This window comes from Neodiprion virginianus, chromosome 6 (genome assembly GCF_021901495.1).
Source record: "Neodiprion virginianus isolate iyNeoVirg1 chromosome 6, iyNeoVirg1.1, whole genome shotgun sequence".
NCBI lineage: Eukaryota > Metazoa > Arthropoda > Insecta > Hymenoptera > Diprionidae > Neodiprion > Neodiprion virginianus.
Window position 1 is genome coordinate 1,136,788 of NC_060882.1, and position 238,715 is coordinate 1,375,502.

At 44.1% G+C, this 238,715-nt stretch overlaps 6 protein-coding genes and 1 long non-coding RNA gene across 20 annotated transcripts; 4 read left to right on the forward strand and 3 right to left on the reverse strand.

Moving 5' to 3' along the window:
- Positions 1-8,187: 8,187 nt before the first annotated feature.
- LOC124308238 (protein krueppel-like) lies at positions 8,188-20,506 on the forward strand. The gene is made up of 3 exons (XM_046770774.1): positions 8,188-9,394; positions 11,525-12,215; positions 12,409-20,506. Exons 1-3 carry the CDS (start codon positions 9,355-9,357, stop codon positions 13,187-13,189), a joined length of 1,512 nt encoding a protein of 503 aa, XP_046626730.1. The 5' UTR covers positions 8,188-9,354; the 3' UTR covers positions 13,190-20,506.
- Positions 20,507-50,762: 30,256 nt separating this feature from the next.
- LOC124308237 (neurogenic protein mastermind-like) lies at positions 50,763-176,580 on the forward strand. Of its 11 annotated transcripts, none has more exons than XM_046770763.1 (9): positions 50,763-53,167; positions 105,070-105,144; positions 134,528-134,581; positions 141,199-142,779; positions 169,720-170,052; positions 171,501-171,675; positions 172,894-173,205; positions 173,299-173,550; positions 173,695-176,580. In XM_046770763.1, exons 1-9 carry the CDS (start codon positions 52,685-52,687, stop codon positions 173,967-173,969), a joined length of 3,540 nt encoding a protein of 1,179 aa, XP_046626719.1. In that variant the 5' UTR covers positions 50,763-52,684; the 3' UTR covers positions 173,970-176,580. The 11 variants fall into 11 exon arrangements, with proteins under 11 accessions (XP_046626719.1, XP_046626720.1, XP_046626721.1 ...); XM_046770764.1 differs by having other exon boundaries at positions 50,764-53,167; positions 141,202-142,779; XM_046770765.1 differs by lacking the exon at positions 134,528-134,581 and having other exon boundaries at positions 50,764-53,167.
- A 6,300-nt stretch (positions 176,581-182,880) lies between these two features.
- LOC124307189 (heat shock protein 75 kDa, mitochondrial) lies at positions 182,881-187,994 on the forward strand. Its single transcript, XM_046768637.1, has 13 exons — positions 182,881-183,031; positions 183,228-183,338; positions 183,406-183,488; positions 183,609-183,836; positions 185,386-185,555; positions 185,654-185,763; positions 185,846-185,919; positions 186,001-186,347; positions 186,458-186,605; positions 186,683-186,810; positions 186,891-187,078; positions 187,168-187,466; positions 187,549-187,994. The coding sequence occupies exons 1-13, from the start codon at positions 182,905-182,907 to the stop codon at positions 187,648-187,650; spliced, it is 2,115 nt and encodes a 704-aa protein (XP_046624593.1). The 5' UTR covers positions 182,881-182,904; the 3' UTR covers positions 187,651-187,994.
- Positions 187,684-188,593, reverse strand: LOC124307194 (uncharacterized). The gene is made up of 2 exons (XR_006908760.1): positions 188,470-188,593; positions 187,684-188,113 (listed from the first exon to the last, which is right to left on the reverse strand). It is a non-coding gene; the product is annotated as an uncharacterized LOC124307194 (long non-coding RNA).
- Positions 188,594-188,650: 57 nt separating this feature from the next.
- On the forward strand, positions 188,651-211,597 carry LOC124307191 (MOB kinase activator-like 2). Of its 4 annotated transcripts, XR_006908759.1 has the most exons (7): positions 196,316-196,760; positions 205,029-205,313; positions 208,671-208,925; positions 209,580-209,704; positions 209,945-210,172; positions 210,307-210,590; positions 211,047-211,597. XR_006908759.1 is itself a non-coding variant. In XM_046768641.1 (6 exons), the coding sequence occupies exons 1-6, from the start codon at positions 189,004-189,006 to the stop codon at positions 210,369-210,371; spliced, it is 963 nt and encodes a 320-aa protein (XP_046624597.1). In that variant the 5' UTR covers positions 188,651-189,003; the 3' UTR covers positions 210,372-210,808. The 4 variants fall into 4 exon arrangements, 3 of the variants coding, with proteins under 3 accessions (XP_046624597.1, XP_046624595.1, XP_046624596.1); XM_046768641.1 differs by lacking the exons at positions 196,316-196,760; positions 211,047-211,597 and adding an exon at positions 188,651-189,008 and having other exon boundaries at positions 210,307-210,808; XM_046768639.1 differs by lacking the exon at positions 211,047-211,597 and having other exon boundaries at positions 210,307-210,808.
- LOC124307236 (uncharacterized) lies at positions 211,394-212,169 on the reverse strand. Its single transcript, XM_046768749.1, has 3 exons — positions 212,110-212,169; positions 211,912-212,051; positions 211,394-211,814 (listed from the first exon to the last, which is right to left on the reverse strand). The coding sequence occupies exons 1-3, from the start codon at positions 212,167-212,169 to the stop codon at positions 211,394-211,396; spliced, it is 621 nt and encodes a 206-aa protein (XP_046624705.1).
- Positions 212,170-215,102: 2,933 nt separating this feature from the next.
- On the reverse strand, positions 215,103-220,831 carry LOC124307190 (palmitoyltransferase Hip14). The gene is made up of 9 exons (XM_046768638.1): positions 219,948-220,831; positions 219,549-219,748; positions 219,250-219,459; positions 218,840-219,119; positions 217,996-218,196; positions 217,719-217,880; positions 217,380-217,536; positions 217,055-217,299; positions 215,103-216,943 (listed from the first exon to the last, which is right to left on the reverse strand). Exons 1-9 carry the CDS (start codon positions 220,083-220,085, stop codon positions 216,707-216,709), a joined length of 1,830 nt encoding a protein of 609 aa, XP_046624594.1. The 5' UTR covers positions 220,086-220,831; the 3' UTR covers positions 215,103-216,706.
- Between the last annotated feature and the right edge of the window lie 17,884 nt (positions 220,832-238,715).

A 238,715-nucleotide genomic window follows, 5' to 3' on the forward strand; every position in this document is an offset into this window, starting at 1 on the left:
GTCTCTTCGTTCCCGACGCCTGACCGGGACGGTCACGAAGTCCGAACTATCGCAGAGTGGCAAACAGACAAACAAACTCATTATCAAGTAGCCCGCGGACGACTCCGAGCCTCGGCTTGCAGGCAAATATTCTTCGAATTGCCTCGACTATCTCTATAGACAAGAGCCAAACAGGACGGAAAATGAAATAAACCGACCCCTTCTCCTCCGCCTCGAATTGCGTCGCGGACGTAATTAAACACCGTGCTTGACTAATCGCTTACCGTTTCTGGAGCGACCACTTAACGCATTCGGTATTCGACACACTCGCCGCACGGTTTTTACGATCCTCTTTTCATTCCGGAGAATTATTTTGGGAGAAGAGGAAAAAATTCCAGCGACACTTTTTATACCTCAAATGTAACTTCCTCGGCAACGGGAACCGACGAAACGAGACATTTTTTTCAACCGCAGACGCGTACCTTTCGAATCACAATCTAATCTGTTCGCCGAGTTTGCTGTAAGTTTAAAGCTCTGCAAAAATTGGGGCAAAAATTGACGAAAGAAATATAGCTGATCTCCTCGATGCTTCCCGGGAGATTATTGCAGCGATTTCCTGATCCTGTTTGCGTGATCAAATTGGTTTGCATACCGTGCGACGAGTGGCGGTTGGGTTTTTTGGTCTGCAAGAAGACCGTTGGGAGACATTTTGGAGAAAGACCGTCCACTCGAGATTGAGATATCGGCGACTGATCGCCGCATTGATTCGTTTCGTTGCTTATAGGCCAAAAAAAGGCGGCCGATGCGCAATGTATCGAAATCGACCGTTGGTCAAATTCGTTAGATCAGATTTTGAGATGAGATATGAGAGAGAGAGAGAGTGTGCGCAGCGCCGAGGCAGGATCAAATCGTTTGTCGTAGAAACCGAGACGATGCAAGTATATCCCGTGGGAATTTCACGGCTATCGAGACGCCTCGCGTTATTATATTCGTCGCATTTTTCGACTTCCATTTTTATCCATGGCGCCGTTTTACTTCAAGCAGACAGACTTTGTCGATCTGGTTAATCGGTACTCGATAACAACGCGAAGCAAACGAACGTAAGTAACGTCGAGAAAACGCGACACCGCGCAGTTTTCTCTTTTCCAAAGGCATCGATACCGTGCGGCAGAGCCACGTGGCTTAAGGCCCGACGTCCTCGTTGATCCCTTCGTAAACGTCGCTACGTGTTCCCGAGTTTCTTTCCAAAAATATCACCTCCCGTAAAAAGGAGTAAACAACCGGGCAACAATAATCTCGATAATCCCGAGGGCCTTGGCAAAAGTGGCGCGCGCCTTGCGCCGCGAGTCTGACGATCCCTCGCTTCAGCTTTCGTTGCTTCACGCCGTTTCTAGCCGCATCGTTCGTTAAATACCCTCCTCGAAGAAAGCGAAGACGAAAGACATGTTTCAACTGTTTCGCAGAAAAGCTGATCACTCGCTTCTCTCTGAAGTTGTCGAGCACGCGTGAAGCGTTTAACGAGCTTGGTTACCGATTGCATTAATTGTTTTTCCGTGATTATTATTTACCAACGGTACAATATAACCTGAAGAAACTTTCTGCAGGCGATACGCGTCGGATCGACTCGGGGAGATTTATTGCACGCATCCGATCAACGTGAGTATACGTACACAATACACATATTGACCGATTGATGTTGGAGCGCAGGTTTGGAAAATCGGAGATGAGTCGAATAGACGTAAATCGACGATACATCGGCTCTGATGTTTGAGTTTAGAGGTTGTATCAACTGCGGAATTTTTGAGTCGGCGAGCCAATGTGCGGCATATTATTCCTCTTTCGAGTCCATGAACAGGCGCCCGACTTTAATTAAATATTTACTCCAAGTTTAAAGATCCACGACATAAACTAAACTTTGCACCTCGCGGCACTAAACTGATAGTGCCGATACCACAAAGACCGATCGTGGATATTGTATTATTTGTGCGGGGACCGGAGTGTCTAAAGGAATGCGAAAAAAAGGAATAATATGAGTGATGGAATTAGGCGGGAGAATGTAAGGATTAAATAGTAATACATACTAGCGATAAAATGATGTTTCATCCCTCTTCTTCAACGGGTTTGTATCAAAATAAAAACAAAGAAAAAAAGAGACAAAGAAAAGCACGAAAATTCCTCATCTCCGATGACAGGTTTACGACTCGTGTGCGTTCAACGATTAGGTCATTAAACACCGGTCAGACCTACTAATCGCCGTGCTCAAATAGCCGATTACCGACTATCGGCTCGATGGTTAAGCTGGGTAGAAATCCGTGAACAATGGAACTCACAACGATGATAAGCGACGATAAACAGGCATTTACGTACTTGTTGTATGCATGTGGATGTGATTGTGAACTCTCGGACGGATTTGTGTATGAACGCGTGATTAGAAATCCGGAATACTCGTGAAAATATACTATAATTTATAATAATCGAAAGCGGTAAAGCCCCGCTGGCAAATAATTTGGTCGGAGATTGTTTGTACTATCCAACGAGCCCCAACTTTGAAGAGAACCAATTCATAAGGGCTTGAAATTTTTATTTGGGTCAATTTGTGGGGTAAATTTTTGTGTAGTTATATCGTGATTCTTGAAGTTTTACTCGCGTTTGAAAATTGTTCCGGCAACACAAACATTGAGCGTATGGTGCAGTAAACGAAGAAAGTCAGGTTAGTGTGTTTTCGTTTATTACACCACGCACCCGGAAATATTTTATGTGCCACAGTTAAAACTCGGTACACTTTACAACAGCCAGTACGGCAGAACATTGTTACGAGAAAGCGGAACCGTCATCCCTGAGGCTCGTCCGGTGTCCTGGCGTACTTTGCTCCAGATCTGTACAAAGGGTAATAAACGACGGCCTCAATTGCACCCCCCGTCGTAGAGAATCTTCCTGCGCAATTGCAGGTATACCCAAATATAAGGAGCGAGCTTTCGAATCGTCCAAGATCTCGCCATTCGGGATGTCGCACTGCGACGGCATGTGGTGAAGAGCATCGCATTCGCGAGCCGAAATCGCCACCTCTGTGTCGCATTATGTGTAAATACCCGGGGCTAATGGCCGGACGAAAGGGTTAAGAGCCCGGGGGGCCTCGGGCACAAAAGAGCAGGTAGCAGACATAATAATGTAAGTCTAAATACTACAAAGAGAATGGAAAAGTGTTTTCGAGCCACGCTAACGCGCCCGTCCGGTGGTCATTGTAAATTCGTAATTACCATCGTTAAGTACTGCAGCTTATCCCCCGCTGTGCAGTTACTTCGTGCCGTCCCGCATTTCTTCAACTTACAGGTACGCCTGGGCTTTCCGCTGCCCGGTTGTCGTAAATGAAATTCAGAAATTGCGTAACGATTGTTCGTCGTTTCTTTCCCCCTACGACGTTGTCTTGTCCGATCCTCGAAAAGGTTGTTATCGGGGTGACGTTTCACGGAACGGTCCTTCTGTGCGTTTTCGAATCCGACGGTCCTCTGTAGTAGAGCATATATGCTACTGTAAAGGCTTTTTTGCCCCATTCGCGGTGACGGGTTTATAGGGCCTGAAGCGGGGATATTATATCGCAATTTACAGAGGGCGGAACGTTTTACCTGAACAGTGTTCAAAATATTTTGTCAAGATTGTTTGTGGAAAGTCTTTCATCCCCACTAAGCCCACTTTCCGTTTCTCGTTCCCGGTTTTCACTTATTTATTTCTGTTTTTCACGTTTCTCCGATTTTCTCTTAGTTGGATTTTTTTATATTTTTTCGTTGTCTTGGTTGTTTTCTTCTGGCATTTTCTTTTTCTTAAATTTTCACGCTTTTTGAATACTTTTCTCCCCCCTCCCCCTTCCTCTCCCTCTCTCACTCTCACTCACTTCATCTCTCTCTCTCTCTCTCTCTCTCTCTCTCTTTCTCTCTCGGCGCGGCGTTATTTGCTTCGTTATATTTTTCACTTTAAACTCTCGTTCCATCCGCTGCCAAACTCAACTCGGTCCAAGGCTCGCTGTCCCTCGTACTTTTCTCAGCCTTGACCCCCCTCTCTTCTGCACCTCATTCGCAAGTCTTTCTTTATTAGATTTTCAACGTAATTAAAGACATTTTCATTTACGAACGGTTAATTGACAATTTCTCCGCTCGTTAACGGGACCGAAGAGCGAAGGAAATAAGATCCTGTTCCAAAGAGGGTGAAATGAAAAACAAAATAATAAAGAGAGAAGAAAATGAAGAAGAAGAAAAAAAAAAAAAAACACGAGCAAAGAATAAAGAAAAAATAAAATCCCTGCGTGACTGTGAGGCCAAGTGGAATCGACGTTTGCAATTACTCGCTTTATGAGCAAGTGAATTCTGAAAAGCGTTGCGAAAATTAAGCCAAATATTGTAAACGAAAGACCGTTGAAAATTAACGCAACATCTTCACCAATATTTGTCTGGATACTACCGTTATACATTACATGTATAAGATGACCGACATACCGCAGGCTTTATCTTTTCCTCGAAGCTATTTGCAAAAAGTTACTTTCGGGGGTAAAAAGAGGTATGTGTAGTGGAAAAAAAAAAAAAAATTGTCGCAGTCTCTTCTAATTCAATTGAAAGTAGCCGTATAACGTAAGGGAGTTTGCAAAGCGTAGGCACGAGCTCAACAAGTAAGCATCGTGCTGGGAGAGGAGGAAAAAAGGCCGAGAGGAGGCAAAACAGCATAATAAGGAGAATAGGAGTAAAAGATTGAATGAAAGAGAGAAAAAATGAAGTGTTTCGCATTAGAGGACGTATCGTCAAACAAGCGAAATCGAATGGAACTATTGTCGATGTCTAATACTCTCGGTACTTGAGATTTCGGTTTACGATTCACTTTAGAATTGGGTTTTTATTCTGTTTGCGGTGGCGACAGCCGACCGACGGGGTGCGCGTCGTTCTACTCCGCACACACACGCACGTCTTTCCTCTCTCTCTCTCCTCGTTTTTTCCGCCTTTTTTTGTTCTCTATATCCAAGTTTCGTGAGTTTTTTGACGTTGGGCACGAGTAGCGCACGCCCGCGGGCAGGTGAGCGACCAGAGGGAGAGAAAAAGCGAGAGAGAAGGAGAGGGAGGGAGGGAGGGAGAGAGAGAGAGAGAGAGAGGCTGTTTTACCCCAAAAACCTGGTTGCAGGGACGACGAAGGGGTGGCGAAATAGCAGGGGAAGGGCGAAACAGGAGCAACGGCGAACAGCTAGCCGCCGCCTCCTTGTAAACGGAACAGTGGGAGTTCTGTTCCAGGCACATTGTGCTGCTCGTATCACGTTTATTCGAAATAGCTTACGGAGTGAATTTTTGGCGAATAATATACGGAGATGCCTTAGGTACTCACCAACGAAATCTGCGTCCGCGATCGGCAGAATTAGCTGGGCATCCTGCAGCTCGCAGAGGCGAAGCGTTCTGTTTAAACAAAAAGAGGATAATGTCTGTTTAATGTGACAGCCGATGCGATCGAGTTAAATGCGAGCACGGGTTAAGAATAGATCGCGAGGCCAAGTTTTTCTTTTGAATTCAAATTTCCTGCCTTGACAATCGCGCTTCAGCTCATCGGCATGCATTGAATTCATACAAAGTGCAAAATTATCCATATGTATTGGGTAGGTCGCGATTTCGGAATGAACATGTAACGCTCCTTATCACAATTTACAATGTACACCGGATGTGTTTATCCATTCAATGCCTCGTTACCTTACCTCGCTTGTGTTTAACCTCTCTCCTCGCTTCAAATATACAGAGTTCGAACATCGAACTTTATGTCAAATCAAGGATATCGAATAATCACATATTGTAATCACAGCGCACGCCTCGATAATCAACTTGGGGTGAGAATTTTTTTTTTTTCTCTCCCATTCAAATTTCGTCGCCGGTTCGTTGCTTTCGGTACAACACTCTTGCCTCGTCTTCAAATTCACGGAGGCTTTGCGAAGATAACGGAAAGAAAACGCACACACACGCAAAACTATATTATTCAGGTATATTGGGTAAAATCGAGTAGTAAATAATTTTAATCGAAATTTTCGGCTCCCCGAAAATCTGTTAATAATTTTAAAAAACTTTTCCAAAATCCGCGCAGTAGGTACAAGATAGGAAAACAATTTGCATTGGTTGGATATAAAATTTAAGGCAGATACGCGACACGTAGGGAAATAAACTCGCTGTCCACGGTTCACCGATTTCGTTTCCATATTTCATGAGGTTTCACAAACGTCGATTCCTAGCTCCCGTACTTTTTCACGAGCCTCAGCGGTCGACGCGTGCATGGATCTCGGCTGAGCGTGATGAAAAATGAATATAACAATGCATGAAAGTTTGAGAAAAGTGCACCTCGATCGCACGTGAGGTTGCAGGTTCGACGCACTCCGCGGCTTCGCCTACAACCGCGGACGATGAATGTGCGATCCATTGTGTCGTGCGTTGTTGCGGAGTGATAGACCGCGGCACGTGGAAGAAGCGAGTTGGTTTTTACGGAGGGCGGGTATCGGGAAATAATGAGGGTAATTGCTACTAGAGAATGCAGTAGCCGTACAACGTACAGAGTTCAGCCTCCCCGGCTCGGAAATCATGCATGCATGCGGTAATAGCGGACGGTGGAGCTTCTTCTTATTCCACAGGTGCGGAGTCTCGAGTACGAAGGCGGAGAGCTCGCCGGTTTTCCGAGCCCGAAGCGATTCTCCTTCTGCACCGGGTTCGAAAAATCTGTCGCTTTATTTCAATTTCAGAACATTACGAGAACCACGGGCTCGCGTCAAAGGCAATTACGTAATTAATTTTACGGGCCTAATTTGAAGCGCTCGAGAGTTTCGAACAACACACACGCGTCGCCATTATACGTACCTGCCTGCCTGCGTACCTCGCCTCAGAGTTTATCTCATATACTTACGCGCACACGAGCAAGCGGCTGATCGGTGTTGGACTGGCCAAGTACATCGCCGTCGGAAATAAGCGCGTATTATGTACTCCGGGAACGACATCGTCATTAGCTCGCGGGTATGCGTTTATTAAATCCAAAGTGAAATTTTCAACGCACGGTCCGAATCCGAGTTTTCGGCCTCAACCGATTCCCGCGGCGTCGTTTGAATAATAATTCTATTTTTCATAAGTACTCTAATCACGCTCTACACGCACCGTTTATACGACGTGGCACGTCGTTACCGCAGCGTTATAATTTCATAACCGTCGTTATAATTTCATAATAAAACCCTCTCGGGTTGATCAATTTTTTTATTGGGAATATACCCGTAGACGTGAATACGACGAAATAAGAGAACACCGTCGGCCGTAAGTACCCAGTCTATGCGTCTGTGCGAATCGTAATTATTTTACACAGTGTAGAATTGTCGTTACAATGTACGAAGCAACCTGCTGTCAACAATCGCGATCCATCGCGTTATCTCAAACGTTGCATATTTCAGCAACAAATGCACGCGAATCGTCCGACATTATGCCTAAAATATTGCAACATTCCTACAAGTATTTAGGTTACGCTTTTGTAACGACAGAGGTAGGCAAATAAAATCCGAATGACACTTTTTTCTTATATTACGCACAAGAGCTTCGGAATCCTTCCAACGATTACGGGGGTAAAAAACGTTCCTGCGTGATTTTGAGATATCATTCATCACTCTGGCATAAATTCCCTATAAATTTAACACGGTTCGTTTATCCGATCAACCGTACAAAGGTACAAATTGCGAGTCCTAGAAATTTTCTCTCCTTGTTTCAAGAACCGCGGATCCGATCGATCCTAAACGGATTCGCATCGCGTCCTGCGGGTCCAGTAAAAACCTCGTAAGTCGATCCTTCTTCTAAAAGAGCCTGGTTACTCGTCGAAGCGACCGCCGCGAAAGAAACGCGCGCATCGTGAAACGCGGCGGAAGAATCGGAAGAATCAGAAGCGTCGGCAACAGCAGCAGCAGCAGCAGCGCCCTTCGTGCGGGGATGTTGTTTGCCCATGAGGGATGAATTCGTCGGAGGGGTGGAAAACCGGAGGAGGAAGAGGAGGATGCGCGGAGGACGAACGGCGAGGAAAACAGAGAAGGGCGGCGAAGGACGAAGGGCAGCGGAGGGGGAGGCCGTCGGTGGAGGTGGTGGGGGTCGCGCCGAGGGTTGGGGTGGGGGCTGTTTGACTACAGCGAGCGCGAGGCGACTGTCAGTTAGTATTGGGTTAGGTCAGCCCGAGGGAACATCGTCGTTCGTAGAGTAGTTGTTGTTCGTGACTCGACTTCTCGAGACGCATTCGTGTACAGGATGAAAATATTTGCGGAAAATCGGACAAGGGAATAAAAGAATTTTCCGAGTATATCAATAACAATAACGGATTTCGATAAAGACGAAACAAAATTCAAATTAATTTATAACTATGTAAACTAAACTAAAAAAAAAGAAAAAATAAACGAAGTACGGACGTTCAATATTTACGGATAAATAAAATGTGCTAAACCAATCTAATACTGAAACAAAAAAATACACACATGTTTTTTTTTTGTCATGTTAACGATAATATACTATACGCAAGGAACACGAGAAGCAAAAGAGGAAATTCGACGAATTTCAATTGGGCGATTTTGATGAGAAGAGCGACCGAAGATGGTCGGCAATTTTAAAGATTGATAAAAATAAATACATAAATAAAAGAGACGAATCGTCGGACCTGATGCAACGTTACCAAAACTGACCAGTCACACTACCTCAGATATACATTAACCATTTGTCGTAGACTGATTATTAATTATTGATATTTTGACGGTAATTAGTTCGTTTCACTTAAAAAAGTTATCGCGAGCACGTTGAAACCCGATGAGGAATAATGTAACAACGAAGTACGGTGGGAGCGTTACGTGTACAGAGTGCAACAACAACGAGAACCGATAACTGTTTCAATTTAACGAGAAAAACGTCGGTGTAACAAGCCCGAGTACACACGTACATTATATCACGATACATTGTGCATAGGACAATGTACAAACTATATCCGCAACTCGACAGTTCCTTGAAAACGCTGATTATTTGAGACTTACGTGTTTTCGTTTCCTACGTACGATAAATAATATATTATATAAATATTTATAAAAATAGAATATATATATATATATATATATATACAGATACCAGACACACCCCCCCACACACACACACACACACACACGTCCACATACACGTAATACCTCGTTGGATGATAAACCGTGTAAAGGAAGAACAAGAAGGAATAAGCGAAAATAAAACCAGGGACCGGTGAAGTGCAACAAATCGTATTATTATTCTGTGTGATACCCGAGGCTCGCACTTGGGCTACTCGAGTGGATGGAGTGGAAAAGTGAGAAGGAGACAACACGTCGTCACGTCGCGTAGAATGGCATTATCTTATCTTCAGGAGGCACAGATCAACGCAGGTAGGAGCACGGACTCTTGGAAATTATCTATCCATTTCCCGCGATTCCTCCCGCTGTTTCAGAATACTTCGCATGGATTCCTCTGTTTTCCCCGCCCCCAAGATTCCCATTTTCCTTCCCTCCCCTCCCGCTTTTTTTCCTGCGGTTGCCGTCGGCCAAACTCACGATCCGTTGCGAATTGCCGGCGCACGAATTTCCGGGTATCTTTTTTTCTTACACGGGGTTAGGAGGAGTTTTTTCACGATCCTTACTCCCGAGCGATACACGTTGCTAATTATTTTTCATCGAGCCAAGCGATCGTATCAACGTTTGAAAACTGCCTGCGCAATTAAAAAGAAGAGAGATTTCGATATTTGTGTGCAGAAGTGACGATCCACGCGGGGCTGCGGAATCAATTGATGAAATTAAGCGGAAAGAACTGTCGTCGGGAGATCGAGACGTTATAAAATTACCAAGAATGAAATCGGTACAGGTGTTTGATTATAACAGCTTACATAATGTGATGAATTGTTCTACATCTTGCTGAATTCTGCGTCAATTCTACAAGTAAAAGATCAAAAAGAAAGAAAGAAAAGTATCCATCCTTCCCGGAATCAAGGGTGAGGTATAATTAAAAGATGGCAGGTTTCGTTGTTGCAGGTAAAAAAGGCAAAGGAAATGGAACAAAATTCTGAAAGAAATACTTGAGTCCTGGAAAGAAAGAGTGATAGAGGAGAGAGAGAGAGAGAGAGGGAGAGGAAAACGAAGCATGGAAAGGTAAAAAAAAAAAATTGCACAAGACCAATTAGGGAAAGGATGCACTGCAGGACGCGAGACAGAGGGTTTAACCGTGGGGTAAAATCCGTACTTATACATCCAGACGTGGGAGGGAAAATGTGAGGGTGAACGAGAGGGCGGGTCGAAACTCGTGTTGCCGGGAAACGCCGTTTGTAAGCTTCAGGAGTCGCGCGTTCTCGCGGGCAAAAGCACCCAGCGAGGTGGGTGGGAGGGGTCTTCGCCCTCTCCCCCTCCTCATCCCCCCAACGCCCTATCGCTCTCCGCTCTTCACCCTTATTGATTCAACGAGCCTCATTACGCGGCCCTAAGCACCACATTAATTAACGCTCGCCAGGGCAAACATGGCTGCCCGCCTAATTCACGATCCAAACAGTCGCACGCTTTGCAAGCGATGCGTGCCGAAGTGTCTTTTTGCGCGCGATTTGAAAATTCATGCCTCGCGTCAATCGATCGAACAATCGATGAATCGTCAACCGCATTCTTGCTTCGCCGGCTACCTACGAGGATACATTTCATCGGTTTCTCTTCATTCTTTCCGTCCTGCCTCTTCTTTCTTCCGACGGCATATTGTGGATCTGTCTCGCGAATCGAGATGAAATATCCTCGGTGCCGCGTAGCGATCGGGGTTGGTTAGAGGTTCCAAGGCGCGACGTCACCCCCGGCGAATTTCCACCCTCAAGACACCGAACGATATCGGGCGAAACGTTCGCCGAATGAGAGACGACGCCGACGAAGAGGCGAATAATTACTCGTATACGTATCACCGGAAAATATCTGCGGCTTTTTCGAGAATCGTGTTTCTGAGATAACGAAGGGTGACTGCTTCTTCGGGACTGATCTAATTCCGCATGCCTTACTCAACATTTGACGGGTATAAATAAACCATCCATCTCTATCTGAAATATTCGCGGGCAGGATAGTGGGAATTGGCCGCACGTACGTGCGCGAGTAACCGAGTCGGTGGCCTCGAATAGAGGCGGCGCGTCGCGACGCGCTGGTGTGAATAGTTGCGTCGGATGAATGAACGTAGGGCGCACACACGCGACTGGGTGAATGGGAGTTCTACTACTCCTCCCGTACTCTCGCGGTTCCCTCCCCCACCTCCATCTCCTCCTCCTCCTCCTCCTCCTCCTCTTGCTCCTCAGCCCTGTGCAGACCACGTGTGAGTGACGTGTGTGTTGTGACGCGGCGCGCCGCGACGCCGTTCCCTCTCCCTCCCCTCCGTGCGTCGAGACGCGGCAACGAGGTTCGACCTCCTCCCGCGTCGTCCTCTCCGACGCTTTGCGATGTATCGGGAAGATCGTGCAACACGCGCCTTTCTGACCTCCGCCACTTTTTCTTACTCCTTTCCAGGACTCCTGACCGGCCAGCACCTCGACATGAAACAGGACTCGGATAAGCAGCCCATGTCTCCGCCGTTAAACAACAACAACACAAACAACAACAACAACAACACGACATCCTCGATGTTCCCGGGGATGGGAGCGGCGGCGGCGGCGGCCAGTCTTTCCATGCTCACGCCGCAGCAGCTTTTGGCCGCGAGTCAAACCGCGGCTCTTATGGCCGCCGGCATTCCGGTTTCGCTGCACGCGACCCTGGCCGCGAGTCCCTCGCTCTACCGACACCACCAGACGCTTTTCGGTGGCTGGGCACCTCCCGCGGCTTCCTCGCCTCCCTCGCCCCTCCACCACCCCCAGGGGCCCGTTTCGCCGGCCCTAAGCGCCAAGTCCGCGGCCCGCCGGACGGCCAACAACAACAACAACAACGTCGTCAGCAGCAGCGCGGACCGCGTAACGAAGAAAGGCCAGCCGGCGAAGAGGCGGGCCGCCAGAAGCAAGCCGGAGGCGGCCGCTCTTTCCGTCGACGGCTCGGCGCCTCTCAGTCCTCCGACGTCGATAAGTCCCGAGGCCAGCAAGGACACCAGGGACAAGGTCTTCACCTGCGGCGTATGCTCGAGGTCCTTCGGATACAAGCACGTCCTGCAGAACCACGAGCGAACTCACACGGGGGAGAAACCATTCGAGTGTCTCGAGTGCCATAAGAGGTGAGTTACGCTTCGTTTCGTTGCCTCGGTTTCGAGTTCGATAATCGAAAACGACCACTCGTCGCACACTCGGCGAGGCACTCGGGCTTTGACGGTAGGCGCAACAACGAGCGACAGTTTATTGTACTCGTTCTCCGTGATAACGATCGACCGTCTCGGTTTCTCTGACCAGCTCGTTCCTTACCTGTTACAGATTCACGAGGGACCACCACCTCAAGACCCACATGCGTCTGCACACGGGTGAAAAACCGTACCACTGCAGCCACTGCGACCGTCAATTCGTTCAGGTCGCGAACCTGCGTCGGCACCTCCGAGTGCACACGGGAGAGCGTCCGTACGCCTGCGAGCTCTGCGCCTCCAAGTTCAGCGACTCGAATCAGCTGAAGGCCCATCTCCTTGTTCACAAGGGTGAGAAGCCGTTCCTCTGCGAGCACTGCCAGATGAGATTCAGACGGAGGCATCACCTCATGCACCACAAGTGCGTAAGCGGCGTTGTAAGGTCCCAGCCTCCGTCGCTCGCCAGCGACGACCTCGACGAGGAGATCGACATCGACATAGACGTTGAGATCGAGGAACCGGAGGCTACGCCGCAGCGGAAATCGGCCGCGACTCCGGCCCGCCGGCCGGCCCTCCACCACCAACAACTACCGACCCCGGTGGTGGACACGTCGGTTCCGATGCCGTTGAACCTCTCGGGGGTACAGATCGGGATACCGGAGCAGACGGAGCCGGAGGATCTCTCGATGTCGACGGGCCTCCACCGGCCCCATTCCCACTCTCACAGCAGCGGCGACTCGCCCCTGAGTCGGAGCCCCAGCAGCGACACTCCCCACGACGACGACGAGGAGGAACTAGACGTCTCCGAGGCGAGTCCCAGCACCCTGTTCCTTCGTCAGAACCGGCAGTTCAGAGATCACCATCACCTCCCCGGTTCTATGGCTAGTTCCGGTGCCGGCGTCGGAAAAGGTTCCTAGTGCTGATCCAATTACTAAACGACCAAACGGGGGTACGTAGTTTCACCTACGTCGCTACGCGATTCGCTTATTATACCGTTACGGGGTCATTCGAATATCACACGTCGAGCTCCAAGGCGGTGACGCTTCGCGTTCATTTTTTGTTTATTTATTTATTTTTCTTTCTTTTTATCCATATTTATTTGTTTTTTGATCGTACAGTCAAATTGTCCGTCATATTATTAACAGATTTTGAATCGTATTATATAAGGAGGTGCGAGAACGAAGTAGATCACGTCGCTTCGAGATGGGAAGTAAAATAACTGCGGGACGATGTGTGATGCGGGGGAGGGGGGCTTAAATGGCGGACAACAGCGTCACGTAATGTTTGGATGGCCCCTGTAAAACAATTGTGTCAAAATTCGCCGCTGCGATCTACGAACGCTGTGCACTTTCTTTTACACTTTCAACGATTAAAGTTGTACACTTTATAACATTAAAAGTAAAAAAAATTCCCCTCGGTTATGTTTTGTTTAAATCATTTCATTGTTTCACTTGTAATATGCGTATCATATTAACGAGTTTACCGCGTTGATTGAATTTCCATTTCTTTTCTATCTCTCTTTCTTTCTCACTCTCTCTCTCTCTCTAACTCTATTTACTTACATTTTCTTATCCTTTGATGCTTTTTTTTGTTTTTCCTTGCCGTCGATCCTAAGTCTACGACTTAATACCATAAACTACAATGCGCAATACCTGAAATATTATGTATCGAATACAAATAGCCACACACTCCTTACACCGGTTCACAGTCACTATAATAATAATAATAATAACTGTTAAGAGGCTTCATATTATATCTATTTTTATTATCACCCTATTATTATTATTATTATTATTATTATTATTATTATTATTATTATTATTATTATTATTATTATTATTATTATTATTATTATCGTCATAATTATTATTATTATTACTATCAACAACATTATTACCGATACTATACTGGTACCACCATCTCGCGAGTAACTGACAAAAACTATACAAGTGTAACGCTATACATATTCTATATGTTAGCCGATTTAATAATGTGTATGAATTATACACGTAATTTCGTATAACTGAACTACTAATCCCTAATTCAGGGACAGACGTTCCGTATATATTAGAATATTACGAGTATATATATATGTACACATTATACATACGTAGAGGCGCGTAACTCGCGTGCAAAGTATGTGACTTTATTCTGAACGGTTATATATTATTGGAGTACGTGTAGTTAGTTGGCCAGAGCCTGATGTACATAGGTATGTATATACGAGACGCGTGTATATTTATATATATATATAAATATATATAAATATATATATATATACATATGTACACATACACACACACACACACACCCACGTAGTTGTTGTATAGTTAGTTGGCTGAGTGTTTGATCTCGTTTCGGTGTTAAATATGTGCGTGTCTGCTTGTGTGCGTGGGAAGAGAGAAATGAGCGAATTCAGAGAGAGAGGAAGAGAAAGAGAGAGAGAGAGAGAGAGAGAGAGAGAGAGAGAGTGAGAGAGATAGTGATAGCGCGGAAAACGGTTGGAGAATGTCTAACGGGATAGTATAATAATGAGGGAAGTGGAATGACGATAGGTATGGGAAAAAAATATTTAGAAGGGGGAGACCGAGATGAATAAGTATATAGGAAAGAAGGAATGAATGTTCTGGTATACAAGTTCCTCTGACAGTAAAAGTAGCGAGGGACGAAGGACGGCTGATCGACGTTCCTCCGTTCTTATCGAACAAGAAACAAAACAAAGAAATGATTCAAAATTAACTTGAACAAAAAATCCAAAAAAATCCAAAAAAAAAAAATTAAATCAAAAATTTCGACAAAACGAAAAAAAAACAAAAAAAAAACGACAAAACAATCGAAACGATCCTCGTCGGCGTTTTAGCGATTTATGATATTATAATATATATATGTATATATATACATATGGTAGTTGCCACAATTTGGGATTTGTATTGACTGATAAGAATTTTTTTTGTCTGTGTCGTCCGACTGTCGCTGCTTTGTGTTACACTATATCATTACTACTATTGTCATTATTATTATTATTATATTATATATAAATGTATACTATTAATATCTTTATTTATAATTATTTTATTTTATATTATTATTATTATTATTATTATTATTTGCCTGGCTAGCGTGCCGTGTTGTTATATGTACGATTCCTAACATTGTATGTGTATAAAAGAATAACGTGAATAGAAAAACCAAGAACCTGTTGAAATACATGTACATATATTTGAAATCGACCATTATTATTTTATTTTTTTACTACACATCGCACTGTTCGTCATGTACATATATGCATACGTGTACAATATTTTATTCGATGTAAGAAAATTTAGTCTGAAATCAGATTTTGACACGTGATTTTCGATCGTTTGTTTCTCTCGGTTCTACGTGGCGAAATGGAAACTCATTCGTATTTTGATTCTCGTTCATCTACGCGTCGATTCCGCACCGTTTTGCATATATAAATATATACAATGCGAAAATCTCGTCGAATTATCGAATCCCCGGGAGTTTGAAAATGCAAACGAACGTTCGTTCGGTTTCGACTGCGAGGCTATATCCCACCGACCATACGGATCATTTCGATTCAAGGTCAAACGCGGGTCATTGTGTTGCGCAAACAGGTAGATTTCTAACGTTTCTTACACGGTACGCGTCTCGCCCCCACCGGTTTTAGAACTACCGACTCGACCGTCGGTTGCACTCCGGTGATTTATGCATACCGAGGCACCCGGGACATGCAAATTTCCGTCAAAGCCAAACTGCCAACTACGAGGTCACGCCGTGCCGCTCTCATTTTTCCCGTCGTTCCTGTTGATCCTCGGCAGATCCTTCGCCCGGGCGCCGCACAAAGGACGTTTCGGTTAGTGCGAGTATCGCGTTTGAAACGCTCAGGAGCTACCCGTTTGCCCACCTCAGCCATAATGTTCTTTCATTTTCGAGCTCCCGCGTATCGCGATGCGCCGCAGGTAGAAAAAGCATACTTTCCCGCGAAACGCCGAATCCGGGGATTCAAATTCGCACTCCGCAACATTGAGAGGGAAAAAATCTCCCCCGCCTCGATGCACCTTTTCAACCTCCCTCGAGGACCTTCGCGTTATATACCCCTGAAACGAAACACAATAACGCGTGTGTCTCGCTCGCGCCTGCGCCCAAAAACTCGTACCTATTTCGACTCGGTTCATCGGTCGCGATCAAGATCCTCATCCCTTTACGCCAGGATAATCCTTACTCGAGTCGCAGCGATTGTAAAAAAATTTCTTCTCCTTTCTTTCCTCTTTTTCATCTCTTTCCGCTCCGCACACTCGATTCGCAGGTCTCCGGTAGACGAAGAACCGAAGGCACTCGCCCCACCTCGGCTGATCTCATTTTCCGCAAACCGTTTCTGTATTCCGAAACTTTCACTCCATGCATGCTGCGCCGGAAAACCTCGCAGCATCTCCGCAGGACGCCAAGATTTCACTCATTTTTCACGACTCTGACGTCGGCGGAGAAACGGAAAGCTGCCGCCTCTCGTCTCGGGTCTTTCGTATTCCCCGTTTTCTCAGCTTCGGTTCTCGTCCAGCCTCGACGGCTCTCGCACATGTTGCGGTGTTTGAAAAAGATTTCTATTTCCCTCCGACCGGGCGACTTGACTTTCCGAATGAAATGAGAGATCGGCAAACGCGTTTCAAAGCTTTTGAGAACCGGTACATTTTTCAATCGAATAAATCGTCAAAACGTGAACCGTGTCAAAATTTCGTTTACTTTTTCTTTCCGTATCGCACACAACGCACGTACAGATACATCGCACAGGCACACGCAAGTTAGCCGGTAATTAATTTGCCAGCGAGGCGAGATGGGTAGACAGCAGTCACAGGCCTGCACGGAAAAAAAATTTAACGTACATGGATTATTCATCTGTTGTTCGGTGAATATATGGACAGGATTTTTTTTTCAACTAAAATCTCCGTTAATTGTGGTACATCTACCAAAAGATATTGAAACTCTCACTATCGGTTTTTTAACTCTTGTTTTCTCGGATTTGTAGATCTTGACGCGTTTGCTTTAACTCGAAAAAAGCTACAAAGAAATTGCTGTCCACGTATTCGTCACAGATGTAAAATCTAACATATTTTTTGTTCCGTGTGACCATGGGGATCAGAAGCATCGCGACCCCGTGCGATCGTAATATTTGTAGGGTTGTAGCCCGGCACCCTGCGGGTATTAATTCGAACTGCGGACCCTTCACGGTCGTATGAAATGAATTTATCACGTGATAGGCCTATGCAGGGTATACCTTGCATTATATAACCAGACGTTGCGTATAATATGCATAACAATTATTTCGAGTAACAGGAGTATAATAGCGACGGCGGCATCGCTTTTTCGGTACATGTAACAACTAACGAATTACTTGTTAGTCCAAAGTTTTCTCAGGAATTGGGTGAAACCGGTTTTTCGTCATCTGTTTGTTTCTTTCTTTGTATTTGTTTTTTTGTTCGTTTCGTCGGTGTTTCTTTTTTGTTTCTCTTTTTTTATTCGTATTTTTTTTTTTTTACTTTTCTCGTTACGTACCGAAAACGAAACGGTTACACATGGTGATTGTGTGTTTGGATTCGATTTTGTGTGGTACTTGTGGTGTAGGTTGAATTGCAAATTACAGTGATAAGTTTCCCATGTTATACTATAGCTATATAACATAAGTATAATGGTATAATAGCGTATGCGCGCAGAATAGAGTATCGACTAAACTGGTAGGGGAAATAGCAAGAGGCCAAGAAATTGATAGAGAAAAAAGGGGGAAACAATGCCAAACAATAGTATTACCAAAAATCGCATTGTTATACGTAGGTATAATAATAATAATAATATGTTAGTTGAACGACTAGTCTAGACTCTATTCTATACGTCGAATGTTATATTTATTTCTCACCTTATTATTAATATTATTATTATTATTATTATCATCATCATCGTCATTATTACATATAAGTCATTATGCAGGTATACACGTAATTATTGAAGCTGCGTTGTGAAAAAGACTTGAATGTTTTACGGACTCGGTTTTATATTCGCACGGTATAACGTAACGACTGATTTTAAAATTTGCCTCAACGAGAGATACACTTATGACTATATTATAACTGACTACCTATACACGCGTTACATTACATTACATTATGTATGCGCGTAAGAAGCTTGAGAAGAAGAAGAAACAAGCAAAGAGTCGCAAATTTCCTATAACGCAAAGTTGATTTCCTCGAGTCACGCGATAACTGATGTACGTATAACTACTGAAACTATAATATTATACCTATAACGTAACTGATAAACAATGATTCCTATTTTTTAATACGCAGTTAATATTATCACAACTTGTCGTACCGTATCGTCGGATTCGTTATTCGTACAGTTTTCACGGACGGGTTACAAGACATTAAACCGCATGTATCATATTATTGTATAATCAAGTTCAAAGTTGAAATGAAAAAAGAAAACGAGAAGGATGAATAGCCAAATGATGTTAATATTATTACTTTTATTATTATTATTACTACTACTACTACTACTACTATTATTATCGGTATTGTTTTTATTGCTGTTGGCTTCTGATCTTAAATACCATGTGTATATATATAATACATATATATATATATATATATATATATGTATTTGTGTCAAATAGCTGGTAGGTCGATAATTATAAGTAGATTATTATTATTATTATCATTATAATTACCATGCTGGGATAAAAAAACTGCATCGCTGAAATTTCAAAATTTTTGTCATAATCTGTCATTTAGAAATCATACGAACCGCCGTATGTTTTGATTAGGTGCAACGAAAGAAATACAAAAAAAAAAAAAAAAACGAGGAAACAAACGACAGCGATGAAATTCTTGATGGTTAAATTAGATTCTTGTATAGGTCTGATTAAATTTAGATTAAATCATGCATTCGGGAACTAGGTCCCGCAACGATCTCGGTGACGCATATACTTCATTGCATAATCTACGTATGGTATATATAAAGTGGTATATAACTAGGCGTTAGGGTAAATAGTCTTAGCAATTTTGTACAGATATCTCGAGATATATCCTGTATAGAGTATTATATCTATATGTACGTACAGTAATGTCAATTAATAGGTTCCCAGTGGCTCAGTTTTTTTTTTCTGTTTTTTAATACATCTAGAAAAAAACTGAAACGAGTTTCTTTACCAAGTAAATTTCATGTGCCAATGACTCGCGACCCAAATGACAGGACAGAGAAACGATGCGTTTGATCACAGAAGCGTAAAATTTTCATTGGAAATAAGCTTGTTTCAGTTTTGATTCCACAAAAATAGCGAGCCAGTGAAAACCCATTGCTGTACATTATTGTACATAATCGTTCGTATGTATAAATATTATAAATGATTAATCGCCCGAATTTGAACACGTACGAAACGCTGACTATTTTACACGCAAAACCGATAAGTTAAACGCGTTGTGTGTACAATGCATACGATGTCGAAGCCTCACTAATCATCGAACGATATGTTAACTATTGATTTCAATAACGCAATCCTCAGTTCCTAAATCGAAGGTGAAGAATTGATAGTTTTCTCAGCTGGACTTGGCAATTTTTTCATTTATTGCCAGTAAAACTAAAAGGAGCAACGATCAGTCGACGCTACAGTTGTTGAATATCGATTCATACTCTAATTGTCATTTGATATTTTGAACTGTCATTTTTTCGCATCGGAATTTAGTAGAGTCAGTCATTATTTCTCGGTCGTCTTCCCAATAAATGAAGAAACAATAACTAAATGCAAATGAATAATTAACGCTTCTCGAATCTGTTCAAATTCTCGCAAGCAACGAGACACGGTACAAAATCAGACCTTATGATAAATAACAAACTAAATTAACAATAATATGTTTCTATAAAATAATAATGAATAATAATATCTGCAACCTACTACTACTACTACTACTACTACTAATACTACAAATCCTATGATACATATACATATACTTTATAGCAAAAGTTACCACCGGTCAAAATATTTCCTCTCACCGTTGTTGAAAAGAGAAGTGAAAAACAAACGTCATGATCGAGTTTTGAAAGGTTGCAACAGAGAAATCAAAATCACAGGCATTGAGAGCGATTTATTGGACTCGCGTGGTTACTGACGGTGTATACTACTAATGAACATGACGCTACCTCACATGAAAAAAAAAAAAAACACACCTAAGATATCTCAACCACAAGACTGATTTTAATTAGTATTCCTATAGGTGATAGAATGCAAAGTAATAATAAATAATAGAAATAAATGAAACTATAGTATAAAAATTTTATTCATATAATAATAAAAATAATAGTAATAATAATAATCATAATCGTAACAAATAATAATAACAATAATAGCGAAGTAAAGAAGGGGAAAGAGAAAGAAAAATTGAAGAAAAAATTTGACGGGAAAAAAATGAAAACAGAATAATTAAATAAATATATATACATATACGATAGAGACCATTTTATATAAGTAATATTTAATAATCGTTGTGTAACAAACTTTAAACTCTGAGATAAGGAAGCCGTATATATGTATATATATAATAAATAGATATATGTAATGGTAAATATGCATTAATATATTATTACGACGGTGTAAAATCATATACCTATACTATATATTATTATTATTATTATACACGAAAAACGAGAAAACTTATTACTGTAACATACGTTTTGCAATGCATACATACATGTGTATGTGTATATAATATTATGTTACATATACATGTATACATACACACATGTATATATATATATATATATATATACATACATACACACACACACACATATATATACATATATATATTATGCTCCCAGTCTTTGCAACTTCGTGTAAAACATTAACAGTTATTGAATGTTTCATCGATTCATATATAATTGACCTGTCAAACTATTTTTATTATTAAAATTAACTGTTTAATCGTTGATATGTCGTTCAATGCATGTAAAAATCCCTTTCATCCCATAAATACTTGGCCTCCTTACCCGGTGCAGAATTATCGCTGTGTACGATATGCAAAAGGTGCGGATACGCACGCCGTGTATTGAAAATCGAGAGAATGTAGACGAAACGGGACGGTTTGAGCGTCGAGGTAAGAGCAAAAAAAAAAAAATGTCAAACTTTGCGCAGCTCGTGAAAAGTTCGGAAAAATTCCCCCGAACAAAGGTGGCACAAATTTTCACCGATCATCCCACGTTGCGTCTTGTTCCCCGAAACGCAACACGCAACTCCATGAAACAGCAGCAACAGCAGCGGCAGCATCGGCATCAGAGAACTACACACTCGAACGAACGGACAGACGAATTTTCGTCGAGCAGCCACCCCCCATATCCCCCCCTGCGACCTGCATTCAGCTGCCCCCATTGAATAGAATTTTTCCAAAATCTAGGATTCCACACATCCGTAAGAGCCGGTTGAATCACGGGGGGCAGGGGAGGAGAGAGGGAGAAAGAGCGCGGAGGGAGATCTGGCACAGTGACACATTATCCCGTAATGTGGGGGCTTCGCGGCAGATGCAAGGAGTCAGGAACGGGACTTTGTCGAGGAAGAGGTGAAGTGGAATTCGGAAATTTTTCCCGAATCCTATCCTAGCTCGCCTCTCACCTCCAATTTCAGCAGAGTTTCCAAACTCTGGCTGCGACTCGTTAATCATCGATAGGTATTGCCGTGCTGAAAAAAGGGGGCTAGAGCCGTTTTCTTCGGATTTTTATCCCGACCTTTCGGCTGTGTGCCAACATGTCGAGAAACTTCTTCAAGCTCGAGAAGATAAAGAATCGCTTCGGAGGTAAGGCGAAGGGAGGAGGGCTTGGGCTCTATCTCTCTATCTCTTTCTCTCGCTCACCTTGGCGAAGCGGTCGAACGGTTTTTCGGGGGTTGTGGTGGAATCTTGCAAACTGGGTACAAACCAGCCTCTCCAAATCTCTCGGATCCTATGCGTCACGAGTGTTTTCCTACCTGGACCACCGTTACCAGCGAGAAGATGAAAAGGAGAAGAAAGAAAAAGAAAAAAAACAAAACTTCCAGGGAGGAATCTCGAAGTCCCCGTTTGCGCAACGATGAGAAAACACTTTCCAGATATAGGTGGTGCACCTAGCTCCCCCTTCGCACGGTCAGACGTCCGAGCGGTACGTTCATCGATGCTCGATGGATCGATCCAAGATCGTAAATCCGCGGTGAAAAATTCACAACTATTTACGATTCTGACCAAAACCACGTCAATTTCTCAATAACAATTTGTGACAACAGCAATCTGCGACATCGGAGCTCGACTTTTACTCGAAACTTTTCAAACAACGTCGAAGTGAGTTGTATAATTTCTGGTTTCCGAACTACTGATCCAAACTCCAAACACCCTCGAATGTCAACCCATGCACTGTGGCGCGGGATGGGTGCAACGGATTCTGCAGGGCGAGGGGCCGGAGTGGTTCTCCGAACGGGCCCAGATTTCACGTAATTCTGGGTCTCGGGGTAAATAGTATCACATTTCTTGGCTGCATTCTGCCGCGCGATACGTGCAGGAGCTGCAGTGCTGCACCGCTGCACCGATGCATTGTCGTGGGTAAGGAAGGGGCACCCAGGGAGAAGCGGGGCCCGGCACGCGCTGCACCGCTATAAAGAAGTTTTTTTACCCGAAAGATAAAAAACACGGAGGAACCGAGGGGGCCGGGAAGACGCGTGGCGCGCACACGACGCCATTCATCCCGAATATACCCACCTCTTTTTATTGTGCCGGCTACACACACGCTTTTCTCCATCCTCGAAGCGTTCTTCCGAGACAAATTCCAAACCCCAAGGATACAGGGATCAAAATAAATATCAAGAAATATCACCCGGAGGTCTGTCCTTTGGTTTGTTGATTCGGAAATTAGTGGTTCATCTAAACAACGAGCGGTGTAATTCCTCGCAAAATGATCATTCGATTAGAGTATAAAATTCTCTTTGGATTTGAAGTTGCAATAATCTTTAAACTAGCCAATTTTTTAGTTGGAAGTTTTGCGATGTTTATTATCCATACCGGGACAAGTGCATCAAACTGAAATGAAGTAATTTTCTCTTTACGTATTATGACCTGCATGATTACATCGCAATTTTTTTTCTGTTTTCTAACCAATTTTCTTGTTTTTACAGATACTATACACAGCAGAGACGAGAATCGTTTCTACGAAATCGCGGTATACAATTTCGGAAACCCAAGAGTTCTAAATTCCAAACGTTTTTTATTCTCGGTTAAGATCTGATTAATCTCAACCCCGTGGTAAATATTTGTTTTCTTGGTGGTTGAGCGTCGGGCTCTGGTACAGGAATCGAGTTACAGATGCAGTTGCGTTTGGTTTAGAAAAGACGCCGTAACGCGCGCGCCTTTGTTTTTCTACGTCTGTTGAGTGCCCCAAAACAGCCCTAAAACAGCCCTAAGACCGCCCATATTTAAATGAGTTTCCCGTTTTACGGAAGCGGCCAATTTCCAACAGATGGCGAAAGAGAGGAAAAATTTTTTTAACCCCACCCCCGCCCTAATTCCGGTTTCTACATGCTGTACCGCTATTCTATCCGCTACAAAAGTAAGTATGTATATAATACACACCTAGAAGAATAAAAACAAACCTATCCACTACGATGTTTACAAACTTGCGACATTTTCAGGGTTGACCTAAAATTTTCGAGTGAACCGTAATTATTTGCTAATTGCAAGTCGAGCGATCTATTTATTCGCTGTATTTTTCACTACACTGGTTGTAATCATCGAATTCAAAATGCGAAATTACGGATAAGGAAAGGGTCAGGTATGAGCTCGGAAAATAAAAGCATGCACACACGGACACGAGTACCTACTTGAGAAAATTCCGTTAATGAAATTCACTGTAATATAATACGTTTGTAGATACTAAAATTTATTTTTCTTTTCGCTCTCCTACGCCGGCGTCTTCTTCCCCGTATTATTCTCGGACAAAAAGGCTATAAAACCGACAGAAGAGAGGAGCCGAGCCTAATTATACAGCACACGCCAAATAAATGGGCCCGCTTCCCCGAACGACCGCCGCGCCAACTCTGTTATACGGGACCGCGGCGAACCATATGGCGAATCCTTACGGAACTTTCGGGGGCCGTAAGGACGCGCGTGCGGGTCCTAAGAACCGGCATCCTGCCCCCGCGAAATGTGCAAGAGCGCAGTTGAATCGCCGACTGATTTCAACCGCGAATTCGTAAGCCGAATATTGTAAAAAGCTCGTCGCCGGGTCACTTGTCCGATTTACATCGTAGGTATACCAAGCCTTCAAACGAACCCTTATGGTAGGTATACGTATGCAAAGGTGCAGCGTGTCTAATGAAAGGTGAAGAGAAATGCTGCGGACATAAGTTACACGCGGGGGATTATGGAAGAAGCCTGTAAGGTAGGCGGCAGGCAGGGCTGTTTTTCACCTGCTTTTCTCTCAACCTTTTATGATTATAAGCTGTATTTATCTACCGACATCTCACGGGGTGCAGGGTCTTAATGCGCGGAAGAGGTCCTGCATGCGCGTCCTGCAGCCCGAAGGGACAGGTGCCCAGGGCTAGTTAGTCCCGAGCGGGAAAAACTCGTCCTTCCGAATCCTTACCCCCGAGAGGTCCGAGGGAGCCGCGGCTCGAGAGAAGTAGGAGGACGCCTCGGAGCCGAGCATTAAATTGATTTACTCCCGAGATGTGTAATTATCGACGAGATGAATGATTCACCTGGGCACGCGCGCTCCTAGGAGTATCAGGTATGCAGACGCGTATCCTTGTGCGTTGTCTTCGGTTCCTGCGATTACCGCCCAACACGCCTTCGGTACCGTTAATGAGATCAACTTCAAGAATGACTTATTAATCCTCGATCGTCTCGTGGGTACATCTTCCAACTTCGATCTCGTTATTATATCTTAACGAGCTACTTCTTTAACCAAAAACCCCCGACCCTCGTGCAGGGCGAACTCTCGAGAGCTTGAGGAATTCTCGAGACCTCTCAGCACGTCCAGAGTGAAACTGAGCTACGTGTTACAGATTTATTTCAACCAATCAACGGTGGGTGAGAGTACCTATTAAATTTTACCAATCTTCAATTCGATTTCGAGTAGGCACCGCAATAACATTTTCATCCGATCGCAAAATACTCGGCCCAATAATTTGGAACGTGATTAAAAATTCCGGGGATCCGACTCACTAGACACGTACGAAATGTGGGGTTAAAGTGACAAGTGCGAGAACATCCGACCTGATAAAACGTTTAACAACCCTGTAGTAGAAAGTAGAGTAAAGTTGGAACGAGGAAGGAGCAATATCGTAAAATTTTGGCGTTCATAGACGGCATTGGAGAAGCTTGGAAGTCGGGTTCGACCGAGGTGTGGGGGGTATTTTACACGGTCTACCCGGCGCGTCGGTCTACGCATACCTACAATAGAGTGAAAAAAGCGCGATACCGAGAGGAAAGAAAAGTGTATGAAAAGTGTGGCGTAGAAGAGCGACTGCCGGAGCGTCGCGGAAAGTCAGCTCCGGCGTAAAAGTAAGCCCCGCCGACTATAAAACCCCGGCAGAGAAACGGGGAACACGGAAACTGAACGGCGGGAGCGTCGCGTCGCCGCGGTGAAGACGGGGGAGGCGACCCCAGATCAGTGCCAAGGGGTTGGTAGGACTTTCTGGTTGGTATATAGGTGACTCCGCTACCCGATCTAAAGGGGTTATTCACCCCGCGTAACACCGACTGCCTCCGACACGACTGAGAGGCTGCGAAGCTGCGAAGCGTCAACGGATTTTTCGTACAACTGCCGGGAAAGAATTCGAAGAAAAAAATTAATCTGAAATCGGAAAGGATCGCGGGAAGACCCTAGAATCCATACAAGGTCCGAGCGAATCTTCATGTGTTGAAAATTTCCGTCGAAGCACCGGGATTCTGACGGGGGGTGGGATATGATAAAAATTAAACAAATTCCAGCGCACGATCGTGGTAAAAGGGTGTTATTAGACCGCGGATATCGGGCCGAGATGCTGTGGAGATGAGAAGAAATGGAGGAAAGTCGAGAGACGCTGGCGGAGGGTTGAAAAGGAAAACGGGAGGAGGGGGGTGGAAAAAAAAATTCCCCGAAAGCGTATTCCGGAACAAAGCGCGTGGCCTGGCTTTTGAAATATGCATCAACTTACAGTTTTTAGGAGATACTCTCCTTCTTCCGCTGTATTCCATCCTCCCCTATTCCCGTCGTCTTACTCACCCAATGTACAACGCGCGGAAGAAGCTGACTGGGGTTCATATTTCCTGATTTGGGGTGAATTTAACCCCTACGCTGCTGCACCGGTATTCATCTCTTACAGAGTCTCGGTATCCAGTTCGTTACGCTGTACAAGATTTCGAGAGTTCGGTTATCATGCCGGAAATAAGTAATGGAAATTAGAAAAGTCTGAATTTGAAGCATGACAAATTTGACGGACCAAAGGAGCATCGTGAATCTTTCGATCTTCTCTATCTTTACCTGGCTACAACAATTTTCAAACTCATGCGTGAATTAATTTATAAGGCTATATGTACGTTATAATTCAGGTATTATACCTGATGTATGTGTTCTACAAGAGCGCAGGATGCCAGATTGTCATCTTGATCATAGTTTACGAAGGAAGCAGGCGCAGGGACGTATAATATTTCTATCATCTACTCGCAGAGGATTATTTTTTTTTTGATTCTGTGGGTTGGTATATGTATCATGTTTTAAAGATGAGTCAATTAAAATTAAGTTCTAGTCGTTGGTTTTAAAAAGGCTGCGGCCAATGAATCACGTAACCCGCGATACGAGTTATACTTTCGATTGCTCGATCGCGTGAGGGAGAAAATATAACGCTTAAAATAAACTTCGATCTGTCAAAAATTTTTAACAAATTGAAGAAAGTTGGATTTTATTTAAATTGGAAACACTACGAGCGATAATCCTGACGAGTCAACTCTTTCACTCAGAACACTGATCAACTAATTTCCAATTCCTATTAACCGCGTGATAGATTGTAAACATTCACTCGGCATCCGAAACTTTTCGTTCAGACGAATGGTGGGATTGTTTAAAATTGTATACACGGAATACGGATTGATGGTAATTGTCAAATTGTTGCAAACATAAAAAGACCGAATCGATTATCCAAAGGCCTGATAATACAGTCTTGTCTGGAAAGATGATATTGCTGAAAAAAAAAAAAAAAAAAAAAATTCCGGACAACCGGTGAAGAAAAATATAACGTTCTTCTCCTGGGACGTAAGGGAAAAAGAGTTGGCAAGATGCAACGCAAGGCAGTCGTCGATTCCGGGGGGTCAACGGACAGAGGGACCGACGGACGGACGAAAGGACGTACGGACAGGGTAGAGAGTTGCTATAGAAACACTAATTCCGTCTCACTCGCTCGCGCTGGCTCAGTCGACGGCCCTTGCCATGCACCGTCGTCGGGGGAGAGAAAAAATAGCGAGGGTAAAAAACGTGGGGGTGACTCAAATAAAAAAACGGATCAATATTAACTCTTTTTTCACAGGGGTGGAAGTAGAAGTGGAAGTGGATGGCCCGGCCGAGTGAGGGGATGAGGGAGGCCTCGGGGCGAGGTTCGTATTCGGCTCCCGCGGACGAATACTGAATTAGCCGGCCGTCTTCCAGTCTTTTTCTTCTTTTAATTTGTTTTTTTTTTACCTCCCTTTTTATTTTGTTGTTTTTTTGTTTTTGTTTACTCAATTTACAAACCGGTAAAAAGGCGTTTGTTCGAATTTTACTCGTTACTTTTTAACGATTACCTAACGTTATCGTAATTGGTGTTACTTATTCTTGAGAAAGAGGAGGAAAAATTAAAAAAAAAAAAAAACACAACCTCCAACTTCAAAACCGAACTAAATCTTTCCAAGTGAAAAACTATAAATCTCATACAAACCTCGACGGTCCAGGAGTTTCAACTTGAGCATGGATTATAATATGTGAATATTGACATTGAGCAAAAAAACGCGACTTTCGTACGCATTGGTTTTTCATTCTTCAACGAATTACGATCAATTACAGAGATTTTCTTTTTTTCTAAGCATGACATGACTGAATGACAATATATACACATGTAAGTGCATATTTTCGATTTAACGTAAATTTTTTTACGAACCCATATATTTATAGTGCACTGGAAAACAGTTTTTCGGTATTTAGTCGAACGTGAAGATATTTACGGTGATAAATTATATACCGAGGATGCGGCTGGAGTATACAATAAAGGTATATAAATCTATAATAACGGAGAAGCAAAAAAATATAAAATAAACAGTGAAAGAAAAAACAGCGAAAAAAACAACAAGGACGTACGGGTTCCGCAGCGCGGGCACCGCGCGCTCCACTAATTATATGTTTAACCGAAAGTGACAGGCGACAGGATGCGCGGCGCAGAACACAGACACCGGGTGCACGATAGACGGAACCCGCCATAACTGACCACCGAGTGCACCGGGTAATAAATTAATTTGATCATCTCGCGATAACGAGTGCAGCCCGCGTCATATACGCGTTTTAGGTGCTGCATCGACGCCGAAACGGGGTGCAGCCTTGTGGGGTGAGTGAAAACCGAAACGAAAGTACCTACGTTACATGTAAGTAAAAATGTAATACGGAAGGGAAGGGGAAAGAACGGGCACTGCAAGAGTTCGGCATTTCATCCCTTGTGAGAACGAGCTTACCTTCTTCTTCTTTTCGGCAACAGAAATGCAAGATCGGCTCCGTTAGACGTACCGAAATCGTACCAATCCCATTGATCGGAGTGGGAGTTGAAGAGAATCTGACCAATTTTTAATACAACGCAGGCAGTGTCGGTTACCGCGATGTTGGTGGTGGTAGACCAAGGCTTGGAGTAGTCGGCACGGTTCTCATTGGTATTCCACCCCTCGTCATCGCGGTGTGTAATCGTGATGGGTGGTAGTGTCTTTGTGTGTGAGTAGTACACGATAAAGTGCAGTCTCTCTATAGGGTATACGTTTCGCGTGCATGTATGTAACTGGGAACGCGGAGTTGTGCACCCCGCACACCTGCGTTACCGTAATATACCGTACTGTAGTCTTGTTTAGAATAGTCACGTGGCCTGCAGGATGTTTTGACGGACACGTTAATGACGCAGCGGTCGAACAGTTACGTCTTGGCGGAGCAAAGTGTCGTCTGCAAGGATCCCCGTCGTCTCCCTGCCTCTTGGTATTGCAGTTATTATTATTCTTTTATCGTGTAGCGCACACTTGTACAATGTTTGAAAGGAGGCTGAACAAGATGAAGATGAAGAAGAAGAAGACGCGCGGGGAGAAGATGACGGAGAAGTAAAACCGAGAAATATATAAGAGTTGAAGTGGGAAACTCGTTGAACCGAGCAGCCCCTGCGGGTAAAAACAATCGGGAGTATCGATTTGATTTGACAGGCCCGCATGTGATAATGGAACAAAGCTCTCGGCCGTTGTAACGCTCCGCGTGACGTTTGGAGAATTTTTTGGCTGCATCGAGGTGGTCGAGGGACAGGAGGAGAGAAGATGGAGGGAAATTCTGTTTTTTTACAAAATATGAAACGTCTGCAGGCTGCGGAGAACGAGATACTTGATCCCCGTGATACGTAAGGATGGTGATAAGGTGAAAAGATGAGGATGCGACGTTTCAAGCTGACTCGCCGCAGCGTATCATCCGCGTTAAGCTTTCACGACTTTGGAAAAGAGTAAAAATCCACGTATATACATATATATATGTATATGTATATATATATATACATACAACGTTCGTACCTCTACCCCTTTTTATTTGATTTTTTTTTAACTTCAGCTTCTTCTTCTCGCCTTTTTTTTTGTTCTTCTTACGGGTAGGTACCAACGTATCAATCAATACCGCGGAGATATCCCCATAAAAAACGAATGAACAGCACCCCCTATAAAAATTTCCCCTTTTCCCCCTATCTCCTTTCCCCACCCCCACCTTTCCTACCCTCAGGAGATAGATCAAAAATCCGACCATGAATTTACTGCATATTGGCTTGTTTCAGTCCGATCCGCGGACAACGTCAGACGTTCAAGTTCACCCCCCGTAACGTAGGGTGTGCGGTATAATTTCCTAGTTTTCGTAAGGATTTCGGGCTAGTCGGGACACCACGACGCGCATTCGCCATCCCCGAGTTTACTAGCTAGCCGGAGGTGTACAAGCTGTGCGGGCGCTTGTCACGGTAGCCATGGAAATATACCGCATTGTTTGGATCATAGACAACGAACAGTTGTGAACCTGCAGTGGACGGAAGGGTTGAATCGATATGCAGAGAGACGCTAGGAATATCTCCGATTACGATAGAAATCCAGACAATCGTCGAGCCGATCCCTGGAAATACTTCGATTCCGCATTATCTGCGCGCTGCACAATTCGCCCTGTTATCATGTCAAACGAATTTCCGAGTGGAGAGGGGACGGTGAAATTGCGACGCTCGGTGTAACGGGACAAAAGAAAAAATCGGTCGAACTCGACCGAAATTTGTAGAGAGCCACCCTTTTTTCTCATTCACACACACACACACACATATATGTATATATATATATAGATATGTATATATTTTTTTTTTCTTTCGGGTGTGGGGCGGGGGGCACGACAGGGGGGACAGGGACAAATTCAATCTATATCTTCGGTACGAGAATATGTTGTATTCCCGCCCATATACACAAGCCCTTGAATTAAGCCGCGGCGGCGGCGGAGGTCCTACCCTTGACGAAAAAATCAATGATATCGATTCTATCGGACGCCCGGTGAATGGCTGGCTCATAGAGCATGAATAGAGAATTTCGACAAAGTTCAAGGCCGCCAATGCGTTCCCGTTTCCTCTATTTTGTCTGGTCTGGTCCGGAGATCGAATTTTCTAATTCCATGTACGAAAACGAATCTTCACATAATTCTGGTATCGAAAAAATATTTTGTTCTAATTCTTACACCACTGACAATGAGTACTTTTTTCTACAGTCTACTTTCGTTCTTTACGCATGGTAGCTGTAACGTACGACAAGAGAGGATATTTGTTTACTTATATGTGTATAGACGAGGTATCGATCGAAGCCCTTTCGCCTATGAAATCCTAGTTGACACCTTCTCGTTATAGCTAGTAAAAACTTGAGAGGTTTCGTTTGTTCCGCCGGTGTGCAGGCACCGAGTGTCCCTGTATCGTTGACATTCGCTTCGTAGGTAAAACGATCGGAGTTGGTACCCGGAACTGGGGAACCGAGCGTTTAGAGTCTGTTATAAACGGTCAGAATAGGGTCCCGGCTTCCAGGGGTTTATATAATAGATATTTTATCGGATATTATACCATTCCGTCTAATTTACATCTATAATAGTGGCCGACAGAGCCGGAGCCCCTGCACGTCTCTTATACGTCTGTCTGACTCGCAATCGCGGGAACTTGTACAACACGGCCTGGAATCACGATTTACATATATACATCGAGAAACAATAATCGACGTGGTTCACGATTTCACTACCCCTTCTTCCATCGTTATTCTTTCTTTCTTTCTCCCTTCACCCTCTCTTCTTTATCTGACTTTCCAGCAGCAAGGATTTTAACCTCTTATGCGCGGTAAAACGATGAACGATATTTCGAGCGTTGAAAAAAAAAAATAAATAAATAAATCAAATAAATAAAAATATGCTGAATTTTGTTTACCGGAATTTTCGTTCCTTTCAAAAGTTTGATTACCGATCAAATCGAACCTGCAGACAAGCCTCAGTCTGAGTGGGTTTCGCAGATTCGAAATTGGGCAAAGCCCAGCGAAGCGAGGTGGGATTGGATTAATTCTGGAAGTCTGCAGAGGAGTCGGCCGATCATTATTCTCGCGTAATTAATCGGATGCAAACAGGCTTAAGCGAATGAAGCTAATGTGAATCACTCTCGAGGGCAAAAGTGGCGAGCAGATGTACTTGATTCGATGGGTTTACGCCGGGGCTTAATCATTTGCAAATTAATTCTCGGGCAGCCGTGGATCGGCGGCAGCACGCCGCGTCGTCGTGACTTTGCGAATATTTTCGCATTTCATACCCTCGCGCAGCCATTGTGCATCCATACGTATTTAATAATACATCCAAGGAGTCCGTAAGACGCGGGGCTGCGAGCTTAATTGCTCGGCAATTACGTCACGCCTCGTCGTCATTATCGTTTCGGCCTGCACGGGAAATAAATCGGAAAAAGAAGAAAAAAACCTTACGAAATTAGAAAAAGGCGAATCAATCAGGCAGCAATTAAGATCCCAATCGTGCACTCCGCGGGCGAGTGACGTTTCGTGCAAGGAGGATGACCGCTGGGCTGTATGCAAAATGGGATAAGCGTTTTTGTTAAACAAACTTTCGAGGGTGGTTCACGCCCCTACAGCGCGTCGATGGTTGGCGATCAGAGCCTTGCGACGCGGCGTCGTGCGAGTCGTCGCGGCGCCGTGAACCAGGCATATCATTACCCTCCACCTCCACCTCCGCCACCACCCCCGAGTTCCCCCACCCGACGTGGGCCCCCTCTCCACGAGCCTCAACCCTCCGCGAGCTTCGATTCGCGTCGCGGCAAGGAGGGGGGCAATATGGCCGCCAGACTGGATACATTACGCTGCGTTGCTTAATTACGCAAGGTACTTTGCCGTGCCCGCGGTGAGCCGATGGAGGGGGCGCAGCCCTCTTAAAACGTTACCCCGTAACGCGCGCACAGAAATACACCGACAGGCGCACTGTAGGTGAAGTATAGGGAGAGATAAGATGTAGGCGGTCGGAGAATGACGAGGGGTGGATGTTGGTGTAAGTCTCAAGGAAGAACCGAGAAGGGGTGGAGGAAAAGGGAGGACGAAGACGGAGGAGGAGGGCGGGAGGAGATCGGAGAAACGAGGCCGAGAGGAGGGGAGCCGCTAAATTAATTTGCCAGGGCTAAACAATGCGAAGGCAAAAGAAGTTTCGACGGGAACCCGCGGAGCTGCAGTGAACCAAAGGCAGAAAGTAGCGACCGGAAGGGCGAAAAAACAATCGAACGAAATAAATAGAGACAGGAAAAAAAACGTTTACACTTTTTCGTCGATTGCGCCCCCTCTTCGTGCAACCCCCTAAAATCGAGAACTCGCCCAAATTCATTCCTTTTCTTTCTCTTCTTCTTCTTCTTCTTTTCCCTTCAAGCTTCTGCCCCTATCTCTTACCTCTCCCGCCTACCTCTTACCTGTGTATTCAAAACGTGATCTGGAAAATGGATGTACACATATCCAGTGTGTCGCTTCACGTAGATTATCAAAGTTATCCTACCTACATGCAAAGAATTCTTAAGAAAAGGAAAACAATAATCAAGCGATAGAAGTCAAAACGTCGGTAATTCACACCACTGCATTCGTCAGCATACAACATCTAGTGTTAATAATCCGCGAGAAATACAGCAATCTATGGAGAAACAAAAAATTGGGCGGACAGAAAAAAAGATTTGAAAAAAAAAAAACAGACGGAGCATAAATTTCAAACGGAGAAAAAAAAACCAACGACTTAAAAAATTACGGACTTAATGTATTCGAATATTTTTTACGACCTTATACCCCGACAATGCCGCGAGGGTAGCGGACGTCTGGGTGCCAGGATGTGCCTCGGGTATGAGGCGATTAATCAACCCTTTAACTAGCCCGCGACTCCACCCCGGGTAGACTGCAGGGTGGTTTATACCATCCCCGAGGTTACGCCGGGGTTATCCAACGTGTACGTCGCAAACTATGCAGCAGTGGGTATATAATGTATAGAATCAGGAGTGGAGCGAGCTTTTCGGGGCTTTCGGGTCGGGCGCAGGCGCGCGGAGCGCTAATCAGTATACGTATATAAGGTTCGTTACGCGGGCGTGGAAAGAGCTGGAAGAGAGGTAAAATGCCGAGAGAAATCCATAGCTCATAAACTATTGAGGCGAATGTCGCCCGTTCGGCCCCACGCAACTTCCGGGCAACAGCTCGACGACGAGTGGCGAAGCGAAGCGAGAGGGTGGTGGAGGGGGTGGGGGGGGGAGGAGGAATTAAAAATTGAAACGACAATTTCTCCCTAAGCGTGTCCCCGGCAGCGGGCGAAGAGCGAGAGAGAGAGAGAAAAGATAAAGACAGACAAACGGAGTGCCTGGTTCACAGTGTAAGAAACGCTGGGTGTAGTGAAAGGGAGTTTTCCAACGGCGGCGACGGCGGTTTTCGCTCGAGAAAGCAAAACGGGACGGAAGCATATACGTATAGGTATAACTATAGATATGTATACGAGACCGGAGAATTAAGGAGAAGAAGCATCGCCGAGGCGAGACGGCGAAGGGAGTAGAAAGAAAATTAGGGAACGAACGGGTAGGACAAGTGCGCAAGAACGTGGAGGGAGGGCGAGCTGAGAATAAGAAGGAAAGAAAGAGGGTGGAGGGAAAAAAGGGAAAATCGCGAGAGCGCGGCCTCGGGGAGGGAAAGAGGAAAGGGTGGGGAAGGGCAGGGACGGGAGGAGGGAGGTAACCGCATGAATAATAAAGACTGCCGCGCGCGGAGCAATATAAGAAGAATAAGGAGGAGAAATAAGGTTCCATTAGCTGCGCTCCGCGATGGCTTACAGTCCTATAAGCAAAGTATAAGGAGCAAGGTGTATCCCGATTACTCAAAAGCACTTCCGTCCCGCCCTCTACCTCCGTGCGCAACCCTTGAAAGAACCCCTAAAAGAAAAGACACGTTCTTCATGCACGGACGTGCGGTTCCGCGTCCGCAAAGGTCGCGAACGAATCCTTCTCGTCCCCGGCCACCGATCGAAGGACGTACACGTCGCCCGTGGTTCATCTCCCACGTGTCCCTCTTCCCGACCGGCGTCGCAGCTTCTCCTCGGTCCGAGTGCAGGGCGAATCGAGTTACGGTGAGTTTCGGGTAAGCGAGTCCGTTTGAAACCAAGTCCCGATGTCCGAGTGCCAGGGAAGCGGGCGGAGGGTGGCGGCTCTTCCGCTAGAAACCCAGCGAAAATTGGACCTTCGGTTCCCATTTAGAACCATCGTATGCACGGTGCAGGATCGCTTCGGCAGGCCTTGGCGCGGAAGTTTTTCTTCTCCGGTCTTGCAGGTGTCACGCGTGAGGCGAAATTTTCTTTTTTTCTTCTCTCTCTATTCGAGGAAACGCGGAATTTCGCAGGGAGGAAGAAAAACGCCGCCTCAACGTTCGCAGCCACCGAGCCGGACTAGCATTCGAAATGAGGTCGTCGAACCCCCCGGGCGAAACAGGCACCAAGATACAAGGCGAAAGAGAGAAAGGATTCATCCCTTTGCGCGGCCCAGGACCTGGAACGGAGGGGTTGAAAAAAATGGGCTGGGCGCCCGCTCGGGGTGAGTCACTACTGCCGGCTACGGGGGTGCCGCATGTGTGGGGTGCCGAGTTTTTATCTACAGGGATTTGCACCGAACCCAGTCAGTCCGCTGCGCCAGGGTGCAGCTCCGGTTCTTCTTCCCTTTTTATTTCTCTTCCTAGCACTCTTAGCAACCCTGCGGGCAGACTCGGCAATCCCAAAGAGAAAAGGAGGCGAAAAAAATTATTCATGAGACGCCACCGCGACCGCTTTATTGCAGATCGCTTTGTACAAGAGCAAAGTTCATTTAATTCGATCCCGAGTCGTTCGACAAGCGCGCGTTATACACGCGGCTTGAAATTTCACATTAAAAGTTATTTTCGATATTCCGTCCCGGGATTCTGCTCGGCGTAGAAAAAAAAAACCATTACCGACGGGTGCCGGATCAAATTTGGAAAAATTTCTCAACGTCGGACTGGGAGGAGAAAACATGTTACGCATCCTTGCGACCCGATTACCCGAAGAAAATTTATTCGAGATGAATAACGAGGATGCATGCGGTGCGATTCAACATTTTGTAATCAGAGACAGGCGATGCTCCGCGTCTCGCCTTTTCCTCATCGTCGGTCCCTGCTACGCTGCAGGGTACTGAGCGGGCGGTTTCTCCCCCTCCCCCGGAATAAAAAAAGAACAGAAAGTAAGAGAGAGAGAAAGAGAGAGAGAGAGAGAGAGGGAAGGGAAGCGAGACGGCCGAGGGGGGAATAAAAAATCCACCCCTGTCCCTCGGACCCGGAACGCGAGGCAGCAGCGCCTCGCAAGTAATTTCGCTTAAAAACGTAATTAGTGTGCGTCGACGATGGGGTTGAGAAAAAAATCGTTAGGGGTAGCAAAGTTTTTTCATACCGTGGGGTGCGCCGTGCTCGGCAAGGGCGCCCGGGGTGCTCGAGGTGGGGCGAATACACCCTCGCTCTTCGTTCACTCGGGTATCTTTTTTCTGATCAAATCTTGGGGGGTGCCGCTGCTGTGCACGGCGGACCTCAGGAGTTGAAAAAGTATTGCACCCCCAGCGAGCATTAGGGGTGGACTGCACCCGAAGCGTCTTCCTATTTACAATCACGCGTAAGTGCATCTCCGTAACACCGTATTCCGCACGATTGGGTTCTTCGAAACATTGACAAAAATTACTTTCAACTTTCATCGTTTACATTACACGTATTACAAATAATAAACGATGCTTACTTCGAATTATTGTATAAGATTTTCGCTAAGACAGAGAAAAATATACCTAAATGCAGTGACCGCGTTTCGCAAATTCTTTTCTTATGTTACCTACCTACACAGCTGTTATATGTAGGTATGTACAGTCGTGGGTGGGTGACTTGAGTTCGCAATCAATTCGAAGCACAAGCGACGTTTTCAAATGAGCCTGAATAAAACCTCGAGATGAAAAAACAGCTAATTATTTGCACACCGAAGAATACAATTAGGCGGACGCATATATTTATGCAGAGTATCGCGCTGTATCGATCAGCAAGAACTCGGGTATAATCTTCAGCTCTCGAGTGCGGTATCCGAGAGCTGGCTTATTGGGACGAACCGCCGGAGTGTTTCCGATAAGCATCGCCAATTTTCTGATCAGCCAGAAGTACAGAGAAATTCTTAGAAAACCATATAATTATTCTGGTCAGCGCGACACTGCAAGCTACAAATTGACTCAAAGAGCGCCGCTTTCTTGAGTCTTGACTCGTATCTCTGAGAATGAATTGAAAAGAATAAATAGACTGGAACGAAAATCAAGGACCGCTAATTCTGTAAGGATATTCGACATTGAATAGCCATAGTAAGGGTGATAATAACAACAATAATAATAATATTAATAATAATAATAATAATAATATTAATAATAATAATAATAATACGTGCAGTTCGTCAAGGGGCTGGCGAGTTAACGCGTCAACGAAGTGTCAATGTTGACCCCGCAATTAAGGAGCTTAGAGGTTAGACTGTCGGGCGTTGATCGGCTCAAAGGAACCGAATACATTATCGACGTATAAGAGCCGCGGTCCGCCCTCCTTCTTCAAATTTCATTTTTTATTCTTCCTCCTTCTTATCCTCCACCTTGAGGATCAAGGCGAGGTTTCGACGCCCCGTGCACTAACTAGCACCGGGCGTCTCTCCACTTTCTTTGAATTAAACATCGAGGTACCCCCTCGAGTAGCCGGTTTTCCCATCCCTCGACCTGTACACCCCCATGAAACTCGGCTCTTTCCTCCTTTTTCACATACTTTTTACTCTTCACCCCCGCGAATCTCGTTCGATGATAGATCATCTTCGCCTATAGTTCACTTCCGTTTAGCTGTAAATTTTTAATCCACCCTTCCGCCATCCCCGTCCCCGAGAGTACCTACTGACCCTTACTGGCCTGTGATTGTTGCATCCGTGATAGGACGCAGCCTTTCTTTCGCGCGAGCGATAGCGTCGAGTTTTCACCTCGTCCCGGGGTGAACGCTGGTCGTTAACGCTATCTTGGCACGCCGTTTCATAATGTATAAACGGAAAAACAAGGAAGCGAAATTCGCGGGAGGCGGCTCTGGTGAATATTTAAATTATTGCCACGTCGCGGCAGCCTCAGGTGCACCTAACTTCCGAGTGTTTACGTACGAGCTCTCCGCTATACGGCACTTTGCTTTTACCGGAATTTATTATTTCACCACGTCGCGTCGTTGCACAGCTCGAGCTGTGCTGAAAGAGCTCGGAGGCGAAGGGCCGGCTGGCCAGCCCTCCTCGATTCGCCGTGGCCAAAAATACGGAGGAAAAACTAAGAACGCACATATCCGCAATACACTCGTCTGCAGAATTCGCGTCCATTTTGCCAGCCGAGACCGATGCATCGCGCATCGAGCCGAAATGTTAACGGAATTAACAGCACCGCGCATGCGACGGGAGAAGAGAAAGGGTTGAGCCGCCCTGTGAGAATCGAGGAAGGGTGGCCTCTCGAAGCTAGGCTTCTTTCCCCGGGCGAGAGAAGAGATACCTATATATAATACGGTAAATTAGCAACCACCCACCCTGCAGCGTTACTTTGGCAACATGGAAGACATCGAGGTTCCCGGGTCGCGGGGAGAGAAGGGGGAAGAGGGAAGAGAGCTGGCAGGAAGCTCTGACGGTCCGGAGATTGAAAAAATTTCTTGGCCAACAATTAATTACGTTCCGCTACCATGGAAAAGAGAAGAAGGAGAGAGAGAGAGAAAGCGAGAGAAGGAAAAGATGATGAGACCTCGCTGTCACTGGCAAGATGACAACTCGCTTTTCGGGGCAAGATTACAACAACAAAGTTAGTCAATTTCCTTATAAGTACAAAACCACACAACATTTGATTAATTAATCGTTCGTCTGCAAAGCATTGACCGGAATGCTACTTGAGGAAATGCCCTGGTCGATTTCGACGTCGTCGTATGTATCGCCAGTTGTCGAAGTTTGCGTATCTCGAACGTGAAAAAGGGCTTAACAGACCCATTTTATACGCAATTCGGAACAAGAACACTTCGATACATTTAAATTTGATGCAGAAACGATAAAATGGCATGGATTCGACGAAATTGCAATAGTAAATTCGTAAAATTCATGCCGTTTCTTCATTTTTTCGTCAAATGATAATACATTGAAGTATCACATTTTCCTTCAGAATTGTGTATAAAATTGGGCTGTCAAGTTTTTTTTCGTGTTTGACATACGTGAATTCCGATATTCGTAGATATGCACGACAACGTCGAAATCAACTAGGGCACCCCGTTAATCGGATTGATGTACGCACATTTATACCAGTAAACCTACATAGAGGTAAGTCAGTGTCGTTTGATTATATGCAGCATACAAACTAATCTGAAATTGAGATTTGACGAGCTTTAAAACGGATGAGCAAAAAGCTGAAAAATAAATTTGACAAGATGCGAAAAATATTCCGTAATCGTTGAGCGTATCCGATTTTTTGCTCATTCCGTGGAGGGAAGGAAAAAAATTGCTGTAACGATAACGAGATTTTTAATTACCAATCTCTGATTAAACTCTCTCGCCCAAGCAAGCAAGTAAGCAAGCCAAGGCTTGAATTTTCGCAGTCCGTAAAAGAGGGGGTACCCGACTGTATTTGACGTCGGGGACAGAATCGGCGGGAGGAGGGGAGGGATCAATTACCGTTCCCGGATCAGAAACCGTCGCGTGTCTGAAAGGAAAGAAATAATCGCTCCGAAGGTCTTAAATAGCGAGGGATACGGATGTTGAAGGTTCGGCGTTGCATGGCTGGCGGGTTTTCAAATTTACGAGGGTCGTTCCCGCGCGGGTATTCCGCAACGGCAGATTTTATATCCCCATACCCGAATCTATATCCTCGATTGCGCAACCCTTTCATCCCCCGCGCCCCAAGGCATGGCAGGTAGTATACGTAGTCGGAGACGGGGAGAAGAATACAGGCGATATATCAAGCGCACGGAAATAGGGCGAAATCGCGCCCGCGAAACGTACGCATGGCAAAGACGAGGCCTGTGCGCTGCGCGCACATTTCCAGGGTGAAAACGGGGTGGCTGGGCGTCGATTTGTAACCGCGAATCTGGCTTATTTTTCATCCGCCCTTTCTCGCCCGTTCCGCCGGATGAAAAAAAAGAGAGTAAAAAAAAAGGGTAATCGCGAGAGAAAAAAAAAAACACCAACGCGAAGGTGCGCGCGTGTGTGTGTTTTGTTTCCCGCGGATATAAAAACAAGCCTTGGCGAAAGGGTTGTATGAGAGCGACGAAAAAAAAAGGCGGAAAAAAGGAAGGGAAACGGGGGAGAAGAAAAAAGTGTCACGGGTGTACCGCCACCGCCTCGGAAACAAAAGATAAACGCAGCTGGTTAAACACGGAAGGGTTGCGGATTAGCATAAACGAGCCGATTACACGCGTAAGAAGTTTAGGTTTATCGTTAGCTCCGATGTTTGGGGGCCTCACCGTATAATGTAAAGGTGTACGATTATGTGCCTACGCTACACCTTTGTTCCGCCGCGGAAATACACGTAGGATGCCTAAATATTGCGCGGGGATGCAGAGCCATGATACGCCGTTGTGTTATACTTACACGTATACCTGGCGCGTTATTTTGTCGCGTGGCCTTCGGCCCTTTCTGATTGGCCCGTCTGTCTCTACGCAGCGGGAAAACACACGCTGGTAGATAAAAGGCTTCGACTTCAAGGGGGAGGGAGGGAAGGAGGTAGAAGAGGAAGAGAGAGCGAGAGAAAGAGAGAGGGACGGAGGAAGGCACGCGCCTCTAACGGATTTGGAAGAGTCCGCGTATAACACACGTGTATAATACATTAGGGGGAGGTTCTCGCCTTTTACATGTGAGGAAAAAAATCCCTTCCTTCCTTCCTTCCTTCCTTCCTTCAGTCCTTGCTCGAAAAACTTGACGCGCCCGTTACCTCAAATCGTATCGCGTATTTTTATACCACCAATACCCAATATCAATATTTACTCTATTTTCATCTGCACCTCTTTTTTTTAAACCCGTTTCTTCTCGCCATTTCAGTCCTCGTATAAAGTTTCCGGGATCTGTTCGTAATCGTGTTTTTACAGGTATCTTTCGCTTCAGAACCGTGTCGAAAAATTCAACGATAAGTCGTGACGTAAGCACGTGCTAATTAGGTAAGTGTTATTTTGAATTATATTTACTTCGTCGATTTTCAACCGTGTGAACGGTCCGCTGTTTCGACATCGTGCAAGCAGAGCGATACTTGTGCCCAGAAAAATGAAATTTTTTCTCCTCGTCTCATTAAAATTTCTCGTCACATTAGATCCTCTCGTAAAATTTTATTTTTGCCAAACTTGTACAGACAAAGATTCCGGAATTCTATAATTTTCCAAAATCTCACGAGTCTCTTTGTTCGAATTCACCCCTTTATCTTCAGATACCTCGCCCTCCAAATTTGTACACAAAGATCAAGCTGCAAGGTAGAATAATTGCGGAGACTGCACAATTGATCGTCTGCAGCGATGAGTAAAACCGGGTGAAATATAATGATCTGTCCGAGCTGCCGCGGTGTCGGTCTCTCTTTCGCCGGCAGCGCACCCATAAATCAAGAGGCGACGAAAAAAGGGGGAAAATAGAGGAATAGAAGAGGAAAGGGGGAGAATAAAAGAGAAAAGGAGGGAAAAAAAGGTCAGCGCACAATACATAGCGGTAAGCGCGCTAAAGCAGTTAGTGGCAAACCAAAAAGTACGGATAGAGTTATAAAAGTGGGCACAGTGTCGGCCAAGCGCCCGGCCCCCCCTCCTCGAAGGCCGGAGAGATGCGCCCCCAAATACCGAACGCGAACAATGATAAATTATTTATTTGGCTCTTCTTGTTCCGCTCGATGCTCGAAGGTTTCACTTGAGGGGGGAGGGGTTACAGCTTGAGCGATTTAAAATCATACCTATGTTTAGGAGTTTTTTTTTTATTTTTAAATGAAAATACTTGGAGCAATTTGAGTTTGAGGGCTTTATTATTCATATTTTGAAGAACGCGTTAAAATATTTTCTTTGAAACTGATAACAAAATGGCGGCATGGCGTATATAAGTAGCGAACGATCGCGTTTCCAATCCGGTGGCGAAGATTTTTCGGTCAAATTTTATCCGATCTACTTGAAATTTTGACGCAATCTTTAAAACTTGTTTATCGATTCGAACTCGTATCTAGATTTTTGAATTTCAATCCCAAAATTTGATCAACAATTTCTTGGTCGAAACATGAAATTATATATATTTGAACTATACTGAAATATATTTGAAGTTTTTTTTTTTACATTTGGGTTATGGGCTCGAACCCGAGAAGGTGTTTTTGACTCAAAAAAATTTCTCTATCTGTTACAGATTGGACAGTGATGTCGGGAGATGCGCCACCGCAAAAGCTCTCGATATCGGAGTCGTCCACTACTTGTGTGCACCATGCCGCAATTTTTTTATTAATTTCAATGAAGAAATTCCAAAATGTTCTTGAAACTATGTATAATAAATCCTTCAAAATCGAATTTCTCTCTGTGTTTTTATTTAAGCAAAAAATAAAAACTCCAAAAAATAGGCATGATTTTATACCGTCCAAGCTGTAGACCTCTCCCCTTAAGTACGGAGTTTGCATCCAGCTTGCACGAAACAAGATTCTTGTCGATCGAGTCACGTATTGTCAGAGTTTTCGTATTTCGTACCTACGGTACAAGTTCCAACGATTTGCTAATTTTTTTAAAAGCCTACAAGAATTGGAAAATAATTACTAACCATTTTGTTACAATTTTATTTCCAATGACTCTCTGGGTGTAAGAATAAAACGAATTCCGTAGCCAACGGAAAACCGATCGGCGGCTGCGGTCGAAAGAAATCGTGGTAAAAAGTTTTTTTCCTCGACTTCAGTTTCCATAGAAAATGTGGGTAAGCCACATACCTACCAACACTTGAAATTCACTGCTCGTTGGTTGATTTCCTAAAATTATATACCCGCTACCACTGTTCATATTCAAATGTTAACGGTTTCGAATCTCGGTTTCACCGCACATGCGGCATTTATTCGTATATACAAAGTAAATTCCGTGTGACTATATAGTTACGTATACGTGAAACGTGCGGGGAGTTTTTTTGCATTTCGAAAAAATCAAAAAATTGCTTGTTACGCGACGGGGTGAGTGGTGAAAATGGAATCAAGAGAGTAAAAGCGAGCGAAGAAAGAGAAAAGAGCAAAAAAAAAAAAATTGGAAAAAAAAGAAAGGCGTACGAAAAAAATGTCCGGGCGTTGGCAAAAAACGCTCTTGGCATCGGTAACACGAGTTGTGACCGAGGAGAGAAACGCTCGTTAAATTACAACAGCTACTGACTGCAGCCGCGACTCTCGGTGCTCCGCAGCGCCAAAGCTAAACCACCGCTGCCCCCCACACACGAATGGATGCTGGGACTATGGGGTGGCAGCCGGTGCAGCAGAGGGTGCAGGCGCCTCATATATGCATGCCTCCTCGCGCTCCGCGTCCTCGAGTCGCATTGAAACGTCAATCAAATTCTTGCCTTTCGACAGTTCGCGTCAACCGAGGCGCGAACCGCTCGCTCGGAGGCGCGATGAAAAAAATCTTCTCGCACAAAATCTGTTTGCTTTTTCAAACGTTCGACTTCATATTCGAGTGCATCGGAGCTTTTTTCCTTCTCTCTTATTTCCACTCGCCATTGAGCCAACCGTCATACATTGTTAACTTCTCGCTGGAACTCGAATACGCGATATTCGTGGACCCGGAAATATCCCGCCTGAATTTCCGCCGCTGCAACGGAACGATGCGGTTTCGCATGGAAACCGGCGACCTTCCTCCCAACCGATCCTTCGATCCCAACGTACATTTCTGCGAATATTGTTCAAAGTTTACGTCAATGTCGGTATAATAATTAGGTACTGCAAAGAACACATGCGCGGATCGAGTCAAAGTGAAAAAAATAAAACAACCGAGTGCTAATTCCGAGTGAAGGAAAAAATTCCTTTGACTCGAGTAAAAAGCGCGAGACGTTCTGCGTAAGGTGGTTCCTTGAAATTCTCCTCCTTGAGATGTCTTTTCTTTCCCTGTGGCAGAGATCAAGGCACAGGGTCAGGCCTCCGAGGACTCGGGGTGCTCTTGCAGGAATTACGTCACCTGTCATCAGGGTAACTTCATTTGCGGCTACACCGCGGGTTTTTTCACGAGAGGACTTTTTCCTCTCCTTCGCGGTTTCCCTTTGGAAAGAAAATTTTACCGGAAATGATGGCCGCGCGTCGAGTGGCTGCTGCAACCTCTCCTCGTTCTCAAAGGTGAGTTCGACGAATTCGCGAGTTTTTCTTTTTCTTTTTTTCAACGAAGAATAGAACGGACGCGTAAAGTTGGAGGAAAGGGACTGTCTAGGAACCAGCAACACGTGGCCAAGCACGCGAGGATCCTGGAAGGAGAATTTCGAAGCGAAGGATAAGCGAGCGGAGAAAATACGACAAAAAAACTGTGCAGATCGAACGTTCCTCAGATTCCTTTGGACACAGAGAGAAGCTTGATTCGCGCTTTTGAATATATTACGCAACTCTAGCTCTCTTCTCTCCTCTCCGCTCTTCTCCTCGACTCGCCAGGACTCAGCAGCTCCTATCTCCTCCGTTCACCCCGAGGACTACAAAAGGAATCACAATTCTTCCGCGCGCTCAAAGACTTTTTAATTAAATTCTAAATTGAAGAACGCCAGTCGCCCCGGTGATATTTTACCACCCGTTCAATTATCGTCATCCCCTCGCCCTCCATCCTCCCTCCTCCTCCTCCTCCTTCTCCTCCTCCTTCTCCTCCTTCTCCTCTTCATCCTCCTCGTCCGCCACCCCGGTCCTCAACCCCCGACAACGATGAGATACAATTGTTAATTGGGAGCCATTTATCTCCCGATCTGTATCTGGAGCGACGCTTCTTTTACCCCGAGAGGCTAACGAGGACCGCATTATACGTGACTGGTACCTACACGTCAAACACGCCCACCTGGTGGCACTTGTTTCACCCGTCTCGCAGGAGGAGAACAGGAGGCGAAGGAGGACTTGGTATAACGTGTACATGCATACCTACAGGTATCACTCGTGTGTTGGTGCCCACTTTGTGCGTGGGATAAGATAACCGCGCCGCCTCGAGTAAGTCGATTTGTCACGACTCGCCAGACTGCGGCGCTTGCGCGGCTCGAAGGAGGCCAATTTTTCTTTTAATTAGATCGGACTCGATTTCAGTGCACATCAACGAGATAACGAGAGTGTGATCTCCCCCCCCCCCCCCCCCCTCAAAAAAACCAGCCCTCGCTTCGGGGCCAAGTGAGCTTCGTCCTCGTCGATCCGATTGTTTGTTCGTTCTAATTAGGTGTAATTAGCGATTGCGATTCCGCGGCAAACGACGCGGCATATTCGAGAATGAGAATCGCGTGTCTCGCACGTGGCTGCAGATTTAAAGTATTGTGCGCATGTGTCGCATGCATCGCCGTAATAGGCCCCCAGTTTTATTTCACTTCATTCGGCGTCATTCAGGGATATTCGGGGTTCGCACAGCAATTCCTTCGCGGCCCCGACCCTCAACCGATTCTTTCGTGGTTTGAGCAACTTGTTGTTTTTTTCGTTTCACTCTTTTTTCCGTCATCCCCCCCCCCCCCCCCATCCCCCTTCCCCCACCATTTTATTATTATACGCAGACAGGACAACAATGCCGGCTATTGAGTGTGGATGAGCAGAAGGGGGGAAAGAGGCGCGAACCGGGACGGCTATACGTAACAGTCGACGACCCCCCTGCAGGCCTTCCTATCGCTTCCATTGATCTGCAGTATTTCCCGTTTTTCGGGGCAATACGTAACGAAAATACTACCCAAACAACCAGAAACTTTACAGGGCAGCGATGCGGTGGATAGTAATATTTTAAAAACCGGAGACACCGTGCATCGATTTAGAGTATTTTAGAGTGATTCCGGGTGAGATGGCCAGACGTAAGAGATGGTCCACAGTAGAGTTACTCGTGTACTTTGCTGTATTGGACTATAATGTGGTGGTCCACCTCTTACCTACGATCTGCATCTCACCCGGAATTACCCTACGTCAAATTTTTCGTTCAGTTACGCTCGGACGTATGCTCGAGTTTCCAAAATTTTGCACATTCGCAAGGATTCGCATATTCCCTGCGGAATTATTAATTCAACGGGCAGCCGCAGGAGCTTCACCCCACGGACGGCTGCTGTGACGGAACTGACCGGAAACGTGTGAGATAGATTCGCGATAAACGAATGCGGAGACCCGCATGCGGTGGGAAGTGGAGCGAATATTTGTTTCGTGCTGTGGATATACAATGCGGGAATGTTTCGCACCCCACGTTTCTCAAGCGGCGTCCCTTTACCGCTTCGAACGCTAGTGTAGATTCCTGTATTCCGATTATTCGAGACGGTTTACAATTTGAGCATATTATCGCGAGCGGACGAGCAGAGTAGAGTTTCATTCAAAAAGTTACTGTATGGACTCTTTGTGCGCGGGTGACGTTTCCTCCGTTGATGGTTAGGCGATCGTGAAGGGAACTGATATCTACACCCTGTCCAATCCGGTCCTTGGCTTCGTCGCTATAAGTCACTTTTACGTTTATAAAGCCGTCAGTTTCGACCCGTCGTTCAAACTACCGTGAAAAACCAGGCGCCGGCTATTGTTGTCGTTTTCGTACTGATAATGGAGACTTTCGCACGCTCAGATTTATGCCCGGATTATTACGCACCAAAGAACTTGCACGCTGATCGATCAAATTAGTTTCAAATAAACGACACAGACTTGTGGAAAAAATTTCATCGATTAATTTTCACAGCGATATCAATAAAGATTGTTCAACGTCGACATATTTAATCAATGTGCAACAGGAGGCCGTCAATTTTTCACCTGATCTCCTCTTTCGGGATGATACAGATGGGTGATTCATAAATTTCAACGATCTAATCATCACGCCTAGGGTCAATTAATTTTTACTACGGTAAAACAATGAAACAATTTGAATCTTTCAACAGCGCCTTATTTTATGCAATTCGTTGGTCCAGCTTTACTGCATCGGATGTTTGCAAAATGGCATCGACAGTGGATGTTGACTAAAAATGTACTAAACCAACGAGGTTCATAATGTCACATCATTGGTCAGAGTCACCGTGACAGGCACCGTAAATTTTATACGCTGGATAATCATTGCATGTCACCACAGGTGTAATAATTAGTGATAGTGGTGGTTTGAGTGGTATGTGAAAATATAGCGCCTGATTGCCGGCAATTTGATAACATGCTAACTTACCGCCGCGTGTTAGATTTAGCCTGTCTCTTGAGTATAAAACTACGTGCTATATTAAATTTTTCTAAAATATATAAGCTACACCGTTTGTCAATCGTTATAAATTAATTCAGTCGTAGTCTACCGATAGCCACACTTTCGAGGAAATCGCAGGCGGTAAAGATCATGGAAATAAAACTTAAGCTAAACTCCATGTCATCAATCTAACGTAGATAAGGTTCATATCCAGACGTTCCTTACCACTGAATTCTATGCATTTGTATGGTACGAATATGTGAGAGGGTACTTACCATTGGTAAGATAGGCAGAAGAAGAACACGATCGATTCAGCACTGTAGGTAAGTTGGGATCTTGCTTGGTTGCTCGGAACGGGGACTCGGGGTTCCTGCCAGTCGACGCAACCGCTTCTACTGTGGATGAATACAGATAATGGTTCACAAGGATTCCGAAAAACAGCGCTATAAAATTAGTATGGCAGTGGCGCCACCTGGGAGCAGTTTTACAAAGTACTTCAAGCAGGAAGGAACATGGGTACAGATGCCGAAATGAACCCGAGTATCGCGACAAGGTGCGTAGACTCGACGGTTCGGCCGCTGAAATGGCACCTTGCCATGATAAAGTGCTTTATATTATCGACTGAGCTTGCAACGCTGGCCCGCTGGAAACAGTTCATCAACCGACCTGTATTTACCGTCCAAATACGTTCAAAAATTCGTTTCAAAAACCTATGTCGCGCCAGCGAACGGTACTAAATGGACCGACTGAAATGTTACTTATTTTGAAATTTATAAAAGCCTACGCAAAGCTGATAATTATCAATGCGGCTTTCAGCGCACTTCTACATAATGCAATGTCGAACAACAATATCCAAAAGCCTTTTTGTTCTATGCGAGAATAATGCTGGCAAATTTATCCCTGCAATAGGTGGAAATTCAATTTCAGGAATACAGTACCTGGCATTATTGCTGCAAAAGAAAAAGTTTATTTTGGATATTTGTACATATTCGAAATTGCGAATAGAATTGCGCTGTTTGCGGCATATAGACGTCGGTGACGCGTAAGCTTTGATAGCAAAATAAAAAGGATGGCTTAATGGCTAACAGTTCTACGGGACGCGGTAGCATTCTTGGTATCAACGTGGCGCTTTGCCGACAATTGTAAGGGGCACAGTTCAGTGGGTCAAGGTTCAATGGGACACGTAAATAAAGGACTGGGGACATTTCGGCCTGACCGAGATATAGGGCAGAAATATTACGATGTAGTGGAGTAAGATGTCACCACGAATAAGGATAACTGATAACGGAGTAAAAAGGCTTGCCACCCCTCGGCCCTCCCCCCCTCCACCACCGCCGTCAACAGGCAGAATGTATAAACTTTTACCCTTCACGCTACAAACTTGGTAAACACGAGTTTTTCGAATATTTTACAGTTATTGCCGATTCTAATTACACCAATTGAGATTGACCAGTTGTTGTTTCCGTGATACAAGATGATAAAAATGTACCTAAATTTCACAGTTATTTACGAAATGACTGTTTAAAATGTCAAAATTTATTTTTCAATAATGAGGCACAGTTTCGGTGTTCTAAGCACATTGCACATTTTTATAACAATCTTTTTGAAACGTGCATTACAATAAGAACAACTTCAACTTGTAACTTTAGCGATCGAATTGGGCGTTTAGAAAATATAGTCAGTTAAAAATATTTTTCGCAGCGGAAATCGTCGAAGTTTGCTTCTGAGTTTACCGAAACGAGATATAGAAACGAGTTCAACCCTGTTTGCGACCATTGCCAATTTTGTCACACCGTGAGCACAAATAGAGAGATAAAAACGATGAAGAGAGCTACCATTTTTAGTGATTTCTTGCACGCAAAGAGAAGTAAAAGTTGAAGTAAGGAAAAAGTCTAAAAATAATAAATTATGAACGCTCAACTAACTTGTGAGAAAAGAGAAATTCAGAACGCCTGCATGATAATTTGAAACTCGTTAACATAGGCTAAAACATCAGTGACAAAAGGTTTGGGATAATTGTGAAAAACTTTTCAAACCAAACGGCAAGAAACTTATTGACTGAACCGTATTAACCAAAGTTCCGGTTCACAGCCAATTATACGACTACGGGAATCCGAACGAGCAGAAAAGATAATAATCACTTCGTCAATTAGTGTCAAATTTAAATACTTTTTTATTTACCTGGTTCACGGAATTTACCTGTTGTTAATTCCGTGAATAAAGCTCAACCGTTGCAATCAGAATTGACAATAAATGTCAAATATTAACAAAACTTGTGCTTGCCGTGTTCGTAGGCTCACGGGTAAATATTTTGCATTCTGCCTGATTACGGCAGGGGGGAGGGAGAGAGAAAGAATCGCTCTCCCTCCCTTCCTTATTTTGTTACCAATAATTTTTATTCACGGTAACTTCTTACCTTACTGCGTCTCAATTTGTGTATCCCATATCTTCTTCTTCGAAATATCTCCGATCGTTTATCTGTGTTTTCTATGGAATCGTGTACTTTGGCATACCGTAGGCCAGATAAGATGCTCTCTACAAAATAAGACTACCAGCGGCATCTTCGATTTAACGCGAATGTTGACTCCTTCAAGTTCCTTTCTGTCGTAAAAACAGGTCTGTAATCGATAACATGATAGATAATCAATTGATCAAGTCGTGAGAAGTACTAATAAATCCTCTTCCACAATAAAACTTCCCGACTTCGAATCGCCTGATTGCTCTGTCTTTTGTTTTCTCGGGGCAGGTCGAAACAAATTTGTGTGAAAGTCGACATGCATCCTGGTGGATACGGGAAATTACGGGAAGTCAGAAATTCACATATCGCTTCGCATTTTACGTCTTGTTATGTATGTATTTCGATTAACTCACTGCATCGGTTTCTTTCTCACGTTGTTGACGATGCAAAAAAACAAAATACATCGATGCGATCCGGGTTGTGGCGCCATAGGTGAGAGTATTAAGAACCCTAGCGTAAGAAAATGCCTTACCTTAAAATCTTGCGAGTAAATCTGTTCATTCGAATTCGCAGATGTGAAACGAATCCTATTCGCCAACTAAGGGGCGGTTACTCCCGAATCATTCTCAGTTTTATTCGGTTAAAGGTCGCAACCGCTTTTCCAAAACATCCTCGCCATCCACGCTCGCCACGACAGCTTTCTTCCCGAGCGTCGACGAGGCAGTTAGTCGGCAGCCTGAATCCAAGATGGCGCGAGGGTCACGTGTCCTACCGAGAAAGACAGTGGCGCGGCAGTTCGGCGTTTCGGATCCAGGCGTCGCTGTTTGCGATGTTGTAATTACGGTTTGCCGTTTCAACGATATATGCTCCCGTACCCACGCGCAGTTGTGGTAATGGCCCCGCGCGTTATACAGGGGTAAAACGAGACGGCCGTTTGGGGGAATTGAATGTGTTGTCATCGCGGGGTCGCGCGCGTCGTGATTAACGTAAACTGACCGTGCGGTAGAATCTGTGACCCGACGAAGAGTGGATAGTGACAGTTGAAAAGTGAGGTTAGGGATAGACTTACGGGACGAGGAGGAGAAGGAGGATACGGTGTGAAGTGTTATCATTGTGCGTACGAGAACCTCGGTGTTACTCATTCCCCCTCTCTGTCGATAAAGCAAAACAAACAACATGTGACAAACGCCGCGCGTTCGAAACAACATGTAACTCTCACCACCGTTCAAAGTGCAACGATCACGGGAAAGAAGTAAATGCGAACGGGGTTCACGATCGAAACCTTCGTCAGTCGTCGTTCGGCGTTTAGCCCGAATCGCAGAAGTCCGCTCCTCTTCTGTCTTGACGTTTTATCGAGTACAACATCGGGCCCTCCTTCTCTCCCGCAAACAGAGAGAGAGAGAGAGAGAGAGAGAGAGCGAGAGAGAGAGAGAACGAGAGAAAATAGAGGGAGGCGGCGGATGAACCCGGCGTGTCCGTCTCTCCTGCGGTTGGCTTCAGGCTGCAGCTACGGCAGTTGTGCGTCCCTCGGACTCTCTAGCAGCGGTACACCGGTTCGTCTCTCTCCCCCCTCCCCTCTCTCTCTCGCTCTTCACGTCGCTTACCCCCGTCCGTTGGATGTCGCACTCCGCCCCCCCCCCTCGTGCCGAGCGACCTACGACCGTCTCTTTCTAGTCGGCTGAAACACGCCGCGCTCACTCTCAACTACCTGTTGTGACGTCGAGCCGTGCGTTATTCGACGTCGCCTTCTGCCGCTGCGAACGACGATCGGCTGGTAGGAGAGCACTCGAGGAGACGTACGTACAACGACGAGTAAGTAGGCGAGACTACTCGCGATCGGTGCACGCGATACCCGTCGTGCGTCGAACAAGTCGAGGATCGGGAAAGGTGGCGCGGTTCGCCGGGACGGATTGTTTACAGTTATTCTTGTTGACGTTGTTTTACACCCTTCGGCGCGAGAGACGAGAAAAGGCTGCCGCTGATATTCGTACGTAGTGCATACACACGCGCGGCGAACAAAGAAAGTGCAATAGTTGGGTAAGAGTGCGCGGAGTTGACAGTAGTGACAATTAGGTGAAAGTACAACACGTCGAATCCCTACAATGTTTACGGTCGTAACGAAGACGCCGCCGAATGTCATCGGGTTCTTGTTTACATCACGTGGAAGAGGACCGCTACCACCGCTATAGGGCATTGCCGTCGTCGCCGTTCGCAGTGTGTTTCTTCACCCTCCTCGTCACGGAGTTGAACCTGCGCCTGCGCCTGCGCGAGCGCGGCACGCGTGATTCTCGATACGATAAGAAGTGGCAGCGAAGCGACAAAAGCGAGAGGAGAGCGTATAGCGCTCGCCGAGTGATAATACCGTAAAATTCCTTGTTGCAAGGAGGCGGGGGCGAAGGGGAGGTGACGAAAAATAGGAACAATCGCGCGTCGTACGCCGATGTACGAGGTTGCGGAGGAGGGAGAAGCGAGTGAAAATCTGCGAGTCAAGTCCAACGGGGGCACCCTCTCGAGGAAGAGAGAAGAAAAAGAAGAGGAAGAGGAAGAGGCAGAGGCTGAGGTAGACGTAGACGCAGACGTGGAAACAGTCGTCGTAGAAGTAGAGGTAGAAGTAAAAGTCGGAGCGGCGGCTGTCCGCCCGTGGAAGGACGGCTCGCGGTGCAAGGGGAGGATGCGAGGGGGGATTATCGCGGTGGCGGAGGAGACACCCCGTCGCGGCGCCAGGGCGACGAGAAGCAGAGGCTCTCATTGAGCTGGCGTACCCTGCGCTGGACTTAGGGGGCTGTATGGAGGCAGGGGGGCTCCTGCCCCGGCAGCCCCCGCAAGGCCCCCCCTCAGGGCCAGCCTCGGCCTGCGTGGGCGCGTCCCAGCAGAGCGTGCAGCACCAGAATAACAACAACAACAATAACAACAACAACAACAACAACAACGGCATCATCGTGCAGCCGGGTGGCTTGAACGCGAACCAATTGATCGCCCAGAATCAGATACAACAATTACAAATGGGACAGGCGCCGGGGATGGAGGATGCCTTAACCCCAAAGAGGCAGGCCGTATTCGACAGGCTAAGGAGGAGGATCGAAAGCTACAGGAGGCGGCAGACCGACTGTATACCCAGGTTCGATCAGAGCTTCAACGGACTCGTTGAACAAAATAGCCAGGACACTCAGGTGCTCAAGCAACGATTTCTCGAGAGCAAAGCCAAACGGCAGGCCAAGAAGACCGACAAGAAGCAAAACGACCCCGTCGGACTCGCCAGCGTTCACGTGGTGAGTTTACCTCTGTTATTCCCGTTTGTTTCTTTATTATCCGCAACCTTTCCCTGTACGTATTGTAATAAAAGCCCTTCTCTCTCTCTCCCTCCCTCCCTCTCTCTCTTTCCAAGTACCTAAAACGGTCATAAACATTCCGGCTGTCCCGTTTCTTACAAGTCAAACGTATTGTCTCGAATTCCCTAATCCTCTTCGAGGTGATACCGTTGTAAGGAAGAAAAGAAAGAGAGAGAGAGAGAGATAGAGGGATAGAGAGTTAGTTGAGCCGCACGTACGGAAAGTCGTTAGTACAACAACGGTATGTAACGGGCGAGCGACGGTGAGGACGAGGAGGACGACGGTGACTATGGGCGTCTTGCTTGCCCGACCCAACCAACCAGCCAGTGCAGTAATCCGAGCTTAGACCGGAGCAACCCGACATTCCAATTCGATTCCCGCGTTTAACTCTCTCCATGATTCATGCATCTATGTGCATACATACGCACGCGTCTCTGGTGTACGTTTATACCCTAGACGACGACGACGACGACTCCGCGAGAGAGATGCGATCTCGCCGTTTCTGTTCGCCGCCGGCTCCCCCTCCGGCCGTCCAGTTATCGCGTCTAATTATATTATTATATGCACGCAGCCCGAAGCCTTCGCTCGGCTCGACCATCCATTCGATCCAGCTTGTGTGGGTGTGCGTGTCCGTCCGTCCGTCCGTACATGGTGCATGACTGTAATGCACCTGTACGGACGATCTTGGACACGGATTCATGCATGCTCACGCATCCCGGACAGGTTATGCTGTAGCAGGCAGGCAGGCTGCGGCGGCAAAACCTGCAGAGAGCAAAGAGGAAATCCGGAAAAGCTGGAATTCCGAACAGTTGCAATGCCCTGCGGCCACTGGTGGACGTTCCCTGAATTTTAATTACTCAGTAGATATCCGGAATCGACTTTAAGCAGTTTTCTCGTTATTGACGGGGGCCATGAAGCTGCGTCCCGAGTAACGCTTCCGTAACGCGGTTGATATCTTTTTTCGTCGTCCCTCTTTTCGGAGTACCAGACACGACGATCGGTTTTACGCATTTTGCGTACCGAAGGCTTAACATTGGTAAAAAACACACCAGATTAAAGCTAGTAACGTTAATGTAACGGAATATCGAAACTAATATCATTGTTTTGAAAGTTGAGAATGACTTTAAAGGAGTTTAAGTTCTTAAAATCCAAATACACTTTGCTTGTTAAAAGTAGATTACTCAATTTCAGACGATCCTACATTTGCGAAACAATGATTTTTCCCAAAAACGAATCGTTACATTAACGTTACGAACTTCACTCTCTTAAACGCTCGAGGGTATTCACCCCAACCCCTCGTGGCGATTCGGCTTCGACCTGCACAGTGTGTTTGGGTCATCTGGTGTGTACGTACTACTATTAATAATACTCTTCGGGCAATCGATATGATCACGCCTGGTCCTCAAGTGCCAAATATAGTTTTCCTCGGGCCGAGGTGGGTACGTATGCGCCTACGTGTACCGCAGGGTGAGGCACTGAACGTTAGGAGTTTATCTTGTTTATTGTGGGTAGACTTTGACCATGAAAAGTCTCGTCTACCTGCACGTTCAAATCCCTAACAATTTTCCAACGAGCAATTAAAACGTGATTCACCACAATTTTCTAGGGGGTCGGAGGTCTTCTTCTTCTTCACATCCAAAATATGCTCGTATTTTGCAAAACCAATTCCTCGAAAGTCATTATTATAAAATTATATGAAATAATGATTTTTCCGTTACTAACGTTTTAATTTATGAATCAACGTTGCTAACTTCATCCTCACGATCTGTCCAACTTCTACCCGCAACATTGCAGCAGCCAGCAGGCAACAGGTCGCGTCAAAATTCAGTTGGCTTTTGCAAATTCGTTTCAGGCGTTTGTGAATTTTTAATTTCAAATGCGATACGTCCAGGCATCTATGTACAAACGTACCTGTATATCACGCATTTCAACACGTTAGCAGGTATTTGCGGATGTACCGCCTTTGGCAACCTCGACGACGAACGCAACCATCCGCCATTAGTCGACGAAATTTGTTCGCGTGGTTGTGGGTATATAAAATAGAGAAGGAGTGAACATGCTCGCCTGACGCCGCTGTCGTCGCCTTAGCGTCGTTTAACCGTGGAACAATCGCTCCGCAGCGAAAGGTGAAAGTTCGCATTAGCCGTTCTCGGGAATTTTGGTTTACCGTGAACATAATCAAGGTACAGGACCAAATTCTGCAAGGTATGAGACCGATTTTCGTACCGGTGCGTGAATCAAATCGAAAGAGATATTGGACAACACGTAGATATATAATAATAGATATCGGAACGCAGGTCGGGAAATCGCCGATCGATCATCTCGATGTCTTTTATTATACAAAATCGAATCGGCCGCTTAGTTCGAAATCAACTTACAGCGCTACTGCACTGAACTAGGAGATGTATATAGATATGTATTAGGGTATAACACAAACAACCGGCACATGCTTGATTACGCCAAACTTTCACTACTCCGATCCACCGGTCGACCAAAATATGATCGGTAATTAGCTGCAAGCAGTGTATAAGTTTCGTCCACATGCTATACTGTTTTAATTGCTTTGCTCCCACGCGTACGTATCATACTAGTGTTAAAATTGAACGAGGCTGAAGTTAGTAACGTTAACGTAACGAAACATAGGGGGGGAAAATTATTATTTTATAAATTTTTATTAAAATGAAAAACCTGTACAGCGCTATATATTCTTTTTCGCCAAAAATTATATCGCGAATCCGCATTTTTACTCGAACTTTGTGTTTTCGTTATTAGGAAAAATTCATTCACCTCCTATACGTAGGTGGATGGCGAAAATACGAGGGAGGCTTTCGATGTAGTCTAGAAAGGAGAACGAGTCGTGGTCGTGGGTGTTGCATTGCGTCACTTATACCAACATTATAAATCCGTGGGCTGAAACTTGAAATAACGCTTTTCTACCCCCACGAAAGTGGCGCAGCCACTGTATTATACGGTGTAATTTTGTATCAATTGTTTTTCACCGAATAATCGTTGAGCTGTAATTAAAAAATTTATTCAGTTCCGAGCGGTGAGCCACGGCTCTAAGGGTTCGTGAAATGAGCTTTATGCAAGCTCCGCGAACCTCCGCCGGAATAAGCTGATCGTAAAAAATTCCCCGTACAGCCCTGTGAGTCGAAACAACGAATCAATACTGTCCACTGTTCTCCTGATTCAAGTGCGGCTGGATGCATTGGTGGTGAAAAGTTCTTAACCGTGTAATCATTCTACTCGCACCCCCTACGATTTATGTTACATTTATATCACCGCGCTTGATTTTATATTTCTTTCTCGTCGAGACGGGTAAAGAAATAATTGAAAAGTGTGTTTCGTTTTTCGGGCCGTAACCCGTGGGTCATGCTGCACGATAACGCCGCGCAGATTGATCGTTTGTTATACAGTATATTATACCCTGACGAAATGTGGCAGGAATATGAAAAAATAGTGATTCGTAAAAAGATTTAACAAAGAATGAAAAAAAAACAGATTCAGGTCTTGGGTTTTCATGGATATTGTATAACAACAATTTCATCTTTTTTCTATGAGATTTGTACAAAAGTTATTGAAAATTATTGTGAAATGAACCACTTCTTTTATGTATATATATGTGTGCGTATATAATTTTTTCTGAATCGGGTTGATCAGGGCTTTTGCAAAGAATTTGAATTTCATTCGAGACGAAAATTGAAGGAGACTAATTGTGTGTGCTCTGTAATATAACTGCATGTTTTACCGCACTCAATGCGACGCCTCCTCCTGTTATGACAAGGACAACACTTTGGGTCGATCCTCCTCTTTCTCTGATCGTTTGAAAGAAACCGTTAGCCTTACCCTGGAACTACTGATATCCGTATAACGGGCAGAGAGTCGCACGGTCCAAATCTTGAACTTCGAACAGTAGCCGCGTGCAGCAACGGCAACTAAGCAGCTAGATATGCACGATATAACTATGATTTGAACTACGACGTGACGCGTGGTTTCCATTCCTACGTTGACAATGAGATCGAAGAAATTGATAACCGATGTTTACGGCTGTTATACCTTGTGTCTTCGTAAATGCGTGAAAAACATTATATCCAGATGTACGCGGAGAGAAAAATCTGAGAAAAATTACCCTGCTGTTAATATAATCGTGATGTAAAAGACACCTAATGCAGTTTTCACCGTGCTGCATCAGAAAAATGCGTCGTCACATTTTAAATTTTGTGCTGCCGAAATACGTAGTTTCTAAGCATTGTAGTATGTAATTTTTTTCATAAAAACTCATAATTTTTGTCACATGCATCAATAAAAACTGCATTCGGTCTCCTTTACATCACGATTAGTAACAGCAGGGTAATTTTTCTCAGATTTTTCTCCCCGTGTAGAACCCACGGTGGCATCTTGATTCAAATCAGATTTACGACAGCAGTAATCGTGACGTTATATTTACACGCGTTTTAAAATGTACTGAACACGATATTCGGACGTATTACCGCGGTAATATTCATTATCAGTGAAGGAATGCGTCACGTTTTCATGCGCGTAGTCCGTATTTTGAACTGCTGCACGGTGTTCGTGCAACTGCCAAAGTGCAACAATTCTAGGCGAGTTCGCATTACGTACAATCGTACTTGATACTCATTCGTAATACGTGACGTAGTCTGCACGATGGGGTGAGTTAGCTCACGTCCGAAGTAATTTGTTATCCGATGTCGAACGCGTGCAGCGTGAATGCGAGACTTTTCAGACGAGAATTACGACGAACTCGTCCTCTCGCTGGACGGACGGTGTGAACGTAGCTTAACAGGCCGCGACGGCGATAAGAGAGGAGGAGGAGGAGGAGGAGGAGAAATGAGAAGAGGAGTAGGCATAAGCAGCCTCAATCGGTCGGTCGACGCGTGGGTCATTCAGAGTCCAACCGGAGCGCGTAAAAAGGACGGATGCGCTCTCCGAGTTGCGGGTGCGTGTGGGAAACCGAACGAGATGAAGGGGGAGGACGGTGAATAAGAAGGCGATGTTGGCGAGGGAAGGGGAAGGGGGGGGGGGACAATGCTGCAGCGTTGCCACGCGAGTCGCGCGCGACTCGTCAATTGCAAATGCGAACGAGAACCAACGTACCGGTGTAACGTGCTATATGGGGTCCAGTTATATGCTGCCTGCCCACCATGTCGGTACGAGGCACATGTTGCACGTGTGACTTACACCTGGCGCTTGCCATTATTCGCCTTATTCGCCTCTCTTCATCCCTTTGTACGAATCACAGGGTATTTATACTGCATGGTCAGGGAATTCTGGAATGTCTGGAAATGTCATGGGATAATGAAATTTTTGAATATTCAGGGAAATATTTTCAGGGGTTTTTGCGGAAAGTCAGGGAATTGTTTACTATATTTTTTTTCCATTTTTTTTCTACCATCTCCGAAACTTTTAATATTTCTATATATGACCTTACAAACGATTGTGCGCTTCGGTTTGATGAATTTGCTGTAAACAATTTATCCGAATTGGGCATGGAAAAATTGAAAGATTGTTGTATAGAAAACCTGAAGAAGTAAGGGAACTTCGTGATGGAGTTTTAGTGGCCGCCCTCGAATCAGGTTCCTCTTTTCTTCCTTTCATCTTATCGGTAATAAACGTTATTAATACGCGACGTCAAGTATATGTATATATATTATATTATATTATATTATATATAAAGTTATAACTACAATCTATGGGAGAAAAGAAAGTCTTGCAGCGTTCGATCGATTTGATCAATAATATGCGTACTATACCGAATCGTGTCAATCCAGATTCGAAAGGTCGGTCTATGACCAATTTAAATTAGAACGATACCACTCTATTCGTGCAGATGTAAAAAGTTCTATCGATTATATTGAGCAGAAATCTGTTCGAACAAACCGATGCGGCAGTTCGGTATTCAGCCGAAATGTAACGCAAACTTACCGCGGCAAGATTGACTGCTGATTTATTCTTTTGATGATCCATCTTTCTCGACAAGTTGAGAGCTTTTTTTTAACACGATCTCGATTTACCGTTTTTACTACGGTGATTCGGTACCCTCCAAATCGGCGGATCACCGGCCATGCTGAGCTACGTACGTGGTGATGATTCACGCTGCCGCACTGCTGTGGCAAAATTAACGTAGGCAAAGAGAAATGGAAAGCAAAGGTGTAGCGTACACGCGTTTTACATCGTAAGAAAGGCGAGGTCTCTTGCTTCATTCGCTGAGCGAAAGTCATGGGAACTTTTGGTCACAGCTTCCTTTGGGAAAGAGTGCAGCGGCTCCTCCTCCTCCTTCTGCCTACCGATGAACCAGATTCGAGAATTCTTTGTCTCGTGACTTCCGATCTCGGGATCGTCGATCACGTCGTCAAAGCCCGAACGATTCAAGCCGACCCGGCTTCGGGATATCCCGGTGACTTCTTCCGGTGCTCGACGCTGACCCGTGATAATTGGGAGGAAAACAATTTCTCGGTTTTTGACCGTTACAATACGTCGAGTTGAAGAATCATTCTTTTATTACGGAGAGATGGAGCTAACGCTAGAAGCTAGGTAAATATTGTTAAATATTTTTGAAATGGAAAAATTTCAAGCGTTCAAAGTGTTTCGCAAAGTTTCGATTCTCGGGCTTCGTTATCTTGTTCGAATGAACATTGGAACGTTTGGCTGCTAATTCTGACTGCCAGCTTCAGCCTCGTTCCGGAGAGTAAATTTAACGGCGGTTTGGTTATAAAATATTCGAGAAGTTAAGTGTGGAGTGTGGAACGGGGAATGATATCGAAAGATCGAGATCGAGATCGGTATCGGTATCTGGAGTTAGAGATAGAGGAGAGAGAGAGTGCTTTCACTCGACTGGAGAAACAACAACCTCCGTGGAAGGTGAAAACTGAGAGGACGACTGCGCGTCACCGGCAAAAACGAGCCTCGGTTTGTGCAGCAGAGGCCACAACGCGTCTACGTCGGGAGAATATCGTTCGTTGGCTGACCGTATCCGCAGCTCGGGAGAGAAAAGAGCCCGACTATGGACGGGCGGACAGACGACTCGAGCAACGCCTCCAGCATCCGAGAGCCCGAAGCACCTCTTCGTCTCGTTTCTTACCGAATAGGTCTGTTCACCTTGTGCCGGACGGGCGAGGCGAGGCGAGGGAGAGGAAGAAGAAGAAGAAGACGAAGCAGGAGATTGACGAGTGGGACGAGGATGAGGAGGATAGAGGGGAGGTCGGCACGTATATTCCACGTGTGTACAGGATATATTTGCATCGCAGGCGACGGCGAACGGATAGACAGACGTCACCTCGCGCGTATCAGTGCGAAACACTGCGAATGGATGGATGGATGGATGGATGGATCGATCAGGGATTCTCAACCTCGGGTGATCAGAATCCCCGGTGCCGCAATCGACGAGACATATGCTCACGCTCTCTCGTCATGTGGACGCTGGACAAATACGCTAACCATCCCAGAGAAAGAATCATCTCAAGGTCACGCAAAAACCAGCCGCCGGCGATATCGCACCGCCAAAAGCGAGCGGACAGTCTGACGATGATAGAGTAGGTACGTTGCGGACCGTAACCCAAAGCGAGAAAAAGAATTGGGAATATCACGTTCGACGCGCTGGGTTCTAATCTCGCCAATTTGCACGGCGCTGTAGGTACACCGCGTTGTAATGAATAATATGTTTGAATCGATGAAAGGGGAAAGTGGACTGCGGGATCGACTCATTTCAGCCTTTTGTTAGATTTCAGATCGGACCAGACGTTCTCTTTTCGTTCCCGCCCATCACGTTGCGAAAACGTAAACCTACCTAGAAGATTTTTGAACGATTGACGATTGTTGTTCAGCTTGAACGTCGGCTTAAGAAGCAACAAAGTTCTCGTTCGCAAGAGTTCCGTTGAGTTTTACAGTTTCACAATCAGAACGACCACGCGTCGTTTCTATCGTTCATCTCATAACTGCATGTGATATAGCCGTTTAACCTCTTTTCCATGAATTCATTCATCCCCTCGGAATCACAGTCCTGGCATAACAAATTACACCCCTACAAGACGGTAAACCAAATGAGCGAAACGGCCTCATGTGTACGCATAATGATACCGAGCTCGCCGAGTTTCACGCTCGATTCCGAATAATTATCATACCGTATGCAGCTTAAGCGTCAGCGGACGAGAATGCGAGACGATTTCTTCCCCGCGCTTCGTCGCGGCGCGGCGGCGGGGACACGGTGTCGTAAAAACATGCATACTAGTAACGAATCGACAAAGGCATCCGATGCAGTCGCCACCGCGCGAAACGACCGTCGAGAGTCCAAAGTCTCGCCGCTTGATCTGCTTCTGCAGAGGCCTGAAAGTGTCGAGATGCAGGTTTGAAAGCCGTTAAGTAATTGTCGTCGTCGTCGTTGTTCTCGGGTGGCCACTAACCACCGACCACTCACCAACAGCGATGAATTTCCCAGTCCGCAGTCGTTGATCCGCTTTTTGCGGACCCCGTTCCGTTCCCCAAATTCCCCGCACGTCTCGATGCGGGCGCGTGCCGCCGTTACTGACGTCACTGTCTCGACACACACCGGCTGCCAGTGATTCGCCATCATCCTTAAACCGTTTCCTTACTTCCGCAGTAAATGAGCCAGGATGGAAATCCACTCGAGGATTGTTACGTACCATATTCGATCCTTTACGCCGCTCCGGTCGACTCGCGTTTTCGACTCGCCGCGACGGGGGGAATCGAATCCGCATCTTGTCGCTGAATCGCAAACAATGTGCCAAAGGTCCGAGCTAATGATCCGGCTTTTTGGATCACCGCAGCAGGTCCCTACCTGCCGAAGTCTTGGTCCTCGTCGTCCTGGTTCTCGTCCTCGTCCCGCTTCTCTCTGTTTCCACCCGTGAACCAGAGAACGAATTCTTTTCTTTGCAATCCCTTTTCCACCGAGCCGCGGCACCGCTGCTGCTGACCACCCAGACGGTATTCCAGCTTCCTCCTCCCCCCCCCTTCTCTCCTCCTCGTCCTCCTCCTCCTCAAGGCTCAAAACTCTAAAACTCCGGACGTTCCAGACGCGAGCCGAACCGCTGTCCCTCTCTTTTTCTCTCACTGCCGGCTCTCGCTCTCTCCCGAAACGGACAATACTTCACTCATGTGAATACAACGACTCCCTATACCACTATAATACGCAACACGTTACACTTCTCGGTCGAGAAATCTTTCGGAGACTTAATTTCGTCTCTCGCGTGGAGATTCAGAGCTCGGTCGTAAATATCCCAACTGGATTAGGTATACGCGGAAGAAGTAGAAGGGACTCACTGTTGTTCCGTACTCGCGGCATATCGTTGCTGTTCCCGGTGCATCATCGCGGTCTAAGGATGTTCAGGATCTCGGTGAAAAGACTTGATCCACTCAATACCACCACGCCGAGAAAGAACGGATCTCGGCCGGTCTCTCTCGCCTCCATCGTCTTCGGATCCAATTTCCTCCCTGGTTCTTTTTGTTGTTGGTCGTTGTCCTCCTCGGTTTTCCTCCTGCTTACACGCTCCGCGGCTACGGAGACTAGTCGGCTGGCTTACAATTAGTATCCTCATTGTCCAGGATGACACCTGTCAACCTGGCGGCGGAGAAACTCTCCAAGATTTACCGTGCTACGTTTTGATGGATGCACGCGATGCAACTGCGCCAATGCCGAGTCAAACTCATAACCGACTACTAATACACTGTCCTCCTTTCGAACGAACCAAACCCAACGAATCTGAATCGCCGCTCGCGCACCGGGTGAGACTCGAATCTGCAGGTCCCGACGTCTTCCGAGAAGCCAGTTTTGCTCGTGTTACATACCCGTGTCGTTGCATAGGTATTCATTCTTTCTCAGGTCGATAATAGCCGGTTGTCCGAGCACAACCTGCATCATTCCGGTTGCTGGAAAGCATCCGACTTGTCTCGTTCGTTCAGCGAGATCAGTCCGGTACCTTGTCTCCTCTTTAAAATATTAGCAGGCCTTTTTCGCGACGCGAACGGCCCCCGGAAGAGAAATAAAAGAAATGGGGAAAAAACTCGAGTTTCGACACCTAGATGCGGCGGTGAACGGAATCTGGGACAAAGCTTTCCTCGTCGGGGGTTTTCCCGGTAGGTTAGACTCCGAATGCCACAGCGATAAGACTCTCTCTCTCTCTTTCTCTCTCTCTGCAACAGACGCGGGCGTTCGTTCGGTATTTGACATAGATAAGACTTCGTCGTCTCTTGTAGCCTGCGCTCAACTGGATTGCTTGCTTATTCCGACAGAATTGTTTCATGCGTTACACTTGACGGGAAAGTTATGGTCTGCTGTGCAATAATATTTTATCATTTGGAAAAAATGCGTTTGCTGCTTGCGCTTTTACACTCCGCGTTACATCCGATTCGATGCATTAACCTCACCTCTGCGTCGATGGAAATGACACGAAAAGATGAAGTTTTCTTTTTACGTGCTTCGATACTTTCGTTCTGACAATTTGTGGCAAGTCAGCTTCGATGGAATACTTGTAGGAATTGAAATGCATAATTTTACTCTTCTTGTGTAATGATAAGCGTGTGGCCAATTCGAGTTCAGAGTTATGAATAGAAAATTCATTCTAAATAAAATCGGAACGTACAATCTCGACGACGCGGTTCTTGGTGCTGCAGGTAGAGAGGAGGTATGATGTGTGGTACTCTGTGTGTGTGCGTTTCTGAATCGTTGCTGTGTCTCGATTGCAAGAGAAAGTCTCGCTGCCTCTTACGTTACTTTATAAACCGTTGAAAGAATACGCCCACGCTGTCTTACGTGCACATCGGATATCTATACCTGCGGTAATAAAGAAGAAGGCAAATTCGGGGGAGGAAACGAATTCAGGAACAGAAACTGAGGAGATCGGCTGCTTGAACAGATCTAAGGCAAGTGTACCAGTTACTGACCCTGTACCAATTATTGACCACTTTTGGTCGTATCTGTTTCATCCTTGGTTCTAAAATTACCAAAAAATAAATTTGTAGTGTCTAACCTTCTAGCAATTGGTTTTAGTTATCGGGAAATTCACAATTTGTGCCGTCAATTTGTAATTTTGGAAAATACAAGGGTCAGTAATTGGGTCTAAACGTGTCAATAACTGGTACACTTATCTTATCACCAGTATACAAATCTTGAAATATTGACTATTGTTTTCTTCTTCAAGTCGAATTCCTTGCACGTACGATAAGCCGATAGCCTAAATTCGAAACAAAGAAGAGAAACTAAAGGAAAATTCGCGCGTCTATCTTCACGAAAGTAGTGTCCTTCTTCGAGAAGAATGCTTTATTATAGACTCTAATACATGTATAGAACGATTTGAACCGAATGCCTGGAGACTCGTACCTAAAATAGTCACAATGAGACGTGGGTTTTCAGTCTGGGACTATATCTACCTGGTGATAGGTTGGAATGCGAGAAAAATGTCTCCGTCGGTTGTCGACCAGTTATTTGAGCGTGAAAGTGGCTCCGGTGTGTTGTTCTGATTCATTCTTTTATCTCTCCTGTTGCAACTGCTCACGGAGCGTTGTCACAATGTCGTTAGTTTCGCGGATTTGATTTTTTTTTCTACCAATGTTTCTAATTTGCTCTTTGAGCCTGGTTAGAAGATCGTTTTAATACTTCTGGGTTGTAGCGTCCGACCAGTATGTGGTATGCAATCAAAAAGTGACTGAGTTACGCCGAATGAGAGATGGATGACAAAGTTGATTTCTTCTCAACGTGATTCGAATTGATGTTTCAATCACTCTGTGAAGATGAGGTTCGGCGTTCGAACAACTTTACTCGTCGTTCGCTCTACGCACTCGGATGACTCGATGCCCGTGTACAAGATGGGTAATACAAGGCGTTAAACTATGTATTTGAAAAATTGTCCATGGATATGGGTATAATATCTCCCATATCCGTGTACATTGCACCGCTGAATTATTACTCGGAATTTTTATCATTCTTCGCCACCTCTCATTTTCTCCTTGATTAGTCATCCGTCTAGATGCGAGATTCAAATCTTGGGCGATTGAATAATCGAGACAAATTGGTTATTTATTCGGTTCTTGACGATGTTACATGGCACACCGACGAACATCGTTTAACGGCTTGACAAATGCCCGTCATAAATGTAAATTATCACGTTCAATCCATACACGCATTCTTCTTGCGTTATATACCTTCGATAAATACCTCATTCATCTCCGTTTCCATTCCTATCGCGCCTATCCTCCCTTATATGATACGTAAACGTATATTATAACGCGCAGAAATTTATCAACCGTGACTTAAACCAGCAGACAATAAAAAAAAAAAGAGAGAGAAACTGATTTAGGAAACACCGGAATTCGACAGAGATTATTCAAAGCTACGTTTGCTTTCTTACGTTCTTCGCCTCGCAGAAGATCGGTTATTGCAAAATTCACGTCAATGCAAAACCTCAAGGGGGATGGAAAGTGTTCGGTTTAAAAATTTGGACATCACGCACCGCCGCTTCGTCATAGATCCTTCCTATCCGACACAGTGACTACGGGCAAAAAACGAGACACCGATTTCAGAGTCTAGACCGCAGAACCTGCACACGTTTTCCTTGAAACTCATTCGTCAGCCGAGCGCACGTGTCGGTGGCGTTTACTAGATGCATAAACTTCATGCAAGGCGCGAAGAAGCGCTGCAGAAATGCCTCGAGTCTGCAGTCGATTTCGCTCACTCTCCGTACGCGTTGATTATACGTATGACACGGCAGTCAGTCGGCATGCCTACACGCGTGCAGATACGTGTGAGCACCTATACAACCGATGTTGTATTACCGGGAGGCAGCCGCCAAGAGATGGATGCACGCGTTCGTTGATCGGCGCTGCGTTGTTGCCGCATCCTCGCCTTTTGGCCATTCTCCTCCTCCTCCTCCTCCTCCTCCTCCTCCTCTCATCATCATCATCATCACGATCATCCTCATCCTCTTTCTTCTTCTCCTTCGTCTCTTGCAAGTAGCTCCCATCAACTATAACGTCCAGCTGACAGTGAGAATAGAGGATCGCACCCAAAGTGTCTCTCAACCTCGCACTTTTTGCCTCATTATACTTGTCAAACAAAATATTTGGTAAACTACAATTTTTGGGTATACGGATCGAATATTTCGCCTCTCAATGATCCAATTCCGATATTATTCAACATCCGATAATTGCCCGCGTATCGGGAATAATTGTCGAATTTATTTTATTACTTTGCTATTAAAAATTTTTATTTACGTTTTACCGATTTTTCTGCTTATCTCAAGCAGGCGGATTTCTGTCACTCGATAATGTTGTTCAAGTCGAGCAGCTTTACGCGCCGCGATCCAGATGACAAACCGCGATACTTGGAGCCCAGCCCTAATCCGTCGACCTAATTGTTTGCTTTAACCAAACGGCTTCCGGTCACCAACTAGGATGACGAATATCATATACGTGTGTGTGCATCGGTTCGTTGATTCTCCTGCGACAACCGAAGAGTCGAGATGCGTATGTGCATCGTATGCATACGTATACGACGAGAAATTATTATGTCAGTATTACGCATTGCGTACGTACACACGTATGTATGTGTATAATACGCAGCGTTATGCACGAATAACGTAGAAGTGGCAAATTTAAATTTAAAAAAGTGTGAGTAGCGCGAATCCCGTCGAGTTTCTCGGTACAGTAAACCTATGACATCACCGACGGGGGGGTCCTTCGGGAAAGGAAGTTTATTTGATAACGTTTGGGTGTGTAATAACGATCGGAGGGAGAAAGAGCGATAGAGGGACAGACGGGATTGCCTCTCTTACCTACGCATTCCCATCGTACGATCTTTGGATGAATATATTTGACAGGTTCGAGATCAACGATCACTCCGTTTATTTCGAATTTTTTGAGACGAGTGATGACGGCTCCTGGCTCGTCGTCGTTTTTATTTTCAGATTCGTTTTATCGATCCTGTACAATTAACTCATCGAATATCAGGATTTTTAATACAGCAAATTTTGTATATATAAGATATCTTGCCGACAGAACAAGAATTAAGATCAAGAAGAAGAAGGCGAGAGTTGAAAGCTTGATTATACTCGCAGAGTTGCGATAAAAATGATGAAAGGCACTTGTATAAGAGAAACTGCACGACACTAGTCCGAAATTGAGATATTCGCGAAGAAATCTTGCAAAAGGAAAAACTAACGACGAATGATCGATCGAACGATTTGTATTGTTGTTTCTTCGAGTCCCTCTATTATTTGCCTCCTCGGGGGACTGCTTTGTAATATTGGATTCCCTCGATCCGTGATATGTAGTTATAATCGTCCGATTCGAAGGGTTCGGATTACGAGAAAGCGGTTGTCCTGTGGTGAAATGAAAATGCCGAAAAGAGTATGAACGAATGAATGAATGAAGTATTTTATATGAAAGAGAGAGACAGAGATGGACTGATACACTGACAAGTGAGTTGTCCCATTTCTGGACGGTCTGTCCGTTGTACGAATTCAGGCATCTATTGCACAGACAATATGTCGCTGGCTGGGCTACGTATACTTATTATATACCTGACTACTACTGTTATACCGGTGACCAAGGGTTCGTTTTACGTGACCTGCAGTGACACAACCGCGTGATCGAAATTTATGGATTGTTAGAAAGAGTGAAATCACCGATTTTTCCCCCCTTTGTAATGATCTAGTAGTCATCATAGATAAAAAAAACTCACAAGAGCTCTCATATGGTATAAAATGGATGGGGTTGCCGGGTCAGAGAACATTATTGTAAAAACAGTCCTGTTTCAGATTTTAAACTGAAAACACGTATCGCTATTGAAAGAATTCTTCCTAACTTTTAATTTTGCCTGCCTTGGCCACTTTTTTATCTCTCAGCGAACCCATATTTAATTTTCGCAACACCCAAAAGTATTACAGTATGCTGAAATTTTTATTCGTGAACCGTACGTAGGTACATACATATATATACATATGTTTAACTTATCGTAGATGAAATTTGAGGAGACAAGCGTCGATGACTAATTGCTGCAGAGCTTTATCAACGCAGGACTGGTCGGTTTCAACGAGAGGCTCGATAAAACAATCGTTGCGCAACGTTATTATACGACTTCGGAACCCATTGCCGTTTTCACTTGACTAATAAGAAAAAAAAATAAGGAAAATCTAGAGGGGGTAAAAGGGAGAGAAAGCTTGAAAAGGGAAAACTGTCAATTACAGAAACACGCTCTTGGGTATAGTATACGCATAAAAGTTGAGCGGAAAGTATATAATACGTATTGTCTTACGTGTGTAAGATTGGCCAATGATTCGTTAGCCGCGTATTGAAAGGTATTGTTAAACGCCCAGTCCTAGCTCATGCACATTCCTATTGCCATCATGCGTTATACAGGCATTATATATTCACTCTGCGAAGACTTGAGTAAACTCGTGGTTTTTCCAATAGAATTTTACTAAAGTAATCGTTGGTTTTACGCATTACGGTGCGACGACAGCTTCGTTATCGACAATACAGCGAGGTTGAAAAATGAGTAAAGTAATTTGCAAGGGAGAAAAAAACAAATAAATAAATAAATAAATCGCTCGCGAAACTTCCTCTTGTACAATATAATTATACCGTTGCAGCAGGTCATATTATCCGTACGTCATTGAAAAAAATCACTCAATAATTCATCGTATACGTATATGCTCGGTAATAAGTGTTCATTTATATGTACATACATCGCCACGATATTATACCCGTCAACACGGTGTCCAATTAATGTAACTATTGTCATGTGTGCGTCTGCCTTAAGCATACAAGGCACGCAAATTATTGCCAAATCGCACCTGGGTGCCGATCGTCATTGACGTCAATGGAGTTTAGAAATGGGAAGGAGAAACAAGAACTGTAAAAAAACACCCAAAAAATTAAACAAAAACTAGCGAATTCGTATACATATATATATGTATATACACGCCCGAATGAATTCAATTAAGTTTACAATTAAATATATTCGTTAGCAATAGATGAATAAATAAATACATACGCTACTTGATTCATTTCGAACTGTGCTGCGCCCGCTGATGCAGTATAATAATGTACTTCGAACCATTTCGAAGTTTGAAATACGTACATATATAGCATATATGGGGCATTCCAGGTCAAATTTACCACCTATATACCTCTTCGATTTTGATAATTTTTTAGTATGACGTTGCAATCGATCTGAAGGGGTCTCGGAATTTTTTTCAAATTTTATTACCCACCAGCGAAATTTATGGAAAATCGAAAAACCAATTACGAAATCGCCATTTTTAAAAATCTGAAAAGATCCACACTCATTTTATGGTTTAAAATATAATTTTTACGATACGATAATGGGACCTCAATATTAAAAGTGTGAATTTTGAAAAACAAAAAATATCTGAACAACACTCCAAGACCCTTTTGACACTTTTCGGGTGCAAGATCATACTAAAAAATTATTAAAATCGAAAGGAGTGAGGTACATGGGTTGCAAGTTTGACGTGAAATGCCCCATATATATAAATAAATATACGTATATTTATGTACGTATGCACGCGCATTGTACGTGAATCTACTCTTTCGTGGCGGTTGAAACCAGGTGCTTGCCTACATACCTACGTAAATGTCGGTATGTATATATATATATACATACGCACGCACGCACGTATATATATGCGTGTATATATGTATAGTGTCTGTACACGTAGGGTCAGGTCGTCCCAGGTCGGCTCAGGTCGGTATTTATTGATTCGACGGTAGCCGAGGCAGGCAGGCAGGCAGGCAGGCAGGCACTCTCCGGCGTGGTTATAGTCGGTGCGTTGTAATCCTAGAACAGAGAGTGCTCCGAGACGCCACAGCGTACATTAAGGGTCGGGGGTTATGGAGTTACGGGGCGCACACCCCGAAACCCGCCGCCATTGATCCACGTGACGGTCGGCGTCGCGACGCCCCTGACGAACCGGCGCCATGCGAATCGGGCATTCTTTAGATCGGCGAAATTCGGTGCGGGGGGTGAAAGCCGGGAAGTCAAAGGATAAAAGCTTCCTTAGCGAAAAAGATACATTCTTAAAACAATTTTTTTTTCATCAACTCCGCTCCGTGATCGTAGAATTTAATAACGTTGCTACTTTTCTATTTTACAATCTTTCCACATTATTTACAAACTAGGGCTGTGCGTTTAATAAATTAATCGTAGACTTTGATCTGTCGATGTTCGTTCGTTCGATGGATCGATCGATCGGCCCGTTTCCCCGATCTGTCGCATACCACCTTTCCAGTCTTTCCAACTTCAAGTTTAACAAAGGATTTCGCGCTTGGTTTTTTGAAACCGGTAGCTCTATCGGCGATGCTGCATCCTTTCCTCTCTTCGGGTTGCAGCAGTTATCGTCGGATGCCAAATCTCAGTAATTATACGAGTATGGCTATATTCGAACCCCCTAAACATCGTCGCGCGGACCCTTTCACAGCCATGAATCACCGCCGGAACTGAACCTGTAATTTCGATTTACACGAGGAGAGAATTGGAATGAAAAATGACCGAGAAAAAAACACGTGGAGATGTATATAGTAACGCAGCGTGCATCAAGTTGGGAGAAAAAATTATCCGACTGGAAGACGAAGAAATATGTTCTCATGAATATATGTCCGTACGACTTATTGCTTATAGGTTGAAATATTAATACTTGTTCATATCGACCGATTTTTCAAGGCTTGGCTGTTATTGCCGTTTCATATCCTATATATTCTCAGTTACAACATAGAGAGGCCTTGGATAAGGAATCGTATTACGATTCACTAACCTATTGTAATCTCCCACTTGCCAGACTAGCTGCGATTATGACTCGTTGTCGGAGCGAAAACAAAATTCCTTATTCCCGGCAACCGCTTATTTTGAATTCACCCAAAACTTGCAGGATCTTAGTCTGTGATCATTCGGCGATGATAAGCAGCGTGGCCACACGTCTGGAGAAGCTGGAAATGTTAGGGGATTTTTTATTTGATTGTGGAGAAAACCAAAAATATCAGTTTCCTATCACGGGAATTAGAAGTCATTTTTTGAGGTATCAAGTTTACTTTTTCTCGCCGAGAAAACCAATTGGCTTAAACTGATGTTTCTTCTTTCTTACGCATCATATTCTCCTTCAATTCAAATTGAATTTTAACCGAATACCGAGTTACCAAGTTGAGCTATTTAGGTTTTAGGTCCCGGCAAACCTGGAAACGTCATGGAATTTATTCACCCAAAAAATTGTGGCCAACCTGATAAGCCTGCGTTGTTTCATATCGTCGTGTAAAAAGTAATTCATTAACACCTGTTCCCTAATTGATTAGGCATATCGATGAAAAATACACGTAACGAGCTGCTACTCGCGTTGATTGAATAAATCGATGAACGATTGTAAATCGTGTAATCGAATGTAACGTGAAAAAATCTCATCAGGGGCATTATATAGGCCTATTTATGTACATTGCATACGTATAGGTTTAATATGTTTGATCTTCGCGGAGAAAACCGGCTACCGGTATTACAGAGCTACAGAGGATCGATAGGCCGATGATATATTATATGTTACAAGAGACGGTAAATAACCAATTTTGAATTATGGTATCAAACCGCACCCGCGGTGTTTTGCTTTTTTATTATTCGTGATATCTTTCAATACCTGCACGCAACTTACGACGATCGAGTTAGTAACGTTTAGAAAAAATATCATAATATTATTATTATTTCGCGATTTTGGAATTAATAAAAATGAGAAATCGTTACTTCGCACCTTTAGAACTGTCTGAAATCAAGTAAACTCCGATAGATTAAACATTGTCATATTTTCAAGAGCCAATTTTTTGAAAATCATTCTAAAATTGCACGACAATAATTTTTTTCCTCACGTTCTCGTTACGACGTTAACATACAACTTCAGTCTCGTCGTACGTAGCGAACAAAAAAAATGTACGATTTCATCGCATCCTGTAATCCTGAAGCTGTCGATTCCTATATCTATTTATATTCGTACCTACGGGCGATACCAAAGTATTTGTCGATACTGCATCCTATTAACAGGTCTGCTATCATGGTGTGTGCGATAGGCTCTAGCCCCCCCCCCCCCCTACACCTTTACCTCATCGTCATTGTGCCAGCGTGTGCGTAATACACACTTGCGTACGAGTATGCAAATTGAAAGAAAAAATCATTCACTATCTTTCGAGTGCAAACATATTCCAAATAACCTAACCTGATCTAAGATAATATCACCTTTTATTGTACGTAACAGATAGATACGTAGGCAGGTATGCACGCATGATTTAGATAACAATCTGATGTATATATGTATACATATTATACATATATCGGCGTACTAATAATACACTAAAAGTTTCCCGCAAGGAGTTTTAAAAATATTCAGCATATCATTCGTCGCGCAATCACTTTCGTCTCGTATCAAACGGTGACGAAAAAAATCTATTTCTAGAAATTATTGTTTACTTTACGCTTGACGAAAGAGGAAATTTTCATAGGAAGCATTCGTTTCGATCTTGCGTTGTAATAATGTAACAAAATTCAATAGGCATGAGAACACGAAAAAAAAGGAAAAAAAAAAGAAACAACATCTCGCTACTTGAAAGTTTCTCGTAATGTACTTTCAATTTTTCAATTGTAACTTTTTTTTAAAGTATGTCTTCTTTGTCCATTTTTTTTTTTAACCAGTCACGTTGCCCTCAACGTCACAGAATTTTTCTTCCAACGCGAATGATTCACAAAGGTGGCAATAAAGCTTAGCCGGGGCAGAGATGGGGGTACACCGTGGTGTTCCGTATACCTACAGTATCAACGTATTATGGGCACCTAAACGCTGAAAAGAGAGGATGGATCGGGGGTTACGAGAGCGAGTCAATTATCGCGATTGGAAAGTGCCGGCATTGCACGGTAGTCAATGCCTGAGCTGGTGCCGGCGAATAAAAAGAGGGATAAATTGATCTAGCTATACGATTTATTTAAATTGCCTTTCTTCGATGTGTTAGCGTAGCGCATCTCGTCATTCGTCTTCTTCCTCGTAGCCTCTTTCTTTATAAACGAACCTTCTCGGCGTAAAATCGGAAAAGAAATATAAAGAGAGAGAGAGAGAGAGAGAGAGAGAGAGAGAGAGAGAGAGACGCAGATAATTACGTCATTATCTTTCATCATTGCGTTGTAATTTACACTCTCAATGAAGATAATCGATCATTATTTCAAGGTTTCCGACTTTAAATTATACTTTACGATGGAATCATTTGCATGAATTCCAAACGATCAAAATTGAGCGTTTATACTGATGTTGTGAATCCGCATTTTATAATCATTTTGATCGCTAGAAATATTTTAAACATTTCAATTTTGCTGTGATCGACTTGGTGATTTATTATTTTTTGTTTTGCTGTTTCAGGTAAGTTCTCAATCTTTGAATCAGCTATCTGCTCAGTTCCAACCTCGAGTGAGTATGAAACTCCTGTATATATATATCTCACATTGGACAATTGTAAAGAGGAAAAAAATTGTGTGCGGCGATGAAAAATCTCGCGAATTTTCATGTTTCGGACATTGATTCGACGTGATTATTTTTCACGGCAAACCGTTCAAACGGTTGCTGCAGCAATATAATAACGACGACGTCGAATAGACGGAGCGTCACTGTTGGCATGAAAGGGCAGCTGCATGGGGAAAGAAAAAGATCCGAAGGGCTGGATGGGTGAGCGAGAGCTCGTTGGCCCCCGATCAGCCTACGATCTCGGAGACGCGACGTACCGTCTTTCGAATCCTTCTCGAATCTTGCTCCCCGGGGATGTATCCCGTCATCCTCTGCAGCTCGGACTTCCGTAGCTATCGTAAGGTAAGCGTACCGGTTACCGACACCTTTGCATCGAATTATTGATCCTTTTACTTGTCAAAATTATAAATTTACGGCACAGAAATTTATTATTTGGTAATTTGAGAACTGAGGATCGAACAGATACAACCGAACAAGGTCAATAATTGGGACAGGGTCAGTAACTGGTACACTTACTGCTCCTCCTTCTCTGGGCCTAGTGTAGAAATAATCGTCTATTGGCGAGATCGGCTTGACTCCCGCCATTTTTTTCTTCACACAGAAACCCAGAGGCGTTAGAGACGAGATAATTTTTTGTACAAATTTTTATCGAACCGATTACTTATCGACAAGCCGGAGGGTAATTTGCGCACGAATTCGAATTGCGAAAAATTCAAATCTAAACACGTAGACTCGAAGCAGGTATGCGCGTGGGTTCCGACTTGCGAGTACACTGACGGAACGAAACTGTTTGCGTACCTTGATATTATATATGAATTGAAGAAGAAGAGTGCAGCAGCGCGATATCAGGCTATTATACAAGCCCAGTTTGAGTTGGCTCGTTATACCATGCATGGTGTTTTACGGTTCGTTGACCCTCTTCGCGGTCTAACCATGTGCCCACTTGACGCTTCCTGCACCTCCGAGAAGCAAACAGGAGAAGAGAGGGAATAAAAAACGGATGATCCTGGAATCAGATGAATCTCTTTTATTGTAAATCGATCTCTTTCTGGTCCGACAGAGGAGACGATGCTCGTTGGTTGCATCCGGTCGTAGGGAAGGAGACGCGCGAAAGTTGGGTGCGTGGATCGGACTTCCACAGAGAAAAGGAGAAAGAGAGCGAGAGCTGCGGATAACCGTGGTGGGGATGATGAACAAACAGTTTCGAAGAGAGAGAAAGAGAGAGGAGAGATAAAGGCGTTGAAGAGGAGGACAATTCGAGTCCCCATGCAGGGATAACCTTGCACGCGCCGTAGAGCCGCTGCAGCGCTGACTAGAAAGTGACTAGATCTACAAATTGCGTAATTCCTGTCTGTAACTCTATACCCGCTTGCTTGGCTCTGCAGCCTTACTTTACAGGTACTGTTTCTGTACGTGTGCTCGAGCTGCAGCTTGTAGATCTGCGCCGTTGTTAGGTTTAGATACATATATATCATATCCATGAATTTCTATTCCCGCACCCACCCTTACACTCGTCGTTCGTATCGCGCCTTTCTTTCGCAACTGATCTTTCCCTGCATCGACAGACGGTCTGCAAAACGATATTTTATCACCGTGTATGAAAAGTATTTCTGAATATTTTATGAATCCTGAGGTAAAAATTGTGGTATATATACGAGGAGAAAAATGCGGTTCGCTGTTTGAACGTTACTGTATAAAGTTTTATTAGAAAATATGTACATAGGTATTTAAAATAGATGTAGTGAAAATTTTTCGCTATATTTACGGTAAAATTTGTACCCTTCTTTTATATAAAAATCACGTAACTCGAAGTCGAAGCAAATTATCTTAGAATGTTACACAAGTATAAAAGAACTGGGAGAATCGTCGTTAAACTTTTCTTTCACCGTGAATAATCTATCTTTGCACGATAGCCGATCTCCAGGTACAAATTTCAAAAGAAACGTTAACGTTTTGAAACGATATCAAATTCGCGATTTAATGATGTTTCGGTACAAAAAGGACTAGTAAAATTGCCGCGTATGTCTCTCTCTCTTCTCTGGTAATAAACGTGTAAAATGGATATTTACAACGCTTTGTGTGCGGCCGCCGCAGTACCCTTTATATACTATTTTCCGCGCAACTATACTCGGCGTACTTGCCACGCCCGCCCTCTTTTTCTCTCTCTCTCTCTCTCAAGTCGGATGGAGTCCGTGAATCTATGGCGTTCGTTAAACACAGGTACCTACACACGAACGCGCACACACACATCCATATACAGATGAGAGAAGGTGATATACGGTGTGGGAATCGGATTACATCGTTGCAATTTACAATTACATAGATCCTCGCTCAGCGCGCCTCGATTCGTTCCTTTCGCGAACGACTTGCGAAGGTGCAAATTAAGCAGCATATCGGAGTATTTTTTTTACTTTGCTTTTTTATTATTCTTACACTTCTTTCTTGTTTCGTTCCAAGCGAGAATTAAGGGCCGAGGAAATAAATACAAAGTGCCACAAATTATACAGTCCTGGATCACGCTTTGAAAATTTACGTCTTATTATTATTCTATACGCGTGATACGCAACTACGCGCGGTTACATATTCACATATTATGTATCATTTTGCGATCATCGTGTAGATCCTTTTTTTTTTTTTGCTCTTCATAGCGTTGCGCACAGAATCAATGGTCGATCATTATGTGTTTCTGCGCATGTAAGACCAAATTTTTTAATCAACCCCTGACAGGCAATGAGGGTAAATTATCCCCCTTCTCAAAAAAATCTTGTACTCTTAATCCTACGTTCATTTTTATTTGCTTAGTCGAACTCGATTACTTTCATAATACAAACACTTTATGCGGAATTGTTTCAACTTTTAATTTAAACAAAAAAATATCGCTACCTTTATTAGAAGCTGAGATTTTTGATATTAATTTCCACTGGGTATTTTTTTTCCGCTCATTGCCACGAGGTGGGTCAAGTTCGGCGTTTTGTTAAAATAAAGATAAATAACAATAACAACAATGCTCAAGCGCGGTCGTCGAAAATAATTATAAATTGTGCTCCGAATGTACGTGCATACGTTTATACGTATACTTGACATAGTATACAATACCAATAGGTATATACAGGTACTAATTCCACACTTATTGTTAGGAGAGATGCGCGCAACGTTAGCCGCCTCTAGAAACCTGATTTGCAATGTATTTATAGAATGTTACAGGTGTACGTGTCCAGCGTTGCACCGTAAATCTTAATCCTATATCCATAAGCGATTATGAAATTCCTTCTTGTAGGCAATTCTTTCACATTTCTATACACACGTAATGTATTCGCAATATCCATAATGTTATAGACGAAAAGCGCAAAATTTTTCATCACTTGTATTCCGATCCGTGCAATTGAGGGGAAACGTCTTTCGAACCTCGCGCCGGGGGATCTTCGACTCTGCGACGAGGCCGATAGGCGGTATGCCGAATGTACGAATACCTTGAATGGCTAAAAATATACCGTCGGTTGTAACGGCGTGTGCGCGCGAGTGTGCGAGTGCCGAGCCACGCCGCGTTAATTAGTGAATGGAACCGACGAAGACAACTGGCCGGCAAGGCCGTCCCTCGACATCGACGTCGACATCACAGCTTTATCATCCGTAGCTAGAAGAACCTATCCATCGGCATCGTCGCGGTCGCTCTCCGTTAATCGCTCGTAACTCTCGCGTCTGATGCGTTTCATCGCTGATGATGACGGGGATGACGACGACGACGACGATGCTGCTGCTGTTGCCGGTGTAGAAGGAACCCCCGTTTGATACGCCAGCTCGACAACTGACGCTGTAATATACCTGTAAACGTGTACGTAGCACGACTACTTGTAACACGACTACTTGTACTAATCGCACCGCAAACATCGTACACCTTTTGCCGTACACAATCGTGTTTGAAATAATATCTCGAACGTTGGATCCGTACGAGCCATTCGAATGTACAGAATTCAAAATGAACGTTGTTTCGCGCCTTTTTTTCTTCTCTTGTTTTTTATTCGCGTCAAAACGACAACGTCAAGTATCGTCGAGCACACACGCAGATTCCAATTTAGATTATGCTATGTTATATTGTATCGTGTTACATTACATTACGTTACATTATACACGCATTCACGCAGAAGTACTCCGTTTATAATACATCTCGTAATACTGCTACACCCATAATAGCTGCAGCTCCTGCATCGTTCCAAGAGAGAGCGAGCGAATGGATACGGGCTCTGGAAGCACGCGATATACTTTTGCTAATAACCGTAAACCGATAATCAGCGGAGAAATATCCCTCCATAAAACACACGCGAACCTCTTCCCCTCTTCTTTTTTCCTCACACAGTTTACACGCACCGCGTAGCCGCGCTGCACGCACCCCTTTTCGTCAACGCTCGCCCCGATGCTCCCAAAGCAACCCCCGACTTCCTCGCTCATCGTCGGCAGGTACGGCCTTAGTCCTCCTCGGCGCCCTTCTCTTACTTTTCAACTAACGCAGACGCACGCGTATCTAATCGCGATTCGAGTAACTTTTTTTCTTTCTCTTCTAATATTCAATTTTTATTCATTTTTATCATTGGACTGTACCTAACGAAACTCTCATTTTTAATGAGAGAGAGATAATAATTAGATGTGAAATTTTACCACCGTTGCCGGTTTCTTCGAAGAAGGGAAAAATGAGAAGAGATAAGATAGATCATCTACTTTTCTTCTTTATACACTCTCTGCGTACTTGGGATTGAAATCTCGAGAGCGCGGCACAGCAGCTACCTCAAATTTCTACGCCACCGTAACGTAAGGTACGACGTACGCACGAGTAGGTAGAGCGAGGTTCGTTGTATCCCGGTTTCCCGCCACTTCCGGTCCTTCCGTAGAGCCAGACCACATGGCCAATAGGAACGAAGGGGAGCGAGTTTCACCTCGAAGAGAGGCCAAGTGGGAAGGGAAAGAGAGGCTCGCGCGCTATCCGGACGTACGCTACAGGCACACACGCATACTGTTATATCAATGTGACGCTGCTTGTGTGTGTGTAAATATATATATATTATACGCAAGGCTGCAGCAGACGCGTGTCTGCATCGCGGGGTGAGTTCCGGTGTTTCGGGTCGGGTAGTGTGTTTTTCTTTTCTTCTTCTTTACTTTTTACTTTTTCCTCCTCCTCCTCCTCCCCCCCCCCCCCCCTCTCTCTTATCCTCTTCGTCACCCTTTGGAGGGAGGGAGGGGGGATTTTTAAGAGGGTGATTTTTGGCCCCCTGTTTTTCTCTCTACGTGCGTACGGTATACACGCCGAGGATGCGACCGCAGGGGATGAATCTACCGGCTAGACTCAATCTATGCACACTCATTCCGTCTGCGCACGATTCTGGTCGACTCACTCGCGCTTCGAGAGAGACGGAGATACACGCGGCCAGCTGTGCCCCTCGGATCTATCCTGAAGCTAGTCAAAATCTCGTCGGTAGGCACGCGACAGTGGCTCTTATTTCGAGGAACCTGGACCTTTTGCTCCCATTTTTCTATTTTTTTTTTTTCCTAGTTTACTCACTCTTCGATCGGCGTATATCAAGCGTTTCGAAATTGTATATTCTTATATTTCCTATAACAACGCATGTTTTCGCCTGCCTGCATTCACGGGACTTATTGGTTATTGATAAATGATATGACCGTTCGATAGTTCGCACGGATATTAACAATTTATTGTCGGATTCTTTTTTCGATACCGCAGATCGAACACATTTGCATGCAATTTTATAATAATATATATAACTACCCATGTACCTGTAATAATAGTGCGTGTGCAACTGCACGTGAACGCTTAAAAATGCAAGGAAATACGCGGCGAAGAGTCGGATGTGTGTAATATGCGTATTGTATAGAGATATACCTACGCCATTTGCGCTCAGTAGTTCTCAACCTCGCCGTCTGACATTCGACCTCCGGTATGCCTCCGAATATTTTATTACAGTAGATAATGTTTACGAACGAATCATGAACGTTAATCATCTTTCTTCTCGCGCTGAATTATGCCAAGAAGTTAAACGACCAACAATAAGAGAAAGAAGAGACGCGCCGCGAGGTCATTCCTTGAATAAACCATCAATCTGATCGCGTTTGCCTAGCTTTTTTCCTTACACGTCCTATTATACACGTTAAACTTTACCTTACCTTTTCTCTTTTATATATACACATATATATATATATATGTATATATACGGTTGACGCATAATAATTTTGTTTGTTCACCTGAAATATATAATTCACGGTTTTGGAACTCTCATTCTTTCGCTGCTCGTTCTATTATACATGAGACTCTTCACGAAAATTCGGCAAACGATCGACCGTCCCAGTTTTTAATTTCATCGAAGACTCAACTGCATCGTTAAACGCTAGGATAAAGTAGCCAATTTTAGCGCGCGGTCATTCCGCTGTACGCGGCATGGAAACAAAGGGGTGATTTAGTCGCGTAATTGAATGCCCGAGGGTTTGAGGAGGGGTAATAACGTGTCTCCGTTGCGGGGCTGCAAGACACGAAACTGGCGCAACGCGTACCTGCTTGAGAGCAAACTTTGTTTCCACCTTTACATCCATGTTTCTGCTGCAGGTTATATCCCGTATTGCACTTACCCACGCCATATATTTGCCTTCTTTGAAATCTGCAGTGCGTTGCGTGACGAAAGACGGTCCCAAGTTGTCGTTGTCGTCGAGGACGTCAAGGACAGCTTTCGCTTTGCGAACCTTCAACTTGATCAAGTCAAAGACACGTTGTTTACACTGTTGGAAAAATTTAACAAAACGTAATGTCCCAGCGGGTCCGCTTTATATTTGTGTTATTTGTTACATTTCTGTTAGCGAATACGATACAAAGATTTTGTAATTTTAATATTTAAATTTTCGTATCAATATTTAATATCTACTTTTTACTTTTTTTTTTTTTTTGTTTATCGTTCACTCGGTAATACGGTAAAAAATGGTTATATCGACCCAAAGATTTTAACGAACCTGCTGCGACATTATTCTTTTAACCGTGTAGTTTTATTCATCGCAGAATACGAACGGCAGTTTCAGATTTTCTTCATATTTACAATAGAAACGCACGATTCGATGATCAGATTTCCTCACTCCGGGTCTTACATGCGTTATATAATTTACACAATTACAGCTGTCGAGTATCTACGTGCTCGTTGATTTGAGGGTCGGGTATATTTTCCTCTTTAATACTCGTGCAATTTATTTTAACTTTATAGAAATTAATACAGCGCTAAGAAATTCGTTACAATATACAGTGTATAACAGACTCGAACGAACTGTGATCTTACAATCGTAAATAATCTTCGGATGATTCCAAGTCCAACAACAATGTAGAACATCAAAGTATCCCTCTAACGGAGTTGTAAGACGATAAAAACCATAAGCTGCAGTTCTCGGGTCGAAACTCGGTATCGTCACTCTTGCTACAGTGGAATAATTGTGGTTATTGTTGAATCGAATCTCGGCTGAGTCAGCACTTGGAAGCATGCGTCTAGAAAAGCACCGTGTCTTCTGGTATTATACGGGCCGGTCGGTTCCTCGTTGCAACCGTTATGCAGACAACGGGCAGCTTGGCACGCCTAGACCGCCACACCGCCGGACTCTGTCGTCAGGTTGTTGATCCTGCGGTTGGCAGCCTCCTGCGGCCCCCGCTTTTCCTCCGACGGGATTATTGCAACCGGTGGATTGCCGGGATATGCGAACTCCGTAACGCGGTGGTTCTCTGCGTCTTGTGCCTTACACTCGCCCCTTGACCCCCGGGAATCATCGAATTTCCCTTTTTTTCTTCCCTACCCGCAAGCGCTGACTGAATATTGTATGGGTTTTTCATAAAATGACCTGTACAGTGAAATAAAAAAAAAATAAAAATCTCCAATTAGATTTATATTTTTAAAGATCTATCACATTCGGAGAAGATTCGTTTCTTTATGGTCGTCGTGGAGATCTACCGACGCGTCGTTATTCCGGTTCCGCCAAAAATGTGTAATTCGAGTAAATCGCTTCTCGTATTGTATGGTTTATGATGTAGTACAGATTCGTACATCGTGTGTAATTACGTGGTTCGACTATGTATCGAGGACATTCTCTTTGTTACACGGAGATATAATTAGAATTCTACCCTGATTATAATGTGTGCACACCTATACAGAGAGTTTTTATCACTCGATGTTATAATTAAAACCATCGGAGGGAACGAGGATACTATGCTGTACACACACGGTCGACACAATGAGTTTTCAACTGATACGTATTGTGACGAGAGCTCATTGCTCTCGGATACGGCCGTGCTCGAGATAAGTTTACAAAAGCTTGCGTGTGTCGCTCACTTCACAAAATACTAATTATAAGTATGTAACTATACCCTAAACTCATGTCTAGTTTCAAGTGTGATAATCAGTCGGTACAAAGTAAAAATTATTACTCCCGATGCTGTCTCGCAGTTTACGAAAAATGGATTAAAAAAAAAAATGGTTTGCACGCTGCGAAGAAAAGAAAAATATATGCATCCGTCTCGTTTATAATTTCTCGCCTCTGGAAAATATGTTACGATCATACACCTACACGTATGAAATGATTCAAGTTTCTCGAGCCGCTATAATATGCGGCGAAGGAGATTTAAACTCGGCAGAACTTGAGAAGAAGAAGAAAAAGAAGAGAAAAACTTTCCGAAGAACGCCCTTACGGCCAGTTTAATTTTTAACCGCCGGACAAACGGACGGCCATAATCGTTTCGGGTAATGATATCGGCGGTTAGCCCATTGAAAACCAGTCGATAAATACCCTCACCTTTGCGACGTAAATCTGTAACTTTGTTCCCCTGAGAGGAAACGTACCCAGACGCGCGATTTGAGTTATCTTACGACGATATTGTCCACGTTTTAACCGCTCCCGCACAGCCTGCAGCTTCTTATTACCACCGTCGTGTCCTCGTTCCTACTTACGAATCCATATCTCTCATATTCATAATACGCCTATTTACGATGTGCTTCGCTGTAATTCCTTTTTACTTAAATTACCTTCAATATTTATCCGCAGTGTCAAAAGTGCGCGAAGAAGAACTTTATACTCGTATATTTTCGGATCCATTTTCCAGCAAAAATATACCTTGATTGATAAGTGAGATAAGTGTGCGACAGACATTCTCTGAAAAAGCTGGGGAGCTCGAAGATAGCTGACAATGGATTCGTCGGTTTCGTTGCTATTTCCAAGTTCATTTAATTACTCGTTCCTTCAATTTTCTCCGCGCAGACGTATATTCCAGAGTTCATTTCTACAGTCGCCGCCGACACCGTCGTCGTATCAATTTTGAGACAGGCATATTATCTTTACCTTCTAGTCGTACGTACACTTGTAGAACTTGTGGCGGATGGAATAGAAAAAAATTCCTGGGAATAACCCGAGTTCGTATATTTGTGGCGGAGATAGGCGTTGATCTTATCGCTTGAAGGATTCGTCGAAACTGTCGTAGGTACGTTTCTAGCGTGTATCGCGGAGCAAGAAAAAAAAAACTTATAAAAATATTTCGTTGAGGTATATAATGACGATCGTTAAGTAAACGAAACGTAGCATTCAGGGAATATCAATTGTAGTTACGTATGAGTAAGAAGAGAACTCGAAGGTGAATCTTGTGCGATGAAATATTGTTTCCTTCGTTTTCGTTTATGTATACGAAATCATGAATAATGCGTCCTTTCTGCAATTCATTCCCATTTGTCAAAATTAATTAACGCACGTAATAATTGTTGCGAATTCCCGAGTTATTTTTGTACGATACGTAACGATATTATACATTGTACCTGAACGGAATTTCTTGGTACATCTTCGTGCTTTCCCCCAAAGTGTATTTGTTCATTATATAAACGGAACAACCCGAAGAGAACGTCGCAATTGAACCGAGTATAAAACGTTCGAACCAACCGCACACCGTAAATTGTATACCCCGTTATTCGAAAACACCAAAGACGAAACCCAGAGAACCGGCCTGGAATCCCGACAATTCAGCTATCGCTGCATTGCGAAGAAGCGGGAAGTAAGATGACGATGTACAATCGCCTCAATTCCCAACTCCTCTAGGATTCAGTCATTATTTACTCCACTTATCTCATTTCGATCGATATCCTCCCTACGATTCAACTATAATTAACCAGATACGGGAGAAGAGGTCTACCGGATGATTGAATCAATTTTTTATTTAATTTTAACGGTCAATTTTTTCCACACGGTTCGTAATCGCATGTTGTTTATTGTATCGTAGCGATTCGTATAACGCTTTGGAACATTTCTCTGTACAAAAATCGAAGTGTTGATATAAGATAAGATTGTCTCGATTGGGTCGCCGTCTAATGTTTGGACAAGAGCGTCGCGACGGAGGTCGTCGAGACTCGTGGGTGTAAATCGGTGCTTACACGTATAGACATACACGCGCGTATAGTCCGTCTCATAATCTCTCCGTTTGAGAAGCGTGCGTGATTCATTGCGTCGTTCATAGGAATCTTTCCTCGTTCCCTTTCTCTGCCCCGCGGTAAATTCCAGGACTCTCTTATACGTGTGGCTGACCTAACGATAAGTGCGTAGACGGACAGAACGGACGTATCGTAAAATCCTTGTTTTGACTTTTCAGTGCCGTGCCTGCGACGTCACGAGCGAGTTTCGTTTTTTCGATATTACGTCAAACGCGGTGAATAATCGATTTTATTGTTAGGTATGTATTTTGCCACGCAGAGAGCGCCCGTCACACGTAAGGCTAGAATTTTCCCCCCATCCGATCAGCAGTCGAAAGCGTGATATCCGGCATCGGGAATTCATTTGAATCGGACTTAGAATATATGCAAATTTCGCATTGGCACATTGTGAGTATAAAATATTCCAACTACAAGTAGCACGCGTTCGGATACACGGACGGACATATTGCGCCGAAACGATTGGTGGAAATGATTGTAAATTGTAATGATCGGCCATTTGTGGAACCGGGGATTACGTAAAACTCGGCGTTACGTCAGTCTCTGCATCGGTTGCAAGGCGTTGAACCTTCTTCGTTGCGAAGCGACTGCGTTTTTTAATTCAATTCACGAGAATCTTTGTTGAAAAGTTTTTATGTCGCGGCATCGAAGACGTTCGTTCCATTAGTCGTTTAGCAAATACATCGTTTATGGACAGGTGTCTTTGTGCTTCCGGCACGGTTATGTACAAGAAACATGATACTGTTCGAAGGCTTAACACTTGGATCTTCGTCTTCTCGTAAATTAGTCATAACCTAATGCAAGACTATCAAAGTCTTCGTTCACTGCTCGGTTCATCCTCTGTTCCTTATTGCAGGGAATAAGCTGGACGAAGGTTGAAATGTTTAATTCGAAATGTCTACTATTTGGAAGCAACCTAAAGAACACTTGCGGTTCTCAGAGAGTATTTTCAACAAGTGTATTTTATTTCGAAAAACGAACGAAAATAATGAAAAACAGAGGAAAAGAAACTTTTCCACAAATTTTTCTACCCTCGTGCGAAAAACGCGCGAAACGGTGCTCCGTCAATATTGCGAAAAACGTTTTATAATGAGAATCGAAATCCGCGACCTCGGCGAAACGGGCGACGCGCGTCTCGGTGACCGTGGCATCATCTCCATCGCTGTGCTATGCATCGCTCGAGAGCAGCGAGTAGCTTGATGCCTCGCGTGCGAGTCAACCTGTTTTGCCTCTCCCACCCCCGTTCCGTTCCTGCGAGCGTTCCCCTCCGCCCCAAAGACGACGACGTCGAAGAACCAGAATAATAGAGGAGGAACAAGAAGAAGGAGATGAAGAAGAAGAAGAAGAAGATGAAGCAGTCTAGAGGGAGAAAGAAGAGAGAGCACCGACTCTATGAGGAACCGCGCGGCCTCCGACCTGCACACCCTGCGCTAGGTGGAGCCTGTCTGATACTGTGCCGTCAGTGGTTCTCACCTCTTCGAAACTTGGGCGAAAAGTAGGTACGGCAAAATTCGGGCACGTTTCCAGCACTTGTCGGATCGAGGTCTTCCCGGTTTATCAGACGCTGCGTACACTCGCGTTATCTCCTTGTTGCTGGTTCGCTTGTAAGGTGTGGACCACCTCAATCTCTGTATCACGTGATTTATGCCGCAGTACCGGTGCGCGTGGATCGAGGCTCCGGCAAAGCCCCTTGACGCCAAACTCTAATTACACGGCGCCTAAATAACTAATTATCCTTAATTACAGGCTCGGATTCGCTTCGGGGTTCTCGACTCAACCATCAATTTCGAACGGCTGGGATCACCCAGTTTCATATTTTCTTTTCCCGTTTCTTTTCAATCGTCATTTCACCGCCTCACCTCTTTCTGTACTGTCAGCAAGAGAATAGCTATTTCGAAAAGAGGTCAAAGACAATGCCAGTTAAAAGGTGTCATCGTTTTACTGGTTCATAGATTTTTCAGATTTTCATCATTTTCGTGGTTTGCTGATTCGGTGAAATTGAGACGAGGAATCAATTACGAGATTAACGTCACGCGTGAGTAAGAACTTCCCATCGCGGTGCAAACATTTTCGCAGATATGAATCTGTTAGTGACGGTTCATCGATCGATCCAAACGATTCAATTCCATCGATATTCCAGCTTCCGAATGCCAAACTTCATCTTTCATCGCGTTTAATGGCATATTTATTAATTCGCGTCGCGACATCGGGACCTTTCTCCCCAAGTTGACAACATCGTTGGAAGATTCCCGAGCTCTCATTGTCGGTAAAACCGAACGAAGCAAGGGAAAGTTGAGCACCGCTCCGGGTGTGACCGTGAAGGAAGAAGGAAGGCACGAAAGCAAGACAGCGTTATGGAGCAGTGTCCCTCTGTTCACTCCCACTTGGTCGACGGTGTGGACACTCGCTCTTATACTCAAACGGTTGAGAGTACGCGCGCAACGGCAACGGCAACGGCAGCGTCGCGGCGCCGCAACCGCAGCGCCGGTGCGTCGCTCGGAAGTGTTCCAGACCCTGCGGATAGTCGCGCTAGTGGACAAGCTGGCGGGGCTGCGTGCTACGACCAGCTCGAGGTACGTAAACAGGAGCCGATCGAGAGAGGCTAGAGAGGATAGAGAGAGGACTGGAGGAGGAAAGAGGTCTCAGGTCGCTCCCGGGTTCGCCGAGAGATGACACCACCGCACCGCACCCACGCCGACGCTGCGCCGTGCTGCAGGTCTCTTTCCCTCTCTCCTTCTCGCTCTCACACTCCAGTCGTCGACGACTCGGGAGTCAGCTCGCACAAAACGGTTTTCGGTTCGATCGAAGCAGTGCCCTCGGGTGAGGAAACCCTGAAATTTCTCCGTTGACAACCGTACGATATGGGTTACTGAAATTGGGGAGCACGATGAGAACCGGCATTTCTGAAACGGTTTGAACGGGTAATCAATCCGGTCTTGATACCGGGGGATCACCGGATGAACGGCGAAGTCGACGACGACTAATTTCTATGCTAATGCGAGCTAGTCGACGCTGTTGTAATGTACCTCGTGTACCTACCGTAAGATTTTCATCGAGTCTTGACTGACGGGCGCTGTCAAACAATGGCTAAAACTGTTCTCTTCTCGTGCCATGCGGACCGATCGACGAGCGGCGAACGTGGAAGGACCTCCAGTCTGGTCCCCAGCTGTGGAATGGTATAAACAAGCAATTAGCGGGGTGCTGGGGTGTCGTCGGCGATAATGCGCGGAGCGCTTTCCTATAATTCCATATCGCCCGCGGGGGCGAGACGGCGATACGCCTCAACCCTCCCATCCACCGTCATCCGTCCTCTGAGGGTGGGCGAAACTGGATTCCAAGAGGGATGAGGTGGCATTGTTCGGTGACTCGAGCAGGAGCTGAACGCGAACATTGGAGGGTGGCCGACGGTTATGGCAGCAGTGACGTGACGTTTATTCAGCGTGCTGCACACCCGACACCCTCGCACTCTGTCGCGTTATTAACAAACAACGTTAAGTGGCTGATATCGATGTTCATCCGAGAGAAAACATAGCTCGCTTCGACAACACGTAGCATTCCAGCGCGGCCCCGAAACACACCTCTTCGACCCTCGAGTGTTTGGAGACAAACATCCTTCTCCTCTCTACTTATAGATCACAGACGGACCTGCGCTGCGGGGTGTTACAATCCCATGTTGCGACTTGTTCTCGGCTGTCTCATAATCTTCTTCTAGCTTGTTGCGAACTCTTCGTTATTGCTGATTTGCAAATCATCCATTTTTTCTCTTGACTCTGGTAATACCAACCATTCCACTATTACTGCACACAAAAATCTGTCCACAAACAGAAGAACCATCAAATTGATGTTAAATATCAATATTAAGCGGTACTTTTTCGATAATCTTATTACTGACGCAGCTGCGATGCGACTGTAAGATGTTTCGCTGGTTGGTAATACTTGCGATAGTTCTAGCTCTGCATACCGAAGTAAGTTTTCAACCAGAAGCGCGTTGTAGGTACAGCGGAGACAATTTCCATTTTTTCTATCGAGTGACCTGGATAATGCACTTGAGACTCGTTTAACCGGTTACTGAAGCAATTATTATTTATGTAAGGGGATATACGTATACATATACTCGCCGATCATTCGGATTATACACACAGACTTGTGCGAGAAGTCGCGTTAGCGTTAGGAATTGTCTGTACCAGATCGTTAACTGACTTCGCGACGCCATTGTCACATGGAGTGATCAGAAAAAGCCAAACGTTTGCCTAGTTTTGACCCTTGCATTGTCTACAGCTACGCGAATTCCGTGCTTAATGATCCACGCTCTGAAATCATTACAGCGATTCGCACTGGCTGCTCCTGCCACTATAAATATATAAATTGGAGCATCTATTATCGCCATACTTGGTACTCCGGTGCGCAAATACGTTCAAGGATGGAGCCTGCCTCACTGCGGTATATATATGTGAACGAACGGAAGCCGCTCGGCGTTATGTCGAGAGAACTATCTCTCTTTCTCTCTCCCTCTCTCCGTGCAGAATGCCTCCGTATTTCGCGGTGCATAATGCATCCTCGGGCCAAGATTTGGTCCTCCAGGGTTCGCCCTTCACCCCTTCGACGGCACTCCTCTCTGGCAGGTCCATTGCACCGCATACCAAGAACGAGCCTTGATATCGCGTGGGCGACGATCAAATATTGTCAAGTGGAGCAGCTACCGGGGAACGCGGTTCCGGCCAATAGAAGCCCGACCCGCGACTCTATGAACTATTGACACGGTTAGATCGGGCAAATATTGACCCCGTTTAAACAGGAAACTGCCTCGGTCAGGGGTCAATAAATTTCCGGTCCATTTCACCCGCGCTCCGTTCTGCGCCGCACGATGTAGGCCGTATAATTATTGCGTAATTAGCGAATTTGAGCACCGCAACGGATCGATGATCGTAAATTATTGGGAATGGCCTCCCGCTCTCTCTTTCTCTCTCTCTCTCTCTATACCTCCACCTCCATCCATCCCATCCCTCCGTGATGCATTGCTCAGGGCATTATGCTGCCGTTGTGCCGCACCGTACTTCGGTTTCGCCTGCCGATGCGTCACTACGTCGCGCACATGTTCTAGGTATGTTACTTTACTGATGTCCATTCGTTCTGCATATTCCGCAATGGCATTCACAGTCCAGGCAACCGGAGTATCGGCCAATATGGGGCGACGCCCCTCAGGTTATTTACGAAGCAAAATTTTACATCACGGGTAAAGAGGCTACTTCAGCGAATCGGGTACGTTTCAAACCTTGGAAGTCGAAGAAAACGCAGGCTTGCTTGTAGAGATTTTTTATTAATGAAATTTTTATCACGGACACTAGTCCAGATTCAAGTATTCATCGATTCTATCGCTGTCCTTATTTCCACACGTTTGTGGACATATATTATTGGGATCGCTGCATCCTCGGTCTGGAGAATTTTGTAAGTTTTCATCCCTTGGACGAAATGGTTATACGCTAATGTTCGATAAAGTTTGGATTCTTCGTTGCGTACACATATTCATGGCCGAGAGAATGAATCACCCGATTGAAGGCATTCTGGACTTTACGTTACGCGCCGAAAGAATTACGTACTTACTTGGAGAGGAAATCGCGTTCCTGGGTTTATACACACATGTATCTTACACGCGGAACCTGGTATGTGAATCAATTTACGAAAACGAGGTTTGACGTATGAACGCGGTCCTCCTCCTAAACCAGACGTTATCACTCGATGCGAAATCGGAATCGGACGACGAAGCGGAACCTTGATTTCCAAATCATAATTACTTTCGTAATTTCCTCTCAAGGTTTTCCCATCAAGGGTTAAATAACAAATCGCCCTGCAAGTTGACGCTGCTATAACCGTAGAATTGATTCGATAACGTTTTCGGAGGGTTGCCAGCCGCCACGTCGATTGCTTCCGAAACTCAATGCTATGCGACGTTTTGACGGTAAATGACGATTCTTACCTAGGATCACAGGCGAAAATCTAAACTTGCAAAAATTGGAAGCCCAGAGGTTCAACAAATAACGCGGATATCCATTATAACACACGAAGAGACGACTCGTAGTAACAGAGTCACCGTCGTCGTGTCCGCACTTCCTACTTTTGGCGTATAGTCCTGGTGTTTGTATATGCTAACGCCCTACAAGCCCTAATATCAACCTTTAGCCGGGGTTGAACGGTGATGATAGTCGATTCGAGCTACCCGATACCCTCCGGTCCCCGTCAGGTTATTGGAAACCGTGTCCCACCTTCGCTTCGTGTTTGGCCAACCCTGCGCCGTGATCCATACGGAACGCGGTCTTTCCAAAAGGTTTTACAGTGCTCGCCGAAGCGGTTTCGTTCATCCCTCGGAATTTTGCTTGTAACTATTGCACGTTCCTTCGTACCTATCTATGATTTTGTTCAGTAAAGGTACAAAAGTTGTCGGATCTATGAAGCTGAAACTACCAGCCAAATGTGCTGACCTTTATGGAAATATGAAAATCCAGTTTAGTTTTATCGTCATAATTCTGTAAAAGCTTAGTAAAAGTATAAGTTGGGAATTCAATGCGTTTGAAGAAATTTTGATCTTCGGTCTTCACTACCTGCTGGGCCCATAACCTGATATAGGTTGTGGAAGTAAAATGAAAAATGTACACAGGATATTTTATGGGCCCAGCAGGTAGTGAAGACCGAAGATCAAAATTTCTTCAAACGCATTGAATTCCCAACTTATACTTTTACTAAGCTTTTAATAAACAGAATATACTAACTTTTACTAACTTTTAATAAACAGAATACATATATATATACAACTAATATCGACGTTCAATTTATATTTCAACACTACCTTATTCGAATGAACGTTCGAACGTTTCCCTGCTGATTCAGGCTGCTTATGTCTTCAGCCTCGTGGCGGATCTTGGATGTGAGGAATTGATTTTCGGAGCTGTCAATCCCGCCTTAACTCGTGACACTAAATCTCCCTTCAACACCACGCAGCACTTTAATTTACACTAACTTTTCCCAGTTTTTCCAACCGTTTTTTCCCTCTACTCCGCGTATCGCCTGGGCTACTTTGAATACAATGGAGGTTCCGTTTAGCAGCGACGCGATGCCCCGCAAGCCTGCAGTCACTCGCGAGTCACGACCCAGAATTCTCACGTTTCCACATGTCTGTCTCACCTCTCTATAAGCGTTTCATGCATAAATAAAACAGGTACGCAAGATTTACCTTCAGGCCACGTGTCTCATGTAGTCCAACTTTTGCATCGACTTTATGCTTAATGTATCGATAAATTGATACGAACTTTAAGCTCAGTATGGTATACTTTTTATATAACGTTTGAATATTCATACGCGTGTGGTATTATAGTCGTGAATTTAAAGACGTACCCTCCGGCCCCCTTCACTCCTTTTTCTCTGTGTTGCAGGGTTACACATCATTGTGCATTGTGCGTTTCAGCCGCCGCAATAACCATACTCGCGTTATTATTTCAATACCCCATTGCTTTCTAACGTCATCTATATGTATACATATATAATACCATGACTGCACAATCTCGCCGAGTGCGTTCACACCTCGGGCTGTATGCGCTACTTCGGTGCAGATTACATGATTACAACAATCTCTACCTCGTGCCACGCGTCGCTATAGGTGTAATACCTCGATTCACTTAAATCTGGGGAGGATCGTTTCTTCTTCAAGAAGAACTGATTACAGGGTAATATGGCTGCTACTCTTCGCGGTAAAAGACACTCAATTAAAGATTGTAAAAAAAAAGTTAAAATCACGGTTTGGATTATCATGCCATTATTACAACAAGTCTGCAAACGTGCAAATTTGGAAAGGAATGGTTTGTTTCGAGGTCGTCGTCGTATTTTCGGTTATTTCATGTTCCGACGCTTCATGTCTGTACAACTCGGTGCTTCTCTGCGATCTCAAAATTGTAGATGTAACACCAGGTCTTCATAAATTGCTCGGTCGACAAAGAGAGAGAGAGAGAAATCGTAGAGCTAGAAGAGGTGAAGTAACAGGACTGCAACAAGTGACCGACCGACCGACCGCCCGCCGCGCCCTTCCATTGTCCCCTCTCTTTCTCTCTTCTCTCTCTCTCTCTTTTTCTCTCTCTCTCTCTCTCTCTCTCTCTCTCTCGTGATCTTCTTCGCCATCATCGTCTTCTAGCTCGCCTACCGTCGGATGAACGCTCGTCAAAGAATGGCAGTGAAGTTATTATTATCAGTTACTATTATGAATAACCGCGACGGTTTGTCACTCCCAAACTTCCAAGGCTTGAATTTGGAAGTACAAGTTCTCTTATTCTCCGAATCGCTTCCAAACATGTCAGAATTTGGATGTCAGGCGTAAAAGTTCCGTTCCCCCCTCATCCGATTCCGAGAGGAATTTATATATCACGGTGAGATTCGGATCGATACCTGCGTCCTCTCCCCCCTTTGTTCTACTTGCGGTACCTACCAACAACTACTTTCCGCACGGTATTATAACGCCCGAACGGTCGCGTCGCGGCGTGCATGCCGGGTCGGCCTTTCCATTTCCGTAATTTTCACCAACTTCCTGTGTGGCGAACCTCGTCGAGGCGAACGGCAAACGGTGCCGATGATTGCGAGAATGCCTCTCGGGCTGTCGGATGACGAGAGGCCGGGATCAGTCGACGTCCGACTAACCTGTCCGCCACCGAGAAGCTGCACCACCCATACCCACTTAGCATGGCGTCCAGCTGCAGCCACTTCCCCGTCTTGGTCCGACAATATACAATCTAGACTATGGACTCTGGACTCTGGAGTCTACGCACAAGGGGCATGATCGACGCTTCGGGTCAGGTCGCAGGTACAACGCGGACGGAAAGAGGGCGTGTACATCTCTCGCAGGGCTCGTAGAGCTTCTGCCTGAACGGGACATTGACTGAACTAACCGTTGCTAGCGGTGGCTTCTCCATGATTCCACGAGGCGTAACGCACGCACTCCTGCGTGCTGCGTGAGTTGTCAATTCTCATTCAACGGTCGTGGCGAACGCAGAATTGTACGTACCAGTAACAGACGAAACTATCCACTCGAGAAGAGGACCGTATCACCGATCATCGGTTAGGAAATTTATTAACAACCGTAGTTACAACGTGGTTGATTTTTTAATTCTTTTTTTTTTTTCTTTACTTTGCCGAATCTTGAAGTAGCCTGTACTATATCAGGATGACGTCAGAACGTGGCGACACTTCGCGACGGTATTTGTAGGTATATTTGTTTTTTATTTATTTATTTATTTTTTTTTTTTCGTGCAACTTATACCCGGGATCTTCCCTGTAATGGAATTCGTTCTACACGCACCGCGTCGAGCCGAGTCTGATTAAAATTTTAGTCACGTGAGGCTGGTAGCTGCTGAACGTATATTGTTCAAGGTGCGCGCGCTATAACCAGGTAGGTAGGTATTTTATTATAATTAATCGAGTAAAGCCGAGCGAGTGGAACGTCGCATATCCTGTGGAGTGCTACGATGTAGAGGCGGAACCAAGTCCGTCCGTCTCAACGTGACGACGCTGTATTTTAATCAGTGGTGACGTATGATTAATAATTGATCGATCGTTGACGTCGAGCACGAGGCTGCGCGATACCTGTGAAATGTAGACGATAATGACGACGATGATGATGAAGATGATGTCGACGACGACGACGACGACGACCATATTGTATAGCAATACCACCGCATATTTGACTATATTCCTATCATCCTTGGGCGGTATTTCATGGATCCTTGATAATAACCTCTCACGGTTTCTGTTGTTGTTGTTGTTATTATTATACACAGGACGCGTCACGCGAAACTCAGCATTAGGAACACCGCCTTGCGATGATCGAAGGATCTCGGCAGGCAGTCTTATCCCGGCGTCATGCACTCCATGTACGCACAATGCGCTGCAGTCGCGATCCGTGGCGCTAGTGAAACCTGCATTTAAGCTAATAACAGTATTCCGTCAAAACCTGCATGCAGGGAGAATTAGCACCGGTCCGTCTCGACTTGGACAACGGTTGCGTACCTGAGTATGTACATATATATATATACATGTATATATTTACGCCCGCGAATAAATATATATATATAGTACAACGCCTGTGTCCGCATGCTGGAAGGGAGAGAAACAATGCGCCGTGTCAGGATTCTTCGCGTAATACAGAAAATTTCGTTATATTAACGAATGTGAGAAGGAAAGTAAAAAAACCTGATCATTTATATTTTGCGACGATGTGTCAGGTGTCAGTTGTCACATTATGTATACATATATTTTTCGGCTCTTTTTTTACCCATCGATTCTATTTGCTAATTTTCTTACGCTCGTCCGCAGAAATCGCGTGCTGTTCTGCGGCTTCGAGTAACTTCGAACGGTTTATATATGTATATATATATATGTGTGTGTGTGTGTGTGTGTGTGTGTGTGTGTGTGTGTGTGTGTGTGTGTGTATGTACATCATATTGTATACGCCTTTGCAAGGTTACGCGAGAGAACGTTATGCAACGTCAACTTTACAGTATCTGGGTCACGACATGTATCGCTGAAATATTACACACACACACACACACACACACATCTTTTAGACATAATACATGACAAATTTCCTCATCCAAGTTCTAATAAAATGCCTCGATTCGACCTTTGGAACGTTTAATCGTATTGTACAATATATGGATCTAGGTAAATCGATTGAAAAAATGAATAAAAAATCGACAAATTTGTACATAAATTTGGTGAAAATTCTGCACAGAGAATATGGCGAGACATGTATGTACATAGGCCGTAAAATATTCTTCTTTACCCTCTTTTCCGCTCGGCGGCGCTACGCCGCGTTTATAAATGCGAAATCGCGACGTTTAAACCCGTGACGGATTCTCTTCGGCACACGTGTCCTTATTAAACGCATACAAGCGTACATTGTTACACACACAGTTGTGGTGTGTATGTACATCACGGTTTTGCGCAAGACTTAATTTCACCAACGATGTAGAAGGAATTACGCGGTTGGTTGGTTGGTACGGGTACACTTGCATTCGCGAATCGTAAGTCAAAAAGCAAAAGAAAAGTCAGGATTGTTTCACTACGAGGAGAAGAGATCTAGGAGGAGGCGGACAGTCGTAAGTCGTGATTCGCTCGGCATGTACCATAGGTAGATAAATTGAAGCCTCGTTCACCGCGAGCAGCGCGTGTCTCTGGGGTGTGACGGATCTGGTAACGGGACCTCATTCACAACTGTACAACAACGTGTATATACCCATTAAACTTGTGTAACATAGACAGAGAGTCAACACAAATTTACGTACCTACGTGTAACGCGTTGTAGAAGAAGAATTGCAGGACAATGTCGAGACCGGAAGTAACCGCGTCTACCTATCCGCAACAAGCCTGCCTGCGTGCATCCACGCATGCTCCGGTGTTTTAGGTTACACCGAGAAACTCATACGGTTTCGCAAATGCGTTCACGATGCGTAAAGTTTATTTTTACATTTTCTTTTTTTTTAATAATCGTGCGGCATAATATTGTATATGGTAAATTTTTTTAATTTTCGTTTTTTTTTTCTCTTTGATATTATTATACACGAAATGTACACGTACTTGCGAAATATTTCCGCTCCAAGTCGTTGTTCAAACTTACGGAATCGGCATATGTGCAGTGTATAATATCGTCAAGCCTACAGCATATATTTATATATAAGATATAATACCTCACCTGACGACAGTATCACGTCCTCCTCCTCCTCCTCCTTCAACTCGTGCAACAACAACCGGGTTTCTGCTGCTGCTGTTGCTGCGTATTTTGCACCATATATGTACACACACACACACACACACTATTTATATAGCCGAGATATTGCGCGCTGTATTTTATGCGCATACTTCCGTGGGATGCGTTGGTGTAGGTATACGTGTACGGTCTGCGCATGCATAACGTAGCAACAACCGCCTCTCGCGCAATCCCGTCGACGTATATGGCAGAAAAATATATCGCCTATGGTATACTTGTACATAAATTCATATAGATGCATGTGTGTACCTTATTTATACCTTCATTTATCCGTAGTATGAGACTGACGTCATATACTCAATTTTTTTCGTCGCGTCATCTCGAATCGCTGCCTTTTATTGTACCGTACGTAACTGCAGGCTGAATTATTTTCTCTCGTCGGATGAACCGCACCACAGAGAAATGAACCATCGAATCTGTATTCGAATTCTGTTGAGCGCAAGAAAAAAAAAATAGTCGAAATCGAGCTAAACTTTGCAATGAACATAATAATTTCTATACCCTTATTTCTATATATATATATATATTGAAGGATTTTTTTAACTTCTGCGAAGAATCATATGTAATAGTTGAAAATAAAAATATATAAATAAATAAAAAAACATTAAATAATAACGCTAATAACGAATACTTTGAGAAAATATTTACGCAATTGTATTTCTTATTTTCTTATTTGACATCTTAAAGTCTGACGTGTGTGGACAGTGCAGCAGGACGACTATACGCAGAGGATTGTGCCGCAGCTGCAGCGGCGTGCGAAATAATCTGCGATATGTTACGTATGTATACATACACACACCTCGCGTGCGCAGGTGCAAACACCTGACGTTATCAGCGTCGTCGTCGCGCCACCGTAAAGGCATAACATAAAGCGTTTTATATTCGCGAACAAGACGTCGACGCATGTATGCATAGTGATTATTTTCATAATTTTCAAAGCCTTTTAATGCCACACGAGCATACGAGTCGAGCTTACGCGCGTAAGTAGCGCCTATAAAATACTCACGTAGGTATACCAGATGTATCCTGCAACGGCGTGCGCATATTTGTGCGACGACCGATTGACGATAAGAGGGAAGCTCTTTGACCAGGGTTTTATCGCATTGCCGAAACGAGGAAGGAAACGCCTGCTGCCGCGAATTAAGAGAAACCGGAATTTAAGGGTGCCTGCTTCGTTCGGTCCGGTGGAAAAATTAGTCGGTTAAAAAAGAAATCTAGGTGACGGCAAGTTAAACGATACGAATTTATGTTACATTGCATGAATATTTAAAAATTTTTTCAATACTTGAGTTTCTTTATTCGCATTTACGGTTTTCAATTCTCTTGTACCGAATATAATACTACATTGAGAAGATATTGCTGCAAAGAAATGCAAGTTGACTAACTCGAGTTTCACCTTGTAAACCTCGTATTCTCTTTCATCCATCGTATTTTTCCCACTGTGCCGTACTCTTCGACCCTGCAGGCATCTTCGAAGAACACGAGCTTGATATCACGATTTTTTTAAATACGTTTAAACATCCGACCTAGCCGAGGATAAAAGGAGAATAGAGGTGGACTGCAGGGGAGTGAAGAAGATATCGTGCAGCTAATAGCCGCCGCCGCCCCGCGTTCGAGAAATGGCGGACGGTGCTCCGAAGACTGCGGTAAGGAAAGGAACGACGAGCAGGTGAAGAGGTGCCAGGATCTCGTCGGCGCGGCGCAGGACGCGACCGACGGCAGACGGGACTGCCAGGATAATTGCGACGATCAGGAGCGCGGCGCATCGCCGAGGCACACTCGATCACTCCTCGATCCATTCGGGGCTGCCCCCTGTCCTCTCCTCTCCTCTTCACTCCTGGACGAGTCCTGCCTTCGTGGATCGACTGACTTGTACGTATAACGTATATATCTGTGTGTAGCTAACGCGGATTCCAGAGCGATCGGACGAACCGTCGACCATCACCCGCAATTAGACGATCCCTGTAGGAGACCGTCGAGATGCCCGTTTGCCCGGGAATACCGCGTTGTTTCCCCCGCTTGATACCGGCAATTTAACTTTGCCGGGCTAATTATGTTCGCCTGTATAATTAGTCGACGAATCGACGAATCGATCGATTCCGAAAGGAGAACTATGGTGGAATTTGTTGGGTAGGTAATTGGATTTACCTTGTTTATTAAAGGTGTTTCGTTGTTAATATTTTACGTCATTCTTCTTCTTTTTTCTTTTTTTCTTATCGCTTCTCTCACGTATCCGATGGTGTTACAAATTTATACCTATACGTCACGTGATGCGTGAAAAGTAACGTGTGCTCTTCCTGTACGTACATCCTCTTCCCCTGCGGCAGCACAGAGTCTTCTCGTATAAGGTACATCTACCGTAGAGTGTAATTCGCGTGACATTGATTGGGAAGCGAATTAACGTCGGCAAACTTCAACCAGGCTTGCTTTTGATGTGGGCAAAAAGATGGGACGAGTCTTTCGCGTTTTATAGCTGTCTGGAGAAAGAGCCACGGCGGATGAGTAAAGATAGGGTGAGGACGACGAGGAGAAGGGTTAGTTCCCGCGATATTAGAAATGAGATAATTAACAAATAAAATGAGTGGAAACGAAGGATGCCGCGCTAAATATTTTTCCATTACCGTGAATCAAATTATGTTTTACGTTTCTTAGTCGGCGAGCTTTTCCTTCGCTGTCGTTGCGGTCACCAGCCACTGTGCGTTACTGACGGATAAATCTTGCTCTGTATTTTGTTGTTGTATTTTAGTTACGTACGATAAAATGAAAATAAAAACAAAAAAGTGAACGAACCGTGCGGGGAAAAAATACAGTGACGTGCGCATATTTATGTGCGTACTACAGCAGTCGTATATTTCATTCCTGAAAATGAACCGTGAACCATGGATGCCGGTGCAGAGTGCAGCTGGTCTGATATTTTATCGCTGTAAATTGCTTTAAAATTATCGCTGAAGTGGACTGTGAATGACATAGGCTTCAAGGAAATACCTACGTTTTGGCAGACGAGCCATTTGTTTCCCAGTGATGGATGAAAAAAGAGAGGAAAAAAAAAAATATATATATATAAAACGAAATTGGTTCGTATTTTTATTAGCGACGCAGCATTAAGCTCGCCTATTAACTATTTTTTACCGGCTCGATACTCTGTAGGTACACCTTTTACACATCCAATAGTTTTTCCAATGTAGTAAAACTTGATCAATTGTTTCATTCGTAAATTTTATTTTTACACAGCCGACAGAGAAGGATAGTGTGGATAAATGGTAACCGAACACACCGATAGAGGTATAAGCGACCGATTTGCACAAGTAAGAAATCGCGATGGCGTGATCTCGGGGGGCGCGTATAGAAGAAGATAATCGGGCGTGCATGAGCGAACGAATGTGCAACCTATGTGGTAAATAAAATTAATGAAATTAGCTTATCTCGCGTCGTCTAGCGCCCCGGTCGTTAACCAGCCAGCCGCCTCGCTCTTGGACGAATTTGCATAATTCACCCATCTCGCTCATTCTCTCTCTCTCTCTCTCTCGGCGAGGATTCTAATCGACCCCAAGATCCCACGCTATCGGCTAGGGAAATCGATGCAGCCGTTCGCTCGCTTCAATCGCCAATAAGACAATTCGCCGCTTCGCCCTCCATCTCTTCCTCGATCACTTCTCGTTGTTAATCTTGCACTATAATCTGCCTGCATACCTGCACCTACCTTCGAACTTTTACCTTATACAACCAACTGCCTATTTGTACAGTCGAACGATCACTCGGTAGATGCACCTGCAGACCAGGAATACGATATTCACAGAATGAGGAAACGGAAGGTTTAGAAAAGAGAAGTTTTACCGAGGTTTAATTCTTTTCGGCAATGTATCGAAAATCGGATGGGGAAATGTATCAAAAAATTAAAAAAAAACAGTATTCCAGAATCAATTTATCATTGGAAATATGAACCATTCTTCGATTCTGTTTACGAATTGGATAGAAACGAAGAAGCTATACCATCTTTGAGGAAATTCATACTCGATCAAGTCGTTCCAAGTCGAGAAGTCGGCCTATTGTCAACACTCACCGAGTCACGACGAATCTCCAAAGGGGAGAAGAATCGAGAAAGAGTCAATTGTATGGAGTGTAGAGGAAACGACAACGGGTAGAACAATGGTCTAGAAATTTCCTGGTTGTCGGTGTCGAATTGGAAAGCCGAAAGTAGACATGATCGGCACAAGAGCGAACAGTAGCGGCCGTAATGTAACGCCTCGTCGTCATTCAAGCAGCGTTTCCGCGGAAAGTAATAGCTGTGCGTGGTAGCGACAATGAGGCGGCGACCCGCTAAAAAGAGCCTTACGAAAATGCAGATCGAGGTGTGTGTGTCTGTGCCTGCATGTAACGTTGGATGGACGGTAAATGGGAACGTTAGCTGTGCAGCGATAGGAACGTTGGGAATTCGAGAGCGGAAGAGAGGAGAGGAGAGGAGAGGAGCCTCTCTCTTTTGCGGAGCGCACTTGCGGCTTGGGGTGAGGCAAACCCGGAAGTGTCGATGCGGAGTGACGCGAGTTCGACGCTCGGTGCCTCGGAGAAATTTCAATCTCACGTGCAGACCGCGTCCGGAAACGCGCCCAGCCTCCCTTTCATCTTATGCGTTCTCCTTTCCACCCGCGGATCTTAAATTCCTATATATTATATATATGTACGTATAACAGGGTGGCCCTTGTGTGAGATCAGAAAATCAAAAAAAGAAAAAAATTCATGACTAAGCCTGTCAAATCCGTTCCAAATGGTGAAAAAAAAAATTGCTTAATTTTTCAGATTTTTATTTCATTCTCCCAGTCTGCTTGCTTAAGTGGGAAATTTCAAATTATTCAAAAATATCCTCACTAGCTCTATTTTGTACTGAATTTTATTTCAAGATTATTCGTAGGCAAAAAGATTCAGATTCTCGAATATACAGTGCCGACTAAATAAATACTAATGTTTCGATTAAAAATTTTTATTTTTTTTTTTCTTCAGATTATGTCCGATTGACAAAGCGAGTTTTTTTTCTCACTGAATATTTGAGAGTATCGATTTTTTTGCATACGAATAATCTTGAAATAAAATTTAGTATAAAATATAGTGTATGAGGATATTTTTGAATAATTTAAAACTTCTTGCTTAAACAGGGAAACTGGGGGAATTATATAAAAATTGGAAAAAATTGAGGGAAGTTTTTTTTCACCATTTGGAATTGATTTGACAGGCTTCATCGTGATTTTTTCTTCCTTGACCCTCTGTAAGGTCTACCCTTATGTATAACCTACCGCAAGTTTTCAGATACTCGGCAAGGCAAAGGTGGTCATTGTGGCGAGCCCACCTGCGCTGACAATGCGTCTCGAGAAAGCCGCCATACAAGCGGCACAACACAGCGGACGAAACAATTCTCCCTGATTAGAACCGCGCCACGACGTAACCGCGACGTCCGTAACTGCGGTTATTATACGACAGGTTGAACCTACATTATGTTTTAGAGAAGACATTCCTCGCCCCCGTCATGGATCGAGGAGGACTTCTCGTGCTGCTGGTGCATTTTCACTGAGCGGTTTGTTGCTTGTCATCGGGAAGATTGGAACCAGAGAATAATTGGCAAATTTCACTTTACGATTGTCATGTAAAATTCAACAGCTTGCCACTGAAAAAGCATCGCTTGAAAAAAAGGCTCGCGAGTTTTAGCCTCACGTTTAAGATCCAAATTCAGAGAAGAAAGGATGCTGTCATAATCATTCTGAAAGTGAAAAGTTCAGTTTTCAACAGCCAGTTCAAATCGGCCTTCTAGTCGAAAGTTGTTTCTGAATTAGTTGCGAAAATGTAAATTGTTTTGGCCCGCTAACAACTCGAGAATCGACGAATCGATTCAGACAAAACTTAGTCCATCGGTTCGGCTTCATTTAACTTAGAACTGGGGAGATTTTGAGCAAGAATCCCGAGTTCTTTTCCGAATTAGTAGAAAGTTCCGGGACTGGTCCTTTTGGTAGGCCATTCGATTTTCGTCAATGTCCCAACCATCGATCGACGAGATGAAGGAGATATCTGTCGAATCACAAGCGTACAGGGTGACACCGGGTTGTCCTTCAATGGCTGACCATCCGGGTTCGCAATCAAGTTGCAACCAACAATTAGCCACAGCCATTAAGGCGCTTATGACGCCGCGCCCCGGGTTCGGTTCCTCCTGCTCCAAGGCGACGTGGAGAAAGTTGAATCGCGCAATCCCCTAAGGAGCAGGTGCGCTAACGTATATATCCTACCGGCAGCACGAGTATCTGCCTATTACCTGGCGTCGACAATGGAAACTTTGTTACCCAGCTGCGGAGTGCACAGTTTATTTGACAAGGAAGTGCTGCCGCTGCGGAGAGAAGAAATACGCCGATACGATTTTTTGGTCGTCTTACCTCTGCAAGGTACAAGGTACTTTTATACCAGAGCACGGTGAAAGGCGCTCGCCTCTTAAGACAGTTATTAGAGACGGTCTATTTCTATTTTTAAACAACCATTATACTATACAGGACGCAGTGAAATTAGTTCGAGTACCCTGCATAAGAGGACATAGATATTTCAATATTATGTTACAGGTAGGTTTCCCTGTGTTGGGGGATTTTTGTCGACGTTTACGTAAGGTTGCCGTAAAAAAATAAGACGAAACCACGCGATTGAGGAATAACGCTTCTCATTCTGTTTCACTCGGCGCTGCAATTCCGCGATATCGATTCAACGCGCGAATACCGTACACACCGTTATGGACATGGATGTGTCGACGCACTGTGGCTGTGGCCTCTTCAATCTCCGGATGTGACGCTTGTGCATTAACGATTCGAACGATGCAATTCCTGATTCGGCTTGCGTCGGTTATACGCAAGTGCGAATCACAGTCGAACGATGCCGGCGATTTTTGACCCCGAATCGCGGCCTCGTGCTACCGAAAATCTAAAATTGACTCTGACGATCAGTCGTTTGGACACCGTGTGATGTGTGGAAAATCGAAGACGAAAGTATTAACGTCTTTTGGAAGCGATATTTCAAGTCGGGAGTCGTTTTTGCTTGATTTTTTTGATTTTTCTTCTACAGGAAGAAAAAAGTTGAGGTATTAATTTGAGATCTGAGTCTTGCTCTTCGGATGCTGCTTGATCAAATTGTCGATTTATTTGTTAGCTGTAAAACTTTACAGACATGGACCCCGATTCGGGTGGTAATGGAGAGCGAGTTCAGCGAGTTGTTGACAAGCTCTTGTGACACGACCGTTTCCATTCTATTGTATGCTAATGCCGGTGGGTATGTTATTACAGAGAATCTCTGTAAGCGATAGCCAACCTTGCTTACAGCCTACTTACGATAATCAAAAGGACAACGAAAAAAAAAATTGATGCAATAAAAACGGCTCAGAGTGCAAGCGAATAAGCTTGAGAGTTTAATCGACTCGCGGTATTTGAAAAAATTTTATGATTGCGCGCAAGCCTCGTCTCAAGATTACCTTTATTCCCGGCTCGGAGTATCGGTATTACAACTTTGCCGATTACGTAACTCGTTACCTTTGACACCGGATCCGATTTTCCGCTCAGAAAGATCGTCAATGGACCGATAACTGCACGGTTTAACTGGAAAATGGTGAAAACGGCAGACAGGCGTACTCCTCACGCGGTTAACGCAACACGTAGCTAGTTTCAGAGCGAAGATCCAGCCGCAGTTGGAGACGGAGAATCCATCGAATCAACATATTACGAGGCTCTTACGCCGCCTGGTATAACGTCAGGGTGCCGACGTCGCGACGCCTTTGGTAAAAATCCCTCTCGCACGTCGATCCTCGATACGTAGTAAATCGCTTTTCTTCCGATCGGCGAAATTGCAGCAGCCAGCAACGGTTAAATCGGTTCATATATAGCTATACTGTATAACAGCACGTACCGTCTGCAATGGAGTGAGAATTACCTCGGGATAATTTGAAAGCGTAACGGAAAAATTTATGGGCTAGTTTTTACTACTCTCATGTTCTACGACAAGAAACGTCCTCGGTCGATTTCCCCTCTTAAACGGTTTTCCTTCCTCATTATCCGAACTGGTCAAAGTTCGCTGTAAAACTGCCGGTCGGACGGCAAAAGTCGATATTATTACACCTACCTTTACGGCGTAGCCTCGAATATGATCCTACTTGGACAAGTTGACGGTGCAATTAGCCTCTCGCCAACCCCCCGCAGCGGCGGCGGCGGCGGCGACTCAACTTTTCAACGACGCCCGTCGTACAAATTCAATGGTTGCCGTTCGTTCGATCAACAAGTGGCACGCTGCAGTTGCGGCATCCCGGTTCAAATGACGCTTATACGCGAAGGCGGCTTCTTCGGGCGGGGGCGTGCAACGCTCTGCACTCGTTGATGAATTAATTGCGTCACTTCCACCCCGGCGCATCCTGAACTCTTGCGTCAAACGTCCCCGCTTACGTCACGGCTCCACCACCAGAGGCTAGCGAATCCTTAATTTTCTTCTTTGACGTCACGTTCTGCGTATATACGTAGGTAACGTGGAGGGTCGGAGAGTTTTAAGCCATTTTAAGGGCTCCTTTTTTCTTCAATTGTTTACACTGTGGTATCGATAAATATTGTATTATACGTGCACGCCGTATGCCGTATTCCTCTTTATTCGTCGCGATCTTCTCTGCTGGTCAACGTAATTATTATTTCCTTCATTTTATTTTTGTGCTGCGCTATCTTTACTCCGGGACGTTGATCGTTCGGTCAATTGTTGTTCGAAGTCACGATCGAGACTCGGGCGAACGGCTACCAATTACTAATTGACGATTATCTCTAAGGAATCTCTTCGTTATAGCTTCCGTTACATTCTCTTTAACCGCCATGCTATGCTGCAGATATTGTTACAGCTTTACTCGTTTCCGTTCACCGTAATGTACAGGTAGTTAAGAGACTCAGGGATGAAGAAATAAAAATGTAAAATTACTATCGAAATCCCTCTTAAAAATTGACTGTTCATTAAAATTCGTCTTCTTTATTTCCGTTCCAGGTAAGTCGTCATCAGAAAGTTGGCATGTTTGTTCACGATGCAGGAAAACAACGCGAAGAATGGAATTGTTCACAGGTAAGTTTAGCCGTCTCTCGTTAAGCGTCGGAATCAAATTTCCTGCTCTCTTCATTTCGAGCAGAAGACACGAAAAGCACACAAAAGCTCGGTTGGCTGGGCTTCTTCACTCCCGGAGCAGAAACTCGTAGCCAGTACCGGTATAAATTGCAGAGGTCACGTTTTAGACAAGACCGAAGACGGACATTGCCGCGGGGGGAGGGGAAACGGGAATAAATTCCCGCGACCGATCTTCCCGGGTTACCGTAGTAAATCCCGCATGCGGTATGATATTTTTCCCTACCGCGGGTTGTCCCATCCATACAGCGGCTCGTTATAAACGCGTAATTGGACAACGCCGACGACACGCACGCTGCCTCTACAGTGTACATGCCCTGCACCACCATGACTGGCCATGGCGTCGCGTCGTTTTGTTGTGTAGGCGATACGAGCACCGTGTGTGTACAACCTACCGCCTGTAGCAGCCTCTGTCCATTTTCCGTACCTTATACCTACTAGTCGTGTCGTACGCGTCGAGGTTCGCGCGTTCAACTAGCTCCCGATGGTGGTAATAGGTAGGTACGTTGGCGTATTCCCCGGTAATATACAACTCCCGTGTATAACACACAACCCACGGTGGTGGACGACGCGTGATTTATTTACACCGGCGGTTGAGTTGTGTCGGTGATACTGCCACAGATGCTGCTACCACGGTCTCTTTCCAACATCAGCAACAGCAGCAACACTAGCAATGATCCATGCGCGGCGAAAAATTTCCGCTTTGTTCCGCGGTCTCGCTGCCGCCGTGAAATCATTCTCGACAATTGGGATAATCCGTCGTTGAAAGTTTTCGGAATGAGACGGGACGTGTGTACCCTGCGGAACAATGCTCAAGACGCTTTAGTTGTCGGGAGAAACGATCGTCCGTTTTGATATCATCGCGGGGACGACGAGGTCGAGGTTTGCAATTTAGTAAAAGCTGCAAGATAACGCGTAGCCGGAGACTTAGCCGTATGACAATCAGAGATCAAAGCAAGCAGCGTCATCTGGTCCGGGATAAGAGCGATCCATGCAGGGACCTCGAATCTTCAAGGTTTATCCTCGACTCAACGGTATTATGCCGCTGGAGCCGGCGAGGATTAGAGATTTTGCGCAAAAATTGGCAGTTTTGCAGTAATCTTACAATGGAGGGGGAGGGAGCCCGCGAGCTTTTAACGAAAAGCTTTCCTTGTACGGGTAACAACAACGAGAAGGACAAGGCGCGAAGGGTGTGATACGTTCAAGTATCGACGTGGGCACGGTTCGCATCGATTTGACGGTTCGTGGCTCCCGCGCCTTCTCTCTGTTTGTACTTTCAATTCTCTTAGTCAGCTTGCGACATCGAGTCACGCGATTCCCGACGGACGGTCACACTGCATGTGGGGTTCGAGTTGGAACAAGTGTCACGTTTCCGACTGCCTGTAGGTAAATGTCTACCGGTTTTACGCAACTTTTACGTACCTACCAAACTCCCGGCCCGTCGTTGGCCTCGGTGTGGGTATAAAGAGGCCTGTTCGGTAACTGGGTGGGTCGAGACCCCGGACTAACATAATCATCCTCCAAACCGACTCCCACATCCCTCGACCCTTCTTCGACGTAGCTTTCTCTCCGCAAACTTCTACCTTCTGACAATTCATAGGCGTACAGACAAACGCGCGCAGTGCACCTTGAAAGGCGAACTTGTACGAGCGGTTGGAGGTTGATAATATAAACCAACCGTCACCTCTTCGAGAGGATGCGTTGATTCCATCTTCGGTCGTAGGTCTCGCGCTCGTCGTCATCGTTCAAACTGAACCGTACGGAATCACAGAGTTTCCATTCGACAACGTAACGATTCTTTTTACGGATCTGTGGATGATCAATGTTTTCGATAACGTGAAACAAACTGACAAAGTTCGCCAAACTGAACTCACGCCGGTCCCCTCAAATTGGATTTGCGCGTTTGAAAATGGGAAAAGGCATCGCGTCGCGAGAGCTTCTGCTTTCGATTACTCCATCACTTGCCGTTGGCAATTCCTGTTACAGGGTGCCGGAATTGGGTTATAAATTGATTTACGGAGAGGAAACAGACCGTTAGCCCTGCATAATTATAATCAGGATCAGGGTGGATGGTTCGTCGATACACACCTACCTATATACATCGTCAAACCTAGGAAGCTGCAGGGCGGAATTGGCTGACGGAATAGGCGATGTCAGGGGTGCCCTCGTCGCTCGACGAATCTTCCGTCACCCCGTTTTTCACGCGAATCCACCCTCATCCACACCCGAGGAACGAACGAACGAACGAACGAAGCCTCGGCATGCTCTTCAGACAACCCCGGTCGAGGGGTTCGGAGGAGGTTACTTCCGAATAGAGTATTGATTCGGTATAAAAGCTTATGTAAACCGGGACTGCAGCTTTACCCGAAATGTCCCGCGCACACGCGACACGCTACGTCTCACCCAACGTCCGACGCTTATTGTCCGTCCGTCCGCCCTTCGTTCCCCTTCATTTTCCCCGCAAGCTCGTGCCGTCACGCACGTGGCTCGGACCTCGAGAGCTTTGAAGCGACGCCGTAAGGACCGTGCAAAGACGTTCCGTGATCGCGAGGCGAAGAGAAGACGGAGGGACGCTTACCGCTCGAAATCCTGACTTTAAAAAAATATCAGAAGCGCTCCGGGTCTTTGCTTATACAATCCTTACTACCCCGGGTCGAGCACTCCGAGGCACTTTGGGGTCCAAACGCGATTACCAACTTTCCGATACTCTTTTCTGGCCAAGGGTCGTCGGGGTAGAGAAGAGGAGAGCACCGGGGGTGCGGGACGGCCGATTGGAGTGGATGGCGAGCGAATATCGCTGCCTTATGTCCGGCGCACATGCCCGACCCGAGGAAAAGGTCAACGGTGAAAACACACGAATATCTCCGCTCCGTCAGCTCGACGACCCTCGGCGATGTTTCAAAGTCTAATTTTTTCCTGCACTTAATTTTCCGATTCCTTTTTTTTTCCTGCCCGTCCGGTCCAATCACGTGACACATCGATTCGCACCCTGCGTCTCGTGCAGACCGACGTAACGAACGTCGCCTCGGTGGAAAAGGGTCCTCGACTCTGCACGGCATTCTAACGTTTTGCCGCAGACCTCGCAGGCGTCGGAATACGGAAGGAATATCCCGGGTTAGAAAGAGGATATCCCGGGCTTGGTGGGGAGAAGCAGGCAATCTGTCCGCTAAGCCGCTCCTTATTACCTCGCCGCCATTGCCACCTTTGCCGGGGTCTACGCCATCCCCGAAAGCCCCGCGAAAATATCTTACCTCTGTATCTCCCAGGATATCCCTGAGAATATCCTCTTAACGCGGTTCCTACCCCGGTTCCTCGGTGTAAATATATGTATATCTATATATGTATATATATATGTGTATATGTACGTACGTGCGTGTAGGTACATATATATTCAAACCCCGAGCTCCAACGCCTTAGCGATATGGTGTGGAACGCAAATGTGGATGTATAACATCTTTCTTCGTTTTCTTTTTTCTCGACGGTATGGGAGCTTTTTTTCTTGCTACACTTGGTCAACTTTTCCATTATCTTTTTTGAGCGAAAGTACGAGCGAGGAGGAGACGCAGAGGGAGAGAGAGAGAGTAAAGTGAAACATAGGAAAGAGCTGTTTCGATGTTTCAAACATATCAATATTCTTGACGGAATGAAACCGGACAAAATATGCCATTCAGTTGGGTTCGCGTTGACTCGGTAATCGGAGTATCCTTCCTGACTTCATCGTCGTTTCTTGAACGGAAAGACAGTATCATTACAGTCTTGAAAATCAGGAAAAGTTAAGGGGTCAGCCTGTAAAAATATAGACAAGTAGTACTCCTTTCAATCAGTGTACCTGCACTGGGTATTTTTTTTTTTTTTTCTTAATAAATGCAAAAGTACTCTTGAATAAAAACAAAGAGCAGGTATATTCTAAAGAGTCTTTGGCACCGTTTTCAACAATCGACACACACGCGCACGCATCATGTTCGCTGATCAGTTCTTGAATTTCGCGTGAAAAAAAAAAAAAAAAATTGAGAAAATAAGGACAAATGCCGAAAATCTGTAACACTGTGAGAGAAGAAAATTCGAAAAAATGGAAACGAACGAGTTAGAAAAGAAACTAACTCCGTAATGATTACGAAACGCTTTGATCGTTGTCGCAGCTAGAATGAGCTGAGCCAAAACTGCACAGTGCATCCACAACGGGCGAGGTTTAATCCGTGTTTGAGATTATAAAACGGACCCGGGACTCTGGTGAAAGATTGGGCGGGCGATAAAGCGTGCTCGACACGGCGTAAAACACGTGTTACTCTCGCCTTTCCTTGTCCGATACGGTGCAGGACCTGCAGGTAGGTTGGCTCGGCTGCAGGCGCTCGGAGATGCCGGTGCATGGAGGAGGACTCCTTATACTTCGAGACGCAGCGCCGCTGTCCGCCTCTTTTATTAACCACTCGTTGAACAGCGGATGATCCCTACTACTGCTGCTCCTCCTCGTCGTCGTCGTCTATCTAGGTAATGCATAAGTACACCGTTCTCTTGTATCGTTATGCACATAGCTCACGTTGGGATCTCGTTGCCTCGGTATCCGCATCGCGTTGTATCGTGCACAGGGTGTGCAAAAACATCGTGCGAGGATTAACCGGCGACAATTGTAGATGCCAATTGCGGCTAGTCTCGAGGATCAGTTGAGGATGTGTCGTAGAATGCACCGGCCACTGGAGAAACACAGATTTCGAAGCTATGCGAACAGAAGTCAGGCGTCGTAAGTTTTGTAGCGAGAGAAACCTGGATAACAATTAATGGCCGAGCCGCCATGTCGTAGGTTGAAGACCAGAATCTTGTACTCTTCAGGTGGTAATTCGGTGCCTTAATGGAAATTATTGATTGCACGATTATCGATTGTTATCTGAAAACCCGGATGGGAGTGAAAATTTAGTGAGCATAGAAAATAGAAGGGGCTGCAGTATCTGATTTTCAGAAATGCGAAATACGTTTCATAGAGTTTCAAAATCAGAAGGTTAAAGTATACAGGGCCGAAATATAGAATCGACTGAATTTTTGGCTTCGTATATTCTTGCTCGTTCAACCTCTCGAACCTCTGCAGCTTTTCTATCATTTTCGGAGTTTGAAACTCTCGCAGAAGAGCGAGTTAAGTGAAAAATTTGCGCTCCTTTAATTTTGAAAAGATGGAAAAAGCGGCAAATTTTAATCGCTTTCAGAAGATGTGCGTTTGAGGGCAAGGATTCTTACAGTGCGTAAATACGGCACTCGCGGTGAAAGAGATCTTCGTTAGCGCGGGTTTTTTTCATTAATTTATTACGAGAATGGCGTACGAGAGGCTCGTTTTTTCCCCCAAACATATTTTGCGAGTAGCTAAACACCTTGCAATTTACCGCCAGAGTCTTTTTCTCAATCAGAAATCGCCAGTTCAGAACCGTCGCTTCTGCAGCGAGTCGTCGATTTTGGAGATCGTCCTTCGGCCGAATTTCCATCGGATATTTCTCTTCTATTTTTCCCTCTCGCGATTTTTTGCTCAAATTTTTCCAACTTGACGGAATCCTCGTATCAATTCTTGCCCACTTCTGCAGTCCGGAAGCTTGTCGACTCTGAAACCAGCCTCCTCGGCGTCGATGACAAATACTCGCGCGCTTCTTCGCCGCTTGGGTTGTGCTTTTTTTTCTTTATCTTCATTCTTCCCCTGTCAGCGATAAGAATGCTTGGGATTGCAGTGATTTACTTTTTTCACTTCGCGAATTACTTGCAGCCTCACAATCAGTCTTAAGATATAACTTACCAATCAGTCGCAAGGATGACTTTTAGAGGATGAAAAAAATAAAGAAATAGCATTGGAAAAGGATTTCAAAAAGGTGACGCATCCGGTTTGAATTTTTCAAACACTCTGACCGAAATATCTCGAAAACTGTACAAGTTAGGAAGCTGTTTTTGGTTTCATTGTATAGATAGTCAAATGGTCCCTAGCAAATATCGTGACTACTTTCGTGACATTATTTGCATCAGCTTAGAACACGGGTGAGATTTGGTTAAAGTTTTTGAAAAATTCAAACCGGATGCGGCATCCTTTAGAATTTTGCTACCAAGTTCCGGTGTCACCAGGCCTCGTTTGAGGCTAGGAACTAACTTTTCGAAGGGTACGTAAGAAAAAAAAAGGTGGAAATAAAACCTCACTACGATTGTTTTCATCAGCGGGCAGGATTGAACAGTTTGAATGGTCGAGAATGAAATTGCACATCGCAGGTAGGTAAAGTTGCACGTATAAAGAGTTCGGAATTATACGTCTGCCCGATAACGGAATGTTCGTGGATATTAATTCCCGTGACTTGGCATTACACATTCGCGTGTAAACGAATAATTCGTGCACGCGAAGGTGAATCCCGTCACACCGGCGATGCGCCGACGGCTTTCAGCCCAGGTCGCGCATCTCGGCGCTTGCGCCGTTTTCGACGCTCGATCCTCGCCATTGAAATCCCGCCAGCCATAATATTCCGGTGGAGCGAAAGAAACGCAGGAGGGCGCGGGCTGGTCGGAGGTCGGAAATCGAGCCCCGAATCCGAAAGTCAAGAGACCGAGTGCCTGCCGTTCGATCTGCAGGCGATTCGACTTGGCGCGGCGCTCCGCCGACGCTGGAAGAAGACACCTGAGGGCGGGTGGCGGCACTCGAGTCGAGTCGCTTCCTCATCTAGGGGGAAGTCTTCCGGCCGACTATAGAGATTCGGGTGTTACGTAGTCGGCCGATCGATATCCCGGGAGGGCAAATAGTAAACAGCCGGTTGGTCAGGACGCCACTGCAGGAGGATCCGGGGAAGGGGATGACGACGCTCCGGGGGACTCGACGACGGCCACGACGGACGACGGCTGCGTCGGGAAACCCGCATGCGGATCCTCTCGAGCGCCTATTCGTTGGGTGAACCTGCGAGAGGCAGTGGAACCCCGATCCAACACCGCGGGACTTTATTTACGCAAATGATTATTGCAGAGTTGAAAAGGTAACGCGAGCGCCGCGGAAGTCGCTGGTGTTTAAATTCTCTTCCAACACACCGCAACGCCCTAAAGTATTTTAATAATTGATTAATCACGGCACGTGCTCGCGGAGAGGTTTGTTTTTCGATCGAATACTTGAAGGGGAATTGACTTTCTGCCTGTCAACTGCGGCGATGAGATTGATCTTTGGGAAATAAGTTTGTAAGATTTGAGGAAGAGGATTAAGAACACTTGGCGGATCGATTCGTTTGTTGTTAGAGATTGAAATTTTTTACCCTTTCGATCGGGTTCACCTTCGTAACGTTTCCTGTTTGACACGATCGTTTCGGATTTGAAAATTTTTACAAATGTGAATTGGGAACAAAGCCTGGCGAGCGTCAGCGACGAAAATCCCCCGTCGAAGAGGCGGAAAAATTGGCCGTAGACTTGTGTCGCTATTCGTGATTATAGAACAAAGCGAGAGCGGATCTATACGGCGGCGTGAATGAAGAAGCGGGAGAGTCGTGTTGGTGGTCGAGAAACGAGGCCCGGGGGTGGCCCTGTGAAATATATTCCCGTCATCCTCCCGGTGTAAGAGGGCATCCCCCGCCTACCCCGGTGCCGTGGTGTTCCTCGCAGAAGCGGCCACCGCGTCGATCACCGAGGTTGAAGAAGGATGGAAGAAAGAAGGGAGGAGGAGGAATCGGCAAGGGAAGAGAGGATAATCTTGGCGCATTTGCGGACGGAGAGTGTACGTCACGCCGAGGGCTAGAAAATCAGCCGGAGGAGAAAAAGAGAGAGAAAGAGAGAGAGAGAGTATGGGTTTGTGTAGGTGAGGCCATAAACTCGCGCCTACACATGCGGAGGCGACTCTCGCAGCTGGGAGAGACAGAGAGAAGGACGAAAAGCGAGAAAACAGGGAAACCTGGCGGAGGAATGGTGGGGGGGGTGGAATGTCGAGCCGCGATGGGGAAGCGAGGAGAGGCTTAACAGCAAGCCCGATACCCGCGCTCGACGGAGAGGGCGGGAGAGAGAGAGAGGAGAGAGGGAAAGGGGGAGAGGAGAGGAGGAGCGCCCTTGCCAGCCGACGAAGACGTTCCCACCGGGTGATCCACCGGACGGCGGGGCGACGCGCGCGACCCTGGATGCTGGAGCGGCACCATGAAATAAGTCAGGTCAAGCCGGCGGCCGCATGGCAGCATTCCCTTGCCCTCCCACTCTCTCTCTCTCTCTCTCTCCCTCTTCATCTTCTCCGACTTTTATCCTCTTTTATTTTTCCCGGTTGCGTTCAACTCGCGCGTTGGAAAAAAGCCCGATATCTCAAATCCCGCACCCCTCGAACACTGTACCGCTCCGCGCGCCTTACACCAGCTGTATACCATAACCCGCAGCTCGGGAACGACGATCGGGGTTAACCACCGAAGAAGTGGTGAATTTAAAACGGAATGCGCGGGTCCTCCTACCAACTTCTTCATCTTGAACCTCGTCCTCATCCTCATCCCAATTCTCTGCTTCTTCTTCTTCACTCTTTACTTTGTTCAAAGATTAAACAAAGGAACTTGAAGGGCTTCTGGAGCCGCGATGACGTTCTCCCCTCGTTCGGATATCGCGCCTTTTCCTTCCGTGAGCCAGTCTCTCAGTATGCGGCGGTGATCTCAGCTCGGCTCTCTCGTTTTACCTCAAGAGTAAACAGAGACTCACTCCTACGCCAATGCGAGGTGCAGGATGAAGCGGAGGGAATGCGAGACGCGACGTGTCCAGCGGTTCTCATTCTCGGTCGTTGTTGCGCCTCGTAGCCGAGGGCGCGAAGAAGAAAACTCGGCGTCGCGACGCTCGTTCACCCTCGCGCGATGTTACGTGTATACAAACGCTCCGCACACGAGTGTTTCCGCCCCCAACCCCAGTTTCTCGTCCTACTCCGCTTGGCCTGCTAGTCACTTCCAGTTAATATCTGCGCCCCCGTCGCGGACTCTTACTCCTCGTTTCCTTCTTACCGCGAGCTTTTCTCTCCCTCCCCAACGCCAACCTCACCCCCGCCCCCCCTCTACTCTCCCTTACCCCTCGCCCTGCCGTCCCTGCCGGTCTATATCTCGCCTATCGCCGCACCTCCGCTTAATAATACACGCCAGACGGCCTCCAACCAGGATCAGCATCGGTTCAAGCAGCCGCCGCAGCGGCAAGAAGAACCGCCATCAGCAACGGCAGAGGCAGCACCGGGATACCGTACCAGTTTATTGATCTTCTTTCTCCACCTCGACGTGTTTCAACCCGAATTTTCCACCATTTTATACTACGGCCCACCCGTTGAGCCACTCTGGAACAACGTGCGACATCCCTTCTCGATCTATACGGCTCTCTCTCTCTCTCTGTCATGTGTACAAATAACCTCAATCGGACGGCCTATTAATTTTCTGCTCCCGTAGGATCGCGCGGTATTACACTGATCGTGCACCCTCGCGAACTCACTTCGCGCTATAATGAATATAATAGGCTTCTTTTTTCGCACATTATCTGCCTGCCTTACACGACGTGCGTTGCTGCTGTTGTTCTTTTCGCATTGGAAAAGTTTATATTCCTCAGTTCGCAAAGCTTCTCAAATTTTGGATTGTTGTACAAGGCATGACGATCACCCGAATCGATACCTTTGACTCCTATTCTCAACGTTACGTGTTTGACAAAATTTCAAAGATATCACATGGTTGTTGGTCCCGTTGCGATAATGTACTCATATCATAGCCTGATGTATGCACTGTGATATACGGTATTGTTTCGACAGTTTATTTTTTTTTTTTTTTTTCTTACGAAAAATCTTATCACCTACGATAACTAATGTATACCGAGGTTAGTTCCCTATCCGGTGTTAAATTTGCTTCTCGTTGTTATACCAAGTACTTATATATGTGCACACGCATTACGACCTATGAATATGTACAATGTATAATATTGTTTCAAGAATGTTTAAACGTTCTTTGAAACTACGATATGACATTATATTATACCGAAAGCGATTTCAACCGAAATGTACGGCTGCGATTGAAGACAGTTTTCTTCTTCCTCTTCGATTCGTCAGCATTGAGACGTCGAAAAGAATCGCAAAGAAATTATCGCCTATCCATTCCGTGAACGTATAACGATATTCAAAAGCAGGAAGACCGACAACTTCACACAGTGTATAAACTTTTCAACTTACGATTATACATCGCGTAGGTCTCTTCCGCAGCATCTACAAACCTGTATAAAGGTAAAGATGAAGAAATACTCTGTGCATAAATTACTCGTATAAGGTAAATCACGCATTTATCGTGTACGCACATTCGATACTTGAGTAACCTACCGTTTATCCTAAACGTGCATCCTACATGTTTTTCGCTAACAGCGTCGTCGTTGCCCGCTTGTGCGAATAAGCCGGGAAACTAGAACTGTACGTGGTCGAAGCTTGGCACTGCAGAGGCGAGGTCGAAGGCGGACATGGATAAGGGCAGAGGTGGCTGCCAGTGACGTAGATAGTTCGTTAAAAGCGTAGGTGCTATCCGGGATAATCCAGCTGCTCTTCTAATTAAAACCCGCACTGCACTTGCGTATTTTCCGACAGTCAACAGGCACGACAATAGTTATATGCATATAAATTTTAAACTCTACCGAAGTAACATTTTTCCATTTTTTCGTTGCCAGTAATCTGCACGTTTTTTATTTTACGTACCGTGTCAGCGTCTTTGCGTCGGCTTTCTTTGAAATCACGATTGTGCTGGCACCTTTTCCGAATGATATAGGTATTTAAAAATTGACGAGGAAAGTCCAACGTCTCCTCGGCCTCCACCGTACGGCTGACCACACCGGCACCTTGACTACTCGAGATTGCTAAAGATATGTGACGTAGAGCACGGCGGCACGATACCGAGATCCCAAGATTCGTTACGTCACGTTTACGAGATATATTTCGCTCGGGTAATTAAACGTCTCGTATCTCGTTACGTCACGTGGTTCTCCGCCTAACCAAATCGGCGTCTAAACGTCGCTTGGCCGCGTTCTCACACTCATTTCCAGGCTATATTTTTCCTCTTACGTTAGCTTCTTCCATCGTCTTTCTTAATTGAGTTCAGCTCGGATTGGATGTAATTCGACTTCTCGATTTCGACCTTTACACACGCACACACACATATACGTATAACACTACTATACACGCACTTATCAGGTGGGAAAATTGTCAGCCAAATACAATGCTGATCTCTCGAGTTACTTTATCTAGTTTTAATAGTAGCTTTCAATTCGACCGACGGATCTTCTGTTTGCGCAGATGTCGCGACGCGATGTCGGTATAACGACAACCATCATGCTTTATAATAGTAGGTAAGAAAACGGTACATGCATAGAGAAAAAGGTAGCGACAACGAACGAATCTGTTTTTGTAGCCATTTAAGAAGCTAATAGGGTGGACGCGTCTTACGGAACGTTATTTTGGCGGTTTGGCTGGCACGGCTGATCGGCTTGTGCCAAGAGTAGCCTGTTAAGCTCGGTCTCGGTCGAGTAGAGCAACATATTTAACAGGCAGCGGTGTAAAAAGTAGACGCGATGTCCGTAAATAACCACCGTGGCTCTGTCATCGCCTCGGCAGCGCGCACGCACACATGTGAATCCCAAAGTTGGGCGCGTTTTAGCTTTCCGTCGGTTGCTATTGGCATGTAGTAGGTACTTGCGTGTCGTTCCGAACGAGTTTGTAACTCATTTCTCATCATTTCGACCAGATAATTATCTCCATCGGGATCGTCATTATAATAATATTATCTGCGTTCGGAAATTGGCGGAACTATGCGCAATGTATTGTAATTATATAAGGTAATTAATACAGAGGATGAATATTGTGTGAAAGGTTTTTAATTATGAACGATTCATCTTATCGTCGCATAGAAAATTCCGTGAGAGTATAAATATAGCGTAACTGAAACGATCGATGTCAAGTTAACAAACGAATTATACAATGCAATCGGTTACAGAGAAATTAATTAATTTGAAAATTTTTGAAAAAAGTTACACAGATCGCGGACATCGCTTTGCGCGGATAATAACATATCTTGTGGTATTACTGGTATAACATGTTTGCCAGTGAAGACACGCGTCGCTGGTTATTGTACCGAAGGATTAGGCACGTACGGAATGCCTCGCGGCCATTGACAGATGTCAAAATTCCATAATCTTGCGTGCGTACCGGTTTCCGTCGTGCAGCGTGTAGTTCGAAACCGGAAACCTAAAGCTCCCGCAGCACGCTGCAGCTAGGAATGGTGTTGGTGCGGGAATGGGACCGGCACACAATGCCGATGGAGGCGCGCGTCTCGATGACGAGGGGGACGTGGAGGCGTAACGGCCCTCCGCGATGCGCATGCCCGCGATAAAGTGGCAAGCGCAAATGACCGAGTGTGCGGGTTATTTTCTAACCGCGCGTAAAACTCGCTGGGCCGTCGACGCGAGGGGGCGAAGAGAGCGAGGGAGACCACGCGGATGAAGATGAAAGAAGGGGAATGGCCGAGGGGAGGGGAGAAGGGAGGAGAGGAGAGGAGTGGAGAGGAGAGGAGAGGAGAGGAGAGGAGATTGCCGTCGCACATCAGTCGTCGGTCCAACGTAACGGGCACGGTGTCTGCTGCTTCTGCTGGTACTTGGGTCGTCGGCTGTGGTTGGAATGTAACGCAAAATGTTGGACGGATTCCCCAGCGTGGCCGACGGATGGCGAAGGGAGGATCAGCCGTCGGGTGTCGGGGGTGGAGGCGGCGGCGGCGGCTGGCGGCTGGCGCGCGCCTCTGGCCCTCGCTCGATGAGATCGATCAGACGGTCGTTGTGACGTACCGTGCAGACGCCGTCGACGCTGCCTGAGAACCAGCAGCACCGGCAGCGACGCTCGCTTCGTACAACGTGTTAAACTGCGAGAGTGCGCAGAGGACTGGAAATATTTCAACGGCTAATAGCCGGCTGGGATAACCGTGAAATGTTCATCACCAACCCTGCCATCCTTCCTGTTATTTATCTCTTTCTATCTTTATTCCTTTTCCGTTTCGTTTTTACTTCTTCTTTCCGTTCTAAGGTTTCACGGTACCTGTTTCTCTGCAAAACTTTCACCCTGCCGCTTTGCTTCAGACACGGAGGGATCGATTTTCTTTGCTGTGTACCATTATTATACCCATTTGACGAGTGTGATCGGTACCGCCTCGCTTGATTATTCCTTCAGTTCTTTTTAATTGGATGATTATTATACCGGCTCCACTGAAGCTTACAATTAGTCGTGGTGGATTTGAATAAATTTTTAACAGCCCGGTGTTCATTCCAGATTACACGAGTCTTCGGAATCATAGTAGCGCTGCTTGAATATCGAAATAATTTCAATTATGTGTCACAAATGCCCCGTGAAAGGTATGAAAAACCGTACATAAGAACAAGTTTCATTGAGTCTCGAGCTTCGGATATCGATCAAGAATCGAGCGCAGACTCGTGCCGTGATTTCCATCCCCTTCGATATTTATCTCGGATCAGGATTGTTTCCCAGTGAGAACCACTGACGGATTTGTAGTCTCGTCGTGGTCGTCGGTTGTTGGATGCACCGGAGGAACAAGACCGGCAGAGAGCAGGAGCAGCGCAGCGGCGGCGGCGGGACAGATGCGTGGCTGCAGGAGGAACAAGTCCAAGTAGAAGAAGGGTATATACTCGCGATAGAGGCCGTGAAACGGCGATGACGCAACGTCGCAGCGCAGCGTGTCGGTGGCGTCGGGCCGACCCTCGTCGACCGGATCGCGCGTTGCGCCAGCCGGTGCGCCGACCGATGATGCGATGTGCGGGCGTCGCAGGGCGCGGTTAAGACTCGGTCCGCCGCGCGCCTCTGTTTTACAGGCCGAGAGAATTCCTCGAGGTTATTACACCACCGACCGCTTTCGTCCGTTGCAATCGTGTGCGTAACAGTATCCACACACGCGACCCAGAGACGGAAAAGAACGTCCGTAGAATTCCCACTCCCCCCCAAGTGTAATAATCTGCGGCTAACTCGACCAGACTTACGATTAACTTAACTCAACTCCTATGGCATCACGGTACACACGTATAACAACGCGGTGCCGAACCGGGGCGCAGCTATGCCGAGGAGATATGGGTTCACGACGGGGTCGACAGAGAGAGGGGGAGAGTGAGAGAGAGAGGGGAACGCACGGCGCTGACCCAGAGCTACCGGACTCTGTAACGGAGACTCCGAGGAGTTGCACTCGGCCGCGTGCGGACAATCGTACGAGTCGGTCCTCTTCTTTCCTCACCTCTCCTCTCCTCTCCTCTCCTCTCCTCCTTTCGCCACGCAAGAGAAACTCACACCCCCTTGCGACGCCACTTGGACATGTAACCCGTCGGAGCATCCCTCCGACGGCGATGCGAGCGCGGTAGCAAACAGCGCCGTGGCGCAGGGCGATTGCGCGCTTGTGCGCGTCGAGGAGAGACTTTCTAGGTACGCGCGTTCGTGTCGTAAGTATAGGTAAATTTCTGTGCGTCCGCTGCACCGCGTGTAAAACGTATAACGTGCGATAGCCGGGCCGACGGCGGAACGACGAAGGCGGTTCGTTTCGCTCCGCGACGACGGGCGGTGGGGGAGAAAGGCGCTCGTCGGGTGCCACCGCCGGAGAGTCGTCGAGACTCGATCAGAGCCAGTGGCTGGCGGCCCTTCGCTGCGTTTGGATCGAGGAGCTGACGGCGTTTGGCGTCTCGGTACGTCGCGAGCCACGTGCGACGCCTGACAGCTGATTTTGATACACACCGCCTCGAGCGAGAAACCCGACCGTCGTCGTCGTCGTATCGCGCGGAACTTCGCTCCCTGCCGTGTGTACATTCGCGTGTATGTATGTGTACCATACCTTCTACCCTCCGTATGCGTGCGTAACGTGTACACGCGGTATTAACGCGCCTCGCAACAAGTGAATTATTTATTCCTTTCTCTTTCGTCGTTTAGTGTTATTTTCATTTTCGATTTTCTTGTTTGTTTCGTTTTACTTGCATCATCTCGCGCACAGACGCGCGGTGTATGATCGATTTCTCGGAGAAACATTCGTTGTCTCCTACCTCCACCGTACGATCTTGTAATTTTCATTTTCCGTTGGTGGATAATTACACGTTGATCGACGACCGCAACCGACTAACAATAAATTGATACTCGAACGGGTGGTCGTGTATGGAGAAAGCCATTTTATCTTCACAAATATTTTTGTAACAAAGATCAGATAGCGGGTGAAGAGGCGAAGGCGCGACGATGAAATTGCCAAGGTACGAACGGAAGACGTCTGGATACCGATTGACAAAGCGTCGGAAATATCGTCGGGAGGAAAGAGTTCTTCATCAGGCGAGGACGTAGTAAACTCGACGTGAAATATGATCTTTTAAACGAAACGAAGGAAAGGTAGAGAAAGAGAGAGAAAGAGAAAAACAACAACTCGACCTCGTTGTATACGCAAGTCGAATCTTGGCGAGTCATCGTCCCGAGTACATAAACATATACAGACAAGGAAACTTGGTTTGTAAACGATGCGAGGGGGTGGATGCCCGCTTCCCGTCAACGAGGAGGAAGGGAAAATTGACTGGCGTGAATCGCGGAATGAAAAAGAAGCATCGTCATCCTCGTATCGTCAAATCCGTACATTCCATTGAATTTTTATGCAACGCGGTATTTGCACAGTTTGTCACCGTGCGAGACGAAGAAGAAGAAGAAAGAGAGGAAGAGGAGGCTGAAGGGGTGAAAAGTGAAAGGAAGAAGAAGAAGAAGAAGAAGAAGAAGACGAAGAAGAAGAAGAAGAAGAAGAAGAAGAAGAAGAAGAAGAAGAAGAAGAAGAAGAAGAAGAAGAAGAAGAAGAAGAGGAAGAAGAAGAAGCAGCAGCAGCAGCCCCCCGCACCGGATCCACGGGGTCCCGCTATATACCGCAGGAGGGAAGATTTCTTCCGGGCACGCGCACTTCACCTGCCGCCTCGCCGTGGCACGCGCCACCCTCCCCTCCATCCGCGTTCCGTCTCCCCGCCGCCGGCGTCGATCCCTCTTCTCTCTGCCCCCCCGCCCGCCCCTCTGGTCCGCCTCACCCCCGCACGCGTGCCGCTGGCCGCGAGAGCCCGCCGTTCGAGTCAATCGCTCGCGGACTTCGACAGGGCGAGCATCGCGCTGCTTGGGCGCTGTGCTGCTTGTCTCTCACGTCAGTCTGTCTGTCTGTCTGTCCGTCTCTCCGACTCACTGACTCACTGACTTACTTACCGAGTGACCGACGAAGGTTGCCCTTCGTATCGCATCGGACGGTAAGATCGTCGGAGGATCTCTCGTCGCATCGAAGGACATATCCGACGCTATATGTATATATTTTTATATACATATATATATATATATATGTATATTATAGAACGATCGATGCACCACAATGTTACTGGTTGTCAACTGTAAGGCGTTATATAATATACTGAATAAACACTGCAGGGGTATAGAAATTGATTCCGAAGGAAATTGATTCGAGTTTGTTGTCGACTCTGTGTCGGAAAGAGATCGAGAGAGAGAGAGAGAGAAAGAAATTAAAAAGTGCAAAATACTTAGAAATACCACAACGGCACCTAGGTATTAACGGCGAAACGGCGGATCTTGATTGAGGAGTATTGTAAACAAAGGGGCACCGCATCGCAACGAGAGACGTCTAAATACGTTCTCCACCTCCTCCTCCTCCTCCTCCTCCTCCGTCGCTTCCTCCTCCTCCACTACCACCACCACCGCCGCCAGCCTTCTGCACCTCCTCCACCTCGACATCGTCTTCGTCTTCTTCTTCTTCGACAGAAATAGTTGACTCGGAGGAGAACCGCGGGACTCGGCTGCTTCCTCGACGCAGATCTGACACCCTCTACGCTTACAGTAATAACAGTTATTTTACCCGCGCAGTGTTCCGATATACCTACCAGATACACCCGAATTCCTTGCGCTCTCAGTTATCCTTCTACGTTACAATCCATCACGCCGATTCGTCAATTCTCCTCTCTTCGTTTCTGGTCCCCACCTTGTCGACGATTATTGACATGAGCAACGAACAAACGTGTCGTCGACGGAGAGGACAAAGTACGGCGAAACTATCGTTCGAGAAGTTGAGGATATAAGAAGAAGAACGAAAAATAAATAAGAAAAACGAAATACAAAGTTGAATCGATATAGGAAACGAACCAGTTGTAAACGGCCAACGAGCCGATATCACCCACCTGTTGACGTTTCGAACATCGCATCATCGAGCACGGTGTATGATAATTATTCGTATATATTGTCGTATTACAAGAAGTTCGAATCCGCACGCATTGAAATGCGCGATTGTAACGTCTGGCCGACGCGAAGAGAGTGAATGAAAGAAGAAGAAAAAAAGAAAGCATCGAAAGCGGAAAATTATCGAGGAACTTTTCAAGCGTATACGCATATCTAATGATGTTTAATTGAGCCAGCGATTAAACCGCATCGCCAACTGGCTGCAGGCATTCATTCCCGAGTAAACAAAAAACAACAACAAGTTGGTGCGTAAACAAGATTCATCACAAGTGTATGTGAAACGAGAACGATACGACATATGTAATATTCATCGTAGTGACATGTACGGGAAAAGTTTTGTACGTTACACCGTATATATACGTACGTAGATATCTCTTCGCGAGAGGTGATTATCGTCGACGACGTCGTGCGCCTTCTTCTTACTCTTGAACGCGAGAAAAGTACAATACGAGTGAAGAGTGAGAGTGAGAGTGAGAGTGAGAGAGAGACTGAGACTGCTCTTTGGTTATCAGTGCGTATTGCATGCGGGACTCGCCTCCTGTCCGCTCGTTATCGCTCGGTCGCATCGTTAGTTCGTCGTTGAGAAAAAAAACTTTTAAAGTTGTGAGTGCGGAGAGTGAAAAGTGGGAATCGGGGGGGCGGTGGGTGGGTCAAAAGTCACCAGAGTGCAACATCGCTGCGGTGTTCAGACTGCCTTACGTGACGTGCACGCGATTATTTCGACGGACTCGAGTTGAAATAAATAAATAAACGAACAAACGAATGAAGACAAGAAAAGTAATTGGAGCAGGAATAGAACCGAGACAAAAATGCGCGTTTAAAATCCCGCGCTAATATACGAACGATACGATTATACCGATCTAGGCGATCGCAATTATTGTAATACGTACGGTTGCGTGTACGTGTATTCATATACACGTATACGTGAGAGAGGCGAAACGGTGAAAGTGACAGCTCTGCGCGTATAATGCACACCGCGGTACGGAGAAATTGGCAACGTCGCTGAAATTATTTTAATACACCGTGCGATTCGGGTGACTTTAAACGCGGTGCGAAGTGAGTGAATGAGTGTAAGAGAGTACCAAAGTAGCAGAGACATTTATTTTCGACATCTTTGCTTCCTCTATCCGCGTTTGACGAAAGAATTTTTTTTTTATTCGCGATCAGCGTGAAAACGAACGGTCGAAGATGACGACGAGACGAGTGAGGGAAACATGAAGGAGAAATAACACTCGCTCTCTCTGTCGCTCGTCGGCGCGTACGTTTGTTTGCATTATACGTAATACGTATCAAATACCGACAATCTACGTTACAAGTCCGCCGCTGCTGCAGCTGCATCGGAGTTCTTCGATTCGTTCGATGCGCGGATGCGTAACACGTGCATAGAATTACATGAGAGATAGAGACGCGGAGAAACGCGCGCGAGTTTGAACCACGCCGAGCTGCGGTATACGTACGTAGAGTGAAGACAAGTGGGACGGACGATCGCGACACGTCGTCGTCGTCGTCGTCGTCGTCGAGAGTTTTGTATATCATCGGACACCGTGAAGTGAACTGCTGTGTTACTACCGGGCAGCCGGCACGCGAGGATCCCGTTTAGCTCCGCTTTGTTGCCGTCTACGAACGTCGGGAAGTCGCGTCGCGCGCGATTTTCAAAAATTTATACCACATGCGGTGAAGCGAAGAGGAGAAACGAAAAGCGAAAAGCGGTCGAGGAGACGGAAAGTTGCGCACATTTTCAATGCTGTCATTGGTGCACTGTTACGGTTAGCGTTGCCGTGCGAAAGTGCGGAAGTGCGGTTACATTCGCCTGAGAATTAAAGCAAAAAACTAAGAAACGCGTAGTTTCGGGCTTTGAATGAGAGAAATAAACGTTGAGATAAAAACGGTATCGTATAATTATCGAAAAGGATCTTCCGCTAGAGAGAGAAAGAGAGAAGAGTGTGTGTGTGTGTGTGTGTGTGTACAAGGATTCGAAGGGACAAGAAAATCAAAAGCGCGAATACTTTGGCGCGTTTTTTTAAAGGCGCGTTCGCGCGGCTAGGCATTTCTCAATATCAGAGATTTCCTGTATCAGGGACGCGGGGCCGCCTCTTCTTCCTAGCACCCTCCCGTTTCTGGCACAATGACCTTTAAATTTCGTTGAAAATAAGACAAAACGTAAACAGGACTACGGGAGTGTGAATTGTTCATATATAATAATAACAATAACAATAATAATATGTATGTATATCTACGTACGTGCGACGCCGATTCCGCGATATTTAAACCGCGGTGACAATTGATTTCAATCGCGCGAAATAAGTGGTGCACCGATCGGCGAGTTTGGCAAGTTTATCAAGAAAGGAGCAGCGACGAGTGGACGGTGAGGGGGATGGTGGCCCCCCCTCAGCCAGGGCCTCCGACCCGGGCGCCCCTTCTGTGAGGAGAAAGCCTCTGTCTACCTCACCGCACGCCAAAAATTGACAACGACACGTGACCGTTTGAAGAGAGAGAGAGAGACAGAAAGAAAGATACGCCGTGACATCACCTGGAATGATGGTACGTCGGCTGATTCAACTTGTGCAAAATAAATAATCTCATTGTATAAATTTATTTATTTATTTACTTACTCACTCACTGGGCTTAAACAATTTGCGCAAGCGCGCCACGCACTTCTGTGGAAATTCTTTCTTGTTATACCTGCGTTACGTCTGTGCAGCAGAAAGGTCTGTGCGATTTTCAAACAATTTATAAACATTGGATTCTCGTGCGGTGTGTACGAATCGAAGGAGTAGGCGGGATATCGGATTCTTTTTTTAGAATTCCGCACGCCGCCCGTTCGCCCTCCACTGCCACGAACGACGCTCACTTGGTGGAGACAAAGTTTCTTGCCGATCTTGCGGACACTTGTTATCCACTCTGACACGACACGCGGTTGATAATTCGAAATTGTTTTCATTTGGTTCTTGTTTCTTTCCCTTCTTTTTATCTAGCTATTATCGACTTTTATGTACGCAATCTACAGTTTCCATATATATTTACATTCTCCGATGATATAGACCGAACACAAACTTGACAAGCTAGGGATTTATTTATTCAGCTTTGAAGAGTTTGCTACAATTTTCACACACATCGTGAAATTCGCCTTGCGGTAGGACGCTTACCATCGCGATATACTCTATTACGCATTTGTGTCGGTAATTATACCTCCATGATTACGAATACGCGGTTATTTGCAGTCTTCGTACCGAATGATGCAGCTTCTGCAAACAAGAAAACACACGCACGCAAACATCGTCGTCCACTGTGAAATAACATTTCTTTTCACGATTGGACTGATTTCTGTTACAAGTAAAATTGAAATTGTAAGAATTATCAATCTTGAGTGTTTGTTAACGTTTCTATTTTCTTTGATATTATTTTTCATACCAAATTTCTAAACGTTTTTGCCGTCAATCGCGACTACGAATTTCGTTAAAAAATGAAGGTTAGACTTCCCGTATCTGATAAAAGTTGAAGAAAACAAAAAACTGGCAAATTTTGATAATAACAAAGCTTGCCACGAGCTTGAGAAATTTGCATGTAAAATGATCGACGATGAGCACCCCTGAGTCAATGATTTTACCGAGTGTGTAATAACGTATAAACGAGACTGCGATATTTTTGGGGCTCATGTATGTACATAGGCGTCTGATCGTATAGATAGCTTGGGCTTCAATCCCATTCTGTGACGGGCGACGACGGCAGAAGAGGGAGAGAGAGAGAGAGAGAGAGACGGAGGGAGGGATTCCGTCTCTGCCGTTAACGTTGCGGCGGATTCGCAATCCGGGCATAGAGTCAGTCGGTTATAATCGTGGTGGAAGGACTGACGAGGAGAGACGAGTGGGGTGTAATAATACGGGAAAACGCGAGGCTTTCACTTGCGTTACCACCGTCGCGTTGCTCCGTCGTCGTCGTCGACGCCCGTAACACCGTAACGCGTTACAAGTACAACACGCGAGTGGAGATAGAGAGATAGAGTCCCGAAACGACGAAATTATTTATACCATTTGATTATACCGGGCGTTATTCCACCCCGAGTGCCGACGGAAGTATACGAATATCGACGAACGTTCGCATCCGTATGTAGTGTGGGTGCACGTGTGCCTACGCAAAATTGGAAACTTAGCAAAAAGCTTGAAAAATTTCGAAGGAAGAAAAAAATATTAACATCTCTGAATTGTATTTTAAATATCGGCAAGTCGCGTGAAATTCACGTATATATATTATGCAACGTATATATCAGGGTGGTTCATTATTTAACTTTTTTGTTTTTTCTCAAGGCGCTACTCGAAATATTTGTAATAAATGCTGGAAAAAAAACTGTCGTAAAACGTGGAGGAGGTAGGAAAATATTTAGAGGTCCCTACCAATTATTGTTATATTCTTTTTATTTTTATTTTTATTTTATGTTTACACCTTCCGGGCTTATTATTAGTTTATTTTTTTCGTATTGCAGTAAAATTAATCGGTCAACAATCAACAGCAAACCGCGCCCAACAATTTCACAGTTGGCCTTTCTAGTATTTTATCCGAAAGATTAATCGTCTCGAAGAAATTTGGATAGCAATTTTTGTTACGGAAAGAAGAGTGTCGCATCACTTTGATGTCCCTATTTCATTTTCAGTACAGATTTTTATAAACAATGATTAATTGGACCACGATATGGAAATAATAAACTGATATGCACAAGTTCGTAAGGTGTACATATAAAAATGAATAATAATCATTAAAATAATTGGTTACGACCTCTAAATATTTTCTTACTTCCGGCAGGTTTTACGACAATTTCTTTTCCAGTATTTGTGACAAATTTTTCGAGTAGCACCTTAAAAAAGAAACGAGTTAAAAAATAAAATACCCTAGCATTTGCACACGGATAGCTTTCACGATGCAGCCTTTAGCGCAATTGAAATTTCTGTCTGGTCTCTTTCTTCCGTTGCCGTTGCCGCCCGCCTCCTGTCCCGGGTTTATTATCCCGAGGGAAGTAAACCTTTTCTCCTCTATCTCGGCTTCTCGCCTCTCGCCTCTCGCCTCTCGCCTTTCTCTCCGTCATCCCACCCTTCGATCCTCCCTTCATCCCTCTTCGTCGCGCCATCGACCAGCACGCTGATGGTAGTAAAGTAAGTAGAAAAGTAACGGACGGTCGATCGCGTCTTACCCTATCTACCTCCTTTCTGATATCCACTCCGCTTCGTCCATGCATTCGTATAACCTGACCCAGCCCAACATGGTCCATCCTTGATCCTGCATTCAGCCGAGGACGTTATCGCCGTGACGGAAAATAACAGTTCGCCCTGATTAAACGGATACACGCATATCGATTTCTTTGTAATGCGATCGAAAGCGAGAATCGAAAAAATTAATCCAAATCCGCGCGTCGATTCCCACAGAGCGGCGATAAATGAACGTAAAATGAACGTTCGAAATTAACAGAGGATATTGGGAACTTGAAAGAACGCGTCCCCTGCACCTGCCGCTTTTACGATTGATCCCTCTTACCCTCGCTTCATCCCCCTCGCGCAGGCTCGCCTCGGGGAAGGCAGTGGGATGCGATCCGCGCGCGAATTCAACGAGCCGGACGAAATTTCGCGGTGCGCAAATATCCTGGAAATACGATATTGCGAAGGAATTGCGGGGAAAGGGTGTATTTTACAGATTATATAATCACACCGTATTCGTGAATAATGTTTGTAACGTTTCTTTAGATTACACGGAGAGAATAAAAGAGCAGGAATTCATCAGTTTTTTTTTCATTTATATGCCAAAATATACTTCGTATAATGCAGAATTTACTCTGGAACCAGTAAAAATCACTGTGTGCAAAGTAAACCCTCCTATTATATTTATAGTGAAAATTTATAATTGACATGGGTATATTTTACTGAAAATTTTGACGCGTCCCTCTTCACCCGCAGTTTTGAGTAAATTCTGCTTATTTTCTTCCCACCGTTTGCAATCCTGGAAGTGAAATTTTATTACACGCGCATTATATTCTTAGTAGAGAAAATAAAGTTTTTTCCGTAGGTAAGAGAAATAATAATACATCATTCGATAAGAATCGATGGTGTCGAAGATAGAACGATTAACAAACCGCGAAAGACGCGCGGTGATGTAATAATCGTCGTAAAATGTCCGCACGTTTACACGCGGTCTCCGGAAATACCTAATCTGTGCCACTCTACCTTATTTTTTATCCGGGGAAAGTGATAGTCACGAATAAGCTTAGGACCACTATTTTTCTTCTTCATCTTCTTCTTCTTCTCGCGATTATTTTATCCAACCGCGTATCTTCCGCTCGACGATGTTGGCTGATTGGTGTGTAGTAGTATTTTCCCGCCAGCCGGAAACTCCTCCGCAACTCTATACGGACGGTCGCGTTTTCTCCTTCGGTACTCGGGCATAAAAGCGAGGTCGGAATCCCACGTGGCGACGTAAAACCGGGACCTTATACGACGGTGGTTTCGGCGTGAGGAGTCGTAAAAACGTATTATCGGTCCCTCCCTCCCTTCCTCCCTTCTCTTAAGCCTCGAAACGCTGCGACGTTGCGGAGGATCGCCTTCTCCAGATTCTTTCTCCGCAGACGAGGAGAAGAAGGAGGAGAAGAGAGGCAAAGCGACCCTGGCGGTTGCGGAACACCCGGTTAAGGGCTCTGATGTCCGCCTGCCTTTTTCGCAGGATCTCTCCGCAGCGGCGGCGCCTCCGTTTCCCGGGGAGTTGACTGCGGGAGCGGAAAGGGGTGCGAAACCTCTTCTTCCCCGTCGCGTGCAGATCGATAGGAAGGTCACGGAGGTGCGTCGTGCCGCTGGTTAGAGCTTAGTCCCTCCCCCTCTTCCTTCATCCCTACCGCCGCCTCCCTCCTCCTCCTTCTCCTCCTCCTCCTGACTCCCTTTGCTCTCCACCCGGAAGGCTGATCGAGGTTTCGCTTCCAGTTTATCACCGACACCGATACGCTTTACGCCAATGAACGAGGCTCGGCGGCCCGCTGGGCTCGGGTTAACGGCTCTTGTTCGCCACTACTCCAAATACCCTTTAATCTTCTGACCCTGCAGCTCAAAGATATTCTCGACGTTATAGACGTATACATACGTATACATGTATATGTGTTATATATTTGGCAATTTTATATCACGCATATTCATCATACTTTAATTAGGGAGGTTTGCGGAAATTCCGGAAAGAACATCTTTTATAAACATTTTTGCTCTCTTTTTTTTTAAAAAACACAAGATGGAATCCGTGGCGTTGTAGCTACGATAAATGTACGGAAGATACTGCAATGCCGGTGAAGTTTTTGCGACATTCAATCGTAACTGCAATATATTTGTATACATTATGTAAGAATTGTTTTTCAAAATTGAGAATATTTAACGCATTTCTTTCCGTAGATTTATGAATTCATAAAAATTTTCATGCTTCGGATGTAAAGCCGCTTATGAAAAAAACAAAGAATGTGTTTTGAAAAATATCACTTCCGCGGGACGATGTTCCGAGGATTCTGGAACACCCCGTTCATAAACCGCAGAAGCATATAGCTGCCGCCGCCGCTGCCGCCGAGGGCGGTGAAGTTGGAGGAATCCACTTGATTTCCACGATTAAGCGAAGAGCCGCGTCGAGGGCCGGTTGTCGAGTTGTTGTCCTGCAGGATGCGGAGGGACACCCACCGGCTTTCCGAGGATCCTTTGCCTCGCCCGTCGCTTTAGTATCGCAGGTTTTTGTTTGGTCCTGGCGGGGCGGGTGTTTTAAAACTTTCTTACCCCGACGTCGTGCCGTCAACAGCCCTTGTCCGGGGTGAAGAGCCGCCGGCTTTTCTTCCCCTTTGCTGCTGCCGGGTATCAGGCAACGGGCAAACGATGCTGCGGCAGAAATCGAGTTGGGAGGCTAATTAGAATTGATTATTGAACAAACCCGAGGAACCCTCCGACTATTACGAAACACCTCTTGCCTGCGCGGATGTGTGCGTGCACTTATCGCGTGCTCCCCTGTCACGTATGTATCGATCTTTCGAGCTTTCGAGCAATTCCTGTTAGGTATACCTAATACGTATCAACGAAGGAGGAGGACCCTCTCCTGCAAGCTCGTGCGTGTGTCTATCCGTCTATCCGCTAGGTTATCTGCGCGTAACGAGCGAGTGCCTTGTAGGTATGCATCAGCTGCCGCGCGCCGCGGCGTTGTGCTGCACCACCAACGTAACTGTGTCATAAGTGAAATAATGATGAAATTTCAAGTGGGTCGTCGTGTAACTCGCCTTTATGTTTTCTCACGGTATATATGTGTGTGTATGTGCCGCGTGTGTGTAAGAGAGGCTAAGAATATCTGCGAGAAGAACGTTGAATGAGAAAATTAGATATTTACCGTAGCACTGTTCGTTTCTTTGTTCAGTGGTATCGCAATTTTATAGCGATTCGTCGTGAGGGGTAACTCGATTATAATGAAAATCGATCGAACTTTTCCAAAAAATCGAAAATAAAAGATAAATATATGTATGAAAGAAGTTGAGAGACTCTCTGAAATCGTGAAAACTCGACGAGGTTCGAAATAACGACGGAATTTTATACGAAACACTTTTTAACAAATTCCTCGCTAAAATTTCCATTCCCTTCCTCTTTTGAGGTACGTGCAACGTTCTACGCGTCTCGACCACCTCGGGAATAATAATTATCCCAGGGTTTTTGATTGCAGTACAAAGTTATACGCTGCAACACATCAACGCAACTCGATTTGTACGTACGCGATCGAAACGGAGTACAGCGGTGGCGGCAACAGATATTCGTTGTTGCGTAATCCGGCACGACTGCTCGTGTAAACATCGAAACAAGGTCTTTCGATAGCGCCGAGTTACACGCCCGGCCACGCGAGAAACTGACGGCCGACTCCGCGAGTCTCTCCTCTCCTCTCCTCTCTCCTTCGTTGTTAGCTCCGTTGTTGCTGAAAATCATGCTGCACGTCTTTCGAACCAAGCCTCACGGATTATGCAATTGGCATTACAAGTACCAATGGCGTCGGATAGACGATCGGTGATCCATCCTCGCGCTGCAGTTGGATTGCGATCGGACAGATATGTCGAAAAATCGCAGTACGAACGGGATGGGAATACGAAAAAGTGAGAAAAAGTACTAGCGAGAAAATAAACAAGTAAACGAACTAATCGACCGACTCTATCGTCCGTTTTCCCCTTAGCGACAAACCTCAACATCTTATCGAGTTGCAGCGCTGGACCGTATAATGCGACGACGGAAACTTTGAAGGACGCGGTGCAAATCGATATATGTACATACCTTTTATATCTATCGAGCACGAGTCGGTTGCTTTACTTACCTCGATCGGTTCGAATGCTCGGTTTTGTCTGCCCGCGCGGGATGGAAAATGGCAAATTTTTTGTCGAAACAAGGTTATTAAATATATATAATTACTCAGTATATTAATAGGTATGCAGCTTGCAGACGTGTAGAAATCGTCATCCCTTCGTTGGAATCGATGATTTTTCACAATCCTTAACATTTTTATCGTCTGTTGTCATTTTCTCTTCATTTTTTTTTCGCCATTGTTCCTATAAGACATGTAAGTTCGCCTTGTGATACCCTCTCCCCTCCACGATTAAGACGCCTAGTGAATGCATGCAATTCTCATGCTGACATATCATTACAAGTCTATAACTTTCACTCTTCTCTTTCTTTTTGTTTTTTGGTTTTTTTTATTGCAACAATTTTCACATTCCATAACACAGTCCGCTCTCTCAATAGTGCGGAATAATTTTCCGAGAAAAGCAAACTATCGGCAGAGCGCACTGTACGTATATCATTTTCACAATAATCTTTCGTTCGGTGTTTGCCGTGAGAAAGATGATTGTAAAAATCGGTTTAACGAAGTCCGAGCGACATTACGAATCGCGGGTGAGTCGAGCTTCGGGAAACGAACAAACGGCGCGGCGATAGGAATTTGCCTGGCCCAGTTTTACTCTCTATCTGTACAACGGACGAAGCTTACACCGAGTTTCCGGTTCGTTCGCTACTCATATATTTGCACGTCACTATCTTGGATTAACATAATTTTCCCTCTTCAACGAGAACAAACTCTTTTCAACCGAGAAAAAAGAATTTCTGTAAGAAACCCGTGTACAAAATTTAACGCGTATTTCCTTCCTCGATTTCCGCCGTTTCTTCTTCGCGTACAACAGTTACACAATTCACGCCTATGCGACGCAAGATACGAATGTAAAAAGCACACGCGTGTACACGCAGCACGGAATCAGGCGCAAACTGCAAATCTTCTCGCTGACAACGAGACAGACGATCAAGCGCTCGATCATTACGCAAATGTTAGTTTCGACAGGTAAAGTCGCACAAGCAACACGCAAGGCGAAGACGTTACTTGTAACATTTATTTACAACGGAATTACCGACGAACAACGAAGAAAACTAATACGAGGATGCGACAAACCGGCGTACATACATATATGTATACACACACGATGGCGTTGGGCTGTGACAGGGATTCGTTGCACTCATCAGAGACCTTCGAAGAGTCGTGAGTTAGGTTCGGTTTCGCCGTGTAGCGGTTCGCCTTAGCAGTTCCCTGCGTCTCGTTTCCTGAGACAATGGAGTCGGCTCGAGTAACCGGGCACCTACTCCTCGTTCCTCGCCCTTCGTCCTTCGCGATCCGTTTTCCCTCGCCCTCGGTTGCAGGTTCAACAATCCGCGTTGCGTCGTTGACTTCGCGCCATTGCGACAGAGGCGCGAAGGCCCGTCGATGCGATGCCGTTACAGCAGGCTAAACACGGAGCCTGGATATATTACGAAGAGAACGATCGACGTGGAATTTTTGGATTTATTTGCGGCCAGGAATAAGAACGCTAACGTCAGGTTCGTGGCGTCCGTTTGAAGACAATGATAATGCGAGATACTCCGGAATTTGACTTCTGTTTAGAATCGAAATACCGATATAGAGTCTCACTCAGTTTGTCACCGACGGTCTTGAATAATTCTGCATGTGAATGCGTGAGAATGCCAGCCTGTATATTTATAACTTGCTGATTATCGTTCTAATTGTCTGCCATCCTTGCTTCTTCCCAACTTATACACGAGGTATAAAAGCTTGAATTTTACCGATTCATCGCAAGTAATGTGTAGAAAATTTTTAAGAACAGGTATAACAGAACCTCGAATCGACACAGTCCTCGACGTGTTGACTTTTTAAACCAACTTCCAACTGTTGCGAAAATTGATGAATCAAAGAAATCATTCAAGATCGCAATGATTCGCAATGAATCGATTAGAACACTGGGGAAGAACTCCATCGCCAGGAATCGTTGGAATTTCGAGGACATATCGTCGGTGATAATTACCGATCTTTTTTTTTTACCTTACGACGCAAGGAAGGAATTTCCGCATATCACGGCATACGCCATGCAACGTACCGTGTATATACGTACATAAGAAGCGGACGAAACAGTAACTGCTTTTTAAGATCGATTTGAAACGCGAATCTGTGAGATGCAGCCGTTCAATTATAATGGTTAATGATGAAACGCTCCGTGGATTCAGCTATACGTCCAACACAACACACACACACACGCGTGTCTATGATGCACGCAATTCACTCGTTGCTAACTAATCATGGTCCGCAGATATATTCACTCGCAACACTCGGTGCTGCAGGTGTCGAATCGTGCGTCAGGCGCGTACGGCGATGAATTAATGACAAACTGCATGAAATCGTCTCGTATCAACTCGCCGGTTCATTCGATACCTCGCGAGTTTATTACACCTATACATATTAACATACACGCGCCGATTCAAATTGACCGTAGCTTATATTTTATTCTACCTTCACTCTCGTCTTTGTTTTCCTTCGTCGTCAATCGCATGAGTATAAAAGTCTACTTATTGCGAGAGAAGCACTTATAATGAGGAATGAGGAAAAAAAAAACATATCCAAGAGTACAATTTGAAATAATGAATATTTCTCTCGAGCTGCTTGAATCGATTATTATATCTTACCTTGATCTAAGATGCAATTAACAAAAATCAGATTAATTTACAGGTGTGTTTGATTTTCTTGTTTCAGGTACGTACGTGCGCCGATGTGGGTTCCTACTTGACGAACGGCCGTCTGGGTAACGTACGTTAAGATCAATCAGACTATAATTATTAATTAACATTTACAAGCGTCACGGGCTCTAGAAGGCAAAGCAAATCTTTTTCACATTCCCTATTGTTTCGCTTTCCTTATTTCCTAAATATAATGTCTACACTGAATTCCGCAAGACGATCTGATCTGTTGTATGTATATCAAAAATCGCGATAAAGTGCACTCTCCCAATAGAGCTGCAACAGTACAAGTCGCAAACTCTCTCATCATAGTTGTTTGCATCGGTTAGACTTCAATTTTATTTTATTTTAATCTGGAAAAATACTTGTGTGTCAATATATATATATACTTACATAATTATTCACGTAACGTTTTACACGAAAGATTGTGCGTTCAGATGTGAATAAGTTTGCTTACGTGGTAGTAGAAATGACAGAAACGTTGTATTTGCTGCAGTGCGGCTCTATTGAGAGAGCGCATCGTACCTTGTAACGGCGAATCCTCGTTCATGATTGAAAGAGCAGAAAAAAAAAAAAAACAAACCGATACGAAATTTTTAGAATCGCGTCATCGTCCGATAGTTTTCGCCTCACGTGGCTACCACGGATCTATGAAGGAAAGATTATACACGACGTGCGAGGAAAAGATTTGCCTCTTTCCATACACACCGACCCCTGTGCGAGGCGCGTATCGCTTGGCAGGAAATCGTATTTCTGAACACTGGTTAAATATATAATCCCGACGTTTCTCTTTAAAACATTATCTCTTCCGATGATTTCTCATCACGCTTCTGAAATAACCACCACCCCATCCCATTATCCAATTGCGAAACATTCTCGGTTGTAAAGTAAACTCTTGCTGCAGCTCGCTCTGGTAGACGTAGATGTATTGTATACGTAGACGCATAAATGGCGGGTTCAGAGCCGAGAGAATTGCGCATCCATTTTGGAAGAAAATTTTTTTCAAGTTGGCGATACGTGGAATGTACAAGTTCGGATTTCTTTGCAATTTTTTTAATTATCTTATGGCAGATCAGGACACCTGCCTAGCTTGTATCGATCGATCGATCGATCGATTTATCGCTCCCTTTCAACAAGACCCATTTACCATTGGCTTGACTCTGCCGGAGATTAATCGAGATTTATAACAAAGCTGTATGAATAATAAATTCGGAAATAACCGCGGTGCCAAAACCGTGGGACAAAGTTTACCTTGACTTTGTTAACCGGCGTTGTTTTCATTGTAGTAACACTTTATACAAACTTCTTTCTTTCCTGCAGTATTTAAACCGATCCACGTGAAAATATCGAGAATGATGAAAAGTGAACAACATTCAAGAAAAAATGTACGCGACACAAAGACACACCTATAAAGTATTGCTAGGAAAAATTGGAACGCTCGAAAATCTCGTATGTCAAAGGTTATATGTATGTATATTATACGGGCTAACCAAGAAAAAAAAAAATTACGGCGAGAGGCGGGAGGAACAATGAGCGTGTTTTAGTCCTTGCGCGTGAGGCGAAAATCGACGACGTATTTAACAAGAGCTGCGAGAGTCAAAAGGTGGGCTCGGTTTGCGCTCGTGGATCAGACGCATACGATTAACCTCGGACTCCTCACTCGCCGAGGAGGAGATACGCCGGTCGCGTCATCGACGACGACGTCGAGTTGCCCCAACCTTGTTTCGAGCTGTTTGCCCCCCTCCCCCGCCCCCAAATAAGCTTCTCGAAAAAAAGAAAAGAAAAGAAAAAATAAATAAATAAATAAATGAATAAAAAAACTCCCACCATTCGCGGTGATTTTTGGTTGTTGCCGTTTTATTTTTAACTTTTTTTTTTTTTTTTCTCTCAAATTTTTATTTATCGTCACAGACGCGATGCAGCGACCCTGCGATAATTATTCCTTCTTCGCAGCTTGCAACGCCTGTATTATTATATTCCACTCTCGACTTCGCGCACGGATTATCTCCCAACTATGTGTGTACCTACCGCTTCTCGCCTAGAATCTTCTTCCCGCTAGTTGAAAGTTTCTCGGTCGATAGTTGTACGCCAGAGTCTAACAGCGTCGAGGTAATTAATTCTCAGAACAAACAGGGTCTAGAATCCGGGCTTGCGATGGTATAGCTATGATATGTCCCCGTAGCTTCTGACTGATGAAAATTCTTCGTTATCGTGCCACCCGTTGTTATTTTCCTATCACTGCAAATAACGAATTGTTTAAAATTCTAGTCAAGATCCGTTGTGCGTGTACGCAAGGTTAGGGATATTGTATTATTCAACAAGGATTGTAAGGGTAAATACGTTCGTATAATATCATGTATTTTTGTATAATATATAAAAAAAAATAAACAAAAAAATACTTGCGGTAATTTTTGGGGTAAAAATAATTCTTCGTTCTATTCGCGATGATTTTATTTGTTAAAATATATATGTTTGGAAAGAAAATTTTTTCCTTCCCACGATTGTCTAAGCGGTGATATCAGAGCATGCGAATAGGCATGGTCGACGCTTGACCAATTCGAACGATGCGAATTTATTTCGCGGAATTGTATAATATCCCGCGAAGGGGAAAAATTGGTCTCTTCGAAGTGTTTAGTGCACGCTGGCATATACGTGTAACACCGTAGTACAACGTAGGCGTATGGGTGGGCCTATCCATCGCGTTATCAGGCGCGGCTATCATCGCCTACGTCTTCCAGCAGCCTACTATGTTTCAATTTTATCTCCCGCGGATGGTCCAGCTCGCTTTAGGATTGTTCAGGTCGGGTCGGACCATTTTTCTCCTAAATTTAGGTCGACGCGAAACCTCGCCGAGCCCTCGTTTATCCCGAGAGGAATTATGCCTACTCCTCCTCGACGCGGGTCCCTGCAGATAACGATGATCGTCCTCGAATGAAAAAAAGGAGGGGGGGGGGGGGGTGGGAGAGCCATCTCGCGTTAAAATCTCCCGCTTATTGCACGTATTAAGAGTGTGCCGAAAAACGGTATTGATTTATTCTCCGACCATTCTGTTGTTGTGGAAAAACCGAGCGACCCCCATGTCGGTCGGTCGGGATAGGAACAGCGGCAAAATGTACAAACTTCTCAGCCACCGCCGCGGGTAGTTATCTGATTTCAAACTAAATTAGCTTTCAGCCGGCCTCCGCCATCGTCTGTAACTCGAACCGCCTTGAGCCGTTGACGTTATACGTATCCTTCGGAGCTTGACTATTAAATCGGAGTCAAGAGTCAGGAGTCGAGAGGCGCCAGGCACCGAAACCGTGAAACGCTTCTACAAACAAGGATCTCTTACGCTCCTGTATAACACAATACCATTGGATAATTCGTTATCCTGTATTTAATACTGCAGTATGTACAAAGCATCTCCAGCGGACAGCGTCAGCATTAAAATGCACCCACAATTTTTTTTTTATCATTGTGCTCCTGAAAAATTACCTGCAGATAATATGCGCACAGAAGTACGATATACGCTAAAAAGAAGATGCATTACCTGTATCTTCCTTGGGCAGGAAGTCGTGACATGCATACGTAACATCCGGTGGCCCAACTTCCGGTTCACTTTGGGCAGTTTGACCTCGTTGAGGATCCGATCGGCTTATCGCCACCTCGGGAAGAAAAATGTCGTCGAGAGGTACGCGTGTATCTAGATGTTTGTCGAACGACAATTAAAAAAAAAAAAAAAAGAAATGCAACATTCCTTGCCGAAATAATCTGTGGATCCTGTTTCTTTTACGCCACGCTCAGCCACTCTCCTCTCTAACGCGGTGGTTCTTTTTACTACACCTTGGCTGCGACCTGGCCGGGAGTGCGGGCAACTCGGAGGCAATATTGACGCGCGGCGCCGTGGAAGCCCGCCGTTATCAGCCGCCCCCGACACCCCTTTATCCACCCCCTCGCTCCTGGCCATCCGCGACCTCCCGACAAACCCGAGGACGAAACTACCCCGCGAAATTGCCTTCCCGCAGTGCCGAGCCGGCCGGCCCCGAGACCGCTTTTCTCTTTCTCTTTCTCTTTCTCTTCCTCTTTCTTTTTCTCTTCCTCGTCGTCTTTACCCGCGTTCTTCTCGTTCACTCCGCCCTGTCACAGGGAAACTCTTCACTCCTGGCTTCTGCCTTGGCCCGAACCAACCCCCTGCAGCGAAACGAAGAAAGAGGGAGAGGGCGGCAGAGACTTTTTCCGCAGGCTCCAATCCCAGTTGTAAATACAGACAGCCGGGATGAGTGAGTCTGACTCTGCGGGTATTCGACATTAGCCCCACTTTCTGGAACGATTTTATTTTACTAACCACTCTACTTTTCTATATGCCGCTTCTGCGGTAGCCCGGGGCTTAATCACCCGGCATAACGTGAAGTTCAGTGTGCGCGATACTATACTTATCTCAATTCTTCGCTTCATCGAACTCTGACTCGTACTTGTTGCTGTTCGAAGTTATTTAGTTCGATTTATTTGAGAAAGAGAGAGTAAGTGGCTGAGCGGTTATTTCTTGTGCCCTAGGAATTCTATGGGGCATAATAGGATAGAGATACAGAGTTGGTATAAGTACTACGTAACGAAATTAAGAGAAAAACTATAAATATAATAACACGTAGCATGACGGATGAAAGAAAAATTAGAGAAGTAACCGAGTAGAATACTAAAAATGTATAGAAAAAGTGAAACGATGGAAAAAGTCACGATCAACCTCCGTATGAGAAAAAAAGGCAGAGTGAAAGAGCTTTTTTTGCATGATTTTTGAAATTCTTTTTGCCACTCTTGTGCTTGGTTGGCAAAATACTAGGCATAGTATCGAAAATTACAGTATGTTTGAAATAAAATTTCAAGGTTTCAGAAACTGAAAAAATTACCACGAAACCCACTGTAACATGTATCCGTTGGATTGTTAATGTGGAAAACTCTAAGAAATCGCCAAAGTATAAAGTGTCTAGACTAACGATGAGAAACCGTACCTAAAGAATACAGCAAGCATCGCGTGTCTAGTCTGTTCATGCGGGTATTTACATTACCTACAGTAATTGATAACGGAAAATGAACGAGCAGCAGAAGAAGTAAAAACCTCTCCCATTGTCGGTTTATAAATTTACAATTGCGTACTCCATGCGATCCACTTTCGCCGCTGACAAGCTTGTGATCCTTGTACCGACAATCATGTACACCACGTTGATCGAGTGAGCTCGGCACGGCAAAAAAAAAAAAATTATTATCATAATTGGAATAGCATTTGAATGGAAGAGAAAAAAAGAAAACATGGAAAATACGTCGCGACTTACGCCGTTTGGTTAAAACCGTAGCACTGCATATTGAGATTGTGGTTCAAAGTCTCATGACGAATTCTGTCGCATGTAGGCAGCTTCCTTCTCCTCCTCCTTCTCCTCTTCCTTTTTCAGTCGAAAGATATTTCTCGGTGATAAAGAACAGTTACGTTGACTGTTGGCCGCCCGTGTATGTATATATATATATATATATATATGTTTGTGCCTACCTTATACCTACCAGATTTTTCGTTATCTCCTTCTAGCTCCCTCGTCTACGTTGTTGTTCGAAGTTTAGATCCCAACGGATTGTAATCCGGTTGAAAATCACCTCGAAGCATCGCGAATCTATTAACATAGATTTACCGAGTTTTACTCGATAGTTGAACAGACACACACACGCTTTTCAGCCGAGCCATTGTCGCTCGTTCCTCGAAAGTGACACCTTGGAACGTTTGAAAACTACCGATTATGCATAAACACTTCCTGCACGAATGGTGGAGAAAGCAAACCTCTTTCAAAACTGTCCGCGTGTGCGAGTTTCAAAATTGTGAACGAAAGAACGCGAGAGGATGTTCGGACGACGATTTAGATTAGTGACGAACCGACGTCCACAGCCTTATTACTATTCTCAATATCACGACCCTCGTCTTACGTAATTCGACTTCTTTAAAATTTCGGTCATCGCGCACTTGTTGCGTAAATTTTTCCTACACCGAGACGCCGCAGGGAAGTAGCTACGCGTATTTCGCAAAATCGCAAACTCCTCGCTGGGTCTCCATCGATGCCAAGACTCCCCTCCTCTTTCTATCCCTCTCACTTTTTTTCTTCCTCCGTTTCCCTCCCTCAGGGGGACTTGTCTTAGGGCAAATAAGACCTTCTTAACCAGGAAAAACAAAGTGACAAAGTATGATTTCAAAAAGTATTTCGCTGTATGTCGATAACGGTCGTGAAAAATTCTTATACGTTTAAAGTCGCCTGGTCGGTATATGAAACTATAAAAAGAGAAGAAAAAAAACATTGCCCCTTTTAACAAATATGTATAATAATTGACGCGAAATTTTAAAGTGTGATCAACCGAATGCCGAATTCGTAATTCGAAATAGCCGTCTTGCCACTGTGTAATTGTAAATTGTTCGAACGAAGCTACGGTAAGAATATTCTCTTATTCTTCAACCATTTTGAGAAAAAAAGAAAGTTTTTTCACGTCGACATTTGTGCACAAAAATTCAACGTCGTTACAACAACGTTCATTCGCAGGACATATTCGTATGTCCAGTCCCTGAACTACCCCCCGTGTATCCTCGTAACACGACAACTCTTCCGTATTACCGTGTGAAAAAGAAAACCCCCAGGATTATTTTGACAGTATTTAGACAGCGTTGATCGTTTGTTTCAGCAGCAGAAATTCCTGAAACGGACCGCGGAGGAGTTGGAGCCACCGGGTGGGGGCAGCGGGGACGGCGGCTTTGGGGAACCCCCGTCGAAACTGCAATGCACCCAGGCACAGCATCAGCAGCAGGCCCCCGGGAGCGGGGGCGGGGGTGGCGGGGGTGGTGGGGGTGGTCCGCACCACGGCCACGGGGCGAATACCTCGGGCCCCCAGCAACAGCAGCAGCAGCAGCAGCAACAACAGCAACAGCAGCAACAGGGTGGAAACGAGGGTCTGACCAAGTTCTCTGTGGAGATAGTTCAGCAACTGGAGTTCACAACTTCGGCGGCAAACTCCCAGCCCCAGCAGATATCCACGAACGTAACCGTGAAGGCGCTGACGAACGCGTCGGTGAAGAGCGATCACGTAAACTCGACCGCCTCGCCGAAATCGGGGCCCGATCCACCCGCGGCTGGGGGACCGCGGGTCCCGACGGGGGGCGGAATCGGTTGCGTCGACCTGGGGAACCTAGTCGAGTGCAAGCAGGAGCCGGACAACGAGTTCGTGGATCTCGAGCAGTGCGCGGCGGCATTGGAAAAGGACGCGGCTGCGAACGGCGCCGGATTCCCCGGCTTCTCGGACTTTATCGGCGACGATACCGGCGACGAGATCATAACCTCGGACGCGTTCAAGGACCTCATATCGGAGATATCCGACTTTCATCCGGAGTTCATGAAGGACTTTGACTTCGAGGACAAGTGCGTCGACAACCTCGCCAGCAACGCTCTACCCAACAACGTTACCAACAACGGTCAGATAAAGGTAGAGGACGACAAGGATGCCGTTCACCAGCACAACAACAACAACAGCAGTAACAACAACAACAACAACAACGGCACGACCCTTCCGACGAACTCGAGCCCCGGGGCCTTAGGATCGGCCCAATACTCGCCGGCCCGACTCGCCTACTCCGGTCTCGACTTCAAGTCCGAGATGAGTCCGGCCGCTCAGACCCTGAAGCAGATGGCCGAGCAGCATCAGCACAAGAATCAGCACCTCGGTCTCGGCGGTTTTAATCCCGCGGCAGCCGCGGCGAGGGGACCGGCTGCCAGGTCGCCCTACGCCGAGTTTCCTCAGTTTGCCGGGGCCTCCGATTACCTCGGTAGTCCCGGCAGCAACGGACCACCCGGAAGTCAGGCCCAGACCGCGCAGACGGCGGGGGCCTATCACAAGACGAACAATTCGGGAAACTTCCAGGGACAATCGACTGCCGATATTTTTACCGCCCAGTCGCAATTCTCGACACTCGGTGACATCAAGCGGGCCCAAAATTCCGGCGGCAAACCGTCGATGATGGGACCCGCCGCCGGGTACAAGCAACAGTATTCGCCCTACGGTAGCCCCGGGTCTATGCCCAATCACGGCAGCCCCGGGTATCCTTTACCCCCTAGAGGATCTCAGGCCGGTGGTGGGCCCAACCAGTCCGGATCTCAAGGACCCTTCACCAGCTCAACTCCTCCAAGGCCTCCTTCGGGACCTGGCACTTCCACGCTACAGATCAACCAGGCACAGCAGCTACACATCAGCAACCCTGGACACCAGATACAGGTCAGTCACGATTTTGATGTTTGGCCGTTTCACCATTTGCCGTTCGAGGTATATTTGCCGAAGGATAAGCGCGCTGCGGAAAAATACCTTTCGCAGTCTCAACGTATAGTGAATACTATACACGCGATACCCCTTGTGGGGAAAATGGAAAGGGAATATGTTTGCTCAAGTTCGAGCGACGGGCATTTTCTTTGGGTTTAATTCGGTAGTTTGCGCGAAGTCGATAAAACCATGGGATTTTTTTCATTCCCATTGTAACTTCTTACAAATTGTCGTCAGACGTTCGAATTTGCGTTCGGATTCGAAGAAACGAGGAACCGACGACCCGCGGCCCGAAGAAGCGGATAATTTTTATCGCGTCCAACTATGCAAGCTATGTTACGTGACGATAAAAACAAACAAAGAAACAAGCAAAGAATTCTTTTCATTAGGTACGCAGCTCTACCGCCGAGCGTTGTTATCACAATTCGCGATACGTGCATGCCTTGTACCGTAATACCAATGAAAACACAACGCATGTACCTCGAGAGGTTCAATGCGATAATAATACTTATTGCTAGACGCGCGGCTACAGCTGCGTAAAATGCAAGGATAAATTACACGCGAAGGGATGAGAAGTAATGGTAGTCGGAAGCTTTGCGTTCTATGGTCAGCGACGCGTATCATATATTCGCGTTTGCGAAGAATTTGCCGAAGTGCGTCATCGTTCGCCAATCGCCCGTGTATCTCTACGTCATTCGTCTATGTGCCGAACCGCCGACGTAAAATTGCCTTAACCGAGTCAGGTTTGGATAACAAGCGCAAGTCCAACCTATCACTCTCTACTAAAATACCTTACGAAAAGGTGGATGCGTCAACGCACGTGGTACTTGGAAAATATATACCCATGACGATATTTTTCTCAACGCTGCGACGAACTTCGATCCAGACTAACGATCCAACGAAGCATGCATTCGCGCATCCTTGCGAATGATTCGGAAGAGGCGCGTCCTGTATCAGTTTTAATTAATTGCCGGCTCGGATGAGCCAGGACATCTGCATTAATACAGACGCGTCGATGAATCGGGTATACGTTTCAACTGTGATACAAACCGGCGATCATATCTGTTGCGTCGCGACACGCGCGGTGGCGTATCTATTTTTGTACCCGATGTCTGGGGGGCGACGGGACGGAGACGTTCGGGGCGTCGCGACGCGCAACAAGTAGTTTACCCCTCTCTTTTCCTCGCTCTGCCATCCCCCCTCCCCCTCCTCTCACTCACTTTATGAATTTTCTCGTTACACAGCACACGCACCACTCTCCTCAGTTTCGACGTTCCTTCTTCGTCGTCGCAAATTTATTTCGTCGTGGTACTTTATATAATAATGCATGTAAAAACGACCAGCCCTGCAGCTTTGAGCTTTTACGTAACGGGTTCTAAGCCCGAACTCTAAACGTGGACCCCCCCGATCGAGGTCTTGCTTTTTTTTTTCTTATCTTTCGATTCTTCTCCTCCATCCCTCTCTCTCTCTCTGTCTTTTTCTCTTTCGTCGTGCTTCTCCGTCCTCTGATTTGACATTTTTTATTTTGTTTATTTATTTATTTTTGACTTTCCTCAACTTCAACGCGCATCTCGTTCGGTTATCTGCGTTCGAGATGCTTCCCGTAGTCCTAACCGAGCCGCTAGACTCACGTCTGACTGTCATAAATCACGGGATGCATTTACATTCGACTATATGCACCGTGACTGTCACGCTATCTCCTCTCCCTCTATGAGCCACTGTGACATGTCCCGCCGCTCGCACGATGCTCCGTTAATTTCTGGACAATACAATCTTGATACCAGATCCAGAAACGAATCGATGACGATCTTGATTCTACGCGACCACCGCGCGTGATGCAGGCAAGCATACGACGCGTATACCTTTATACTTGGCATCATTTTCGAGAAGATCAATCACGCTGAAATCTACCTTCGACGAAGAGCGCGTTGATTCTCTTCTCCGCCAACGATCTTTGACCTTCGCAATTGTTCTGCATGTAATTTTTGAGGAGCTTGAGAATTTGTACGCGAGTAAAAGGTTGCGCGGTCAGGAAGCAGCAAGCCTCGTTGATAACGTAAAATACACGTTGAACAGCGAATCGGTAGTTTTCGACGATTTTATCCGAGCGGAAGTCGTGGAAATAACGGGCAGGGGAATCCGCGACGGACGGCATGATCGCAAAGTGGAACGGTAAGGTTGTAACGACAAGGCGTTGTCCGGGTCGAGTTGGGTGTCAGGCAGTCAGGCCTCGTAAAATCATATCGCCTCGGATGCGAATGCCCTGATTACCAGGCGAACGACTCGTGCCTCGTTGACGAGGTTATGCAAATCCGCTTCCCCGCTTTATAACGCTGCCGTTGCTGCCGCTGCTGCCTCGTCATCCACCGGATGCCCTCCACTACGAAACGGGCCCCGTCTGCATATGTATAGTATCAGAAGGTTCAAAGGGCCAACCAGCCACCGACCCACAGGTCGGCCATACGCGTGCAGCCTGTGCCCCGATCCTCGTTACAATTTACCTTCCTCTGTACGGTCAGAAGCGACGCGAGGCCGGCGTTCGCTTCCGCCCCGTGTCTCGCCTGTTTTATAAGCTAATCGTATGTCCGGTCTCGATCTCGTACTCTGTTGGTGTTTTTTTTTTTATTTTTATTTTTATATTTTTTTATTCATTTTTTTTGCTGTCGACTCCTCGACCCGCGATAGTCGGTGTCAAGATCCTGTAGATCGTTCGATCTCGATCGAGGTGTATCGGTCGGCTGCACGATGTTCGGGTATCGTGAAGGTTGTGCATGGACGAAACCACTTTATAGAAAACTTCGGATTCGATGTTCTCAAGCTATTGTGGATAACTCTTTGAACGCGGAGAGAAATTGGTCCGTATTTTGTAAGCGATCTCTTTGCGTCTGTTCTTGCGATCAGTATTCTAAGACAGACGTGACAACTTGTAGCTCTGGGTTTGTATCGTCGGTTATCCGGACATGAAGCAGAGCAAACTCGCGTCACGGTGTGAAAGTAACGATCGAGTCATTAATTCGTATATTATGCGGAGAAGCGGACGTATGTACGTTATACGGTCGAAACCTCGCGTGTCGATTTTGGGAATAACAGAGGAAAAATACAGGCGACCTGTGAAACGATGCTCCAGGGATGCGCCGCTGCACGCGTGCGCGTTTGTACGTATACCTTTAATGTAATACGCCGAGCGGGAACGCGGAGATCACGATTAGTGTCGTCGTCGTCGGGTCTTATCTTGGACGAGGATCAATTTCGCCCGGTCACCGAATGGGAAAAGGCTGCGGTGCGGCACGCACGTGAGTTTCGAGTCGAGACCCACTAAGCGGCCATGCGTATTGGATAGGAATGGCTTGTGGATGCGCGCATGCTGCAGCAACCATAGAATCTATATAAACCCGTAGTCACCTATAACCTATGCAAAGTAACCTAATTGACTAAATATTCAAATGTCTATCCGCATGCCGGCGTTCGAGGGCATGAAAAGAAGACCGAAGGATAGAATATAATAATAACAATAGTAGTGGCGGTAGTTGTAGTAGTAATGATAATAATAATAGTGATAATAATAATTAAATTGGACGGTAAGGAGGAGAAATAGAAGAACTAATGTACAAAAAAACGAAAAGGAAAGAGATAAATGTTCAAGCATGGGCAAGTAAATTTGAATAACTCTTATCAGTCGCATCGGAGTCCATTGGACTCGGCAATTGAGGTAAATAAATCAACCAAAGATGTCCAACTAAGGTTCGGAAGAAAACAAACAAAGTTAAAAAAAATTGACAGAAAAGAAAAAGGGAGAATCATGGCCCTGAGATCTGATCGAAAAACTGTCCCCATGCCCGTCTCGAATACGATTTAGTTTTCTAATTCTCGGTTAGTAATTTCTCTGCCTAAAGAGAAAAAAAACGAACTATATAGGCGTGGAAAAAAAAGCGAAGTCGTTTGAAAGATAGCCGTGAACGAAAACGGCGTCAAGATTGCTCATTTATATATGTATATATGTGTGTATGTACCCAACAAGACGACAATGTCACGAAATAGTTTCAAAAAACTCTTAATCGACGCTATACATATGAGGCATTCCATGCCAATTGTACCGATGTTGGTCCCACACCATTTTTGATTCTTGATCTGAAAAAATTCGCGAAAATCCGGCGTTACGTACGAAAATGTTTTAGCAACCGACCACAGTAAAATGATTCTTGCTTATTTTTTTTTCTTTCAATTTCTTTTCTCTAAAAACATCCAGCAAGAGTAGAAGCAGTCGTCGCTGATCCACTTTGGATCTAAGCTTAAAAATTTTGACGCATAACGAGAAATTTTCAAGAATTTTTTCAAGTTTTGAAATTACGGCGTAAGACATGTCGGCTTTCCTAAAACTCACAAGTAATACAAGATTACTCGAAAAATCAGACAGATTTCAGAGTACTGTTTTGGAAGTGGGACAATCGCCTAAAATTTGTTGAATACAATCAAAAATGGTGAGGGTCCAACGTTGGTACGGTTAGCTCGGAATGCCCCATATGCAGTCTATGAAGAAGATGAGTATCTGACGACCTATCTGACAGCACTTTTAAAAATGATTCATTCACATGAAATCACATTTTGCCAACGGGTGACGTAAATCCCCCCGAGTCTTGTCGTTGTTTGTTTATCGAAACTACACATTGCACGTTAGGTACGTACGGTTTTGCTATTGTCATAGAGTATCTCTATACATACATGCATACATATGCATGTACAGGCGTCTATTTCCTTTTTAGATGCGTATGTCATACGAGATGACGTCACATATCGATAACATCCGGTGTCTACATTTCTCGATAGGCAAAGTTAGTTTACCGAGATTGTAATTGTTAGTAAGTTGGCATAATGCTTGCAAGGTGTGAGAAGGAGGAAACAATAAAACTTTGAACTCTTATTAAATGTTTCTCGCTTGGTCTGGTTGCTGTTTTTTTTAATTTTTTTATTTCGTTTATATTTCTTTCAAAATCTGTTCCCGTCTTTTTCCTCCTCTAATTTTGCCGCTCGATTTAATGTATTCCTAAGTTCTTAAATTACACAGTGTAATAATATGTATATGTACTCGCACGATAAACGCGACACGTATCTTCTCCCTCTCTCACTCTGCCCATTATACCCGACGTTATTTTATTTTGCGTAACATGTGCCTGCGTTTATATCTACCGTTTAATACGTGAGCAGTTAACAAACGACTGATAAATACATGTGTTCTCTCTCTCTCTCTCTCCCTTGTCGCTTCGAAGTCAGGACCGCAGCAGAGTCTTCGGACACAATAATTATTTTCGAACAACAACCGTAGGTCATCAATTAATTTATTAATCTACCTATTATACGTGCTACATATTTCTACATATTTAAAATACGACGTGGTATACAAGTTGCGCACATCTTGGTAAAATAACTTGCCTCAAAGTTATCATCGGGCTTTCTTGTTACACTCTCTGACCGCGCTGCAGCAGCGATGCAGTTTATGTTGCAGTTATCGCGCAGGGCAAGCGTGCCGAGTGTTTTTGCAACGATCTTTTATACGCACACGCGACAAGTCGGACACCCACCCATACGCAATCGCATACGTACCTACAGGTATATACTCGTAGGGTGTGCGAAGGGTGGGCTGCGAAATACGTGCGTGTAAATCCGCAAACGAATCGTAGTGCCGTGGTATGCGTATACGTATTATGAAGCACATTCCTGATGTAGCACCGCGGAGTTGCGCCTCCCGAATGTTACAAGTATACGTATCGAACGAACGCGTAACACACATGCTCGTGAAATCAATATCCATGACACTGTTTTGTACATGTATAACCCACCTTGCATCGCCGCGCGGCTTGTCCGCCTTCTGCCGCTGCCGCCGTAGCAATGAACATTCGTACAGTCGCGATAAAAAGTATATTTCATTATAGTTGCGGAATGATTTTTATTCCATCGTGTGGAAATTCCGTCGGGCAATTCGTGCGGCGACTTGCGCATGATTTTTATATTCAATAATAATTGGTCTATCCTCACGTCACCTTGTCAGCGAAATTTATGTCAATTTAACACTTTGAGGGGGAAATTTTTATACTGAAGAAATTTTGAAAATCATGGGAGATAATATGGGTTTTCGGAATCGCTGGCTAAGTTTGCAGTTTTTTGAGTAATGTACAAAAAACAAAATTCATTTGTCGAAATTTGCTAAATTTTTTTTAGAGAAAACTAGCTTACGGAAAAATCTGAAAAAATATACACTATAAATTTCAGCACCTCAGCTGTCTACGTTACAAAAAAAAAATAGATTTTCAAACATTTCTTTAAATTTAAAACAAGGAGTATTTTCACGCGAATTGTTTACAAAAAACGTACGAATAATTAAATTATTCCAATTTTGCATTAAATTTTAATGCCTCAGGCACCCCAGAGTCTAAAACGTCTTTACGGGCATATAAAAAGTGCAAAAATATAATAGAAATATGAAAAAAAAAAACAGAGATTAACCTTCGACGGATCAATCACCACCAAAGGGTTGGAAATATTGCGAATTCTTTTAGTCCCCGTAAGGTTATTTGTCGCCAATCTGTCGTTAGCCTTAACTACAGCCGTACGATCGAGCTCAGGCCCAGACTAGCCTCGGTATCGTACAACTTCAGGTTGATTGACGCCTCGGGACACGAGTCGAATACCTGGTTCTCGATTTGTCGATCAGTAATCGTTGGCTGCTAATATTAGCGCGACCGTGACACAAAGTGCACGACCATATTTTCGAACGGGAGCGCCGCGCGTGCCTTGTTCATTAACGACGACGGTGCACGAGCGCTTCGATGCGACAGGTATTTGTACTTTTCATTTCAGATTTTCGATTTCCAAAGCTCAAGCCGCCGCTGATGCTTCTGCTGCTGTTGTAAAAGCGGATAAGATTTTTACACGTATATATTTAGTCGCGTATTATACAGCGTACGCGCCTTCGTCGTCGTCGACTCGCGATACCATCTAGGAAAAAGTGCCTCCTCAATTGCGAGGCGAGCCACTTTTTTAAATTTAGAACGTGATCGAACGTCAAGGGCTCCGAGAACGCCGGCCCGGTTTTATAAGAAGGATTTTTTGACTAACCGAATTTCGCCCAACTTGGGATAACACGCTCTCTCTGCACCTTTGGTTTTTCCCTCTAGTCGTTCCTCTTTTTTTCGGATTCTCGACTTTACTCCGCAAATTGCGCACTCCGGTGCTAATCACTTATACCAGTTGATGTACGTCGTGGAGGAGTGCTTCGTCTCTTCGCGTATCTTCCTCTCTTCTTTCGTACCTGCAACAGAGCAAGGTTGTAATTTACTGCAGAGTAACTCGCTCTTCGATATTCCAAATCGCTAAGGGCCTTTGAATAATTTTCAACATCCGATTCTTCGTCTCTTGAATATAATTCTTTCTTTGTAAAGAAAGATTTTACGTATAACAGGTGATTTAATTACACGCATATTATTAATACTAAATTCGAGTACAATATTTGAATATCGCAAAGATCGCAAGCTGAGGCAAGCTTTCGACAAACGGTAATCTTTTCACACTTTCTCCGTTCCGCATTCGGGGCTTGCCGGCAAGGGGGTTCGTAATCTCTTCCAACTGCGAGGTCTCGTTGTTTCAGGTACCGCGAGTATAATTCGCGCAACTCCGGGCAAATGATCGAGACCTCTTTCAAGGAACTATCCCGCCGTTGCTCTGCCTTCTGGAACTCATAACTATATAATCCAGGCCAGATAAACACCGCTCAAAAATAGTCCCGCCTTACGGCGCTCGCCGCGCGGTCCTCGCATCGTGAACACGGGTGCCAAACTCTTTGAGGCACGAAATAGACGGAGTAGCTCAACTCCCGAGGAATCGTTCTTGTTCCTCGTCTTCGTTTTACCCGAATTTCCGCCACCGTATCGCAAACCGTACGGTTAAGTTTCGACCAGCTATTAAACAGGGTTTGAGATGTGGTCGGAATTCAAGAAGACGACGCCAAGTCCGTACCGCACGAGATGATCCAAACAAGTGCCTCGCTACCTTACGACGGTTGGCAAAGCCGGGTCCCGATAAACAACTCGTTAAAGTTGAAAATAGTTTGTCCGTTGGCGAGGTTAAAGGCTCGAGAGTATTAATTCTCTTATCAACTATTTTATCCCCTCCGGGTCTCGTCGTCGGTCACGCGACGATGATCAAAATAAGATAGAACGCGTGCCTAGGGTGAGAAAAAATTTGTTGAAAATTTTCATCGAGAGAAAGCTTGGATCTCGATCGGGCTTCTTTGTCTCTCGTCTGAGAGAGGCAGGATGTGCTCATTTACGCCCGGAGTTTTGTAGAGGGAGATGACGGGCCGCCGGAGAGGAACGAAGAAAGAGGAAACCGTAGCTGCCTCGTCGCCGAGAGTCCAGCATCCGAAGCCTCAACGTTGCTCTTCGGCATGGTGAACAAATATGAATGAACCAATGACTGGGTGAACAAAAGTGGTTGGGATGCACGGATCACAGAGTTCTCGGGCCGATCGGTCCGAGGTGTGCGTATGTCCCTTGTTGCGTACGGACGTATATGGGCATATACACCCAGAGATGCTCGTTCGCTGCGTAATATGGCCTACGTGCCTTCGATGGTGCTGCTGCTGCCGCCGCCTCTGGAGAGGAGAGAGAGAAAGAGAGCGGCCGGTGTCGGTGTGCCTCTGAAAGCGGTGTGTGCGTGGGCGTTGAAACGGCGTCGCGTCTATGGCGTGGTTCGTCGTTTCTCCCGACTACGACGATAACTAGGTGTTGCCGGCGTAGCGCGATGCTCCCGATGATAGCGGGCGCCTTACGCCTGGTCTTATAACCCGTCACCGGTCGGCGAACGTGGCACGATAATGAAATTGCCCACCGTGTCTCGCCCTCTTGCGAAAACAAATCTCCCCGTATCGCGCGGCGGGAGGGAAGTGACATAAAATTTCGTTGAATTCTTCGGGACGTATGCGCGATTATACTCTTATAGCTAGGATGTCGTTGCGTTCTCTCAACGGTGCGGATCATTGCTTGCGTGTATATTGCTTTAAAGCTGTTCAAGTCGGAGTTTCGGCCAAGTCGCAGGGTCAAGTGACCGAAACACTGACTGATTCAACCTGACCTAAACGAATCAAATACCCTGCCCACGGGTGTTCGGCTCGTTTGCGATTGCAAACGATCTAGAGACAAATTCGATCGAACTTCTAACGCGAGATGTTATTGGGCCAAGCCGTTCGATTAGGTCGGCGGTGTTGTCGCTTTACCGATGCTTCTTCTTGCGTTTTATTTTAGAGATAGGTAACGACGAGCTATGGGGAGGAAGATCTGCCTGCAGGTTGAACGGTGCCAAGTTAATCCGAGGATATTTTCAAGTTGGATATACGGAGAGATCGGCGTTTTGTTTTCGCGAGCAAAACGCTGCAGCGCCGTTTTCCGCCACGGAAAGATCAACTCGCCGAGTTAAGGAACGGATTAAATCCTTACAAAGTTCTCACTCCTTCTCTCGGCAGACTAGAGCTAGCTATGGTTTCGTCTGGAGAAACTTTCAAACGACGTTACTCGATGATACTTCAATACTCTGATTCGAAAATAGAAAAGAGAACGACTAGTTGAAAAAACCAGAATTGTACTTTTCTTTTTCCATCTTGCTCATATTTTTTTCTCTTTCGTCTCGGTTCGTTTTTTCCAACTCGCGTGCAATATCCCGACCATTTTAGCTGCATTATACTTGAAAAGTTTGTCACGGTTGAACATGGTGGCTTTTACACCGTGATATATGCGATATTACGCGTCACACACGAATAAAGAAACGTTGCCAATTTTTTACTCCCACCATCCGCGCCGTTTCTCTTCGTTTTGCGGAACCAACCGTCTCTGCTTCTACTCAAAGTGGTGAAAAATAATATTTGCAGCACCGACAAGGTAGCGGGGAACGATTCGAAGTAAGCCTCGTGGTTATGAAATCATCGTCGGATGATCGAGATGTTCCTCGTTATTATTCCGCGAATAAAAAATCCTCTTATATCTTGTTTCACTGGAATCGGAGAGGGAAAGTGATTATTTTATCTCTGATTGTTCCTGCTAAATTTACATCTACAAACGGCGCGTTTCGACGAAAACAACGCTCCGAAAATCAAACATAACAAATCAATATTGTTCGTTAATGCTTGATGATCCTGCAGACGATAACGGTTTAACGATGAATTCACTTCGATATTCAAAACGTTTTTATTCCGCCTCACCTTCCCTGCCTTTCGCCAAAGGCATGAACTGTTTTCAAATTACTGTAAAAAAACCAAAAAAAAAAAAAGCGCGCGTGATGAGAATAACAAGAAAATGTGGCATACCTGGCTATTTTCAAATCATGTACTCATTCTGGTTCTATTTTTTTCATTTCATAGTTCTGAGCAATTTTTCGACTGTTAGGTTCTCACAAAAGTATCATATTATTTGCAAAACCCTTTCCCGAGCGTACTTATTATTAACGCATTAAACCATATAATAAGCGTTTCTTCCCGTTTGGGAAGACAACGCATCGTTTTCCTAAGTGTCAGACGAAGAGTCAGTGGAATTTATTACTCCCTCGGTAACGTGTAAAACAACCCTTCCAACGTTTGCAATTTTTTCTACCGTGCTGCTGCGAGAAAGCTTCTTAAACGCGTATTTGCCCACGTTGGGTTTCAAATTCACGTGGCATACGGTAGGTACGATACATGTATAAATAAACGCACGCCTATGGCTTGGAAAATTTATATTCGCATACGCCGTCGGTGCAATAATCAACGAAATGTGCGGAGACGGACAGTGGAAACCTCTGGTGGTCGATGGCAAGCGGTGGTTATAATTTATTTACATCTTCGTTACTGTAAACAAAGCTCTTCTGCGCCTGATCCCAGTCGGTCCTCCTCCCTTTCTCTCGCCGTATCGCCGTCTCGTTCTCATTCTCTTTGTCGTACCTCTTGGTTTGGCCTCGGTTACCCTTGCCGCGTTCCTACCTCCTCTCGGTCTCATCCCCGGAAGTGCCATTTCCCCAGACGTACTTTGTAACCGGGAGGCAAAGCCCACCGCCAATGCCGCCGCATTGCCGGAAATTCACTGCTCACTTCCTTATGAATTTTACCTCTCGACTACAGCCGCTGCTGGTTCTGCCGTCATACTTTATACCTTTGAAAGGGTCAAATTTACACGTTTAATCACGTGCTCTGCGTTGGTGTAACTAAAGGAAGATTTTACGGAAATCTCTAAACTCCGACTACACGGTTGCGATTCGAAACGCTTAATTAATTTTTCGCAAAAATCCAAGCTTTCATTCTCCGCATTCGCATGCCGGACAGGTGGAAGAGGCTAAGGTGTGGTGGATATACCGTATGGATTTAGACACCCGTACAGCTCGGGCTTCCGCAAGGAGAGAGAGAAGGCCGAATAACGTTTTCAATTAAAAGACTGACATACACGTACAGCCGCATTGCAGCAATCCCCGTCGTCGCATGTGTAAACCGGCCCTCCCTGCCTATAGTATAAGTGTATAACGTAATTCTCCGCACGCTGGTGTACGAGTGTGGATCGTACAGCTCTCTCCTCTTTCCCTGCACCACCACCCACTCCTTGACAACGCGAACGTCGATGTAAATACATTTTACAGATGCACATATGTATATATGTATATCCGTAGATATAACCTATCTATCGACATACGAGTTTGCATTATACGTGTACAGACGTGTAAACTTGTGAATCAGCGCCACCGAGTCGTCGTTGCCGAGATAGTGGATTGAATTGAATCTAAAATTGTTAATGGGGGATTTGAACAAAATTTTCCGCTACTTCTTTTCTCATTATAATTCGTATTCTTTGTGTATACCTGCGATGTCTGACATTATTCTTGGCTAGAATGTCGCCCGATATAATGTATTTGTCACCGAGAATGAGGAGATGCGGAGAGAGGGAAGATTGGAACGATAAAGTGGCTGACGCCACGTCTAATCTCGGTCCTCATTCGGACACCTCGAGGATAGCCGCGCTCGTAGTCGTCGTCTCTCGGGAGTTTTGCAGACCTCCTGGAAAATAACCGCTGAGTTTGGTACCGCGACACATCCACATATTACACGTGGACTCGCACACGCCTAACCTTTTGTCTAAAACGAGAGAGCGGGAGAGAGAGAGAGAGAGAGAGAGAGAGAGAGAGTGAGTGCTGGTCTCGTACGCGGGACGAGAAGACGAGACGAAACGATGCGACACTCCCTTTATTCCGCTTCCGACTTATGTCCGGCTTCCCGGTGTGCGTTGGTAGGTAACTCGGATGGAGGGGTGGAAACAAATTACTTGGAACGCGCGTATATATCTTGTCGCGTTGGGTGGAAATTGATTTTCTAATCAACTGATTCTCTCCCTCCTTCCTTCGAGTGAGCAGAGTAGAGGGTGTAACAAACAGCCTGCTGTACATATAAATGCGGGCGAGTGGGTGATAAAAGATGAAGGACTACGAGACGGAACGGTTTTCGGTCGTTGTGGTCGTCGTAGTTTGCTGATTGATACACGAAATATCGGATAATTATTGTGATTCACCGACGAGACACAACGCGTATACATGTTTGAAGTCCGAACAGCCGCTTAAGAGGAACAGCTAAGTTTTGCGCCACTGAAAGCGTATTAGCATATCACACGCGTTTGCGATCCAGCTGCAAGAATAGCATCGGCGAGCCTCGAGCGAAAATACCAGACGACTGTGTACGGCGCGCGTGTGCGTGTGTGTGTGTGCATGAACACGGAGAGCGATAGAGAGAGGGAAAGAGAGTGAGAGAGAGAGAGAGAGAGACCTCGCGCAGCTCGCGGCTGCGAAGATTGTGAAGGACTGTGAAATAGCAGTCGGGAGGAGGAGGAGGAGGGAGAGGAGGTAGAGGAGGAGGCGGCGTGTACCGCCGACTTATATACTATATGCGGAGGCCGCCATTCACAGCCTACCGAAATACAACCTGCACAGTGGCAACCAGACGCGTATTTTCAAGGATTTAATTAAGATTTCTTACGACCTATTTAATCCGAATAACCGCTCGGCGACAGCGGAATTAAACTTGCCCTATCTCGGCTGTGGTACACAAGTTTTTTTGTCCGGAATTTCGACGTTGATTAAAAGGGAACCAGTCACCCGGTACTGGAATTGGAAATCATCGCGGTGTGTCATTTCGGACTACGGGATTAGGAAAGAGTGGATTAATCAAGGAATTCGCTAGCCGATAGTTTCGTATAACCTGGACGTTTATTTGTTTATCCCTCTATTATGCACTTACCCCTTGTACCTGAATCAATTCATGGAGTATCACCACTCCCGAACAATAAACCCTCGAGACAAAAGATGTCGGAGGCGTGTTAATTACTAATCAATTATGTACGGTATAAAATTATCGAGAGTCACCGCCGACTGAACAACGCGGTTTCGCCACGTGAGCCGATCAGTCACGAGTCCCGATTCTATGAGAAAATCGTCATACGGCTAATAGACAAATAGCAGTACGAAGTATAACGTTACACTACCTATGCAAACAATAATTCGCATACGTCGAAACGAGATTATGGTTTTAGGATCGGCCCTGCAGGTAATAAAATATGTTAGCTACCCTACGTAAGGAGACAGGAAAACGTCAGTCAATTTCAATCCCGTTTATTCGATCTAGGTGACATTTGACAAGCATTGCGTGCCGCGTATGAAAAGTCGGTGAAGTACATGATGTAAGGGATGAAAAACAGAAGCCGCTCTTCAGCCGGTTGGTTAATGCAGCGCGCTTCCTCCTCCTCCTCCTCCTCCTCCTCCTCGCTTCCTTATACTATTATATACACGTCGCGTTTTCCCCCCATCGTGAAAACCCCTTAAGGCGGCTGAGGCCCGGGAACCCGTAACCGTTAACAGGTTCTCCCGAAAGCACCGCGATCCATCGACCACCTTGACGACGACGACGTCGACGTCGACGATGAGACGACCGGCTAAGCAACGCCACAGCGTCGAGCCGCCATCGAGTCGACGTAGCCTGCCGCGTTCACGGCTGCTCCATAAACCACCCGGTGACTTGACACTCCGGGCACGTAGTATAATTCCTTACCCCTCCTCACCCTCCTCACCCTCCTCGCCCCACCCCGACGGCTCTCGCTTTACTCGGTTCCGCAACCCGCCCCGTTAGCCCTCCATGCCTCCCCCGATAATATAACCAGCCACCGCCACCTTCGACCCTCCGCGACATCCGCGCGGAGGCAACCAACAACCTTCCTGGCCATCTCTCCTCTCGGAAGGGTGTCAGCCTAGGATGTACAGACTAAACACTCCGAGGAAGACGGGATTTGGAATTAATATTTTTGACGGTGGAGGCGCGGTTTTATCGCCGACGGGGATGTATTTTTACGCTATTCGATCCACGTACCCCGTTACACACCCCACATTTTATAACCTTCGTACAACGTACAACCCACGCTCGAGGAAATTTTCTCCCCCCTCTTTAGCCTTTAGCTTCGTATTACTATAACCCTGTACGGTAAACTTGACGGCGTGGGATTCACCGACGCGAAATAATTTTCAACCATAATCGGGTAACGTCATATCGTGTTGTATATTTACGGATTTTCAACCCCTGTAATTACATGTAAGGAAATACCTCTCCGACAAGTTATTACAACAGTGAAACATATCCGAACTTGAGAATGGCAATTGTTTCTCACTTATCTGTTTCAGTTAAGAATTCGATGCCGACTGATCGTTGAGAAAAACTTGACGCGGTTTGAAACCTTGTTCACGTGCGAATAACTAACTGCATGCGAATCGGTGAGGATTATACGAGATTCAAAGTCTCTCGCGTAGTATCCAAAGTAGATACCTCGCGAATCTCTCGCTCCATGGCAAATTTCTACGGACGAGAGAAATCGACTCTGATAAGTTTTTGCCCCCCGATTCGGGTCAGCGGTGGCCAAGGCGAGAACCGTGAATCCCGGGGCTGGGTAAATCTGCCGTCCGGGGTTGGCTTGCCGGCACCCTAGCGTACTGGCTCCTCTCACGCCGCACCGCCCCAGGGTTGGTTGGTTGGTTGGTTGGTTGGTTGGCTGGCTGGTTGGGCAGGGTAGGCGCTCTCGGTTCCCCGAGAGATCTCATCATCGCGCCACCCGACCGTCTCGCACCGCACCGCACTCTCTTCGTGGAAAAGTCAATACTAACACGAGCCACTGCGGCCGATCGGCACTTTCTTACACACTTGTTTTTTTTACCACTCTTCTTACGTCCGTCGCGATTTTTGGTACCGCCACGCACGGTACGTCGCGCGTCGTATTGGAAACTTTTGTCATCGTCAAGGATCTTTCCCGATCATTTGTAATATCTGCTTGGATGGATTTCAACGAGAAATTAAGGGACTGTTGATTTACGCAGTAATAATGGACATGTGGAGGGAAATGTAGATTCTAGAGGCAAAGAGCGGGGAGGATATAGATGTGTGGTAAATGGGAGAAACGAGAGCGGTGGGCGAGTCCATCGGGAGATCCGCGGAGTCCTTCGGACGAGAAATAAGGCCGACAGGGGTGGGAGGAAGCCCCGAGGACGTTGGGCGTCTCGACACCTCGCTAATGCAACGTGACGCTCTGAGCCACCGTTCGCCAACCGGGCGCGGACTTATGGCCACCTACCTAACCCTCGCGAAACGTGAGACTGCGATTCTGCCCGAAATATGCGAATTTTTTCGCCAACTCGATACCCCGACGAGACCCCTAATTCCAATTTGCCACGCGAGATTCTACTACCCTCGAAATTCATGGTGTTCACGCCCTCAGGGATCGGTTGAGGAGAAAAAATGGTGATAAAAAATAACGAAACGGATTTGTATTCTTCCTTTTTTTTTTCTTTTTTTTCTTTTTTATAGACTCCATCTGTTACAATGAATGTACGAGGGTGAAACAAGAGAACGAGAGCTAACGCGCATATAGATTACTTCTGAAAGATCGAAAAGTCTAAGAAAATGCTCTAGATTTTTCGGTATCTTTTTTTTTTTCTCCTTCACCTTTCAACGGTAAACCACGTAGCCGAAGAGGAGCGTGTAAATTTATTCCTCGCCACAACGCCAGAGATCCGTTCACTTTTCCTCGGGAATTTGCTCTTCTTTCCCTTCTTTGCAATACTTCACTCGGTATAATCGTGGGGGGCGTCCTGGCGAGGCGCGGGGAAAGCGAAAAAGCGAGCACGAGTATCGGGGAAAGAGAGAGAGAGAGAGTGATCGTTACCCAACGGGGGTCGAGCAGGAAGTATTTTCCCATTTTTGTTCCAGCGACAAACATCGCCCGCACTCTGCAGTATAAGCTGCAACGAAAGAGCATTTTGTACAACGGCTGCTGCCACGCGCGTCTGAAAAACAAGCGTGAAATAACAGGCGAAAGAAAAATCCATTCCCACGTTTTCAAGCCTCCGCGGTAAGGCGCCCCGACAAACAACCTTACCAAAATTTCGAACAAGGTCTGTTCCACGGAAGGCTCTTTTATCCGAAGTTGCGAATTCATACACGGTTTCCGATAATTTCTATGAACCATCTGCGAAAGAGTAAAAGGCGAGTTTCGTTCTCTCGGCAAAAAATACAATATAACGAAACTTCGCGTTTATCGTCGTCTGGGGCTAGTTGCCGTTTCAAATTTGAACTTTCGGACGGTGTCTGGTATACGTATAAGGTAATTAGGCACACGGAGTAATTTTCGTGAGTTGCTAAATTCACGTGAAGCTGGAAGGCTGAAGACTGAAAACTGAAAACTCAAGACTGACGACTGACGGCTGAAAAGGTGGGGAACGGGATCTGGTCGCGGGATCGTCAGAGCTGTCAAACTAGCTCAAAGCCGGGGTAGGAGGTCGGCAGGGAAAATAAAGCGGTTGTTTAGCGGCCGAGCTGTAAATACGCGACGTAACCCAACGCGGCTGATCAATGTCTCGGTGCTAATTAATTAACATTCCCGCTCGGCAGCTTCGCTCGTAGCGTCAGTGACTTTCGGCTACCCGCTCCCGATCGTTAGCCCTTCGGCGTCTCCTTAACTCGCCCTCGAAACGCCCTTGCAAAACCCCCGGTCCCGGGACCTTTTTTTCCTCGTCTCACTCACACTCGCTCACTCACTCATCCTTTCTAGACGCACACATATGTCTACACGCGTGTCAAACTCCAGTAATGAAAGGGAGACAAAGCAGAAACAAGAACAACAACAGCAGCGACAAAAAAATGTTAAATAATCGAAAAGTTGAAAAATCCATGGCTAAAAAGAAGGGGAAAAAGTAGCGGAGTATTCGACGACCCGGACGTTTGAGCGTGTCAAACGTGGCGCATGAAGCTGACAGGAACACGGCGCATTTTTATAATTCAGAGACTTCGCCGTGCAGCCGCACGTTGCTGCCTCCGGGTTGCAGCCCGGTTGTTATACACCTCCGGTTATACGCTGCGGTTGGCACCAACGAGTGTGAGTGCACCATCCGCGGCGACGGTGACGTCGAGGCTCCGCAGATTCTCCACCAATCCTCCGGGTTTAACGAGCCTCGAATATGGCCGCGGCGAGCTGTCACGCCTGCGTAAAACAAACGTGCACCAGGAAATACGCGTTTTCGTTATAGAAATGATATCCGGCAGCCGTCTCTGACAGGTTTTCACGCACGCCGGACGAAACGGCTTAGGTAATAACGATGGCGATGTTTTGCTGGATGCTAAGATCCTGAATTTTTGTTCAAAAGAAGCGTACTTCCTGGACATTTTTGGGAAAGGACAAGACAAGCCGAGAAACACGAGGCAGCGTATCGAGGAATCTTTCTAACAGGTCTTTTCGTACTTTAACGAGGATTGTGGGGTTCTTCGGATTTCATCTGAAATTTGACCGATACCCTACCTCCTTGTTTCTTCTCCTCGAAGGGGCGAAGAGAAATTGCAAGGTCTCGAATCGTGGCTCGACTCGGGAGGTATATCCGCCAACTACCGGAAGTGAACGGCCCCGGCACCCTTGGCCCAGGTTGACTCGTGTCACCCGAAAGTTTGCGGCATGGCGTGGGTGGATGAACACCACCGCGTAAACAAAGACCCTCATTGACAATAATTAATGCGACAACGCTACCGCGTCCGCGACGTTTCAGCCGTTCCACCGGTATAATCATCACCCCCTAACGCCTCCCGTTCTACGCCCGTTTCTTATCCCGTTGCCTCGTCCCACGCGTGCGACGATTCACTCGTATAAATTTGGAAAATCAAAGATCGGCGAGAAGAATTGAAAGGACATAAAAAATTAAATAACAGCACTTCGTTATCATCCGCGACACCGGGTAGCTCGAATGAAATGCGGCGGAGGTATGGATGTGCGAACCAGCGAGCTCCCCATGTGCACATCTATAACCTGCACATCCGTATCCATTACTTGTACACATATGTGAACGTCACCTATATGGATACATACCGATGGGATATAGCCGATGAGGAAGGAGAGATGGGATCCGGGGGTATAGGGTATATAGGGAATGCTAAATGCCACCATCGGAAATCGATGGCTGCACGATGGGGGTCCGCGTTCCCCGGTTGCGTTACTCTTCTGCAGGGTGAACGGCTCCAACCCCGAATGTTTCCCAAAACGAAATCCGTACTCATCGAGTCAAGTTTTAAGGATGAAACTTGGGTTTCGGTCGTCTTGAGCCAGCGGGAACGTTCGACATTTATATCCTCGTCGTAGGTACCCTTGACAGTCTTCTCGTGAGTTAACAAAATTTCTGCTGTTCTTCTATTGCGCACCGGCTATCATATCCCTCTCAGCTCGACCCGTTTTCACAAATCATATACCGTGGACGAAACTTAGCCGGCTGTAATTCTAAGCGAATATAATTAATTAATTTTAACAAGCTTTAGCTCGGCGGTAGCTGAGTAAGTTGGTATAACAGCACCAGTACCGGTGTCACGGTGCTCGCCTAAAACAGAGGTGCGTCCGTGACCTGGTGCAAACGAGGTCGACGTTACACTCGGCGAATAGACTGGTACGGTCAGAGCAAGTGCGAAGCAAAGTAGGAGAGGTGTGGAAAAAAAAAATATCGTCCACAAGACGGTCTGCCAAGGAACGTCTATTCGTCGTTGTTTTTTATTCTTTAATCGAATCACCGACGACTGCGCAAAGAAGAAAAAGAAAAATGCTGGAGGTGTAAATCGACGTGAGTGAAATGATACAGAAAAAAAAAACAAATCCACAAGAGGCAGTGGAAGTGAAAAATGAACGACTATCTGCAGAATAAAAACAAAGAAAATGAATAAATAACAAGTGGAAAGTTATCGACTCTCTTATCCGCAGTGCGGTACGTTCGCGACTCGTCGTCGTATACCTAAGTTGCTGGTTGAGAAAAAGTTTGATTAGCATTGCGCTCTTTTCGAGAACGTTGCGTGCTCTGTAAAATATGTTTAAAAATATCGTCGGTTTTATCTTCCTTCCGTCACGCTATACGTAGACACTTTGAAACGAGACTCCCAGGATAATTACGGTCTGGCCGTATCATCGTCCCGCTGAATAGGTAGTAAATTGTTGATACATGGCTCATAAAATTACCGTACAGATGATCAACTTGCCTATTTTGCTTAGTAGTTTGTCGCCCCCGACGACTCAGCGGCGGCGGGAGCCGGGATTAAGCGTAATTTCCGTGCAAATGTATTCAGCATCGAGGCGGAACTAATAAAAGTGTAAACAGGGCGCGTATGCCCGACTTGACACCGTCCGATAGCGTGACTTGATAATCGCCGGCCCCATGCAGTTACTTACAGTTGCCAGGGGTCGGCTTCGGATTGACTTGGTGTGATGAATAAAATAAAACTCAGTGATTCCCATTGAATTTTTCACCAATGGCTGTAACTTCCATACACACGGGACATATTTACCCTCCAAGGAACGACGAAATATTCTAAATGGATTCAAACCTACAGTTTGAGACACATGTCGCTGTGCACATGTGCATAGAAACAAACGAATGTGTATGTGTGTGTGTGTGTGTAGAGCGCGAAGAAGAAGAGACAGAAAGGAAAAGAATGAGGAGCTGATTTCCTTTGCTGAATTACGAGACTCCTCCGCCTAGTTCAGCTACCCCCACCCCTTGAAACACTCCTTTCCTTTTTGTCCCAGTTTCTTCAATCAACAAACCAGCAATTTTCATCTTCGCTATAAATTATCATCCGTAAATCTATCGAGGCCTGAGAAAACTCTTCGTTGGTATGCGTACTGCAGGGGGCAGGTGCCCCATCGGCAATCGTCATACGGATTTGAGTAACACACATGCACACACACACACACGGAATTCTCTAAAACGATTCGTTGCAGCAGTTAATCGGGAAAGTTTTGGTACGATCATTTTTACCGGTCCTCTTTTCCCGTTCACGCACCGACACAGATGTGCGTATAATTATATAGACGTATTAGGTAGGCACACTTCGGTTACTAACCAGCCAGAAATACTAACCAGTTAACTATATTGATCAACAGCGGTGCAACCGCCTATCCACCCTCACCCCCGTAAACATTGACGTTGGGGTGAGTGGAATTTCGAGGGGTTTGGCGATGAGGCTGCTGGCCGAGTGCGGAGGGGTTGCCACTCTCACCCTCCTGGCTACCGGAACACGGTGGAGGCAGCTTCGCCCAACAGCTACACCAAATGTAATGGAATATAAGCGCTCGCCTCGGTGTTGGTCTAGTATATTCGGCACATGTGTGTACACAGAGGGGCGAGTAACACCCGGACCAACGCCCGGACTCGTATAATAGTCCTCTCCTCGTCCTCGTCCTCGTCCTCCCTGCCCCTCTCGCCTATCCCCTAACTTCGACTCGAACGCTTTCGACCCTCTCCGCACCGTGTTGTACTTGAACTCATCACCCACTGCCTGTGTTATGGTTATAAATACATGTTGATACGCTCGCTTTATCGACGCTCTGATTACCCCCGGCTTTTCGAATTCCCGTAAAACGATAATCCCCGGAAATTATCACCATATATATGTGTAAAAATAATTAATCTCTTTACTTATCGACGGGATGCTCGGAAGCGTGGATGGTGCTTGGTTGTAATTTTGTGAGAAAACAAATCAAAGGTCACACTTTGGAGTGTGGTGCTGAGTCTGACGCCGCTTTAATTCCACAGCAGTACGTAAACGGTCCGATTTTAATTGATGGATCATTTCTTAAGCTACTGTAATTTTACACTCGGACGATGTTAATTGAATCACGACACCAGACGGAAAGGATCACACACCGTATAGAATTTTGGCATAGTGCTGGATTATTTCTTCCGATGATTCGTTCGCAGATGGGACATTCCTTAACATCGTACCTACGTGTAGTCAAAGAACTTTTAGTACAACATTCCACCCGTTGTGCTTTTCCTTACTTTTCACCCTGCCAAGTCATTTATACATTTTTTCAAGCACGCCTGTACACAGTGTACAGAAAAACAGTTTAACAGCGTTCGTCAAACGAATATTTACTAGCGATGTAGCTTCGCCGTACGGCAGCTAGAGCTGTTAATCGTTGAAGCAGGCAAGCCGGGGGTACATATCAACCCTGCACTCGGCACTATATCTCGTGGCGGCGGGGTGGCGTTGTGCATTGCACGACGAAATTATCGACCGGGATGCGCATGTGCCAAGACCCCTTGAAAGCACCCTCGCCTCACCTCCCCCCCCCCCCCACCCCTTCTCTCTCATTCCAATCCCATCCCCGTCTCTCTTCTCTTCTCTTCTCTTCTCTTTACTCGGCATGCCACGGAGCTCGTCATTCGAACGCTGCGGCTGCCGCGTTCCACGGTTTCATTTCGCGCGGAGGGCTTTTTCGCATAAATTTTATACCTTGGATAGAACGGGATGGTGGGAGTATAACCATCAACCTCTAGGAAAACGGGGACCGTGAATGCTAGAAACTCGGCTTTGACCGCTCCTTCGGATTGAAGATCCGTTTTACTCCGTGTGGAATTTTCGAATGATAATTTCGATCTCGAGTATATACAATCCTTGACTCATTGTCAGAGGTACTGTCGGATTAACTAAATCGTAACGTTGAGCACCACTGCGGGCCGGCCGATAAAGAAGCCGCGCCCGGCTAGAAGAACGCACGCCGCGATTATTACACACTCACGGAATTTCCGATCTCGAGTGTACACGATCCTCGACTCAGAGGCACTCTCGGATTAACCGCAGCCAACGCTTCTCTCGCCCCGGGGAACTTGCTAAGAACTGCACAGGCATATACACAAGAGCCGGCGTAAGGTGGGATCGATATTCGATAACTAAACGCGCAAACGGACCAAGAGTTTACCAAGGAGAGGAGAACGAATCTGAGTAAGGCTCTGATTGTCGACTTGAGTCGCGCGCCGCTTCGTCTCCTTCGTATAGCATCCGTATCCAAGTCATCCTCATGTCCGCGTTAGTTCGTCCAATGCGCATGGTCGATGTCGTGTATCTAATCGTCACCCTGCACCACACTCCAACTTCTTAATCTCTCATAATACTGGGACGGATAAGTTGCAGAAGTGAACCATAGACTGGCGCTCTGAAGAAGTTTAATTGTACAACGTGCAGATCGTAGTCCGCGATTCTTATCGTCAGTGAATCGATATACTCGCGATATTCGCCAACTGGAGTCGAGTCACAGACGAAACGCTGGTTTCACGCCACAGAATTCTGGAGGTCCCGAAGGAAGCGAAATATAACCGAAGGAAAATCGGTTTTCCAAATGTATATCATGCACGGAGGACGAGGACCCGCCTTGAGGCTTCTGGGTGAGGAACTTGATTTTGAGCCTCAACTCTTAACGCAGGTCTCCTTGCTCTTTTATATCCCCGCCTCACAGCGGTTCGTCAATTAGGCGAACTCGTTTTTGCAGGTGTATTAGAGATGAGAGATGAGAGAGAAGGAATATCGAGGAACCGTTTGTTTCCCCGCTCACTTTGCAATCCATTTGCTCGAAAGATCGAAATATCTTTCCTGGAACAAATGACGGGACTGAGACTCTTCGACCCAATCTTCGTCTCAACTGAAATACGAACAGAAACGGGTGTATCTTTTTGATGATGCTAACAATTTTGAGTACGTTGTGCATATCGCGGAGCAAGGCGTACGACGGGAGAACCGTAGTAGCGTAAGATTGAGGACGTCGTCGAGTAGCGTCGGTGCAGCCTGCAGCATGGGTTCATGGTTGGAATATAGCGCGACGGAACCAGTAAGCTGAAAGCTTTCGCGCGAGATTACTGCTGCCGCTGCTACTGCCGCCGTCTACTCTATGCATAGGAAGGCGAGTGCAGTGCAGGGATGACATCTAATACCGCCGCTCACTTTACTAACTTTTAAACCGGCTTAGCCACTCGCAAGGTTTAATTTCCGTCCAGTGCCTACCTAGAGAACGAGAGCCACACACAGAGAGAACGAAAGAGAGGGAGAACAGTCCCGAGAATCCGTCACGAGGTCAACGGTCGCGTTCCAGACCTTTCCGCACAAAGTACTTGCTTGATTATTTTTACTACAAGGTTCATACACGAGATCTCCAAAACCCTCGTCTGAGGCTGCAGATCCAATTAACGAAACGCGGTCAGAACGATATGAAATTTGAAATCCGGTAAGCCGAACGGAGCCCACCTTACTCGCGGCACCGCTACCGTATTTTTGTCTCTGATCTGCCGCCTTTGTTCGCGGTGGTGAACCGCCTCTTAAGGACGGACAGAGTTAAGGCGGGAGACGACGCCGCGTGGAATCCACTCGAAGGAACGAACCGCGGACCCTCGCGGTGAGTGATCGAGGCGGAGAAGTTATACCCCGAGGGACGACGGAGGAAGAAGGCATCGAAAGGCATCGAAAGGCATCGAAAGGCATGAGGAGGCATGAGGAGGTAGCCCGAACCGCACGCAACGGCCCCAGAGCACGAACCGCGGAGTCGCGATCGCCGCCGGGTTGGCGGACACTTGCTCCCGGTCGTCGGGCGTTCCTCTGGATCTGCACCGACCGCCGCGTCGCGGGGGTGGGGCGCAGGTCAGCGTCCGGAGAGGCTCCCCGCTCGACGATGCCCTGCTGCAGTATTCCGAGGCCCTGCAGAAACGCTGCACCGATACCTACGCGCCTCGCGTTTCAACTTTACCGCCGACGATGACGCGCGTCCGGAACAAGGCCGCGAATCTCTCCTTCCATCGCTCTCTTTCTCACCCTCTATCTATCTGCCCGGGACGACGTAGCTTTTCAAAGAACGTCTTTATGCCTATTTACTAATCGTAACCTAACCTAGCTGTATGTATAATAAAAATCTCGGCTGGACGTATTGATTGGCATATTTGTTACTTATGTCCGTTCTTATATATATATGCTTCATGCTATGCGTGCTATGGTTTGACTCTGCACCGCTCGACGGGTGGATCGAGTAGCTTGTTTCTGTGGTTCGAGGACTCAACGATCACGCAGTTTCATCAATATGCTGACGGTATTGCTGTCGAAGAATTTATTGTTGTTATCAATATTATTATTATTTAACAATTTAACTTGCTATCTGTCTTTTAACTTCATTGTTATTATCTGTCTATACTTGTATGCATCTTTTTTTATTTTTCACTTTTATTTATAAAAGATACATTTGGATCTATTTATTTATCTTTATTTATTCTCTTACGAATTTCTGTTATTGCACGCTATGAACGCGTGAATGCATTTTTACTGTTTTGCTGCTTGCGTACTGCGCATGGTAAATGCCGTTTTCTGTCTCTCTCTCTCTCTTTCTCTCTCTCTGTCGCTCTCTTTCTAGCGCGCGCGCGGAGAGCGATTATTACTGAGAAGATTTCACCAAAATTCAATTATCCCCTCGTGCTTTACGCCCTGTGCATCAACAGAATTACCAATATCTTTTAAGAGCCTGAAACACTTGGAGAGTGCGGAAATCATTGTGGTATAGTCGGATCATAATCGCCGTTGAGATGGTCAGCTTAAACTTGTGGATTCCACTGGAGTTGGCTAACTTGTTCCGTGGCCAATTACCACGTTCGCATTCTTCGGAGTCTATAAGAGAACGAGAGAGAGCATCGGTTGTACCGTTCCATTCGAGAGAATGTAATTTAAACTTCGATTGTCGAAGGGTCTTTCTTCAAAATATTACACAAGCCGGTAGGGCCTGGTAATTATTCAACGACGAATCCATTCAGCGAGATTCCCTTTTCGTTCCTTCTTTGGTTAGGATATCTGCTCGCTTGAATTTTTCAACGTCGAATTAACAGCTGGTACCATCGATCCAGCACTGTGTCTTACGACTGCTTTCAACAAGGATGTTTGCGAAATAACCAAATTCGTGAATTAGCATTTGCGCTCAATTATTCGAGAATTAAGAATACAAAAGTGATTCTCAAACTGTCCGGTGTCTGCAGTTTCCAATAACCATAGTAATCTTCTCTCCTGTTTTTTTTTCTCTTTGACCTCGCTTGTCGCATTCGGCCGCTGTAGTCACTCTTAGCGTTCGTCATTAAGCAGATTGCACGATCAATGACCGGGTCCGCTGGCGATCTTTGGTGTGATTTCGGAATCGGGCTAAGCAGATGGGACCCACTGCCGACCTCTGTTCACTCAAAGGCGGATCGTTCCGGAATAATATACACGTTTGATTCGGACTAATTGTCGTCTCCGTGCTGGTATCAGCCGGCGTAAAGTAGACGGCTGTGCTATCGCGATATGGAATTTGCGATGGTCTGCACTGGCTTTCATTCAACGCGGCCATCAAGTGAGGCCAGAATTTGCGCAAGTCTTTCCGGTATGTCAGAACGGTTAATCGAAATGTTGACAGTGAACCGCGTGATTCTTGCAGCACGTCGTGCGCACTTTGTCATTATACGATACATAGTATACTCATCGGGCGCATGATTTTATTATTCAAGGATAAAATTACAATCGCTTTCAGACTTGAAATTGTTTACGTCAACTGTTTTTGCAGTTTGGTCTCCGGCTGCACTTCGGTCGACACAACAAGCTGGCAAGCCTAAAGCGATCGAGCATCTCTGCCGCCGCGATTTGGTGTATAGTCCTACATAGCGGTGACCGTTTTGTCGCTATGCGTCGTCGCTCGTTTGCTTGCTTCAAACTGACACGCACGTACTACAAATTCGGCCTGCAGCCAGCCATGCGGTACCGGAACATGCATAGGTATATGTGTAACACTCGATAAACCAGACTTCTGCGCAGCAGACTGATCCCAGCGAGTCCAAGGCTGGACAAAAATTAACTACATTGAGGACGACCCGCGATCTTTCCTCGACGTCATATCTATCCTCCGAATTATCGCGTCCGTGAAGCGATACGGGATCAGCGATATTAACGTACTCGATTTTTTGCAATCGGTGCGATTCCGTCGCGGCGTCGAACGATCGAGTAAAGAATCGTGATCCGCTCTCACATTCCGTCTGAAAAGACAGCGGGGTAACTCGAGACCATCGCCGACACAAAGACGGGGTCGAACATCTAGCCTTGTCAGGATTATTAGAAATTATAAGAATGATGTCAGGACGACGTCATTGCCTCCATATAAGTCAGGTCTGTTCGCCACCTGAGCTCTGGAGCGTGTCAAATATGTGGAACAGTTGCTATTGCCATGGGTGATGACTTTGCTTCTCGACCGTTGCCCATCATTGGAGGCTTACCTCATCCCTGGGCGCAGCAACGTTTCTAGACGGGCGACGCCCGAGCCTTCGATCCCGATCCACTTATCCTTATTGTCTGCCAAAGACGCATGATCGCAATTGTAATGACTCGGCACCCGATCGCGTAACGCTTGGATCGAAAACGAAGGATATCGTATGTCGATATTCGATCGGGGTAATAATGTCTTTGTACCAAGGTACTTTTCTCATTCTCCTTGGACTAACGTGATCGTTTCGACTTTTTAGGTTTCCGCAGGCCAACACATGCAGCTCACCGGCGACCTGAAACCCGGTGTGTCCGTAGCGGCACAGCAGGGAATGTACTTCAACCAACAACAGGCCCAGAATCAATCCGGACCCGCCGGTTCCCAGAGCGATACCTACTGCTCGGTATCTCAGTCGCAGACCATCAATTTCACGCAGCAAAGTCTCAGGCAAAGGGCTGCCGCTACCGGGGGAGTTTCACAACCTGGAGGTGCCGCTGGGGCGAGAGGTCATCCTCAGCAGGTACCACCCGGTCAGGTTGATCATCAACACGCGAAACTCCTCCAACAGCAGCAAATGCTGCGCGCACAGCAGGTGAGTCGGATTCATCGAAGTTCTACAATGTTTTTTTTCGAGTCTTTGTTGTCGTTGTTCTGGATACCGATTTGAATCACGTGAAGATATCGAGCGAGTTCTCGCTGCTTGATGATGTCGTTGCGACGTTTTGTCACGGTGAGACCTTAAGGTGAATAATAATTTGGTCAACGCACCGGAACGCATATAAGCGTTGAAACGAGCTGCATCCATCCGGAACCTTGAGTTATCCGGGCAGGAGCCAGCGCAGCAACAGGTATCCGTGATTCTTTGCAAGTTTTCTCTATCCCGGTGAAAGCACCTTGAGAAAGAGCAGAAAATTCTTTGAGGAGGAACGGAGCAACAAAGAAACAAGGAGAAAGTGGGAAGAGCAATGAAAGAAATTGGAATAAAAAAGTTGTATTCTTCTTCGTCTGCTTCTTCTTCTTCTTCTTCTTCTTCTTCTCGGCTTTGCTTTCTTCCGTTAGATCTATGCCAGACTTGCCGCCAGCTCGTTCCCTCCTCCCGAAAAAAGACAATGTTATTATTGTTACGGATACTTGACCACCTAATGCTGCATCAGCACCCGTTTAATCGTCGGGCTTGTCACGTTTCTTACGAATGTTTACCCAATCCCGCGGTCTCCTCGTCGATCTCCTACAGCCAAGACTCATCGCCCGTCAACGCTTGCGAAACGATGATTCACGCGCTGTTTTGCCTACATTATCTCCGCAATGAAAAGCTCCGCGTACACGTACACGTACGTCGCACTGTCGCTATGTTGCTCCAATTACTAATTGGACGTTTCACGCTATTCGGAATTGGTTAGTCATCTTCGTGCCAGATCCTCTCATAATCGCTGCATTCGACGAAGCTGCTCAATTCATCATCAACTCCAATCTACAACACGCCCGCCCGTATCCCGAGGATCGTTTGAACACCGAGCTCATCATCATGCGATGGCTGGCTGTACAACTCAGTCTGGAGTTGGCGAAATTCTCATCCGTTTTGAGAGCCGTTTTCCAAGTTTTGAACGTGCCAACAACACATTCGGCAAAGATCGCTACGGTACTACCGGCTTAAACCATACCCTGCGGCTTAAGGCGGTAGGTGTTACCTTCCTACTTGCGACATGCCGCAATCTCGGGGCGTTCCGGGCTTAACCGCGGCTTGATTCCCCTCCTGTCGGGTTCAACCGTTAGACCGGCTACGAGAATTAGTTTTCTTCTCGCGGTGAACGAATTTGCAACACTGGGAAGTCACGGTATCTCGCAACAGCGCCGAGAGGATGCCTTGAAAACGGTTTGCGACGTCAATCTTCACGCCGCGCCACCTACGGTGGGACTACTACTGACAACCGTTACTGACTCCACAAAAACAAGCTCGAGACGTCGGAAACTCACTGACAATCTCACAACCCCTGCGTCAATCCACAGTCTATCCGTAATTCACTATTATGTATGTTTCAGGTGATGCAACAACAGCACATGGCCGGTGGAATGGGCGGCGTTAGGCCTCCACCCCCGGAGTACAAGGCAGCTCAGGCCCAGATGATGCACGCCGGCATCGGGATGGGTGGTCAGGCGAGGTTTCCCACTGCAGGACCTATGCGAAGAGTAGCTCAGCAGCCAATGCCTCCATCGGGTAAGCATAGAGATTCGTTTTGAACCGATTACTAGCTTCCAGCGATGAGAAACAAGACGCTATATTCCGGTCGGTCAGGGCTTGTTACATCACAGTTAGAACAGCGAAAACTATAAGTGGTTTCGTATGTAATCGAATTCGAAAGGCCGTGATTTTCGACTGGCAAAGACAACTGGTCACTCCTTTGGTACGAGACAAAACTCGAAATGTTGAAATTTATCCAGAGTAAGAGTCTTCGGTAAGTTCTTTTCGGTAGAACAAGCTCGCGAATCACTAAAATATCAGGCCTGGGCCGTCTCGTCCCGCACACAGCGTGTTCAGAGAGTCGATCATTCGTTCTTTAAATATAGAGCTTGAGGCTTGAGGGAAGCCACTTGGAAGCGCGTGTCAGACTCCGAGAGTCTCGGGTGGTATTGTCCTTTTTGTCATTCGTGAGTACTGAATTTAACTTTTCTCGTTGGTAGCCCGTAAAAGCCGGTAAAAACTTTTGGCTCGGTTGTAATTCCGGTCCGGTGACCAAAGGGAGCTCGTCGCGACGCCCGGCGTCCGTGCGCCAACCTACACTGAAATTTTTAATCCTGCCGGCACGGTGCGGAGCTCCTCCACTCTGCCGTGTATCCAGAGCAATGTGGCCACCGCCGGGCTTTCGACGCACTCAAAATAATGAGAACCCGGCAGCCGCGGTACGTAGGTAGGTAGGTAGGTAGGTAGGGTATGGATTTTTCGATCACCACCGCCACCACCGAGTCCGGCCATAATTTAAACCCCTCGGCCACTTGCCGTTGATCAATCGGCGGCGAGCAGCCTGGGAGGACCCAACGCCTCCAGCGATAGACCATGGGGTTGATGCGAATTTCGCGGAGAATATTCCAAGCACTCCGAACAACTTGGAACGAAGCACGTCGACCGTTTATATCCGACAAAGTGCCTCTAGGTACACCACCTACCCACCGGATGTGGGAGTCGGCGTCAACGTCACTGGTTTGCGAACTAACCCTGCGGCACCGGGCAGTCCCGGTAGCCACCGTCTTATCGATCGGATAGCGAGCCTATATCGTGACCTCTCGCCATCGCTGGTCTCGGACGAATTGATGCTGCCCATGGCCGCATGGGTATGGCTCCTCCTCCACCTCCTCCTCCTCCTCCTCGTCCTTCTCCTTCTCCTCCTCTACAAGACGAAGTACTACTCCGGTTCTTTTTTGCATCATGTGTCAGCAGGCCCGATGATGAGGCCGCAAATGGCTCAGCAGCAACAGCAGCAGGCTCTCCACGCCGCCGGAGGAAACATGTACATGGGCGGCGGAGGCATGGCCTCCATAAGCAGCATGCACCAGATGCACCAACGGCTCGGTTACCCCAGGACGAACAATCAGCGGCCGCCGAACGTAAGCGTCGGTCCTTCCGACGGTCTCGGGAACAGCATCGCTGGTCGCGGAGCGCAGCCAGAATGGCGACACATCCTGCAGATGCACCAGCAGCAGGGTTTCCAGGCACAAATGCGACCCCAATTCAATCAGCAGGGTCACCAAGGTGGGAACTCACTTTCCCGATCAAACTCGCGTCAAGCGCATACCGAGGCTTATATTCATGGCTTTACGTATCTTTTTCTATCTCATTTTTCAGCCGGCTTCGGAATGGGCGGTGCTGGTGGAATGCAGATGAGTGCTGCTCAGATGCAGCATCAGCAGCTAATCAGGTCGCAGAGCGGAGGTATGGCCGGTGGTGGCATGCCAAACAGCACTCAGATGCAGCAAATACTGTCTCAGCAGCACCAGCAGCAGAGTCTCGCGATGCAGCAAAGCAACAACCAAATGTCCGTACAGATGCAGATGTCCCAGTCGACCTCTGTGAATTCCGTCAGCAGTGCCGGCACAGGTACGGTTTTTCAATTTAATTCGATAACAATTCGTCGATTCACCACATTTTTCACATGCCATTTTACCGAAATGGTTAGCGGCAGGATGCAAGAAACTGCGGCTTGACGGTTTGTACGGAATGGTCGTGAATTGTATTTTTTAGGCTCTCCTCTGCACCCGCATCAACAGTACGGTTCTGGTAGTCCGGGAGTGCGGAGCTTGCCTCAGCAGCAGCAGCAACAGCAGCAACCACCGCAACAGCAACAGCAATCCCAGCCTCCTCCGGCGCCTCAGGACTCATCCGTTGCAACGGATTTCAGTCTCGAATTCCTTGAGAATCTTCCCACGGGAGACACATCCAATTTTAGTGCCCAAGAACTCCTCAATTCTCTAGATTCCACGGCCGGGTTTCAAGGTTTCAACCTTGATATTTTGTAAGGACACCGACGGCATTGTCGCTCTTTTTTGAGTCCTGCTGAAAAGTATTAATTTAAATTGCGAAACTCGAACCTTAAATGGCCGATCGTCGCCCTCTGGTCGTCGGTAAGAGCGTCCCTCCTTGAGGCCGCGGAAATGGCTTTTACGTGGCAGACGTTTATCCTGCTGAGACGGCGCGACGCGGGCAGCGAAAATTGCCTGAAAAATAGTCAGAAGCGGAAAGGTAATCAGGTCTGGAATCTCTATGCCGGATCGATCGATCTCTGGGGAGGAATGGAAGAAGACAGCCGCGGGTGATTCTTTACCTCGAAATCCGTTTGTTGCCAATCTTTATCTCGACCTCCGTTCTCCCATTTTCACTCTTTATATCTTTAAGAATGTATTATTATTATTATTATTATTTTTATACCGAGCCATTCGAAAAATTGAACGAAATCGGACGAATAATGAAAATCCGTCGGACGTTGTAATCTCTGTAGAAAAACGTGTAGTTTGTCGTTATACATATTAGATAATATTGTTACGAATCTCAAACCGCGAGGACTGGGAACAGTTCGTTTTCGCACGTTATAGTAGCGCCGAACTCCGATTTCTCGGAATCCCTTTATTAGTCTTATTTAATTCTTTTCCATTCGAATCCTAGTTATCTTAGATTCGAAAATCGCTAGGTGTGACGATGGAGTTGAAACGATAATAAAACTAATGAATACATATTTATGTGTGTATACACACACGCTCACGCATACAAGTCGTTTCTAGGTTTTAAAAACTTATTCGCCGAAACGTCGTTTCAGTCTCGAACACCGCGTCGCCTACGTCCATGTTATTGATTTTGGTTTCACCTGCCATTTACCCCATTGGCAAGTACAGTTTTGCATATATTTTTGCAACTTCTCTGTTTAACTCGCACCGACCCTCGTGCAATCGGTTGCGTAATTGTTGATAACAGTGGACAATGGTTTGATATAAATTCATCTCGATTCGATGACATCCGGGATGCGAGGACACGGAACGGAAGTCCAAAGTATTCGTAATAAACCAGCGTCAATGGTTTACATTTGCCTTCTGTAGTTGATTAGATTTTTGTTTTTATCCCATGTTTACCTAGGTTTGTCCCATCGTACATATTAACTATCGTATTTTAGTCTAATTGAAGATCTCTAGCGAGATAATAATAACAATAATAATAATAACAATACCAATAATAATAATAACAACAATAATAATACTAATACTAATAATAATAATGATAATAATAACAACAATAATGGAATAAGGACGGAATTTGTAGACTGTGCAGAAGATAGACAAAGAGGTGCGCGAATATATACATACGTTTCTTACACTTCCTTTTCTATAATAAGTTATTATTTCAGTGTAAATATATGTTTCTTAGTTTATCACAACATACGGTTTATACTATAGATATTTCTACCTTAATGTTATTACTTACTATTATTACTATATTATTATTTTTATTTTTGTTTCCCCAACAATACTTTTCCTTTTTTACGTCGCGCTGTGAATCTATCAATCGAAGTTTCGTGCACGTTACGTTAGACGTACGTGTTACCAGATTAGGTGGTTGGTTTAAGGCAAGCACACGCATGCTTATACATTCGAATATTGATGAGAGTGCACAAAATGAAGAAAGCAAAATATTAATCCTATTACTCGTATTTTTACTCTCTTATTTAAGTACTCGAAATACCCGTATTTAATTTCCCTACTTTAGTTATGTTTTTCGCAACCAGAAGTTTACATATCCGTAATTTTACCTGAAACCTTGGCATCAAAATGCCATATTTATTGCGTCACTTCGCAAACGTTTCATCTACTACACAGTCTACCCACAAATATTGAATAATAGTTATAATGATAATAATAATAATATCCATAATAATCATAACCATAATAATATTAATAATATTAATAGTAGCAGTAGTAACAACAACAATAATAATAATTATTATCATAAATAAACAAATCGTCATATATACAACATGTGTTACTTAACCAAATCAATTTTACTACTAAGTAAAACAAAGTACTCCGATTCATCTTGTCCGACGGTATTCGATAAGCTTTCAAATGCAATTGCGATGGCAAAACAGTGTTAATTGATAAACCATGTTTATGACGTGTGAAAGGTTTGAAGAGGAAAAAACTTCACTAGTTCATTTGGGAGGATCGAGGGCGAGATGTAGTTACAGAAGATTGGGGTAAGCAACAACCTGGTGTATAAATAATATTCGATGTGTTGATAGCGTAAATTCCCGAACGAAGTGAAAGCAAGTTAACAATTAAAAGAAAGTCAATTATAACTATTCTTGGGAAGAAAAAAAAACATTAACAACAACAAATCTGGTGATTTTTGGCTAGAATTATATTAGCCAATTATTATCGACATTAAATTGTAGGCTGCTTCTATGACATAAGTAACCCCCTCCTAAAAACGTGAAAAAAAATATTACTAGGTGAATAAGATATGAAAACTTTCATTGTACATACACATAGATATATTATATACTTTAGCGAAATTTGAGAAAAAAAAAAAAAAAAAGTGGTAAAAACTCAAGATAAAATTTATAATAATAAGATAAATTAATAACTAAGGATCGTACGTTATAGATTCAACTATTATTACTATTATTTTACTCTTATTACTATTATTGTCATTATTATCATTGATATGTATTATAAAGTGACGCGTGTAGCGCATGTCTCGGCGATAAAGTGCATTTGACGATTGATGTTTTTATTAAGTTTAGATCGAATGCACTATGTCGCTAGACAAAATGGCACACAGCTGTTCGCAATTAAAATAGACTCCTGATGAACTCAATGGAATTAAACGGTCAGCTATATACGCATGTAGTTAATTTTTCGTCTTCGAGATTCAATATTTTAATTTAATTCAGCTTATGATTCCTTTATTCTTTCTTGATTCATCAGACTTCTTTATGATTGCAGGTTTAAGTTGCAAACTGAACATATTTTAAAATCATTTATAGACACGTTTTCGAATTGAATAATTTACCTCGAAGGCGACTGCCTGAGTTTACTCTTCTTCCGTGATTAAATAATAGCTGCACTGTTGATTAAAGTTGAGTGAGACGATCTGCGAGTGGTTATAATCTTCCAAATAGTGATACATTCCATAGTTGAAAGGATCTAAAGAACCCATTGAGATTCGATTAACGAAGAAAAAAAAATTTACGTCTTTTAAAAAAGTGTCAGTGCAGAAAACCCATACTTTTCAAAATTGTACGCGAAAAATGAGAGAACAAAATAAATTTATCAGCCGTTCACGCCGACTAATATAACAAGCCTATTTGGAAAATTTATTAATTGAAATTGCGTTTTCTATTGCCAAAAACTGAATCCAGAAACTTATTTTCAAAAAATAAAGGAACAATGTATGGAAAAAACATGTACATTGAAAAATGAAAAATGGCCAGAAAAATTGATCATGATCATGTTTCATTTTCAATGTTTTTCTTTGTTTTTTTTTTCTTTTCTTCTTTTTTTATCTAAGAATATCTTATTATAATTATCACTATTGTTATTATCATTATTATTATTATTACCATATCTATTATCATTATTAAAATTATTATTATTTCGTTTTCTTCAACGTCTCATTTGACAAAACTAGTAAATTTTGTCTATGTAGAATATTGGGGCCATAAAACATAATCTAAAAGGAGACAGGTGCTCTGATTCTCACGTCAATAATATAATATGTATAAATCAAAATATGTCGTCACATACATATATAGGTAAATATCGGTTTGATTATATATTTTTTCTGTTTCTTTTTTTTTTTTTTTTTTTTTTTTTACATTCGGTCTCGTTGGATTGTTTCTCGAACATTGCATATAAAACAACGTTAACAAAATATATATATAAATGAAACACTCCAGGGACCAACGCAAGGAAGGGCACGTGTTTGCGAATCGCTGCTGATAAATGTCATCGTATATTGTTAACTCGTTATTTCACATATATAAAAAAGAAAAGAAGAATAGAACAAAATCAATTCAGATCTGATTGTTGACGGGATCATTCGATAGTAGAAAATATAAACGTTGAAAATGAAGAATTACGACCGCGATCGGACGTGTTTGTAATTATTTATAATATTTATAATTTTATATAATCTACTTCATACTGGGCATTTGAATATAGAATAGAGAATGTGTTGAACCTTGGATTTGTTATAAATAAATGCGTCGAGTTCCTCCCGCACATAATTTCATTTCATTTAAAGAAAAAAGGTAACAAATTTTTGCCCTTTTTGTTTTTGCCACCAATTTTTCTTCATTTTCATCTTTACCACGCAGTAACTTAATAACATGTCTTCACCAATATACGTACACGAAAGTTGAGTTAATATTGTCTCGCGTTTCTCATCGAACTTTTCGCAAATCATTCATAATAGTCGCAAAGGAAACCAAGTCTACCAAAAATCATTGCAGGATAATGTCAAATGCAAGTCGCGAAAAAAAAAAAAAACTTAGTCGCGGCTGAACGTAATCTTGATAATAATATATTCGCTGGTTTTGCCGAGTATAAAGCGACGGGTGTGCAAAATCGCGGATGTCGCCGATTCGCAGGGTAGCGAGTGGGTTTCGGGGCTGGCTTGCGTGGAAGGGTGAAAATAAATGGGTGAAGATTGCGGCATTGCGGCGGCTATGCCGAGTTCAGATGGTTCCCGGAAGTCTGCGTCGAGATAGTGACTACGGCTACTTTATGCGGAGGTCGACGCACCCGAAAACGTCGCGTTTCGGTTCAATACATCCGGTCTCGTTGCTTACGCGTTAAGAAACGTTTTCGGCACGGAATTGCTTTCGGTCTGGCTGCTAGCCGTGACTTCGTTCCTCGATTGCCAATTTTTCGTCACCAATTTAGTAACAATCTGATCGAATTCGCGTATTATTTGAAAATTTTCAACGATCGTAGCGTCTTCGGGGAGCGGAATTGAGTCGAAAACCAGTTTCTTCTTGCCGCTGGTTTCGTGCCTAGGCTCGTCACACGGATCACGGCAGCTACCGGCGGTTCTGGTCCGTGGGGTTGAGGGTGGGATCAATATCACGTCGAGGGAGAAACTGACCTGAAAATAGGAGGGGGGAGGGCGTCGCGTGGCTGCCGGGGGCAGAAGGCGAGCGAATTGAAGCCACCGCGAGGGATTAAGCGTCGCGGAGTCCGCAAAATGTCAGAACCAGTCCCTTTGTCTGCAGGGACTGTCCCCGAGCTTGCGCCATTTCAATTCTCGGCTCTTGGTCAAGCGACGTTCGTACACCTGCAAATTCGCAATGCGGTTGACGGGCGCGTCGCGTCGCGGCGTCGGTCAGATTTACCTGAAAGATAAAAAAAAAAAAAAAACAGGAAGCAACAGTCATTTTTCGTATCACGTACATACATTCTGGTGGTTGGAACTGCCGCAGGTTTAAGAACTTTATTTCTCAAGCAGCAATTATTCACAAAGGTAATCGCAACGTGACTGCAGGAATCTGCATACTTTTGCCATCTCTCAATGTTCACGGATACTTACCGCTCACTTTTCGTTTGCTCGTGTAATCGGATCACGCTCGTTGATTCCTGCTTGCGGGCGAAAAGCATAATTCATAAACCGCACCGCCGTTTTCGTATTTGTACCGTGAAGTCAATTACTCTTCGTCCGGTTAATCGCATCATGATACATTATTCAACATTCCTTTGATACTTGGTTACTTTTTTCCTAACAATAATGCCCAAATGATTATACCTCGGCTTACTAAGCGCGACTCGCGTGAGACGCTTTTACCTTTTACCGTCAGTATCGTTGCGGTTCGTTACGGACACACCGCAACTTATTACAACGTTTTTATTTTAATTCATGCTCGTATAAACTCGCAGCCTAATGCGGTAATAACGCCTTACAACGCGATGAAAAATTTGCCCCGAATCTCAGATTCGAAAGTAATTGAAAAAAATGATCGCTCATCGATTTATCCCTTTTTTTCTGCATTGGTGATCCTGTTGTTATATTATACCGACTAAAAATGCCACGCGTGATGCGTCTGTTTGTTCATTCATTGAAATTAAATAAAAGCCTCTCCACCGTTGTTGACTGTTTTATATTCGTATGCGATTCGATTACTGAAAGTAAATAAAAAAACAAGAAATAAAATTGTGTTTCACCTCTTCTGATATGAATGATATGATATCTCTTTAAAAAAAAATGGTTGAATAAAGATGGGCAAACGTCCCCTTAGCGTTACCAAGGAAGACCAAGAAGTTAGTTTCATAAAAATTGCTGTCTTACTATTAATATTTTGTTTATTAATTTTATTCCTATTCCTACTTCAAACGGTCGCTTCGATAGTTTGTAATTTGAAACGAAACAAAACAACAAGAAAGAAAAGGAAGGACCTTTCTTATACATATATACATACTTAAATAAATCAATCAATTGCTACGAAGAATTTATGGGATCAGTATTTCTATGTGACGAAGTTTTTGATATTCATTGAAATACTATAATAGTAAAAATAACTCGGTCTCTCGTCTTAGGTGATAAAAAACATTTAGTAATAATTAACAAATATGCCGTTGAAGAAATTGGGCTGAAAGTGGTCGCATTTTTTAGTCGACGTTACAAAATTGCATAGCATATGTACGTTGCATATCCTAACTCGAAGAAAAAAATATCACGATAAAACTTGTTGCGAGGTGAACCCTAGCTGTTGAGTCTGGAGTTTACGAGAAATCAGTGTCGAATTCCACGTTAATTGAAACGTAAAATCACAAATGGAACGTACGGCAATGATATTTATTCCTCGCATGTATTAACCGTAAGTTTCAATGGCATAATCTAATAAGGAAAATTATCCATCGCACTCATCCAGAAACTCGTTTTTTACACGATCATCAAAGTGTAATACCTTAGGTATTGTGAAATTTGCGACCACTGAATGAGATACGTAAGTTAACGAAGGTAGCAATAACATGTACGTCGTTGGGATTGAGGGGAAAATCTGTATATAACAGCGTTTTCGTTGTATAATTTATGTTGGTATCGATAATAGTAATAAATTACTGTAATAATTCATAATTTAATGATGAATCATGAAACACAGAACATGTACATAAATGTATACACTGTAAACTGATAATATCCCAGACGGTAATGGATAGTTTCGAATAGTTATTTTTATTACTATTATTATCACATCGTAATAATAACGATCATTTTTATTGTTATAATTACGATTATTATTAATAATTATTGTTATCCTATGGTGGATGATCTCAAAATTACGTTCAGAAAACAAATATAAGGTACATGATACGTATAAAAGTTTAATATTTCACTGCTGGTTCTTGACGCATGTTTATCGCAACATATATGTGTGAAAAAATATGAAATGATAATTTTTTTTTCTGAGTTTGATTATTATCTATTTATCGTCGAAAATATTTTTTTACCATCGATAAATAATATATTTGCTGAATTAACGTTGGAATCTCAAAAAAAAAATAAGTTACAGGATCGTACCAACATCAATAATTATTATTCAACTACCACAGATCACAAAATCAAAATTTCTGTCTAAAATTGATTATTTGCGTAAATTAATCCACCCGAAATCATATGAGATGCACGCATACGTAGACATAAATGTGATACACACACACACACACACACACACACACACACACACACACACACACACACACACACACACGCACGCATATATATATCGCGTTGAATTCCGTTCACATGATGAAAATATAGGGCACAATGTTTTAATTAAAATAAAAATGTTGAACTGAATTATGCACTTGACGATTATTAGACGGGCAGCAATATAACGAAACCTGATCAAAATCCTACCAGAAATCACTGCGCATCTACTGATTTTTATAACACCATTGACAAACGATCGATATCGAAAGAATGTAACAAGAACAGAACAAGCAAAAAATAAATGAATCAAATATATTATATATTATTCAATAACAGGCTCTTCCATGATATAATTAACTGATCTACCATATCTAAAAACGATTAGGTATTATACTATACGTTGTCGACGTACACGAAAAACTGCTGTAAAAATTGTGTACTGTGTAATGATGAAGAAATTGTTTATTTGAAGAAAAAATTAAGTGAAAAAAATTTCGGGAAAATTTCGTAATAGTTAATTCGTTCCGCATTAAATACCTATAACTAACTTCTAACTGTGACCCTGCACTCTTCACTTCCAAGTTCGCAAAAGCATTCTATCTTACCATCTTACATTAACGAGTAAATAAATAAATAAATATAATAAACTATTCGTAACGGATAACTAGCATAATTATAAAATAGTGGTACAGGCCGCAGGTACCAAATATACCGCAAAGAAAAAGAACCTACATAATTATTAATTGAATTTAAATTACAATTGGTTAAGGTAATGATTATGATGATTATGACGATGGTGGCGTGGATGGCGATGATGATGATGATGCTGATGATGATTATGTAAACGATGATAAATTATTCATGAACACATTTTATTTTATGAGAGTCGAGACATTTTTTCATGTCTTTGTATATTTTTATGCAATGTTGTAGTATGATATTGTTTCAAAATATATTATACAGATAATAATAAACAAATTTATATGCCATACAAGTTGTTCTTATGGTTCTATCCGTGCTAGTTTATGTTTCAGATTTTTACTTCTCAGGCATTGTACAATGATATGAGAAAAAGGGAAATAAACGAGAATTGCGCCGAAGGCTGGTATGTTTTGCGTTTTAAATTTTGATCATCCATACGCTGCAGCTATCAGATCGTATCGAACAACGATATCGCGACGTATCGGAGTCAATTTCGAGCGATCCGCGTGCCTTTAGCCTTTAGCCTTGAACCTTGAGCCTTGAGCCTTCAGCGTAAAAATGGCGGCCGCCTTGCGTGCTCGTTGCGGAGTTAGAAGCGCGATTAAATTCGGAAGATTTCTGACGAGGTCGTCGAATTTGAAGTCGAGAAATTTCTTCGAGCTAACCAGATGCAGGGAGCGTTCACGTAAGTTGGAATTTTGGGTTGTCATTGATCTGTACAGTGGATGTAACCCTGAAACTCGAACTCTAAATTGAGGTTAGGAACCTCACGCCGGTTTTGGTTGAGTCTCGATCGTTTGAATGCCCGGTGGAAACTAGCTGGGCCTTATACTTCACCTCACTCCTTGTCTTGTCTAATTTTATTTCTTTATTTTTTGCAGTATCGCAAAATGCCCACGTACGATATCTCTCGTCGCAGGCTGCAGCCGAGCCCAGCAGCTCATCCGATTCCGACCATCACAGTATAATCAAAGACACAGAAAAAGCCACAGGTAATCGAAGCTTGAAAGTGCGTATTTGTAGCCGAGAGCATCTACTAAAGTCTATCTTTGTTTTCAGGGCAGAGCGAGCGGCATGAATTTCAAACAGAGACTCGTCAGCTGCTCGATATTGTTGCCAAATCACTGTACTCGGAGAAGGAGGTGATTATCTTAATGTCAAATTTCAATTCTTAATACTTTCATAAGTGACGGGTAATTGCATTGATTACTACACGTAACGTTAATACATCTAATTAACTTTCATATTCGCTTACTTCGTAGGTTTTCATCCGTGAATTGATCTCCAATGCCAGTGATGCCCTGGAAAAACTGCGTTATCTGAGCTTGAGCAGTACAGAAAACGACGCAGCCGCTCCAAGTCAGCCTCTCGAAATTCACATCGCTACTGATAAACAGAACCGCATACTCACCATCCAGGACACCGGAGTTGGTATGACTCGGGAAGAACTCACCTCCAATCTCGGTACCATTGCCAGATCTGGGTCAAAGGTATGTGTCTCTTATCATTTTTGCGTCGAAGCTATAGTTTGATTTTTCATCCATCATGTGGTACATTTTTTCTAGTATTTATATTATCTTCTATGACTATTTTTCTCAAAGAAGAATGCTAAAATAAAGTTATAGTACTTTTCATTAGATCGAATGAAAAATGTGTTTGCTGATATCCAGAATTTGGTTGTTTTTTTTTTAGTCCATTTTAGATTACAGAATTGTCAATTTGTGAAATCCTTCTCTGTTATACCCTGAATATTGTAGGAATTTCAGACGGTGAAACAAAATTTTTTCGGCCGAGAAAATTGAACCAATCGCGACTTCTCGATATCGTATTTTAAGATTTTGCAAAATGATTAAATTCTGGCTGTAATTTTTCATCCGACAAAGAATCGTATAAGAAAACGCAATTTCCGATCGTGCAGATCGTCGTTAAAAGTCCGGAATAGCAAACGACGCCCGTTTTCGCGTAGGTATAGATGAATGCAATTATTGAGGCAAGCACTCGTCTAAACGAATATATGCAGGATCGTCACCGCGTTCTGAGAAGATTAGAGATGCCGCGGGTATAAGGGTGAATGCAGGGTGAGTGTCAGTCTGATTAAATCCGGGACGGTGGGTCGCAGTTGTGGGTGGATGGGTGGGTGGGATAGTTGCTGTTACTCGTTAGATTCACCCCAAGAGAGAACCAGATCGATCCCTACCTTACACTCCCATCCCCTGCTGTCCAACTAAATTTACCGCCTACTTCGGGGAACCTGGTAGCCCATGTGTCTTCTTACGATCCACTCGCACACGCGTTTACTGCTATCTGATAGGTATACTCTATACATACATATCTCATGAGGTGTATGCAATGTCGGGGTGAACGTCTAGCGGATGGGAAAGAATTGTTATTTTCACATGCTGCAAATCCCATTTTCTTTGCTAACGCATGACAAAAACGAGAATATTGTGTAGTTTTTACAAGCATTCGTAAAAACTGTAAAGCAGTCGAGTTGTTGACGGAGGTATCGCAAAAAAAATTCTTTCCCGCTCACCACGCCCAAATTTACGCATTGATGCGAACTGTCGCGATCCGAATTTTACTCGTATCGTTTCAAATAAATTAAGTAATCAAGCAAACCCTGATTAGGATTATTGCGGGATGCTTTCCTCTCTCTATTTCGCTCTTTTTCTCGATTAAATTGCCATAGGATTTCTACTACATACAGCTGAGAAATTTCGCCGCATATGTTTATTTCGAACGCGGAAGTTGGTGGGATGTGATATACCGGGAAACAATAAATAGGACGAACTAATCAGTGGGGATTGGCACGCTCTTATAGATTGGATCATTTATCACAATACGTTGCAGTCGCTTATCTCTGTCCACCTTAGCTATTATTTTCGACGTCTACGATAAGTTCCGCAGTCGCAAAAGTCTTTCATCGTTATTTTTTCCCTGCGAATTTCGGGCTCACGCATGGTGCGAGGTTTTTTCGTTCCTCTTCCTGATATATTTTTACTAAAGTCGTCGACTCATAGATTACGTGTCTTTTCGCAGGCGTTTTTGGAGCAGATAAAGGGTAAAGAAGCATCTTCGGGTGACCCCTCCGCGATCATAGGACAGTTTGGGGTGGGATTCTACAGCGCGTTTATGGTCGCTGACAAGGTTGAGGTCTTCACAAAGTCCTATGAAAAGGATGCTGAAGGTCTGCATTGGCAGTCTGATGGGTACGACTATTTGATAAACACGAACTACGTTGCGATTTGTTTAAAAAAATTTAGAATACAATCCAAGAGTGATAAATTTTTATTTTCACACGCTACAGGTCCGGAACCTACGAGATTTCTACTGCCGAAGGCGTTCAGCCAGGAACCAAGATCGTTCTTCATCTGCGCGTCGATTGCCGAGAATTTAGCGACGACGCAACTATAAATAGTAATACTCCCTTCTTTCGTGAAAATCAAAATCACAATTTTCGTGGGTTCGACAATAAATGAATAATTTCATCAATTTCCAGACGTCATCAAAAAGTACAGCAACTTCGTTGGCAGCCCCATTTTTGTTAATGGAAAAAGATCTAACGTGATCCAGGTGAGGTATCCAGTATTCTTCTCATATTCCCTAGCTGGAATTCATTTATTATTATGTTGTAAAATTCTTCTTTTTTTTCAGCCTCTGTGGATGTTGGAACCGAAAGACGTTAAACCTGAAGAACACGCGCAGTTCTTCAGATTTATTGCCAACAGTTGTGATACGCCAAGATTTACTCTACACTATTCAACGGACGTACCGTTGAGCATTAGAGCTCTTTTATATTTTCCTGAGGGAAAACCGGGTCTCTTTGAAATGAGCCGCGATACTGACATCGGTGTCTCTCTCTACAGCCGTAAGATTCTCATCAAAAGTCGCGCGGAAAATATTCTCCCGAAATGGCTGAGGTTCGTCAAAGGTGTCGTTGATTCCGAAGATATTCCACTAAACCTGAGTCGCGAACTTTTACAGAACAGCGCATTGATTGGGTGAGAAAAAATGTTTAAAATATGCAAAAGCATCAACGAAATATTTAAATTTGAAAAACTTATACTTTGTGCTAATTTTCGGTCTAACCTTTTTGGTTAATCAATTGTAGAAAACTACGAAATGTTCTCACGTCCCGCATTCTGAGATTCTTATACGAACGGTCGACCAAACAACCCGAGGAGTACGAAAAATTTTATAAAGATTACGGGCTTTTCTTGAAGGAGGGCGTAGTTTCAAGTTACGATCAACAAGAGAAGGTAAGACACCTTCGTAACGATATTCAACTAAATTTAACCGTAGATAATTATTATTTGTCTTTTTCCGACAATTTCAGGAGGAAATTTCCAAACTATTGAGGTTTGAGTCGTCTACTTCGAAACCAGGAGAGTTGGTTAGTATTCCACAGTATTGCTCTCGCCTGGCTGCAGGGCAGAAAGATGTATATTATTTAGCAGCTCCTAGGTGAGTAATAATATTTACCTACCTATCTAATTGTAAAATTAACTCTCGGTACCGTTTGATTGAAAATTCTACCCCGGCAGTCGAGTCTTAGCCGAACAGTCCCCGTACTACGAGGCTCTCAAAAAACGGAATCTCGAGGTACTATTTTGCTACGAGCCATACGACGAACTCGTCCTAATGCAACTCAGAGAGTACAACTCTCATCCCATGACATCAGTTGAAAAAGAAATGCGACATAACAAGGAGGATGACAGTTCACTCGAATTCGGTAAAAGTTTAACGTTTGTTTTCTGACGGACAGAAAAAATGTCGGCAAATCGGTACATTTTTTAAACTAATGATTTTATTGCGTCGAAGGTGGTTTGGACAAATCCGAGGCAGACAAGCTTGTTGGTTACTTGAGTAATGTTCTGAAGGGCAAAGCTTTTAATGTGAAAATTACAAGCCGGCTAGAATCGCATCCATGCGTCGTTACTGTCGAAGATATGGCCGCTGCTAGACACTTTCTTCGTACTCAGAGTCACCAGCTCGATAACGATGCCAAATTTTCTTTACTCCAACCTCGGCTAGAAATCAATCCTAAGCATCCGATCATAAAGAAACTCTCACAGTTAGCCACATCGGATCCGAAATTGGCGGAACTGGTCACGCAGCAGGTATTTTAGCGATATTTTACCGACTACCAAATCTGTCGATGAATTTTATTTTCAATTGATATTATTTACCATTTTCTCTTAGTTATTCGCTAATGCGATGGTCGGAGCTGGTTTAATGGACGACCCACGTTCCTTGTTAACTTCTATGAACGAGCTCTTGACTCTAGCTTTGGAAAAACACTAGGAAAACAGACTACACATCGATTTTCGTACACTACAGATAACCAGCTCCAATGGAACGATGTGAAAGTTTGGTGAATATCTTTCTAAGCTATTATTCTGCTTCCAATACCGTTACATCATATAATATTGTACATACCATGATTCGTTTACGTTTATTTTTTATTTTATCCAAACAAATAACACGTGGAACGATAGATTGACCTAATATTCGCTCACCGTCTCTCTTTCTTTGCCGACGAGCACAACGGGTCAGAAAACTAAAGATAAACTGTACCGTGATTTTAAATATGAATTATTCGTTTCATAAAATATTTCCATTCATTATAATAAATGTTATCTAATATACCTGTGCTACCTCAAATAGTGAACCTGTTACAACCACGATATCGCCATTTTACACGTCTACTGTAATCGTCCAAGTTGATCCGGCCGGTTCATCTCCGCTTATGGCAGCTGAATATCATCTGTCGACAGTAGAGGTATGTGTTGGAATAAATTTCAATAAAGATAATAACCATAAATATTGATCTTTATTTTGTGGCGTTCGTTTTCGATTGCGTTGTCCAAACGTTAATTTAACAAATCTGCAAAACTGTAAACCTTTAAATATTAGGCGTGTGTGTACCGTGATATGCGAAAGTAATTCACACCGCCGCCCGATTGTAGGCAACTCAATTGATACGTTTAAAAACATATAACGGCTATCTTTTGGGTTGCCTATTGGTAGGCGAGTGGTGTGATTAGTTTCTAGCGCAATTTTCCTGTATTATCCGCGGCCTTCGATATCGTAAATACGGGTCGGTTACTGACACGGGCTTACCGTCGATAATTAGTTCCGACACTTTACACCGTGTCGGCGGGCGCTGCTCTTCGAGGCGTCCTCCGAGTTCGATAGTTGCTCGAAGGTGGCAGAAGCGTCGACAAAAATTTGAGGTGTCGCCTGGCGGCGAACAGATAAACGAAAACTCTGAAGGCGAAGCGAGAGAAACGTTGGATCAGCTGTGTTATGAGGTTGCATTTGTTGCGTCAGGTGGTTTATTCGAGTTTAGGCTCGGGTAATAGTAAGTTATTAAAGCTAATACGGAACAGCTAGTTCGCCGAACGAGCGCCGAACTGAACTGGGTGATATTAAATCGACTCCCAGTTCGCGAAACACCTATATTTTGACGTCAAGTGGGGCATGACGGGAACAGGTGACAATAGACCTTCGCCATGTTAGATTTCATGAGATTGTGCTGCAAGTGCTAGTCGAAGGATATTTCGGTTTTACTGACTTCCACGCCGGTGATCTAACCAATAATCATCCAAGCTGGATAGGTTACCCGAATATCTCCGCGATACCGTGGACTGGTTTATGGGGTGAGTTTTCAAAACCTTACATTTCATCCCTCCAATTAGGATCGCGGTCCTCCGGTGGTAGAGGTTACCTACCACCGCTCTCTGCTCCCCCTCACGTTCCTGTTTTTTCACCGATATATCTGTCAATTCGAACCCGCCGATTCACCCGAATCACCGCGAAAACGCATCGTTTTAACCGCGTCCTTGATCCGACGTGAATATCACGTATCAACAGCCGAGAACGAATCGGTAGAAAAATGCGTTATCACCGATGCATATTATTTGAAATCTCTCTCATCCCCCGGTCATCACCGATGACGTTGTTTCGCAGTATGATAATTACCAATTCTCTAATTAGGGTCAATTCCTCGGTAAACTGACTCACGATTAATTCGCTTACTCGTTGCGGTAAGTTGTGTATTATTTACCATTCTATGCTGCATAGACCGTACCGTACAAACGGTTCACGTTTAAACTTTGGTCGGCGACTCAAACTACACGGGTCCGTCCATTTGACGAGGTAATTTTAGTAATCGGGATAGGGTCGATGGTTATTTATTTAATATTACGCCTGTTTACAGCGTGCACGTTGATTAACAGGCCCTGAGGCTGTCGTTGTTGTTTATCACGATCTCCGCACAGGTATCTTGAACCGTATCGAAACGCCTCTCACGTACAGACGTGTGTGCGAATATTATCCCGCAGATCGTTAACATACGTAATTAATGAAAATGATACCTAAGCTGCGGCGGCGCGGCGAAGTGAGAGAGTATAATGAGAGCCGCTTTGTGCTCTAATTCCAAACGCTTGTTTAGCTAATTTTCAGCGAAAACCCAGAGGGTGCTTCGCCGGCCTGAACAATTTCGAACAACGATCGAAAAAACCTTTGTGTTTATTCAGCTACACGCCGAGCCTTGTACCCAACTTGCCGAGTTTATTTCGCTCTTTCTTCTTTTATTTTTCCTTACAACCACTGTGTTTTTACACGTGCCGTAAATTCTGCGCAAAAATACGTAATATACACACACGTCCCACTCGACGATGTGTTAGTTGTGTCACACGACTACGCCGATCTATAATCGTTTATGCTCAGCCTTCGGATCGTGTTATATAAATAAAGTACATTATACCTACCGATGGATGAAGAAAAACGATTTACCCTGCGCACTGGCGTCTCTTTGCTATATCCATACCCGCCTACTTCTATCAAACATGCATATAGATGTATATTTTTTCTTTGGTCACACCTCGCTAGTTTATACGGTAATACATCATGCGTATAAATAGTAAATATCTGTAACCCAGCTAACACTGTATCACTCCATAAATTGAAATGTAATATCTGTAATATACGTACGTAATTTAACACTATCACGACGACGGCGATGGTGATGATAACGATGATGAAAATTTACGGAAGGCTAAACAGAACGGAAGAAATATAACGTTATAATACTCGCGGGGTGTACGCAAATTGCTCGTTAAATTTACCACTCCCTTTACCCCGCTACACCTGAATCTTATTATTGTTTTCCTAAATTATTAGCCGCCTGTTTTCAGCATCACCAGTCAAGTTTCCTCTGTCATTTCAGCCGATTAAGGTAAAATATGAAAACCCCTCCCCCTCCATCGCCCTGCAGGGCTTATCCCTCTCTTCTTATCTCCGCGGCGATAATTATCTTCAACACAAATCCTCTCTTATACTCTCGTTATCGGAATACAGTGTAAAAAGGTATAACAAGGCGGGTTGCTTACCTTTTAGAAGATAAAGGAACAAGTCTGCAGACCGAGAGTAAATATTTGCATGCTCGCGTGTAATAAAGAGCTGCTTTTACCGCATCAATGCAGCCTTTCTTTGATTAATCATTCTTGGAGAATTTTTCAAAAATTTTCTACCATAACGCAAGGTGCGGATGGAGAATTGCGATATTAACATGAAAAAAACAACAATATCACAAACGCGATAAATTACGCGCTATTCTTTTCACACGGAAAAACGAGAAGAGTGACTCACCTCGTGGTAGAGCAAAGCGGTATATGCCTTAGGTATGCGTGCGTATGCATGTAACAAAACGACTGGAACTATGGTTAAGCATTGCCACGCTCGCCGTTGTGAATCACGCCTAACCGCCACGCAACATCGAAGTATGTATACGCGTTGTACAGATATCGAAGGAAAATTTCGGAGATATTCTTGCGTTTTTTTTTTTTTTTTTTTTAAAACCAAGATAAAAAATTTGCCAGTCAAGAAATAGCACGTATATTCATTCTTGCGTTTATTTGCTCGCTCGTGATGATAGTTTTTGTTTTTTTGTTTTTATTCTTAATTTTTTTTTATCCGCTGTGCGTATACGCGCGACGTTACGCGTTACGTAGCCCGCTGCTATGTAAATATCACGTGGCGTGATTTGGTCGCAACACGTACGAAAATCCGTGTCTATAATTTATATACCCATTATATAAACTCACGCGACGACGACGGACGCTGCCTAGAAAAATCTGGATTATTCGAGTATGGCAAGCGGTTTTAACCTGCAATAAGAACGATGTTAGCACCAGTGTTGTTACGGAACGATGGCGCGGTGCCTCGCTTCGTAAATCGTGATAAAACGGTAAATCGTCTTCTTCAGACCCCGTTATTATTTATTAAGAGGAGGAACATCTTGGCCGCGTTGTGGGCGGATTCGGCTCGACCATTGCGCGTATACGTGTATAGGAGCTAAGAATCACCGGAGCACGTGGCGATCTATAAAAAAGGGGCCTGAAGAAAGGGAGAAAACGGCGGAAACGAGATCAGGAAATTTTATTCGAGGGGGATAAAATCAGTCAGCGATTTTTCGCGCCGCGCCAACGTTGGCAAATCTTTTTACTTATTAGAAGCTCAGACGAGAGAAGTGAACTAAATCCGGTCGGACGGTTGAAACTCGTTTTCGAGGGACATTGTTATTTTACGCAAAATGCCACCCGGGTTATCAAATTGTAGAAAAGATTTTTGGGAATCTTTTAATCGCCTCATGTTTTCAGTCGTACCAACGTATCTCTACTTTTAGACGCAGCTTTGCACACGATTACGCCTACCCTACATGGTATACGGCATATAAGGTGTGAGATGTTTGTTTTCACCCGGTTATTTTTAACGCGAACGTTATAGCTGTAGAGAGGTTCTTCGTCGTGGTGTTACAGGGTCGACTGGAAGGAAGGAAAATCTTTATCGAGACGCGATGAGGGGGATGAAAGGATTTGCGGATAGGAGTTCGTATTTTTCTCTCGCTCTAGGCTGTTATTATATATATATATATACATGTGTGTGTGTGTGTGTGTGTGTGTGTATTTACATGCGGCAGCTTTTCTTTCTCTCTGCAATCTGATCAGTTCTTGCTATGACGATGCTCGAGTATATGATGTATAATTGTACTCGATGCATAAAGTGATGAAAATATTATCATTTTGGATAATATTTGCATAAATTAATTTCTATTTTATTTTCGATTTCATTGCCGTAAAATTTTCCGTAACACGACTTTCATGCTTTCGCTTTTTATTCACGGAGATGCTTCGCTCCGCTGGTTTTCTGCCAAGTTACAATACAGAAGAAAACGTTGAATAAAAATTATCTAGAGTGCGAATTTTTTACTCAGGCGAACGATCGCGTTCTTGCTATTATGTTACATACAGTCAAGATTGTAGAGTTTGAGTTATACAATCTCTTTATCGCGAATTTCAGTTAAAACGTATGAAAAGCATAAGCAAAATGAAAGCAAGACTCCAAGTTTACTCTCTCGAAAGAAATGAAGGATAAAATACAGAAAAAAAAAATATATCTCGCCCTCCCTTTTCCTCGTTTTATTATTGAGATTTCACTCGAGATAAATATTGCGGGTTCCCTAAATTTTTCACAAAATCGTATCTTGTCGTTCATATCTTTTCGAGAGAATCTCTCGATGAGATTTCTTGTTTATACAAGAAACAAACAAGCAAACAAACACAAATAGTAGGCAGGTATGTACGTATCTCGAGTCTTATCGTCTACTCGCACCGGAGAAGAAGAAAATAAAGAGAGAAACAAAAATCCGAGCGTCTCTCCTTCCGTACTCAAAGACCAAAGTTGAAGAGAAGGAAAGATATCACGTAGCTTTTATACCACCAACATTTTACAAGCCTCTTGCCTGGTTTTGCTTTCCGAGTGAGCTTGTGAATTTTTTCCACTACAGTGTCCGATTCTGATTTCGTTTTTCGCTCCGTATTTACCTTGTCAAACAAAAATGAAATCGGCGAGATAGAACAAAGATGCACGAATTGTTGTATCTAAAGTTGAAAATAAATTAAACGCGAGTAAAGGTAAACCGTAAAAATCGATATATGTGGCAAAGGAATAAAAATAAATCAGGTGACGTGGATGCAGGTGTTTAAGAGCCTAGCGCGAGATATCAAGTCTTGTTTTACACTTATAGATATGCGAGAGATCTACAAATTGGTCAATGTGACTCACGCACTGCAGATAAAGATGGGTAGAATGAGAGAGAAGGAAGAGTGAGAGAGAGTGAGAGAGAGAGAGAGAGAGAGAGAGAGAGAGATCAGCTGCGGCGCGCAATTAGACGTGACTCTGTGTTGCGTGTAGGTTTCTATAATTATCCAACTTGGGGAATCTGCGAAGATGCTACATAAGATCGTATATCTGACGCATGTCATAAAGTTGTTTACGGCCGGAACGAGATAAAAAAAAAAAAAAAAATTCGCTTTCAAAAGTTACGTACTTTGCAATTATACATTGAAATTATGCCTCCCACGTAGATACGAGATTTTTTTTCCGCCGAGCTCACCGATACACTTATACCCGGGTACTTTCTTTGAAAAACAATTCTTAGAAGAACTTGTCAACGATAAAAAATACGAGCTGTAAACAAACTCGTTCGCCCACTCCCGCACTGTATACATGCTATAATTACGTATAATGACAAGTTGTTGTTTTCCATCGTTAATAATTCCGCGATATTATCACTGACAACGGCCATTGCTACACCAACAAATTACGCAATATCCGACTTCTTTTGTGCGGGCGGTATGGTTGAAACAAAATTTTGCGAATTTCACGCAGTCCCCTCCGAATTTTGAAGGCAATCCTGACAAACTATCCGCTAGTCTTGCGGTGTCGTTAGATTCGTCGTTAGGCACCCATCACCGCTGTGCAATAGAATCGAACAAAAAATAAATCCGAATTACGAACAAGTGTGTACTAAGGTCATGTAAGGTCATGCCGAGCGTTAAAATTTGAACCCTTTCCGTTCGTTTGTTTATTTAATATTGGAAGAAAAATGGTGAGTTTGCTCGGTCGGCAAGGGTAGGTGTACTGCACGACCTTAATGCGGAATAATGATACAACGTTACACGCTACGATGTCATTCAAGTGACGTACGTGGCGAGGCGGAGACGCTTTGATCGTGAATCCGTGCGAATAACGTGCTCGGCCTATGCGTGTTCATCCTATTATATATGCGTAATGGCATTCACAGTCGTTCGTTCAGGTGGCCTCGTCATTTTTATTTTTGCGTAATGTCACGTCCGGCGTCTTGTTAATATATGTATACGCATGCATATTATATGTCGTATATATACTATTTAAACCGGGAACATTTGGCCTGTTTATATATACATGTACTCTTTTTTTCGTGCAAATATCACGGCTATATACGTGTATATATGTAACAGAGGCGTTCATTTTTCTCGACGATGACATTATACACGTATACCGAAGGTTCCCGCAAACGCGATGTGTATATTATGCGTATATACCTGCCTGCCTACCCAGTTTTGAAGTTTTATCGAAAGCCTTGTAAGAATAGACTCCTCCTCGCGGTGCTGGTGTAAGATTACGGGGACCTGGATGGGTATCTTATTCTACCCTCTACTCCTTGGAAGAAGAATAAAATACAACTGCCGGTACACGGCGGTGTGCGGGGCATCCTCGTCGATTATATTGTTTCCAAGAAACTAAACTTTCAGCCATGGGGGCGGAAACGGAGGAGAGCGAATGAAGAAGTTAAGGGTGCCTGGGCATAAAGTCCTTTAGGCTATTTCTCCTATACTTCGCCACCCCTTCCCCCATTTTATTTTTATATCATCTCAGGTACACAGAGATACCTCGTGACGTGTACAGTGTGTGTGTATATATATGTATTACAGTCTAGTTTTCTTTTACGCATACAGACGTCTTTATTCCCGCGTGTACGTGTATTATACGTCTGTACACTACCGCTTTCTTATCTTTCTTCCTTATGGTATACGTTTTCCCTCTGAGATTTCTCGATTTATTATACATACACACACACAGAATCCTGCAACACCCTTCGGGATTTATATCGCACATATATACCTAAACCGAAATTTCTACCGTCTAGTCGAGTTTCGCCATTCTCCCTCTTACACTTTATCCACACGTGAATCTTTAAGAACACTCGTATATATGTTACATTCTTTTCTATCCTTCCTTCCATCCTTTTTCCGATTGGATAGCACTTTGTGCGCAACTCCCCCTCACATACCGACTCTTTTTAAACAACGCGACCGCGACTAAGTCGAATTGATTTGACGAAAATTTTCAAAGTCCTTCACGTCGACCGCTGCAGGCTATTACACACCTGTGACGTTGGCTAATTCCTCCCGCGTATTACCGAAGCAAATAATATCCATGCAAGCACCCGCATATGTACGACGGGTATGTACCTATTATATTGCAGGTATATGTGTCGTCGTCTCGCAAGAGTATAAATGTTAAGACAAAGCGGAGAATTGTGAGATGAGGGCATTAATACAATATTGTGTACAGAAAATGAGGGGACAACGAAAACAGCAAGTATCCGTCTGCCTGTAATACAGGCACACTTTGACAACAAGTTACGTGTGGCGGTGTATAAATTAGGTACACTTCCACGTAACTATTGGTTATCTATATATATAAATATATATATAGATATGTATATATATATATATATATATATACAGATACGGGTACGACGTACACGTAACAACGTCGAGGAGAGACTTGTTCGGCTTCTTCGTCGCGCATGTGCGCAGTGTTATTTCGTCTTTATTTTAATTTTTGTCCGTCCTTTTCCTCTCACGTTTCCCGACGTATAATTGCATTTGGCGATACACGTATATACGCCAGGCGCGTATAATCTGTCCGTTTGCGTATACACACACAGGCATGTGACAATGCAAGTTTGCCAGCTTGTTACATCTCCTCGTCGGTTGAATAAGAAGCCCCTAGCTCTCGGTTTTACTCGTGCCGCATCGGCGAAGAGAGAGCGAGTAAGTGCGAGTATGGCGAGTGAGTTGAACGCTGGATAGACGAGGCGGTGGTCCCACGACCCACAGTATCCGTAGCGGGTCCTAAGTCCCAAGTTACAACCTGCCAGCGTCGGTCCCAGCCGACCGTATAACCTACAAAATTCTACTCCAGCAGCAGCGGTTCTCCCTCGTTCGTACATCCTCGCGATAAATTTTATCTTATTATCGTCGATCGAGTCGTATTATGCGAGCCTGCACCGGCCGGGAACGAGAGAAACTCAATTATACCGATTCGTCTGCGTTGTGACGTTACAGTCCGGGGTCCGGCATCGCTTTCTTTATTCTTCGTCTCGTTTTTCAATCGGTATACACGATATACAGCTGGCTCGCTATGTTTGGTATCGGGAGCAGAAAAGTGTTGAAATATTCCGCCATTGACACTTCCTTAGCACTGGACGTCGAGGACACCGTCACTTGCTTCTGCAGGTTAGTTTCATCGTCGAATTAAGAGACGACCTTCTACCACCTATAATCCTCGCCTTTTACACCGATGCGTATAATTTGAAACTTGCAGTGCTACACAGTGGCTGAAACCGCGAAAATCTCTCTTTCTCTTTCGAATTACGACCTTTACGCGTGTGCATGTACATGTATCGTATATTCTCTGTGCAACGTAGATGCGTGAAGTTGCGAATGTGAAAAACCGAAGAGCAGGTAGAATGAATTTTACCAAGTTTGCATGTACAGTGCTAAACGGGATGCTCGACTCGTGACGTCAGCTCTCACTTTATAAACTTACATGTGCATATGCGTACGTTGCTGTACACGTATACACGGATGTATGACGTTATTGTAAGCAAACAACCGAGATCGAGTAGAAAGTTTTACCAACTGTAATGGGATTATCACGCGGTCCGTGTCGCCTCCTTTGTACGTAAGAATCACTGCAAACCTGTATTTGTAAACGTTGTGCGTACCAGACATAGTGCCGGCAATTATCGAAATTAACCGAGATTACAAGACAAATACAAAAAGAAAAAAACAAAAAACGTCGTTTCTTTACACTCGCGTGTAAAGAACAGGTTCGTCGTATGAACTTATATTCGTTATAATACACGTGCAGTGCCATGGTGAAGCTTGTCTGCCCGATGGAAGAAAGATTTCGACACCTGCAACAGACTTTCACCGTCCCCAGGGGATCCTCCTTATCTACGTTCCATCTATCTGTTTGTCTGTCGAGTGACTGACTGATTCGGACAATTTTAAATATGGTGTCGAGACACGCACTCGTATCGTTGTCAGTCGTCGCGCATTTTTCAACGCTGATGATGGAGAAAATTAAAAATAAAAGGTTAACAATTTTACATTCTTACATTGTATACACGTCGATAAAGTGAATTAACGAAGGATAACAATCTATGAGAACAACTAGGCGCAGAAATTACGTGTGTGAATCTATTTCGCGTTCACGCGATTCACTTATAGACTTGCAGTAAGTACAATGAGAAATTGGAGGAGAGTTTGCTTGCCGATTGCTACGTAAATACCTCAGGATAGCTCTGTACAAGGTATCGTATATCTTTTGTTGAAAGGTGGTTTCGATTCAGCCGTTGAATTAGACTTGGTTCAGTAATCAGGAACCGTGAACATCAAAGGCGGTACTGTAATTATGTGTATAAAAGATGGACGCGTGTATACGTTCACGTTCGAATATTTAGACGTATCTGCAATTGATATTATAAACAAGTGACGAACGGTTTACGATCGAGATTTTCGCTCGTTGGTAAAAATGATTCAATTTTTTTTTCTCTCTCTTTGTTTTCGTGCAAGACGCGTCAATCTCTAACTACGCAGAATCGTCGATATGATTAATTTTCACCAATTTCGGTACAATAACGATGTATAAAATTTTTGCGCGACTGTACACATGTACACGCGTTCGAATTTGGATTAATTTTTCATTTTTTCACATTTTTCATCGCGCTAACGAAAAGCAAAAATACAAGCGTGCAAAATTTAATTTGAACACTTTTTTACACGCCCCAGCAGCTGTTTGCCATATTATTATGTATATAGATGTATCATGGCAATTCTGAAACTATTGCTTGATATATATATATATATACATGTGTGTGTGTATATACCTACATACGTATTATATGTAGCAGCTGTTGTGTGGTACGGAAAAGTTTTGATTCAAAATATATGCTTTAGTTTGTGTAATTATATCTATTCATTTGATATCGTGCAATTAATACTCTTGCGAGTATCATTCATGATTATACGTCGGAGCGTGCTTCTCTTGTACGTGTAAAACAGACACGTCATCAAGCGTTGTATACGTATACGTATCCAATTCAAGCGGCTAACCCGCGTGACGTCAAAGAGTATTGATTCGATTCTTTATATCGCTATACATTATATGTGAGAGGGAGAGAGAGAGAGAGAGAGAGAGTGCAGAAAATTGGCCAGATGCGCAAATGAACATTCTGCAGGTATACACCACACACACAAGTTATACTGGCACATACTGCATTACGTACACGTTGAATAATAATAACAACAACAACAACAACGATCTTCCTGTGTACGTTACGTTCCGTTGTGTATTTTCTCGTTGCTTCAATGTTACCCTCTCGGTATAAAAAACTCTGCTGGTAATCGTGTAGAGGTAACGGGTTGTACATAAAGCTATGCGTACAGGTGTGCGTCTACCTGCAACCCATCTACGTCAGAATAGTTAATCTTTGATCGTGATTAATTGGCTGATCGATACAGAGTATATCCTGGGATGTATACCAACCTTCTCTCTCGAGCAATTTGAGCAATTGACGAGGCAAAGCTAGGCGACGATAGCTATCGGATCCGAGGTACGGTACATAGGTAGAACGTTTCCGTGTATATTACGGTGGAGTATCGAAACGAGTCTTCCTCATTCTCGGATGAGTATAAAAATGATGCGAAGGTCGCTCGTAGATTGGCCGGGAGCTGGGAGTATGATTCATCGATAATTCGAGTGGATCGTCTTATAACAAGGAATGATCATCATCGTTCCTTAAAGAATATTAGGACGGACGGATTGATGGATGGATAAACAAGCTCGGCGGACAGACGACTCGGTGTATGATGATATACGGTATACGTGTAACGCGTATATAACGTCCGTCTATTTTTACTCCCACTTTATTAAAGTGCCAACTCCAAATATAAACCCTGTCAATGCGCTGCGAACACATTCGTAAGGGTTATATCATTTTTCTTAATTACCGTTCACTCGAGACCGCGATATAATTGGTATTATCATCATCGTCATTGAAAAAAAGACCTCCGACGATTAAAGATTCTACAATTAGTCGTTTAAATACGAAAATACTTGTCGAGACGTCTCATTAATTATAGACGTGAAAGTATAAAGACGTGTCCTTAGCCGTCATCCTTTGCTTCGGATGTATTCTCGATAGGTGTGTAGGCATGTCGATAATAAAGATCGTACGTACAAATGTAACTATGGAAAGGTTACGGAGACTAGAAAAATGAAACTAGATAATCTTGGGTTTTTAGGGTCGCTGAGAACGAATCCGACGTCAAAATTTCATACTTCAAAACAGTGGATCCAAGATGGCGGACTAAGAGTATAAAAATTAATTCTATCCGCTCGTATCAAATTCCCGATTGTAAATTTTGCGAATCAGCAACTTGGAGAACCCTCAACTGCAAGGAAAAATGTATGCTTAACTGGTATAAAGTATGCTTCCACAGCTCCGCATTTCCACGACAATAAACCGCGAATTCGTTTTCGTTCGGTATGTATCCGAGTTTCGTACAAGTGTCAAATTAGTACGCTACGGGGATCGAGAAAATTCCCGCAGCGTGTTTCACCGCGTGCCGATGGGATGCGGGGAATCGGAACGAAGAGGTGTTTATAAAATGCCGAAGGGGGCGGCGATAGGGCGTCGAATTACTGCCCCTCGCGATCGTCGCGGCGTCGCGTCGCGTCGCGTCGCGTCTCGTCTCGTCGACCGGACCGGGATGCTGCAGGGGATGACGATCCTCGCCCGGTGTAAACAAACGCAAACAACGCGCCGGGGGTGCTGCTCCAGTCTCGTCGGTCCACCTAGGAGTCGCGTCGCCTAGGCGCCGCCGGTCCATCGATCGCAAACCCTCGGCAATCCTCTGCAGCGAAACGAACCGGCGCCAGCAGCCTTCCTTCCACTCTCTTCTCGACTTCCATTCTCCTCTGCCTTGTTATACGCGTGGCTTTCCTTTCCTTTCCCCTCTCTCTCTCCCTCTCTCTCTCGCTCTTCACTTTCTCCACCACCCCTTTACCGTGTTTTCTCTGCCCCTCTCGCTATCTTTTTTCTCTTTCTCTCCAGCTACGACGATCTTTAGTCGAAACATCCCCACCACAAGACCACGACGCACACGCCAACCTAATTTGTCTAGTCCTTCTCTTTGTTTTCGTCCCGTATTATCATAGCTGCTGCGTAACGTATGTTTTTTTTTTTTCAATATCTTTTTCGAACGGAAAAGGTTACGAGAGTCTTCGAAGGTATATTATATTCATAATTTTGCAAATATACAATTGGAGCGATTAATCTTCAGTCCGCGAAACGAGATCGTTCCAGCGGCATTTCTTATCGCATTTGCGATTGTATCGTACGATGGTTAAGGTTGTAGTTGTTGAGCGATTAATTTTAGTCGCGATATGGTTAGCGGAAATCACGCTGCGTGGACTGCAAGCAATACGCATAATTATACGTTGGCGTACATTTGTTTATTTTATTTTTAAGATAAAAAAAAAACAAAATTAGCGTTAATTATATTTCAGGTGGTAAATGAACGCCGCATATCCTCCCTGCGGCTGCTCTGCGCCAATTTTTAGTTTGTCGAAAACTGTTGATAATATTGCTATCTGAAATGACGATGATAAAATAGTTGTACGTGAACTAATCAGTTTGATTTTCTATAAAATTCGGTATCTCTCTTAGCTCTAAAATATTTCACAAATGGTTTTTTCTCTTACGAAAATCGAGCCGCTGATATTATGTAATTGAAAACTGTATGATACGCTCGTTTCTCATGCAGTTGCGATTACGTAATGCAAGGATCATTGCGCGTGTGTCAGAGATCGAAGAACAGATGCGCAAAACCGTCTTTCCCGCTACAACGTTATATATATATATATATATATATAATAAATATTAATATGCAGAATAAACTGCACAAGAATACGGATACAATGAGTGCAGATGCACTTCGAGGATGCAATTTTATCTTTAACAATCTCTTACCGTAGAATCGTCTTCACGATGTTGAGTTTTTATAACGTCGACGGACAGTCTAGTCGGTTGTATAATTATGCAAACATAATATTGTAACGAGGAGAGACTCGAGGCGTATCCTATTCACAGAAAGCTTAATTTATTTTCTAAGGTACTGCAGAATTCGCGACAGATTTTGCATATGACAATGAGCGAGCCGTATAAAAGCTGATACCGTTTCTGAACTAAGAACAAAGAATTATTCTATACCCGTACGTGTATCGTTAATTGTTTTTAAATGGACTCTTCGTTACTCGCTAAACGCCGTTTTTCGTTATATAGCGGTAAATCGGAAGTATCACGTATCGCCTCGGCTCGTCGAGGGTTCGATATACCTTTAATTCGTATATTTACGCGTCGTTGTCCGTGTGAATAATTGCCTATCGTGAATATTACACAAGCCTTTCACGCGTCGATCCGTGTGCAACGTGAGTTACGAATCATTTAATTTCGCACTGCACAGGGTGTATAGATATATATATCATAAACTGTAACAACGTTCGTAGTGCTGTAATACTATTTATCGAATTCCACGAGTATCGGACGAAGCGAAAATTCCTGCATTATTTCTCACGATATTATCTTCGTCGGTATATTATTGTTCTGATAATGACAATAACTCGTTGATTTTCTTTCTTCAAATTTTGCAACAGCACAAACGGCAACGATGATATACTGAAAATTTGAAATTTCCGTGGAATTCACCTTCTCGCGTTGAATGTCAATTAACACGTTGCGTGGCGTACATCGGGAATCGGTGTGTTACAGCGACCCATCACCCCTTGCAGAATTAAAAAAAAGCCCCCAATTGCAAGCATCGCCCGATACGCGTAAAACATGCGTAGGTGTGTCAGTGGGGCTGCTCCGTCATGTATGTACGATGTATGCATGCACGTATATACGTGTATACGTATACCTATACAGTGGCGGGTGATATCGATTGTCGCAGAGGAGCGGAGATGGAGGAGAAGGAGGATAAGAAGGGGTCGGTTAGGGGCAGGGAAGGGGGGCGTGGGAGGAGCTTTGGGGGGAGAAACTGGAGTGACCCAGTCAGCTGACTCGTGGCTCCGACGCCAACAGCTGATCCGGCGTCCCGCGCCGTGGCGAGAGCATCGCGACGCAACTGACGCCGCATTGCCGCCGCGACGCCCAACCCCTGATGCACGATTATGCGAGTTCGCGACGTTAAAGAAATACAAACACGCACACGCACGCACGCTGCGCCGAGTATCGTTGCGGAACGAAGATAGGACCTCGATCGTTCGTTTAAACGATAAACTATCCATTTTTGTACGCTGTGATGTAATAAATTATATGCAAGTGCGGGAAACGCGTCAAGTTTCAACAGTGTTTGTCGTACTTGGTGTATTGTACGTACAAGAGGAATAAGAAGAATAAGAAGAAGAGGAGGAGGAGAAGACGAAAACAAAGAATATTAATAATAATAATCCACGTGAATTTAACCAGAGCGGTAACACAATCCGAGAGAAAGATCGATTTTACTCGGGTTATTTCATCTTCGTTTCCGGGTTTTTTTCTTTACTTCTTTTTGTTTCACTTAAACATATACTCCGAGGTGTCTGTGCGTCGTTTTTGCATTCCTATACCGCAACAATATGCGTGTCGTTTACCGAGCAGTCTCCTTTGTCATAACGTAGAAAGGAGTCGATCAATCAACCCGTCAATCAATCACCGGAAAAGGAAAAGTTGGATAATTATAACTTGATTTCAATTTTCAGTTTTCGGAAATATCGGTTATTTTTCATTATTTGAATTGTTTATTGGTTTGTTTTTGTTTTTTTTTTCTCGAGTCTTCAAGTTTTGTACAATCAATCTGAGCTACAATTTGTTATTGCGCTCCTTCTCTCTGCGGCGTTTTTTTTTTTTTATAAGATAAGAAAATCCGTAGGTATATATGTAAATAACCGCATACCTTTTATATATGAAGTTGGATACACGAGAATTCGCGGGATTTTCTTCTCCTATTGCCTGCAGATGTACATATTCAAATATATGTACGTATAATGATACAGTATATAAACTGTATGTGTGTATGCATTTCACTGACATTACATTCTCTTTCTAAATATGTATATTAATTAATATTGCACCGCATCGCCGCAAACGCTTGCCACTTGACGAATGTACAGGGCGTCAAAACCTTGCATTTGATACTAATTTAATTTTTTTTTTTTATTTCCACATATTGTAATATCAACTATATTTTGCGAATAACCGAACGAGAAGTAAAGTTTTACATTATTTATTGAATAATTTCTTACAATGTTTTGTGTACGCACAAACTTCGCCGCTATCGTATGTTACTAATTATAATTATATATCCGCTCGGATTTATTTTATCGAACTAGTGACCGCAGTTCGAGATTAACGCGTCAAGGCAGACCGGATGTGACTGTAAAAAAAAAATATGCCTTACGATGAAACATATAAATCTCATAATAATATGCAAAAGTGATAGGAAAACTTAATCAAACTTTGATACGTCTATAATATAAACGTATTTTACAGGTATACGCGGTAAAGCGACCTGCTACGATTTTCGGCTATTTGTCTCTGCTAGTTTGAAAAATTTCGAATATGTGTAGATAGATGTACATATAATGCTTTGATTCCCGACTTCGAGACAACGAGTGAGACACATTTGTTGGTCGAACACATTTAGAAGGCGCACAATCAGATTCGACCGTGGCTGCTAAAACACATGACAATGCGGTGCATGCATGTGCGGTGGTGCGTCATTGACCGCGATATCGTTAATATGCATGCAGTCGTGTTGCACGACGTATGTATGTACGTGTAACAGTACAAGTATATAATGAAACAAAGGTTGGAGGGATCGGTACGATTCGGTATTTCAGCTTATCGATAGCAGCATGATCGATTAATGATTTCACACGGGCAGGAAAGTTAGAAAGCGACAAATTATGTATGTGATGAAATTACTCGTTTTTCGAATAACGATTTTTATTTTTGTTTATTGAAATTGTAATTCTTCGAAACCGGGACGCCCGATTTGTTATTCCAAGCGAAGAGAATCCAGATTTATTGTATGTTATACCGTAATAATATCATGAGCCAAGAAAGAAAACGATGATATTATAGTACGTACGTGTAGGAAAAACCCCAAGTGGCAAGCGGATGTGACGTCACGAGACAAACAATTCGCAGATATGTGAAAAAGAAAACGAATTAAAAAAAAAAAAAAAAATACCAGAATACCGAGAATAACAATGAAATTCACAGATGTGAATTTATCATCAAATACGATCACGTAATGTTATTGAAGCCGAAAGGTTCGGCGCAGCAGTTATAGATAAATGGAAGAAATAAAAAGTGAAGATGAAAGTAGAAAAGAAAAAAAGAGAGAAGGAAAAAAGAAATGTAAAACAAATTGAATTTTGTGTGCATGTAGTACGCGAGAGAAATTTAGCGGAATCAGCGATAATCACTTGGAGTCATCGTCGTCGTCGTCGGTGTCAGCATCGGGAACACATACGCCGATAATGATGCGGTCGCCGGCACGGGGGGCTGTCGCCCTTACGGAGACGACGACGTCCTCGGCCTCGGCGCCCGCCACCCCCGTGCACAACTCCTCCTCGTCCTCGTCCTCGGCAACCGGAGGAACAAACGTCTCCTCGCGGCTCTCCCTATTTGACACCTGCCACAGGAAGATACGACTCTTCGGTGAATTAGTCGCGTGAGTCCCCCACCCCCTGCAGCACTTGGAAAAACAAAGCGAAACGGGAATATTAAACGAAAGTCGAATTACCAGATTCATGGTGGAAATCTTACCTACGAATGACAACGCGGACGAGTAGAAACTGTAATTCACGCTCGGGATTTTTTTCCCTTATCAAACCAACGGTGAAAATGATCGATACGATCTTTCATCGTGTATGCGTTTCAATCCAGGGATGGATTTTGGCCGATCACGTATTTAGTTCCGCGATATTGAGAAAGTTCAAAATGTTGAACCTGATGTATACGAAGGTCAAAATTTTATCGACTTACGAATGTAAGAGAGTGACGATTTTTTTTTCTTCTTTTTTTGTGTTGTGAAAAAGAAGAAAAAAAATTGTAGCACGTTTATACGTGCATCTCATCGTCCAATGCAAAAATCTAATTAACCTATTTCGGAGATCGTTTTTGCTTGTTTTCCATTCTTATACGTGTGTAAGGGTTATTATTGGATTCGATCGGTTTTAGCTTGTTTTTCCTAGTTGCAATACCTAACGCATACATTATACCTATATATATATATATATATATATATATATATATATATATATATATATATATATATATATATGTTACGGATATTCTTATATTTATAAATATTTTGACGGATCAGTTATTCATCGAATTCAAACAGTTACACACACGTGTACAACCAGCCAGTGATGCGGCGGCGAATCTCTCTTTGTGCATGCGTCACGCTGCAGGAAGGAAGATGTATCCATAAACGTGTAATATATCTGGGCGTATAGGTGTGAGCGGAGAGTGTGTGACGTGCATGGATGTACCACGAATCTCGATGTATTTTATACACACACACACACACACTCACGCAACATGTATCGTACGTATGCTTACGGGATGACGATTAGACGGGTGTGTATGTAGGTCGCGCAGGGCGGTACGAAAGGACGAACGAACGTGCCTTTTCGTTTCTAGACGGTAGGGAAACCTTTCTATTCCTGGTCGATAATGCAAAGTTATTCGGAACGCGGGCTAAACAGTGGTCGTAGGTAGGTATAATAGGCCGCGAGGCCAATTTACCGGGCATTGCTTGGAGAACCGCTTTATCAAACCCATCGCGACGAATATTGAAAATGTGGGGGGTGAGAAAAATCTGCTTACCCTCGCAAACGCGGCGATTTTTATTTACCACCATTTAGTTATAAATGATGGAAGAAACAACCGTGTGTTTGCCGATTTGAATTTAAGGTATTAACTTGGAACGGGTACAGGTAAGAGAAACGTAACAATTCGTAATTAGGTTTTGGAGCTCGATGCAAGAAGAGCCAGAGATGACTTTGAAACTTGAGATTGTACATCCGCGGTAGTTACTCAAGAATCCCGAACGTCTCGACTCGGAGATTGCGCGGCGGCTTGACTTTAGTAAAGTTTGGACGAGGAAAGATCTTCAATTTTGAGGCTGCCTGCTGACTCAAAGTGTAACTACTGCGGTATGTTCACCCGGCACTGTGTCACGCTCGAGTTTTAGTTCTGTTTGTACGTTTCAGCGGAGAGTTTAAATAAATAAAAATAAATAAAGCAAATTTCGTCTCGACAGTCGTAGAAAAAGTAGCAATGGCCGGATTTCGAAATTCCACTTCATTAAAATTAACTCGGTAACGCTCGGCCAACCGCTGTTTATATTCAGAAACGATGTTCGGTACCTTGTGCTTAAATCGCGGTATTCGCGAAAATCAGGATCAACCCTGATCTTGTCGTTACTGTACTTAGGTATGAGTTTGCGTGTAACGTATACAAGTTTACGGCTGCTCTCTGGACCAAAACTCTTGCCCTCGATTCGCTTTTGCGGCTAAATCAGGGTTACCGGACTTGAGGTGTCGCCGACCCGAGTCATGGCACGACGCGATCACAACGGAGGTCAGCGATTGCAATAAGAAACTAAGAACACCGGCTGCACGATGACTCACGGATCGTCCGCCTCCGATCTCGAACCGGAATCTCTCCCATCCATGTAACTCCGTGGAGTCAATGAAATTTTTATTACAACAATGCTCATTTTCACATATAATTGACATCACTTCTCAGATTATACCCTTAGAGGTCAGGATAAGAAAATTTTGCGGAATGGTTTAGCGCCGTTGATAAAGCAATGTATAAAAATGGGAATTTCCAGAAGTGGGTACCTAACCCAAGAAGACCTCTCCTCGAACCTGCTCGACGCCGGTTTTATCGTGAAATTTTCTCCTTCCTTTTACCTTTTATATATACATATCCATTTACGCCTTATCAGACTTCAAAGGGGTATCATAAATCAATTTTTTACTTCTCCAAGGATAGGCTGGGTTTCGTTTTAAATCGCGAATACACTCGAGGATCACGACTCCCTCTCGTCCCAAACACCTATAAGGTTTTACCCTATCGTCGATAGGTTATTGAGTTCGACCCTTGCTCGTCCGGATACCCCGTCACTTACGCAGGCCAGATTATGTACGGCAAACTCGAGCTTTTTTTTTTTTTTCTTTTCACCCTCACCGAGCACTCCTCGTCGAGGACCAAACAGCATCTCCAGATTTTGAGTGAAAAAACTGCTATTATCAAATCGTCGTACGTAACACGCAAAGGAGCGAAGCAACAACGACGATGTTGCCGCAGGGTTACAGTTTAAAATAGTTGACACCGAGACGTGAATCAGCTTTATATAACCAGAGATGACACACGAAGTGAACAGTCTTGACCAAGTTTAGAGGATGTTTTTACCGCAGCGCGGCCCTTGTCCCGATTTTTCACCTGTCACGTTTAAACCATCATTAAAGTCTTCTCAAAATATAATTGTGCTCAGGGAAACAATTCTCTTACATCTGTACGGATGATGATTTATTTTATACGTATAATAGAAGTGCCAGCGATGATTTACTTGTCTTAAATGCGAACGAGCTGCGTCTACGATTCTGACGGCGATCAGGCGATTGATAAATAATTTCACGTGATTGAAACAGAGCGGCAGCGGAAACGTATGTAACAATATCGAATGATATTATTTATTCGCCGTTGTTAAGGTGGTGGTTATAGGTACAATCGCTGTAGTGTCTTCTCGCGGTTAAGAAAGTCACGCTTTTTTACGATACAATTATAACTAATTTATGTTTGCTCGTAACTTAAAGTACACGGTACATGCTTGTATTATTACACTGTGTGCAGCGGGGTTCAAGCGGCCAGAATTATGGCTCGTACCAGTTCTCGTCGGTTGCATCGTTGCCCCCTGAAGCAGTATTTGTGTGTTAAATTATAATATATTACACCGTGCGGATCGTGATTATTACAAATTGTTGACTGCTATTTTTATAATTATTTACAGAAAAGCCCGACGGAAGGAGAAAGATGCCGGAGCCACGGAAGATCCCAAATTGTACCTGGAGGAAGCCGCTTTGGAACGACAGCTTCCGGAACTTGACCTGAGGATGCTTGTCGACCTACCGGCTGGTCTCGATTACAACGAATGGCTAGCCTCCCACACTCTCGCACTTTTTGACCACATCAATCTCTTCTACGGAACGATATCCGAGTTTTGTACGATGACGGGATGCCCCGACATGACGGGTCCTGGTTTGAGGTATTTGCGACAAAAATTATCAATTACATGGACGCGAAGACGAACGATGTAGATTCTTGAGACCTCGTCAAAATTCACTAACATTGTGCCGCCTGGTCGTAGCGAAAATTATGGAGATCGTTGGCTCTTTCAATTTCCGATCCGAGGACTGGCTGAAGAACTCCACTGCCTTTCGTAAGGATATCTAGTTATCAACGGTGCCTGTGTAAATAAATACCGACGTAAATATAACATATCTCTAACCGAGCCCCTCGCCGTCCAGTAAACTGTTTAGATTCGACGAATTTTATGACCGGTTTATATTTACAGAAGCGTAAAAAGATACGCGCACCCGTACTATATTTCTCGATAAAAACTATCAATATATGCCAGCATACTCTTGACCGTACTTGGTCGCTCAAATAATCACAACGACAGCACGAACGCTGCGGTGAAAATAAAAAAATAAAGAAATCGCATCGAATTACACACCCGTATTGTTTCTTTCGTATGAAATGTACGCTTATCGCAGGAAGTCATTCATTTAATTCTAGTGAATTAATTAACAATCTAATGTCTATTGGAATACACGTTGCATAATCAATACACCATTGCTATTTATCGTGTGATAGATGTCCATTCAATTTTTGAAATATTTCTCTCTTTCACTTTCAGGACGTATTTATGGTTTGACGAAAAAGGAAAAAAGACTAGAGTGGCTGCTCCACAATACATAGACTACGTCATGACATTTACACAGCGTACTGTTAGTGATGAAACAATATTCCCTACTAAATATGGTGAGTAGTGGGAAAAAATTTTACCTTTCTAGTTTTATTCAGTATCGTTTATTTCCAAGTAAAATAGAAATAGAAACTTCCGTCTCTCGGAGGAATATGTCTGCTCATTATCAGCTATCGATAAAAAAAAACAATATTAACAGCAACTTTTCGCGAACCAGTGATTGCAAAAAGTTGATCGCTTTCCTCGAACATTCCTGTTCTACGTCACTTGATATTTATTTTTGTGCCTGTTTTTAGCCAACGAGTTTCCAAGCTCGTTTGAATCGATAGTGCGTAAGATCCTGCGATTGCTGTACCATGTTGTTGCGCACATATATCACTGTCACTTTAGGGAAGTTGCACTATTGGGATTGCATGCGCATCTCAATTGTGTATTCGCCCATCTTACACTTCTTAATCAACGCTTCAACCTTATCGACCCGAAGGAGACTGAGATCCTTGGGGACTTAGAAGCTGCTCTTTTAGGTAAGAATACTCTATAGTAGAGAACATATCATGTATCAAGCTTTGTGATTTGTGAGGTGAATTCGACATGATTGAATTACGCGCGTAACTGTGTCGAGGTATCGGATCGATAGCAAAGATATTTTTCATTTCAGGTGATTCTACGCCTGCTTCTTCACAACCCCCAGCCATCCAGGAAACTCCAACCACAACTACCTAGGTAGATCCTGTTAAATGAAGCTAGAGGTTGCAGTTCCTGAGATCAGATAACGCTAGACGTTAACTGTTGACTATAGAGTTATGAGAGTTTTGGAGTTTCCATACAGAATATAGGCAAGTCGATGAAAAGCGCAGTTCTGTAAAAACCAGTAGTACCTGTACATAGAGAAGTGTGGAAAACAACTACAAGATGTAATTAGGGTTCCTCTGTTTGTTGTTTGTGAGTATTGTACATAATTTATTAAATGGTAAGATATATTGAAGGAAAATGAAAAACAAACAAAACGAAACCGACAAAAAAACAACAAAGATTATTGAATATTATTGACAAAGCTATAGTTGCTGTAAGAAATAATTTGTTCTGTATAAAAAAAAAATAAATAAAACAATATTGTAAAGTTAAAATAAAACCAAATATATACCTGGTGTTGAAATATTTGTGTCGGGGATATCTATTTATAATACGTATATCTGTATATTTTGTTTTATCAATTATCACACAAATGAGTCAATCACGTTTCACATCCATCTATAATACACGATGGGTATACAGTTAATGCCCGGTGCCCTTCTGGGTTTATATATAATTAAACTTCAAGTAATTCTGAATATTAAAAAAATGTTGCATCGCATGAATTTGCCTGCATCTGTTGTAATAAATCTTGTTCCGTTTTAGCGACATGGGATCCAGATTAGACGAAACGAATAAACTACCCCTTTGCAAAATACGTGTACTCCCGCAATTGGATTTCTACTAGCTGAAACAATCGCACACAAAGAAGTATCCAACATTCACAGTCGTACTGTCAATACTTGAGAATAATGTAACAAAATGTTCTACAGTGACTTCTCTTCCGTTCATTGATACATTATTCATTTCCTTATTGTGATACAATCGACCTTTAGACTCATGGAATAATGACGTTACCTATATTTTTATACTAGTTACAAGCGGCATGCATAATTAATTATAATAATTCTACCAGTTATTACTAGTTATATGACTTAATAAGTAGCCTCTAGTCACGTACAACTGTTGTTGGTGCAATTGTTCACTTCGACAATCCTAAACGCCCTGAATACCTGAGCTATCTCTCTTAGAAAGAAACCAAGTCCCTCAGCTATTGGTTCACAGAGGTCTCGAAAAGATGTAGCTATATTGTACAACAGTATGAGTACCGGTTGTATCGTCGCATTGAATAATATTGACAATGATGGCTTCAGAAAGTAATCCGCAATCAATTGTACGACTCCCACTGTAAGTGGCCTTACTATGCTGAAGAGCAAAAATCTTATCAGCTGCAGTATAAAGGCTGTGACAAAGGCTATTCCTATGTGAATTGTACCGAATATTTCCGCCCAGAAACGGGTCGCGATGTAATCCGTTCGTTCCGCGCATTTCTCTGTAGCCAGTATCGGCGGAGCATCAGTTGTTCGATAGTACCTGTCGATGCACAGTGTCGATCGTTTTACTTAATCGTTACAGTTACTTTTGTCTGTCTATTATTAAAGAAATGTTGAGAAATTTTAGGAAAACGTACGCCGAATTGCCGTGATCAAAGTAGTAGATGTCTATCTTCTCCGACGTGTCATCAATGCCGTTTCCCGGAGTTCTTGGTTTTTCAAAATCCCGTTTCTTCTTTTTGGGAATGCCTTCTGATAGTTCACAGCATACGTAGCTCTAAATTAAACTCACTTACTATAAAACAGTGATTAGTGATTGAACATTGAATCTGTACCTTTGGATAATTCTGATAAAGGTCCTTCTTAACTTTTACTTGATACGTCTTATCTGACATCTTTGGAGATTGCCTTCTGGGCCATTTAAAGTTCCATTTCTCACGGATGGGTCGGACTGCTTTCAAAGAGCCTAAAATACATCTTCCTTGTATCTTTTCTTTCTTTCTCTTTTCCTTTGCAATCAATCGCGCAGGGTTTTAATCAAGATTCTCACCTTGATCACGTTTCGGTATATTAGAAATACTCCTGTTGGGCAAGCGTAATTTCGAGAAATCGTTAACAGTATCACCTAGAAAATTTACCGCCTTCCTACTTTCAATGTAGTTTTAATATAAAATCATTATTCCATGAGTTATGCATCAGAGAAGTCCTCACGTTTTGTACGCATACGGGCAGTGGCATGCCACTGGCGTCTTTCCATTTTGAATAATAGGTTGACACACCAGCCCTTGATTTGCAAGACAGCTTTGTATCGGTGCTGTGGGTTCAAGCTGATACCTCTGAGGTGAGACTTGACGAACTGGTCTTGAGAGTGTATCATCTGGCGGTGGACATTGGACAGATCGACATAAACACTCTTCTGAGGAGGAAACAGGTCTTTGAATGACCGATGGCGCTTAGGGTGTGAATTAGTTGACAGCAGAGGGCTGAAAACGTTAAATAATAATTTATAGAGATATATCCTACTTTCGATAACTGTAACACCATTTTTATTCAGTTCAGAGTAGTTCATAATTGAACTCATATCTGTGTGTAACGAAGTTATGTTGGATGGCTCTGACGAATCTGAGCAATGGCATTCATTCTCAACTGCCATAATTGTCGTGAGTAATAAATTAGAACTTTCTTGAACGATATAAAATAATCAAACCTGAAATGAAAATAACGTCAACATTGAAGTGGTATTTAAAAGAAACTGTCAGAGAAACAAATGAATCTTGAACTCAAGTTTGTTTTCATATGTTGCTCACTGTAATCCGATACACTGTGAACTGTATACTCGCTGAGTTCTCATAGATCACATATCTGCAGTATGTTAAAAAATACGGGATAAATGATTATGGATGAAATAATTATAATTTTTAGGTGAATTCTTTATTTTAGTGTTTCTTTTAAGTCAACTTATTGTACAATTAAGTATTTCGGAAATCTCTTCATTGAGATCGGTTTACAGAGAAGGGAGGCGTTCTTTAAGAACCCTAGACCTTCAACTGGCAAGTCCATTCATTTCTATTACATTGGGTCATTAACTTTTGCTTGCTCTTTTACAGTATCATTATTATCATTATTCATAGTATTTTATAACAGGAGGTGCATAGAGAGCTTAGGCGTGGGGCTATGGGTAGCATACATTGTTTCTCGGAAACTTTTTACAAATTGTCCTTACATAGGTATTTCTTATTATTGCAATACATTTTTTGCCATTGTTTTTGATACCTTGCGCGTGACTTGTTAGGGACAGTATGACAAATGCTGAGTCTTTCCTTAATCATATACGAGTTTGTCTAATATCAAATTGAAATTAGTGATTATTGTGCGATGTTTTTTTTAAATTGCAATCACTCTTCATAAGTAGTATTTTAATAACAACAGTTCTGCGTTATAAAATCATGTAAATAATACATGTATACATATATTGCTTGCCAACTTCATATGAGGCCTGATCGTTTGATATGAAAAACAGTTTGTTTTTTAAAATGAAAATTAAACCATAATAACTACAAATTAATTAATGTATTCATTAGCTTGGTGAAAACGTTGTTTGTTAGTATGTTAATTTCATAGTAGTTGATCGATAATTGACTTCTCTGCAAAAAAATATTATGTATGTACAAATACATACGCATTTGAATGCGCATGTAAAGATCCTAAAATGGAATTTCCTTATTCATATAAACATTATTTTTAGTATGAAATGAATTGATACTTTTCTACACTCGTTTATGGTCTTACACCAAAACTCTCAATTCATACGTAGCACTAGAATACTCATAATATGTATAATCATTCCATATAGTAACATTCATGAAACAATTGATGAAGTATATTGGAACCCATGATACAAGCGTCTTGGCAAAATTGGCTGGACTAGAAGTTTCACAGAAGCGTAAATTAATATTCTACATGCAAATAATACATAATTTTTCGATACACTGGTCAGATCTTGACACTTGAGACAAATGACTTGATTGTCAATAGGTCTCTATTTTTAATGTGCTTTACATTTAAAGTTTTCATTTTTTTGATCAATTATTTTTTTATTTATACACCCACAAGAAATATTATAGTACACAGTTTCGCATGCTTTTAATGACTAAATATGTGTTGTGCGATGATAACTACGCTTTTCAGCCATCAAGACACATGTATGTGTTGATACTTATGATATCAATTGTGACAAGGACGAACTAATCGTTGTGTCATAAACAATTTACACACTACGTATTTAGAGAGACATTGTAAAAACATAAAGTACACACAGGATCAATGTACTTCTTACAGAATAACTAACGTGAGCCAAAGGTGTATGAAGTAATTTACAGCTATTATGTGATTGGAAATATCAGTGCACAGTATAACGATCCAATAATAGTCGAGAAATGATCGATTAACGGACATAAAGCTTACCATTCTTCAAAACATGGATGTAAGAGTTGAAAATATGAAACCGATGTCCGTAACACAGACCAGCCAATCAAACAGAAAGTAACAGTAATACATACTGATAATGTGAAAAGGACTGCAACAGCGATGTTATTAAGTTCTAAAACGCCTCCTAGAGCCTAGTTACAACACTGTTGCGGAAATTTGCACAATGCAAGTACGCAGCTGTGACTTTGTGTTTAGTGGTGAATAACATTTATTGAACAATAATGAAGTGCAGCCATAAGTTCTGTTAAAACCTGTGTTAGCAAGACAACAAGCAACTATCTGAAACAGTAAGATTTTCAATTATTACAATTATTATTACCAATTTTTTTTTCTCAAATTGCTTGCAAAGCGTATTTTAAAACTGGGTTCATATATGAAGCCCACACAATGTTTGCCTTAATCTATAATATGCCATAATTAATCTAATATTAACGCTGTTTTGTTTATATCAGAAGATTACATCACGCATCTCACATGCTAGATTTCAACGAAGTAAATAAATTTGAATGCCAAATTCATGGCGTATCAAAATCAAATTTTTTCTTTTGGTGTAAAGAACTTAGTCAGTTTATGGTCTTTAATTATCATCATGATTTCAGTACCAACCTTTATCACAATTCACCTCATTACTTACTTCGGTAAACAACGGAAAATATTAAATGACACAAGATATATACAAATTATTACAGCAAAATATATTAAAAATAAAAAGTCATTGTAGACTACTTTATGCAGTAAAAAAAAAAAAAAAAAACCGCCCTATTATCATCTTTTTTGAGCAATTCTATGAATTGTGAGATACCACAATGTACTCGCGAAAAGCATAAAAACTGTCAGCTTTTTCTCTAGAAGTCTTTTATCGCATAAAGGGGCCTGTTTTATATTTGCTTTTGGTATGTGATATAATTATTTATACAGGTCGAGCGATACAAAATGATACAGTTATGTTGACGGGATACAATTTGGTTAACGTTAATTATTTGCAAAAATATCGAAGTTATTTACATACACTGCCAATCAATATCAATACACTAGCCGGCAGTGTACATAGCTATATTTTAATGTTGGTAAAGCCGTGTATCTTCAGCTTTCGTGCAATGCTGTATATAGCCTCATCCTGTATATATAATCATAAAATGTTTCGCAAGTAATGGCACAAGGCGAGCAAATAGCGCTTCAAGAACAATAAGCAATGTACCGCCAATCAAGATACTTTATGAATTTTCTTATTGAAATGCGTACTAATAATAAGGCATCTCTGCACAAATCAGACCATGACTCAGAATTTCGATTAGTTTACAATAATGGTAGAATTAAGTGGGCAAATTGTTTAGAACTGGTTTAGAATCACCAACAAATGTTACAAAATAATATAAAAATTAAACCGGCAACAACAGTAGTTGTGATAAAACTTGTAAGAAGATTCAATACAATTACTAGTCATATAGATATAAGGAGAAATGTAGCTGCATCTAGTGCCGAGCTGAGACTCGTTTTATCATATTCAACCTGTATCGCGGCTTATTTAGAGTCAAAATTCAAACACGACACTAGTAAGTAAACGCTAATTGCAAAGGCTATTAACTGAAAGAATTTTTTACAGAGCGAGTATAGAGATCAATTGATCATCAAGAAAAAACTGTAGTACTTTTTTTTCGTCCCAGTCTACATTAGCGATTTTTAATGGAATTTGAAAACTGTCTTTGTTTTAATTCAAGTTCTAGGAATGTGTTTAGATACACAATTTGCTCCTTGCTTACCATCCAATCTTATCAAGTCACTTAATCATTATTATTTCAACATAGTAACTCTCTTTGGTACTACAGATTAACTATAAAAACAAGTGAAACGGCGTATCAAAATCTGATAACTCCAATAGTGATAACGTAATAACAATGCCAATAATCTTCACACGAGATATACCGTATTAGCTATCCAATATCCTTATACATATTGATAATTGTCTTTTGCCGCAAGCAAAGGTAATTTTTCTATGCTCTGCTTGAGATCAAAGCTGTGCAACCAGTCTGAGCTCGGCTTTGCTTTAACACCACAGAAGCTTAACCCACAAAAATCAGCAGCGTTCTGTATTGCCCCTCTGTGAAAGGGATTACCTTGCTTGAAGTGTTTGTAACGACCTGCGTTCATACGTTCATTGGTCGTCATACCCAGGACCATGATCTAAGGATAAAAATTAACTCATTCAACATTTCCATTACGAAATCCAAGTACACAATACAAGTATGGTTCAAAAAATTAATGGAAAAAACCTTAAGAAATGGAATTATTTACCTGGTAGCACTGACAAGCCAACAACGTTCCTACCCAAAAAGAATGAAGTGCTGTATTTGCAGATACCCAAGCTACCCACGCGTCGCAAGTAGCTGCTGATACCAAGTAATTATCTGGACTGTGGCCATTTGTGAGATTACTCCAACACTCAAACTGCCAGTATTGTACGCTTGCTGACAAAACCACAATACACAAGGCTAGTAGAGATGCCAAGAATCCGAGGAAATATTTATGATTGTTTGCTCCTAAGGATGAAATTTTTTAATGGAAACAACGTGTAATATGAAGAATTTTGAAACTTGGGTAAACTCCATCGTACACGTACCAATGCAGTTATTCACCCAAGGACAGTGGTGGTCGAATCGAGCAACACAGCGATCACAAGAAGAACAATGCTTTGAGCGCATCGGTCTTCTAACCAAGCAACTACTGCAAAACCATTGCGGTTCAAAACCACCAGATTCTGCCAACGCAATAATTGTCTGAAATATGTATAACTTACAACTTAGGCTTGTAGAAAAAAAGTACTTTTTATATTAATGACATGGAAGTTCGTTTGAAAAAATTCTTCTAGCCTGATAAAATGAACTAGCTATTCATATGTTGAGTATAAGTTTTCAAGTGAATTTCGCACGTGCAAACATCAAACATATTCAGTACATACATTTAATTTGTCTTCATGCGTTGCTGTAATCACTCCTGGATTTCCCCTCCATGATTTTAAAAAGCATGTCCACAAAGGTACGGATCCAACAACTAACATGAACCACAGATACCAGGCTGCATGTACTCCCAGCCAAAATATCCATGTTATATATATCCACATCTGTAATTTGTTAGAAATATCTCTGAACTTACATTCTTTAAATAGTCGACTGGTCAAAGACTTGTATTCTAATTTATATATTTGATGACTTTTTGATTACTATATAAATATTCACCTTTGTAGCCAGGTATATTGACATGGGCAAAATGTGAAAAAGACGTTCGTCAAACAGAAAGTGATTCGCCAAGTAGACGGCTATGTAGATGGTGAGGAAGGCACCTAATTTTGCTAAATAATCAAATCCACTTTGGAGGACTAATCCGATGATGTAAAACACGAAGAACGGAGTGCTGACCATACAATACCATCTCACTCTCTGAAAATCATGATAAAATAATAATTTTAGGCATTATGAGGTTTTTAATAATATGAAACTAATGTACCTCGTTCCATATAAATTATTAATTTACAACTATTATTGTAATTTACTAAGCACTGAGGAAAAAATTTCATAACTGTTATCAAGTTGTCATAATACATCGAGAATTATTAGGCAACGGTTTTTATCAATGATACTTCAAGGATTATTAGACTGGTATAAAAAGAATGGTTCAAAATTGTAATCGAGTTTCATGCAATGTAGGTGTCATTCAACAAGAGCATATTACAATACAATCGATATCGATCACTTAGAGTTCATCAATTTTCCCTGTGGTCCTCTCCTTCTACAAATAAAATCATTCACATGACAATAATTCACTGTAATTGAAAGAGGGAAACAAATTTAGTCTAATTGAGAGTATAATATTACTACGATATATCACATATAGTTATAGCTCACGATGCTTATTCCAACAATTATTCACTGTGCTACGTATATCAATAACCACCCAACTATTAATTAAAGCTTGTTTAAGTTCTATGTTACCATAAAGTGGCTTGTACAAATAAAATATCTTTGACTGTTTCATTGGCCGTACTTTTCCACGTGGTGCGAATGGATTATCAAACTGTTATACCTTGTCTCTGCACCATGCTCTTGTGCGTCCTTGTTTCTCCTTAATTTCTTGACTTATCTTATGACCCAGCCACACTGCTCCTATATGTGGACTCAACAAGCTTTGAGGTGTTTCATTTTGAAAGTTGGGAACATCTAATGATGCCCCACTGTGAACTAACGTTGATATGGCAGTGTTGTTCTTTGCTATAATGGCCCAATGCAAGGCTGTATTACCATGGAGGTTGTCTGTGAGTGAATTTGATGCACCCAGGGTTAATAACAATCGGGTTGGATCTAGACTGTAAGATATAATTATTGAATGATCATCCTGTCGTTATATACAGGATGTTGTAAAGCATTTTGAGCGTTTACCTTGTAAATGTACATTTTATTATCAATAAGAAATCTACAATCTTCAGATTTACATACCTATTCACTTTATATGCACTCCACATTAACGGAGTCATGGCGCTTCTATCAGGCATATTTGGATTAACTCCTTTTGCGACTAGATATGCAACGATAGCTGTATGACCGAACTGAGCTGCCAAATGAATGCATGAAAATCCTTCCGAGTCTCTCAAAGAAGGATCAGCACCTGCTCTTAGCAATAATACGACCGTTGGTAGGTGTCCTTGCCTAAAAATTTTTATATAGTATTGAGTGAAAACTATTAAATGAATGAGATTACTTTCTACTTTTCAGAATGTTGTTGATCAAAAACCAACCTTGTGGCCCAATGAAGCGGAGTCGAGGCTAATTCTCCACCGATTGCATCGACGATAGCGCCTTTGGCAATAAGATATTTGACAATTTCCTTCCGATTGTTGATCGAAGCCCAATGCAAGAGAGTAACAGTCTCCGAATCTGGTTGATTCACATTTGCCCCAGCTTCAACTAATTCAGTAACTCGCTCCAAGGCGCCATACTGTGTTGAATGTTATTATAATAGTCAGATATATTGATAAACATTCTCAAGTGGTTTAATATTTTATCAAGTATATAAGTATATATTATATTCTTGGCTATCGAAATAAACAGAACATCTGACTGAATTTTGATAATCTCTCTAATGATTGACTAACAATGCACATTTTTATACGTCAGTTATACAAGTGACTGGTTACCTGTGTAGCTCTGACAATGTCGTACGTGCTACAATCCTGAGTAGCAGGACGCGTTGGCTCCTGTTGTATACTACTTGGATCTTCCGGTTCACCACTGCCTTCGCCCTGACAGGCAGTTTGCATTTGTAGGGCATACATGCTGAATTTTTTGTATAATACTCAGAACAAAATACACGTGATTAGTTACGTAGTTGAACGAAACCTCAAGTCACAATCACTGCACATTCTTGAATTGAATTATCTACAAAAGCACCACTGTATAAGACAAATCACAGGTTATGTGGCTCACTCGGCGGTGTTAAAATGACGGTGACGAATTGATTTTTCTGACATACAATCAATACAGTGGATGGATTCGAGTTAGAGAATTCTCACTTTACGAGTCAAGAGATCCCCGTCGAAGATCGTCCGTAGTCAGTAATCCCGATTTGCAATGTTAGATACAAAATCAAGTTCACGACAACACTTGACTGCCGAAGGGTGGGGCGCCGGTATGTGGCACGCCAACTTCGCGTCCCGATGACAGGATTGATACTCGGCCGATTTTCTCGTCGACCAAAGGCAGGGTTTGCTGTTTGCAGAAGATTCACTACTCGGACTTTCGGAGCGGTCGCGAGATAACGCTTATTGAGTAATCGTTAATAACAACATTACAACAGGGTGCTGACTGATTTTACTTTGCTGATAATAATAATTGAAACCGTCACGTGCATTGGACTCTTAAATTTATCATGTTATTAAATGACGTAGAAAACCGAGTATGAAACTTACGCACCGCGGCCGGTCTACTTTATATCAGATGCAACTAAAAGTAGTCCTCCCACTGTTGGAGATACCAAGCGTTGATATATATTGCCCTCCGGCTTGAACTCGAGGCAGTCTCACTAGATTGACAGAAAATACATGTCTTCGCCAGACACTCTCTGTAGATCTCTGGTTTTCAACGCCCATTCGGGACACTTCGGAACTCTTATGGGAATCCATCTCTGCTCTCAAAAAGTATAATGAGCTATGGGATGGTTCACGATGGTTCTGGGAGCTGAAAATATATTGCATCGCGCGGTTACTTAGAGTATCTCATCAGTTAACGTCAACGGTCAACGTGGTAGCCGACATATCGTAACCGATAGACGACTGACGTACCGACGCTTAAAAATTTCCGTCGGAGAAAAATAACGTTTTCTCCGTTAGCCTCGTGGAAGTACTTTGAGTGAATACGGCGAGCATTGAAACGAATATCCATTCTGTCTGACTCGCAGACGTTGGAAAAACCCGGTAGACTACGCGCAATCGAATATATAGCGCCTCAACAGATTTGTTCTGGCATTTTGAAAAATCGTCAAAAAAGAGACCAAAAAACTGCAGAGGCCTGATTTTTGTCTTCCATTTTGGGGCGGAAAGATTTTCAGCTCGAAATCGATTACGACGCAGCTCTCTAGACCAATTGGAACCCCAAAAACTCAGGAAACGCAGCGAAAGGTCCGTAGGACAAGCAGCAGAAAAAGTAGGCAGTACGTCTTCGGTTTTTCGGCTGTTACTCTCATTCCGTTGATCGCAACGTATTAGGACTGCGCCCAATCGATTTCTCTCGCAAAATTACGTCGGAATAGTGCCAGAAAGACTTGATTCCAGCACTTTTCATAATCACGAAAATTTTCGCCAAAAATACAAACCTTCCTTTTTTTTTCACCAAAAAATTTTTCGTCTCAGAATTGATTCGTATGACTCTTTCCCGATCAATTGGACCACCAGGAACTCAGAAAACACAGCAAAAAGAGCGTGGGATCAACAGGAGAGAAGTTACGAAGGAAAAAGCACCTGCCGAAAAATGTCGAAAACACAGGTTCTCGTTTTTTGGCTGTAACTTTTGATGCGTTGATCGCAGCGTATTGGGACTGCGCCCAATCGATTTCTCTTGCAAAATTACGTCTGATTAGTGCTACGATTAATTGATCCCAGCACTTTTCGAAATCGCGAAAATTTTCGCCAAAAATACAAAGGGGTTAACCTTCCTTTTTTTTTCATCAAAAAATTTTTCGTCTCAGAATCGATTCGTATGACTCTTTCCCGATCAATTGGACCACCAGGAACTCAGAAAACACAGCAAGAAGAGCGTGGGATCAACAGGAGAGAGGTTACGAAGGAAAAAGCACCTGCTGAAAAATGTCGAACACACAGGTTCTCGTTTTTTGGCTGTAACTTTTGATGCGTTGATCGCAGCGTATTGGGACTGCGCCCAATCGATTTCTCTCTCAAAATTACGTCGGAATAGTGCCAGAAAGACTTGATTCCAGCACTTTTCAAAATCGCGAAAATTTTCGCCAAAAATGGAAAGGGGTTAGCCTTACTTTTTTTTTTGGCAAAAAACTTTTGGTCTCAGATTCGATTCAAACGATCCTTATCCGACCAATTGGACCCTCAGGAACTCAGAAATCGCAGCGAAAATAGCGTAGGACCAACAGGAGTGAAATGGCGAGCGAAAAAGCACCTGCTGAAAAATGTCGAAAATTCAGGTTCCGGTTTTTTGGCTGTAACTTTTGATGCGTTGATCGCAGCGTATTGGGACTGCGCCCAATCGATTTCTCTCGCAAAATTGCGTCGGAATAGTGCCAAAAAGACTTGATTCCAGCACTTTTCAAAATCGCGAAAATTTTCGCCAAAAATGGAAAGGGGTTAGCCTTACTTTTTTTTTTGGCAAAAAACTTTTGGTCTCAGATTCGATTCAAACGATCCTTATCCGACCAATTGGACCCTCAGGAACTCAGAAATCGCAGAGAAAAAAGCGTAGGACCAACAGGAGAGAAATGGCGAGCGAAAAAGCACCTGCTGAAAAATGTCGAAAATTCAGGTTCTGGTTTTTTGGCTGTAACTTTTGATGCGTTGATCGCAGCGTGTTGGGACTGCGCCCAATCGATTTCTCTCGCAAAATTACGTCCGATCAGTGCTACAATTAATTGATTCCAGCACTTTTCAAAATCGCGAAAATTTTCGCCAAAAATGGAAAGGGGTTAGCCTTACTTTTTTTTTTGGCAAAAAACTTTTGGTCTCAGATTCGATTCAAACGATCCTTATCCGACCAATTGGGCTCTCAGGAACTCAGAAATCGCAGCGAAAGGAGCGTAGGACCAACAGGAGTGAAATGGCGAGCGAAAAAGCACCTGCTGAAAAATGTCGAAAATTCAGGTTCCGGTTTTTTGGCTGTAACTTTTGATGCGTTGATCGCAGCGTATTGGGACTGCGCCCAATCGATTTCTCTCGCAAAATTGCGTCGGAATAGTGCCAAAAAGACTTGATTCCAGCACTTTTCAAAATCGCGAAAATTTTCGCCAAAAATGGAAAGGGGTTAGCCTTACTTTTTTTTTTGGCAAAAAACTTTTGGTCTCAGATTCGATTCAAACGATCCTTATCCGACCAATTGGACCCTCAGGAACTCAGAAATCGCAGAGAAAAAAGCGTAGGACCAACAGGAGAGAAATGGCGAGCGAAAAAGCACCTGCTGAAAAATGTCGAAAATTCAGGTTCTGGTTTTTTGGCTGTAACTTTTGATGCGTTGATCGCAGCGTGTTGGGACTGCGCCCAATCGATTTCTCTCGCAAAATTACGTCCGATCAGTGCTACAATTAATTGATTCCAGCACTTTTCAAAATCGCGAAAATTTTCGCCAAAAATGGAAAGGGGTTAGCCTTACTTTTTTTTTTGGCAAAAAACTTTTGGTCTCAGATTCGATTCAAACGATCCTTATCCGACCAATTGGGCTCTCAGGAACTCAGAAATCGCAGCGAAAGGAGCGTAGGACCAACAGGAGTGAAATGGCGAGCGAAAAAGCACCTGCTGAAAAATGTCGAAAATTCAGGTTCTGGTTTTTTGGCTGTAACTTTTGATGCGTTGATCGCAGCGTATTGGGACAGCGCCCAATCGATTTCTCTCGAAAAATTACGTCCGATCAGTGCTTCAATTATTTGATTCCAGCACTTTTCAAAATCGCGAAAATTTTCGCCAAAAATACAAAGGGGTTAACCTTCCTTTTCTTTTCACCAAAAAAGTTTTCGTCTCAGAATTGATTCGTATGACTCTTTTCCGATCAACTGGACCACCAGGAACTCAGAGAACACAACAAAAAGAGCGTGGGATCAACAGGAGAGAAATTACGAAGGAAAAAGCACCTGCTGAAAAATGTCGAAAACACAGGTTCTCGTTTATTGGCTGTTACTTTTGATGCGTTGATCGCAGCGTATTGGGACTGCGCCCAATCGATTTCTCTTGCAAAATTACGTCTGATTAGTGCTACGATTAATTGATTCCAGCACTTTTCAAAATCGCGAAAATTTTCGCCAAAAATACAAAGGGGTTAACCTTCCTTTTCTTTTCACCAAAAAATTTTTCGTCTCAGAATCGATTCGTATGACTCTTTCCCGATCAATTGGACCACCAGGAACTCAAAAACACAGCAAAAAGAGCGTGGGATCAACAGGAAAGAGGTTACGAAGGAAAAAGCACCTGCTGAAAAATGTCGAACACACAGGTTCTCGTTTTTTGGCTGTAACTTTTGATGCGTTGATCGCAGCGTATTGGGACTGCGCCCAATCGATGTCTCTCGCAAAATTACGTCGGAATAGTGCCAGAAAGACTTGATTCCAGCACTTTTCAAAATCGCGAAAATTTTCGCCAAAAATGGAAAGGGGTTAGCCTTACTTTTTTTTTTGGCAAAAAACTTTTGGTCTCAGATTCGATTCAAACGATCCTTATCCGACCAATTGGACCCTCAGGAACTCAGAAATCGCAGAGAAAAGAGCGTAGGACCAACAGGAGAGAAATGGCGAGCGAAAAAGCACCTGCTGAAAAATGTCGAAAATTCAGGTTCCGGTTTTTTGGCTGTAACTTTTGATGCGTTGATCGCAGCGTATTGGGACTGCGCCCAATCGATTTCTCTCGCAAAATTACGTCGGAATAGTGCCAGAGAGACTTGATTCCAGCACTTTTCAAAATCGCGAAAATTTTCGCCAAAAATGGAAAGGGGTTAGCCTTACTTTTTTTTTCGGCAAAAAACTTTTGGTCTCAGATTCGATTCAAACGATCCTTATCCGACCAATTGGACCCTCAGGAACTCAGAAATCGCAGCGAAAAAAGCGTAGGACCAACAGGAGTGAAACGGCGAGCGAAAAAGCACCTGCTGAAAAATGTCGAAAATTCAGGTTCTGGTTTTTTGGCTGTAACTTTTGATGCGTTGATCGCAGCGTGTTGGGACTGCGCCCAATCGATTTCTCTCGCAAAATTACGTCCGATCAGTGCTACAATTAATTGATTCCAGCACTTTTCAAAATCGCGAAAATTTTCGCCAAAAATGGAAAGGGGTTAGCCTTACTTTTTTTTTTGGCAAAAAACTTTTGGTCTCAGATTCGATTCAAACGATCCTTATCCGACCAATTGGGCTCTCAGGAACTCAGAAATCGCAGCGAAAGGAGCGTAGGACCAACAGGAGTGAAATGGCGAGCGAAAAAGCACCTGCTGAAAAATGTCGAAAATTCAGGTTCTGGTTTTTTGGCTGTAACTTTTGATGCGTTGATCGCAGCGTATTGGGACAGCGCCCAATCGATTTCTCTCGAAAAATTACGTCCGATCAGTGCTTCAATTATTTGATTCCAGCACTTTTCAAAATCGCGAAAATTTTCGCCAAAAATACAAAGGGGTTAACCTTCCTTTTCTTTTCACCAAAAAAGTTTTCGTCTCAGAATTGATTCGTATGACTCTTTTCCGATCAACTGGACCACCAGGAACTCAGAAAACACAACAAGAAGAGCGTGGGATCAACAGGAGAGAAGTTACGAAGGAAAAAGCACCTGCTGAAAAATCTCGAAAACACAGGTTCTCGTTTATTGTTTGTTACTTTTGATGCGTTGATCGCAGCGTATTGGGACTGCGCCCAATCGATTTCTCTTGCAAAATTACGTCTGATTAGTGCTACGATTAATTGATTCCAGCACTTTTCAAAATCGCGAAAATTTTCGCCAAAAATACAAAGGGGTTAACCTTCCTTTTCTTTTCACCAAAAAATTTTTCGTCTCAGAATCGATTCGTATGACTCTTTCCCGATCAATTGGACCACCAGGAACTCAAAAACACAGCAAAAAGAGCGTGGGATCAACAGGAAAGAGGTTACGAAGGAAAAAGCACCTGCTGAAAAATGTCGAACACACAGGTTCTCGTTTTTTGGCTGTAACTTTTGATGCGTTGATCGCAGCGTATTGGGACTGCGCCCAATCGATGTCTCTCGCAAAATTACGTCGGAATAGTGCCAGAAAGACTTGATTCCAGCACTTTTCAAAATCGCGAAAATTTTCGCCAAAAATGGAAAGGGGTTAGCCTTACTTTTTTTTTTGGCAAAAAACTTTTGGTCTCAGATTCGATTCAAACGATCCTTATCCGACCAATTGGACCCTCAGGAACTCAGAAATCGCAGAGAAAAGAGCGTAGGACCAACAGGAGAGAAATGGCGAGCGAAAAAGCACCTGCTGAAAAATGTCGAAAATTCAGGTTCCGGTTTTTTGGCTGTAACTTTTGATGCGTTGATCGCAGCGTATTGGGACTGCGCCCAATCGATTTCTCTCGCGAAATTACGTCCGATCAGTGCTACAATTAATTGATTCCAGCACTTTTCAAAATCGCGAAAATTTTCGCCAAAAATACAAAGGGGTTAACCTTCCTTTTTTCTTCATCAAAAAATTTTTCGTCTCAGAATCGATTCGTATGACTCTTTCCCGATCAATTGGACCACCAGGAACTCAGAAAACACAGCAAAAAGAGCGTGGGATCAACAGGAGAGAGGTTACGAAGGAAAAAGCACCTGCTGAAAAATGTCGAAAATTCAGGTTCTGGTTTTTTGGCTGTAACTTTTGATGCGTTGATCGCAGCGTGTTGAGACTGTGCCCAATCGATTTCTCTCGCGAAATTACGTCCGATCAGTGCTACAATTAATTGATTCCAGCACTTTTCAAAATCGCGAAAATTTTCGCCAAAAATGGAAAGGGGTTAGCCTTACTTTTTTTTTTGGCAAAAAACTTTTGGTCTCAGATTCAATTTAAACGATCCTCATCCGACCAATTGGACCCTCAGGAACTCAGAAATCGCAGCGAAAATAGCGTAGGATCAACAGGAGTGAAATGGCGAGCGAAAAAGCACCTGCTAAAAAATGTCGAAAATTCAGGTTCCGGTTTTTTGGCTGTTACTTTTGATGCGTTGATCGCAGCGTATTGGGACTGCGCCCAATCGATGTCTCTCGCAAAATTACGTCGGAATAGTGCCAGAAAGACTTGATTTCAGCACTTTTCAAAATCGCGAAAATTTTCGCCAAAAATGGAAAGGGGTTAGCCTTACTTTTTTTTTTGGCAAAAAACTTTTGGTCTCAGATTCGATTCAAACGATCCTTATCCGACCAATTGGACCCTCAGGAACTCAGAAATCGCAGAGAAAAGAGCGTAGGACCAACAGGAGAGAAATGGCGAGCGAAAAAGCACCTGCTGAAAAATGTCGAAAATTCAGGTTCCGGTTTTTTGGCTGTAACTTTTGATGCGTTGATCGCAGCGTATTGGGACTGCGCCCAATCGATTTCTCTCGCAAAATTACGTCGGAATAGTGCCAGAGAGACTTCATTCCAGCACTTTTCAAAATCGCGAAAATTTTCGCCAAAAATGGAAAGGGGTTAGCCTTACTTTTTTTTTCGGCAAAAAACTTTTGGTCTCAGATTCGATTCAAACGATCCTTATCCGACCAATTGGACCCTCAGGAACTCAGAAATCGCAGCGAAAAAAGCGTAGGACCAACAGGAGTGAAACGGCGAGCAAAAAAGCACCTGCTGAAAAATGTCGAAAATTCAGGTTCTGGTTTTTTGGCTGTAACTTTTGATGCGTTGATCGCAGCGTGTTGGGACTGCGCCCAATCGATTTCTCTCGCGAAATTACGTCCGATCAGTGCTACAATTGATAGATTCCAGCACTTTTCAAAATCGCGAAAATTTTCGCCAAAAATGGAAAGGGGTTAGCCTTACTTTTTTTTTTGGCAAAAAACTTTTGGTCTCAGATTCAATTTATACGATCCTTATCCGACCAATTAGACCCTCAGGAACTCAGAAATCGCAGCGAAAATAGCGTAGGATCAACAGGAGTGAAATGGCGAGCGAAAAAGCACCTGCTGAAAAATGTCGAACACACAGGTTCTCGTTTTTTGGCTGTAACTTTTGATGCGTTGATCGCAGCGTATTGGGACTGCGCCCAATCGATTTCTCTCGCAAAATTACGTCGGAATAGTGCCAGAAAGACTTGATTTCAGCACTTTTCAAAATCGCGAAAATTTTCGCCAAAAATGGAAAGGGGTTAGCCTTACTTTTTTTTTTGGCAAAAAACTTTTGGTCTCAGATTCAATTTAAACGATCCTTAACCGACCAATTGGACCCTCAGGAACTCAGAAATCGCAGCGAAAATAGCGTAGGACCAACAGGAGTGAAATGGCGAGCGAAAAAGCACCTGCTGAAAAATGTCGAAAATTCAGGTTCCGGTTTTTTGGCTGTAACTTTTGATGCGTTGATCGCAGCGTATTGGGACTGCGCCCAATCGATTTCTCTCGCGAAATTACGTCGGAATAGTGCCAGAAAGACTTGATTCCAGCACTTTTCAAAATCGCGAAAATTTTTGCCAAAAATGGAAAGGGGTTAGCCTTACTTTTTTTTTTGGCAAAAAACTTTTGGTCTCAGATTCGATTCAAACGATCCTTATCCGACCAATTGGACCCTTAGGAACTCAGAAATCGCAGCGAAAAAAGCGTAGGACCAACAGGAGTGAAACGGCGAGCGAAAAAGCACCTGCTGAAAAATGTCGAAAATTCAGGTTCGGGTTTTTTGGCTGTAACTTTTGATGCGTTGATCGCAGCGTGTTGGGACTGCGCCCAATCGATTTCTCTAGCAAAATTACGTCCGATCAGTGCTACAATTAATTGATTCCAGCACTTTTCAGAATCGCGAAAATTTTCGCCAAAAATGGAAAGGGGTTAGCCTTACTTTTTTTTTTGCCAAAAAACTTTTGGTCTCAGATTCGATTCAAACGATCCTTATCCGACCAATTGGACCCTCAGGAACTCAGAAATCGCAGCGAAAAAAGCGTAGGACCAACAGGAGTGAAACGGCGAGCGAAAAAGCACCTGCTGAAAAATGTCGAAAATTCAGGTTCTGGTTTTTTGGCTGTAACTTTTGATGCGTTGATCGCAGCGTGTTGGGACTGCGCCCAATCGATTTCTCTCGCAAAATTACGTCCGATCAGTGCTACAATTAATTGATTCCAGCACTTTTCAAAATCGCGAAAATTTTCGCCAAAAATGGAAAGGGGTTAGCCTTACTTTTTTTTTTGGCAAAAAACTTTTGGTCTCAGATTCGATTCAAACGATCCTTATCCGACCAATTGGGCTCTCAGGAACTCAGAAATCGCAGCGAAAGGAGCGTAGGACCAACAGGAGTGAAATGGCGAGCGAAAAAGCACCTGCTGAAAAATGTCGAAAATTCAGGTTCTGGTTTTTTGGCTGTAACTTTTGATGCGTTGATCGCAGCGTATTGGGACAGCGCCCAATCGATTTCTCTCGAAAAATTACGTCCGATCAGTGCTTCAATTATTTGATTCCAGCACTTTTCAAAATCGCGAAAATTTTCGCCAAAAATACAAAGGGGTTAACCTTCCTTTTCTTTTCACCAAAAAAGTTTTCGTCTCAGAATTGATTCGTATGACTCTTTTCCGATCAACTGGACCACCAGGAACTCAGAAAACACAACAAGAAGAGCGTGGGATCAACAGGAGAGAAGTTACGAAGGAAAAAGCACCTGCTGAAAAATCTCGAAAACACAGGTTCTCGTTTATTGTTTGTTACTTTTGATGCGTTGATCGCAGCGTATTGGGACTGCGCCCAATCGATTTCTCTTGCAAAATTACGTCTGATTAGTGCTACGATTAATTGATTCCAGCACTTTTCAAAATCGCGAAAATTTTCGCCAAAAATACAAAGGGGTTAACCTTCCTTTTCTTTTCACCAAAAAATTTTTCGTCTCAGAATCGATTCGTATGACTCTTTCCCGATCAATTGGACCACCAGGAACTCAAAAACACAGCAAAAAGAGCGTGGGATCAACAGGAAAGAGGTTACGAAGGAAAAAGCACCTGCTGAAAAATGTCGAACACACAGGTTCTCGTTTTTTGGCTGTAACTTTTGATGCGTTGATCGCAGCGTATTGGGACTGCGCCCAATCGATGTCTCTCGCAAAATTACGTCGGAATAGTGCCAGAAAGACTTGATTCCAGCACTTTTCAAAATCGCGAAAATTTTCGCCAAAAATGGAAAGGGGTTAGCCTTACTTTTTTTTTTGGCAAAAAACTTTTGGTCTCAGATTCGATTCAAACGATCCTTATCCGACCAATTGGACCCTCAGGAACTCAGAAATCGCAGAGAAAAGAGCGTAGGACCAACAGGAGAGAAATGGCGAGCGAAAAAGCACCTGCTGAAAAATGTCGAAAATTCAGGTTCCGGTTTTTTGGCTGTAACTTTTGATGCGTTGATCGCAGCGTATTGGGACTGCGCCCAATCGATTTCTCTCGCGAAATTACGTCCGATCAGTGCTACAATTAATTGATTCCAGCACTTTTCAAAATCGCGAAAATTTTCGCCAAAAATACAAAGGGGTTAACCTTCCTTTTTTCTTCATCAAAAAATTTTTCGTCTCAGAATCGATTCGTATGACTCTTTCCCGATCAATTGGACCACCAGGAACTCAGAAAACACAGCAAAAAGAGCGTGGGATCAACAGGAGAGAGGTTACGAAGGAAAAAGCACCTGCTGAAAAATGTCGAAAATTCAGGTTCTGGTTTTTTGGCTGTAACTTTTGATGCGTTGATCGCAGCGTGTTGAGACTGTGCCCAATCGATTTCTCTCGCGAAATTACGTCCGATCAGTGCTACAATTAATTGATTCCAGCACTTTTCAAAATCGCGAAAATTTTCGCCAAAAATGGAAAGGGGTTAGCCTTACTTTTTTTTTTGGCAAAAAACTTTTGGTCTCAGATTCAATTTAAACGATCCTCATCCGACCAATTGGACCCTCAGGAACTCAGAAATCGCAGCGAAAATAGCGTAGGATCAACAGGAGTGAAATGGCGAGCGAAAAAGCACCTGCTAAAAAATGTCGAAAATTCAGGTTCCGGTTTTTTGGCTGTTACTTTTGATGCGTTGATCGCAGCGTATTGGGACTGCGCCCAATCGATGTCTCTCGCAAAATTACGTCGGAATAGTGCCAGAAAGACTTGATTTCAGCACTTTTCAAAATCGCGAAAATTTTCGCCAAAAATGGAAAGGGGTTAGCCTTACTTTTTTTTTTGGCAAAAAACTTTTGGTCTCAGATTCGATTCAAACGATCCTTATCCGACCAATTGGACCCTCAGGAACTCAGAAATCGCAGAGAAAAGAGCGTAGGACCAACAGGAGAGAAATGGCGAGCGAAAAAGCACCTGCTGAAAAATGTCGAAAATTCAGGTTCCGGTTTTTTGGCTGTAACTTTTGATGCGTTGATCGCAGCGTATTGGGACTGCGCCCAATCGATTTCTCTCGCAAAATTACGTCGGAATAGTGCCAGAGAGACTTCATTCCAGCACTTTTCAAAATCGCGAAAATTTTCGCCAAAAATGGAAAGGGGTTAGCCTTACTTTTTTTTTCGGCAAAAAACTTTTGGTCTCAGATTCGATTCAAACGATCCTTATCCGACCAATTGGACCCTCAGGAACTCAGAAATCGCAGCGAAAAAAGCGTAGGACCAACAGGAGTGAAACGGCGAGCAAAAAAGCACCTGCTGAAAAATGTCGAAAATTCAGGTTCTGGTTTTTTGGCTGTAACTTTTGATGCGTTGATCGCAGCGTGTTGGGACTGCGCCCAATCGATTTCTCTCGCGAAATTACGTCCGATCAGTGCTACAATTGATAGATTCCAGCACTTTTCAAAATCGCGAAAATTTTCGCCAAAAATGGAAAGGGGTTAGCCTTACTTTTTTTTTTGGCAAAAAACTTTTGGTCTCAGATTCAATTTATACGATCCTTATCCGACCAATTAGACCCTCAGGAACTCAGAAATCGCAGCGAAAATAGCGTAGGATCAACAGGAGTGAAATGGCGAGCGAAAAAGCACCTGCTGAAAAATGTCGAACACACAGGTTCTCGTTTTTTGGCTGTAACTTTTGATGCGTTGATCGCAGCGTATTGGGACTGCGCCCAATCGATTTCTCTCGCAAAATTACGTCGGAATAGTGCCAGAAAGACTTGATTTCAGCACTTTTCAAAATCGCGAAAATTTTCGCCAAAAATGGAAAGGGGTTAGCCTTACTTTTTTTTTTGGCAAAAAACTTTTGGTCTCAGATTCAATTTAAACGATCCTTAACCGACCAATTGGACCCTCAGGAACTCAGAAATCGCAGCGAAAATAGCGTAGGACCAACAGGAGTGAAATGGCGAGCGAAAAAGCACCTGCTGAAAAATGTCGAAAATTCAGGTTCCGGTTTTTTGGCTGTAACTTTTGATGCGTTGATCGCAGCGTATTGGGACTGCGCCCAATCGATTTCTCTCGCGAAATTACGTCGGAATAGTGCCAGAAAGACTTGATTCCAGCACTTTTCAAAATCGCGAAAATTTTTGCCAAAAATGGAAAGGGGTTAGCCTTACTTTTTTTTTTGGCAAAAAACTTTTGGTCTCAGATTCGATTCAAACGATCCTTATCCGACCAATTGGACCCTTAGGAACTCAGAAATCGCAGCGAAAAAAGCGTAGGACCAACAGGAGTGAAACGGCGAGCGAAAAAGCACCTGCTGAAAAATGTCGAAAATTCAGGTTCGGGTTTTTTGGCTGTAACTTTTGATGCGTTGATCGCAGCGTGTTGGGACTGCGCCCAATCGATTTCTCTAGCAAAATTACGTCCGATCAGTGCTACAATTAATTGATTCCAGCACTTTTCAGAATCGCGAAAATTTTCGCCAAAAATGGAAAGGGGTTAGCCTTACTTTTTTTTTTGCCAAAAAACTTTTGGTCTCAGATTCGATTCAAACGATCCTTATCCGACCAATTGGACCCTCAGGAACTCAGAAATCGCAGCGAAAAAAGCGTAGGACCAACAGGAGTGAAACGGCGAGCGAAAAAGCACCTGCTGAAAAATGTCGAAAATTCAGGTTCTGGTTTTTTGGCTGTAACTTTTGATGCGTTGATCGCAGCGTGTTGGGACTGCGCCCAATCGATTTCTCTCGCAAAATTACGTCCGATCAGTGCTACAATTAATTGATTCCAGCACTTTTCAAAATCGCGAAAATTTTCGCCAAAAATGGAAAGGGGTTAGCCTTACTTTTTTTTTTGGCAAAAAACTTTTGGTCTCAGATTCGATTCAAACGATCCTTATCCGACCAATTGGGCTCTCAGGAACTCAGAAATCGCAGCGAAAGGAGCGTAGGACCAACAGGAGTGAAATGGCGAGCGAAAAAGCACCTGCTGAAAAATGTCGAAAATTCAGGTTCTGGTTTTTTGGCTGTAACTTTTGATGCGTTGATCGCAGCGTATTGGGACAGCGCCCAATCGATTTCTCTCGAAAAATTACGTCCGATCAGTGCTTCAATTATTTGATTCCAGCACTTTTCAAAATCGCGAAAATTTTCGCCAAAAATACAAAGGGGTTAACCTTCCTTTTCTTTTCACCAAAAAAGTTTTCGTCTCAGAATTGATTCGTATGACTCTTTTCCGATCAACTGGACCACCAGGAACTCAGAAAACACAACAAGAAGAGCGTGGGATCAACAGGAGAGAAGTTACGAAGGAAAAAGCACCTGCTGAAAAATCTCGAAAACACAGGTTCTCGTTTATTGTTTGTTACTTTTGATGCGTTGATCGCAGCGTATTGGGACTGCGCCCAATCGATTTCTCTTGCAAAATTACGTCTGATTAGTGCTACGATTAATTGATTCCAGCACTTTTCAAAATCGCGAAAATTTTCGCCAAAAATACAAAGGGGTTAACCTTCCTTTTCTTTTCACCAAAAAATTTTTCGTCTCAGAATCGATTCGTATGACTCTTTCCCGATCAATTGGACCACCAGGAACTCAAAAACACAGCAAAAAGAGCGTGGGATCAACAGGAAAGAGGTTACGAAGGAAAAAGCACCTGCTGAAAAATGTCGAACACACAGGTTCTCGTTTTTTGGCTGTAACTTTTGATGCGTTGATCGCAGCGTATTGGGACTGCGCCCAATCGATGTCTCTCGCAAAATTACGTCGGAATAGTGCCAGAAAGACTTGATTCCAGCACTTTTCAAAATCGCGAAAATTTTCGCCAAAAATGGAAAGGGGTTAGCCTTACTTTTTTTTTTGGCAAAAAACTTTTGGTCTCAGATTCGATTCAAACGATCCTTATCCGACCAATTGGACCCTCAGGAACTCAGAAATCGCAGAGAAAAGAGCGTAGGACCAACAGGAGAGAAATGGCGAGCGAAAAAGCACCTGCTGAAAAATGTCGAAAATTCAGGTTCCGGTTTTTTGGCTGTAACTTTTGATGCGTTGATCGCAGCGTATTGGGACTGCGCCCAATCGATTTCTCTCGCGAAATTACGTCCGATCAGTGCTACAATTAATTGATTCCAGCACTTTTCAAAATCGCGAAAATTTTCGCCAAAAATACAAAGGGGTTAACCTTCCTTTTTTCTTCATCAAAAAATTTTTCGTCTCAGAATCGATTCGTATGACTCTTTCCCGATCAATTGGACCACCAGGAACTCAGAAAACACAGCAAAAAGAGCGTGGGATCAACAGGAGAGAGGTTACGAAGGAAAAAGCACCTGCTGAAAAATGTCGAAAATTCAGGTTCTGGTTTTTTGGCTGTAACTTTTGATGCGTTGATCGCAGCGTGTTGAGACTGTGCCCAATCGATTTCTCTCGCGAAATTACGTCCGATCAGTGCTACAATTAATTGATTCCAGCACTTTTCAAAATCGCGAAAATTTTCGCCAAAAATGGAAAGGGGTTAGCCTTACTTTTTTTTTTGGCAAAAAACTTTTGGTCTCAGATTCAATTTAAACGATCCTCATCCGACCAATTGGACCCTCAGGAACTCAGAAATCGCAGCGAAAATAGCGTAGGATCAACAGGAGTGAAATGGCGAGCGAAAAAGCACCTGCTAAAAAATGTCGAAAATTCAGGTTCCGGTTTTTTGGCTGTTACTTTTGATGCGTTGATCGCAGCGTATTGGGACTGCGCCCAATCGATGTCTCTCGCAAAATTACGTCGGAATAGTGCCAGAAAGACTTGATTTCAGCACTTTTCAAAATCGCGAAAATTTTCGCCAAAAATGGAAAGGGGTTAGCCTTACTTTTTTTTTTGGCAAAAAACTTTTGGTCTCAGATTCGATTCAAACGATCCTTATCCGACCAATTGGACCCTCAGGAACTCAGAAATCGCAGAGAAAAGAGCGTAGGACCAACAGGAGAGAAATGGCGAGCGAAAAAGCACCTGCTGAAAAATGTCGAAAATTCAGGTTCCGGTTTTTTGGCTGTAACTTTTGATGCGTTGATCGCAGCGTATTGGGACTGCGCCCAATCGATTTCTCTCGCAAAATTACGTCGGAATAGTGCCAGAGAGACTTCATTCCAGCACTTTTCAAAATCGCGAAAATTTTCGCCAAAAATGGAAAGGGGTTAGCCTTACTTTTTTTTTCGGCAAAAAACTTTTGGTCTCAGATTCGATTCAAACGATCCTTATCCGACCAATTGGACCCTCAGGAACTCAGAAATCGCAGCGAAAAAAGCGTAGGACCAACAGGAGTGAAACGGCGAGCAAAAAAGCACCTGCTGAAAAATGTCGAAAATTCAGGTTCTGGTTTTTTGGCTGTAACTTTTGATGCGTTGATCGCAGCGTGTTGGGACTGCGCCCAATCGATTTCTCTCGCGAAATTACGTCCGATCAGTGCTACAATTGATAGATTCCAGCACTTTTCAAAATCGCGAAAATTTTCGCCAAAAATGGAAAGGGGTTAGCCTTACTTTTTTTTTTGGCAAAAAACTTTTGGTCTCAGATTCAATTTATACGATCCTTATCCGACCAATTAGACCCTCAGGAACTCAGAAATCGCAGCGAAAATAGCGTAGGATCAACAGGAGTGAAATGGCGAGCGAAAAAGCACCTGCTGAAAAATGTCGAACACACAGGTTCTCGTTTTTTGGCTGTAACTTTTGATGCGTTGATCGCAGCGTATTGGGACTGCGCCCAATCGATTTCTCTCGCAAAATTACGTCGGAATAGTGCCAGAAAGACTTGATTTCAGCACTTTTCAAAATCGCGAAAATTTTCGCCAAAAATGGAAAGGGGTTAGCCTTACTTTTTTTTTTGGCAAAAAACTTTTGGTCTCAGATTCAATTTAAACGATCCTTAACCGACCAATTGGACCCTCAGGAACTCAGAAATCGCAGCGAAAATAGCGTAGGACCAACAGGAGTGAAATGGCGAGCGAAAAAGCACCTGCTGAAAAATGTCGAAAATTCAGGTTCCGGTTTTTTGGCTGTAACTTTTGATGCGTTGATCGCAGCGTATTGGGACTGCGCCCAATCGATTTCTCTCGCGAAATTACGTCGGAATAGTGCCAGAAAGACTTGATTCCAGCACTTTTCAAAATCGCGAAAATTTTTGCCAAAAATGGAAAGGGGTTAGCCTTACTTTTTTTTTTGGCAAAAAACTTTTGGTCTCAGATTCGATTCAAACGATCCTTATCCGACCAATTGGACCCTTAGGAACTCAGAAATCGCAGCGAAAAAAGCGTAGGACCAACAGGAGTGAAACGGCGAGCGAAAAAGCACCTGCTGAAAAATGTCGAAAATTCAGGTTCGGGTTTTTTGGCTGTAACTTTTGATGCGTTGATCGCAGCGTGTTGGGACTGCGCCCAATCGATTTCTCTAGCAAAATTACGTCCGATCAGTGCTACAATTAATTGATTCCAGCACTTTTCAGAATCGCGAAAATTTTCGCCAAAAATGGAAAGGGGTTAGCCTTACTTTTTTTTTTGCCAAAAAACTTTTGGTCTCAGATTCGATTCAAACGATCCTTATCCGACCAATTGGACCCTCAGGAACTCAGAAATCGCAGAGAAAAGAGCGTAGGACCAACAGGAGAGAAATGGCGAGCGAAAAAGCACCTGCTGAAGAATGTCGAAAATTTAGGTTCCGGTTTTTTGGCTGTTACTTTTGATGCGTTGATCGCAGCGTATTGGGACTGCGCCCAATCGATTTCTCTGGCCAAATTACGTCTGATTAGTGCTACGATTAATTGATTCCAGCACTTTTCAAAATCGCGAAAATTTTCGCCAAAAATACAAAGGGGTTAACCTTCCTTTTCTTTTCACCAAAAAATTTTTCGTCTCAGAATCGATTCGTATGACTCTTTCCCGATCAAATGGACCACCAGGAACTCAGAAAACACAGCAAAAAGAGCGTGGGATCAACAGGAGAGAGGTTACGAAGGAAAAAGCACCTGCTGAAAAATGTCGAACACACAGGTTCTCGTTTTTTGGCTGTAACTTTTGATGCGTTGATCGCAGCGTATTGGGACTGCGCCCAATCGATTTCTCTAGCAAAATTACGTCCGATCAGTGCCACGATTAATTGATTCCGGCACTTTTCAGAATCGCGAAAATTTTCGCCAAAAATGGAAAGGGGTTAGCCTTACTTTTTTTTTTGGCAAAAAACTTTTGGTCTCAGATTCGTCTTAAGCGATCCTTATTCGACCAATTGGACCCTCAGGAACTCAGAAATCGCAGCGAAAATAGCGTAGGACCAACAGGAGTGAAATGGCGAGCGAAAGAGCACCTGCTGAAAAATGTCGAAAATTCAGGTTCTGGTTTTCTGGCTGTAACTTTTGATGCGTTGATCGCAGCGTATTGGGACTGCGCCCAATCGACTTCTCTCGCAAAATTACGTCCGATCAGTGCTACAATTAATTGATTCCAGCACTTTTCAGAATCGCGAAAATTTTCGCCAAAAATGGAAAGGGGTTAGCCTTACTTTTTTTTTTGCCAAAAAACTTTTGGTCTCAGATTCGATTCAAACGATCCTTATCCGACCAATTGGACCCTCAGGAACTCAGAAATCGCAGAGAAAAGAGCGTAGGACCAACAGGAGAGAAATGGCGAGCGAAAAAGCACCTGCTGAAGAATGTCGAAAATTTAGGTTCCGGTTTTTTGGCTGTTACTTTTGATGCGTTGATCGCAGCGTATTGGGACTGCGCCCAATCGATTTCTCTCGCCAAATTACGTCTGATTAGTGCTACGATTAATTGATTCCAGCACTTTTCAAAATCGCGAAAATTTTCGCCAAAAATACAAAGGGGTTAACCTTCCTTTTTTTTTCACCAAAAAATTTTTCGTCTCAGAATCGATTCGTATGACTCTTTCCCGATCAAATGGACCACCAGGAACTCAGAAAACACAGCGAAAAGAGCGTGGGATCAACAGGAGAGAGGTTACGAAGGAAAAAGCACCTGCTGAAAAATGTCGAACACACAGGTTCTCGTTTTTTGGCTGTAACTTTTGATGCGTTGATCGCAGCGTATTGGGACTGCGCCCAATCGATTTCTCTAGCAAAATTACGTCCGATCAGTGCCACAATTAATTGATTCCGGCACTTTTCAGAATCGCGAAAATTTTCGCCAAAAATGGAAAGGGGTTAGCCTTCCTTTTTTTTT

Bases quoted from the DNA above. Each gene is read 5' to 3' on its own strand.
- LOC124308238 (XM_046770774.1), top strand. From the start codon at position 9,355: ATGGCATTATCTTATCTTCAGGAGGCACAGATCAACGCAG. The intron at 9,395-11,524 runs GTAGGAGCACGG...ACTCCTTTCCAG, and splicing joins GGAGGCACAGATCAACGCAG to GACTCCTGACCGGCCAGCAC. The intron at 12,216-12,408 runs GTGAGTTACGCT...TACCTGTTACAG, and splicing joins TGTCTCGAGTGCCATAAGAG to ATTCACGAGGGACCACCACC.
- LOC124308237 (XM_046770763.1), top strand. From the start codon at position 52,685: ATGGAGGCAGGGGGGCTCCTGCCCCGGCAGCCCCCGCAAGGCCCCCCC. The intron at 170,053-171,500 runs GTGAGTCGGATT...TGTATGTTTCAG, and splicing joins AAATGCTGCGCGCACAGCAG to GTGATGCAACAACAGCACAT. The intron at 171,676-172,893 runs GTAAGCATAGAG...ATGTGTCAGCAG, and splicing joins GCAGCCAATGCCTCCATCGG to GCCCGATGATGAGGCCGCAA.
- LOC124307189 (XM_046768637.1), top strand. From the start codon at position 182,905: ATGGCGGCCGCCTTGCGTGCTCGTTGCGGAGTTAGAAGCGCGATTAAA. The intron at 183,032-183,227 runs GTAAGTTGGAAT...TATTTTTTGCAG, and splicing joins CAGATGCAGGGAGCGTTCAC to TATCGCAAAATGCCCACGTA. The intron at 183,339-183,405 runs GTAATCGAAGCT...CTTTGTTTTCAG, and splicing joins AGACACAGAAAAAGCCACAG to GGCAGAGCGAGCGGCATGAA.
- LOC124307191 (XM_046768639.1), top strand. From the start codon at position 196,666: ATGTTTGGTATCGGGAGCAGAAAAGTGTTGAAATATTCCGCCATTGAC. The intron at 205,314-208,670 runs GTGAGTCCCCCA...AATTATTTACAG, and splicing joins CTCTTCGGTGAATTAGTCGC to AAAAGCCCGACGGAAGGAGA. The intron at 208,926-209,579 runs GTATTTGCGACA...TTTCACTTTCAG, and splicing joins ATGACGGGTCCTGGTTTGAG to GACGTATTTATGGTTTGACG.
- LOC124307236 (XM_046768749.1), bottom strand. From the start codon at position 212,169: ATGTCAGATAAGACGTATCAAGTAAAAGTTAAGAAGGACCTTTATCAG. The intron at 212,052-212,109 runs GTACAGATTCAA...AGTTTAATTTAG, and splicing joins TTTATCAGAATTATCCAAAG to AGCTACGTATGCTGTGAACT. The intron at 211,815-211,911 runs GTACGTTTTCCT...GTGCATCGACAG, and splicing joins TTTGATCACGGCAATTCGGC to GTACTATCGAACAACTGATG.
- LOC124307190 (XM_046768638.1), bottom strand. From the start codon at position 220,085: ATGTATGCCCTACAAATGCAAACTGCCTGTCAGGGCGAAGGCAGTGGT. The intron at 219,120-219,249 runs GTATGTAAATCT...TATATCTTACAG, and splicing joins AGTGCATATAAAGTGAATAG to TCTAGATCCAACCCGATTGT. The intron at 216,944-217,054 runs GTAAATAATTCC...TTTTATCCTTAG, and splicing joins TGGCTTGTCAGTGCTACCAG to ATCATGGTCCTGGGTATGAC.